Below are 243,793 nucleotides of genomic sequence, written 5' to 3'. Positions count from 1 at the left end.
GGGGTGTGACTTGGGAACCAGCAACTGAGCCTCGGGCTCTCGGGGGCGGGGCTTGGGAGCCAGAGGCGGGGCCTGGAATCCGGGGTGGAGCCTCAGGAGCACGGCCAGGGCTTGGGAGCCAGGGGCGGAGCCTCAGGGAGCCGGGGGCGGGGCGGAGCCCCGGGATTGCGCGCGCCGCCCTGACGTGTGGTGCGGCTGCGCTCTGATGGCGAGCATCAGCACGAGCTCCGGAGAGCCCGGGCGTCGACGACCGTGCTGCACGCGTCTGTTTTGGCGTCCTCCGCCGTCCGCAGAGGCCTTTCCTCTGGTCACTAGTGTTGTTATTTTAAACCCTCGGTTTCCCCCCTCCGCGGAAAGCCCTTTTGCTTGCGGAGAAGGCGGAACTAGAGGAGGAGACTAAAAAGCCTTGAGGGAGGGGCGAAGATGGAGAAAGGTGCCCAGGCCTCAGACAGTGACAGTGATGAGACAGTGATTGAGGGGTCGGTGCCGGAGAACGAACTGGAAGAGGAGGAGCTGCCCTGGAGAAGGTGACCGCCCTGAGGGCTTGAGCACGGAGCCCCTGCCCAGCCGCCGGGCTAGGCTTTCTGTGGTTTTGAGTGGAAATGGCCGCCAGCAGGACAGGGCTGGTGGGTGAGATTAGAGCCTGGGGCCCGGTCACGGTGAGCAGTGACAACCGTCAGGCCTCCGAGCCCAGCTGGAAACGGAATGATGGTGGTGGGTTCATGACATTTCAAAAAGCCGTTTGTCTTATGCTGGGGCCAAGTACTTTGGACAAGGACTGCTTCACCCAAACTTAAGCTTTGGCCTGGGAGATGGTTCACAGAGCTTCTTTTTAAGAACTATAACGGAGCCGGGCGTTGGTGGCGCACGCCCTTAATCTCGGCACTCGGGGGGCAGAGGCAGGCGGATCTCTGTGAGTTCGAGGCCAGCCTGGGCTACAGAGCGAGATCTAGGACAGGCACCAAAACTACACAGAGAAACCCTGTCTCGAAACAAACAAACAAACAATACCTATAACAGGGAAACAGGTTTGTATTAAACTGGAAACGTGTTATAAGAATAAGAGAGGGCTGGAGAGATGGTTCAGAGGTTAAGAGCACAGACTGCTCTTCCAGAGGACTTAGGTTCGATTCCCAGCACCCACATGTGTTGCTGGAGGGCTTCTCTCCAGGTTCCCCAAGCCCCACAGTCCCACAATCCACTTATAAAATAATCACTAGGACGCTTATATCACTTATAAACTGTATGGCCGTGGCAGGCTTCTTGTTAACTGTTCTTTTATCTTAAATTAACCCATTTTTATAAATCTATACCTTGCCACGTGGCTGGTGGCTTACCAGAGTCTTCACATGCTGCTTGTCCTGGCGGTGGCTGCAGTGTCTCTCTCCTCAGCCTTTCGCTTCCCAGAATTCTCCTCTCTCCTTGTCCCACCTACTTCCTGCCTGACCACCTACTTCCTGCCTGGTCACTGGCCATCAGTGTTTTATTTATATAGAACGATATCCACAGCACACATGGTAGCTCAGAACTGTCTGTAACTCCAGTTTTAGGGAACCCGACAGACATGCATGCAGGCAAAACACCAATAAACACAAATAGTTATATAAATAAGTTTTTTTTTTTTAAATTCAGCTTATCAGAGCCTTTCTTGAACATATTTTCAGTGTTAGGTGCAGGAAAAAAAGTCGAAAAATACAAGGCCACTGCCTCTGAGAAAACTAGGCCTGGAGAAACACTTAAATAACTTCAGTATAATATCTGAAGTCTAGGGATGTGGGTTTAGCAGCCCAGATGAACTTTTACCTCACACAGTCTAGTTATTTGTCAGTTTGCTATGGTTGACTTCTGAGTAGAAGCTTGAAGGTGGCATAGGATTTAGTCATGTGAGGAAAAGGTATTCCTGGATAAGGAAGTGGGTGGGCGTAGATGTAGATGTGGAACATAGCACCGAGTTATGCATTTTGAAGTATATAAGCAAATTAAATTCTTCAGAACTGTAAAATAGATGTGGAGGGATCCAGGTGAGGTCGAGTGTAGACCTTAATAGGATGCTTATGCAGTTTTAAGTGGAGAAGTATCCTAATCAGATTTCTATTTGCCTTGCATGCCTTACACTAGGGCTTTACATTTTTATGCACTTTTGAGTCACCTGGGCCCTGTTAAATTGTAGATTCCTGTTGTAGAATATTATTTTAAGATGTGTTACATTTGTTTATTCTGTGGAACATTTGTTTAATGATGCAAAGATGTGTTGCATTCTCTTATGCTGCATTTGTTTAACTCTGTGAAGCTGTGTTACTTTGCCTGTCGAAAACACCTGATTGGTCCAAGAAAGAGCTGAATGGCCAATAGCTAGGCAGGAGAAAGAAATAGCTGGGGCTGGCAGGCAGAGAATAAATAGGAGAAATCTGGGAAGAGGAGAGATCTAGGCACTAGAGAAGGAAGAGGGCTCCAAGGGCCAGCCACTCAGCTACACAGGAAGCCACTGAGTAAGAAATAAAGAAAAGTATATAGGATAAAGACAAAAGCCCAGAGGCAAAAGGAAGATGGAATAATTTAAGAAAAATTGACTAGAAATAAGCCAAGCTAAGGCCAGACTTTCATAAGAAAGAATAAGACTCCATGTGATTTGTTTGGGAGCTGGGTGGCAGCCTCCAAAAGAGCCTAAGAGAAAAGAGTTAGAAAAACCAATTAAAGATTCTGGTTCAGGACTTGAGGTTGGGGGTTAAAATTCTGCATTTACAAGACAGGTGCTTTAGCCAACTAAGCTGAGTGGTGGTGGCGCACGCCTTTAATCCCAGCACTCGGGAGGCAGAGGCAGGCGGATCTCTGTGAGTTCGAGGCCAGCCTGGTCTATAGAGTGAAAAAAAAAAAAAAAAGATTCTGTATCTATTTAAAGCTCTTACTAATGAAGCAAGAATTCCTTTCTGAAAGCAAGGTTGGAGAGCTTAGGTTTCAGATCGGTTCCAGACTGGAATGAGAAGAAAGTGACAAGGAAGTAGCAGTGGGTTGAAGGCGATGTGGCAGATGAGAGAAACCCCAGCAAACCTTTGGTAGGAGATGGTGGCTGATTAGATTTGGGGGCGCTGAGCAACGGTTGTAAAGAATAATACCCAGATTACTGCTGCTGCTCCTCCTCCTCCTTCCCCCCTCCCTTCTTCATTCATCTTTTCTTCTTTCAGGGTCTCACTATATAGCCTGAGCCAGCCTTAAACTCACAATAATCCCGCTAGGATTATATATGTGCAGCATCACTCCCTTTTTTTCAATGTACACACAAGTAGTATTTACTCCTGTTGGCACCCAGGGAATATTTTAATAAATGCATGGAGTTTCATAATCTGCCATTCTGGAAAGTGTCTTGTTTTGTCCCTTAACAGTGGCTGCATTGCCCCCATCTGTTTGGATTATAGTTCTCTTGCATGTGAGCAGTTTTTCTCCTCTCATCTTTTTCGTCAGGAATGACATTTTCTGTTTACTTGTTTTGACTTATCTGAGCTTCTTGAAGATGGTTTCTTTAAATAGTCTTTTCCTACCCCAATCTAATTTCCTTTTTAAAATTATTTGTTATTGTAATTTTGGTTTTACTCAGTTATTGAAAAAAATAGCCAAATGAATGGAAACACATGAACTATGAACCAAAGGCTGAGGGACCCCCAGCTGGATCAGGCCCTCTGAATAGGTGAGACAGTTGATTGGCTTGATCAGTTTGGGAGGCAACTAGGCAGTGGGACCAAGTCCTGTGCTCATTGAATGAGTTGGATGTTTGAAACCTGGAGCTTATGCAGGGACACTTGGCTCAGTCTGGGAGGAAGGGACTGGACCTGCCTGGATTGAGTCTACCAGGTTGATCGCAGTCCTCAGGGGAGGATTTGCCCTGGAGGAGGTGGGAATGGGGGGTGGGCTGGGGGTAAGGGGAGGGAGTGGGAGGGGAGAGAACAGGGGAACCCGTGGCTGATATGTAGAACTGAATGGTATTGTAAAATAAAATAAATAAAAAAATTATTTGTTATTGTATATGTATGTGCACGAAGGATGTGTGTGTGGGTGCTTATGCTGTGGCACACATATGGAGGTTGAGGACAATTCTTGGACTCCATCTTTTCCTTGTGCCTTTACTTGTTGTGTTCTGGGGATGGAGTTCGGGTTGGCAGGCTTGTGTCGCTAATGCTTTTACTTGCTAAGCCGTCTTGCCAGTCCCCAATCTCTTTTCTTTTGCTTTCTTTTTGATGTGCATTTTGGATCTTGACATATAGTCTCTCAAACCCCTGAACTTCTACTTAAATTTTTTTCTCCTGGAGAATCAGACTGTATAGTTTTTCATACTGTGTCTTTAGGTTCATTTACATCCCTCCCTTAAAAAACAAAAAACAAAAAAACCCAAAGTGTTTCTGTATACCACAGGCTGGCTTTGAGCTCAAGGTCCTCCAACTTTAGCCTCCCTAGTGCTAGAATTATGTATAATGAATGGCTGCCTTGACCTAACTAGCCTGAAAGATAGGGGTTGAGTTTGTCCCTCAGGGACATACTAGCACTATATTCATGTGGTGATAAAAATAACCTAAGGGAAGGTCGGAGGGAGAGAGCAAAGCATAGGAGATGTAGGCTTAAATAGTCACCTTAAATTAGCTCCTGAAAGTAGCCATTTTGATCAAGATCTGTGCCAAAATGGAGATTTTACTACTGATGAAGACAGACTGCTGCTAAACACTGTCTTTAGACCATTATGTTGAAAGCATGTTTTAATTAGATGTTTTTAATTGAATTAAAGGCTTAACATGATGTTAGGACTGAATTGCAAAAGTTTTTATACACATAAAATTGAAACCCTAATTGTCATAAAAATTCATTATACTTTTAATAACCAGTGAAAATTGTTTTAAATCTCCAATCAGATTTTAACCTGGAAAATTTCCTTTTAGTTCAGTCTGTTAAATTCACTCCCTTTTTAATGGAAAATACTTTTTCAGTGTTTCATCTTTCTAATATTAAAAAGTTATACTTTATTATTAAAATACTGCATCCATGGAATGTTTGAGATTTTGGTTTCTTAAGTCAGGGTGTCACTCCTATTCCAGGCTGGCCTATAACTCACTGTATAGCCCAGGCTGGCTTTGAACTCTAAGGACTCTGCCTAGGTTAGTCTCCCAAGTGCTGAGATTACAGGCTTGAGCCGTAACATATAGCTGTGATTTTGATAATTGAATTGTTGAAGTTTGTCACATAATTAAAAGGGATTTAATTCAGTCACAGTAATAAAAAAGTTCTCCATATTTCCTTCTTTGTCCCTAGAATTTTTTTTTGAAAATGCCCCTTTTGTCCTCTTTTTTGAAAATGGCATCTCTATAAAAAAAATGTGTATGTGAATGTGTGAATTGATGTGCATGAACCTGTAGAAGACTGTAGGAGGGTCTAGCCCACTGTGTGCAGTACTACTCCTAGGCATGTGCTCCTGGATGATATATGAAGCAAGGCTGAGCAAGCCATGGTCATCAAGCCAGTAAGCAGCACTCCTCCATGGCCTCTGCTTCAGCTCCTTCCTCCAGATTCCAGCCCTGCTTGAGTTCCTGCCCTGACTTCACTTTATGATGGACTGTGATATGGAAGTATAAGCCAAAATCAGTCCTTTCTTACCGAAGTTGCATTTGGCTATGGTGATTTATTACAGCAATAACTAAGACAATCCTAATTAAAGGCAATCAAGTGCTATTAATGTCTGTCTCTTGTTCTCCTAAATCAAACATAATGACAAAATATTTGTAAAATGAATATGAATAAGTGAACATTTTTCTTCTTGGATAAATTCTTATATTTTTGGTTGTGAGCCTAGCCTTTAACGGCTGAGCTATCCCTCCAGCCCTGGATAAATTCTATATTAGAGTAAATGTTTCTGAAATACTACTTTGAAATATAAGTATTTATAGTAGTATAAAAGAATTTCAGCAATTTAATTTACAAAAATGATAATTTAAATGTTACTCTGTTTTGGAAATATCTAATTTGTGTTTTCTTTTTTGCATTTAAAAGGTTGCTCTTGAATCGATACACATCTTCGAAATCTGAGTTCTTTCTTCATCCTGGTGTAAATGGAATGTGGAAAGGTGAGAAAAAACTTTAGCTATTGTCAGTGTCCCAAGTATTATCATTCTGTTAACTTTTTATTTTATGTTACTCTTCTTTACACAGTTTCTTTCATGCATTTATAACAGACCCTATGATAGGGATAGCAATGGGAACTGTAGCTTCCAGAGGCTATGTAGAGCTCCTGGAAAGGGTCCAGAAGTATTGAGGTGGCTCCTGGACAGCTCTTCTCATCATCTTCTAATCTCTAGCTTAACTCTAAAACCTACTTGTAAAAGTACAAAATAAGCCGGGCAGTGGTGGCGCACGCCTTTAATCCCAGCACTCGGGAGGCAGAGGCAGGCGGGTCTCTGTGAGTTCGAGGCCAGCCTGGGCTACCAAGTGAGTTCCAGGAAAGGCGCAAAGCTACACAGAGAAACCCTGTCTCGAAAAACAAAAAAAAAACAAAAAACAAAAAAAACAAAAAAAAAATTGGAAAAAAAAGTACAAAATAACATTTAAAAAATTTTCATGACTTATTATTTTTAAAACTTAGAACACAGAGTAAGAATTCCTTTATAGCCTTTTCATACATGTATGTCATTATAGTTCTTATTTATCTCTCATCAATAAGATGTGTGTGTGTGTGTGTGTGTGTGTGTGTGTGTGTGTGTGTAGATAGACATGTGTGTGTGAGTAACTGCTTATGTATGTACATGTATTTGGAAGCACAACCTCATGTATCATCAAGTTAGGCTGTGCAATCCTCATGTTGAGACTTGTTTTGTGTCCCAATATGTGGTCTGTTTTAGAGAAAGTTCCATGGGCTGCTGAGAATGTGTATCCCTTGGTGTTTAGGCAGAATGTCCTGTAAATATCCGTTAGGTCTGTTCGATTTATGATGTCATTTAACTACAGAGTTCTATTTATTTTTTTCTTCAGATGACCTGTCATTGGTGAAAGTCAGAGTATTGAAATCACCCACTATCACTGTGTTGGAATCCATCTGTGATCTTAAGTCTAACAGAGTTTCTTTTATGAAATTGGGTGCTACTATGTTTGGTACATATATGTTTAGGATTATAATATCCTGCGGTTTTCCTTTTAATGAGTATACAGTGCCTCTCTCATCTTTTCTAACTAGTTTTTATTTGAAGTCTATTTTGTCAGATATATGTTTTTCACCTTTTTACTTTAAGGTGGTGTCTGCTGTTGGTTGTGAGGCGTGCCTTTCTTGGAAGCATCAAAAATACAATCCAGTCTGTTAGTCTTTGTGTATTTTGGAGTTTCAGACCATTGATATTAAGAGTTACTGAACCACGTGTGTTAATTCTTGATATTTGTTACCTTTGTTAAACCACTTTGATTCAGTGTCCTGGAATTGTTTGTTTCTTGTGTCTTCTTAAGGATGCTTTAAGATCTTCAGATCTAAGCCTTCCTTTCTGTATCCTGTGCTGGTCATAGTTTTTAAAAATCTGTTTTAAAATCTCCCAAGTTTTCCTTTTCCTTTGATCATGACCAATCACTTTTATGGGTATAATAGTGATATCTGTGCTCTTTAATAACTTATAGAACATTGGCCCAATCCCTCCAGGCTTTCAGTCTCCATTGAGAAATCAGCAGTTAATTCTGATGGGCCTGCCTCTCTATGTGACTTGATCTTTCTCACTTGGTGTTTTCAATATCTTTTCTCTGTTCTTTCACTTAGTGTTGGAGCCCATTTTTCCTAGTGGCTTTTTACCCAGCATGTCTTCATAGAGAGGATGATTGGACCACAGGCCTGAGTGCAGGTGTCTGAGATGGTCTGCATTTGGCTGTGCTGGGAGGAGGTCTTTTGCTTCACCCCTTGGCATTTCTTTAAATACCCTAGTGCAGAGACAGTCAAGGGCTGATGGAGTAGGATCTAGGCCCTCTCAAGGCTATCCTGTATTGTCTATCTGTTTCTCTCCCCTCTATCCTTCTAACTAATATTTCTTGCTGCTCCTACTCAAGAGTACTCTGGGGAAATGTGTGGGTAAGGGATAAACCCCCAAAGATGGCGCCACTGAACAGGTCCTTAGGAAAATAATAACTATATATATATATATATATATATATATATATATATATATATATATATTTATCTAGAGTGCTTGGTGAAAATAGAAGTAAGGTACTGCCAGTTGAAGAGGTATGGTCCAGTTTTGTGGTGGAAAAAGTTAAATAAGGCAGAGGGTTTTATCTTCAAGAGAAAAAGAAAAAAATGGACTGGAAGGATGTCCAAGTATTAGGCCGAAGTGTACAATCTTCTCTATCAAGATTTCTCCTGTCTCTCTTAATTTCTTTCTATGAAAAATAAAGAAGGTTGAGTGTAGTAATATAGGGTAAATAAAAAACTTAGAAGAGTAGTAAGGTAGTGTAGAAAAAAATTAGTAAAAGAGAATAAATGAAACTTAGGATAAGACAGAGAAACTAAGTCTGTAATTTTCTAACTTTGGGGCTTTGAATGTGAAACTGGGGGGGGGGGAGACTATCCTCTTTGAGCTTAACGGGAAGATAAAAGCTCCTCTTTGAATTTATTGGGCAGAAAAAAGATTCCTGTGGAAGCCAAAAAGCCTGGGGACAGCTAAAATCCTAAGTCCAAGCAGCAGAGGAAAGAGATTTCCCCTAGTGTGGATGGAAACAAAAGTTCTCTGCTTCACCAGCAGTGCCTGAGAGCACTTTCACAACATCATACCAACAGAATTAGTTTCCTCTTGACCATGAAGTCAAAAGCTTAGAGAACAGAAGTTCTCTCAAACTAAAAGCTTTCTTAGAAAAAAACTTAAATCTCTCTCTAAAAAATCTAAAAAGCTTTTCAGAACTTTCTCAGTTTCTCTTTTGGTAAGGGCAAAATTAGATTCACCTGGACCTCTATAGGGAAATTATCTGTGATTCGCTCTAAGGAAAAAAAAAAAAACCTCTTGGAACAGGCTAAAACCTCTCTTCTAAGCTCTGTCTCTTTAAGCCAGTAAAAAGCAGCAGTCAGAATCCCCTGAAGAAACACAAGGGAGAGTGTGGGCTAAGAGCCACAGAGAGCCCAGTGGGGCAGGAAACTGCAGGCTCGGACAAAGCAGTAAAAGCGGAGCCTCTCAGCTATGGCTGCAGCTGAGGCATCAGGAACTGTTTCTGGGTGAGCGTCTATCAGAATGAAAAGATTGCTCACAATCACCCTAACACAAAGATCCCCTGAAGTAATGAAAACCCTCTCTGTTGGCATTGTATCCTTACTTCTAACCAACAACTGAGAAGTGATTAGCTGGCACCTCTGAGTTTAAGTGCATTCTGGGGATGCTAGGGTTCCTACAGTTGTCAACAGCTTCCTTGAGCGTGGAGCTGTGGCAGGAAGGTGAGGACCTGAGGGAAAACTGCTAGCGTGTAAGCAAAGCCAGAGCCAGTGGGAACAGCACAGTTACCCGCTTGACTACAAGCCCCAGGTTGGTAGGTGAGATTACTCAGTATTCATGGCTGCCAAAAGAAATTTCTCTGAGAAAAGCTTTGTATCAAGCACTTTCAGTTTCCCCCACTAACTCCCAGTGAGTAGAGGGAGTGAAACCCTGAAGCGTATTTTCCCTCTGGCAATAAACCATGGTCTGAGTATATGTGAGTAGACACAACCTGCTTGGACAGAGGGTCAGGTGAAAGGCCTGATTAGGGAAATAACACCTGTCCTAATTCAAGCTTGGGGTTACAAAAACTTCCCTTAATAACAAGCAGGAAGAGATATCAGGGAAAGTCTCTCTGAAGGAGCTGTGGGAAAGTTCTGTTTTAAGTGCTTTTGTTGCTTTTCCCTGACTGGCTGGGGCAGATGAACAGCCCAAGGAAATGTTGGTATCAGGAGTGTCTACCTCCATGAGTACTAATGAGGCAGGTGTGATTCTGATGGGGCCAGTATCTGATGAAAGAAAAACACCTACAAAAAACAGTTCAGGGAGAGCAGAAATCTTTTGACTCAAGAAACCTCTCATAGCAAAGAAAACTTGTTTACTCTTGATTTTTCAAAATACAAAAGCAAGCACGGTAAAAGGGAGCTGGAAGTTGACTTCCAGACATGAAAAGAACTATAGGAAATGGAATCTGAAAGGTTACTTGTAACAGCAGGCTGATGTAGAGAAATGCGTTCTGGGAAAGGTAGTTTTTCCGATAAAGATGGTGACACTGCCTGGAAAAACTGTTTTTTCAACTGAAAGTGAAATTTCTTTTCAAAGCAATGTTAGAAAGCTTAATTTTACCTTCTGAGAACTAATGAGTGTGGAACAGAGGAATGTCAGCTTCAATAAAAAGCTAAAGAGAATTGGAGCTAGGAGCTGCTCTGCCTTTGATCAGCAGAGGATCTGATATACAGGCTCCTTTGGGAAAATGTCTTATATTGCCTAATAACTGTGCAAGAAATTTTTGCCAAGAGCTTTATGACAGTTCAATATGGTAATTTCACCCTCATCCTGAATCAAAGCTTTTTGGTAGAGCAAACCAAAAGTTCCACTATAACAGAAATGTTTGAATTATGGCAAAGGGAAGCTGTTATGAATTTGGGTAAAGGGACAGTCCCTAGCTAAGAAGCCATTTACCACAGAGTAACTCTCTGCCAGACCTGGAACAGCTGATAGAGAGCCTGGCGAGAAAGACAACTGGGAAAAAATATTTTTACCCCAAGGATTATAGTCTTAACAGAGCTAAGTCACTTAAAAATACATTATTCCCCTTAGAAGGTTTTTCTTCTCATTCTCTTTTCTTCTCATTCACTTTTTGGGTTTGAAATGAAGTCTGAAGAAAATTACTCTCTGTCTTGTTAAGAAATCTTTTAGGTGTTTGCTAAGTTAGATACTTGCTAAGGGTAGCCCAGAGTATTTGCTTAATATAAGTTTGTAAGATGGATCTATAGAATTTCTTTCAGACATGTAGTAATATAAGTGTATTTGCTGATGTAGTCCTATAGAATTTCTTTACAAATATAAACTTGTATGAACATAAGAAATAAATGTTCTAAGGTAGTCCTATAGAATTTCCTTAAGAATATAAGCTTGTAAGAAGTATAACGAGGACTATGGGGGTCCAGCCCCTCGATAGTCCCCTCCCAGGGTCCGCGGAAGGCTCTATCAACCAGCAGAGAATCTTTAGGGTCGGTAAATCAGTCTACACACTCAGAGTTCTTTGATCCATTCGCTTTAATTCCTCTGGCATAACATCCTTTATACACAGCTTCAGTTCTGTTCTCATGTCTAGCTCCTTTCTTGTATGATTTCTCTCTATATTTATCTACTGTCCCCTCTATGTTCTATCTTAATTCCTTCATCTAGTTCTGTCCCCTCTAGGTTCTCATCTATCTAGTTCTTTACCCTATCAGCTCCTCTCCTGTCTCCTTCTCTCTCATCTGGCTCTTCCTCATCTTGTTCTTCCCCATCTGGCTCTTCCTCATCTTCCATCTCGTTCCTCTAGTCCTCTCTTTTAGCTCTTTAATCTAGTTCTTCCCCATCTCAGCTCGTTCCTCTCAAGTTCTTACCCATCTCGTTCTTCCATTCTCTTCTCTCTTTCTCGTCTTGTCCTCTGCTTTACAGTTATATATCTCCCCAAAATCACAATCCTCCCCTCCACCCAGGACACTCAGCCTGAACTTCCTCAGGCAGTGATTGTCCACTATCAGGATCAAATGGAGGGTTGATAAGAATTACTAAGAGGGGTACTAGTTGTTAATTACCATTTGTGACCCAAAGGGGAAGTGACTAATGAATCAACTAAAGGCTAAATATGGGTAATATCTAAGAAGAGGGGTCTTACGTGCACAACTATAACCTTAAATGTGTTTGGTAAAGGATGTTAAAAATCTATAAGTTGCTAGGTCAATGGGAGAAAATAAAACTGTCTTCTTTTTTCCTGTGGCTCCTATCTGTCCAAGCTGTCTGCCGTTTTTCTGCAGGGTGGGGGAAAGTGTGCTCAGTCTCTAGGCAACCTGTGTACAGCTAGATGCCTCTGGTGATACAGGGAGGCTTGAACTGGGAGTTCTGGCTGAGCATAGCTGTTAGCACAGAAGTTTATCTAAATATTCCTGGAAGTGGTTAGGTAAGTAGTTAGAGGTCTATAAAGTTAGTAAGGCTGTAAGAAAGGAGGGGTCTGAGCTAAATTGTGTAAAGCTATTACTTAATGTCTACCTGGCCTAGGCGGTGTCCCCTTGTGGAATTTACCTTAAGTCAGGAGACTTGCATGTGGGCTGTTATCATTGTTAGTCCACCTGGGACTAACAATGGGCGCCCACCTGGGTGGTGTTTCCTGTAGTCCTTGAAAGTGGCCAAGGGAGATAATCTGATTCCAGAGAAAGCCTTTCCCTGAGGATGTTCTCCAAATTACCTGGAATGTGTATGTCCAGAGAGTGCTCAGTCTACACTGTTAGTCCTTCTTAGGGAAAAGTCAATTGGGAAAGCTATGAAGGCACACATGATTTTCATAACAGAATACAGCTGATATATAACAAGCCAAGTAACACCAAAAACTCCTTGGGATTTGGCTTCCTCTGGAGGAATTCCATGATCCCTCCAGGTAGTGACTTTGCCATAACCAGCTGAGTTCTTATGATATATTTCTGCGGCCCGCAGCAGAAGTATATATAAGTATATGTTGAATGTGAGTCTATGCTTAATGTATATGGCGAAGGAACCTGGGACACAGAAGGTAGTGTCCCTAGCAGACTGAAAGCTGGCAGTCTGAGTGATTTCAGAAGCAGATGCCAGAGCCAGCACAACAGCCACAGCCAGGCATCCATGGAACATCAGTACAGCACAGAAAAACCTGAGCTACCAGCAAAAACCTTGCAGTTTCTATTTGATAGCTAAAAGAAAGTCTCTCTTGAAAGCACTTTGCACCAGCCAACTCTTATGTAACTAATAGCTTTCACCCTGTAGGAAAGACTCTTATAAAATGCTACTATAACTAAAAATGTTTCTGGCCAGAGAACAAAAGTTGCAGAGATGCTTGTTTGAACTAAAATTGTTAACTGCAAAAAGTTTTGGTTTTAAAACGTTTCTTCATATTTGGATGTGGAAGTCTAGTCCCAGAATTTATTTGAACTTAAAAAATAAGATAAAACTGCATAAAGGTTTTGGTTATGAGTTTCTTCATATTTGGAAGGCTGGTACCAGAATTTATTATTTGAATTTTGGGACTTAAGAAATGAAATGGACAGTAATGATTTCATTAAATGGGACGATTTTGCATTTACTTATGGTGATGATGTAGGAACTGTTTTATGGAATTATTTTTGTTAAAAATGGAACTGTTTAAATGGAGAAATTTATTTTTTCTACTTAGGCTCAAGATGCAGTTTTGTGTATGCATATATGCTTTATTAACTGTGGTGATTCATGAATTGTTTTATCTTAAAAATGAAACTTTTATGGTACTGTTTATGTAAAAATGGAACTACTTGAAAATGAAACTGTTTAAATAAAGAAGCTTGGATTTTCTAAAAAACTATAAAGAAAAAGGGGAGTGTTAATATTCTTCAGTCTATTTAATTAAAAAACATTTGAATGTTACTTGAGTGAATTAATGTTATGTTTTGTATAGTTATATTAAGAAATTGTTTTTGTATGTAGGTTTGTCAGAAAGTATTAATACTTATATTGAGAATATTGCCTTTGAATATATGTTTGTAGGAATTATAATGGTGTATAAGTAATGTTCATGTTAGAGTTATTATGTTAACTTGTTGATATTAATACACCATGGTTTGGTGAAGTTAAGGAAGTATTTAAGTTTGATGTGAACACATCAGAAGTTTATCCTGTGTTTTGTTAGCAAGAAATTCAAATGGTTCTATTAAGAGTTTGCTTTAAGATTGAGAGAATTTTAACTATGTATAGCAATATTTATGTTAGAATTATGTTAACTTGTTAACTTGTTTATGTTAATTATGAAGCTAAGGAAGTATTTAAGTTTGATACAGTTGCATCAAGAGTTTTTTGGTTTAGAAAGGGCTGGATGTAGCTAAGACTGTTGTAGTCACCTTAGACACATACAAAAAAGGAAATGCCATCTTTATCATCCTCTACTTTCATACAGGGAGGTATGACAGCTATGGAGATTGCTGTGAGCTTTTAATGGGGAGTTGTTTTTTTGTTTGTTTTTTTTTTTTTTTTGGTTTTTCGAGACAGGGTTTCTCTGTGTAGCTTTGCGCCTTTCCTGGAGCTCACTTGGTAGCCCAGGCTGGCCTCGAACTCACAGAGATCCGCCTGGCTCTGCCTCCCAAGTGCTGGGATTAAAGGCGTGCGCCACCAACGCCCGGCGGGGAGTTGTTTTTTATATGTTAAGAAGGGGAGAACCTGTTGGAGTTCATTTTTCCTAGTGGCTTTACCCAGCATGTCTGCATAGAGCGGATGATTGGACCATGGGCCTGAGTGCAGGTCTCTGAGATAGTCTGCACTTGACTGTGCTGGGGAGAGGTCTTTTGTTCCACCCCTTGGCATTCCTTGAAGTACCCTGGGGCAGAGACAGTCAAGGCCTAATGGATTAGGATCCAGGCCCTCTCAAGGCTATCCTATATTTTCTATCTGTTTCTCCCCCCTCTATCCTTCTAACTAATATTTCCTGTTGCTCCTACTCAAGAGTACTTTGGGGAAATGTGGGAGTGAGGGATAAACCTCTACAACTTAGTGTTTTGATATGATCTGGGTAGTTTCTTCCTGGTTCTGTCTATTTGGTATTTTGTATGCCTCTTGGACTTTGATAGGCATTTCTTTCCTTAGATTAAGAAAGTTTTATGTGACTTTGTTGAAAATATTTTCTGTGCATTTGATCTGGGTCCCTTATTCTGTTCTTCTTTTTCTATTATTCATAGATTTGGTCTTTTTATAGTGTTCCAGATTTCCTGTGTGTGTGTGTGTGTGTGTGTGTGTGTGTGTGTGTGTAAATTCAACATTCTCTCTAATCCAGTTCATTTACTTATCTTGAAGACCTGATATTCTCTCTTTTATTTGATCTAATTTATCAGTGAATCTCTACTCTGAAATTTTTGTTTGAATTTCCTAATTTTTTATTTTAAGTTTTCATTTATTTTGGCTTTTTTCAGATATTTTACTTGGTTTTTAAATTCCATTTTCATATATTGAATTGCTTTTATTATTTCATTCATCTGTTTTTGTTTTCTTTTCAACATTTACCATATCTTTATTGAGTACTTTGATCTTGTTTATTATTGCTATTTTGAAATCATTTTCTTGTATGTCATTTAAGTCACTTTCCTTGGGGGACATTACTGTGCAAGAATAATTTTTGGAGGAGACATATTTTTGGTTATTCATACTTTTTGTATTTGCAACGGGAGTTAGGTCATTGGTAATGTAGTAGGTGTGAGAATCTAGTTTCTCTTATTTACTAAGTGTTGGAAGCTGTTTTTCCTGTTACTCCCAACTTGTCAGGTCAGCTGTCTAGGTCTTAGGGAAGCCTTTAGGCAATCATCGTTAACATTCAAATGGGGTATCAGTAATGGTTCCAGCCCAGCTTCGCTGGTTTCTAAGGCCAGGAGCAGACTTACTATATAGAGTTAGATGATTCCCACAGCCATTCTTCAGGAGCCTGAGGGAGGTGTCGTGGATCCCTACCTAAAGAGAAAAGGCCCTTCTTCCTGCTGAGCTTTCTCACTGACTCAATATTTGTCTTTCTGTGTCTCCTTTATTATAATTTCTAGTTCCATTAATTTTTCCTGCAAATGTCGTGATTTCATTTTTATTTATGAATGCATGACATTGCATTGTGTTTATGCACCACATTTTCTTCATCTATTGATGGCTGTTTTCACTTTCTGGCTATTGTTAACAGTGCAGCTGTAAGTATGAATATGTAAGTATCTCTATGATTTGTTGATTAAGAGTCCTTTGGGAGCCGGGCGGTGGTGGCGTACACCTTTAATCCCAGCACTCGGGAGGCAGAGCCAGGCGGATCTCTGTGAGTTCGAGGCCAGCCTGGGCTACCAAGTGAGCTCCAGGAAAGGCGCAAAGCTACACAGAGAAACCCTGTCTCAAAAAACCAAAAAAAAAAAAAAAAAAAAAAAAAGAGTCCTTTGGGTATATGCTTAAGAGTGTTATAGTTGTGTCATATGGCAATTCTACTTTTATTTACTTATTTATTTTTGGTTTTTTGAGACAAGGTTTCTCTGTGTAGCTTTGCGCCTTTCCTGGATCTCACTCTTTAGACCAGGCTGCTCTTGAACTCACAAAGATCCACCTGCCTCTGCCTCCCGAGTGCTGGGATTAAAGGCATGCACCACCACCATCCGGCCATCTACTTTTATTTTTTAAGGAACATCTGTGATGGCTGTAAAAGTTTACAGTACTACCAGTGGTATATAAGGGTTCCTCTTTTTCCAATTCTCACCAGCATTTGGCATTTGCTTTCTTGATGATAATCATTACAACTAGGGTGAACTGGAACTCAGCACTTTTAATTTGCATGTCCATGACAGTGAAGGATGTTGAACATTTTTTTTCAAATATTTATTGGCTCTTTGTGTTTGTCCTACTGAGAATTCTCTTATTCAGTTCATCATTACATTTTGTTTGGTTGGTTGGTTTTGGTTTTTTGAGACAGTGCCTCACTATGTAGCTCTGGCTATCTTGTAACTCACTGTTTAGACCAGGTTGACTGAGATCTGATACAGAGATCCACCTACCTCTCCCTCTTGAGTGCTGGGATTAAAGGTGTGTATCACCATATTTTCTGATTAGATGATTTTTCTTGGTGTTTAATTTTTGAAGTTCTTTATATACTCTAGATACCAATCCTATATCTGATGTTGGCAGAGATATTTTTCCCAGTGTGTAGGTGGTCTCCTCATTGTGGTCATTGTTGCCTTTGATGTGCAGAGCTTTTTATTTTCATGTAATCTCATTTGACTATTTTTGAGATTATTTCTTGTGCTATTGGTGTCCTTTCTTAGAAAATTGTTTCTTATGCCTGAATCTTGAAGCATTTTCTTCTAGAAATTTAAAAGTTTTTGTCCTATATTAAGGTATTTTATCAATTTTGAAGTGAGTTTTTACATAGGTTGAGTGATAGGCTCTTATCTCTTTTAAAATTTGTTTGCATACGTGTGTGCATGTGTGCGTGTGTATACGCATGTGCCCATATAGACTGGAGGATAGCCTTGGGTCTCATTATCAGAAATGCTGTCTGCATTTCAGACTGGATCTCACTTATTAGGCTAAACTGGCTGTCTAGTAAGCCCCAGAGATTATCTTGTCTCTACCTCCCCAGTGCTGGGATTATAAGCATGTGCCATTACACTTAGCATTTTTACATGTGTTCTAGGGCCAAACTCATGTCCTGGTGCTTTTAGGGTGAATAAGTGCTCTACTAGCTGAGCTGTATCTCTAGCCTGCTTTCATTCTCCTATGCTTAATATATTTAGAATATTTTGGCATATGGGAAAAGAAGAGTTCTAATTTTCTAATTTTATTTTTTCAAGTAGTAAACTAATTGTCCTAATACGTTAATGATTATTCCATTTTATTCTGTTTAAAATACTATGGTTCTGATATATTAAATAAATTTATAAATTGGTTTATTTATGTGTGTGTGTGTGTGAGGGGGGGGGAGGACAGTTGTGAGAGTTGGTTCCCTTCTACCATGTATGGCCTAGGGATTTGAACTTAGGTGGTCAGCCTTGGCAGGAGGCAGATTTACCCACTGAGCCATCTTGCTGGGCCATGCCACATTACCTGTCTTTGTGCATGTATGTAAATTCATTTGTGTGATTATTTCTGCACCATTAGTACATTAGTGTACTTGGAAGAAATCATGTAGTTACTTCTGAGGGAACTTTTTATATTGAATGACAAAGTGTGTCTTAGCTTGGGCTGCTTTAACAAAATGACAATAAGCAATTTATTCATCAAGACATCTTCCCAGTTCTAGTGTATAAAATTTTCTGTACATACTCATTGCATCCCTTCATCCTGAGGCCAAGAAATACCAAGCACTGTTTTGTTCAGTGCAGCATGACCCCCTACCAAGAAATAATTAAAAAATATTGACATATAAAAGTCACAGTTAAGAAACTGTGATATATAATCTTTTGGACTTTGCTCAGTCCAGGACTCATATATACTAAACATTCACCCTACCATTTAATAACATATAACATTAGTCCCTTGTCAAATGACATTTTACCGTATTTATACAATGCTTGAATTCATCTAAAAGTGGAATAATAAAACTAATTATATTTCATTATAGGCATGCCTTCTCCTGAGATTCACCTTGGGCTCAAACTTGGAAAGGATTCACAAGAGCAAAAGAATAAAAATAAGGTGATGCCAACTCTTAGTGAGGACCTGGTATTACAGGTGCGTTGATGATTTATGAACATATGCCTATCAAATCTGGAACCACTATCTGGCACATTACTAATTATAAGGTTTTTTTTTTGTCTGTTACTGTTTTGGTTCTCTTTCTTTGTTCAGTTATTATACCTTTAAAAAGCAATCATTCAATCTCTTTGCAAATTTGATGAAGGTCATTTGTTTTAGGACAGGGAATTTAAAATATTTCCCTTTTTATTCTCTCGATTTTCTTTTTCAGTGATGATAACGTAGTAAAGGAACAGAGGTTAGACATAGGATATAATAATTAGGATTTTTCATTTCTATTTTGTATCAGTTCATTTTAAATTTTGTGAAGGGAATACAAGTTTATGTGGTGTAATTTGAGATATACAGCATTAAAGACCCTCTGTTGTCTTGTGTATGTGAATGTGTGTGTGTGTGTGTGTGTAGATAGTCTAAGAGTTATTTGCTTCTCCTTAGTGCAAAACTATTGGGGGAAGTAGGGCATAATTTAATTAGCACTTTGGTTTGGTTAAGTGAGCCAACCTGGGATACCTACCTGTAGATGAATTTCTAAATGGTCTTAGTAAATTAAAAACATGGAGCCAAATATAGGGGTGAAAGCCTTAGAGAGATCAGGGAAGTAGGGAAAGCCACCAGCCAACCTTACCTCACCAGCTCTGCAGCTTCCAAATGCCAGTTACTTCCTGTCTACCCATGTCTATATGCCTTGCTGTTCTGCCATCTGATTTGCTCTCTCTATTCAGCTACATCACTTCCTCTTCCTACACAGCTCTGTCACTTCCTGTCTGTCTGTACAGACCTCCATGGTTAATTTATTTTAGAATTTAAGGCGTGTGCCACCACACATGGCTGCTTCCAGTGTGGCCTTGAACACACTGAGATCCTGCCTGCCAAGTGATAGGATTAAGGGCGTGTGCCACCACTGCCTGACTTCTTGGTTTACTTATAAAAGCTGGCCTTTTTCCTCTGATCTCCAGGCAAGCTTTATTTATTAAACCACAAATAAAATATTACCACATCTACCTACAAAGACTTAAGGAATGGAAGGGAAGATACATACATGTATATGTTTGTTTTCAAGACAGGATCTTACTTTGTAGTACAGGCTTGTCTGGGACTCACTACATAGCTCAGGCTGGCCTTGAGTTTGGGAGCCTTCCTTTCTTCCTTTTTTTTTTTTTTTTTTTTAAGCAAAGACAGATTTATTAGAAAACCTTGGACAAAGCAAAGGTGTGTTGTCCAGGTACAGATAACCAGCAGGCTAGAGAGTAAGCATTGCATGGAGGGTTTCTGAAGTCTGGGTTTTTATTGTCTGTTTCCTTGGGGGTTGGGGAGCTGGCTTTAGACTCCTAAAAGACATATTTCTTCCACATTCAGGGCAGGAGTTCTTACCTTGGATGGTCAGCCTGGGACTATCATGGCACCATTTTGCCTAATGGAACTGTTAAGAGGCCCAGGGGGTGTTCATTGCAGGGAGTTTTTGTTTCAAAGAATAGTGAGCCAACACACATATTAGGTACTTCTCATTGCTGGGGCAAAATGCCTGACATATGCAGTTTAAGAGGGGTTTATTCTGGCTTACTGTTAATGAGATCATGGCGAGGAAGCTGCTTCTGCCTCTTAAGTACTGGGATTGCTGCTATACCTGACTCACTTCTCTCTCTCTCTCTCTCTCTCTCTCTCTCTCTCTCTCTCTCTCTCTCTCTCTCTCTCTCTCTCCCCCTCCCTCCCTCCCTCCCTCTCTCCCTCTCCCTCTCTCTCTCTCTCTCTCTCTCTCTCTCTCTCCTCTGTGTGTGTGTGTGTATGTGTGTGTGTGCGTGTGTGCGTGAGGGGGGGTGCACATGCATTTGTGTGTGTGGGTTTACTCACACTTGAGTATCATTTTAATGAAATACTATACTTTTCCTTCCCAGAATTCTCACTTCCTGGCACAACCCCTGTGAAATTTCATGTAGTTTGTCCTAGGCTGTCTGACTCAAAAGAATGTAACTTTTCTTTTCTTCTGTCTTTTTCTTTCAGAGCCTAAGTCAGTCATTCAGGCATTCATTTAGTTTGTCTGTCTGTCTATCTATCTATCATCTATCTATCTATCTATCTATCTATCTATCTATCTATCTATCTATCTATCTATCTATATTTTTGTGCCCTGGGCTTTCTTACTCCTCTAAAGCTCCTGTTTATGCTGTGTGGCTGACTGCTGTGCCAACTTATCTCAAAGTTGGCTTTACCCCCCTTCTCCATGCTCTGGTTAGCTGCTGAGATTTACAGCTTGTCTGCCCTAGGGTTTTTCTTTTAAATGCTAATAAATTTTTTGAGTTTCCATTTGAGTCCATTCTTAAATTATTTTATTAATGAGACTAAGAACTATAAGAAGGGACTCTAATTTCCTTAGTAGCTGTATCTAAAAGCATGTAGGTACATTTTTAGTAAACTGATTCTGGGATGAGGCTAGTTTTGTCTTCCAACCTTTGAGTCTCTTGAGTTTTATAAAGTCTGTGTAGAAGGATATATATATACACATGGGACTTGTGTGGATAACTCTGATGTTTGTAGGCTGCATAATCAGTGAATAGCATGAACATTAATTGGAGAAGATAAAGGTAATTTATTTTCAAATTTTGAAACATTTATTTGAAGAAAATCATAGAACAAGGGGGAAAGATTTTATTTTGATTACCTTTGGCTAGCTGTAGTAGGTTTATAATTATATCTGTTATCTCAAGCTTTTTTAAGTTAAAGTTTCACTTTATTTTTAAATTAAAATATTATATTATTTTCTCCCTTCCCTGAGGAGGACTGTTTCTCCTATTTTCAGCATTCCTTAGTTGCCTGTAGTTTGATTTCCTCTTTCCATGTTATACATATATTGGTGTGCTTCTTCCAGTCTTGTTTAGGTAACAGTATTGTTAAGGTATCATAAGTGAAGCATCCCTGCCCTTTCTAGGAGATATAATCTCACAGCAACTTTCCTGGTCCTCTGGCTCTTACAGTCTTTCTGCCATCTCTTCTGTGATGTTCCCCAAGCCTTAGTTGCCAAAGTTGTGTTGTAGGTGTATCAGTTGTGGCTGGGCACCCACCAACATTCGATTCTCTGTATTTTAATTAATTGTGCTTTTCCATAATGGTCTTCTTTGGTTGCAGAGAAGTTTCTTTGATGAAGGCTGAAAGTTACACTTTTCTATGGATATAAAGATAGATATTTAGAATGCAGTTAGGAATTATGCTGGTTTTGTAAAATGGCAGTACTGTGTTCTCTTCTAAGATCCATGACCTCACTAGCCTTTGGTGGTTGACTAGGTTTTTAGTATCAGGCATAGTTTCTTTCCATCTAAGGGGCCTTAAGTTCAATTAGAGAGCTGTTGGCTACCACTAAGATTTAAGTGCCACCATTGCACCCTTAGGGCTATCCTACCATGCTGGTTGTCATTATAGTCCATAAGCTTTGCACCAGGTAGGACTGTTGGTTGCTTCCTCCCTTGTAGCTTCCATTGCCCCTCCTGATACTATGAAAGCTTGTCCTCAGACCCAGCTTAGATCCTCCAGGTCTTGTGTCTGACATGAATGGTGTGGTCAGCAATAGGGACTCACCTTCAACCCCCTGGAGGCATTCAAGGGCAGCAGCAGTAGCCTCTATTCTTTTGAAAGTCTCTTGAACTCTCCTGTTCAACAACTCCAAAGAAGATTTCTTGTGTCTGGCATTGGAATGTTTGTTAGTCTGTGGCTATTTGGCAGAATATTATCAGCCCAAGTGGCATAACTTCATACATGCACTATTGTTGGAGGTTTTTGCTCTTTTTTGAGGGGCCCGCCACCCAGCTCCCAAATAAATCACACCTGGAGGCTTATTCTTATTTATCAACGTCCAGCCTTAGCTTGGCTTAGTTTCTAGCTAGCTTTCCTTAACTTAAATTATCCTGACTACCTTTTCCCTCTGGACTTTTCCCATTCTCTTACATCTGTAAATCTTACTCTTACTCTGTGGCTTGCTGTGTAGCTGGATGGCTGGCCCCTGGAGTCCTCCTCCTTCCCTGGCTACTTCTTTTTCTTTTTCCCATACTTCTCCTTCTATATATTCTCTCTATCTGCCAGCCCTGCCTATCCTTTCTCCTACCTTGCTATTGGCCATTCAGTTATTTATTAGACCATCAGGTGTTTTAGACAGGCACAGTAACACAGCTTCACAGTTAAACAAATGTAACATAAACAAAAGTAACACACTTTAAATTAATATTCCCTAACAGTCTCCAGCAGAGAGCACTATTTTTGGAGCTTGTGGAACCTTTTAGGAAGTAAAGCCTAGTGAGTCAGAGGTCAGGAGGTTCTTGCCCAGTACTATTTTTCCTGGTCTACTAAATGTAAGCAGTCTGTGCCACAATTCCTGCCACCCCAGTGCTTAGCCACTGTAACTCTCCTGCCATAGTTTACTACATCTTCTGAACTGTGAGCCAAAGTATCTTCCTTTGTTTTAAACTGCTTCTGTCAGGTATTTTTTGTTTTGTTTTTTTGGTTTTTTCCGAGACAGGGTTTCTCTGTGTAGTTTTGCGCCTTTCCTGGATCTCGCTCTGTAGACCAGGCTGGCCTCGAACTCACAGAGATCCACCTGGCTCTGCTTCCTGAGTGCTGGGATTAAAGGTGTGCGCCACCACCGCCCAGCTTCTGTTAGGTATTTAGTCATAGTAATGAGAAAAGTAATAATTTATTTTATAGAAGTAAGTTAAGGAAAATACATAAACTAAGTAATAATTAGAAGAAATATAATAGAAATTATCATGACATTGGGCTTAACTGTGATTTTTTTCAATAACACTCTAAGTATAGAGAAGAAAAAGATTGCTAAGTTAGATGTAATAAAAATTAAAAACTATTCAGCTATGAAAGGATACTTTAACAGAGTAAGGTAGTCCATGGAATGGGAGAAAATATTTGCAAGTCTTGTGATATGAGATTGTTAATCCCACTGATCAAGAATAAGACCATTACCACAGTACCAAATTTGAAGCAAACTTTAATTAAATACTGACTAGGTGGATGGGCTCTGGCCAGGTCCATACCCGGGGTCCTGGGAAATGGCCCAGAATCACAGTTTGTAGCAACTTAGGAAGGAAACCCATAATTCATTGCATTTCCCATCAGGTCCAATCAGGGCCAAGCATACATCCTGATGTATCTTCTGCCTGTATCTTCTCCCGCTCACATGGGATCAAGCACATCCAGTGCAGATGTGTCAAACAAACTTGTTTAGGGGAATGAAAATATGTGGCTTGTTATCTCCCGCAAACAATAGCTTGTAGCATTTCAGGAACTATCTGCCCTTAGGCAAGGGGCTTGCAGATCAGAGGCATTTTTGTTTCATGGATCTCTTAGGCATAGTCATTAAAACTTAAAATGTAGCATTGGCTCTCACAAGATTAATATCCAGAATATATAAAGAATTCTTGCAGTGCAACAAAAACAAGTCAATTAGAAAATGAGAAAAGGGCCAGACATGGTGGGATGGCCCTGTAATATCTCATACTCAGGACACTGAGACCAAAAGATTGCAAGTTTAGGGACTACTGAGGCTATAGTGAATTCAAGACCATACTGGAAAACTGTCTGAATGTAAAAGAATTAAAATGAGGCCTGAGGTTACAGCTTAGTAGTAGAGTGCTTGCCTAGAATGTATGAGGCCCTTGGTTCAGTCCCCAGTACCATAAAGAAATAAAAGGAGGAGGAATAGCAAAGAACTTGAATAGATATTCTGCCAAAGAAGATATACAAACAACTAATAAGCACAAGAAACTATGCAAACTAAATCTCCCTAGGGGGACAATTTCACACTCATTAAGATGACTATTACAGGAAGTAAACAATAAAAAATAAAGGTTAGCAAGGATGTCCTAAAATTGGAACCTTTGTGCTTTGCAAGTATGGATGTAAAATGGTACATTGAATGGCAATTCCTCCCAAAATTAAGCAATAGAATGCCATATGATCTAGCAATTCCACTTTTGAATCTATGCCTGAAAGAAGAGAAAATAGGGACCTGAAGTAAGTTTTTATACTCATGTTCACAGCAGAATTATTCTGTAGCAGTATTTATTATTCACAATAGCCAAAAATGGTGGAAGCAGTGCAAGTGTTCATAAATGATGAGTGGATAAGTAATATGTGCTATATAGTCAATGGAAGTTATTCAGCCTTAAACAAGAAAAAATACTGATACATACTACAGCATGGATCAGCCTTGTGCTGTGTCAAATAAGCTAGTCACAAAATAATAAATACTGTATGGTTCCTACTCCATGATATTCCTACAGGAATCAAATTCATAGAGACAGAAAGTAGCTTGCCATGGGTGAAGATAGAAGGAAATGGGGAATTTGTGTTTAAACGACATCGACTTTGAGCTGAGGAATTTCTGTTGAGAAAGTTCTGGAAATGCATGGTGGTAATGGTTGTGCAAAATGTAAGTTCCTTAATGCCCCAGAACTATGCACTTAAAAATAGTTAAGATGACACATGTTATGTATATTTTTTCCACAATAAAAAAGCTCACAAGGCTTCAACCTTACACAAAGAAGTACAAGCAAATAAGGAATGCTGAGAGTGGGAGAGGGAGTCTTCCCTAGGAAAGAGCACGCCAATTGGTTGTTCAATACCCAATGGTGACAGTATACAGACTGAGCATGCTATAGTTTGTGTCTTTGGGAATACACACACACACACACACACACACACACACACACACACATACACGAAGGTAACAACAATTAATGAAAAAGAGACCACCAATTTAGAAGAGCAAAGAGGGATATAAGGAAGAGTTTAAATGGAGGTATGGTAACTATATTATAATCTCAAAAATAAAAAAATTAAAAAAGCTAAGAAACACTAACGTAAAAATTCTCTAGAGTGTTATGCTTTTGGTTTGTTTCATTAGGTTGTCATTTCTTAGTTTGGAAATAAAAACATTATATATATGTATATATATATATGTATATTTATATTTATATTTATATAAAAAGACAACTTTGGAAAAAAGTATCCCAGTTTACCGTGTTGAGTTGGCATTGTACAGAAATTAACAGCCATATTGGTCTAGAAATGTTGAACTTAATTTTTTTTTTCCATTTGTACAGGGGTAACACACTGTATTAAATATGTAAGGTCTTATCTACGTGGGTTTGATTACAAAAACTAATAAAGTATTCTCTAAAAAAACAAAAGCAAAAACAAAAAAAACAAAAACAAAAACAAAAAACCTACTCTTTTTCCCCCTTAGGATCCTCAAGATGAAGCAACACAAAATCAAGTTCTGTTACAGTTAAGTATAATGACTTGTGGCTTTGTTATATATATTATAGGGTATTTATTTTATTACTGTTTGTACAGCTAAGATGAGTCTGGGTTTTTATAAGACTTAAAATTATATATTCTGGAATGTTAGTGGAGTAAATATGGATTGTTTTATAAGCATTCAGGATAAATTTAATTTCATATGAAAACTTGAATTAGATTAAAGTAACTTTTTTTTCTGTCTGCTAATCTTATTTAAAAAGTGTATTTATAGCATAGCATAAAGGAAAAGCTTGTAGAGTCTTTGGTGTAATGAAACTTTATATCCCTCAAGTTCTTGAAAAACAGTGGTTCTTAAAATACAGCTTGTAGACTCCTTGCTAGTTCCTGAGATTCTTTTAGGTAGCCTGAGAAAGCTATTTTATTAATAATACTAACATATTACTTGCCTCTTTCTGTGGGGTTTGCATTTGCACCAACAGTGCTCAGTAATAATAAGTAAAATGCTTAATGGCCTTAGCTGGAACCAAGGCAACTGTGTCGAACAATACTAGTAGTAGTTGTCATCTTGTTTTTTTTTTTTTTTAGTGCTGTGTGCTAATTGTAAAAAGGAAATGATGCTAATTTTACTTAAGAATGTATTTGAAGGATATAGGTAGGAAAGGAGGGGAAGGGAGTTAGGGAGGCATCTGTTCTGGGTAGAGACCATCCGTTGTGGCTGCCTCGAGGCAACCGACATTCTTTTGTACAAAACTCTTCCATTTTTGATAATTCTCCTTTCTCCAGAGGCCCTGGAATTGGTATACATGAAATTTATATCAATGTAATGGTAGGAGTTTTATGGACATTGCTTGATTAAGATAGCAGGCCTAGACCAGTCAGAAGAACAGGCCCTGCCCCCAACTCAGAAAGACATCAGGTTCAGATCACACCAGTCAGAAGAACAGGCCCTGCCCCCAACTCAGAAAGACATCAGGTTCAGATCACACCAGTCAGAAGAACAGGCCACATCAGTCAGAAGAACTGGTACAGGCCACACCAGTCAGAAGAACAGGTACAGATCACACCAGTCAGAAGATCAGAGACTTTCTGCTGCACCAAAGGCTAAGCTAGCCACCAGAAGGCCAGCCCCCCAACTTGGACACAGACTCTTTACTGGACCAGAGGTCACACTGGCCACCAGAAATCCAGGCCACAAAGACCAAAGAGGAAAGAGAAACCAAGGAACAAAACACCTATTCAACAAAGACAAACTTAGAAATCTGCACCTAGGCTAATAATCATTCTAAACCCAGATGCCTAAACACCAGTATAAGAATATAATCAACAACAGCCAGGGCAGTATGGCACCACCAGAGCCCAGCTATCCTATGACAACAAGACCTGAATATTCCAACGCAGCTGAAGCACAAGAAAACAACCTTAAAAACAACTTTATGAAGATGATAGAGGTCCCTAAAGAGGAAATGGAAAAAAATTCCTTAAAGTAATCAAGGAAAAGACAAGCAAAGAATTGGAGGAAATCAATAAATCCTTTAAAGAATGCCAAGAAAGCCAAGAGGGGAAAAACAGGTGAAGGAAACTGTTCAAGACCTGAAAATCGAAATAGAAGCAATAAAGAAAACACAAACAGAAGGAATTCTGAAAATGGAAAATCTGGATAATTAAATATGAATTATAGACACAAACATTACCAACAGAATACAAGAAATGGAAGAAAGAATCTCAGGCATTGAAGATACAATAGAAGAAACAGATTCATTGATCAAAGAAAATGTTAAATCTAAAAAATTCCTAACACCAAACATCCAGGAAATTTGAAAAGACCAAACCTAAGAATAATAGGAATAGAAGGAGAAGAATTCCAGCTCAAAGGCAGAGAAAATATATTTAACAAAATAATATAAGAAAAATTTTCTAACCTAAAGAAGGACATGCCTATAAAGGGACAAGAAGTTTACAGAACACCAAATAGATTGGATCAGAAAAATTAAGTCCCTGCATCACATAATAAACAAAACATGAAACATACAGAACAAAGAATATTAAAAGCTGCAAGGGAAAAAGACCAAGTAACATATAAAGGTAGACCTAGTAGAATTACACCCAACTTCTTAACACACACACACACACACACACACACACACACACACACACACCACCACCCGTCACCACCACCACAAACAGCAACAACAACAACAACATAATAGAAATTAACAATCATTGGTCATTAATGTCTCTCAATATCAATCAACTCAATTTGTGTATAAAAAGACACAGGCTAACAGAATGGATGCAAAAACAGGATCCATCCTTCTGCTGTATACAAGAAACACACCTCAACATCAAAGATTGACATTACCTCAGAGTTGGAAAAAGATTTTCCAAGCAAATGGATCTAAGAAGCAAGCTGGTGTAGCTATTCTACTATCTAACAAAATAGACTTCAAACTGAAAAAAAGAGGGGGAGAAGGACATTTCATACTTATCAAAGGAAAAATCTACCAAGATGATATCTCAATTCTCAACATCTATGCTCCAAATGCAAGAGCACCCACATTTGTAAAAAAAAACATTAATAATGCTTAAATCACACTTCAAGCCTCACACATTAATAGTGGGGGACTTCAACACCCCACTCACCAATGGACAGATCATTCAGACAATAACTAAACAGAGAAACAATGGAGCTAACATGTTAGGAATCAAATGGACCTAACAGGTATCTACAATATTTCAAAGAATATACCTGCTTCTCAGCACCTCACAGAACATTCTCCAAAATTGACCACATACCTGGTCACAAAAGAAGTCTTAACAGATAAAAGAAAATTGAAATGACCCCATATATCCTATCAGAACATCATATATTAAAGCTGGATATCTGAAGGAGACTCACACACAATGGGGGCTCCCTTCCAGACTCCAGATTAGGCACAAACCACACCAAAACACCTGTTTTCACAGAGAGATCTTTTATTAAGTGAGGAAGAAAAGTTAAAGTGACTGCTTTCTGATTCAGGCAGAAAAACAGTAGCAAATGACTTTGCAGGTGTGATTCTAAGAGGAGAAGAAGGGGACATCTGTGTTAGAATGGGCTAGAATGCAGTGGTAAAGGAGATAGGGGACTAGGGATAAGGGGAAGGGGACAAGGAAAAGATTGAAAGGGTATTTGTCCTGGAGAGACAAAGGACTACCTCTGGATAGAGAGGAAACAGATGTGGCACATAGGCAATTGGCAGTCAGCCTCAGGAGAAGGAAGTGGCCCAATAAGGGAATAGACCTTGGTGGCCTGCTTTAGGAATGCAGTCTCAGGGATTTTAGCAAGGCAGAGGGAATGGGAGAAGGGCATGGCTTGTGAATGCCATGTTTGAGTGGGCTAGTGTCCCTTCAATATCAACAACAAAGGAAACAATAGAAAGCCTACAAATTCATGGAAAATGAACAACTCCCTACTTAATGACTACTGAATCAAGGCAGAAATAAAGAAATTAAAGACTTGTAGAATTCAATAAAAATGAATGCACAATATGTCCAAACTTATGCAACACAATGAAAGTGGTGGAAGAGGAAAAGTCATAGTATTAAGTGTCAGCATGAAGAAATTGCAGGGATCTCATACTAGCGACTTAACAGCACACCTGAAAGCTCTAGAACAAAAAGAAGCAAACACACCCAAGAAGAGTAAATGGCGGGAAATAAACTGAAGGCTGAAATCAATAAAATAGAAACAAAGAACAATATAAAGAATCAATGAAGAATCATGGTCAAATAGGCTTCATCTCAGAGATGCAGGGATGGTTCCACATATGAAGATCTGCCAATGTAATCTACCATATAAACAAACTGAAAGAAAAAATCCCACATGATGATCTCTTTAGAGGCTGAAAAATCCTTTTGCATAATCCAACACCCCTTCATGATAGAAGTTTTGATTAGGGCTACAAGGAACTGATACAGCTTATAAAAACCTTCAGCAACATAGCAGGATACAAGATCAACTCAAAATCAAGCCCTCCTATATACAATTGACAAACAGGCTGAGAAGGAAATCAGAGATACATCACCCTTTACAATAGCCACAAATGACGTGGTAATATACCTTGGGGTAACACTAACCAAGCAAGTGAAGGACCTGTATAACAAGAACTTTAAGTCCCTGAAAAAAGAAATTGAAGAAGATGTCAGAAAATGGAAAGATCTCCCATGCTCATGGATAGGCAGGACTAACATAGTAAAAATGGCAATTTTACCCAAAGCAATCTACAGATTCAATGCAATCCCCATCAAAATACCAACACAATTCTTCACAGAGCTGGAAAGAATAATACTCAACTTCATATGGAAAAACAAAAAACCCAGGACATCTAAAAGAATCCTGTACAATAAAACAACCTCTGGAGGCATCACGATCCCTGACTTCAAGCTCTACTATAGAGCTACAGTAATAAAAACAGCTTGGTACTGGCATAAAAACCGACATGTGGACCAATGGAATCGAATTGAAGACCCTGACATTAATCTGCACACCTATGAACATATGATTTTTGACAAAGAAGCCAAAACTGTACACTGGAAAAAAGAAAGCATCTTCAACAAATGGTGCTGGCATAACTGGATATCAACATGTAGAAGGCTGCAAATAGATCCATATCTGTCACCGTGCACAAAACTTAAGTCCAAGTGGATCAAACACCTCAACATAAATCCAGCTACTCTGAATCTGCTAAAAGAGAAAGTAGGAAGTAGTTTTGAACACATTGGCATAGGAGATCACTTCCTAAATATAGCACCAGTAGCTCAGACACTGAGAGAAACAATCAATCAATGGGACCTCTTGAAACTGAGAAGCTTTTGTAGAGCAAGGTATATGGTCAACAAGGCAAAGCGACAGCCTACAGAATGGGAAAAGGTCTTCACCAACCCCACATCTGACAGAGGACTGATATCCAGAATATATAAGGAACTCAAGAAATTAGACATCAAAATGCCCAACAGTCCAATTAAGAAATGGGCTATAGAACTAAACAGAGAATTCTCAACAGAGGAAACTCAAATGGCTGAAAGACATTTAAGGAATTGCTCAACATCCCTAATTATCAGGGAAATACAAATCAAAACAACTCTGAGATACCATCTTATGCCTGTCAGAATGGCTAAGATCAAAAACACTGAAGACATCTTATGCTGGAGAGGATGTGGAGCTAGGGGAACTCTCCTCCACTGCTGGTTCGAATGCAAGCTTGTACAACCACTTTGGAAATCAATATGGTGCTTTCTTAGAAAATTGGGAATCAACCTCCCCCAAGATCCAGCTATATCACTCTTGGGCATATACCCAAGGAATGCTCAATCATACCACAAGGGCACTTGCTCAGCTATGTTCATATCAGCATTGTTTGTAATAGCCAGGACTGGAAACAACCTAGATGCCCTTCAACTGAAGAATGGATAAATAAAATGTGGTACATATACACAATGGAATACTACTCAGCAGAGAAAAACAATGACATCATGAGGTTTGCAGGCAAATGGATGGATCTAGAAAAAAACCATCCTGAGTGAGGTAACCCAGACTCAGAAAGACAAACATGGTATGTACTCACTCATAGGAGGATACTAGATGTGGAACAAGGATGACTGGACTGCTACTCACATCACCAGGGAGGCTACCTGGAAAACAGGACCCCAAGAAAGACACAGGGATTGCTCAATGATGGAGAAATGGATGAGATCTACATGAACAGCCTGGACATGAGTGGGGGTAATGAAGGAAAGGGTCGAGGGAAAGAGGGCTTGGAGTGGGAGATCCCAGCTAGATCAAGAACAGAGAGGGAGAACAAGGAATAGGAAGAAAATGAAGTAAATGAAAACCACATGAGAATAGGAAGAAGCAAAGTGCTAGAGAGGCCCACAGAAATCCACAAAGATACCCCCATCATAGACTGCTGGCAATGGTCGAGAGACAGCCCGAACTGACCTACTCTGGTGATAGGATGGCCAAAAACCCCATCCAACAACTGAGGGAACTGGATGCAGAGATCCACGGCTAGGCCCCGGGTGGAGCTCCGGGAGTCCAATTAGCGAGAAAGAGGAGGGTTTATATGAGCCAGAATTGTTGAGACCAAGGTTGGATAAAGCACAGGGACAAATACCCAAATGAATGGAAACACATGAACTATGAACCAGTGGCTGAGGGGCTCCCAACTGGATCAGGCCCTCTGAATAGGTGAGGCAGTTGATTGGCTTGATCTGTTTGGGAGGCATCCAGGCAGTGGGACCGGGTCCTGTGGTCATTGCATGAGTTGGCTGTTTGAAACCTGGGGCTTATGCAGGGACACTTGGCTCAGCCTGGGAGGAGGGGACTGGACCTGCCTGGACTGAGTCTACCAGGTTGATCTCAGTCCTCAGGGGAGGCTTTGCCCTGGAGGGGTGGCCTGGGGGGAAGGGGATGGGGGCGCGAGGGGGGGAAACAAGGGAATCCGTGGCTGATATGTAGAACTAAATTATATTGTAAAATAAAATAAAATTTTTAAAAAATTGGAGTATAGATCTAAATAGAGACTTCTCAACAGAGGAATCTCAAATGCCTAAGATACACTTAAATGTTCAACGTCCTTAGCTATCAGAGAAATGCAAATAAAAATGACTTTGAGATTCCATCTTACACCTGTCAGAATGGCTAATCAAAAACACAGGGACAGCTCATGCTGGAGAGGATGTGGAGCAAGAGGACTACTCCTCCATTGCTGGTGGGAGTGCAAACATGTTCAGCCACTTTGGAAATCAGTGTGACAGTTCCTCACTACCTCACGACTCAGCTATAGCACTCTTGGGCATGTACACAAAGGATGCTCAATCATACCACAAGGACACTTGCTCAGCTATGTTTATAGCAGCTTTATTCAGAATAGCCAGAACCTGGAAACAAGCTAGATGTCCCTCAACCAATGAATGGATAAAGAAAATGTGGTACATTTACACAATGGAATATCACTCAACTGTTAAAAACAATGACATCGTGAAATTTGCAGGCAAATGAATAGAACTAGAAAAAAAAATCATCCAGAATGTGGTGACCCAGATCCAGAAAGATAATCATGGTGTGTACTCACTTATAAGTAGATATTAGCGATAAAGTAAAAGTTAATCATGCTATGGTCCACAGACACAGTGAGGTTAAGTAACAAGATGGGCTTAAGGGAGGCATGCAAAGATCTTCCTGAGAAGAGGAAATAGAATAGATTTAATGAGTGAACTGGGGGTAGGTGAGGTTGGGAACATGAGGGATCAAATGTATGTGGGAGGGAGAAAATACTGGGAGAAATTAATGGAATTGGGGAGCATTTCGAGGTCAAGGTGGAAACCTAGTGCAATGGAAACTCCATGGAATCCACAAGAGTAACCCTAGCAAAGACTTGTAGTAATGGGGGACATGGAGCCTGAACCAGCCATCTTCTGGAACCAGGCAAGGCCTAAAGTGGAGGGATTAGGATACCATCCTAGTCACAAAACGGTTGACCTACAGTTTGTCCTGCCTGCAGAGTGTTTTGGGACTGGAACATAGGTGAATGTCATAAAAGAGACCAGGGAGGCTTCATCCAGCAACTGATGGGAGCATAAAAGTCCCACAGACAAACATTAGGCGGAGCTCAGGGAGTCCTGCAGAGGAGAGGGAGGGAGGATCAGAGGAACCAGAGGGTTCAAGGACACCATGAGAATATGGCCTACAGAACTAACTGACCGAGACTCATGGGGGCCTGTAGGGATCTGACCTAGGTTTTCTGCATGTATGGTATAGCTGAGTAGCTTGGTGTTCTTGTGGAACTTCTAACAATTGGAACAGAGGCAGTTTCTGACTCTTTAGCTTACTTGTGGGACCCTTTTCCTCCTACTGGGTTACCTTGTTCAGCCTTGATGTGATGGTATGTGCCTGGTTTTATTGTAGCATATTATGCCATGTTTAGTTGATGTCCCTGGGAGGCCTGCTCTTTTCTGATAGGGGCGGGGGGATCTGGGGACAAGGGAAAGTGAGGGTGGAGGGGGTGCTGGGGGGAGAGGAGGGGAGTAAACTGCAGTCAGGATGAAATATGATAGAAGAATTATAGAAAAGTTGCTGGATTTTATAAAGTGTCTGCTTTTAAGTCTGTATCTTTCCAGTCTTCTGTGTGATGAAATGAGGTAGGCTTAAAGCACTTCTGTGCCATGTGAAGTCGTAACGAGAGAATCACAAGTACAGTTGGCTTAGTTGTAAACATCATAAAATCCACTTTAAAAAAACTTGAAAGAATAATTGACAGGCCAGTTCTTCCCAATTGGCATATGGCTCAGTGGTTCAGAGTGCATACTGCTCTTGCAGAGAACCCACATTCAGGTCCTAGCACCTGTGTTGGGCTGCCCATGACTGCCTGTAAAGACAGGTTCAAGAGATCTGACTTCTCTGGCCTTTGTAGGGATCGGCACACATGTGTTCCTACTCACACACAAATATGTATACATAATTAGAAATAAATATTTTAAAAATGAATAAAGTAAGCTGGTCATTTCAAGAAAAACAACTAATAATTAGTGTTGCCAATAAAAAACAAACTCAATTTTCTAAATTTATTTCATGGAAATTTCATGTATGTATACAATGTGTTTTGATCATATCCACCCTCAGTCCTACTCCCTCCAGGATTCCCTGCTCTTCTTCCTCCCAACTTCATATCCTCTGTTTATAATTACAAAAAAAAAAGGACCCACTGAGTCCAATTAGTGCTGCCAATATGTTCATGTGTGTGGGATTAGCAACTGGGACATGCACAACCTTCCAGTGGCCACACTCCTAAAGGAAAGTGGCTCTTTCTCTCCCAGCAGCCATCAACTGCCAATAGCTCACCAATTAGGAGTGAGACTTCAGTAGCCCCTCCTCTCTCCATGCTAGAATTTTAAACTGACTTGATCTTGTGTAGGTCTTGTGGGGGTAACGACTATTGCTGTGGGTTCATGTGTGTGGCAGCCATTTCATATCCAGAGGACATCATTTCAATGTTGATGTTCCCTGAGCTTTGGGGGAGGATATTGATGTAGATGTCCCATCCATGGCTGAGTGTTGGCAGTTGTTTCTTCTTAGCACTTTGAGCAGTAATCTATCCCGGCATTAATGTTGGAGCCCACCTTGGTTTTCTAGTGGCTGTACCCAGCAGGACGCATAAGAGGATGATTGGGCTACAGGCCTGGGTACCAGGTGTTTGGAAGAATCTATTTTACTATTTGTAAAAGTAGTATAGCTTCCTAATTCTTAATAACATCAATTGTAAGAACATCCACAATGATCCTAAGGTTACTAAAACATTCCTCCATTTTACAATGCATATCTTTTTGAGGCTGGATTTTTGTTATGTACTTCAAGCAAATAATATAAAGATTAAACAAAGGAACAGATAAAGGTGGTAGGTATATTACATACAATAAAGAGATTTTTTTCTTTAAAAAATGTGACACTGGAGCTGTGGAGATAAAGTAGGTAAGAGCCCTAGCTGTGAAAGCATGCAGACCTGACCACAAATCCCAGCACTCATGTAGAAGGTGAATATGGCCATATCTGCCAGTAAACACAGTGTTGGGGAACAAGAGAGAGGCCAGTTCACTGGCCAGCTGATTTAACTGAAATGTGAGCTTCAGGGTCAATGAGAGACTCTATCTCAAAAAAAATAAAGCCAGGGAGGGATAGAAGAAAACACTTGACATCCCTCTCTGGCCTCTGCTTATGTGCATGTAAATAGGCACAGGTGTGCACATGCACACACACACACACACACACACACACACACACACAGAGAGAGAGAGAGAAATGTGAAGCACTACAACTTCTGTTTTCTTTTCTCATTTTAGTGTGTGCACATGTTACATGTGTATGCATGCTTTTTCATGTGTGAGTGCATATGTGTATGCCTGCATGTGGAGGCCTGTGGTTAATGTCAGGATTAATCCTCAGTGGCTCTTCTACCTAATTCATTGAGGCAGGGTCTCCCTGTCAAAACCAGAGTTCACTGATATAGCTAGTCTTCCTGTCCAGCTCCCCTCGGGGATCCCCTGTCTCTGCCTTAGAAGGCTGGCATCATAGGCAGGCCACCTACTCACTGAGCATGGACATAGGTTGCTGTGGATCCACATTTGGGTTCTCAAACTTACACAACAAATGCTTCAACTGCTGAGCCCTGTCTGCCAAGCCCACCACAGCTCCTCTTACTCTTTTTTCTTATTTTAGACAATGCAGTTTTAGTGTAAATATTCTAATACATTACTGAATTATTACTGTCATTTAAAATTTAACAACTATAAAAATTTTAAATTTCTATATTTAAATATAAATCTATATAAGTCACATAAACAAAAGTTCTTTGGGACCCTCAAGCATGTAAGAGTCCAAATATCTGAAATTTTGATTGTAAAGTAACCATTTACCCAAATAATAATAAAATTCCACTTATAGAAATGAAGAAGAAAAGGCTAAGGAAGACAAATATACCATATAACCTAATGCCTAAAGAACCACTGATGACATTTTGGAACACCTTAATTTATGCTCTATGTATATATGTGTATGTGTATACATATATGCATATGTTTTTGTTAAATTTTCTGTAGAGATGGGATAATTTTATGGATATGTTTTTAAATTTCCAATAAACAATTTATCAGTTATTTTCTCTTTGAATTTTTTAGTATAAATTTTTTAGATTTCACAAATAAAATGGTTTCTGTTTATTTGCTTTTGTTTTAAAAAGTACACAAAATTATTTACCATGTTATGCAGTTAAAGTGCTTTTAATTATGTAATAACTTATTGCATAACAAATGTTATGAGTTGTTGAATCAGTCATTTAGATTAGACTCTTGTTTGTAGTCTTGCTTAACAAAACTAGTTTTAACATTTAGATGAGGCTTTGAGTATTCAGACTGTGTCTTTACACTCTCTACAATTCTTGTAATTAAAGAAAGGAGTTCTGCTTCTTCAAACTGTGATTTCATTTTGTTTTCAATTAGCTGATTCTTCTGAAATTGGACATTCTTTCTTGTTGGCCTCACAGAAATTATCATTCTGTTTGCAGCACTCAATCTACATTTTCAACCTAACTTCTATTGACCACTTTTGGTTTGGGACAGCAGAAAATGCTGCATTTGTTATTTTTGCTTAGAATTTGGATAGCTATACCTAATACATTTAAAAAAAAAACTATTGTTAAAACACTTAAAGCAAGAGGATTTTTTTAATTTAATTTCATTTTTATTATTATTTTTGTCTTGTTTTGTTTTTTCCAGACAGGGTTTCTCCATGTTGTTTTGGTACCTGTCCTGGAGCTTGCTCTGTAGACCAGGATGGCCCCGAACTCACAGAGATCTGCCTGGATCTGCCTCCCGAGTGCTGGGATTAAAGGCGTGCACCACAACCGCCCAGCTTTTTTTTTATTTTAAATAGGAAAATGCCTTTATTGCATTTATTCAGTAAATTACCCCAAAGAAATAAAATAACTGTCTGATTGCTTTTTTCAGTGAGCTTTTAATACCCAAAAGTAGAGGATCAAAATTGCAGATTAGACATGACCTTTCTTTTGATTTAGTCCTCTTTCTTTCAATATTTTCTGCTTCCCACCTTTAAACTGGCTGTGAAAAATAAAAGCAAATATCTGAGAAGTTTCTCACATAGCTCCCACCGATATTTAAACTGTAATGGCAGACTGTCCGTATATTTGAAGGTAGACAAGTCCCATTATTTAGAGCCATTTTCTTTGACCTTGCCACCCTTACTTGGTAGGCAGTCATCTCGTGGTTCACTTTCAAACCTAAATGCAGTTAAGATTGTGTGTATCCCTGAATTTACCCTTTAGCTTTTGCAGTACTCTCCAATTTTGGATTCACTTCAACAAATTGATAGTAATTGTAAAAATAACAGAATGGTGTAACCAATTTTTTTTCATTTAAATTCTCTCTCTTTTTTAAATTAATTTGTTTTTTAGAACTAGAAAAAAATCCTCAGCATTCTCTGTGTCATTTCCTGACCCTGAAGTTTCATGTAGCCACCAAAAGACTGGAGGTATGTTTTCATGAGCATCAGTACATAAAAGAATCTCTCTTCAATCGTAGAAGACCTCACTAGATAGGGATTTGTTTATAACTAGGCCGGTGTATCATGCATTTTCAGTATGAAGTGAAGTTGTTGCTGACTTTTAATTGTGATTAGACTGCCCATTGAAGGAACAGGGTAGTTGTAGCCAATATCTATCTGTTGTTATAAATGTGTACTTTTCACTTCTGATTTTGCGGGTTTATATTTGAGAGTAATAATTGCTTTTATGACCTTATTAAAATGTATATATGCCTTACATAGACCCATTTCACTATTTTTTCCCCTTTGATATTGAAGTATCTTGCTAGTGACTTCCTCAAAGTGGATATTTTGCCCTCTCTTTCACAGTGGAATAGTTATGCATAGTGTTACAAGAAATGGGCACAAGGACATGATAAAAAAAAACCTGTTAAAGTTTATAAATTTCTACTTTATATTACTATCATTGTAATTACCTGCCCATACATGTACTTCTAGTACCTAGTTTTTAATCCATGTTATTATTCATTTTTCCAATAAACATTTATTGAATGATGTATGGAGGCTATAGGTGTATGAATTCTAAATGCAGGAGTACTGATCTGTCTTGAAGCATGAAGATAAGATATATCTGAAACATGTCATTGCTGGAAAGCAAGAAATTTTTCAAGATGTCTGTGGACAGTCTGAAAGAATAAACGCTTAATCTGTTCTTGCATCTACTAGCCAAACTGTGACTATTTAAATACAGGGGGGAAAAAAACACAGTGATTTTTAGTGCACGGAAGTATATTTTCTAAGAAGTGCATAATAACACTAAAAAAAATGTTAAATGTTCAAATGTTTGTCTCAAGACAAAAGTGACTATAAGAAGATCCTTTAAAGTTTCTGTGACTTGAAAGTAGGGACCTGTTAATACATGTGTAGTTTTTTTTCTTTTCTTTTTCATCTTTTAATGCTTAGGGATTGAATCCTGAACCTCATATATATTAGCCAGGCATTGAATTACACTCCAACCCCTTTTATTTCTTTATTAAGTATATATCTGTTCATAAAGTATTTCACTATAAGTAGAAAAAGAAGAAACCTGAGTAAGTCAGGTAGTCTTGAAGAAAGTACAAATTATATCAAGAAAGAGAATGACCACTTACACAGCCCCAGTGGTAACTCATAAAACTAATAGAAACTATGAAACCTAACCATGTCCCAGGGTAACAGACACCAGAAGCCAACTAAGGAGACTGCTATAGTCTAGATTCCTCTACTATCAGAAAGTAAAGCTTGAAATTAGTCTGCTTTGTCATTATCAGATGCTAATAGAAGGTGTGAGTTTGCACTAATAGTAACAGCCAGTACATAATAACAAGAGAAGCTTTTCTAACACTGACCAAGCAAAACTCATAGATGATATTCTGAGACAAAATGTTAAGTTACCAAAAAAAATCCTTGTGAAGTTCAAACTGCTATAAGTCAAACTAGAAAATAAATGGGTTGTTCAGGTTTGAATCCTCTTGAGAGTTCCCATGCCCCAATAAAAGAGTCAAATAGTCGGGAACCCAGATTCTGGGGCACAGTTGGTCAAAGACATTTCTACAAGCCTGGGAGTATCAAAATAAATATTTAATATTTATGATGAGAAAACATAGAATTAGCTAGCTAGACTCAATGTAGGTGATCCTAATTTTTTGGCAGTGTTCAAAGCATCATAATCAAGAACTAGTTAAACATATTCTGTTCCCTGTATTAGACCTGACTAGGGTATTGGCTTTGGCCTCATCAATGTTATAGAGCAGTGGTTCTCAACCCAGGGATGGAATGGCCCTTTCATAGGAGTTGGATATTCTCCATGTCAGATGTTTACATTACAATTCGTAGCAGTAGCAAAATTACAGTTATGAAGCAGCAACAAAATAATTGTATGGTTGGGGTCACCACAACGTGAACTGTATTAAAGGGTCGCAGCATTAGGAAGGTTGAGAACCACTGCTTTACAGCTTCATAGCCTTTCTGATCATCCACAGTGATCACAGAGTGTGGTATTTCTATCTGTGTGGTGAAATCAGTGATCAGGTCAAAAACTTGATAGCTTAATAATCAAGCTTACTTTCTCTAGGAGTGCTGTTAGGAGGAAGTTCAAGTTTCCTATATGTAAGCCCCTGTAGCACAAGTGACCAGGCCCTGGCTCCAGACTATTCTAAGGGTTGTAAAGGCCATTTCTAGCTCCTTGAGACACAGGTGGCCAAGCTCCACCCTACAGGGAAAAAAAAAAGCCCAAGGTCAGGCCACAAAATCCCACCAATCCTAGGCCTCCCTGGGAATCCTATATAAAGGTTTCTGCTATTCTGCCCCCGAGAAACCCTGTACAAAGCCTGCTCCTACTCAGTTCTTTGCTCTTTCTCTCCAAGCAGAGGCAGTCACCCTCTTGTCTTTCCCAGTAAATGGCTTGTGTGAGGTTTGTAGTGTGGTGTGACTTTGTGGTATTCCTTGGCTCCTGACTGTCAGGATACCAGGATAACACTTACACTCCCTTGTGGTGGTATTGTGTTCCCCAAAATATTGTGTACCCTAATAAACTTATCTGGGGTCAGAAAACAGAAAAGCCACTAGATACTTAGGATAGGCAGTGGTAGCACACACCTTTAATCCTAGCATTCCAGAGGCAGAAATCCATCTGTTCAAGGCCACATTGGAAACAGCCAGGCATGGTGACACTCGCCCTTAATCCCAGAAAACCAGCCTTTAATCCCAGGGAGTGGTGGTAGAAAGCAGAAAGGTATATAAGGTGTGAGGACCAGAAACTAGAAGCATTTGGCTGGTTAAGCTTCAGGCTTTCAAGCAGCAGTTCAGCTGAGAGCCATTGGGATGGGGACACAGAGTCTGAGGAAACAAGACCAGCTGAGGTTAGCTGTGGTTTCTTCTGTCTCTCTGATCTTCCAGTGTTCACCCCAATAACTGGCCTGGGTTTGCTTTATTAATAAAGACTCTTTAAGATTCATGCTACACTCCCTAACCACAGTATCGTGTGCCACTGAAGGTGGGTGATGGGTGGGGTTTTGAGGGGAGTGGTTGTGGATGCCCTTTTTTTTTTCTTTTCTTTTTTTTTTTTTTTTTTAGTTTTTTGAGACAGGGTTTCTCTGTGTAGTTTTGGTGCCTGTCCTGGAACTCACAGAGATCCACCTGGCTCTGCCTTCGAGTGCTGGGATTAAAGGAGTGTGCCACCACCACCTGGCTTTTTTTTTTTTTTTTTTTTTTTTTTTTTTTTTTTTTTTTTTGGTTTTTCGAGACAGGGTTTCTCTGCATAGCTTTGTGCCTTTCCTGGAGCTCACTTGGTAGCCCAGGCTGGCCTCGAACTCACAGAGATCCGCCTGGCTCTGCCTCCCGAGTGCTAGGATTAAAGGTGTGCGCCACCAACGCCCAGCTAATTTTATTTTTTTAAGAAATGAAAAATAGCTGGGTGGTGGTGGCGGCGGCGGCGGCGGCGGCGGCGGCGGCGGCGGCGGCGGCGGCGGCGCATGCCTTTAATCCCAGCACTCGGGAGGCAGAGCCAGGTGGATCTCTGAGATCGAGGCCAGCCTGGTCTACATAGTGAGATCCAGGGCAGGCACCAAAACTACACAGAGAAACCCTGTCTAAAAAAAAAAAAAAAAAAAAAAAAAAAAAAAAAAAAAAAACAAAGAAACAAACAAAAAAAAGAAATGAAAAATAAGTGTCTAATGTAACCCTCGTTAATCTTGAACTCACTGTGTTGCCTAGGATGACTTTGAACTTGTGACCCCTCTCCTGAGTGCTCCCAGTTTAACAGGTACTTGAGAGAGAACCCAGGGCAAGCAGTCTACCAGTTGAGCTACATTCCCAGCCGAAGAAATGAAGAATTTTATTATTTTCTAAATAATAATAAGCTTACAGCAATAAATTGATATATTATAAAATGTTTGCTATGTCTGTTGAGTTATTTAAGAAAGTTCAAGCTTTATTATTATAAAATGCTGATTAAAAAGGGCTTTGTGGCTTAATAAAGCTATAATAAATACATATTGTTCTCTTCAAGGTCCTGATTCTGAAAATTGTGAAAATGTGCCACACTCAGAAAAGGTTGGTTTATATAACCAAGATTGACTGTGTAGATTGTGGGTTTAGTTTTTAAAAATCATGTTGATTAAAGTTTCAAGCTCATTTAGACTCTCCACTAGGCAGTAATCTGACTAAATCACATCATTAGCTAGAAACTATTCTTTTTATAATATTTTTTGAAATTATAATATAATTACATTATTTCTCCTTCCTTTTTCTCCCTCCAACCTCCCCCATGCACTCCACTCATTTTCTCTCAAATTCATGGCCTCTTTAAAAAAAATTGTCTTTACATTACATATATGCAGGCCTGTAATCCCAACACTCAGAAATTTCAAGTTCTAAGTCATTGTGTGTGTGTGTGTGTGTGTGTGTGTGTGTGTGTAAATACAGCTTGCTCAGTTCGTATAATGTTTATGACCTCAGAGATGGCCGCCCTGGGGAAGACCATTTCTTTCACTCTCAGCATTCCCAGTTGTCTGTAGTCCCTTGTTTAGGGTTGACACCCCACAAACTGTCCCCTTCCATGTTAACATGTTCAGTCGTGTTGTCATTGTTCAGATCTTCTTGATGAGAATTCATGGGTGTAGCCTTTCTGACATTCAGAGGAGACAGTCACAGCAGACTGCCCGTGCCTCTGGCTTTTACACTCTTCCTGCCCTCCCTTCTGCACTGATCCATGAGCCCTGAGTGCAGGAGTTGTCTGGTAGACAATCTATTGGTTGGGACTGGGTACACACAGTCTCTTGTTCACTGCAGTTTGATCAGTTGTGTTTTTCTGTAGTTTTCTTCTTCTGTTGCAAAGAGAAATTTCCTTGATGAGAGGTGAGAATTATGGTAAATATTTAGAATGTAGTTAGGAATTTTGCTGCTTTAGTGAAGTGGAAGTTGTAGGTTCACATCTGAGTTCCATGACCTCACTAGCCTTGGATAGTTGTAGGTTTCCAGTACCAAGCATGGTTTCTCTCTTGTTCAGTGGGTCTTATGTCCAACTAGAGAGTTGTTGGTTACTGCCAAGGTATGAATGCCACTATTGCATCCTTAGGGTTATTTTGTCATGATGTTTATTGTTATGGTTCATAGGTGTCATAGCTGGGAAGGATTATTGGTTCCTTCCCTGCCTTGTAATTTTGTGTGGTGCCTTCTGGTACCATGAAAGGTAGTCTTTAGGGAGGAAAAACATTGTCTAAAAATCTGTTCATGTATTCTTCCTTATCTTTAATACTTTAGTAATTTTCTGATCTGTGTCCCTTACCCACTACTACAAGTCTCTTACTCTTTGTTTAGAGAAATATACACTTTGTTATTACATATGCCTACATGCTGGAACATAATCCTTTTTTGTTTGTTTTTAATGTCAGCCTCATTTCTTTAATATTTCAAGCTTGCTTTCTCATCATCCTGTTGCTAATATTTGTCGAGGGCCTGCTTTGTCTTTGCTTTCCACTTGGTGATGTGAACTGGCTCTGCCCACAGTGGACTCAACACTCTCCTTCAGGCTATCAAGCAGTTATGGACCTTCCCAGGCCCTCCCTGTCTTACCTGACTCTATCATTTCATCTGTGCCTTCTATATACCCAGTTACCAAGCTTTTCTGCTGAAGTTAGGAGCCAGAAGGCAGGGAAGTGCACATAAAATTTGGACTGGATATGACTTCTAGGGTAACTCTTGTTTACGTCTATAATGTACGGACAGATACATGTTTCAGAGAGTTACTGTGAGACCAGGAGCAATGATGACTTCTGGCCTGGCACCTAGTTGTGTCTGAATAAGTACTGTTATCCTTTCCCTCCTTCATAAGTCATTCATTTATGCCTCAACTCCTTCCTTGTCTTTGGATCTGTGTCAGGTGACTGGGAATATTGACTGAAGTAAATGCTGCTTCTCTGATACTTATTTTTCACTGGCTATATCAATATTTCCTAATAGATCATATGAAAACATTTTAAATAAAACAATTGGAGAGTATTGTGTCAGATATTTACCATATATATTTTGAAAAAAATTGTGGGAAAGTAACTTGTTTAATTTTGTCCCACCAAAAATTTATCAGCAAAATCAGTAAACTCTGTATCGCCTCCTCTTCCCTGAAGGTTAGTGACTCTTATGGGGCTGTTGTTTGGTACACCTTCATATCTTGAATTTAATAAACATAAAGGAACTTTAAATAGCAGGGAACCCTTGAGATGTGACTCAAATAGTGAATAGGATCCAGTTCTTAGATTTCTTCTAAATTATCTTACAAAAATTATAGTTAGTATTACAGATAAATAAAGGAATCTTCTTAGGCTCTGTATGCTATAGACAGGGGATAAATGGTAGCAGATAGAATATGTTAATTTTTTACTTCTTTTATTCAATTTAGAACAAATTATCAGCAGGCTAAGGAGACAATAATGCATCCTTTGAGAGAAGTAGTAGACTTGTGGGGAACAGCCAAAGTGATTAAAAACTAGACATTTCCATACCTATAGAGTATGTTGTTTTCCTGAATAGCATAGCAGCTGATCTAGATAGCAGCTTTGAGAGGGATTCTAATATTGGGCACTGGGAACTTTGTAAGAACAAGCACAACCTGTTAGGTTATTATTGCCTTTGAAAATAATGCACTGGGAAAGTTGTATTTTATGTTGTTCTCTTCAAAACAATAAAAATCTGAAATTATTAATTTAGAGTGAGAATTCATAAAATGTCATAGAATTGCTCTTTCATTTCTCCTATTTCCCTTTCTAATTTCCAGTCCTTTTTATCTTCTTATTTCATATTACCATATTAATTTGAAGGTGAAATGATAAGAATTTCATAATTTTTGACTGATAGACATATTTGGAAAGAAAGAATTTTATATCATTACTTAAGATGTGAAGTATTTAGGTCATTTATTAATTTAACTAACCAGGGCATCTGTCTCTTTTGTTGGAACAGATAATTAAAACTTAGTTGAAGAGATAATTTGTCATCTGTGATCCAGCCAATATCACTTTTGGTCCATTTATCTACTCTTGGTTAAATGTTTAACCATGTATCCAGGCATTACTGATTTCATAAAGGGAAGTGATAAGGAATAATCTTTTTATTTATGGATGAAGTAGACAGCTGGTAAAAATAAATTACTAACAAAATGAGTATAAAACTAATTTTTAATTTTAAATTTTGGCTTTGTGTTTTCTGTAATACACAGGAACTAAGTGAAAACACAGATTCCCCTGAAACTAGTCTTCTCTCAGGTACTTCACTTATGGCATCTGAGTTGGTTACGCTAAAGGAGAGATCATTAGCAGAGCCAGTGAAGACCTTAGCTGTACCAAATACATTTTCTGAGCCTGGAAAGGATGTAACACTGACCATGACATCTAAAGAAACCAAAGATGAAGAAAGCTCTCTTGAAACATTTGTGTCTGCTTTAGAAAGGTTAATAGAATCACCAGAAGGCACCCAAGAAGAAACCCTGCTTGAAATAATGAATGACTTCGATCCTCAAGAGTTGATGAACCCATTGAGCAACTCCTTGAGCTCTCTATCAGTACCTTTGAATGCCTTATCAGCATCTTATAGAGATGTACTAGAAATCACGAAGGATGAGGCTGCATTGCCTGCTGAATTGCTGGCAACCATCAACACATTACTAGGTGCTGATGTAGGACCTGGACCTGTAGGACCCATCTGTCAAGGACAAGAGAAAAGCAGCAGTGCTAGTGATGGAAATGGATGTTTAGAAGTGCAGTCTACCATGTCTCAGATAGATGAAGACTGTACCCAAATAGCACAGGTGAATTAAGTCTCTTTCCTATCCTACCATTTAAACAGTTCAGGCTATCCAGGTTGTGGAACAGCCATCTGTCAGTAGGACAAGTGGATGCGCACAGTATAAATATCTGAGTCTAACTTTTTTTTTTAAAGATTTATTTATTTATTATGCATACAGTGTTCTGCCTGTATGTATGCCTGCAGGCCAGAAGAAGGCACCAGATCTCATTACAGATGGTTGTGATCTATGTGGGTGCTGGGAATTGAACTCAGGACCTTTGGAAGAACAGCCAGTACTCCTAACTGCTGAGCCATCTCTCCAGCCCCTCAGTCTAGCTTTTATAGTGACCTATTACAATCTTCACTGTGCTAAGTTCAAATCATCTCACCAGATACCAACATCTGGAAGATTGTGTAATTTTCACACATAGATTGCTCTTTTTTAGAAGTACTAGGTAGAGTTTACAAGGGATTAAGTTAAAATTGTTTCCTCCCCAACATACATAAAAAGCCATATCATTAATTTTTTAGTATATACAAGAGTTACTAGAAATTTCTCTGTTGTTTAGACTATTACTATATTACCCTGAGTTCAGAGTAGATACAGAGTGCTGTAGTTGGACACAGCATAATTTGGGCTGCTAAGTGTCGGGGGAAGAATTAAATCTTCTTTAAGCCCTATTTATTTGCCTTAAGTACATGAGTCAAGTACCAGACATAACTTGTGCTTTTAGAATTCCTACATTATGCCCAGAGGCCCTACAGATATGTAAGGGGAGCCAAGTTCCTTTTTCATGCTGGGAGTTTGTATTCTCATTAATATAAAATTAAAAGCAAGTAAGATGGTACATACTTGTAATACCAGCACTGGGGAGGCTGAGGCAGCAGAGTTAGCTGTTCAAGGCTAGCATGTGGCCATAGCAACACCCTGTCTCAGATCAACCAAAACCAAAAGAACATATCAGACATTATAAGATTATATAACAGTATGGTAACAAAAGCTACCCAAAGATCCACTCTCTTAAGCATCATTAATAGTTTTGTGTATCTTCAATTACTTCTACTCCATGTAAATTTATTTTACTCAAATGAGACTGTGTAATACACGATACTTTGCAACTCATTTTTTAAATATAATACATGTTGCTTATCTTTTTAGTGTCAGGGAATTTAGCACATTGAAATTAAATCTTTTAGGTTACTAAATGATATGTAAATTCATTATATAAATATAGTTTAATCAATTCATAATAATGGATACTTAGATTCCCTTTTTATTTCTTCTTAGCTATTAACAAAGTATTTCATCTATATTCCCAGGAAGATTTAGAGAAAACATGAGTTTATGTTGCAACATACAAACCTGGAATAATACTGATGTAGTCTGGCTAGCAACTTCCAGATAGATATTATGGGATTAAGAGGAGAAAGCTGGTCAGACACCTTTAATCCCAGCATTCTAAAGGCAGGGGCAGGTTGAGCTCTGTGAAGTTCAGCCTGGTCTATAGAGCAAGTTCCAGAACAGCTAAGACCACTGAGAGAAACCCTGTCTTGAAAAACAAACAAACAAACAAACAAGCAAAACCAGAAAAAGATACATTAATCATGGAGTTTTGAAGAAGATTAAACATTTCAGTGTTCTAGTATAAGAAGAAGGACTATGAGTCAAATGTAGAAAATAGAATTAATAGTGGTAAAGTAAGCATAAATTTAGCAAGTCTTCAAGTTTAAAGAAAGAAACCCTTTAAGTAGTAGAAAGGAAATTCACTTAGAATGAATCAAATTCAATACTCTTACTCAGCTGTGATTAAAATATTGAAAAACCAAAAAAAATTCAATATTTTATCTTGAGAAGCTTTGCATCTGCATATATATAAATGAGCTCCAGAAGTTTTAGCTGGTACATGTAAAATGTAAATGTCTTCATAGAAGTTAGACCTATAGGGGTTAGGGATTTAGCTCAGTGGTAGAGTGCTTGACCAGCAAGCGCAAAGGCCCTGGGTTCGGTCCTCAGCTCCAGAAAAAAAAAAAAGAAGTTAGACCTATAGTAGGGTGTCAAGGAGAAATTAGAAGTCATGACATACTATTGACCTGTGACAGTGTGAAGTTATGTACTGCCTTGTTCTCTAGCTGTCATTGCTCTGTCACTGCAGTTCTAGGCTGCATAGACCATTCATCTGCTCTTGACTGGGCTTTGCTTTGTTCTTATGTGGGTATCTTATTCCACACAACTTATTTCCTGCCAAATTAATGCACCAAAAGTGATCTTCTATTTTCCTGTAAGTTTTAAAGTTGAATATTGATAAAAATAATTTGAAAGTCTTTTTTTTTCCTTTGCCCAGGTCCCTCTATGAAGTCCAGGCTGGCCTCAAACTCACTAATCTCCTGCTTCAGTTTTCCAAGTGCTGGGATTATAGACATATGTCACCAAGACTAGCTGCCTATGTTTTTCATAAGCTTAAAATCTATGTTGTTCTTTTTAAAATATTTTTAAAATACAATTACAGAATTTTTCATTATGTTCATATATGATTATGAATTGGTACACTTTCATCTTAAAGACATTTAGTTTTATCAGAGAAGAAGATAAATTTAATTTTTTGTTTTAATGTTATAATTATTTATGGATATATGTATTTCTTTATAGACTATAGAAGACCCAAAACCATTTATATTGCAAACAGTGGCTCATGAAAATGCCACCTCTTATGAGCAACTAAAGAATAAGAGAAATTCAGATCCTGTGAAACAGCCCTCTGTCCAGGAACCCCCACATGTACTAAGAAGGTCATCAAGACTGGAAAAACTGAAAGCAAGCCGAGCTGTGGCATACACAGATGTCGTACTGAAGACACCAGAAACGATTTTACCAAAACCACTTAGTTATGAGGATCAAATAGACAGCATATTTGCAATGGAGAGTTCCAGGTATGCCAGGAAATTGTGTCTCTCTCACCAGATGTGCTGCAAATCTAATCGGGAATTGGGTGCTGTAGGGTGGTAGAGGCAGGGTCAACTTACCCCTAAGGAAAAAAACCTTTTTATTTTGCTGTTTTTAATTATGGAATTTTTGATCAGTGCCCCACTACATAGCACGTTCCTTTACCCCTCACACTCCTGCAGAGAGCCTGCCTCCTTTCCCTACAGGGCAAACAGAGAGGGTAGTGACATGCCAGCTTGGGGAGTGAAGGACAGGAACCTCAGAGTCCTCCCGGGATTATCCCCAGCTCACTTAGGCCCCATCCCATGTTTAAGTTGCCTCTCAGTTGAGAATAACTCAGTAACTATCTTTGGGTTTTCACTATTTTGTCAAAATTTTATGTGATTCTCCATGAATGCTTTTAAAAATTGCAATTATTTCATCCATTTTTTAAAAAAAGAATACAGGGTTCTGTTTTAATGACTGACAGTAAAAGGAAGAATATGCTTTCATCCAGATTCAAGAGTGAACAGATCAGGAAAAGTGAACAACTTAAAATAAAAAATGGTGAGACATATTTTGAATATTTCTTCATTCCTTTAAGTAGCTTATTGAAACAGAACTGAAGTAGAACAATTTAAAATATGATCTCAGTTATATTGATGAGTTAACAATTTCAGTGATGGTAAGTAAGACTTCCCACTAGCACACATAGCTTAGTAGTAGCATAAGTGGGATTTGAACTTAAACAGCTTCCAGGGTAGCATTATTTTCTATACTTTCCACTATGGAGAGCAGCTAGTATCAGGATACTTTCACATTTGAGTGTATGGCTAACACAGCAAAAAGCTGACAGCGCATACCAAAAACAGGAGTAGAGAAAAGGAGAGGGCACATTACTGACAAGTTAATTGTCATTAACTTGTTTTTTTTTTCTATATAAGCCACAGGATTGAATGTAAAAGTTATTACAATAAAATAATGTAGAAACACTGGTTAAAGTGATAGTGGACTTGACAGAATTGAAATATGGGCTATAGATTGCATCTGTTTGAGTTTTCTGAATGTGAAAATAATATTCTTGATTGTATAAGAGAATGATTGTATTTTTAGAAAATACATGATAAGTATTAGTTATAAAAGGTATGGCATAAAAAAGTTAATCATTATTATCCCACCTATCTGTCTATGTACAGCAGATAGATAGATAGATAGATAGATAGATAGATAGATAGATAGATAGACAGACAGACAGACAGGTAATAGATAGATAATAGATAGATAGATAGATAGATGATAGGGTAGATGAAAACGATTTAAAATTGTGACAAAATGTTAACATTGACTCCTTTGCTTATTTTTCTTTTCTACTCAGATCAAACTCAGGGCTTCACACGTTAGGCAAGCACTCCACCACTTGGCTATAGCTTTAGACCCTTTATTCGCTTTACATACTTTCTTCTGAGAGCCTGAAATTATTTCAAAATAAAATACAGAAAAATTCAATAAACTGAAAAAAACTAGTTATAATATACTAACTAGATAAACAGTATAAGAGAAAATTATATATAATTATAATAATTATAGTGCTATGAAAGTAAGGAAGATATACTTATGACAGTAAAGTCTATGTCAACCTATAAGAAGAGGGTTTAAAATTTCTTCTGAGGGACAAAAAGGAGACTGGAACAAATGGAAACAAGAAACTAGTTCTCAGTTAAATTTAGAACTTAAGAAACTTCCTTCTCTCAGTAACTTCATAAGTGCATGGGATCTCAATCAAAAGTAGGTTTGGGCCTGGGGAGGTAGCTCAGTCAGTAAGGTGCTTGTCAAATCTGAGAACCTGACTTTAATTTCCAGAACTGTGGTGGTTTGAATAAGAATGGTCCTCATAGGCACGTGTATTTGAGTGTTTAGTCACCAGGGAGTGGAACTGTTAGAAAGGATTAGAAGGATTAGGAAATGTGGCCTTGTTGGAGGAAGTGTGTCAATGGGGGCGGGCTTTGGGGTTTCAGATGCCCATGCCAGGTACAGTCCTCCTACCCCCCCATCTGAGGATCAGGATGTAGCTCTCAGCTACTGCTCCAGCGCCATGTATGTTGCCATGCTCCTGCCATGATGATAATGGACTAAACCTCTGAAGTTGTAAGTCCCCAATTAAATGCTTTGTTTTCTAAGTGTTTTCTTGGTTGTAGTGCCTCTTCACAGCAATACAATAGTGACTAAGACAAGCACATTAAAAAAGAGAGAGACAGCAGCACATTCTTGTAATCACAGCACTTGAACAGGAGAGTCAGGAAGATTTGTGGGTATTGATGCCAGCTAGTTTTGTCAAATCCATGAGCTATAGGGTCAATGAGAAGCCCTGTCTCAAAACTGAGTGATTGAATAGACCCTTGATATTGACCTCTGTCTGGCCTTCACACACACCTGCACATACCTGCACATATATCATCACACTTAGGTTCACAGACAAACATGCAAACACACAAAACCATATAGAGGTGTGTTTGTGTATTGCATGCATATGAGTATGTTAATATGCATGCCTGTGCATGTGCATGAAGAAGCCAGAGCAGGACATTGGGTGTTTTGCTTCACCACTGTCCACATTATTTACTTGAGACAGAATCTTTCACTGGAAGCTTGCAGTTTCAGTAGAATGGATGGATAGCTGATCCACCTTCTCTTGCTTCCTAATGATGGGTTTCTGGTCTGTCTTTTTACATGGATGCTAAGGACTTGAACTCAGATATCACACTTGCAGAACAAGTATACCCATTGAATAATCTCTCCTACATACATAGAGTTTTGTCTGCTTGTTTATTGTTTTATTATTTTAACAGGGCTACAGAGTAGCCATGAGACTACTACAAAATGACACTAAATTTCAGGTAGAAGAGTAAGTATAAAAAACCAGCAAAAATACTCAGAAAAATTAAAGCAAAGATAGTGTGGGTAAGAATCTGTTTTGTGTAAATCGTAACATTTTAGAAAGCCACTGAAATTAGAGTAATTTCCATGGCATTGGACCAATAATCAATGAAATAGAAAAGAAGTTTTAGATTTGAAAAGCAGATACATTGGAAATATGACAGTGATGAGTGATCTAGACCATACATATCTCAAAGTGTTGGTAAAAAGGACTAAGTGTTATATATAACATCCATTATTCTAAATTGAATTTCTGGCTGATCAAAGGTTTAAGTGAAAACATTCTGGAAGAGAACAGACATGAATTGTTTTGTTATCTTAATATTGAAAAATCCAATGTCCTTTTATATGTTTGTTGTTCCTTTGTTTAATGTCCTTTTAAAGAATTATTCAAAGAACTAAAGTATGAGGGAAAAGAATGATAACACTGAATATATGCATTTAAACATTTTTAGAAATATATTCTAAAGAAGATGCAACATGAAACAGGAGAGCTACTAGTGACGTAACACAAAGGTTTAAATGCACTCATAAGGAACAAACTCCCATGAAACAATAAGAACAAGGAAGAGGGAAGATTTGTCTGTGATCTTGATGATAGTGATTTTCACAAGTATATCCTTGTCTCTAAACTCACTGAGTTGTATACATTAAATAGTGCAATTTTTACAAGTCAAAATACTAATACCTAACATCTTTACTGCTGATAACTGGCTTTAAATTTGAAAATTACTCACTGCAACTTACATTAACAATCTAAAAAGGAACAACTATATATATCATTTCAACAGATGTAAAGAGAGAGTTTGATAACATCAAGCATCACTTCTAGTTAAAAATTTCAGTAAACAGTGATAGAGGAGAATATCTTCAACCTGACAAAGGGCATCTACAAAATCATGTAACTATTCTATTCATTGATAAAATAATAATGCTTTCTCTCTGTCTTGGTTAAGGTTTCTGTTGCTGGGACAAAGCACTGGAATCAAAATCAACTTGGGGAGAGGGTTTATTCTCTTTTGTTTTGTTTTCTTATGGACAATTCCCAAGTCACAATCTGTTACCAAGGAAGGTCAGGGCAGGGACTCAAGGCAGGAACCTGGAATCAGGAACTGAAGCAGAACCTTGTTCTTGGGGCTTGATCAGCTTGCTTTCTTTTGCTGTTCAGGACCACCTACCCAGGGGTGGGTGGGACCACCCACAGTGAGTTAGACCCTCCCACATCAATCATTAGTCAAGAAAATGTCCCATAGACTTGCTCACTGGGTAATTTGGTGGGGACATCTTCTCAACTGAGATTCCCTCTTCCAAATGACTAACTTATGTCAAGTTGATAAAAAATAAATAAATAACTAGGATATCCCCTAGTACCATTAACAAAAGTATCTATTCTCATTACTTCTGTTGAACATTGTGAAGTTCTTGCTAATTATTATGTAAAAAAAACCAAAAAGCAATAACATTAGAAAGTAAGTGTATTTAGTCACAAACACAATCATCTATGTCAACAATTTGATAGAATCTATGATAAAAAGCTACTTTACCTCTTTAACTGTAAGCCAAAATAAGCTATTCTTTCTTAAGTTGCTTTTGGTTATGGTATTTTATCATAGCAACAGGAAAGCAAGCAATACAGCTACTGTAATTTAGTTTAGCAAAGTTGAAGGACACAAAATATGCAAATATCCTTATATTTTATAGCAATAAATGAAGTAAAATTTGAAAACCATCATTATAATAGCAAAATGTGTATTTAAGAAAAAGTTTTATTAAAAAATCTCAGATCACTAAAGCCTACAAAATCAAACAAAACCTAGAGAAATCAAAAGAAAATTAGATGGCGAGACATGGACTATCATTAAAGTGTAGTGTTACTTCTCAAATGTATGGTTTGTATATAATCCTAATGAAAACCCATAACCCATGCAGAGACTGTTTTGTCTTTTCACAGTCATAGGCAGGGGGGAAAGGTGCACATGTGCAGGTAAATGTCAAGGCCAGGGGACAACCTCTCACTGGTCTGGAACTTGCCAGATAAAGCTAAGTTGGCTGGCTACCAGTCTCTGCCTTCTTGGATCAACTCAGGTTCTTGTGTTTGCTAGGCAAACACTTTGCTGACTGAAACATCATCCCAGTCCTCTCTCCTCTCTCCCCTACCCTCCTCTCTTTTCTCCTCATCACTCTCTTTCCTTTCCTTCCATAAAATTACTATGAGTCAATTCATTTTTAAGTGCAAAGGACTCACAACAGCAAAATGACTGAAAATAAAATTTGAGAGCTAACCTGATCAGGCTTTAGGAATTTTGTAGCTTTTATAATAAAAATAGCATGACTTTGTCATCAGTAGGGAAATAGATCAAGGAAATGAAATACAGTCGGGAAATAAACTCATACACATGCAAAACTGCCTTTTCTGGAGTGGAAGGAAATGTGGAAAACAAGTGGATATCCATATGCAACAAAATATTACTGCTTGTGTATTTTAAAAGTAGTGTTGAGCTTTACTTTGACAAGTTATGTGAAGATTAACTTTTCAATACTTTGTTAAGATTTTGATAGGCAAGTGTAGTGCTGGGCCCTGGAGAAGGGGGGGTCATGAGAAATGGCTATTCTGGGGGCTCTCTTAAGTGCCCTAGCTGCTCAGCAAGCTCCATATACTCAAACTGCTAGGAATGTAAATGTCTCCTAGCCCTGTGCGAGTGCTGTAGTTTTCTACTTACTCATTAGTTGTTCTTACCTAGCCTTACAGAAGAGGTTCCTCTTTGTGTATATGTGGGGGGGTGTGTATGTATACATGTGTCTATGCAGGCATGCATGCCTATGTGTATGCATGTGGAGACCAGAAGCTAATGTTATGTATCTTTGCCTGTTGTTCCCCACATTAACTTTTCACTTAATCTGGAGCTTTTTGTTTCTACTAACCCTTCCCAGGCATATGCTACTGTGCCAGACTTTTACATGGCTGCTGGGGAGCCAAACTCAGGCTCTCACACTTGCATAGCAAGCCGTGGACACATTGAACCATCTCCCCAGCCCAAGGGTCCTCCCTCTTATATGCAAGCATTTTTTAATTAAATTAAAATTTACCCTGTGTTTAAATAAAATTAAAACAATAACTCAAGGACCTCCGTATGTAGATTTCTGGCACCTTTTCTTTATTTTCTCATCTATGGTATCCTGCTTGGCAAATTAAACTCTAGATGTAACAGCCTCCCTAAACTCTGATTCTGTTTTCTAAGATTAGTGAGGTCCCCTAACTTTGTCACACCCTTCCCCTGTACCACTGTGCTCTGAAAATTCATCTGAACAAAAAGCCATAAGGACCTTGGGGCTCATTGCATTCATTTCTCTACACATGGGGTCATAGATCTAAATTGCCAGGCATACACATTATCTGGTAGGCATACACATTATCTGGTAGGCATACACATTATCTGGTAGGCATACACATTATCTGGTAGGCATACATATTATCTGGTAGGAGGATGTTTGTATTCTTTGGTATAAGGATAGTAGTCTAATGTATAGCAATTAGGGTAGTCTGTCTGACTGCCTGTCTTTCGTTCCTTTTACTCTTACAGCAAGACCTAATAGAGGCATCAAAATAAAAGGAAAATCAATGGAGTTACAATTAAGAAAAGTTCTCAGTACTCAGTTACCTTTATAAGGTTTTGTTTGTTTATTTGTTTGATTTTTTTTTTTTTAAACAAGGCCTTGCCTCATGGTCCATGCTGGTCTGGAATGTGCTGTGTATTTTAAGCTAGCCTAGAGCTCATGGCTCCCCTTCAGCCTTCCTTCCTGCTGGGTTATAGGACTGTGTCCATTTCTGTTTCATCATTATCAAGTTCATAGATGGGAGAGCTTGCCTAGATCAGAACTGGAAAAGCCTCCTTCTTCCGCCTTCTTTCCTGCTGGGTTACAGGGCTTGGTCCATGTCTGCTTCACCATTATCAAGTTCTTCTCTTGGGGGTTTGGCTAGATCAAGATTGGAAAAGCTATCATCAAAACTATCTTGAAATTCAGGAAATCCATTGAGTATCACCCCCGAGAAGTGCCTGGATATGGAAAATCCACGTAAGAAGTTAGTTTTAGTGTTTTAAGAGGCACAGTTAAGAATTAGTGCTTGGGTTGTATCTTCTGGAAAATTGCTGTAATTGTATCTATCGTGACTTAGCAAATCAAAACTATTGCAAAAATGGAGATTGTCATTCTTTAACTTGAGGTTCTTTTTATTAAAGAGAAAATTTAGCAGAGCTGGAGAGATGGCTCAACTTATAAGGGCATTGGCTACTCTTCCAGGGGACCCAGGTTCAATTCGCAGCACCCACAGGGCAGGTTACAGTTGTCTGTAACTCCAGTCTCAAGGGATCCAGTTCCCTCTTCTGGCCTCTGTAGGCATCAGGCACACAAACACACAGACATACATGCTGGCAAAATACCCACATAAAAAAAAATTAGAAAATTTAGCAATTCCAAAGTTTAGCTATTCTATTTCTGGTCTTGTTGGGGTTAGTTTTTTTGTTTGTTTGTTTGTTTGTTTGTTTGTTTTTTTATATCTTACTGACATGGCACAGAAATATTCTAATAGCTTTAGAAGACATGTTGTACTATAATATAAACTTGTTTTGTTTTTTGTTTTTTTTCTTATTAAGAAATTTTCTTTTCATTTTACATACCAACCACAGATCCCCCTCCTCTCCCTCCTCCCATCTCTCAGCCTTCCCCCACCCCAGCCCAACCCCTATTCCCACATCCTCCAAGGCAAGGCCTCCCATGGGGAGTCAGCAGAGCCTGATATACTCAGTTGAGGTAGGTCCAACCCCCACCCCTCCCTGCACTAAGGCTGAGCAAGGTGTCCCACCATAGGTAGTGAGCTCCAAAAAGCCCACTCATGCACCAGGAATGGGTCCTGATCCCACTAGCAGGGGACCTCATAAGCAGATCACTATACAACTGTCTTGCCTATGCAGAGGACCTAGTCCAGTTCCATGGAGGCTCCACAGCTATTGGTCCACAGTTCATGAATTCCCACTAGTTTGGTTTGGTTGTCTCTGTAGGTTTCCCCATCATGATCTTGATGCCCCTTACTCATAGAATCCCTCTTCTCTCTCTTCTACTGGACTCCTGGAGCTCGGCCTGGTGCTTGGCTGTGAATCTCTGCATCTGCTTCCATCAGTTACTGAATGAAGGCTCTATGATGACAGAGTATTCACCAATCTGATTACTGGAGTAGGCAGTTCAGGCACCCTCTCCACTATTGCTAGTAGTCTAAGCTGGGTCATTTTTGTGGATTCCTGGGATCTTCCATAGTACCCTGTTTTTCCCTATCCCCATGACGTCTCCCTCGATCATGGTACATCTTTCATTGCTCTCCCACTCTGTCCATGTTCCAGCTTGACCAGCCCGTTCCCTTATCTTCTCATCTCCCATCCCCTATCCTCCATTGCCCCCCACCCCCAGTTTACTCATGGAGATCTCATCTATTTTCCCTTCCCAGTGCTATCCATGCATCCCTCTTAGAGTGCTCCTTGTTAGCTAGCTTCTCTGGAGCTGTGGGTTGTAGTCTGGTTATTCTTTGCTTTACATCTAGTATACACTTATGAGTGATTACATACCATGTTTGTCCTTCTGAGTCTGGATTACCTCACTCAGGATGATATTTTCTAGTTCCATCCATTTGCCTGAAAATTTCATGATGTCATTGTTTTTTACTGCTGAGTGGTACTCCCTTGCGTAGATGTGCCACATTTTCTTTATCCATTCTTTGGTTGAAGGGCATCTAGGTTGTTTCAGGGTTCTGGCTATTAAGAATAATGCTGCTATGAACATGGTTGAGCATGTGTGCTTGTGGTATGATTGAGCATTCCTTTGGTATATGCCCAAGAGTGGTATTGCTAGGTCTTGAAGTAGATTGATTCCCAATATTCTGAGAAACCACTATACTGATTTCCAAAGTGGCTGTACAAGTTTGCACTCCACGAACAGTGGAGCAGTATTCTGCTTGCTCCACATCCTCTCCAACAAAAACTGTTTTCAGTGTTTTTGATCATAGCCATTCTGACAGGTGTAAAATGGTATCTCAGAGTTGTTTTGATTTGCATTTCCATGATAACTAAGGATGCTGAGCAATTCCTTAAATATCTTTTGGCCATTTGAGATTCTTCTGTTAAGAATTCTCTGTCTAGCTCTGTAGCTCATTTTTAAATTGGATTGTTTGTTATTTTGATGTCTAGTTTCTTGAGTTCTTTATATATTTTGGAGATCAGTCCTCTGTCAGATGTAGGGTTGGTGAAGATCTTTTCCCATTCTGTAAGCTGTTGTTTTGTCTTATTGTCCATATCCTTTGCCTTAAAAAAGCTTCTCAGTTTCAGGAGGTCCCATTTATTAATTGTTGCTTTCAGTGTCTGTGCTACTGGTGTTATATTTAGGAAGTGATCTCCTGCGTCAATGCATTCAAGACTACTTCCTACTTTCTCTTCTCTCAAGTTCAGTGTAACTGGCTTTATGTTCAGGTCTTTGATCTGCTTGGACTTGAGTTTTGTGCATAGAGATAGATATGGATCTGTTTGCAGTCTTCTACATGTTGACATCCAGTCATGCCAGCACCATTGGTTGAAAATGCTTCCTTTTTTCCATTGTACAGTTTTGGCTTCTTTGTCAAAAACCAGGTATTCATAGGTATATGGATTAATGTCAGGATCTTCAGCTCAATTCCATTGGTCCACATGTCGGTTTTTATGCCAATACGAAGCTGTTTTTATTACTGTAGCTCTGTAGTAGAGCTTGAAGTCAGGGATCGTGATGCCTCCAGAGGTTGCTTTATTGTACAAGATTCTTTTAGCTGTCCTGGGTTTTTTGATTTTTCATACAAAGTTGAGTATTGTTCTTTCCAGGTCTGTGAAGAGTTGTGTTGGGATTTGGATGGGGATTGCATTGAATCTGTAGATTGCTTTTGATAAGATTGCCATTTTTACTATGTTAATCCTACCTATCCATGAGCATGGGAGATCTTTCCATTTTCTGATACCTTCTTTAATTTCTTTCTTCAGAGACTTAAAAGTTCTTGTCATACAGGTCTTTCACTTGTTAGAGTTACCTCAAGGTATTTTATATTATTTATCGCTATTGTAAAGGGTGATGTTTCTCTGATTTCTTTCTCAGCCCATTTATCGTTTGTATATAGGAGGGCTACTGATTTTTTTGAGTTAATCTTGTATCCTGCCACTTTACTGAAGGAGTTTATCAGCTGTAGGAGTTCCCTGGTGGAGTTTTTGGGGTCACTTATGTATACTATCATATCATCTGCAAATAGTGAAAGTTTGACTTCTTCCTTGCCAATTTGTATCCCTTTGATCTCCTTTTGTTGTCTTATTGCTCTAGCTAGACCTTCTAGTACTATATTGAATAAATATGGGGAGAGTGGACAACCTTGTCTTGTTCCTGATTTTAGTGGAATCACTTTGAGTTTTTCTCCATTTAATTTGATACTGGCTGTCAGCTTGCTGTATTTTGCCTTTATTATGCCTTTATTATGTATGCTCCTTGTATTCCTGATCTCTCTAGTACCTTTATGAAGGGGTATTGGATTTTGTCAAAGGTTTTTTCAGCATCTAATGAGAAGATCATGTGGTTTTTTTTCTTTCTGTTTGTTTATATGGTGTATTATATTGACAGATTTTCGTATGTTCAACCATCCTTGAGTCTCTTGGATGAAGCCTACTTGGTCATGGTGGATAAGCTTTTTTATGTGTTCTTGGATACAGTTTGCCAGTATTTTATTGAGTGTTTTTGCATCAATGTTCATGAGGGAGATTGGTCTGTAATTTTCTTTCTTTGTTGCATCTTTGTGTGGATTGCATATCAGGATAACTGAAGCCTCATAAAAAGAGTTTGATAATGTTCCTTCTGTTTTTATTTTGTGGAATAATTTGAAGAGTATTGGTATTAACTCTTCTTTGAAAATCTGGTAGAATTCTGCATTGAAACCATCTGGTCCTGGGCTTTTTTTTTTTTTTTTTGGTTGGGAGACTTTTAATCATTGTTTTTATTTCCTTAGGGGTTATTGGTCTATTTAAATTGTTTATCTGGTCTTGGTTTAACTTTGGTATGTGATACCCATCCAGAAAATTGTCCATTTCTTTTAGATTTTCCAATTAGAGTACAGGTTTTTGAAGTATGACCTGATGATTCTCTGGATTTCCTCATTGTCTGTTGTTATGTCTATCTTTTCATTTCTGATTTAGTTAATTTGGATGTTCTTTCTCTGTTTTTTGGTTAGTTTGTCTAGGGGCTTGTCTATTTTGTTGATTTTCTTAAAGAATCAACTCTTTGTTTCATTGATTCTTTATAGTTTTCTTTTTGTTTCTATTTTACTGATTTCAGCAGTCAATTTGATTTTTTTCCTGGCATCTATTCCTCCTGGATGAGTTTGTTTCTTTTTCTTCTAAGCTTTCAGGTGTGCTAGTAAGTCACTAGTGTGAGATTCCTCCACCTTCTTTACATGAGCATTTAGTGCTATGAATTTTCCTCTTAGCACTGCTTTCATGGTGTCCCATAAGTTTGGGTATGCTGTACATTCATTTTCATTGAATTCTAAGAAGTCTTTACTTTGTTTCTTTATTTCTTTCTTGACCCATTGGTGATTTTGTTCAGTATTATTCAGTTTCCATGAGATTGTAGGTTTTCTGTAATTTTTGTTGTTGAAATCTAGCTTTAAGCCATGGTGGTCCGATAGAATACAGGAGGTTATTCCAACTTTTTTGTGTGTGTTGAGATTTGCTTTGTGACCGAGTATGTGGTTAATTTTAGGGAAGGTCCCAAGGGGTGCTGAGAAGAAGGTATATTCTTTTTTGTTAGAGTGGAATGTTATGTAGATATCTATTAAGTCCACTTGAGTCATAATGTCTGTTAGTTCCCTCATTCTCTGTTAAGTTTCTTTCTGGAAGACCTGTCCATTGGTGAGAGTGTGGTGTTGAAGTGTGCGGGGTTTTGATGTGTGGTTTAAGCTTTAGTAATGTTTCTTTTACAAATGGGTGCTCTTGTATTTGGGGCATAAATGATCAGAATTAAGTCTTCATCTTGGTGGATTTTTCCTGTGAAGAATATGTAATGTCTTTCCTGATCTCTTTCAGTTGATTTTAGTTTGAAGTCTATTTTGTTAGATATTAAGACAGCTACACTAGCTTGCTTCTTGAGTCCATTTGATTGAAAATTTTTTTCCCAGCCGTTTACTCTGAGGCAGTGTTTGTCTTTGAAGTTGAGGTGTGTTTCTTGTATGCAGCGAAATGATGGGTTCTGTTTTTGTATCTATTCTGTTAACCTGTATCTTTTTGTAGGTGAATCGAGTCCATTGATATTAAGGGATCTTAATGACCAATGATTGTTAATTCCTGTTATTTTTTGTTGGTAGTGTCGTGTGTCTCTCTTCTTTGTGGGATTATCTATTGACTGTGTTTTCGTGGGTGCATCTAGCTTCCTTAGGTTGTATTTTTCTACTAGTGCTTTCTGTAGGGCTGGATTTGTGGATAGGTATTGTTTAAATTTGGTTTTATCTTGGAATATTTTGTTTACACTGTCTGTGGTGATTGAGAGTTTTACTGGGTATAATAGTCTGGGTTGGCCTCAATGGTTTCTTAATGTCTGCATAACATCTGTCCAGGACCTTCTGGCTTTCAGAATCTCCATTGAGAAATCAGGTTTTATTCTGATGGGTCTGCCTTTGTATGTTACTTGGTTTTTCCTTTGCAGCTCTTAATATTTTTTCTTTTTTTTTTTTTTTTTTTGATTTTTTGAGACAGGGTTTCTCTGTGTAGCTTTGCGCCTTTCCTGGAACTCACTTGGTAGCCCAGGCTGGCCTCGAACTCACAGAGATCCACCTGCCTCTGCCTCCCGAGTGCTGGGATTAAAGGCGTGCGCCACCGCTGCCCGGCTTTTTCTTTATTCTATATGTTTAGTTGATTATTATATGGCGAGGGGACTTTTTTTTTTTTTGGATCTAGTCTATTTGGTGTTCTGTAAGCCTCTTGTATCTTTATAGGTATTTCCTTCTTTAGGTTGGAAAAGTTTTCTATGATTTTGTTGAATATATTTTCTGTGTCTTTGATCTGGTATTCTTCTTTTTCTTCTATTCCTATTATTCTTAGATTTGGTCTTTTCATGGTATTTCAGATTTCCTGGACATTTTGTATTATTACTTTGTTTGCTTTAATGTTTTCTTTGACAAATCTATTTCCTCTATCTTATCTTCAATACCAGAGATTCTGTCTTCCATCTCTTGCATTCTTTGATTATGCTTGCATCTCTACTTCCTGTTGGTTTACTCAGATTTTCCATTGCCAGCATTCCCTCAGTTTGTGTCTTCTTTATTGTCTCTATTTCATTTTTCAAATCTTGAACTGTTTCCTTCACCTGTTTAATTGCTTTTTCTTGGTTTTCTTTTAGGAATTTGTTGATTTCTTCCAATTTTTTGTTTGTCTTTTCCTCAATTTCTTTAGGAGAATTTTTCATTTCCTTTTTTAAAGGCCTCTATCATCTTCTTAAAGTCATTTTTAAGGTCGTTTTCTTCTGCTTCTTCAGCGTTGGAATGTTCAGGTCTTGCTGATGTAGAACCACTAGGTTCTGGTGGTACCATATTGGTCTTTATGATGTTGATTGTATTTTTGCACTGGTGTCTTCTCATCTCTTACTCTACTTGGTGCATGCGATATCTACGTCTGAGGGAGCTTCTCTTGGTCTGATGGACACTCTTGGTCCAATTGGAGCTTTTGGTCCAGTGGGGGCTCTTGGTCCAATCGGAGTTCTTGGTCTAATCAGAACTCTTTGTTTAATCAGAGCTCTTAGTCCAAACAGTGCTGGTTGAATCTGTGTCTTGGAGGGTGGATTGGTTTGGGAGGTGGGGTGGGCTTGTAGGTTACAGGGTCTGGTCGGAGATGGTGGTAGTCTTGCCTGCCTGCAGGAGTCCTGCCTGCTGGCCTGAAACTGGGGCTGCAATAGATGGTGGTGTGAGAGCTCAGGGTTGTGTCCCTGGGCTCAAAGCCTAGAGGGATTGGCTAAAAGAACAAAGACTCACCTCTTAGTCCAGTGGTGCTGGCTGACTCTCCTATCTGCAATTTTTACTGACTTTTCATTGGAACTACCAGCCTCTTGAAGTAAAATCTGCCTACATGGTCTAAGCCAGCTGCTGCCGACTGAGCACCCAGGGTGTTCACTTTTATTTACTACACGGCACAATGTTATTTATTAAGCAGTGCTCTTTACCATGCGAGAGAAGCCATGAGGCACAACGAAACCCACTATAAGAGTTTATTAAGGGAATAGAGAGGGTGTGTGCATAGGCCTGTGGAATGACCATGTAGGAAGAGAGAGAAGGGATAGGTGGAAGCTACTTTTATAGGTTTGCCTCTCCCCGCCGTACATGTGCATAATGGCTTATGTAGCTACAACATATATGTGCATAGATTACCTGATCATGCTGTGTGCAAATTACATGATCGCAGAGCATACGGATTACAAAGGCCCTAGGATGACTAAGCATCTTGCCTGGCTACTGGACAGAGCATGCGTGGTCATGTAGCTGGGGGGTGGGGAGTGGCTAGGAATTATAATATTCACCTACTCTGCTCTGCTTCATCTGCTGCTGTCAACTACACACAGCTGCTCCCCAACATAAAGTTTGATAATGTATCACTTTAGCAGATTTGTAATGATAATAATTCTGCAGAGAAAAGAGTTATTTTGGCTCATAGATTTGGAGGATCTACTCAATGGAAGATTGGACCTGTGATGAGGTAGTACATAATGGCAGGAGCACCTGGTGAAACAGGTCTGCTTATGTCATGGGCAGGAAGTATAAGAGAGGCTCCCACTGTCCCTTTGAGGACATGCCTCCAGTGACCTGACTACCTCTTAGTAGACCCAACCTCTTACAAGCTCTGCCATCTCCTAGTAATTAAGGAACTAAACCTTTGCCTCATGGAACTATGGGAGCATGCAGATAGATAATATAGCCAATAGTAAATAATTCTAGATTTAAATAATTCTTTGCTCAGAATTTTTAAGAAAATCTGTCATCTTTTATGAGCACTTTTGTAAGATTTTAATCAATATATATCATGAGCTTTAGTTTACTACAAATATTTTAAAACGAACACATCTTTACATTTTTGTATTTAGATAACATTACAATAAGGCTAATGGATAAAATACTCTTTGATACTATAATATTCCCACTTCTAATATTGACTAGATTTATCATAGTCTTTCCCCCACCCCACCTCCTTTTCTTTGAAACAAAGTGTCTCTGTGTAGCCCTTGCTGTCTTGGAACTCACTCTGTAGACCAGGCTGGCCATGAACTCAGATTCACCTGCCTCTCCCTCTCAGGTGCTGGGATTAAAGGTGTGCACCTTTGTTCTTTCTCTCATTTTAGGAAAAAGGAAGATGAATAAATTGTGTCTTAATAGTATAAACCGGAGAAACATTTTTGGAGAGAATTTACTGTATAAAGCTGCTCTCCATAATGATGTTGATCTGGTTCGCTGTTGCATAGAAAATGGTGGAAATGTCCATCAGCCAAGTTATGCTGGTAAGTCATGGTTACCACCCACAGTTTTCTAGGGAGCCGTTTGTAGTCTTAGCTGAATTGCCCAGGTGAGAGCATAACAAAGTGAGCCAAAGACAGTATGCTCTCCAGTAATTTTCTGACTCTCCATTATTTCCCAAGGAAGAGAATTAGGTGGGTGGTGTAAGAACATTACATTTCTCATTAAAGATGTCAGGTAGGTCATGTGCAGTGACATTATATAGAAGGAAAGATGGTTCCTGGTGTTAGCTTTGCAATATGAGGCCTAACCTTGAATAGAGGTAAGATGATATCAAAACTGGAAATAACTAATGTTAACTCAATCACAAGGGAAAATTCATAGTAATGGCAGGGATACAGAAGGAGTAATGACCAGGGAAATAGGCAGAATAAAATATGAGGTAGAATCTGGATAGGTTGTTCAGAAAGGAAACAGTCTTTCCCTGTGGCTGGCTCTGCAATACTTCCTTCTGGGGAGAATCATACATGTTTTCTAGATAGGACTGACTGTAAAGACACTTGTGTGTTAGTGCACTGAATAGCAGTAGGCCAGTCTGGGGGTGCTTTGGAGTATCTATACTTTTCCTTTTGTTTCTACATTGTCTATTTATTAAACTTGTGTAAAATCTGTGGTGCATAAATGATGGCATAGTCTAACCCCTGCTCAAGCAGGCGCCCCTCCAATACTTAGAATAGTAGGGTTTGCAATGTAGTCAATATGACAAGACTTTACAAATTATTTATTTTTAATTACATTTATTGATTGATTTAGTGTGTGTATGTATGTGCACAGGTGTGCATGCACACTTGTAGCAGCCCATGTGTGGACATGAGAGGAAAATGTGTGGAAGCCAGTTCTCTCCTTCTACTATGGGATCCCAGGATTGAACTCAGATCATCAAGGTTAGCAGCAAGCACCCTTACCTCCTGAACCATTTCTCCAGCCCTTAAGTCTTACACTCAGATTAATAAACAAGATTCCATAAACCTTACTCATTTGCTTGCAAGAGCATTTACTCTTTAAAATTGTTTTTAATTAATTAATTAATTTTTCCCCAGCTTGATCAGAGTTTCCCCTTCCTCCTCTTCTCCCAATCTCTCCCCTCATCCTCCCCCCATTATCCACTTTCTCCTTTCTCTTCAGCAAAGGATAAGCCTCTCATGTATATCAGCCAGCCATAGCATATCAAGTTACAGTAAAACTAGGCACCTCTTCTCCTATTGCGGCTGGAGGAGGCAACCCAGTAGGAGGAGTAGGGACCCAAAAGCGGGTAACAGAGTCAGAGACAGCCCCTGATCCCACTCTTAAGAGTCCCACAAGAAGACCAAGCTACACAACTGTAACACATGTGCAGAGGGCCCAGGTCAGTCACATGCAAGTTCTCTGGTTGGCAGTTCAGTCTCTGGAGCCACTATGAGCCTAGATTAGTTGATTCCTTGGGTTTTCTTGTGGTGTCCTGGCCCCTCTGACTCCCATAATCCTTCCTCCCTTCTTCCACAGGATTCCCTGAGGCCCACCTAATGTTTGACTGTGGGTCTCTGCATCTGCTTCCATTAGTTGCTGGGTGAAGCCTCTGATGACAGACTAGGCACCAATCTATAAATATAACAGAATATTATTATTGTTTTGTCCAATGTCATGCTGTTTTTAAATTGGGAAAGGTAATGCAACTAGCAGTTCTTTTATTATTGAGGATTGTTTTAGCTATCTTGTTTTTTGTGTGTGTATGTGTTCCCATATGAGGCTGACATTGTCCTTTCAAGATCTGTGAAGAATTGTAATGGAAATTGCAATGAATCTGTAGAATGCTTTTGGTAGGATGGGCATTTTTACTATGTTAATCCTACTGATCCATGAGCATGAGAGATCTTTCCATCTTCTGATACCTTCTTTAATTTCTTTCTTCAAAGACTTGAAGTTTTTAATCGTGAAAGTCTTTCATTTGCTTGATTAGAGTTACCCCAAGATATTTTATATTATTTGAGGATATTGTGAAAGGTATTGTTTCCCTGATTTCTTTCTTAGTCTGTTTATCATTTGTACATAGGAGGCCTACTGATATTTGTGAGTTAATTTTGTTTCCAGCACTTTGCAGAAAGTGTTTTCTTTATCAACTGTAGGAGTTCCTTGGGAATTTTTAGGGGAACTTATGTATACTATCATATTATCTGCAAATAAAAATACTTGGATTTCTTTCCTGTTTGTATGCCCTTGATCTCCTTCAGTGTCTTTTTGCTCTAGCTAAGACTTCAAGTGCTATATTGAATAGGTATGGAGAGAGTGGACAACCTTGTCTTGTTTCTGATTTTGTTGGAATTGCTTTGAGTTTGTGTTAATGGTTTCTCAGTTGAGTCGAGGATATTTACAAACAGTTGATTGTGAGCCTAGCCTTTAACATCTGAGCCATCTCTCCAGCCCTTGTAAACATTTTTAATGGTCATTTCTGAAATAGAAGATGCCTCTTCAGCACAGGAGATTGAGGCCAGGAAAGCTGTTAAATATTCTATGATGCTCAGAACAAAAATAAATTTTCTAACCTAAAAATGTCAATGCTTAGATAAGACCTAAAGTATAAATTAAATATAATTTTACTTGAATTTTTTGGACTTTATTAAATCTGTCATCTGATTTATTGAATTTTGTAATTATCAACAGCATACTATTACCTCTAACTGACAAAGAAGATGTTTATATAAAGACATGGTATATGGTTTTTATATAAATATAAATAGTTGTTTGTATAAGTAAGTGGGAAATATGCCTTTTAACTCACAAATATGTGTCTGCTGGCTGAGACACTTCTTGGTTATACCTTGAATTAGAAATAAAGCGTTTTCCATCTTCGCTGCCTGTAACCAGTATTCTCAGCTTGAGAACTGACCTGAAAGGGTTTTAAGAATCCTTTAAAATACTTACTTTCCTGGGTTGGAGTGGTGACTCAACTGTGAGGCTCTTACACAGGACCCAAATTCAGTTCCAGCACCTCCATCAGGCAGCTCACAACCACCTGTAACTTTAGGTCCAGGGATATATAGTACCTTTGATCTCCATGGGTACTGCATTGATATGTACATTCCCACATAGAGACATATGTACACACATAACTAAAGATAAAAATAAAAAAATAAATATTTATTATCACCTGTTTATAATTTACTGTAGCAGGGTTGAGGGTTAAAAATTAAATTTTTCCCTTATTTATTTTATTTTATTTTATTTTTATAAAGACAAGGTTACTTGTTATGTAGCAAAGGCTGACTGGACTTTATATTCTCCTGTCCTCATCTCCCATGTTCAGGGATTACAGGCAAGTAGAACCATGTCTGGCTTTATATAAAACCAGTTCTTAAACCCAGGTCCTTGTGCATGCTAGGCACACAGTATAAACTGAGCTACATTCCCAGTCCTCCTTGAATCCACTAAATAATACAAAATACTCTTATGTTAGGTGAGCTCATGTAATTAGAATACTTTTAAAGAAACTATATAAAATTAGAGTGTTTAAGTATTTATTCTTTTTAATTACATGTGTGTATGTATGTGTGTATGTCTGTGTTAAGGGTATGTGCATGTAAATATAAGTGTCCATAGAGACCAGATGAGGGCGTTGGACCCCCTAGAACTGGAGTTACAGGGAGTTGTAAGCTACCCATTGAGAGTGCTGGGAACCAAACACAGGTCCTCTGCAAGAATAGTATATGCTATTGACCTCTGAGGCATCTCTCTAGCTCCTAGAATTGGTTTGCTTTTTTAAAAGAGTAAGCATGGAAAAAAAAAAAAGAGTAAGCATGAACCATTATACCATTATTAAGATATCAAATAAATGGTGTCTTTTTTGTATAATAGGATGGACAGCACTTCATGAAGCTAGTCTAGGAGGATATTATGAGATAGTGAGTGAACTGTTAAAGGGTGGAGCAGACGTGGATGTCAAAGGAAAGTACCAGATTACTCCCTTACATGATGCTGTGATGAATGGACATTATAAGGTACTTTAATGCTTCTGTTTATAGAATAAACACAGTACTTGTAAATATGGATGATCTCTGTTACCACACAATAGGAAAGCAAGTTTTAGTTCATTTACTAATGAATACTCAGAATTTGTAATAAAATTTACCTTGTGACATTTACCATTAGTCCCAATATAATGGATGCCAGTTTACACTTTTTTGGTGACATTTTATATTTTTTTCATTTGAAATACAGTCTTGATGCTATTGTCCAGGCTGGTCTTGAGCTCCTGGGCTCAAGGGAACTTCCTGCTTCAGCCTTCTGAGTAGCTAAGATTACAGGAACATGCCATTTTAACATACTATTTGCATATAGTCATGCAGAATATTTTTTCCTACATAGTATGGTTTTCAGTGTGTACTCTTTTAAAGCCCTTTTCATAAAATGATTTGCACTTTTCAAGAATGTTTTCTTCCATAAACAGTGATGCTCAGTCCAATAGGAAGCCAATAAACCTCATGGACTCCAGTGGAACATTCAAAATCATCACAGGGCAGGAGAATGTTAGAGTTAACCATAGTTGCCTGCATGGTTATACCACTGTTTAAAATCAAATATCATAGATCCATTCTAGTAAATGAAAATATTAAGCAAGATGATGAATCCAGTATTTATGGTTTATCTTGAGACTATAGGCACTATATTAGAGGACTGAAGCTTTTCTGAAGATGTCCGTCCTCCTCCTGCTCCTCCTCCTGGTACTCCTCCTCCCCTGCTCCTCCTGTTTGCCCTTCTTATCCTTTTTCTCCTCTTCTCCCTCCTCCCCCTTTTTTCCCTCCTCCTCTTTCTTTTTAGTGCTGTTCATCTAATCTAGGGCCTGGCCCATGCTAGTAAAGCATTTTATCACTGAACTACATCCCACTCCCTGAAGATACTGGACTGTTTTTTTCAGTCAGAGTCCTGGGGTATGAAGGGGTTTAATCAACTGACCCTGGTACGATCTTTTCTTCCTGTTTTTAGAACAAATACCAAGCATAGAGAGGTTGAAGAGGCTTCTGGGAGTCATGGGCATACTTATTTATAGTGTGGAAGAATGCTTAAGGAGAATTTAGACAGTTTTGCTTATTTTGATAATGTATTTAATAGTAGTGGTAGATGGGGACATCACTTGTAGAAAACTGGGAAAAGAGAATTCCACATGGGACATAGTTTAATGGTTGGAAGAATGACTGTATGGCAATCCCTGCCCTTCACCTTTTTTTCAAAGATGGCCACCAATCAATCTCCTTTCTCCCAACCCAGCCCTTCATAGCAGTTTATCTGATTTCTTTTTTTTTCTTTTTAGAACTTTATTTCAATGTAACTATATGCATAAGAAATACACTCATATTGGTTAATAGAATGCAATTATGTTTAACTTATCCTACACAATCTTGACCAGAAACTTGATACATGGTTTAAATTTTCAAAAAAAGAAAAACAAAAACTGCAATCTGGTTTATTTCTATCTATTACAAATGTATAAAAGATCCTCCATCAATGCTGCTGATAGCAGCAGAACCTTGAGAAATATACCTTTGGTTTGCCTCAAAAAAGGAACACATATTGCACTGTAAAGTTTATAAAAATTGGCGCAAAACATTGTGGTAATGTTACAATACTAGTTTTAAGAGTTCAGTGACTAATGGGGAGCCGATGGGATACATGCAGAACTGTAAAAGCGATCTCACTTAGCCAGCTGTATGCGTAGACTGTAAATCTACATTCAGATAATTTCTGAACTAAGACTGTCAGCTCAGTTTATCTGTTGAGGTCAACCAGGAAACCCTAGAATATACCTTGATTTTTGCAAAAAACAAAATAGGGGGAGGGGTTTCTTCAGCATTTCAGTCCACGAGTAACAGTATCCTAACAGGCAAAGTGTTCTCTTACTGTCAACATAGAATGAACTGCTGCTGGAGGTCAACTTGGGCTTTAATTTGCATTAGCACTTACATGCATAGTAGTCCAAGTTGTTGACCTCATGACTTTAAAAAGTAACTCTAAAATAGTAAAATGACCCTTCTTGGAAGACTAAAGAAAGACATCCAGCCACAGTTGTAAAAAGTCTCATTAAAACAATGTACCCTTTTATGAATTATGCCTCAATTTAAAAAAAAAAAGTAGCCCCAAATAAGAAGCAGCTCTGAAAAAGAAAATATAACTTAAGATATTTGAAAAAAACAAGGTGAATACAGGTTCAAAAATAATTAAGATACATTTTCCTAAGGCTACCTAGAATTAGGCTTTAAAGAATTCTACCATTTCAAGTTTACCACTAGTTACTAGATACCAATTTATAAACAAGATGTTCACTTTTTTTGTTCCTTTATCAAGAGAAAAATCTACCTTCAGACTCTGAGGGTGGTGATGGGGAGGGACTAGAAAACAAGATTCAAACAATCCCATGCAAATATCACATTTTTCAAATGGAAGAACTCCAAACTGCACTAGAAGTTCCAATCACTAAGACACTTTCCATTGAAATGATTTAAGTACAAATACATGGCACCAAGGTTTAGGCCTAATATAGGCCTGACAACCAAGTCCTTGTTTTCTGGAAGAAAGGCCTCAAAAGTCCCTCTCAATTCCACATAACAAGGCTTCAAAGATCAATTAGGTTTTCATTTCCTTAATATTTTTGTTTTTGACTTCTAATCTTAAAGACTAGATTAGAACTTAGCTCATTTCCCAGAAGGCATTGCTTCCCTTTGCTCTATGAAAGAGTCCACCAAGACCTCTTCCTCAAAACCATCTAGCCCCCAGCCTCCAGCCTGTGCTTGTGATGCATCTTTCTCAACATCCTGAAAAGGTAATGTAGGTAAAATATGCTCATAAACATTAAAACTAGTTGTTAGAAAGACGTAACTAGCTTTATAATTTAAGTTTTAAAACATAAATACTTGCAGCTTGATCTGCACTGACAATGATTGTCGGAGCCTAGAATTCATCATTTACAAATTCTCATTCACACACACAAAACACACTATTATCACACAACTTGTGTCTTGAGAGAATCTTCTGCTTTTTAAATCTTTGGCCTCCCAGTCAATCCCAAGTTCAACCAACTTTAACTAAAACTTCACTCAGAATTTCACCAAGCTTTTCACCCACACATTAATGCTTGTCATATCTTTCATCAACTGTCAAAATCTGAAGCCTGCTCAGAGATCGCCAGGTAAAAGAAAATAAATGAAATACACAGAGGTTATTTCAAAACAGAACATGACCATCAAAAAAAAAAAAAAAAAAAAGTCACGATTCCCGATTGGGATCATCCTTTGTTTACTACCAGTAAGAAAAATCCCACGTTGGACTATTTCACACTCCGGCATTGGCCAAAGGACACGAGAGCTGGTTCTGGAGCATGCAGTTTCTCACACAGGTGTCCCCAGAGTTTATCTGATTTCTATTGTTGTAGTTCTACCTTTTTAGAATATCAGAAATATCAGAATATTTTCTGTTGTGTTTCCCTTTTAAAACTTAGCATAATGCTTTTAACATTCATCTGTGATGTGTGATGTTAAGTAGTTCTTTCTCTTAATTCTTGAATAATATTCCACTCCAAGGTTAACTGGATTGTGGGTTTAGCTATTACAAATAAAGCTGCTATCATTGCTCAAAAATAGAAAGACCGAAGGTGAAAATACTTAGGAAAGTTTTAAAGTTAGTCCACGAAGTCTTTAATACTCCTCCCTCAAAAGACAGAGCCTAATTCCCTTCCATGGAATAAAGGATACCATTTTGATGACTTGCTTCTAGTAAATAAGACATGGCAGTATGTGGTTCCTAAGGTTATGTTAAAAGATACTGGAACTTTCTTTTGACCTTTCTCTTGGCTCATTTACTAGAGAAGACTAACTATTGTATGATATACACACTCAAGCAGCTGTTTAGAACAGCCCATGTGGCAATGATTATTGCTTCTGCCTACAACCGGGTTACTGAGACATTTTAGAAAAATATCCTTCAGCCTCAGTCAAGGTTTTGTATGACTATGTACCCAGCCAGCAGCCCGACTACATGATAGACTATTGGAAAGAACCATCTACCTAGGCCACTCTGAAATTCCTGACTAGGGAACTGTGAGGTGATGCATGTTGATTGTTATCTTAAGCCACTAAATTTTGAGGTGATTTTTTTTTTTTTGGTAGCAGCAGTTATCAAATAGACAATCCAAATGTAGGTTTAAATTAGAAGGAACACTCTAGGAAAGTTTGCTTGATTTGCCACCCTTCAAAGTTCCTATCTTAAATAGAAGTATAGCTCAGTGGTAGAACTTTGTTAGCTTTTGTAAGGTCCTGGGTTCAGGCCCCGGGGGATTTGCTCCATGTGGATATTTAGTAAGGCAGACTATCTCTTTTCCACAACAAATCTTGTGAAAGTAATGTATTCAGCCCTTGTCCCAACCCAGATTCCACAAGGCTCTCACCTGACTTCTCTTTCTGATCCAGTCATCTTTCTTAGGCTCCTCTCTCTGTCCTCTCATGTCCTATATCTTATTACTGGACACAAAAGATCTCAGCAGCTGAGTACCATAGTCCTGTTAGTTACTTCCAAGTCAAAGCACTTTTCCTGAAAGAATACAGTGTATTCTGTGTTTTCTTTCCTGAACAATATGTGAAGATCCAGATGTAAATTCTTTGGCTTCTTTTTATGACTGACTTATATGTAAACTTAGTTTTATCTACTGTTGCTTTGTTTTTGTATCTAACATTAAATCCCCATTGTAAAGCAGTTACAAAAAGACTCATCACATTGCTGATTCTTAGTAGTTTTAAAAGGATCTATTTTTCTCTTACATATGCTTCCTCATTTCCTATTAGAATGTGTCCTCTGTTGTAACTTCCAAGTCTTACACTTTCACTGTAAATTTTGAACTACTTTATTGTATAGACCGAAATGATCCATGTGAGATAGTTATTGACAATCATGTTGTTTAAGCTTATTAAGAGTTTAAGTCCTTTTTACTGATGGCCAGAACAAGAGCAGGCTTGTGCCTCTGAAAAGTCTCTTGGTGCCCAAGCTCAGGGTTGCAGAGTTTAAAGACAAAAACCACCAAGACCATAGTTCACATCAAAGTTAGATGAGGGTCAGAGTAACCTTGAACCGTTCACTCCTGGCAGAGTACTCACTTTAAACATAACTTGCTGGTTATTTTGGTTAATACATCTGGACCATGGGCAAGGACATAGAAAACTCAAATGTGTTGCCAAGGCAGATGTGACCATTGAGAGAAGGAGGGTAGAAGACTGAGAACTGTGAGTACACAAAATGGAGTCAGAACAAGATGGCATTACTTTGGTCAGTTTAAGACAGCTTGAAATAAAACCTTCAGTTGATGACAGTGGTAAGAATGAAGAAGTATTAGCAAAAGCTCGGGGTTGGTGCAAGTTCCTAGTGCCAGTGATGTTACTAGATGGTGTTGGTTTGCTGGAGGAGTGTCTCTGTCCTGTTCTGAGAACTGTTAGCACTGCTGTGGTTACCATTATCTTCGTCACTGACGTTATGTGTGCACATCTCATGTGCCAGTATTCAAATACAGTTCAATGTGTCTTTGTGGAGGCGGAACAGAGAGGACCTTGTGTAGCAGGAATCTTAAAAGTTCTTACTAATAAAATCAAACCCAAGGCCAGTTATTGGGGTCAATGCTGTTAGATCAGAGAGACAGAACAAGCCACAGCTATCTCACCTTGCTGGATCCTCAGCTGGTCTTGTCTCCTCAGACTGGAGGCCTCTGAGTCCTCATCCGGAATGGGTCTCAGCTGAATTACTGCTCAAAAGCTTGAAGCTTAACCAGCCACATGCTTAACCAGCCAAATGCCTCTAGTTTCTGGTCCTCACGCCTTATATATCTTTCTGCTTTCTACCACCACTCCCTGGGATTAAAGGCTGGCTTTCTGGGATTAAAGGCGTGTGTCACCATGCTTGGCTATTTCCAGTGTGGCCTTGAACTCACAGAGATCCAGAGGGATTAAAGGTGTGAGTGCCACCATTTTCTAGCCTTTGTATCTAGTGGCTGTCTGTTCTCTGACCCCAGATAAATTTATTAGAGTATACAATGTTTTGGGGAACACAATACCACCACAACCTTGTCTTTTCACTTCAGACTGTTACTGTTGACCCTTAGTTCCTTGTAAATTAAGGTTCTGGGCTGGCTTTTCTTTTAACTGAATTCATGTTCAATAATTACAGGTACTATGCCCCCTTCTGCTGCTTTACAGCTAAAGGTAAAAGTAAGACACATATAAAATGCTAGCTGTACATCACACATCTCAAGCCACTCTGTCTAAGCTAACTTCTAGTTTAAGGAAACAGAAAAATAAATAGTTGAGTTCAATGTTTCCAGGAAAATTCGATGAACTTATCAGTACATCTATAAGGAAAATTGGCCTAATCATTACAAAAAGTGAGTACTTAAAAATAAAAAAAGTGGAAAGAGTATGTGAGCCATGACTGAAACATATGTTTTTGGGCAGATTGAAGAATATGAATATGCACCAGATACTGGATGAATGACATTAGCTGTGTATAGTTAGTTTGTTGTCTAAGCCATGTATCACTATAATCATGGTCACCTAAGCATTCTTAGGAAGTACACACTTAAATAGAGATGAAATGTCACTGTATTTACAACCATTTATTTAAAAAGTTATCATTTCTGTTTATACTTAGACTTACACACATACCTACATTTATACAGATAACACGCATATATGTATGAAGTGGGGGCAAATATTAATTGTTGATCAGATAAAGGATATATAAGTGTCCACAGTATTCTTTTTTTTTTTTTTTTTTTTTGGTTTTTCGAGACAGGGTTTCTCTGCGTAGTTTTGCGCCTTTCCTGGAGCTCACTTGGTAGCCCAGGCTGGCCTCGAACTCACAGAGATCCGCCTGCCTCCGCCTCCCGAGTGCTGGGATTAAAGGCGTGCGCCACCACCGCCCGGCTTGTCCATAGTATTCTTGTTGTTTGTTTGTTTGTTTGTTTTTGAGACAGGGTCTCTCTATATAGCCGTAGTTGTCCTCAAACTCATTATGTAGACCAGAATGGCCTCAAATACAGAGATCTACTCTGTCTCCTGAGTGCTGGAATTAAAGGTGTGCACCAACATGTTGAACTTCCATTGTATTCTTGTTTCAGTGTTTTATATGTTTGAAAGTTTTTGAAGTAAAATATTAGGGAAAATTATCCTTGAAGGAAAAACTAGTAGGATTCATTTTAAAATCATATTCATTGACATATAATTGATACGTTCACCCATAAGTTCACCAATAAGAAGTATATAATTAACTGGTTTTGGTCTATTTACAGAATTTGGTAACTATCATTATAGTATATTTTTGTTTTTAATACTAAAGACAAACTTTTATTCTTTAGCTAGCACTTCCTGTTGACCCCCAAGGCTTCCAACCCTAGGAAACCATTTATCTGCTGTCTGTCTCCTGATTAGGCCAAAGCTGTGGTCTTGGGAAGGAAGACAAGGAGACATGGGATTCTCTTCTCAGCATATCATTCCTTTTCCCTCTTCCCTTCCCTTCCTTCTCTTCTCTCCCTTTTTCTTGGTGTCTTTGTTCATTTGTTTTTTCTTTTGTAAGAGAAAGTGTTTTCTATTTAAACAAATTATAACTTAATGGCAGTTATTGATTATACTTATTGGGCAAAGATTTTATAGATAACCCTTGACTCTGTGTTGTTGAAGTGAATGTTTTGTGTTGTTTAGCATTATGTGCTAGAATACATTACAATAATATATCCTTTATCTGGGCTCCTTTATGTGAACAATGTTTTTCTAGGTGGCAGAGTTACTTCTTCTAAATGGAGCTGACCCACTATTTACAAGTGACCATGGAATATGTGCTTTGGATGAGGCCCAGGATTCTGCTATGGAGAAACTCCTTAAGAAATACATTCCTAAACATAAAAAATCAGGTAAGATTGAACACTCTGTTGTAGTTTTTTATCGTGTTGATAAAGTTATAGAAACTGAATTTAGAACTGTGGAAACTGAATTAGTTTCTTCCAGAAGTTTTGAGAAAATAGATTCTGTGATGTCTTTGTTTCATCCTTTGAATAAAACTCACTACTTGTGTGCAGTTGTACATAAGAAAAGGACCCTCAAAGAAAGAGAAAGACCCTGCTTTTCCTCCAGCTGTGGCATTGCTAATAGTTAAGAACCTTTTGCAGGTCAGGTGTGGTGGTGCCCATCTTTAATACCAACACTTGGGAGGCAGAAGCAGATAGATCTCTTGAGTTTGAGGTCTGTGTGTGGTCTATGTAGTAAGTCCCAGGACAGCCAGGGTTATGTAGAGAGACCTTGTCTCAAAAAACCAAAAATAAGTAAGATAGAAACCTTTTATAAATTGGTGCTTTCTTCTCAACAGTTCTTTGATCTGATAGAAATTATAATTCTAGCCACTTCAGTGAATGTGGATGGTAATATATATGTCCATTATCTGTTTCCTAGGAAGTTTCTCCCATAGCTATAGTCTGATCTTCTATCTATTACATTGTCAAGTTGGACTACAAAATAATTTCATCTGAGATTCTCAAAAAAAATATTATTTTAAAAATACTTAAAACACATAGCTTTTTTTTCTTTTTGGGGGGGTTGGTTTTTGGAGACAGGGTTTCTCTCTGTAGTCCTGACTGTCCTGGAACTCACTCTGCATACCAGGCTGGCCTTGAATTCAAGAGATCCTCCTGCTTCTGCCTCCCAAGTGCTGGGATTAGAGGCATGCACCACCACTGCCTGGCTCATGGTATATTTTTACACTCTCTTTGATGCATCTGTTAGACTTTTTTGGTAACATAGCATTCCTTGGTTACAGGAGTTGGTTCTCCATTCTTTTTATAACCTCATCTTAGAAGTTATGTGCCGTCACTCTTGCTGTGTTCTGTTTGTTAGAAATGGGTCACTAAATTCACCCACACTCAAGGAGAGAAGATTTTTTTTTTTTTGCCATAGTTGGAAGACAGTTTCAAAAATATGTGGACATCTTTTTGGAATCATTGTATTCATTCTAGAGGTGCTCACATTGCTCTACTGAGCCTTTCTCCATAGCACGTAATGTTCTGGCACAGGAGGCTGTTTACTTAGTGTTTTATTTGTGTCGTCCTTATATAGAATCTAAGCTCCACGAGGGAAAGACTCTGCTTTATTTCCTTGAGAATACTGAATTGGCCTTGGACACAGTAGCCATTCAGCAAATACTTTTTGAATAGTGTGCCTGAAACAAAAATTATGTTTTCCATTCAGGAGATGTATGTGAGCACTTAGTTTTCTCAACTTCCTCTTTCCTCCCTCTCTGTATGTTTTATTACATTTTTTTATTTGTTGTGTGTGTGCATGCACACATGTACCATTTCATGTGTGTACTGAGATCAGACAACACGTGGAAACAGGCTATGCCGTGTGAGTCCTAGGGCTCAAACTCAGGTCTGCAGCCTTGGTGGCAAGTGCCTTCACCTGGAGTTGTCTGTATCTGTGGTCTTTAGACTACAATTTTCATTAAAACAATTTTCAGGAGATAATTCTTTCAAAGGCTTTGAGTATTATTATTTTTAATAACTAAGGCTTATGTGTGGTAATATATTGTGTACCCTAATAAAATTTGCCTAAAGATCAGAGGATAGAACAAGCCACTTTAAACATAGAGGCCCAGCAGTGGTGGCACACACCTTTAATCATAGCACTCAGGAGGCAGAGATCCATCTGGATCTCTGTGAGTTCAAAGCCACCCTGGACTACATGAGATTGATTCAGTCTAGCAGAGAAAACAGCCAGGCAGTGGTGGCACATGCCTTTAATCCCAGTACTGGGAAGCACACATGCCTTTAATCCCAGGAAGTGATGGCTAGACAGAGAACGGTATATAAGGCGTGAGGAGACAGGAACTAAAGGCTGTTCGGCAGAAGTGTTCCTTTCAGCTAGAGGCTTTTTTGACTGAAGCCTTTTTGGCCGAGGAAGCTCATTCAGCTAGAGGTCTATCAGCTGAGGGTTTTTTAGGCTGAGGAGTTGGTGAGGTAAGAGGTGGTGGCTGTGGCTTGTTCATTTGTCTCTCTGACCTTTCAGCATTTACCCCAATATCTGGCTCTGGGTTTTTTATTGAGACCATTTAGACATTCCTGTTACAATTACGTTTTTGGAATTTCTCTTTTGCGCAAAGGAAGATTTAGTCTGCGAATTCTTCTAGAACAAGTCTTGTTCCCTCCAATCTGAAGGAAGCTTAAACTGACAGTGAAAATCTAATCTGCTACAGTTCTGATTCTCCCTGGAGACAAAGAATACAACTATGCTTGTCTTATCAGTTCTTTGCAAGTGCATAAGGGTTGTTCAGTAAGAATTCTTTGGTGGCAGACAGTCATTTTAAGGCAGAAAAAGAAGTTTCTTGGCAGAACAGCTCAGTAATGAAAGGGAAAGCTGAGAGAAAGATCGGGAGTAAAAGCAGCTCCAGGGATCTCAGCAGCAGGAGTCTGTAGACCCGTCAGAAGGTGTTGGACAGCTAAAGCACTGCCGCCACCACCACCACTCCTGGAGGAGTTTGTTCTCTGTGGAAACTCACTCTCTCCTGCATTCACACACACACACACACACACACACACACACACACACACACACACACACACACACACACACACCGCCGTTCCTTTAGTCTTTCATTCATGGTTTACTATGTGTTAGGCACCAATTAGTCTAACGCCTAGTAATACAAAATGAATTTTTTAAAAACCAAGTAGCAAACACCAACAGTGAAGAACATGATAAAGAAATGATTAGATCCTATGAGAATACATTAAAAAGGCAGTACCCAGGCTTCTTCAAAACATGGTATACCAACATCATGGTTGATAACCGGCTGGACAAGCTCTAAGTTGTTTCAAACAAAATTGAAAGTATGCTTTCTTCCCAACTGGATTATATTTAATATGACATTTCTCCCAGTTAGTGTTGAGTGTATTTGCTGAAAAAAAGGGGCTATATAGCATTCTGACTGTTGGTCATAAGACTGGTTCTCCTTTATGGATACGTTTTATTATTTTTCCCATTTTATTATGTTATAGCCACTCATTTTATGTTTTTTACATCTTCAAGACATGTAATTATTTAAATGCTTTTGACTAAGGACTAAGACCTAGACCAAAATGTCTCACTTTTACAATAAAGAGAGACTATTACTGAATTTTTTAATGTGATCTTTCTATACTGCTTAGGCGGAGCTTGAGTCCCTGAGCTCAGGCAGTCATCTTAGCCTCCTCAGTAGGCTGGCCTCGAACTCACAGAGATCCTCCTGGCTCTCTATGGGCATGCACCCTGGTGCTGCTTCCACAAAGTAACAAGTAAACCTCTTTAGAGCAGAACTCCCTCTTAGAAACCAAACCGCATTGGAAGAGACAAACATGACTTGCTAATGCCAGCTGCAGAAAGCACATGAAGTAGACTGTTAATCACATTTATGTTTGAAGGCACAGAAAAACTGCAAATAAAGTATCACGCTAGAGGCACACGTTTATAAACTCTCGAATGTGCTTTGATGCTGTTCTTAATCATGTGACTTCTTTATTCTGTAATGAGTTTTTTGGGGTTTTGTTTTGTTTTGGGTTTTTTTTGTTTTTTGTCTTTTTCTTTCCTGGAAGTGTTTTCTCCAGAATTCTAGCCTTCTCTGAGTCCTGAAGCCCTGTTCTAATCTCTGCTTCTCTAACCTAATCCCATACAGGAAATTTCCTTCATGCAAAGGAATTCCTAACCTTTTCCTTTAGACATGGCTTTGATTCTTTCTTTGTGAGAGAATTTATTAATTTAGTATGCTTCAACAGGTTGACTATTTCTTAAGCATGAACATTTGAATTGTCATTAATTAGCACCCTATTTTCCAAAATAGTGCAAGTTTTGTTTTCTTAATAAATATATATGCTTTAACAGGACATTTGTTTTTTTAATTTCAGTTGAAAAGGGCTTTGTTTTATTTTATTCCATTTTTCATTTTGTTTTGAAATGCTAGGGATCAAACCCAAGCCCATTTATATACAGGTAAACACTCCTCCCCTAAGATGTATTCCAAAGCCCTGAAGAATGTTGTTTTTAAAATTATAAGGACGATGAATCAAGAGTGTTCTTAACATGAAGTGTATTTGCTAACTTTTCTCTTAGAATATACAACTACTTTGATGAGTAAACTCATTCTTACAGGCTTTATCACACTGGGTAATTGACATCCCTGTTTTCTCATTTGCAATTTGATTGAGTTTTTTGTTTGTTGGTTTGTTTTTGTTTTTAGGGGTGAGTTTTCTGTTGTTGTTGTTGTTTTGAGATAGGATCTTACTATAGTCCTGGCTGGCCTGAAATTCACTATGTAGACCATGCTGGCCTCAAATTCACATGGATCCACCTGTATCTGCTTCCTGAGTGCTGAGATTAAAGGCATGCACCACCATACTTGGCCTTGCAAATTGGACTTTTAATATATATTCATCTACCCAAAGGACTATAGAAATTTTTTTTGGGGGGGGGTCGGTGGGGGGTTTCGAGACAGGGTTTCTCTGTGTAGCTTTGCACCTTTCCTGGAACTCACTTGGTAGCCCAGGCTGGCCTCGAACTCACAGAGATCCTCCTGGCTCTGCCTCCCGAGTGCTGGGATTAAAGGCGTGCGCCGCCACCACCGCCCGGCTTTGGGTTTTTTTTTGTTTGTTTGTTTTGTTTTTGTTTTTTTGTTTTTTTGGGTAGACTATAGAAAAGTTAGTTTGAGGGTTGGATTAATGTATGTAAAATAACTAAACACACTGTGTTAGTGCGTGATGGAGTTCAGTGGGACAGAAAGGAATATTTCTAAAATTACCATCAGCTGAACTCACCACTTGAGAATTTATATCTGTATAGTCAATTGGCTAGACTAGAGAATGTGGTCTTTAAGACTGAGAGGGAGTACAGTCTCTTTTATTCCTTTAGAGTCTCTTAGGAACCATGCTTACCTGACTAGGTGGTTATGGAAAATATTGTTATTTCTGTTTTTTGATTTTTATAACCAATGTTAAGAGAAGGCATAGCAGCCTTCATATTCTTAAAAGCTATTAACAGCAACAGTAGTAATAATAGAATATTTTCTGTACATGGATTTCAGTACTTAATCTTCGTAACTCTGTAGCTGTTCTTAGTTTTTTTCATTTATGGACAGTCTATGAAGGCAGAGACATTAAGAAACTTGCCCAGGGTCACCCAGCTCATAAACAAGAGAAGCAACAGTGAAACTCTGGAGTGTGGTTTTGACAGGACATTCTGGACAACTCTTCTCATTTGAATAGGGTGAATGGAATTTGATTGTAATGGTAAAAGTCATTTCTAAAAAATAAATTCCTCATATTTAATTACATCCTTGTTAAGATATTTTGTTTCCTACTTATATTCAAGGTAATTATATTTTATATATCCCATTTAAAATGTTAATTTATTCATATCAGACATTTATTGAATATTTTCTATGTACAAATAGAAACCTTCATAAAGTTTTATCTTTCGTGGTTAACTGCACATGTGCCTAATTATAATTACACATTCAGTATTTTAAGAAGGCAAGGAGAAATATGCTAAATTGCAATCTTTTAATCACCAACCTTGCCCCCTTTTTTAATAAAAGAATTTTTTGTTTCCTCTATGAAGTCACAGTGTTGATCTTTTCTATGCATGTTTTGCTTTGAAGAGAATGCAACATTCATGTTAGGACCTTATTGAGCAGACATATTATGAAATGATGATCTATTTAAAGTTTTTGTTACATTATTAATTTGTGTGTGTGTTTATGTATGTATCTGGAGAACAGAGGGCAGCTTGTAAGAGTTAGTTCTCTCCTTCCACCTTGTGAGTCCAAGGGATGGAACTCAGCTCATCAAGCTTGGCAGCAAGTGACCTTACACTGAACAATCTTGCCAGCCCATGATAATCTATTAGTTATTAAGGGTTTTTTTTTTTTGCTTTATAAAAACATCTTGCATAATCTCCTGAATGAAGAGAACATGCACATATATTTCTGTGAATAAATTAAAAAATACTAAGTTTAGTGCCCATCTTTATTAGTAGTTATTTTGTCAGATCTATTTACTTTTCCAATAGAAATACTATCACTCATAGTAATATTTAGCTTGTAATAAATATGGAATCTATATAGTCATATTGTATGTGCCAGCTTTAATATAGAAACATTTATTGGGGCTGGAGAGATGGCTCAGAGGTTAAGAGCACTGACTGCTCTTCCAGAGGTCCTGAGTTCAATTCACAGCAACCACATGGTGGCTCACAACCATCTGTAATGAGATCTGGCGCCCTCTTCTGGCCTGCAGTCATATATGTATACATCATAAATAAATAAATTTTTTAAAAAAACACATTTACATGATTTCACATATTCCCTCTAGTTTTAAATTTTTATTTGAGTATATATGTATGTGTGTACAGGTGTAAACATGACAGATAGAAAGCAGAGGATAACTCTGGGGAGTTACTTATCTCTTGCCACCTGTGGGATCCAGGAATTGAATTCAAGTCATCAGGCCTGCCTGAGTACACACCACACCTGCTAGCCCACTCTCTAGGTTTTTTTTTTTCCCATGGCAAAAAACTTGCAGGTTTTAGAAGTCTAGAGTCTAACTACTGGAAGCTATTTTAATGTAGATGTAACCAATCGTCTTATTAAATAAGAAACACAGAACCAATGCAAAGAAGAAAGCCAAGAGATCAGAGCTAAGAGCCTTACCGCCTGCTGCAGCTAGCCTCTTCAGCCAAGAGACCTCTCCGAAAAGGACCTACTTCCTGTGTGTTTGTCTTTATTTAGTTTTTCTGTTCTGCCTTCTCATTGGTTGTAAACCCATACACATGACTGCCTCGTCATTGCCTGTCTGTAGAGACTTCCAGGTCTTCTATGGTTGTGATTGAGATTAAAGGCATGTGTCTCCAATTCTGGCTGTATCCTTGAACACACAGAGATCTACCTAGCTCTGCCTACTAAGTGCTGGGATTAAAGGTGTGCACCATCACCGCCCAGCTTTCGCTATGGCTCTAATAGCTCTGACCCCCTGGCAACTTTATTTATTAACATACAATTAAAATCACATTTCAGCACAAATAAAATACCACCATATTTATTTTCTTTTTTTGTATGCAGCACAAAGGAAGAACACTGACCCAGCATATGTAGAAGATATATTCCAGTACAAGGTATATCTGTATTTAATAATAAACGTTTTAGCAGGTTTATACCTGTTGGTTATTTTTATAGATTCCCAGAGGGAAAGAAAGACTGGTGAAGCATTAGTCAGGTTATGACTTGACCTTTGGTTTAAGACACTTTGGAATAATTGCATGAGTTACCCAAAGGTTCTAGCCTGAGAAACAGTTAGGTAAGTAGCATGCTGTGGTAATGTATTGTAAGCCGTTTTCTTCCTGTTGCTCTTTATGGTGTCTGGGATTTATCAACCATGTCAAAATTTTTCTGATTTAAGAATAATACAGATAATCTAATAGTAGTAATTCCAGTTGTCCGTCCAACAAAGTTTACATTGTGTGTGGCTGCTCTTCATCTGGATTTGAGTCATGTTTTAATCGTAGCATTTCACAGTCAGGTTTCCAGAGAAACCATTTCAGAAATCATCTGTCTTTTAGTTTTCAAATTCCATCTTCCACTGCCCTACCCATAATTCTTCTAAATATCAAAGGAAGAAACTAACCTAATTCTATTCTTTACTATGTGACAATTGGAAGAGGATACTGTCTTGAAAATATTCCTGTAACGCTCCTTTTACAGTGTCTCACAGAGTCTGTAAATCTGCCCCTAAAATTAAAACTAACCATGTTTTTGTTGTTTTTTTTTTAATAGAAACCAAAATTAAGTTCTGCTAATCACACTGAGTTTATTTGTGATGAAAATTCTAATAGACAAGAACCAGGACATGTAGAAATGAAAGGAAGCAACAATTTACTTATAAATGAAGCATATATATATGAACCTTGCCAGAAAAATTCCAATACCACAGAATTTGGCAAGTGCAAGCCTAGGCAATCAGCTGTTAACCAAATAGACTCTACAGGACTCAGAAGGAACAATGTCCACAATGTGAAAGATAGCAGAACTAATGTGTCTGAAAATAAAGGACAAAGAAATACACAACATACAAAGACTCAAGTAGATGATAGAGACTGCAATTTAAGTCAGGGAATAGCTATTTCTTCTTTCAGGAGAATGAATAAATTAGTTACTCCGCAGCAGCATACTATCCAAACCCTTGATGACCTTCCAAAAGGGTCATGTGAACTTTCTACTCCAACTCTAGCAACCTTGAAAAATGGTGCAGGTAACAATAGTGAGGCTTGTGTGGTTTCCAAAAAAGCGAATACCTACATCCTGGATTTATCAGATAGTCAAGAAATGCAGTTCTTGGAATTAGAGTCCATTGATCAAACTAAACATGCTTCCTTCTCTGAACTTTCATTATATAAAGAAATAAAATTACCACATCTAACTGCAGATCAGCAGCCTCACACTAACCAAGAGTCCCCTGAAAACAAGAGCTCAGATGAAAAAGGCAAGAACCTTAATGAATGGGAAGATTCTTTCCTCTCCTTCATAAAAGGACGCTTTGCTGACAGTGATAGTGATTGCCACACCTCTAACAAGTCTGTGGAATCTCAGAAAGAATTTGTGGGCCACTCTCCTAATGAAAAGAGCACAGCAAATAAAGAAGAAATTAACGCTCTACAGTGTTTATCTTCTGAAAACTATTTTTCACAGGAAAATGAGTTAACCGTAGGTAGCCTAACTACACATCCACAAAAAGAAGCTGTTAATTATTGTGATTTGAATAATCCATTAATTTATGAACAACATATTCCAAATTATGAACAATATATATATGGAATTTCATTTGATCACTCATATGACAGTAATGAGCACAATTCTATGCCTTGTATAAAACTGCCTTCAACACAGAACGTTTCACAGTTGACTAGTCAAGTGGAGCTATTAAAAGCATTCCAAAATAATGGCCACAGAGAGCCAACTCCTTTAGTAAATCAAGCTGATACATATAATGTGGAAAAGAAGCAAGACACTGAGAGGAATTATACTGTAAAAAGCCCAAACCCAAGTTCTTCAGATAGTCCTTTACACACAGTTGTTCATTCTCAAGTAATAAAAATAACTAAAGCTGAAAAAAGGAGACAAGACCTTCCAGAGAATGAGTCTGTGAACAATACAGATTTTCATTCCACTGACGATGTGAATAAAGAGTTGGCCAGCTCCTCACAACCTAATCAAGGAAAAGAGAAGGAAATTGCTCATAAATCAGGTATTAATATTTCTCAGTTTGTACATTTCTTCTAGCTCTCCTTTTGTAGAAATTTACAACTGAATTCTATTTACCCCGTGGCCCAGCTGACAAGCACGAAGCCACCACATAGGTCATGATTTTGGAAGCTGATAAACTCAGTAGGTATTCGTGCATGATTTTGATTTTGAGCCTTATGCTCTGTCATCTGGGCTAGCTAGACATTCCTAGTGCTTACTTTGAAAGTCAGAATGTTATTATCAAAGATGGTTACTAAATTGATACCAGTTAAAGCTAATGAAAAATATGTCTACCAGTTTTTATACCTCTTTTTAATATGGCACTAATTTAGTATTCAAACCCTAATGTCATTTTCATGGCAGAACATTGGTATCTCCACTGATTGCAGCTAATCATTGTGTCTGCGTTAGTACCATAACTAGCACACTTAGTGTGCTCTGTGGAAACATTTGAAAGGTTCCTCGTAATTAGTTCTCCTTGAAGCAGAAACCCTGGAAGAACAGGAGTTTATTTTTTTGTCACGTAACCAGTAAGGGGAACCACAAGACTAATAATATAAATGGTTGTGTTTCAGATGAGGAGTTAACTAATAATACCAGTAGAGCTGAAAGAGCTGTAAGAAATTGCAAGGAGAAAAAGGGAAATGTGGATTCAGAAGGTCACATGCCTTATGATTCCCAAGAACACATAAAAGACCAGAATCTCAGAAAAAGAAAAATTTCCTTGAAAACTCCCTGCAGCCAAGGTTTGTATAAATGGTTATGTCAAAGTTTTGTAACTAAGCTTCACTTTTCAAAGAATTCCTAAATGTTTAATTAAGTTAGTGAGGGTTTTTTTATGCTAGAGGACAGTCATTTAGGAATGAATGTGAGATTATTTCAGATATATTTGTTGTTAAAACTCCATTTGAGGATATCCAGTAGTCTCCAGATAAGTTTTTGTCATATTGCTGACTATGGCTTTCAGTTTGTGACATTGGAGGAGATAAACAGCAGAGACAGTGACAATTCAGTGGGAGGATTAGGACTGTGTAGTCTCTCAGATTTTTATGTCACATCCATTTAGCCCTTTTAAGGATTATTAAAGAAGCATGGGCACTATTTTTTGTCGAATTAATCGATTGTCTATATTTGTCTGACAAACTACTCTCCTTTAGTGATTCTTAGAGCTAATCCTGTGATGAACAACAACCGGGGCCACCTCACGTTAAATAGTAATCGCTCATAACTGTTGTTAGGAGGTAGGAAAGGTGCTGGACAAAGCATTTTCTGTGTGAGCCTTCCCTTATTTTCCCTCTCGTGTAAGTTGAAGACCTTCATGGGCTTTCAACAGTGGGTTGAATGATGGTCCTTCCATAATGAGTCTATTTTCTAGGCTCTGGAACTTGTGAACAACACCTCTTTGTTAAATGGTTGAATATTATTATCTTCTTTGGAAAAGGGATATTTACATAAATAATCAAATTAAGGTCTTTGAGGTGGAGTCATTCTGAATTATCTAGATGAACCCCAAATCTAATCAAAAGCTACTTTATAAAAGAAAGAGAGAAATTTGAGACATATAGATTGAGTAAAGGAGTTCATGTAACCTCAAGCTAGGGAAGCCAAAGAATGTCAACAGCCACCAGAACCTGGAAGAGGTAAGGAAGACTGGCAGTTGCAGTTATGTCCCTGCTGGTACCTTGATTTTAGATGCAGATAGCAGAGTAAATTTCTGTTGTTTAAGTCCAGCTGGCTTATAAGTTGTTATAGGTGACCCAGAAAGCTGAGTACTTCCTTAGTAACACTTAACCATCTTTAAGTATAAGTTTGTGTATGTATGTCATTCCACTAAAGTGTACAACTTGAACAGGGGATGGAGAATTCTAGATATTGGCACCAGGAGGTTCCCTAATGCTAGCTTCTCTCACAACCATTCAGCAGTGAATTTAACCATGCCCTCAGTTCTACTGCACAGATTTCCAATCTGTATTTAGTTTCCCTCGATTAAGAAAAGGAGGAACTATCAGAGAATGATAGAGTTTTCAGATGTTGAAAATGTAACACATAGTTAAGACTGAAAGCGCATGCCACAATCCCAGCACTCAGGAGGCAGAGACAGGCAGGTCTTCTGAGTTCCAGACCCATCAGGTCTACACGGCAAGGTCCAGACTAGTCATGATACATAATGAGACTATTATAGAATAGCATAGAAATGTAAAGGGATATATAGATACATGATGCATAAAGTAGATGTATCTGCAGGATAGTTGATAAAGCCTCACAAATCTCATGAAAGCTAGCTTGTAAAACCATGGGTTAGTACCGCAATGACTTAAAGTGTTTGTGGCAGCACTTACTTGTGCTGTATCATGTAGTTCACTCTAGTCTTCGTTCTGAGCACACAGTATGCCTTTTGCAGTGCACATGCTATCTATCCCTTCATGCCACAGCCTGACACAGGTCAGATTTGAGACTACTGTATAGTATGGATTTCAGTGTTTTTTAAACTATACATACAAAGTTTGTTGTTCTTATAGAAACATAATGGTTTAATTATGAAAAACAAAGACTAATATTTTCTTATCATAATTTCTCAATGTGTAAGTATTAATTTAGTGTGTCTTTAAATTACATTGTATTAGAATGTTTGATCTGAAAAATTGTTTGAATTACTGACTTTACTTTCATAAAAGAAACAACTAAATGAATTTTGACATGGGATTAGGACAGAATTTCCAAACATTTCTGAATGGCTCTAAACATAATTCTGACATTTTACTGTGTATTTATGTGAAGTAGCATTCTCTGTATTGATGAATATAATATCAAAATGTCAATCAATCTGAGAATTTGTTACATTAGTTAATTTTCTCATTGCTGAGCTAATACCTATAAAGAAGCAACTTAAAGGAAGAACAACAGGATTTATTTTGGGCTATAGTTCAAAGATAAAGAGCTATCTACCTACCTGTCTGTCTGTCTGTCTGTCTGTCTGCCTATCTATCTAATCTGTGGTCTGTCATGGGGAGGAAGGCATGGCAGAACAAGCATGAGAAAGCAGGCCACATTGTATCTTCAGTAAGGAAGCAGGGGGATGCATGCTAGTGCTCAGCCTGCTTCCTCCTGTTCTATCCAGACTCCAGCCATGGAGTAAGACGGGCCACATTTAGGATGGTGTTTAATTTATGCAAGCTAGGAATTCTCTCTCAGACATGCCCAGAAGCTTGTCTCCTATGAAATTCTAGATCCTGCCAAGTTGACAATCAATATTATCACAAATGTTGAGGATGCTGTGTATCCTGCAGTATGAAATACTCAACCAAGATTTAATTCGTCATATAAAAATAAGCAAGTACATCCATCTCCTTAATTTACAAATTTGATTACATCTTTAATAAATGCAGATTTGTATGTATACCAAAGAATATTTTAAAATAATCTCTTTATGAGTTATTATCTGTAATTGATTGGTGTACCTGTTTTATATACCTTTATGCCAGGTCGTCCAAAATTTCTTGGGTACAAAGCAGTCACTAAGTAAAAATGTTTAAGAAGCACTATTATAAAGGACAAGAAAGGAAGGCAGAGAGGAAGGACTGTACTTACTAATAGTAGCACCCCTTCCAGACTACAGTGGTGTGGTGATATTTTGCTTTTGATCTAACAAATAAAGCTTTCCTGAAGATCAGAGTGTAGAACTAGCCACTAGTTAGCAATAGAGGCCAGGCAGTGGTGGCACACACCTTTAATCCCAGGGTTCAGGAGGCAGAGGCAGATGGATCTCTGTGAATTCAAGGCCACCCTGGGCTACACAAGATTGATCCAGTCTAAAAGAAAAACAGAGCCAGACAGTGGTGGCTCACATCTTTAATCCCAGCACTAGGGAGGTAGAGACAGGAATATAAGGTGGGTGGATACAGGATCTCAGTGCATTCAGTCTGAGGATTCGTAGAGGCAGGATCTTGTTCCCTTTCAGGCTAAGGATTTGTTAGAGGTAAGAAATCTCTCTAGTGGTTGGCTTCTTTGTTTCTCTGACCTTTCAGCGTGTACCCTGGTATCTGACTCTAGCTAGGTTTTTATGAAGACTAATTATGATTCATGCTTAATTCATACCTTAGATGATTTACACTTAACAAATTAGTATCTTTCTGTCTTTCTTTGTATTTTTCCAATAAAGAATTGTGAGTGCACAAAAAGGAGTATGTTTTATGTTTGTGTGGATGTCATTAGAAAATACCTTTGAAGGGACTGGGGTGGTGACTCAATGGATAATAGTACGTGCTTTGCAGGCATGAAGACCTGAGTTGGAAGCCCCAGAACCAGTGTAAAAAGCTGAGCATGACTGCACTTGCCTGTAACTGTAGCATCAGGCATAGAAGGTGACAGATTTCAGGAACTTACTGGTCAGTCACTCTAGCCACTGGCAAGCTTCAGGTTTGATGAGAAACCCTGTCAAGGCAGTAAGGCAAAAAGTCGTTAGAGACAAACACCCTGTCCTACTCTATCACCTGTAGGAATGTGCACATGTGCATGCCAGCATGCATGAAACACACACACACACACACACACACACACACACACACACACACACACACGTGCACGCGCGCGAAAATAGCTTTGAAGATATTGCAATCCATGTAATTCAACCCATTTTATAGAGAATAATCTTTTTTACTTTTATTCTTTACATAAGTTGCATCCTGACTGTAGTTTTACCTACCTCCACTCCTCCCACTCCCCGCCTTCCTCTCTCCCTCAGATCCATTCCTCCATTTCCCTTTAAAACAAAACAGGCCTCCTGGGGGTATCAACCGAACATGACATAACAAATTACAATAAGACTAGGCACAAAGGCTAGCTAGACAGGGTGACCCAGTGGGAAGATAAGGGTCCCAAGAGCAGGCAAAAGCATCAGAAACTTCTCCCACTCCCATTGGTTCCAAGTCCCATATGAACACCAGGCTATACAACCGTAAAGTATATGCAGAGGACCTAACTCAAATTCATACATGGTCCTTGATTTTCTCTTCAGTGTCTGTGAGCCTGCTTAGTTGATGCTGTGGGTCATGTTCTCAGGGTTTCCCCTACCCCTCTGGTTCCTAGAATCCTTCTTCCTCCTCTCTTCTGTGGGGTTCCCCTGGCTTTACCTAGTGTTTGGCTGTGGGTCTCTGCATCTGCTCCCATCAGTTGCTGGATGATGCATTCTGATTACAACTGGGTTAGGCCCAATCTATGAGTATATAGCAGAATATCATTGGGAATAATTTCATTGAGTTTTGGGGTTTTTCTGTTGTTGTTGGCTTGTGTTTGTTTGTTTATTTGGTTGGTTATTTGGTTTGATTTTTGTTGCTGTTGTTGTTGTTGTTTTGTTTGTTCTCTTGCCAGTCATTTTTGGTCCTGTCTTGGGTCTCTGGGCTTCCCAGTCTCTGGTTCATGGCCATCCATGCAGTGTCAGGCATGGGTGTGGGCCTCAAGTTGGACTAGTCATTGGTTGGCCACTTACAAGTTCTATGCCACCATTACCCCAGGTCATCTTGCAGGCAGGACATATTGTGGGTCAAAGGTTTGGTGGCTGGGATGATGTCCCAGTTTCACTGCTGGAAGCCTTGCCTGGTTAAAGAAGATGGCCAGTTCTGGCTCTGTGTTCCCCATTACTAGATTTAGGTAGGGTCACTCTCGTAGATTCCAGGGAGTTTTCACTGCATTGGTTTCTCCGTCACTCCCCAAGTGTCCTCCAATCCAGTCATTTCTCCCAATACTCCCTCCTCCCTTCCCATGTCTGTACCCTCCTGTTTCCATCCCCACCTGCCCCCAATTCACCCACAAAATCTATTTCCCCTTCCCTGGGAAATCCATGTGTCCCCACTTGAGCCCTCCTTGTTAATTAGCCTTTCTGGGACTGAAATGTAGCATGACTATCCTTTACTTTACAGCTAATGTCCACTTACAAGTGAGAACATAACATGTTTGTCTTTCTGGATCTGAGTTACCTCACTTAGGATATTTTCTTTTTCTAGTTCTGTCCATTTGCTTACAAATTTCATGATGTCATTTTTAACAGCCAAGTAATACTCCATTGTATAAACAAATATGCCACATTTTCTTTATCCATTCTTCGATGGAAAGATTTATTTATTTATTATGTATATAGTGTTCTGTCTTCATGTATTACTGCAGGCCAGAAGAGGGCACCAGATCTCATTATGGATGGTTGTGAGCCATCATGTGGTTGTTGTGAATTGAACTCAGGACCTCTGGAAGAGCAGCCAGTGCTCTTAACTGCTGAGCCATCTCTCCAGTCCTGAGATAATTATCCTTTATCTGTTACCTTAAAATGATGTGTTTGGTTGCTGGTGTTTCACAAATACAGTAGGAAGGGTCTCATGCTTAATTCAGTGGTCCTCTAACTTTAGCTTGTGTCAGAATCACCCAGTCAGCTTGTTAAAATGCAGATTGCCTGGGCTTGCTCTCAGAGAGTCTGCTTCAGTACGTGAATTGCCAGTATCACAAACTTAGTTTTTAAAGCAATGCACATTTGTCTCCCCAGTGTCTGTAGATCAGGAATTGAGCACCACCTTGCCAGGTCCTTTGACAATAATTTTGATAGGGCTGCAACAGAGGTGCTATTTGGGACTGGCTCTCACCTGCAGCCTAGACTAGGGAAGGACTTTCAAGATCATGTGGTGGAGGAAACAGTTCCTGTGGATTGGTGAGCAGCTTCAATTTCTTGCTGAATGGGCTTCTCCAGTATATTTTCCTCTTCAGAAAATGCAAGCTGAAGGCAAGAAAGTGAGTCTATAGGAAGATAACAAGTGTTATAATCTTCAATGACCTCATCAAAGAAATTAATATTATACTTTTAACAGTGTTGAAGTGTTCTTTTGGTTAAAGGAAAATTATTCAAGGGGGAGAGAATTACATAAAACCACAAAGATCAGAAATTGAAAATCCGTAAGAGGAGGCTTTAGGGTTTGCTCTCCAGGTTTGAGCTGGAGAACCTGCCTTTGTAGCAAATTTACTGAGTGGTACTAACATTGTTAATGTAATGAATATTCTTTTGTTTCTTACCCTAACTCTCTGATTTGCTTTTATGTCAGTCTCCATCTTCTCTGATGTGTTTCACGCAGAAAATAAACCTCTAGGTTCCTGGATTTGGAGTAGGTGTGTAAGATAAAGTGAGTGGTTGCCAGTTAATTCAGAGTTAGAGAAGGGAGCTCAGAGTCCCAGCTTTACTCTATGTAAGCCTTCAGTTGATTTTCCTGTGTCCACACATCTTTCTTCCATGGTAACTGATGACTCCATGCACTGACTGCCTGGGGTCAGATAGGCTTTTTTTTCCCACGATTCTCCTTGCAGGCCATCCTACACCCTGCTAAGGCAGTTCATTCTTCATCAGTGACTTTCCAACTCCCCTTCCCCAAATCTATTTAAATGTATCCTCTGTTCTTTCTTCCTGTATTTTCTTTGATAGTTAAAAAAAAGTACCCATCATTGCAATGCAGTAGAGTATGGGAAGGAAACAAGGAAAAGCATGATCTGTTCATTGGTTTTAGTTCCAACTTAATCTTTCTAACTTACACTGCAAAGAAAAGACTTTAAAGAGACTTTTTGAAAAATGATTTTGTACTGAATTTTCTATGAAAAAAAAAAAAAACAAAAACAAAAACAGAGAACCTTAAAGGCCAGCTTGCTACTTGGAACCGTGTGTGGTAGAACATACATTGAGAAACAGCTGTGGGAAGAAGGAATCTGTTCTGGTTTTGAGATAGAATTTTACTATATAGCCCAGATTGACCTAGAATTTAAGATTCTGCTGCCTCAGCCTCCCAACCGAGTGTTGGGATTCCAGGCATGCACTAATAATTCACACATCCTGAAAGAGTCTCCATCATACCAGAACTGGACTATCTTAAGAAAACTGGATCCTGTTATTAAAGGATTTGTTTTAACCAGTGTTTGGTTGCTAGAATGAATGCAAACCACTATGATTTCTTCTCAAGGTAGGATTTCAACCAAAAGCAGTGAACAATTTTCCCAGTCCACTGATATATGCCCAAGATACAGTTTTAAAAAGAAATTATTCCTTTATAACTCACCTAGTGTGAACTAATTCTGAAAATTAACAGATGTGTTCCCAGATTAGAAACACCTTGAAGGAGGCAACTAGTAAAATGATATATGGTATCCAGTAGGCGGTATGAATTTTATCATTAAACCTTTCCAGTGTTTCAGGAGTTTTATCTATTATATACCATTTGCACACTTAAATATAATCAGTTTACAAGATTATTAACCAGCTCTCTCAAACTCCCGTTCCTCTGCCTTCCTCCCCCCCCCCATGGTGATGGACTCTACTGAAATTCAACCTAAGATAAACCCTTTCTCTTCCTTAAAACAAAAAACAGTGTTACACGTGTTTATTGTAGTACATCCTGTTGAGAGTATTATGAGGAAGTAGATCTGTATTTCTAAGGTCCTTTATAATAATGAGCATTTTGTATAAAATAAGCCTTAGCTTTGCTTGATACGGTTACAGAAGCGAAGACAGCTGGAATCAAGAAGAGGAATGCCAAAGGAGAGAGCCCGCTCCACGTGGCTTCCAGAGGAGGAAATCTGTCCCTAGTGAAAGTCCTGATCGAGTCTAGAGCAGATGTGAATCTAAAAGATAATGCAGGTTTGGGTCCCTTTAACTGTCTGTGTTTTTAATTAGAACTTACCGAAATGCTATTTTTTCCTTTGCCCCTAATTTTGATGCTGGCTGATAATTAACTTCGAACTGTATTTTTATGCTATATTTTAACTTGGTGAATAATAAGATTTGTCACTGTTCAAATACCTGTCTTATTTGAAACACTTATAAGTGAGAACATTGAGAAGGGTGCACAGGATGGGGTAAAGGGGGTTAGTCAGGCTTTTCATTGGCAGCTTTAATCCCATTCCCGACTTGGGAGAAAATGCAAAATGTCCCAACTTCCTGTCCATTCTTCTCTCCCTGGTCCCTTTATATGACTCCCTCCTTTTCTGTTTTTTCCTTCTTATTCTAAACCTGTTCTAAAAATCAATTTTATGACATTTTGCTTATACATAAAATAATCTTGTGTAAATAATTAAAGATGGGATATGCAAAGGTTTTCTGAGTCTAGTGCCACTTTAAATAGAAATGTAGCAGTGCAAACCTAGGATATGAAGGTTAGATACTGTCAAACCTGAGCTGAAGCAAGTTGAGATGATTAGTAGCATTTACCTTGTTTCTGTTTTGGCACTTCTGTCAACAGTATTTAGGAAGAGATTGCTTTTTTCCCAAAATGAAGCCTGTGTGTTTTAAAGCAGTACTTTTTAATACTATTTCTTGTTCAATACTTAGAACATGTACATATATTTCAATAGAGTTATTGAATCTACTAACACAAGACCCCGCTTAAAATAAAGATATTACATGAATCTCAATAGGTATGGAACAACTTTGTTATTTTCTTTTTATCTTTTTCAGGTTGGACACCCCTTCATGAGGCATCTAGTGAGGGATTTACTGATGTAATTATAGAGTTGTTAAAAGCTGGTGCAAATGTCAACTGTGAAAGTATGGATGGGATGCTGCCTTTACATGGTGCTGCTGCAGGGAATCATTTAAAGGTAATTGGGCTTGTCAAATTAGGTTTTTATTTTCTTAGGAAAATGAGTGAAAAAAATGAAGGTATTTTAAAGTGAAAATTAAAGTGATTGCTTATACTAATAAATGATTTTAAAGTCTGCTAAAATTATGCATGAAGACAGAATATTGTATGTGGATTAGAAAATCAGTGACTATTATAGTAAATTATTTTTACATTGCCTATCACATATAGCATGTGGGTCATAAGAAAACATTCTATAATCTTTATTTTTAGTTGTCTAAAGTGATTTCCACAAATGGTCTAATATTAGTGATAATATATATATATATATATGTCGCAGGTTTTTTTGTTTGTTTGTTTGTTTGTTTTTGAGACAGGAATCTTAACATGTAACTGACACTGGCCTCAGACTTAGAATGCTTCTGCCTCAGCCTCCTGCATGCCAGGAGGCAGCATGAGCCCCCACACCCACCCAAGACATTCTTCTCTAACCTACACCTTCTCAGTAGTTTTGAGGGGACCGTGTGAAGTGATTGCTGTTTGGAGGTTTGTTGTCGCGTGCTTTACTTTCCTCTGCCAGGCAGTACAGTAAACATATCACGGGACGTTAAAAGGCCATCGTGTCAGTGACACACTATTTTAAATATTGACCTTAAAACTCAGGAGATGTGTTTCAATGTTTTCTCCTTCAGAATTGCACAGTCCAGGATGCTCTTACCAACTCCACATGTGCCCTTAGGTGAGCCTGCTGTCAGAATAACACTGCTTCCTGATGGTGTCTTCAGTCCTTCTCTCACCCCCCACCCAAATTGTGCACTTTAAAAAAAGGGGGGGTTGTTTCTGGAAGGTCTTTAATTATTATTATTACTCTGTATGTATGAGTGTTTCGCCTGCGTCTAGTGTGTGTGCACCACATCCATGCAGCATCCCCAGAGGCCAGAGGAGGACGTCAGATCCCCTGGAAGAGGAGCAGCGGACAGTTCCTAGCTGCCATGTTCTTGCTTGCAGTCTACCTGGATCTTCAGGAAGAGTAGCAGTGCTTACCCACTGAGTCATCTGTCTCTCCAGCTCCCACACACAAGAGTTTTACCAGCTTCCTTCCCTTCCTCTCCTCCTCCTCTCCATGTTCCTCCTTTTTCTTTTCTTCTTCTTCTTTTCTCTTTGACAAATCTAGGGGGGAGGGATGATACTATTGCCAAAAGTAACATGGGGGCTGAGGACATGGCTCAGTCAGGAGACAAACGTGCGGGCCTGCGTTCAGTCCCCAGAACCCATGGAAGGAAAAAACAGCCCAGTGTCAGGAAGTGGAAACAGGCAGTTCTCCGGGGCTCAAGACCAGACAGCCTTGCCTAACCTGTAAGCACTGGAGTCCAGTGAGAGACTGTCTCCAAAACAAGGTACAAGACTTCCAAAGGATGGTGTCTGAGGTTGACCTCTGGCCTTCATATTCACATGCATACATGTGCCCTCACAGTCACCCACACATACATATGTACACACACACACACACACACACACACACACACACGGACACGGACACATGGACACGGACACACACACGGACACAAATTCTTTGGAACTGTCTTGAGTACTTATTTATATGTCTGTATGTTAAGAGAGCCTAGTGATAGTAAGTTTGTAAAACGCCCCATGCTATTTCAGCCTACGTATATCATAGATTGCTGAATTTAATATTTACAGAGAAGAGATGTGAACTAATGATTAAGATAAGGGCAAGGTAGATAGGCTTCTTCTCGCAGAATTCTTTGGACTTTAGGGTATTTAAAATAACAACGAATGAAGAAATTCTCAAGAATATAAGGTTTTACAAGATCTGGCTAGATAGCCTGAAGTAGCTTGAAGCTGTGTTTCCTTGCCTCAGCCAATCAAATGCTGGAATTGCAAGGGTGTGCTGCCATGTCAGGGTGATCTGTTTATTTTTAAATGCTGGGTATTATGCCATTGCACATGTGTGTGAATGTATATGAATATGAAAATGTGTGTCTGATTTCCTGTGTCCATCAACAGACATATATCTCCTTAATTATGAATAATGTTGCATGGCTCTGGGACCTCTGAAGTGGTGGCTTTACTCCATTCATATATATGTAGTGATGGAATTAATATATTAGGTTTGTCTTAATTTTCTGAGGAAACCCTGAACTCTGAAATTGCTATACTAATTTATATGCCCATCAGCAATATACAGGTGTTCTCTGTATTTTCACATTGGTGATACATTATCTTTTGACATTCTGAAAGCAGTGACGGTGTGGTAAAATAAATCTGGAAGTGATTCCTTCTCTTCAATTTTTGGTAGAGCTTGTGAGGGATTGGCCTTTATCCTTTTTTAAAGGTTTTTAAAGGTAGTGAGACAATTGGTCCTAAGCTTTCTTTTCCTTTTTTTTTTTTTTTGTTTGTTTGTTTTTTGAGACAGGGTTTCTCTGTGTTGTTTTGGTGACTGTCCTAGATCTCACTCTGTAGATCAGGCTAGCCTCAAACTCACAGAGAACCCCCTGACTCTGCCTCCCAAATGCTGGGATTAAAGGTGTGTGCCACCACTGCCTAGCAAGCTTTCTTTTAAGGGAACAGTTTTTATCATTAACTTAATATCTTTTCACTTTGTCAGAGTGTTGAGGTTTTTGATTTTCACGAACTGATTTTGGTATATTATATGTCTTGTAATCAAACCTACTTCTTCCAGGTTATCCAATTAGCATATAAGTAGACATAGTAGTTTCTTATGGCCATTTTATTTCTGTGATATCAGTTGTATTATCTCCTTTTTCATGTCTTATGTTACCTATTTTGATGCAAAACACAGCTTTTACTCCAGGAAAACAGTTTATTCAGAATCAAATATATAAGACCATGCAACTGAAGCATGGTTTCAGTTTGCCACAAATAACATGTTACATTATGGAAGTAGTTACATGAACTCTTATAGTCACAGAATAAAACCATAAGCCAAAGCATTTACCAAATACACTGCTGGGGACATTAGATTGGTGGGTTGTAACTAAATGAGGAAAACTCTGTTATGAGGTTTAAATATTATCTGATGACATTCTTAGCCCTGAGGCTGGTAGAAATTAGTGGCCGGCTAACAGTACATTACAAGTGTTTTACCAGACTGTCAAAAAGATGTTAGTCAATGTAATACACACACACACACACACACACACACACACACACACACACACACACACACACACAATGCATGTGTAAGTTTCCCGTGAAACACAATGCAATGCACAATGAATACATACAGTGAAAAAGGGATGTTAGCTGGGATACAGGTGAATGGTCAATTTGAAGGAACTGAAGGTAGACCAATACAGTTTTATCTCTGGATCTGCAACATTTTCATTCTCCAAGACCATGGAATTCCATCAGTCTGTTAGCCTTATAGGATCTTCAACATAGACATGGCTTTTTTTTTCTAGGAATTTCAATTCACATGTACTTCAGCTTGCCAATTTTGTTAGTATTAAAACAGAACAAAACACTTTTTTCTGAACATTTTTGTTTTTCCTCTCATCTCGGTTTTCCTTGTGTTCTGGGTTTTTGTTGTTGTTATTTCTGTTAATTTGGGGACTAGTTTGTTCTTTTATTTCTAGTTCCCTGATGTATAAACTTAGTTTATTTAAACTACTTTCTTTTCAAGATAGATGTTTATTGCTGTATTCTTTCCTTTTTAGTCTGTTTTTACTTGTTTCTCAATTTTTGGTAATTTTGTATCATTTTTCATTTTTCTCATGTTGCATTAATTTCCCTATTTTGGCACATAGGCTGCTCAGAAAATTACTATTTAATTTTTACATATTGTACATTTTATATTTTTCCTTTTTCCCCTTGAGACAGGGTCTCACTATACAGTCTTGGCTGGCCCTTCTGCTCCAAGTGCTGGGATTAAAGGTGTGTGCCACTATCCTGGGCCTTCATTTTCTTTCTTTTTTTTTTCTTTTCTTTTTTTTTTTTTTTTTTTTTTTTGGTTTTTCTAGACAGGGTTTCTTTGTGTAGCTTTGCGCCTTTCCTGGATCTCGCTCTGTAGACCAGGCTGGCCTTGAACTCACAAAGATCTGCCTGCCTCTGCCTCCAGAGTGCTGGGATTAAAGGCATGTGCCACCACCGCCTGGCTTCGTTGGTTTTTTTTTTTTTTTTTTTTGTTATTGACTTCTAGTTTCATGTTGTGGTTGAAAATAATAGTTGAGATGATACAAGAATTTCTCAATCTTAAATTTCTCAGCATTCATTTTGTAGTCTAATATATTATCTATTCTGGAGAATGTTTTTATGTTTTAGGTAAAAATATATATTTTGCTGCTTTGGGCTAAATGTTTTATTTATTATTGGCCTAATAGGCCAATTTGATGTAAGGTTTAGTTCAGGTCTGCTGTTCCCTTGCTCATTTATGTCAACATGATCCGTTCATTATTGATAATGAGGTCTTGATGTCTACTCTTATTAGCATGCTGCTATCAGTTTGCTAATACTTGCTTTATGTATGTGCTGTGATGTCGCGTTTATCCCTACAACTCCGACAGGCTGTCATTCTATCCTTTGATCTCTTGCCACAGTTGCTTTCTTTAAACTATTTATTTGTTATTTCAAATACAAGTACAGCTGCTCTTGTCAGCTTTGACTTTCATTTCCAGGGACACTTTTGCCATCTCTTCACTTTTAGCCCAGGACATAAAAAGGCTTACAGTTAAAATGAAGTTTTTTAAATCTGTTTTCCCACTCTGTGTCTTTTGTTGGATAATTTGTTCTATTTATGCTTAAACCAGCTACTTATAAGTAAGATCCTATTATTGACGTTTTGGTTTTGGTTTTGTTATTTCTGGCTGTTTTGAAGTTTTTCCTTCTCTCTTTCTGTATGATTTGGTGATTTTATCTAATGGTATAATTTGATTAACCTCACATTCTCTTTTGGTTTTCTACCAGAAAGTCTTGCTTTGTAGCTATTCGGGGCTTGCATTTAAGAAATTAATATAATCTCTGTTTTATAATGATGATAAGTTAATTTTAGTTATATAAATACATAATATTTTCCTGACAAAAAAAGAATATATGGTTTTGAAATGGAAGAAAGCAAACAGAAAGAATCATTAAAATGATAAATTTATTGGTTATTGTACAAGGAAAAGGTTAGTTAATGCTAAGCCATATAAGCAAATATCCACATTTTATAGTGGAGAAATCAAATTTTTAGACTATTATCTTAAAAAAAGACCGCATTTAAAAAGTTAATTCTGTTATTTGTGTTAGACAACTGGAGATTGATTTAAAAAGACTTCTAGAACCTTGTATATAGTGGTTTATCACATCATTATAATAAGGATATACCTGTGGTTCATAGAAGAAAAATGGAATGTGGAGGTATCTATGAGGGAATTGTTTTATGTTCCGTTCTTCACAAGACACCACACAAGGACTTATCTCTCAACAGTGAAAAAGTATGAATATAAATGCAGTGTTTCTGCTTAGGGAAGCTATTCAGGCGACTCACTACACAGTATTTTTATTTTAGGTAACCTGTTCACATATATCAAAAATTAATACTCACAGAATCATAAACTACATTGAGGTGTGTGTGTGTGTGTGTGTGTGTGTGTGTGTGTGTGTGTGTGTGTAGGTGCATGTATGTGCATATGGGACCCAGAGGTCAACAATAGGTTTCTTGCTTAGACACTCTCCATTTTGAGACAGGTTCTCTCAGTGGAGCTTGTATTACTGACTGAGCTGAACTAGCTTTCAAGCATAAAACAGGAATCTTTATGACCACCCCTTTTTGAGATTTCCTTTATTTTTTGTGTGTTAGTGCTTTGCCTTGCCTGTGTCTGTGTATCATATACCTGCAATGCCCATGGTGGCCAGACGAGGGCATCAAATCTTCTAGAATTGGAGTTAACAGTTATAGATCTTCCTTTTCTTTTGTTGGTTGTGAGCCTAGACTTCAGCAGCTGAGCCATCTCTCCATCCTTATCTTTTTTTAGACAATTAATATGGAACACAAACCTTTTGAAATAAGCAAGGGCTAAGAGAATTCATTTCCTATATTATTGCATTAAAAATATTAAAGTATGAGACTGAATAGATGGTTCCATATTAAGAGCACTGGCTACACCTTCTAAAGGACCTGGGTCCCCACATGGCAGCTCACAGCCATCTGTAACTCCAGTTCTATGGAATCAGATGCCCTCTATGGCCTCTGAGGGCACTGCATGCATATGGTACATAGATATAGCAAAATACTAGTACATATCAAAAATAATATGCAGCAAAATACCCATATGTGTACAATAAAATAATTTTTAATGTTAGTAATTGTTAAAATAATCTAGAAGAAAGATTATACTTAAAGGAAATTCAGATTTATAAAAGAATGATAATTTTACATGTGATAATTATGTAGATTTAAAAAATAATTTTTTCACATTATAAATATCTTTAAAAGAAAAATTAAATGCTTGGAATAGAATAATACTGCACTGTAGAACTAATGTATTCAAATAAAATGAAAGATAAGAGTAGCCAAAATAAATAGGTAGTGAGAAATTGAAATAGTCTATTATAACATTCATATAATAAAGGAAATGATTTACTATTTGAAGACAGGGGTGACAACTTAAAAAGATATCATTGAAAAAGCACCAAGGCATGGTGGCTTCTGCCCCCTTCATCAAGCTGTTCAGAAAGGAGGAGGAAGGGAAGAGATGCTTGCAGTAGCAGCAGGAGGCGGACAGTGCTGCCCTTGTTTGTGCTGGTGTGTGGTATAGACCGCTCTGCAGCACTACCACGTGATTTGTTCCCCCTCAGCTAGACTATCGGAAACACAGAAGCAGCCAGACTTGCTAATTATGATTTCCAGTGTAAACGATCCAGTCACTGACAGCTTTCTATCACTGTCACAAATACTTGAAATAAATTGTCTTATACAGAGAAAACCTTTATTGGTTTATGGTATCAGAGATTTTAGTCTGCAGTTGATTGGCCTTACTGCTTTAGGCCTGTGCTGTATAGAATAGTGGCAGAAAGCACATAGATAAGCAAAGCAAAAGAGAGGAAACGACATATTGTGTATGTTCCCAGTGACTGCAGGACTTCCTACTAGTACTGGAGTTTCTGTTACCTCTCAATGCCGAGGTAAGAAAGCCTTTAGCACATGAGTCTTTAGGGAACATTCCACATGTAAACCATCACACCACTTCAGTGAGATGGTAGGAAATTGCAGATGATAAAGAAGCAAAACCTAACTAAATGTGGTCTATAAGAAGCTTACTTCAGTTATAAAGACACAAATGGGACCAAAGCAAAATTATAGGAAAGATACACTCCACAAATAGTAAAAGAAGTCATGGCTCTGGCAACATGTGACAAAGTAGATTTCAAAGCAAGTGCTATTACTAGGATATAGACGTTTCATAATGGTAAGAGAATGATTTACCAAGAAGATATTACAGTTCTCAAAGCATGTGACACAAAAGTTAAGTGACAGGTACGTGAAGAAAACCTGACAGAATGGAAATACATAGTCATAGCTGGAGACTGCAATTCTTCTAATAAATGATTTGGATATAGAAATTTTGAACATTTCAACTTAGTTATCTATTTGATATTTATTGATGATGTCATCATTTGTGACACTATGCATTCTTTTTGAGTGCTCAGAATATTCACCAATATAGACCATAGATGCAGATCATGAAGTTAGTTTTAATAAGTTTAAAAGACGTTAAATCATGCAGTTTATGTTCTCTAATCAAAATGAAATGCAAGTATGTACTAATGATTTTTCTATTGCTGTAATGAAACACCATGACCCCAAAGAAACTTAGAGGAGAATCAAGTTCATTTGGGCTCCAGGTTTCAGGGGATTTAGTACAGCATTGCAGGGAAGGCATGGTGGCTGAACAGGAATCTAGCTGTCCACAGTTTAGTCTACACTAGAAGAGGGGCAAGGCTATCAACCCTCAGTGCTCCAGCCCTAGTGGCATACTTCCTCCAGCAAAGCTCCACCTCCTAATGATGCTGACCACCTGGGGATCAAGTGTTCAAATGCATGAGCATGCGGGGACATTTATCATTCAAACCACCACACAATCTTGATAAAGGCTGTAAGCTTTTCAAATATTTAGGAATTTAAACATATGCTTCTAAATAACCTGTAGTACACAGAGTAAATGGCAGAGGATTCATAAACTATTTTACTGACTTAACACAATATATAAAAATTACATGATGTAACTTGTAGGCGGGGTTTTTTGTCAGGACCGCAATCAGCTCTGTTCTGCCAGCCGCTTCCCAAACAACCATTCAGAAGCTTAATATTAATTATAAATACTTGGCCAATAACTCAGGCTTATTACTAACTAGCTCTTACAATTAATTACTTAATTGTCCTCCATTTCTATTAATCTACATCTTTAGATTCCTGTTTGCACATTTTTTTTTTTTTTTTTTTTTTTTTTTTTGGTTTTTCGAGACAGGGTTTCTCTGTGTAGCTTTGCGCTTTTCCTGGAGCTCACTTGGTAGCCCAGGCTGGCCTCGAACTCACAGAGATCCGCCTGGCTCTGCCTCCCAAGTGCTGGGATTAAAGGCGTGCGCCACCAACGCCCGGCTGTTTGCACATTTTTAAAAGCCTTTCATTGTATAAAAATTAACTTAAAATAGGTCATAAGCTAAATGAAAGTTAATTAAGACAACCTCCTTAAAAAAAACAGAAGAAAATTTGATTTTCAGATAGGCAAATATATCTTAAATAGGCATGAGCTTTAATGACTGACTCTGGTAAGTTAGACTATGAAAATTAAAAACATTCTTCAAAGACATGAGCAAAATTGAAGAACAAGACTCTCAGATTAGGAGAAGCTGTATTTTCTAAGTCTTATTTACAATAAATAGTAATTTCTGCTGGCTCAGTGACTTCTAAATGTCTTCTTCGCCTCTGTATCTGTATAAGCAGAAAGATAAAGACCTATTGTCACACAGTGTGCCTCCATTTTACCCAAATTCTGACCATATTTTTACCATCAGATGTTCCTCATGGTTTGAGTTACTGGCTTCTCTATGCAAGCAGGATCGCTGGCTATTGAACAGCTTGACTCATACTTAATCTGATTGTTAGCTGTTCTTAATTTTGGCCAATTACAGACTTAATTATAACACACAACTTCTTTCAGATTGCTTATTTTATTTTCTGTGTGCCTGAGTGTGTCTGTGTAGCACATGTATGAGCCTGTGGACATCAGATGGATCCCCTGGAGCTAGAGCTACAGACACTTGTGAGCCACCATGCTAACATGCAACTTTTTGTTTTAGTTTAGTTTAATTTTTATTACATTCTTTTATTTATGTGTGGGCACTTGTAGGGTACTTACGGCATGTGCAGAAGTCCAAGGGCAACCTGTAGGAGTAGGTGCCACGTATCAAACTCAGGTCATCAGGCTTGGCAGCAAGCACCTTTCGGCACTGAGCCAACTCTCTAGCCCCTCTAACACTCAACTTTGAGTTACTTAGAGTAACCTTATTTGTATTAGAAATGCTTTCTCCCCAAAGGTCACAACCTCTTTGACTTGTTAAGTACCACCTCCATCTTTGATATCTTGTGATCATAATTATCTGGAAACATTTCTATAGGGAGAATTTTAGAATTGGGTATTAGGTTGGTAGTTTAATTCACCTTAATGCTCGTCCAAATGGAATTTCATTAAATGACATTGAATTGGTAACTTGCAGTAGAGTTTGTACTATAATGTAGTCCTGAAGCAAAGCTTCCCATCTTCTTTACTCTGTCCAACAGCACATTGGGAAGAATGGTAGGACAGTATCAGAGACTCCACATGTGCATACAAGTGACTGAATCTGCAGTATAAATCTGTGCTGTCCAGTACAGTAGCTGTGAGCTACATTTTGCTATTTGAATTAGAATTAATTTAATAAAGAATTCTATTACTTGGTCATATTCACTGTGTTTCAGATACTCATCGGGGCATATACTGTTTGCAGCTACTTTTTGGGAACAGAGAAAGTACAATTCTGGGCAGAAGTGATCTAAAGTGGTATTACCTGTGCTCACCTCTTTACTGCAAGGAAGCAGCATATCGTGTTTAATACTATTGTTTGTGTTTTCCTGTGAGGGCCAGCCAAGCCCAATCAAAGTTACAGTGACCATATGAAATGTAATTGAAATGTTTTGTGTCAATACCGTGAAGAGATGTGCTTGGTGGTGGTGTCTTAAGATGAAAGCAGATATATGTAGGCATAACTGAAAATTTACCTTTCAGGCTGCTGAGATACTCCTAGAACATGGAGCAAATCCTAATCAGAAAGATCAGAAACAGAGGACTGCTTTGGAGGAGGCAGATAATGAAAAAATGAAAGAACTACTGAAATCTTACGGTGCTGTGGAGACCAGTAGTGGAGATGAGATGGGCTCTGCAGTGACCGGTATGCACGTCAGCATCACTTCCTATTTCAGACTGGTGTATAGCTCTGCTTAGCAAAATGAAATCTTTGCATATATAGTGTAATGTTATTTCCTAACTGGCACTAGGTGTTTCCCTCGCTTCCTTAAACTTAAATACCCGTCATTTATTTCTAGAAATTAGTATTCTAGCGCACGCCTTTAATCCCAGCACTCGGGAGGCAGAGGCAGGCGGATCTCTGTGAGTTCGAGGCCAGCCTGGGCTACCAAGTGAGTTCCAGGAAAGGCGCAAAGCTACACAGAGAAACCCTGTCTCGAAAAACCAAAAAAAAAAAAAAAAAAAGAAATTAGTATTCTAGAGTTTGATTTAGGGGTGGAGAGATGGCTCAACAGTTAAAAGTACTGGATGCTCTTCCAAAGGACCCAGTTTGATTCCCAGCACTCACATGATGGCTAATAAGCATCTATAACTCCAGTTCCAGGGTCTCTGGTGCTGTCTTCTGGCCTCTGTAGGCTACATACATGTAAGCAAAACACCCATACATATAAAATAAAAATAAATAAATCTCTAAAAATAAGTAGAATTTATAAATCATTTATTACTATTAGTTTTTCCTTCCCTACTTTCCTTTTAAATTTTTAATTTTTAGTTCAAAGGATGCTATTTTATTAATATTGTCATAGTATTATATCAAATTTTTTCTTGGTTTTTAAATTTCTATACAAATTTTCCCTGAGGGGCAGTGCAGTTAGGCATTTGTCTCATGCCTGAATCTTATAGTCCTTTTGGAAGGTCAGTCTCTAGGTTTACAATCACTTCTGTGGCACACTGGATGCTTACATTTGTTGTTACTGGTCTTCTAGAAAGAGTATCTTGGAAATGTCATCAGAAACCACCTATTTGGATGTCTCTGGGACTTGCTGGAGGTTGTGTACTTCTGTATCCTTACACATTATTATTCAGGAAGACACCCAACTGCCCCTTGAACACAGCCTAGCAATGCAGAACACTAGAGTATCAGCTGTTCGTCTTAGGGTTGCTTGGCTAACTGGAAGCTGCAGTTTATAGCCTATACACCAAGGAAAAGGATCAACACATAGTGTTTGCTACAGGAGAGACCCAAATCCAAATTGGTTCCTACAGAATGTGTCCCACTCCCGCACCATCATAAAGCTAGAAAACATGCAAGTCAAAATATTATTAAGTCTGAACTATCTATTTCTGGAAGAAGCAATAATAGACAAGTGATAAAATTATAATTTATTGATAAAATAACAAAGGATAATGGGCAGCTGTTAACATTTTTAGTATCCAAACAGTATAAACTAGTAGTGTTCAATTCTGGGAGAAATTGGAGATTTAAGAACTAGTATATATATATGTGTGTGTGTGTGTGTGTGTGTGTGTTTGTGTGTGTGTGTGTGTGTGTGTGTGTGTATGTATATATATATATATATATAGATAGATAGATAGATAGATAGAGAGAGAGAGAGGATTGAAGGGTAAATAGAACTTAGATGTGGGGAAAGGAATTCAGTGAAGAACCCTGTGGTACAGGACGGTGTGAGCAATGTGTGAGTGCTAGAGGCACAGGGCAGATGAGCTTGGTGTGTGCTGTGTGAGAAAGGAGCAGTAGAGTATTTGAATGAAAGGCAGATTTATTCTGTCATCAAATCTTACACATTCAAAATTCTGCCTTCCATAGATAAGCCTTTACTTCCACAATTCCCATCCCCAGGACCTGGTGTTCATAAGTGTAGTGTTGGAGATTGAGCCCAGGGATTATGCATGTGTATGTGAGGAAAGCCCCTATTACTAAACTGTGTTACCAACTTCATATGATGCTATTGGATCGGAGTTACTGGAATGAAACACACACCAACTGTTAAACAAACATTAACCTCCCTACCTTTGTTATGAGATAGACAATTGAAACCAAGCTGCTGATTTACTTGTAGAAGTGCCAGAAAAGGGTGACATTACATCAAAGTCCTTGCAGCTAAGATTTCATTACGTTAAAATTTGTAATAATTCCTGAACTTTTTAGATTTATAATAAAAAAAAATATTTCAAGAAAATGTATAGCTAGGTAAAAATTTATGGAGTTATTTTTGCAATAGTTTTCTCTGTATAAAAGTGTTGAAAGAGAATTGTTTTTCCTTTTCCTCATGATTGAACCTTGACTCAGAAGAGACTCAGTAATGTATCTGCTCTTACTGTGGAGAATTCAGGAGTGAGAACATGTCTTCCCTAGCCTAACATGCTTCTCACCAACTATTGGTTTTCAAGGGCAGATGATTCTCTGATGTGATTGGTTAAGACAAAGAATATACACTATGTAATGATTTATTAGTGATCTAGATCATATGAAGGTCAAGGTTGGGACTACTAAAACTCTTCTCTATCTTGGGGCCTCAGTGTGTTTTCTCTCCCTTTCTACAGCCATACCTGAAGATTCAGGCTGAGCTCAGCATACTGGGGAACCTTGGCGTTTGGAGACATTGGGACTCTGCTGTAAAGTGCTTTCTCTGTCCCTGTGTCTACTGTTTCTCGAGTGTATACTTCTTGGTCAGGTTCCCAGAGGAATGAAGCACATATAGCAAGTGGAGCATAGGGCAAAAGGAACCCATGACAAGAAAAGAGCCCAAGAGCCTACAGAGCAATGAATCAGAGTAGTTAGAAGCATGGATCTACTTACTGTAACTAACTCTGATATTGGGAAATTTCCTGAGCCTCTCTGACATTTCACATCTGTAAGATTTCTAACAAACTATCTATTTCAAAGGGTTCATGTGAATATTTGAATATTTAATAGGATGATACACCAGAAAATAATCTATATGTGATAAGTGCTCATAAAATGTTGCCATAGTTAATAATAATGAGAAGCTACCTAACATTAAGACAATAATTGTAGCCTTAATTTATCCTTTTCATCCTTATCACAATTAAAACTGGTAAAAGAACATTTTGAACACTCTTATTTTCTAACTTTATTTTTAAAAGTAAAACGTCCTGCTCTCCGACCAAAAAGATGTAAGCCATGTACTTGTGACGATGAAAAAACAATTGATCCTCCTTCGCCCTTACATAAAGCGAAGAGAAGTGAAGGCCTTCCTGCGGTAAGTGACATTGAAGTTCTTTCATTCTTCAGCCTAGAAAATACGATTCCTTCAACTAGTCAGCCATTGGACATAGGCGGCAGTCTTTCCATTTTTAAGGACACAGATTGAACGTGGGTTTTTTATAACATCAATTGAACAGATGGGTTAAGAAGATACACTCTGATTAACTCTGTTGTCTGCACTGACTAGGGAAGTATAAATAAGCTGCTGTCCTTTCCACCCTGCTTGGCTGTTTGACTACTTCTTTGCCCACAGGAAGTGCTACTATCCATTGTTTGATCATTCACTCCCCAAACTGTCTATGATATGTACTTTATAGAAGACTCCAGATCCTGATAGAGAATGAGAAAGCTACCTGGCTTAACTGCCTTGCCTTATAATGTTAGAGTTTGCCGTGAAAGCCATTATATAAAGGTAGATGTTTGCAAAAATAACCTAGCCATTGCTCAGTAAATTATATTTATAGATAGATAGACTGATTTAATAAGACTGATATTTTTAGTTAAAAACCACTAAGTTCATTAGACATAAACTTAAGTAAGGTACCATCTTCAATATTATTTTGAATACAGCTTAGTCCATTGTGTTGAAGATTGAGTATATCTACAATATAAGCAAGACAGGAAAGTCTTGCACAGATAATATCCTAAAGTAGATGTTTAGCCTGGGCACAAGTTTAGGTCTTCTGTTTGCTTCTGTAATTATAAACACTTCACCATATAAAGAGATAGGCCTTGGGCTTTTTGTTTATTTGTTTATTTGTTTTGCAGTTTCCTATTTTATAGTTTTACTGTGATACATTTAATAAATGGCAGTGCCAAGATTGTTTTACCCTGTCTAAAAAGACAGCCCACTGGGTAAAGCCACTTGCCACCAAGCCTGACAACTTGAGTTCCATCCCTAAATCCACATGGTAGAAAGAAAGAACCAACTCCCAAAAGTTGTCTTCTGACTTCCACGCATATGTGTGTGTGTACACACACATAAATAAATAAATAAATAAATAAATAAATAAATAAATAAATAAATAAAGTGTATAGTAATTAAAATTTTTTCTAGAAATTACCAAATAATTTTATTGTGTGTATTTTCCACATTCCTTGTAAACACCACAGCAAAAATTTGGAGCAGTATACTTCAGAAGGCTTTGACATACAATTAAAGTAATAAATATATATTGAGAATTTATGAAAAGATGGATAATATGAATCAGCACATCAGTCACTTGTGCTAACAGTTATGTATGCAGGATTTTGGAAAGCATACACAAAAATAAAAAACATGTTCCTACTTATAAGAACTAATGAGAAAATGTTTTGTAAAGGCATTATGTGGCTCTGAAATTATTAACTTACCAAAAGTTAAGTCAGTATGGATTATGTCAGGCAGAGGTTTTATGTATGAGATGGATTTTATAGAACAATAATAACCAATTTTTTTGAGCTCTTAGTTTATAATAATGTTGTTCTTAACATTTGACATGAATATATCCTCTCAGCTCAGGTATAAGAGGGAGAGCAACCTGCTGCAGTCTGTCAGCTGGGAAGAAGTGAGGCCAGGAGCACACACAGGCAGGCTGGCTCCGGAGCCCACTTCGTGGTTCTTATAAGAGGGGGCCAGGAGCACACACAGGCAGGCTGGCTCCGGAGCCCACTTCGTGGTTCTTACAAGAGAGAGAGGGAGCAGGCAGAGTGACCTGAGTGTATTTCAGGGAGGGAAATTCATGTCACCGCGGGCACAGAGTAGGAGAGTTAAACCCCTTTCTTAGGCTTCTTGAGAATAGTGTGTCATCTGTCTAGGACTGTGGGAGGGATTTTGATACTGTGTAGTGCCAGTGACGAAGTCTTGAAGTGGACTTGTTGTGTGTATGATCATGAAATAGTATGTGTTGGGGTTTTTCCTCCTCCCATATCTACAATTTTAAATGAAGTCAGAAATGGTAATTCCTTGTATGGTTACTCCTTTTCTTCTGTTTTTCAGTAGATCCACTGCATAAATCAAGATATATCTAAATGTGTTTTTCATGTCTTCAACATTCATTCATTTAAGGTTACATAAAACATGAGAACAAGGAGAGATGAGCTTTTAAGCTACATATTATTTGTATTTGTCAGACTATCAGAAAGCATATCTTCCCTCTTATAGTGGAATTCCTAATGTTTTTATCTGGCAGCATCAGACCATCAGTGCTATTCTACAAGATATAGAAGAAAAACAAGAAAACTTATTGAAGTTTGAAATAAGAAACTCTGAAGATGCAGGTAAATATGCACTTCTTATTTGAAAGTTCATAACAGCTGAAAGTGTGAACTCTGTGTGTGAGTGTGTGAGTGAGAGAGAGAGAAAGAGAAAGAGAGAGAGAGAGAGAGAGAGAGAGAGAGAGAGAGAGAGAGAGAGAGAGAGAGAGAGAGTGTATGTGGTGTGTGTATGTGTTCGGGCAGGCATAGGCCATGGCACATGTATGGAGATCAGAAGACAGCCTCATCTTCTATCTTGTTTGAGGCAAGGTCTCTCTGTGGTTTGCCGCTGAGCTACGTCCACCAGGCTAGTGACCCATGAGCTTCCTGGTTTCTCCTGTCTCCACCTCTCATCTCTCCTGAGGTGTACTAGAATTATAGACACACACAACCGCACCTGGCCTTACGTGGATTCTCGGGACTTGAACTTGGTTCTTCACATGGCAGGTGCTCTTACCCACGGAGCCATTTCTCCAGCCCCACACAGACTTTGTAAAAATATGACAGTACTTAAGGTGCTACAAATTATAAAAAAGTCAGTAATACATGAAAGTAGTTTATGAAATTTTTGACACAGACATTTCTATGCAAAGTCAAAATAGCATGCATCATGTGAGAGACATTTCGAACCCTAACAAGAAGTAAGCAACCACTAAGGATATGTTCAGATGGAGGTGTGGCTTTAACCCAGGGGTCAGGATTGTTGAGCTTGTTGCTCTTTGAATGCTGTCCTAGCTTTCCTATTGCTGTGATGAAAACATGCTTATCCCCTCCAGTATTGTCTCTGATAAGTAAGCACACCGTATCAATTTACATGTGAAATATCTTTATGTTCTTTCTTACAGCAACAGGCTGCATTATGCTACTGTGGTGTTATTTTTAATATCTGAAATTGAAAATTCAGTTAGAAAACCCAATGTGAAGGGTATGTGTATGATTTAAATGTCTTTAATAAACAATGTCAAATCTATTAAGCAAACTTATATCTAAATTTTTAATGATTTCACACATTTTACCACGTTGTTAGCATATGCATCACCCCAAAACTAAACTAATTCTTCATTATAATATTAGAGAGATAGAAACTCCCCTGGGGACACTGGCCCTAGACTTTTCCAGCCATTTTGGTTTGCACAGGGAGACCCTGTGAACCTCAAACATCCAACTAATAGTTTTCTTAAGTTTGGTTAGCTAGGAAGAAAAGGAGCAGCAGTTCAAGAAACATTAGCAAAGATCTTAAGAAACAAATCCAGAAATTAAATGAATGGCAGGTAGATTAAGAGGAATGTCATGCATTAATTTAAACCTTTGGATTCCTACTTGGGAATCTGGATTTGGGCATAACCCACATCGATGTGTCATTGGAGCCCATTTGGGTTTCCTCGTGGCTTTACCCAGCAGGTCTGCATGAAGAGGATGATTGGACCACGGGCCTGGGTACCAGGTGTCTAAGATGTCTGCACTTGGCTGTGCTAGGGGAGGCCTTTGGCTCCACCCCTTGGTGTTCCTTTAAAAACCCTAGGGCAGAGACAGTTAGGGCCCAGTGGATTAGGATCCAGGCCCTCCTGAGGCTATCCTGTATTTTCTATCTGTTTCTCTCCCCTCTTTACTTCTATCTAATATTTCCTGCTGCTCCTACTCAAAAGTACCCTGGGGACAAGTGGGGATGAGATGGTCCCCCACAATCTGTAAGCCTCTGGATCTAGGTCATTGCCAGACTCCTACAAGGGATACTGTGTTGCTGTTTTCCTTTGGGTGTCATTTTCTTCTCCTTCCAGAAAATTCACCTTATACATCATCAGTGTACATTCCTTGAGGACAGGAACCAAAGTAATGTCTCAAGAACATAGATCCAAGATGCTTTGACCCTTTTTCACGGTTAGCACACTGTAGTGTAGAAGATCATTTTTTAAAATTAAAGAGAAATTAGTGGAATTATCTTTGAAACTTTGATTGAAGAAAAGTTGAATTCTTGAAGGATATAAAGGAGAATCATGAAACTTTGCTCTTTAATTAAACCATGTTTCCAGGCTGATGGACAAACTATCAGTTTTGGGGTTTTTTTGTTTTGTTTTGTTTTTGCAGAGACTAGAAACAAAGTTGCCTCCCATAGAAGTGGTCATTATTTTCTTTTCAGTGTTCTTTGTTCTAGAAATAATAAAAGTGATATATTGATGTCATGCACCACTTGCATTTGAGGATTCAAAATATCTTGCCGTGTTTTCACTGTATGTGGTTTGCTCTAGGATTGTTTGGGAAAACCTTGCTTTACGAAGTTGATATACTGTTGAAAAGTAGTGTCAACAATTCCAAATTACAGTGGTTAACATTTTATTTAAGGAATAAGTAAATATTCAATCATTTTAGCCAAAATAGTGAGCTTCAGTTTCAGTAAGCAACCGAGTCCCAAAAGTAAGGTGAAGCCAGTGAGATGCCTCCGTGCTTGCCGCACAAGTCTGGCAACTCCACATGCCTATGCATGATACCTGTGTCTGTCTGCACATAGACAACTGCATGTATCACACATACGCAACACCACCACATACAAGACAGACAAGAAGAAAAGAAAGCAGCTCATAGAGAACAGATGAACCCCAGCCTCTAGAGCTTAAATCAATGGGGTAGCAGAATTAAAATTTAAGATGGACTATTCTTTCTTGGTACAGTGTTCTTACCTGAACACCTCCGGGCATTTCATTAGGATGATATAATCAAATAAGCTTCAATTTAAGTATGTGGGCCACTTACATTAGAGAGTGGGTTGGGAAAAATGAGTTTAAGCCCTATCTCAAAAAACAGCTGTCAGTAGGTCTAAACTTGGGTGAACAGATAAGCATTTGCCACTCTTCAATTAACTGACCTTTTATTTTATCATTGTGTCTCTAGAACAGTACATTGGAAAGATGTTAGAGATAAAAGAAGTTATGGATAATATACTTGCTCAACAGAAGACAGAAAGAGATGATCTAGCTAAAAAATACAGGTGAGTAGGGAAAAGGACTTACCCATTTGAATTATTAAAATACCAGGGTTTAGGTTTGAAATGTTTCCCAAAGGCCCATGTGTTAAAAGCTTAGTTTCAAGCTTGGTGCTTTTGGGAGGTGATGGGGCCCAGTAGGAAGTTTTCCAGTTGTTGGGGGACAAACACTGGAAGAGTATGATGAAACGCTAGCCCCCTTCCTCTCTTTTGTATCTTGACCATGAGGTGAACAGCTTTGTTTTGCCACACACTCTTGCCAGGATAAGAACAGTAAGCTGGTGATGACTGAAACCTCTGAAAGTCTGACCCGCAAATAAAATGCAGGGATTTGTTAGTCAGCAGAAGCTGGGGGATACTAGTAGTCAGGCCAAGGATTGCTTTTATAAATCTCTTATTACATCTGTTCTCTGACAGCATCATTTCTGTTTCTAGCTTCTAGCTTTTGAGGAAACTCCTCACTAATTCCCATAGTGGTGGCACCAGTTTTCACTCCCAACAGTAATGCACAAGGATTCTTCTTTCCCTGTATCTTCTCCTGTATTGGTTGTCATTTTTAAAGATTGTTATTCTGACTAGGGTGAGATGGAATCTCAGTGTTTTAATTTGCACTTCCCTGGTAGCTAATGATGTTGTACATTGTTTGAAATGTTTGTTGGCTGTTTGTATTTCTTGTGTTGAGAATCCTCTGTTCCAACACATGGTGCATTTTTTAAAACTGGGTTGTTTTCTTGATGCTTAATTTATTTACTCCTTGTATATTGTAGAATTAATCCTCTGTTGGATGTATAGGAGGCAAATATTTCTCTCATTCTGTGGGATGCCTCTTCACTTACTCAGTTTCCTTTGCTGGACAGAAGGTTTCAAATTTTATGAGCTCTCATTTGTCAATTGTTGGCTGTATTTTCTGAAGGACTGCAGTCCTGTTTAAACAGTCTTTCCATATTTTTGTGCATTGTAGGTACTTCCCACCTTTTCTCTAGCAGTTTCAGGTTTTATGTTGCAGACTTTGATAAATTTGGAGGTGATTTTTGTGCAGAGTGAAAGATGAGGATCTAGCTTCCTTCTTCTACACACGGACATCCAGCTTTTCCAGATCAGGTTGGCCTGTGAGCATGTGTGTAGATGTAACCAACACAGAACCAATGTAAAAGAGAAAACCAAGAGGTCAGAGCTCAGAGCTCAGAGCTAAAATCTCACCCTTCCTCCTGCGGTAGTCCTACCTCTCTGAAAGAGACCTACTTCCTGTGTGTTTGTCTTGATAAAGTCTTTCTGTTCTGCCTTCTCATTGGTTGTAAACCCAAACACGTGACTGCCTTGTCACTGCCTGTAAGTTCAGCCCTCCAGGTCTTAAAGACATGTGTCTCCAATGCTGGCTGTATCCCTGAACACACAGAGACTTACCTAGCTCTGCCTACCAAATGCTGGGATTAAAGGCATGCGCCAACACCGCCACACTCTTTCTATGGTTCTAATAGCTCTGACCCCCGGGCAACTTTATTTATTAACATACAAATAAAATCACATTTCATTACAAATAAAATACCACCATACATGTGTATGAGGAATTCTCTTGATTGTTAATTAATGGAGGAAGACCAAACCCAGTGTGAGCAACACCATTTTATGGGATGGGCCCTGAATTGTATAAAAGAGGAGAATGCTAATGAAAACCATGAGTGTGTGCACTTCTCTCTGCTCTTTACTACGTATGTGGTGTCACCAACTGTCCCAAGCTCTTGCCTCTGTGAGATCCCAGCAATGATGTGCTGTGACTTGGAATTGTAGGCCAAATAAACCCTTTCTTCTCCTGTGTTGTCTTTTGTCTGGTTATTTGTCACAGTAACTAAGCTACTGAAGTTTTCATTGATTCAATTTCAAGTTTTTATTAGCATATGAATTAGGCTCCAGTATTTCATTTCTTTCTTTCTTTCTTTTTCTTTATTCTTCTCTCATACAACACATCCAAACAGCAGCCTCCTCTCCTCCCACCCCACCCCACTCCCACAGGTGCACTGCTCCTCCATTTCCTTCTAGGAAAGAGCAGGCCTCCCAGTGATGTCAGCTGAACACGGCATAACAAGATCCAATAAAGACTAGGCATAAGCCCTCTGGACAAGGAAAAGGGTCCCATGAGAAGAAGGGTCCCATAAGCAGGCAGAATAATCAGAGACACTTCCACTCCCATTGTTGTTGGGTCCTAATGGCTCCCTCGGGAGGGAGGGAGAAGGTGCGGAATCAGTGACACATACACTGGGAGTCAGGTGAAAGGTAAACAGCAGACTAAGATGTGCTGGGGTGGAGGTAGTGTCTGCACCAAGAGGCAGAGTCACCAGGCAATAAAATACAGGTAGGGTGGGAGGGGCTCCTGTAAGCAGACAGCTACAGAGCTAAGAATAAGTCTGGAGACAGTGTAATAGACTACAGGAAAGATGAAAATTTCCCACCTGAATTCCATCCCAGTGTGGCCACTGGAGGTCCCTTGTGGAAAGTATTTCTGAGGATAGTAGGTCGACACCAAGGAATGAAGATGGCTAAAAGGGAAGGCTGAGAGGGTTGGCAGGAAGCATCTAATCTTTGGAGTCTGCACCAAGAGGCAGAGTTCCCAAGGAATGGCCATTGGGTGGGAGGAAGAGCTCCATAGGGCAGACTGCAGTAAGACTAACAGTAAGTGTGGAGAGACAGGGATGAAAGCTTAATCTTCCCCTATTCCTTGTTCTTTCCTGTGTAGTTTTCCTTATACTATCAAGCAAGTGAACTTCTGTCAACTGAGGAGAAATTGGCTATAGGCCATTTTAGGAGATTTTGAGTATCTCCTAGCTTCAATTCTCCTTTATTGTCCTATGGTAAACAGTGTACCTGGGATTGTGAAATGTTCCCGTTCATTTGAAGTTTCGGGTGTCTAAATCACATCGTTGCTGTAAGATTTCAGTCTTGATATGGATGATCTAAAGAGAACACTTTTGTGTTTTGTATGAATTCCTTTATATACGTAGTTTTAAACATGATATTATTGTTTTCTTCTTTATCTAGCACATTGTATCCTATGCTACCATTGTTTGCCAGTCTCTTCTTACTGTCCTCCTTATGTACTAGTCCTGTTATCACAGTCTGTGTTCAATATCAGCTGTAGATGAACAGTCTTATTAAATAAGAAACACAGAGCCAATTGCAGAGTTAAAAGCCCAAGAGGTCAGAGCAGTAGCTAAGAGCTGAGCTTACTCTTTGCTGCCGCTGCTGTCCTTCCTCTCATCAAGAGCGCTACTTCCTGTGTATCTGTCTTTTTTATAGACTTTCTGTTCTGCCTTCTCATTGGTTGTAAACCACATGACCTCCTCATCACTGCCCATCTATACAGACCTCCAGGTCTTCTATGGTTGGTATTGAGATTAAAGGCGTGTGTCTCCATGCTTGTGGTATCCTTGAACACACAGATCTGCCTGTCATGTGATGATCGGGATGAAGGGCGTATGCTACCACTGCCAGAGTTCTGCTATGGCTCTAATAGCTCTGACCCCCAGGCAACTTTATCTATTAACATGCAAATAAAATCACATTTCAGTACAAATAAAATATCACCATAATCAGCACCTATGAACTTTGTTAGAAAGGCAAGCTATTTCTATAATGCTTTTTCTAAAAACATTATCTCTTAATATATAGCCTGTAGATCCCTGGTAGATCCTTGAGACCATTTTATGTGAAGGTAAAGCTATGTTTTATAATAATATGTTTTTCGTTCCAATTCACTTGTCAGTGTCCAGTAGAATTTTCCCAAAGGCCACCTGCTAGCTAATAAAATATTTGTTTTTATATCCTTCTTTACAATTTTTCTGTTTTAATTCTAAAATAATAGTCATAGATACAGTCTGTACAAATGAAAGCTGTTTGGTTTCCTCAAGAGTATGTATAAGTTCTGAGGCCAAAAAGTTTGAGAACCAGTGAAGTCAAGGTCAGCGAGGGATTTGTGCTTAACCAAAAGACAAAGGTGGAGGTGAGATGAGTCACTTCCTCTGCCATATTCTTCAAGATACTGAAGTCTTAGAGTTGAAGCTGCCTAGGATAGGTGTTGTCTGGGAAACCCTTCTCAACTTGAAAAAACCTCAGGACAGATTCAGAATACAACAATAGTAAATATTTAATGAATTAATCTAAGTCTCATTGAAGTATGATTATTCAAAAAACAGTGTTGTTACTCTGTAGCTAAGAGAACCTGAGTAGAACTTACTCCCCTATATACCTTCCTACTGTAAACTAGGTGTTCACACTGGAAATTAAGTGAGAGTAGTCTATTCAGGCACCAGCCGCTACCTTCGAACCAGTACAGTATAGATTACCCAAGTCTTCTTTCCTTTTGAGTTCACTCAAATAATGTCACATTCTAGAATAAAAGGCAAACTGAGGCTGGAGAGTCGGATCAGCGGTTGAGAACATTTGTTGTCCTTTCAGAGGATTGGGGTTCAATTCCCAGTACCCACATGGATACTCAAAACCATCCATAACTCCAATCCCAAGGAGTCTGTATCTCCAGTCCCAGGGAATCCAAAGCCTTCTTATGACCTCTGGCACCAGGAATGAATGTGGTGTACATATATCACTCAGGCAAAGCACTCATATACATAAAATAGTAAAAAATAAATTCTAAATTTTTAAAGGCCAACTCACATTAAATGTCAGTTTTCTTGCAAAGGAAATATATATCCCAAAGATAGACTTTATTTACTTAAAGCTGACTCACAGTAAGAGAGAGAGAGTATCTTTAATATCAAAACGTCTATGAAGAAAATTTTCCGTTAATATTTTTTCCTTTTTCTTCTAGGGTATCCATGGAGTCATTTAAGCACGGAGCCCTGAGAGAACAACTGGCTAACTTGGCCACAAGACAAAAGAGTCTTTTAGTTGTGGCAAAGAAGCAGAAAAAAATAAGACTGAAAATTCAAAACTATAAGAATGCCATGCCATTTTCTGGTGTTAGTTTAAGGAAGCTTCCATGTGGCTCAGACATCGCTAGTGAGAAGAAGAGCCAAGAGTCTCCTCGTCTGGAAAACTCAGTCCATCCCCAGGCAGGCCCACTGTCTCCTGTCAGTCTTGCTTCTGTTTCTTCTGTCAGTAGAAACATGGAAGAAACACAGTTGTCTGTGGACACACAGAAGGACCGCCATGACAGTAGCATTTGTTTAAATGCAGAAGCAATGAAAAGAGGAGAATTCTCTGGAAATGAGATGAATTCTAAACAGAATGTTCAGGATTGTGTCTTGGATGGATTATTGAAATCCAGACACTCAGATGGCACTGAGAAAATGAAATCATCATCCCAGCCTGTTGCTTTTATTCCTCAAGCAGGAAATTCACAAGCAGAAAAGAGTTGGACAGAAACTGTGGTCAAAGGCTATGGACTTGATAGTTCTCCTGCAGTGACTGACACTATAAACATTTCAGAAGATAAAAGTGTATTTTCCCAAAATGATGCCTGTCCACCACCTGTACCTCAGAATCAGGACCTTTCCTGTTGTACTCCAAAAAGAAGAAACAAGAAACCAGTTTCCCAACAGCCATCTGGGGGAGCATCCGAACCTCTGGCTCATCAAGTGACTGCTGTCTTAGACACTGACACTGTGCAGCAGACAAAGTCGTGTCCTAAAAACACAGCTTCCGTTGTTTCCCATGCAAACAGCGTTCAGAACTCTCCTTCCTCTGGGTCTGCCCATCCACATTCTATTAAAAAGCCTTCACCCCACAGCACAGCTCCTAAGAAGAAAAATGTGCAGCTGAAAGATTTGATATTACTTGGAAGAATTAATCCAGGAAATGACATTCTGGAATTCAAAACACAGGTATTTTTTTACTCTAAAGTCTTGCAAATTTTATAAGCAATGTTGGTGTAGCATAGTATAGGCATATAGGAAATAGGATTTGGTGTGTTATCTAAATGTGGAGACATACTATATTCTTAGGGAGAAAATCCACACCTTCTGGAATTTCCCTGATAGATTTTAGTCATAAGCACCTTTGGGTTCTCAACTCATCCAGTTATATTGTAGCAGGAAGGATTTAAGAGTAAAGATAGGAAATGGGAGCTGAAGCCATCCCTAGGAATGTGCTAATTTGTCTTCCATAAGTGTTCAATTTAAGACCAGACTTGAAGTTTCAGTAAGAAACTCAATTAAAATATAGTATATACATAATCCCAGCACTTGGGAGGCAGAGGCAGGCAGATCTTTGTGAGTTTGAGGCCAGCCTGGTCTACAGAGCGAGATCCAGGAAAGACGCAAAGCTACACATAGAAACCCTGTCTTGAAAAACCAAAAAATAAATAAATAAATATAAATATAAATAAAAAGATAGTATATACATAAAACTGAATGATAAGAAAAGATTCTGTTAGATATGCCTATTAAAAATATTCCATATAATCTCACTTTTTGTGAGAGGAATTCAAAATGGCAAAGATTATCAAGTCATCAAATATGCTTCTTTGCTTGTAGACTGATATTTGAGAAATCAGCCCAGCCTTACTGTAATTTAGCCTAATGGCTGTGTTTTCTACTTTTCTCATTTCTAAACACTGACTTTTCCTACTTCAGAGGCTTTACTTCTAAGTTAAGAACAAAACAGTTTAATGCTAAAGTTTCAATTAGGGTTCTAGGATCACATTAATGGTTTGATCTCCTTCCCTTCAATATTCTCGCTTGCCCACCAACCAATTTGTTAAGGAATACTTACCTTATAGTAACCAGAGCACATCAGTTCTTAGTAGATTATAGTTCCTCAGATCAGCTTAATGGATCTTCAGTAGTCTTTCATAATTGTAGCCATTTTAAACATCTTTATTGGGGTGTAATTTGTATACAGCGCACTATACATACACCAAGTGTACTATTTGACAAGTTGGACATGTGTATTACCTGTGAGATTCTGTCCACACACAATAAACCATCCCTCTGCTCTGGAAGCATCTTAGGCCTGCTTTCTACCTCTTTCCTGCTGGTCCTCGGGCCAGTGCTTCTGTGCTTTGTGCTCCTCATTTGCATCTCTAAGAATTTTACATAGGAGAATTATACTTCATATGTTCATTTTTGTCTGACTCCTTTTCAGTCTAATTATTTGAGATCCATCTTTGTTCATTCCTTTTTTATTGGTTGGTAATTTATTTCATCTGATACCATAGTTTATCATTTTTACCTGATAGATATTTAGGTTGTTTCCAGCTGTTGGCTATTACCTATAAAGCTGCTATGAATTTTGTTATACAGACTTTGGTATGAGATATACTTTCATTTTTCTTGGGCACATACCTATGATGGATTTCTTGAATCCTAAGATAGATCTACATTTAACTTTTAAAGAAATGGCGGAAGTTGTTTGTCATATCTGATGCATGCACTACTTGTGCATGAGAGTTCTAGTTACTCCACATCGTCACCGGTGCTTAGTATGATCACTCCCTTAGTGTTAGCCTTGCTAACATAGTGTGGATGGATGGATGTGTTAGATAGCATGTATGTATGTGTACTACTTTATCATTATGATTTTAATTTGCATGTCCACAGTTAATGATTTTGAACATCTTTTCTTGTTCTGTTGGCCATCCTTATTTAATTTTTGGTTCAAGTATTGGTTCAGATCCATTGCCTATTTTCCTAATTGCTTCTTCATCTGCTATTTAAGAATTATTTGTATAAGTAGGTTCTCCTCTTTGATCCTTGGTCTTAGCGGCTTCGATGGTTGGCTAAGTTTCCAGTACCAGGCATGGTTTCCCTCCTGTTGATCAGACCTTAGGTTCAATTAGACAACTGTTGGTTAGTGCCAGGATACAACTGCCGTGTTAGGAGTATCTTTCGGTGTTGGTCATTTTTGTGACTCAGGCATCACAGTCAGGTAGGCCCAGTGGTTTTTTCCCTCCTTTGTCAGCTTGCATAGCACCTTCTGGTACTCTGAAAGCTAGGCCTCAGTGAGGAGGCTTTCAGGTCAGATGCAATTCAAATCTTCCAAGTCCTGTGTCCAAAGTACATGGTGTCTTCAGTAATAGGGACTTACCTTCAACCTCTGGGAGGCAACTAAAAGCAACAACCATAGCCTATATTGTTTTGGGAGTCTCTTGGACTTCCTGACCAACAACTCAAAAAGAGGTTTCATTCAAGGTGTGTGTGTGTGTGTGTGTGTGTGTGTGTGTGTGTGTGTGTGTGTGTGTGTGTTTTATCCCTCTCTATTCCCTCTCCTGTTTTGACCTCCCTCCCTGCTTCCTAACTAAAGGCACCTCCCCATTATCCCCATTCTCCCTTCATATTGCTTATATCCTACTATTTCCTCTCTAGAAATCCCTCCCCATAGTTCTTTTTATTTTTCTGGTTTCTGTAGTTATTCCAGATTGTGTATTCACATCTGGAGACTTAGAGCTAGGTACCACAGATGGTCAGCACTGAAGTCATGTACATAAAAGACAACACTAAACAGATTCAGCAGACTTACTAGACTTACGTAGGGTTCTCTAGAGGTACAGAACTGATGGAATTGACATGAAAGAGATTTACTAGACTGATCTATAGGATACAATTCAGATAGTCTAACAAAGGCTGCCTCATAACAGAAAGGCCAAGAATTCAGTAGTTGTTCAGTCCACGAAACTCAATGTCTCAGCAGTCCCTGGTGCTGGAGTCCTGAAGGATTCCTGGAGAAGTTCTGATTTTCAGTCTACAGTGGAGTCCTGAAGAGGTTGGGTTTAATACTTGCCACAGCAACAGAGGAGGAGACAGATTTGCCAGTTAGAGTGAAGGCAGGCAAGCAAAAAGTAAAGCTTCCTTCTTCCTTGTCCTTTTATGTGGGCTGCCACTAGTGCCTCTTCCTACCTCAGATTATTTTTAATCAAAGAATAATTTGAAAAGGATGAGTTTGTAAGATTTTTTTATCTTAATCAAATTAAGAAAATCCCTCACAGGCATGCCCAGCATCTTGAGTTTTAGTTGATGCCAGATGTCATCAAGTTGACAATGAAGATTAGCCATCACACATACATATATGTAAGAAAAGGAAGCCATGAATTTTAGAGGGAAGAAGGGGAGGAAGCTTGGAAGACAATGGAGGGAGAGGACGGGGAGGGGTTGGAGGGAAGAAATGATTTAATTATATTTTAATACAAATTTTTTAATCTATGTTCCAAATGAAAGTGAAAAAAATGATTTGTCTGACTCAAAGTGGCAAAGGTTTTTTTTGTATAGCAAAGTTAGTGAGTGTATTAAGTAGCTGCAGCTTGGGGACGTGATGGTGGTGCTTAGATGTCTTCAAGTGACTGTGCATTTGACCTCATGGCTTTATAAATTACATTTCTCAAAGAATGTAATTTACCGCAAAGGTAAAGATTGAGCATAATTTTTAGTTTTGGGCTAGGGTCCATTATAAATTAATTTTAATATTAATTTAAGTATAAAGTATAATCCCTATTCATATATGTATGTGTGTGTGAATTCATTATATGAACATATCTATATATGGTAGTATACTTATATATGGTAATATATTTATATGAATATACGTATTTTTATCTAATTTTGAAACAATATCTTACTCTGTATCCCAAATTGGCCTGGAACTCTCCATATAGCCAAGGCTAACATGTGGTGATCCTCCTGCCTCAGCCCTCCAAGTTCTGGGATTACATGTGTGACCTACCATGCCTAGGCCCATTCATATTTTCTAATTTGAATAACTAGTTGGCCCAGCAGCATATGTTGAAAGAGGCATCCTTGTTCCAATGAGTTGCCTTTGAGTCTCTTTAAAAGATCAACTGCTCGAGGCTAGAGAGATGGCTCAGTGGTTAAGAGCACTGACTGCTCTTCCAGAGGACCTGGGTTCAAGTCCCAGCACCCACATGGCATCTCACAACTGTCTGTAACTCAAGATCTGATATCCTCACACAGTCATACATGCAGCAAAACACCAATGCAAATAAAAATAGATAAATTTTTTAAAAAAAGATCAACTGCTCATATGTGTGTCTATTTCTGGACTCCCCATTGTTTCGTTATTTATTTGTCTATCTTCATATTAGTAATAAACTGCCTTGATTATTGTTGCTGTATAATAGACCTTGAAATTAAGTTAATGCTAGCCTTCTGATCATGTTCTTTCACAAACATATTTGGCTATTTTAAGTCACATATGAAGTTTAGGATGAATTTGTCAGTTTCTACTACTAAAAAAAGCTGTTTTTTTAATTGATGTTTCATTAAATCTGTGGGTTAGTTGGGAAGGAAATGGCATCTGAGCAGTATTGTTTTGTTAAGACCATGAGTGGAGTATGTCCATTCATTTACTTTGGTCTTTGATTTTCCTCAGCAGTGTAGGGGTAACTCACTTTTCAAGAAATCTTTCTTATCTTTTATTAAGTTTGTCTATAAATATTTCATATCTTTTTTTTGTTTGATTGATTTTTTGAATCAGAATTTCTCTGTGTAAACAGTCCTGGTTGTCATGGAACTCACTTTGTAATCCAGACTGGCCTCAAACTCACAAAGATCCTCTTGCCTCTGCCTCCCAAGTGCTGGGATTAAAGGTGTGTGCCACCACCCCACTCCACCCCATTAATATTTCATATCTTAATAACATCAGTTATCCAGTTTTTAAAATTTTTCAATTTCTAGTTGCTTATTACTTATTACTAGTTGCAAGAAATTGACATTTGGATATTGAAATATTTTCCTAAAACTTTGTTAAGCTTACTAGTTGAAGGATGTGTTTGGAAATTTTATTGAATTTGCTTTGTAAATTATCATATGGTTTAGTAACAAAAGATAGGGCTTCTGTCTTTCTTCTTTTCTTTTCTTTTTTTTTTTTAATTTGTTACCTTACTGCAGGGACCAAATTGGGTGGCAGTAAAGGAATAGGAGCAGACAGACATCTGTTTCCTACCTGGTTTCACTGTTAAGAATGTGTGAGCTCTAGATTTTTTAAAGATGTTTTTCATCAGCCTGAAAAAGTTTTCTTTTCCTCATAGTTCATTGGGTGTTTTCATCAGGAAAGGATGTTGGACTTTGTGTAGTGCTCTATATGAACTTATTGGGAGGGACCCCATGGGTTATTTTTGTTCTATTGATATTGCAGTGCAAGAAAACAAACAAAAAACGCAGCTCTCATCTTGAAGGGAGTAAGACACAGTGACCATGGCCCGGGAACACAGATTTAGATTCACTCAAATTCCATGTCCCAACGTGGGAGCAGTTTTGTGAAGCTTGATAGTTTTACAGAACAAGAAAGATGAAAATCAAGGCAAATTTAGAACACATGGGTGGGTACATCAGAGAGGCAGGCATGGCAAGATAGGGGAAGATTTTCTCCAGACCCAAGATGCTGTCTGAGCTTTGAGGTTGGTGGAAGCTAGTGATGTGCTAAGTTGATAGATTCCCAAAAGTTTCTGTCTATTAGTCACGGGATCTTGATTCTGACACGGGTGGACAAGGAATGGCTATTCAGGGGCTAAAGCTAACCCAAGATAAGGTAATTAGCCCTTTGGACCTGCAGCATTCCAACTTCTCCACATCACTGCCGTTCTAATCCACCAGTTTCTGCAGACACAGCTTGCCTCCAGGAGTTCTCGTTCACAATATGGTATATAGCATTAGTTGACTTTTGGATGTTAACCCTTGCGTTCTAGAGATAAATTCCACTTGGTTGTAGTGTAGGATTCTTTCATGTGTTGTTGGATTTGATTTGCCAGCATATGTTAAAGATTTTCTCTATCCACATGCACTAGAAATACTGGATGTTATTTACGGCTTTGGTTAGAGTAACACTGGCCTTATAGCATGAGGTCACAAATGCTCCTCTATCCTGACTTTTGGAAAAGTTTGTGAAGTTTTTTTAACTTTTTCACAGTATTAAGCAGTGAAGTCATTCATATCTGGGCTTTTCCTTGTGAGTAATGTTTTGTTACTAATTTGCTTGTTACAGGTGTTTTTAGATTGTCTGTTTCTTCTTGGCAGTTTTGGCAGTTCATGTATTTCAAGGAATTTACTAATCTAATTTATCAGTATATAGTTATTAATGGTATTCCCTTACAGCTTTTTATTTCTGTAATATCAATATTAGTATCTTCTTTGCTTTTGACCTTCATCATTTGACTTGTCCAACTTGACTTTCTTAGTCATTTAGCTTAAAGGTTTGTCGTCCATATTATTAAAAAGAAACTTTTTATTTATTGCTTTTACTCTAAAGCTTTTTATCATCTATTTTGTTTTTACTCTAATAGTTTACTTTTTTAATTACTTGTTTCCTTCTGCTGTGTTTCTTTTTCAAGTATCTTTAAGGTTAAGACATCAAATTGATTTTCTTTTTTAGCATTATCATTATATTTATAATTGCAAATATTACTCTACTAGGTGTGGTACACATGTTTGTAATCCCAGTACTTGATAGACTGAAACAGGAGGATAGTGTGTTCGAAACTAACCTGAACTACATATGAAAGTGTCTCCAACCCCTACCCTGAGCCAAAAGAATACCCTGTTGCCCACTGCTTTTGCTGCATCCCTACAATTCAATATGTTGTATGTTTTCAACCATTTTAGAGTTTCTGTGTGTGTGTGATATTTGCATGTGTGTGTGTGTGTGTGTGTGTGTGTGTGTGTGTGTGTGAAACCATGGATGCCAGAAGTCAGTGTCAGGTGTCTTCCTCTGTTGCCATCGTCTTTTTTCAAAGACAGGGTCTCTCACTGAACCTGGAGCTCACTGTCTCTTCTAGACTGGCTGGCCAGAGAGCCACTAGGATCCATATGCCCTACCCCACTGCTGTTACAAATACAACTAGCTTTTATGTTGATGCTGGGATCTCTGTGTATCCTTTGGGCCATATCTCAGGTATTTTCTAATTTGCAATTTGATTTATCCTTTGATTCACTACTTACTTAGGATTATGTTGTTTGATTTTTATTTAATGGTGAGCTTCCTGGTTTTTTTTCTGTTAATAATTTCTACTCATATTCCATTGTGGTTAGAGAACATATTTTATATTATCCCACTCCTTTTTAAACTTTGTGAGGCTAATTTTATGGCTTACCTAGCAAGTGTCCTCTCCTAAATAATGTTCCACAGGCAATACAAGGAATAACTATTCTGCCCTTAAATGATTTTCTTTTTCTTCCTTTTTTTTTTCTTGTTTTCTTTTGCAGTGCTAAGGACTGAATGTATGTACAAGGCAAATGATATACCACAGAGCTATATCACCAGCCTTTGGTATTTTTAATACATGGTTTTGCTCTTTTTATTTTAGCTCAGGCTGGCCTTAATCTCACAATCCTCCTTTCTCAGCCTCCTGGGTGCTGGGATTATAAATGTGTACCTATTTAAGTAGAGGTTTCTGTATACCCTTGCTTAGTGTTTTATTTTATAGTGATTGAGTCTTGTCTTCTCACGTTGATATTTTGCTGTTTGATCTTTATACCTTCTGGTTAAAAGTAAGACATTGAAGTCTCCTACCATTTGTGTTAATTTTCTGTTTTTCCCTTAAGTTGCTTCCTGTGTTTTGGAGCTCTTCTGGATTTATGTACATGTGTACCTATCATTGTTATATCTGCCTGATGCAGTAACCCTTTTAGTATTGTATCATGTCTATTTCTAATAACTTTTGGTTTAAAGTATTTTTGATATTAGTGTAGCCTTTCCATTTGTCTTGTGCTTTTTGTTTGTATGATATGCTTATCCATCTTTTAATTTTTAATTTACTTATTTCTTTTAATATGAAGTATGTCTTATAGAGTTGGGTCTTATTCATTTGATCTAGTCTAACAACACCTGCCTGTTGATGAGCTATTTAAACAAATTAGTATTGTTAATATTGTTGGATTTGCACCTGTTAATTTTTATTGGATCCTATACTGCAGCTTGCCTTGTGAATGCTGCATATCTTTACATTCTTAAAATTATTGGCAAATTTGTTGCATAATATAGTGAAGTTGCTTAGAAACTCTTTGACCTTTTGAATTTTTTAAAGTTTTGTTGGAGCAGTGTGAAATTTTGGGCTAATTTTTTTTCCTACTTATTGAAGACTTTTTGATGAAATTTTCTGATGACACCATTAGTGTTGAGGTTTTCTAGTTTTAGAGTGAAGAAAAGCATTAGTTCCTGTCCTGTGAGAGTGCTGGCGGTCATTTCCTGCAGTCCCTTCACGTGGTCCTTTTGTTTTCATTCTTAGCCAATTTGATAATTTCCTCTCATACAAATGTCAATCACTATTTTGCTGAATCCTTCAGGAAGAGCCTGTGAAGAGCTGACGATTTCTCTTCATCTGACTCTGCTGCAGTACTTTGCCCTGCTGTGACCCCTGTAACTCTAGACTCTTGCCTGGATTCTCCTTTCCTGCCAGATCTGTGATCTGGACAGTAGGCTGAGGCAGTGGAGCCTCCCCCCCACCCCACATTAAGTTCTTATTTCTCAGTGTTCAGTGGAGTTGTTTTGCCTGATACTTGGCATTTTACAAACCATTGTATGTATATTTTGTTGGGGTTTTTTGGGGGGAGGGGGGTCAGATGTTATAGTAAATCTGACCTCTTATTTCATCATAACCAGAAATAAAAGTTCACACATTTCAACAATTGTTTATCTTAATTTTTGTTTTTCACTTCAGGAAACTACCCACAAAGCCAGTATTTTATTGAGTGGTAAACTTAAGGTAGAAAACGGGCAGATTTACCAGAACCCAGTTACCTGGCTCAAGGATCTTCTGGGTGGTGACAGTTATGTGACCTGGAATTATGCTTGGAATAAGGTAAGTAATTTTTAAATTTGACTTCATAATGAAATAGAAAATATTTATTTTTTACTTTCAAACATCTCTAAAAGAAAATTACAGGATTCCTGATTTGGTTTCTATCCCTGCATGTGTCTCCTGTGATGTGTTACATCTCCTTTCCTGCTGAATCAAGACTTGGTGAACTTTTCTGATGACACCATTAGTATTGAGGTCTATTTGCCAGAATTGCCAAGGGCATGTAGCACAGTTGACTGCACCCCTTCTTTGCTTCTTTAATCTACTCTCAGAAACTTCATCACACCTGTGCACCTCTTTTTTTCTCCCAAGAAATTTCAGTTTTCTGAATCCATATAGAAAACTGGAATCATGAAGTACCTGTGTTGTTGTTAGTGTAATGAAATGAAGCCAAAATCTTCCCGAGTTCTAAGGGAGTGGACAAGAACCCTAAGGCTTACAGACTTCACAGTACACTTCACTTTTGAACATGGCACTATCTTCAAATCACTCAGTTATTTTTCTCAGACTAGAGAGATGGCTCAGGGATTAAGAGCATTGGGTGCTCTTCCAGAGGTCCTGAGTTCAATTCCCAGCAACCACATGGTGGCGCACAATCATCTGTAATGAGATCTGGTGCCCTCTTCTGGCCTGCAGGAACACATGCAGGCAGAACACTGTATACATCGGATGGATGGATGGATGGATGGATGGATGGATGGATGGATGGATGGATGGATCTTTAAAAAAAGATTATTTTTCTCATTGTCACTTAAATGTCTAAGACTTAATAGCTTGACTACTAATTTATTCCTGGCTTCTGAATTACAAGCCCAGTTAGGATTTCACTGCTTTAAGAACCATTTTACCATAGTTGACCCAGACAAGTATGCAGTATCAAATTCACCTGTGCTGGATAGTTTGTCAACCTGGTAAAAGCTAAAGTCATGTGAGAGCCGGGAACCTCAATTAAGAAAATTCTTCCATAAGATCTAGTTGTGGGCAGGCCTCTAGGACATTTTCTTAATCAATGATCAGTGTAGGAGGGCCCAGCCCATGGTGGGTGGTGCCATCCCTATGCTGCTGGTCCTGGGTTCTATAAGAAAGCATGTTGTGGCCGGGCGGTGGTCGCGCACGCCTTTAATCCCAGCACTCGGGAGGCAGAGCCAGGCGGATCTCTGTGAGTTCGAGGCCAGCCTGGGCTACCAAGTGAGTTCTAGGAAAGGCGCAAAGCTACACAGAGAAACCCTGTCTCGAAAAACCAAAAAAAAAAAAAAAAAAGAAAGCATGTTGTGCAAGCCATGGGGAGCAAGCCAGTAAGCAGTGCCCCTCTATGGTCTCTGCATCAGCTCCTGCCTGCAGGTTCCTGCCCTGTTTGAGTTCCTGTCCTGATTTCCTTTGGTGATGAACAGTGATGTGGAAGTGTAAGCCAAATAAACCCTTTCCTCCCCAACTTACTTTTTGGCCATGTTTCATCACAGCAACACGAACCCTAACTAAGACACTGCCATTATCTTTCAAAGAATAGATGATACATCTAAATTCCACTAGCCACTTCAGTGAGCCTCAAAGCACAATGAACAGGGACAGCTTCTCATTTTTGTCAGCCTGGCTCAGCCCACCCCCCCCTCCTAGCTCTGGCTGTGCCCCAACTCTGCATTCTTCTAGACCATTGTAAGAGTGGTTTCAGTAATGTGTTTCAGTTTCACTTGTATCAGCATATTTTGGATTTTGTACATTAAGTAGCCTGTCTGCCATGCCTTCCCCTCTCCTCTCCACCAAAGGGCTAGCACTCCCCACCACCACCACCCAGGAATCACCATGGTATCTACTTTCAGTTCATCCTTAGTCTTTTTGCCGAGTCCTTTTCATGGATGCATAATTCATTACAGATGTTAGCAGTTAGCATCTTAATAATCCCTTTCATTGCAATGTTTTAAAAATTATGGTATTTCTGACAGAGAATCTTTCCTCATATGGTGAATCTGGCAGACTGCTCGGCTTTGGTCTTTTGACTTCAGCCTGCTCGTGTTACAGTGTACGCGGTGAGGACTCACTTTCCCTGCCCTTTTCCTTATTGGAACACTGCGTTTCCTGCCTTTGAACTGCTGACTGTGACGGCTCTTCTGCTACACTAGTGCCTCATTTGTATAGCATCTTGCTCCTGATACTTTCTTAACAGCCGCATCAGATAGTCCTGTGGTTTAGCACCTATGTTATAGTGAAGCAAAGGCAAACGTGGGCACTAAACATAGGGCAGGTCTTGGAGTGAGGTGTTTCTCCAGGTTATGACCAGACCAACCGTAGATTACTTTTTACAGATTGCTAAAAGGAAAGAAGAAGCAGAGCTTTAGCACTTCTTACAGGGCACTCATACACTTTTAGTAATTGCCCAAGGCTAAGAGATAGGACTTCTATAAGGCTAGTTTTTTTGTTTTTGTTTTTTATAACAGTTTACCATAAAAACATACTTCTTCGGGCTCTAGGGGAACTCCTAAAGTCACAGTCACTTCTAGATGCAAGGGACTTTTTGCTGTGGTCATAATTGCATATATTTCTGCTGACTAGTTCTGAGAATGGTGATGGTATGCAACCAGGGATGATTAGTTGGCTAGTACAGATACCAGAAAACTAAGACTTTCTCTGCATCCAGCAGTGTGACAGAGCCACTAGACAGTTGATTCGTACCTCCCACACAGAGGGTAGGCTGCTGCACAGCTTTGCCAGGGGAGTCCTGATGCTTTCTCCCATTGGATATCACTGATGTTTCTTGGTGCTGCGGCCGCCTCTTAGCTACATTCCAATGGGCAGAGGCATCTCTGGGTAAGAGACCAGATCAACCTAGTGCCTGGTTCGTCCATCTTTATAAGTTATGATCAGAGCAACAGTTTTTACAACAGCCATACATTAAAATCACTGTAAAAACTCTCAGTGGCCAGGTGTGGTAGCTCATGCCTTTCTTTAATCCTAGCACTTGGGAGGCAGAGATAAGTGGATCTCTATTAATTCACATCCAGCTTGGTCTACACAGAAAGTTCTAGGGCAGGTAGAGCTATATAGCTAGACCTTGTTTCAAAAAAATCCAAAACAAGCAAAAAATAAAAACTGCCAGGGCCTGCTGGACCCCAGATCCACAACTTCTGATCTAATAGCCTTTGCAGGGACCAGGAGGTGATGTTAGAGGAAGGACACTTGCCACAGAACATGGGAGGCAGTAACAACTTTATGGAGTTGATTCTCCCCTCTCCCCTTCTGGCTTTATGTAGGCTTTGGAGATCAAACTCAGGTCTCCAGGCTTACACAACAAAAGCCTTTACCAATGTGCCATCTCAGTAGCCCCAGGAGCAAGATTTTTTTTTTTAATCTGTCCATGTGATTTTGGTGTACTGACTAGAATGATAATCTTTGACCTAGGTAAAGGTAGTGACACTTCCTCAATTTCATTTTTCTTATGTCTAAACTGTGGAGTGCTAGATGGCTAGCCTTCTGACATAGAGATCTGAGATAGCACAGCAGTGTGCACTTTGTACAAAAACTTGATAAGGCAGGTGGATCAGCTGTTACGCCTGTTTATGGATGCTCTCTATTTGAGCTCTATGATATTAAGTGACCCAAATTGCCTCATGGCTAGTAAACATCAGAGTTAGGTCTAAAACTTAGTCTTCTGATGCTCCACACATCATTTTCTACACTTGTAACAATAGCACAAAGGAAACACATGTTCCTTTTCATGAAAACGGGCTGCTCTGCACTCACATGACCCTGTAGTCTATCGTGTACAGGAAAAATGGCTGGCTTTCATTAAAAAAAAAGTGTCTTTCTAATTTATGGTAATGCCACCCTGAATATCCCTGATATCATTCAGTCTCACGGGGGAAAAAATCAGAATTCGGCCTGGTTAGTACTTGATAGGAAGGGAAAATGTCTTTCTTTAAAAGTCACGAGATTTGTAAGAATGGTAATCTGAGGGAATGCCCAGAAGTGAATAGGTGCAAATGAACAGTAGGCTACCATTTTAAGTATTTACTGGAAGAACACTAGACAGATCTCTCTTGCAAGCATACTTTCTATCCAGATGCCTTACTGAATTTCCATCTATATAAATTCACCCTTTCAGAGTTATCATTGAGTTTTATCTATGCTTCCCATGGCCAACATACATACATCACATATGTATGCATGCAGAGATGGAGGGAGGGAGGGAGGAGGGGAGAGGAGGAGAGGAGAAAAGAGAAGAGAGAAAATGAATTAGTGTTATAGACACACATTCCTCCATCCACCATGATCAGGAATATCAAGACATAGAAGGCTGGGTCAAGATAATAGAAACAGATCAAGAATGTTTGTCTGGATGGATTCCCTCAGTCAGTTAATCTCACAGTGTCTTCCTGTAAACCTCCAGTGGGGACATTATACAGGGGAAGCGGGGAGGAGCCTCCTGCTGCAGCGTAGGGATCCTGGGCACTGAGATTGGGAAGGTGTTGTGTTTTGACAGTGGATTCCACCTGTATCATCACTTCCCTAGAGAACAAGTATTATATGTTGATAGGACTTTCTGCCCTGGATTCTGAACTCCTAAAATAGTTTATTGGAGAAATATTTTCTTGGAAAGTCTTTTGTACTACAGTGAGCCTGAAAAGAAACCTTCAGGTGTCTTGTTGGTTGGTTGGTTTCTTTACCTTTTCCCCACCCTTAGATAAAAAGAAATTCTCCTCTTTCCTTCCTTGGGATAGTAAAAATTTGTAAGACTTGCTTTTTGAAACCAGAATTTTGATCATCCATGAGCAGATTATTTTTTGTCAACACTAACAATAACTTTTGACCTTTTAACTTATTTGTTTAAGTTATGATACAAAGGAATGAGTTTCATAATGACAGTTTTCATACAAGTGGCTTTTCTGAAGACAGCAAAAATGGAGTGAATCCAAACACGGTGCTGTATGTCTGTAATCTCAGCACTCAGAATGCTGAGGCAGGAGATTTCAAGTTCAAGGCCAGCCTGGGTGAGAACCTGTCAGAAGGAAGAAAAGGAGGGAAGGAAATAAATGGATACTTTCAAATAAAATGGACTCCTAGAAAGGAAGTAAAGTCTTGGACATCTCTTTTGTGTTCAGTAGAAGATTATGTTAATTAATATTCTAACTTGTTTTATTAATTACATTTACAGAAAGGTAGCTAGATGCATCCTCAATCCACATATAGATATATGTGGCCATCTAATTTTTAACACTGGAGGCAAAAACATGCAGTGGAAAAAAGATGGCCTATTCCCTATATGGTGTTAACAAAACTGGACATCTATCTGCAGAAGAAAGAAATTGATGCATGTCTTTCACCTTGTACCAAAGTCAATTTGAAATAGATCAGAAACCTTAATTTAAAACCTGAAATGTAGAAAACATTAGAGGAAAACATAGAACATGCTCTTCAAGACATTGGGGTAGCCAGAATAGAAACCAATAGTGCAGGAACTAGCCCCATGTATCAATAAATGGATCTGTATGAAATAAAAGGAGTCTGTGCAGCCAAGAAAACTCAGCAGAGCACACAGATAGCCCACAGGATAGGAGAAAACCTTCATGAGCTATGCTTCAGACAGAGGGGTAGTATCCAGAATTTACAAAGAACTGCAGAAATTAAACACCAAAAGAAATACCCCCAACTGCCATTTAACAAATGGACTAATGAAATAAACACACAGTTTTCAAAAGAAGAAATACAAATGACCAGCGCTATTTTTTTAAGTGTTCGACATCCCTAGTCATCTGGGAAATGCAAATTAAACTACTTTGAAATGCTACCTCACTCTAATCAGAATACTATCATCAAGAAACCCCACAACAAATGTTAGAGAGGATGTAGGAAAAGAGGGACCCTTGTTCTCTTCTGATGAGAGTTCAAATTAATACAGCCATTGTGAAAATCAATTTAGAGTTTCCTCAAAAAATTAAAAGAACTACCATATGACCCAGCTATGTCCTGGGCATATATACTCTGAGAACTGCATATTCCACCAATAGAGATAATTGCATATTCATGTTTACTGCTACACTATTTATGATAGCAAGAAAATGGAATCAACCTAGATGACAGTCAGGAAATGGCTCAATAATGTGGTACATATACAAAGGGGATATTATTGAACTGTAAAGAAAAATGAATCAGGAAATTAGCAGCAAAGTAGACAGACTTAGAATATGCATATCATTTGAGCTCACCCAGACTCAGAAAGAGAAAAATGCATATGCCAAGAGACTGAGAAAGGGTAATCTTCAGTGATGAAGATATGGGATGCAAGCAGAAGGACTCAAGAGTTGTGAAAGAAGTTATAAAGCTAAGTGCTTTTCTAGCTTTAACTCTGTCACAGTTTCTTCTTTTTTCTTATGAATAAGCCCATAAAAACTAGTTGATGGTGAAAATTTAAAACCCTGAACAAAGCTCCTTTAGAATGGCCTTTCTGACTGTACAGAGGGTCACTGAGATGCATAGAGTTTACAACAGGTGTCTAAACTCTGAAAGCAAGTGTTCGCTTGAACGATTACTGTAATATAGCTGTGTGATATCTTTATTTGTAAGTTCATTACAATAAAGTGATTTTGAAAATTCAGAGATAAAAAAAGATTTACAGCTTTAAACAATCTGCTTTGGGCTGGAGAGATGGCTCAGCCGTTCATAGTGCTGGCTGCTCTTCCAGAGGACCCGGGTTCTATTCCTAGCATCCACATGGCAGCTCACAACTGTCTGTAATTCCAGTTCTAGGAAATGCCCTTTGACCTCCAAGGGCATGCACATGAAAGTGATGTCATACATACATTCGAGCAGAAGACTCCTACACGTAGAATAAAAAAGTACATTTTAACAATCTGTTTCATGGCATTTACATTGTAGTGAAGCATATTTTGCTTTGGTCTTAGAAGGATCTAGTGAGGTTGACTGGACAAGGTTGACTTTTATTAATTTACAAATAAGAGTTTACACAAGTCTTTATTAAAAATGAATGAACCATCGAGTCTCAGAAGTCCACATGCCAATGCTCATTAGGTTCTGTCTCCACTAATTCCTCTCTATCCTGTCAGAATTTTTTGAGAAACTAACTGCAAGATCTAGTTTACTTAACATCTACAAAGTGAATGAGATAATTTTTTTAAAATAGATTTTTAATTTAGTATATTTTCTTGTTGTTTTCAGTTAGGGATGTTGTTTATTTGTTTGTTGAGACAGGCTCTTACTGTGCAGCATAGGCTAGACTGAAGTTAGCTATATAGGCCAGACTGTCTTTGGACTTGACAGTAATTCTCCTCCTCTGCCTCTGAAGTCCTGGGATTTTAAGTATGCTCTATTATGTCCAGTTCTGTGGACAGAAGCTGTGGGGGATTTTTGTATGTTTTAATTACTTCCAGTGGTTTATGTATTCCACTCTACATTAGTTACCACCTTAACATTACCCAGCACTTCCTGGTAAACATATGGTGGTTTAGTATGAGGTACAAGAGCAAACATACTCAGTCTATACTTTGGTGAGTGTAAAGTATGTTGGACATTTTCAGGACATAACAAATATACAACCCATTGTTTCTAATATCGGTTCTTTGAAAACTGACTGATAATATTTAGGGGCCTTTCCACTCTGTGACAAGAAAGGAGGGATTGGCACCTGGAGAGGCCCAGCATGCCCCATTTTCACCTTCAGACTTTGGTCTATGAGTTGAGCCCAAAGGGTCCCTTCACCTTACAGATCTCCTATCTGTAGGTCACTCTGTTGATCACTGTTCAATTTAATAAATATTTATTGAGCACCCAGAATATACTAGACAACCATGTCAGATGTTTTCTGGATCCTATCTCTTTCAATCCTAACTTAATAAGCTGCAGATAAGTCTTTAAAAACAAACTGAGACATGCAGTTTAAGAGCCTTACTTAGGAGTTGGAACTTAAAAGTCTTTGATTCCATAATGTCACTATGTGATGTCTAACGGTATAAGAATGTATATGACACAAACCATGTTCTCAAAAAGCTCATGATTTAATGGAAGCAAGACACATTAACTCATTTAAATGAGATAATTGCCGTGACAGAAACAGGAGCCCAGAAATTATAGGAGGCCTATGTGGGTATCATTCTTAAGCTTAGAAGTTACAAAAATGTGCTCTAGAGAGAAGTATGTTCAGATTGAAACTTGACAGATTGTTCACGTGAACCTACCCTCGGGAGTGTTATTAGAATGCCATAGCTGAGAGATGATGGCTCTTCGTGAGTCTGCCTCCGCTCTCCCTTTTACATAGAGATGTTTTTAAGCTCTGAGCTTTTAAGCTGATACATATTAATTAACTGGTTAATTAATATCTAGATTCACAAGCACATTTTGAAATGTATACAGAGACCTAAATCTTATTAATGTGATCAGTTAGGTATCTCATTTCTTGACAAGTGCCATTACTTTTGTGGTTTAGTTTTATTATAATGATCATTTTTAAGTTATAAAGCATCAGGTACTAGATTACATGTGAGCTGATGAGAGAATTAATGGTAAACAAAGGCTGACAGATTTTTTTTTCTATTTAGGAGCAGATAATAAATTATATATAGTTCAGGCTTCACTGACACATGATTTCTGCCATAAGAACTTAATTCTCTCCTGGCTGCCACAAAGCAGCCAGAGATGTTAAGTAGACGAGTGCTAACTATATTTCAACAAAATATTTTTATAAAAATAAAGGTGACAAGTTAGACATGGGTGTGATCTGTGGTATTATGAAACAATAAATAACTTGTTTACAAAAATCACAATTTTTCAGGAAATCAATGTATTTGCCTCTTACAGAATATATGACTTTTAAAACCATTTTTAATTACTTACAGGTAACATATCTTGGAAAGGAACTTTTCAAGTATGTTTCTGAAGAAGTGCCTATTCCTCCAGAACCTTGTAGCACACCTCAGCAACAGCAGCCTTGCCTCCCAGGTACATGTGGTACAGGAGTACCCAAGCCTACTGTAAAAGTACTACTTCTTTTTCCCCCGATTTGGTGAAATTCATAATTAGTCATAATTAACCATTTGAACATAAAAATCAAGCGGCACTTAGTGTATTCACAGTGTGTGCATCCACTACCTCTAAGTAGTTTCAGAACACTTTTGTGGTCTCCAAAGAATCCTGTTCCCATTCAGCAGTTACTCCCCCATTCTCTATATCCCACAGCCCCTAGGAGTCGCTTTCTATGGATGGATATGTTATTCTAAATGTTGTAAAAGTGGAATAATGCACTGAGGCTTCTTGTGTCTAGCTTTTCTTCAGCACAATGATTTTGAGGATTTTCCATATCATAGCATATGGTTGTACTTTGTTCCCTTTCATGGCTGAATGTACTCTATTACATGAATATGCCACAATTTATTCAATCATCATTTGAGCATATGAGCTGTTTCCACTTCTGAGTTATGTGAACGATGCTGTTGCTAACTCCGTACACATTTAGAGTGCCTGTCTTGCGTTCTTGTGGTTATATAGTGAGGAATGGAATTGGTATATTGAAGAATAGCCACTGTTTTCCACATCATCAGAATCATCTTACATTCCTGCAGTAATGATCAAAGGTCCCAAATTCTCTACATCCCCAGTAATATTTGTGTTAGTTTATTGTCCTATCCACAGTTGCTTCTAGGAAACTTTTAGATAATACCATCCTTTATAATTAATTCCTTTCTCTGAATCTATTCTAAAATCTCTGAGTGGTTTTCTTAAAGTATCATACACAGGAAAGAGTACTTTTCCTTCCCAAAAGCTTGTTCTGTTCACATATTTTCTGAAAACTTGCACTAAAATGAATCTTTGCTTATTAAGCTAACATTCCTTATCAAATGGAGATACTATCCTGAAAAAACTAAAGAGCATTCAGTCTCACAAATGAATGTCACACTTGACTTGATTGTGAAAGAGCACCTTAACCTCCTTGGATCCTGTCTCAAAAATAATAATAATAATAATAATAATAATAATAATAATAATAATAATACTGTGCTGACTGGTTTTATGCCAACTTGACACAAGCTAGAGTCATCTGAGAGGAGGAAACCCCAGTTGGGAAAATGTCTTCATAAATTGGGCTGCAGGCAAGCCTGTAGAGCATTTTCTTAATTAGTGATTATCCAGGGAGGGCCCAGTCCATTGTAGGTGGAGCCATCACTGGGCTGGTAGTCCTGGGTTCTATTGGAAAGCAGGAGGAGCAAGCCATGGAGAGCAAGCCAGTAAGCAGCACCCCTCTATGGCCTCTGTATCTGCTCCTGCCTATGGGGTCCTGCCCTGCTTGAATTTCTGTCCTGACTTCCTTCAGTGATAAACAGTGATATGAACATGTAAGCCAAATAAACCCTGTCCTCCCCAACTTGGATTTTGGTCATGGTGCTTCATAGCAGCAGGAGAAATCCAAACCAAGATAAGTATCTCCATCCTAGTAGGTACCTTCTTCCAGTTTTGTAAAGACAGGCTTCATAAGTACGTTTCTTCATTTGGAAACTTAGTCTGGGAGATCAGTGAACATGGGTGAATTAAAGGCTTAAGAAACCTGGCAGTTCTTGTAATTCTGGTATTTGGTTCCAAACTGTCCTAATTTTCTTCTCTGTTGCTATGATAGAGCAATGACCATAAACAGTTTAGGGGAGGAAAGAAGATGTTTGGCTTGCAGGTTAAAGTCCACCATCTGGGGAAACCGAGGCAGGAACCTAGAGGCAAGAACTGGAGGAGAGACCAAAGACAAAGGTTGGTTTGCAGCTTGCTTTCCAAGACTGACTCAGCCTGCTTTCTTAGACAATCCTGGACCACTAAGCCCTGCTAGGAAGTGGCACTTCCCACCGTGAGCTAGGCCCTCCCACATCAACCAACAGTCAAGAAAATGCCCCACAGACATGCCTCCAGGCCAGTGTGATGGAGGTAATTCCTCAGTGAGGTTCTCACTTTTGAAGTGACACTAGTTTGTATCAAGTTGACAAAAGTAGCCAGCATACTAACCCTAACTACAGTAGGTCAATTTAATCAAATCATGGAGTCAGGCCTAGTGACCTCCTTATTTTTAAGTGACTCCTATCACTGTGAATCTTGTATGACATATAGTGTATCATTTCTTATGCAAATGATAATTGATAGCTTCCTAAGGGTGAAATTGCTATGTCAGCGTCTCTCTTGTTCTATCCCTGTCTGTCTGTCTGTCTCTCTCTCCCCCACCTCACCCCACCCCACCCCACCCCACCCATACATCACACCCATAGCTGTTTCCAGGAAAATCCAGCAAACCTTTCTCCTCCTAGTTTCTAACCTGGAAATAAAAGAAGAGCTGTATCATGAAGGCCATCTGCTTCCCAGTTTTTCCCCTGTTGCCTATATAAATAATTTCTTACTATGAATTTGTTTCCAAAAATCCTGATTGCCCTATGCTTCAGATACTTTTAAAATGTGTATGCTAATTTGAAAGCTATAGAGGTACCAGGGGCCATCTAACTTCTCCATACTTGATCTGAGCCTGAAAATCCACAGACAGACCCTTGCTGGATGCTGTTGGAGTTTCATTTCAACTTTCTTGATTAGGATTCTTGTGTCCTTGTTTTATACCTGTCAGTATAAGTTAGAAAAAATGTAAAATGCTTTATCCCAACTGCAAGAGAAGCATTCATGAGAGAATCTTTCTCCTTTCTTGCATATAAAAACAAGTTAGGGAAATAAAGACTTGTCTCTGACACTATAGAGACCAGACCAACCCAGGTGGGGACCTCATGACCCTACCCCAGGTCATAAGCAAAATCTGTCTCTTGTGTTTCCAGTGACCAGTCTTTGAAGAGTGTTTTTGGAGAGAGTAGGAAAAGGGGGAATTAGAAAGAGCATTTTATACTTCTTACAGCTAGGATGGCCATGTATTTACATTTGACCGAAGCAGTGTCTAATCTACAAAAACTATTATAGAAGTATACTGCTTCAGTGACTCAGTATAAAAGCCAAGTAAATTGGTGTTTAAGAAGATAGGATGTGGAAGAGGGGAAGCTGTGACTGTTCATACCTTCTCTTATAAGAAGCTTATGCAGGCCTTAAAACACTGCAGCTGGAGTGTCAGACCTTAGCCTGCCATTCTCTACTATATGTCATCGCTGGTTGCCTGGCTTTTATCCTTCTGAGAGATTGAAGAGGTCTTGAGTTCAAAGAGATTCTTATAGGCTCTTATTTCTTATAGTCCCCAACATTCACCACACCATAGCTTCCAATAAATATCCATGGAGTAGTGTTCATTGAATGTATGAATAAATGAATGTAAGCATGAATATGATCTAAAGGACTCTGTTTTAAACAGGGTTTAGTTGGATGATCTTAAGTAGGCCTGTCAAGATGTCAAAGACTGTAATAGAATTTGAGATAAGGAATTCAACAAATGGTAAATGCAATTTTAGTTACTATTACCTCTTTTAAAATATTTAGTGTGTGTGTGTGTGTGTGTGTGTGTGTGTGTGTGTGTATACATATGCACCTACATGCATGCCATAGTGTGCATGTGGAGGTCACTGGACTACTATCAACAATCAGTTCACTTCATCTACCATGTGGTTCAGAGGATCAAACTTGGGTCCTTCACCTACTGGCCCATCTTGCCAGCCCAGGTAGTAGTATCTCTTTCATCTAGAATTGATGTTTCTGATTGTGAGGTAGGTAAAGGTAATGGCCCTTCCTGTTTCATTCACTGTCATAGTCCCTCTCTCTCTCTTCCTCTTCATGAGAAATCATGAAGTCTCTTCAGCTTTGTTCATCATTTTTTTTCTTAAACTTAAATAAAAATCAGATGACATCTGTAACATTTTACAGAACAAACAGCAGCTTCCTAATATCATATGTATGTATATATGCATGTATGTATCATGTTTGACTCATGATATCAAGAGAATCTTAAATCATGAAAATAATAAGATTTTAAGTTTTTAATCTGGCTATTTCAAGACTTTCTTCAAGCCAGATGTAATGGTGCAGACTTAATAATTCTAGCACTCAGGAGGCTAAAGCCGGAGGATTGCAGACTCAAAACCAAACTATACTAAGCAGTGAGATCCTGTCTCACTGTGCAGGCCCAGTTTATATATTTAAGTTTCCTGTCTGTATAGTACCAAGATACTCAAAACACATCAACATTAAACTAATCATGTATAGGTATGCACACACACATACACACATACACACATACATATATATGTAGTGATGGCTTCTAAAACATCTCAAAGATAGTCATGTCAGTGTTGCTATTTTGCTTTCTTTCTCTAAGTGTATGTGGTAGAGCTGGTACATTCACAGGTATTCCTGTTTTACATGGTTGAGAACCAAAGCCCAAAGGAAGATAAGTACCTAATAAGAGTACCAAGGTTGTTTATTGCAGCTCTTATTTAAAACTCTGAATTATTTTTTGTTGTTTTAATCATATTCTCACTCAGATATCATGATTAACACTATTTTAACCTAACTCATAAGTTTGAATATATATTATATATGAAGATTTGCCTTGGGTAGTCAGGTTTCTCCAGTACCACCCGGCCATGTGATCCCTCAGCCACTTATAAAATAATCATCCAGAGGCTTAATATTAATTACCAATTGCATGTCCTATGGCTGGCTTCTTGCTAGCTAGCTCTTACATCTTTTCTTTTTTCTTTTTTTTTTTTTTTTAGATTTATTTATTTTGTATACAGCATGTATGACTGCTGGCCAGAAGAGGGCACCAGATCTCATTACAGATGGTTGTGAGCCACCATGTGGTTGCTGGGAATTGAACTCAGGACCGCTGGAAGAACAGTCAGTGCTCTTGACCTCTGAGCCATCTCTCCAGCCCCCATAGCTCTTATATCTTAAATTAACCCATTTCTATTCATCTATGTTTTGCCATGTGTTCTGTGGCCAAAAGAATTTTATTTGCTAGCCAATGGGAGCAACACATATTTACAGCACACAGAAAGACATCCCACAGCAGCGTTGTCTACAGACCTCTTAGAAGTCACTTTACCTGTATTAAACCATTTACTTCTTTATAGTAACACTCTGGGACTCTGGGTTTCTTTTTCTATTTGATCAAATGCACAAAACCCTGAACACTTTACATTTAAAATCAATTACTCCAGTATCTCTCTCTCTCCTCCCTCCCTCCCTCCCTCCCTCCCTCCCTCCCTCTCTCTCTCTCTCTCTCTCTCTCTCTCTCTCTCTCTCTCACACACACACACACACACACAGAGACAGAGACAGAGACAGACAAAGAATAAGGGCTTATGTTGTTTTAAACTTACAAATAATTCAAGTCTCATGAGCTTGGGCAAAGCATCATGGCAGCAGAAGCATGTGGAGAAGGACCAACTTTGTCTCATGATGGACAGGAACTAAGGAATTCCAAAAGAGGCCAGAGAAAGATAGAGCCTCCCTCCTGTTCCAGGATACACCACCATGGCGTGCTTCCTCTACCTGGGCTTTACTTCCTGCTCTTCATCATATCCCAGAAACTCCGTCATATCATGAACACACCAAGGTATTAAGCCATTCCTTAGGTCGGAGCCCTGGTGATTTAATTCACTCTGGAAACACCATAACCGACACACTCTGGGTATTCCTGCTACCCATTGAAATAATTGTTGATCATTTGTTAATGGTTGAAATTACATTCATCATGGAAAGAATTTGATTTGTCTCTGATTCCTGGCACAGAGCTCCTTAAATCCCTGGAATTTCCCAAATGATAAGGATGATAGGAATGTCTTCTTTCTGAGATGGATTGTGACTGGTTCCTGGATAGCTTCAAGATGGGAGCTGATCTTCAAAGAGACCTTCAACTCTATCTTCTAGGCTCTATGAAAGAGAAGAGCTAATCTTCAGTTAACCAGTAGTGGCCAATCATTTAATCAGTTACTTTAGGCCTGTGGAAAGGTAGGCATGTTACAGCAGGAACATAGGGTAACCCTTTTACGTCATGGCTAGCATGGCCAGGAAGCAAAAGAGAGAGGGGAGGGTATGGTCCCACCGTATCCAGGGCCATGTCTTCAATAACCTAAGGACCTTCCTTAACTCAGAGCCCCACTTCTCAGAGATTTCACCACTGCCTCTCAACCCCATCATTTGGGGTCAAACTGTCAACATAAAGGCCTTTGGAAGACATTCAAGAGTCAAACTATGGAAGACATTGAGTTGGTGTCAAGCCTTGGTCAGTTGATATGATAACATAACAAAAGTCAGAATGTCAAAAGTGCTGGGAGTAATTAGAGCTCTTTAGAATGAAATGCATCTGTAGGTTTAATACAGTGTTTTCCATTTGGAACCAGAGTAAGCCAAGTTTCATTCTATGAGCCTAATGAAAGGTAGTGCATAGCTCGTAAGACCAAGTTCTGGAAGTCTGAGTTAAAAATTTCACAATTAGAAATGACCTCATATGCAAATATGGACTTGGGGCCTGGTATACAGGTAAATCTAATAGCTAGAGAAGTAAAATGGGTTAAATGAACAGATTAGTGAGATTTAAGAAGTAAGCTGAATTGGAAAAACAAATCTGATGGATTTTGCTTTTGATCTATTAAGTGAAAAGTTAAAATATTAGTGGGGGGAAAGCCAAAAATAAAAATTACTTTCAACCTAACCAAATTAATATATCTGCCAAAGTACTGATTCTGGCACCTAGTTAACATGAAAGTTGCATATACATTATTTTGCCTAGTTAGTGAATCTAGCAATTCAGTTTGAATATACTTGTAGAATATATAGCATCTGGTACTATTACCTGAGGAAAATTTTTTTCTCCCCACCCCATTTATGGACATAATAGTTCTTAGCTGTACAGTCCTTGGAGGGTGGGGTACAGCAAGAGCATCTACATACATGTGCTACTATTTGTTCATAGACCTCAGATGCCAACAACCCTGTTTAAGAATTGTACCTCAGTAAAAGTGAAAATTAAAGGACAAGGTGTTTCTACCTACCAACCAGGTGATTGCCTTCATTAAGCTATCAGTAAGAAGGCTTTGGTCATTGCTATAAAAACAATCGGCATTTGACCCAGGAAGGGATTGAATCACTTCTCAGGTTCCTGACTTTTCCTTTCTTTTCCACAAAAAAATTCTTTCAGAGACAAAACTTCTTTTGTAATCTTCCACTAACACTTTCTGATACTTTGTTCCTTGCACAAATATGTAAGATAAGGAAGGGAGATTTTTCTTTTCTTTATTTAAGAATTTATTTATAATACCCAATATGCTATTGTTAAATTTGAGCTTAAGTAGCCCCCCACCTGCAATCCAGTCCTCCTTGTCTTCATGCTTCAGAGCTAGGAAGTGTCTGGGCTCATTTAGTATAACTAGTATAACCTCTGAACATGATTCTGCATAATCCTGTCCAGTCAAGACTGACAATTACAGAGGGGAAAATGAATAGCAGATATTGTTGGACTGCATGAATATCTGTGGATCAGCAGGGATATGCCTAGTATCAGTATTTTACATGTCAGTTCATATTGCTGTCAATCACAACAGCTTATTTTTTCTAAGATCTTTTCATGTGACTGGTAGCGTTTCCCAGGACAAGTGCTCTTGTAAAAGACATTGACTTTAAGCATTTACTCTGTAGTGTCTGATTTCTTCCCTTCTTCATCCCCTCAAATGAATGTCAGGGCTAAAGTGAAAATTAAACTAGTGTGGGATGGTGTTCTTCTCCAAGGCAGATCCTTTTATATGTGTCCTCCTCATGGTCCCTAATCTGTTCCCTTCTCCTTCATGGCACAAAGCTTAGCGGGAGTAGTAGGAGTTGAAGGATAGACTGGATTGGTGAGAAAGCTTTTGTTAAAGTTCATGTTAAAAACATTATTGAGTATTATGAGTTAGTTAGTAAATAAAAGAAAAAAATTGCTACCTAATTACTACGTATTCCTTAATTTTTTTATTTAAAGGATTTAAATAGCAAAGGTGCTAGACAAATATGCAATATTATTAGAGCACAGAAACAAATTCAGAGGCTAAGAGATAGCCTGGCTTTTTATTGGTTGCCTAGGGAGGAAAAGGAGGTAAGGGAAACAGAATAGAAAAAGCCTGTACCTACAAGACACACCTGAGACATGTACACAGATAAAAGCTGGAGACTCACCATGCTGGCACTAAGATAGGTGATTTTCACTCTCCTTCCTACCCTTCATTAAGACCTCTCGAGCTCTTTTTCATGACACCTCCTAGTCAGCAATGTCAAGATGAAACTGAATATCTTCCTCTCAGGCACTGGATGTCAAAAATTGATTGAAGTGACTGAAAAGCACAAACTTTTGGTACCTTCTGTGAGCAGCACACGGTCACAGAAATTGCTGTTGATGTTCTGGGTGAGGAGTGGAGGGACTGTGTTGTCTGAATCAGTGATAAGAATGACAAACGAGGTTTCCTCATGAAGCAAGTTATCATGACCCATGGCAGAGTGCGCCTGCTGTTGGGTGAGGGGCATTGTTATAGACCAAGGAGAGCTGGAGAGAAAGCGCTAGTCTGTTCATGGATGCATTGTGGATGCCGACCTGAACATTCTCAACTTAGTTATTGTAAAAAAAAAAAAAAAAAAATGGAGAGAAGGATATCCCTGGACTGACAGATACTACTGTGCTTCCTAGAGAAGGAAGCCCAAAGAGCTAGCAGAATCCAAAAGCTTTTCAATCTCTAAAGAAGATGATGCCCACCAATATGTTGTGAGAAAGTCCTTACACAAAGAGGGTAAGAAGCCCAGGACCAAAGCACCCAAGATCCAGTGTCCTGTTACTCCACGTGTCCTGGAGCTTGAACACTGACATACTACTCTGAAGAAACAACACACTAAGGAAAACAAGGAGGTGGCTGCAAAATATGCTAAACATTTGGCCAAGAGAATGAAGGAAGCCAAAGAAACACACCAGGAACAGATTGCCAAGAGACATGGGCTGTCCTCACTAAGAACTTCTACTTCTAAGTCTGAGCCTAGTCAAAAGGAGGTCTGTCAGAGTAACAAATAAATGATGATCAGATCTTGAATAAAAAAGATCTCTAAAGATAAATTCTTAGTCCTATAGCAGCCTGCCTACAGGAGCCTTCCTCCCACCCACATCCATTGCCTGGGGACTCTGATACAGTTTCCACATACCCTCTTAGCCTTCTCTTTTTAACCCATCTCCATTCCTTTGTTTTCCGCACCAATCCTCAGAAACACATTCTACCAGGGCCTCCCAGTGGCCACACTGGAATGGGATTCAGTGGTTTTCAATATCCTTCCTGTCATCTATTGCACTCTCTGCAGACTTACTTTTTGTCCTGTAGCAGCTGCTTGTAGGAGCCCCTCCTCTTACCCCACCTGCATTCCCCTTGATGCAGACACCAGTCTCCCGAGCTCTTTCCAGGGACCCCTCTCAGCCTTTCTTCCTAAACTTTCTCCATGCATTTCTGCCACCCACTGACCTGACCAGCAGAAGCATTTCTCCAAGGACCAAATAGCCACCATGCTTGCCTAGGATCCAAAGAGGGCAGGCAACAGCAACCAACGAATGGAACACCCACCCAACAAAGGCAAAACTAGATATCAATACCAAAAAACACCTTAAACATAACCCCAGATGCCTAGATCCCAGCACAAAAGTATAATCATGAACAGCCAAGACAGTATGAGTCTTCCAGGAACACGTCATCTTACTGCAGTAGGCCCTGGTAAATGCAATATAATTGAAGCAAAAGACAAGGACTTCAAAATAGCAATTATAAGTGTGTTGAAGGACCTTAAAGAGGATATGAATAAATAAATCCCTTAATAAAGTCTAGGGAAAGAGGAGGACAGGGAACAGTCAAATGAAATAATGTAAACAATTCATGATATGAAAGTGGAATTTGACAAATAAATAGAACCACTAAAGTGTAGTTGGAAGTTTTCCTGTGTCCAGCCTGGTCCACAGCCACTCAGACCCAAATTAACACACGGAGGCTTATATTAACTATAAACTGTATGGCCATTAGCTCAGGCTTATTAACTGACTAGCTCTTACACTTAAATTAACCCATAATTCTCATTTTTGTTTAGCCACATGGCTTGGTACCTTTTCTCAGTTCTACCTTGTCATCTTGCTTCCTCTGTGTCTGGCTGGCAACTTCTGACTCAGCCTTCCTCTTCCCAGAACTCTCCTTGTCTGCTTACCCCACCTCTACTTCCTGCCTGGCTACAGCATTTTATTTATCAACCAATAAGAGCAACACATATTTATAGTATACAGAACGACATCCCACAGCACTAAAGAAAATGGAAACTGAAATCAAAGTAGAAATGACAAATTTAAGATGTCAAACAAAAACTTCAGAGGTAAACTTCACTCATAGATTACAAGATATGGATGAGAGAATCCCAGGTTTTGAATACAAAGTAGAAGAAATGGATAGCTCAGTCAAAGAAAATGTAAAGTCAAGAAACAAACAAAAAAATCCAGACACAAAACATGCTGGAAATGTGGGGCACTATGAAAAGACCAGGGATAGAGAAAGAGAAAAATAACCTAGATTAAAGGTACAGAAAATATTTTTAACATAATCATTGAAGAAAATTTCCCCAATCTAAAAACAGGAGTGCCTGTCAAGGTACAGAACACCATATTTCCCTCACTCAACCAAAAATAAATAAATAAAAAGCCCAGGGCCAAATGAATTCAGTGCAGAATTCTACCAGACTCTAAAAGAAGAATGAACCCAATCCTCCTCAAATTATTACACAAAGTAGAAACTGAAGGAACATTTCATCATTCCCTTTACAAGGCCACTATTACCCTGATACCAAAACAAAGACCCAACAACAATAAAGAAAATTATAGAAAAATATCCTTATAGACATCAGTGAAAAATTCTCAATAAAATATTTGCTAACAGAACCCAAGAACACATTGAAAAAACTATCTACAATGATCAAGTTGACTTCATCACAGAGGGCCAGGGATAGTTCAACATACATATGTAAATCAATAAACATAGTCAACCACATAAACAGACTGAGAAAAAAAACAACACATGATCATTGGGGAAAAGAATATTTTGTTGTGGAGAAACCAAGGGGAAGTTAAAATAGGAGGAATAAATATGGAGATGTAAGAGAAGGGTAGAGAAGGGACGATGGGGAGTGACAAGTAATACTAAAAGCTGTTTGAAAATCAATGTGGAAACCTACTATAATAGAAGCTTCCCAAAATATATACAGAGAGGAAAGAATCTAAATGGAGTCACCAAAGAATAGGGGATGTACTGTCCCAACAAGACAGCTTATGCCACTAAGTAAAACCTCCAGTGCCAGGAGTAGGACATCTTGTTGAGTCATTAAACACAGGAGCTCCATGGAAACCCCCAAACATAATAAGGGTCCTATGCTCATAGATCAGTACCTTACTCAACCCTCATCAGAGAAGCTTTTTGCCATTGATAGGAACTAACACAGAGACCAGAAACTAAATGAAATGCAAAGGAGAGAACTTACTTATGGAATATAGAAAAGTTGAGCTGGACCCTGACTAGAAACTTCACCCCTACTAACTGGTGTTTGTGGTACTGGAAGGTACTCTGCGCACTACCAGAGGAGAAAAGTAATTATCAGAATCTCCCAGCTACAATCCCTGCACCCTACAGCAGTGACCTGCTTGCAGGAGACATTGGTGCAACAGTGTGGGAGTAACCAACAACTTTCTGATTGGATTTAAGACCCACTCCCTGAGATGGAACTCCTACCTGACACTGCTAAAGTGACCAAGACCTGAGACTAGATAGGTCATGGGCCTAGACGAAAACCCAATACTATTAATCTGCTAAAGGAACACAGTTATAAAATAACTCCTAACAACATAGATCAGTGTCTCCCTCAGTCCTCATCAGAGAAACAACTTCTTGTAGCAGATAGGGGCTAACATAGAGACCCACAACTAGACAGTGTGCGGAGTAAGAAACTTTGGAGCACTCAGTCTTACAGAGACTATGGCAGCACGCACAGGACCCACACAGGTTCAAGCACTGAGAAGAAGTGGACATGGACTTCTCCATGAACCAAGAAGCTGTCTGCAACTGAACTTTCCCCCTGGAAAAGGAAATACCAGCTCTTTCCAGGGGAGTCTCACTGCGTGGTTAACCACATTTCAGGGCAGACCCCATTCTCAGGAGTAGTTTGCCAACACAAAATGAACTCAATCATATTTTTGTAGATGTTCGTCTCATTTTGCTGTATTTGAACATTTTTTTGTCTTACAGGTCTTTTGCTTGTTTATTTTTATTTTCCTTTGTGTGGTTTACAGGGATTGTGTGTGTCTCTTGGGGTTTTTGTCATTTTGTTTTTCTGTCTTTTTTTTTTTAAGAGAAAGAAAAAACATAAAGTTGGGTGGCTAGACAAGGAGGACCCTAAGAGGGACATGCATGGATCACCCTAGGAAAGGGAAGGAGAAGATCTCATGGGTAAACTAGGAGGGAAGGATGAGAACACTAGGGAACAGGATGGTTGACTTGCGGGGAGGACAGAGAGAGAGAGAGCAAGGAAAGGGATATCTTGATAGAAGGAACCATTATGGTGTTTGGGAGAAACCTGGTGCTAGGGAAATCCCCAGGAATCCACAAGGAGGACCCCAGCTAAGACTCCAAGCAATAGTAGAAAGGGTGCCTGAACTGGCCTTCCCCTGTAATCCGATTGATGACTACCCTAATTGTCATCATAGAACCCTCTCTGAGGAGTAGAGTGGGGGAGCAGGAAGAGGGGATGGAGGGGGAACTGTGTTTGGTTTGTTAAAAAAAAAAACTTAAATAAAAAGTTGGGTGGTTAGAGAGGAAGATATGGAAGGAATCGGGAGAGGGGAAGAACATGATCAAAGTATTGTATGAAAGTTTTTTTTTCAATAAAAAAGTATTTCTTAAGCTGAAAACTCAGCAACAAAATCCCCAAAAGGAGCAGGTGATGGGATAGGAACACACTAGAACTGGAGTCCCAGAAGAAACACTAATTCTGGAGCTGTGTTTCTGACTACCTTTTCAAAAGACTGTTTCGAAGTAGGCATTCCAAACTACATATATATTTCTTTTTCAGAAAAGAAAAAAATATGAGTGGCAGTGGGCAGGAGAGGTTTTTTTGTTTTGTTTTGGTTTTTGGTTTGTTTGTTTTTGTTTTTTGTTTTGTTTTTGTTTTTGGTTTGTGGCATGGCTCGCCAGACTGAAGTACATGCTGCCAAGCTGACTACCTGAGTTCAGTCTCCAGGACCCACATGGTAGAGAAGAGAACTAACTCCTGGAAATGGTTCCCTGGCTTCCATGTGTGCTCTGTGGCTTCTACATCACACACACACACACACACACACACACACACACACACACACACATACTACATACAACTATTCTTTGACAGGGAAGACTGGATACTGGCAATCCACAGCAGGTATAACAGCAGCACAGTCATCCTGTCTTTCTGCTCCATGTTCCTCAATACTGTGTTCTTAGCTCAGCTCAGGGTCCCACATTGTAATGAATATCTAGCCATCACATCTGAGCTCTAGACATTAGGAGGCAACCTAATTTAGGCAAAATTAAGGAATTTTGCCTAAAGTCTATCCCAGAACTATGGCATACATTTCATTGGCCAGAATTTAACCAAATTCCACACATAGCTGCAAGGAAAGATTTCTGTATAACATATTAGCCAGCATTCTGTCAGCTGATGGAAGAAACAGCCAGAAAGGAAGTAACCAGTAGTTTCTGGCAAAAGTCCTTCTTAGGTAGCAAAATATATCTATTGCTCTTAATGTCACCAAAGAAAATACCTGAAAGAACAGCTTAAAAGAAGAAAGCTTCCTTTTGACTCACAGTTTCAAACTGTAGTTATTTGTTTCCATGTGCTTTAGCAAGACGCCACGGTGCCAGAAATGTCCCTTCATGGCTGACCAGGAAGCAGAAAGCAGGAGAAGTGCTAGCCAGAGATAATATGTGCCCCAAAGCCTTCCTCAGTGACCTACTTCCTCACCAAGGCTCTACCCACTGAAGTTTCTGTAACCTCCCAAATTAGCACCACCAGCTAACGACCAACTATTCAAAATAGGAGCCTGTGGAGAACATTCATATTCAAACCACAACACTGTAAACAGAGAGAATACTAACTTAGACACAACAAATGATGTTGGATAATTTTCATATTATAAGGAATTTTACACTGGAAATTGAAGCAGTAGGCCTGTCTGAACACTGGATTTAAAAAAAGGGGGGGGTGTTACAATTAAGAGTTGGGCCAGTTATAAAGAACTTGAGTCTCTAAAGGAGTCTTGGCCTGAGGTAATAGGATATTGTGCATTGGCATTGGTATGTACCCTCTCAGCTGGGGCCTTCCTATTCTGCTCCTTTGCAGCCATAGGAAACCCCAAGTTTGGTGTGTCAGTAGATCCCTGCTTCCCCCAGAAGTTCAAGATCAGCCTGAGCAATATACTGGGATCTTATCTCAAAATAAACAAATATAAATCCCCTTCATTTTTGTGTCTATAGAATAAGAACTATAGGCAAAGAGTCACTAAAACTGTTCTTGTGTATAGAGCTAGTGTTGCAGTGAGTCTCTTGTTACCAAGACATGCAACAAATTTCTCCCTCTTGGAGCACCAGATCTAACTAAGCATTGTACTCTCATGCTCAGTGAGCTGAGAATACAGTTTGAAAGCAGAATTTTGATTCATACACAGATTAAATTCCTGACCTAATCAACAACATACTCGGGGTTGCTATCTGATCAGTCACTGCCAACAGAATCTTAAAGAGGCACCTTCCTAGGTCTAGAAATTTTAAAGGTATTAAGTCCATATGAAAGATGCTCATACTAGATATCAGGAAGGTATCAATGAAAACAACAGTTTTATTTTGTATAACCAGAGTGGGATAGCTTTTAAAAATTCACATTATGCAGTATTAGTATGGACATGGAGGAGAAAATAAGCATCATTGTAGATATTCATATACTGGCAGTGGAAAAGAGGACTTTAGGTGGACACTGGAAGATGTGTCTGAAGTGTAAAGTATGTACATATCCTCAGCCTAGTCACTTTGCTTACAAACAGCAATCCTACAGATTTGCACATGACTGAAATAAAGCATAAATTAGAAATAAACGGTCACAAAGTAAGCACTCAGAACATAACTAATGTAGATGCAGTGTCTTATGGAGGTAAGGATGGCCAGGGAGAGCTTTGCTGTTGTGAGTTTTACCTGAGCAACACCTCCCATCCCCAGCTTCTGTGGGATACCTTGTTTTTGAAAACAGGGTGTGGTGATACATGCCCACAGTCCCAATTACTTGGGAGGTTGAAGCAGGATTGCCAAAGCCCATCAGTTCAGTTCAAGATCTATGAAAAACACAACTGTTAATTGTGGAGGTCCCTGCAAGCTTTACAGCCAGCAGGACAGGAAACAGTCTGGGTAAGGAAAAAATGAAACTTGGTTCAGCCCAATTTAGGTAACCAGTGCTGGACCAAGACTTGGCAAATCTGACATCAGCTTATATATTTTTGCCATATTTAAGCATAGCACAATTTTGGAAAGAAGTTTTCAGATAACAGTTAACTCAGGCCAGTGAGTACAACAAAGCTTAAGACATGTTTATCTCTTTACAGAGTGCATACAGCTTTGTCTGTAAGATGAGTTCTTGTTGACTTAATCAAAACAAGGATCTAGGCAGTATGACTGAGGTAAACACAATCCCTGTAGGTGTCAGGGCTGGCCTGACCCTAGGATGACACAGAAGTCACTTGGGCTCTTGTAAAGTACAGATGACATCTCTCACAAGGATGAGTTTTATGGCCTAGAAGCAATGCTCAGGGTTTAGGGGGGAAGGGTCTGGGATAAGTAAAACATAAATTCTGGGAGACACAGGCAGAGTTTGGCTCAACAGACAGCAAAAGGATCACCAGGTTGTAAACTACATCCATCCCCAGAATTCTAGGAGGAAGACAGGTTAAACATCTCTTTCCTTTGAAGGATGCCTGTGAGTTTAACCTCTCTAGCTTCTCCAGTACTTATCTGTATGCACAAGGACGTGTGTGTGTGTGTGTGTGTGTGTGTGTGTGTGTGTGTGTGTAAATGTAGATGCACACGAGGCAACCAGAAGTGAACCTTGGCTTTTGATCTTCAGTTGCTGTCCACCTAGTTTTTTATTATGTTTTGTTTTTCCTTTATTTTACTTTATTTTGTTTTGAGTTTTTTTGGGGTTTTTTGTTTCTGTTTTTGTGACAAGGTCTCAGTGGCCTGGAATTTACCAAGAAAGCTAAGCTGAGTGGCCAGTGAGCCCCAGGGATCCTATCATTACTGCCTCCTCTCTGCGGGGATTTCAAAGATATACTGTGTATATAGAAAACCCTCTATGCCTAGCTTTTTCTTTTTCTTTTTTTTTTCCCCCCTGAGTTCTGGGGAATCAAACTTAGGTCTTTAAGGTTGTAAGGCAAGTGAGTACTTACTGAGCTATCCCCTCAGTCTGTAAATGACAGTTTAAAACTCCACTCAGACTGACTTAAACCACTGAAAATGGAATTTTATTGACACATGTACATGTCAGTAAAGGCTAGGGACAGAACTACAGGCTTTATCTAGAATTCAAACAGCATGACTAAACATGGAATTTCTCCTCTTTCAGCTTCTAAACTCCAATCCCTTAAACCTGGTATGGTGATACATACTTGTACTCTACCATTCAGGAGGTGAAGGCAGGGAGATCAGAAATTCAGGGTCATCCTGTTTCATGGTGAATTGTTGCTGGAGGGCTTCTCTCCAGGTTCCCCAAGTCCCGCAGTCCCACAATCCACTTATAAAATAATCACTCAGACGCTTATATCACTTATAAACTGTATGGCCGTGGCAGGCTTCTTGCTAATTGTTCTTATATCTTAAATTAACCCATTTTTATAAATCTATACCTTGCCACGTGGCTGGTGGCTTACCGGCGTCTTCACATGCTGCTTGTCCTCGCGGTGGCTGCAGTGTCTCTCTCTCAGCCTTCCACTTCCCAGAATTCTCCTCTCTCGTCCCACCTACTTCCTGCCTGGTCACTGGCCATCAGTGTTTTATTTATATAGAATGATATCCACAGCAGTGAATTCAAGACTAGCCTGAGATGCATGAGCCCACCATCTTTAAAAACAACAAAAGCCACTGCATTTCTAAGCTCCACTTCCACACTGTGACTTCCCTAACAGCCTCTCATTACCCAAGACTGATTGCTTGTTGATTCAAGTCTCGAAAGGGGGGCTTAGATGTGACTTCCCAGACTGGGCAAAGATCTCACTCTGTCTCACCTCCCTCTGAAGGGATTATGTCCTGTCACTGAGTCGGTGGCTGCTTTGGTGCAGATAGAAATGAATCAAGACGGTGAAAATAGATACAGCCCAAAGCACATGGGCCAAGTAAGGTGAAAGGAAAAGCCATAGACAGGCAAGTTACAGGGGCGGAGATAGATGGGTACCGGTCAACAAAAGCACCACAGCCCTTAAAATACCTAATTTTAGGAAAGATTTATATCTATAGGATATAATTAATGGACTATATGGTGTGTCTAGCTAAAGCTGCCTTGATGAAGTTAGAACATGCTGGCAATCTCTGGAGGAAGATTTGATTTGGTAATTGATGAATAACTCAAATAGCCAAGCTCTGGGGCTATTGGAGATTGAAGGAAGCACTTTTAACACCATTCACCATTTCAAGAAGCAGAGGTTAAAAAAAAAAAAAAAAAAAAAAAAAAAACCTCTCACTTATGAAACAACTAGAAGTGGGGTCATTGCCTTGAGGTATGTAGAAGAAGGACTGGAAAATTGGTCGTCTGTCTTCTGTTCTAAAATTAGCAATTAATAGTGATCATTATAATAGCAACAGTTATTTATTGTTTGCCATGTGCCAAGTAACATGTTAAGTGCTACACATGCAAAATTTCATTTAGTCTTCACAACTGCTTGATTCACAACTTGCTGGAAACTGAGGGACAGGAAGCCTTATTCAACTACCTTCAGTAGCTTCCTTCATGCTCTTTCTGCTGTAATTTTAGACTACAAACAGCTCTCTCCTCCCCCTCACCTCCCTTCTCCCTATCCCACCAGTGTGCTCTCTCGCTCTCTCCCTCTCCCTCTCTCTCTCTCTCTCTCTCTCTCTCTCTCTCTCTCTCTCATCCACTCTCTCTCCCTGTCTCGCTTGCACACTCTTTCTTCCTCTCTTCCTCTCCTCCCTCCCTTTCTCTCTCTCTCTCTCTCTCTCTCTCTCTCTCTCTCTCTCTCTCTCTCCCTGTCTCCACCCTCCCTGTCTCTCTCTCTCTATCTCCCTCTCTCCTCCCTCCCCCAGGTTTGTCTCAGGTACAGAAAGTGGAATGGTGAGTGTCCTGGTCAGAAAACCTATCAAGTATGCTTGGGCATTGGGCATGGACTGACTGGATTCTAGACTATGTAATGATTATGTTTAAATCTTACATTATAAAGGGCTAGTTTTAACTCTGATTCGTATTTTAACAGGCACTTCCAGAAAGTCAATGCAAGTCATCCCTCATTATCTACAGATAAAAGACATACTTTCCATCAGCGACCAAGAGCTTCTACCATGCCATGTAATGGAGCAGTACTGGAAGATCTATGTGGAACGTAAGACGCTAACGTTCTGAAGACTTGTTTTCTCAGTAGTGTATATAGTGTTGTCCTTAGAATCAACGGCTGTTCATCTCCATCTTGTGTGCTGTGCCTATCTTAACCTGCAGTCCGAATTATTACTGGAGATGTGTATTTACTGTGATAAGAAAACTGTTGTGTAGGTTTAGTGCTTTTTGCCAGTGAAATAAAGGCATTTCTGAACAAACTGTATTGAGTCTCTTTCTTAGGTGTATTGATGTACACTTAAAACTAACTTTGCATTCGGCACATCTGCCCCTGCCTGAGGAACAGTTCTCGTGAGGAAGTGAAGATGCAGGTCAAAGTGATTGACAAATAACTGTCCCTAAAGCCACCCTGGGTTGTTTTCCCACGTACTCTGAACTGTAGCTCAAAATCAAAATGTAGAAGCATGAAGGAAATATAAGTTTTATATAAGATTCGTATAGGTAGTACTGAATCTTAGAAGAGAGAACTCACCAAGTGCTGACTGGGTCTGGCTGTCTCTGATAAATGTACCCTTGACTTCTACACTGTCATGAATATTTGTAAGATAGTCAAGAGCCCTATCAGTTTTCTCAAGTGCCTTAATATTTCAGTGACCAAATTATTCTTCTCTTTCATTATCTCTGACTCCCAAGTAAGCTTTGGCCTGACATTCTTAGTCATTGCTTCTCTCTTGTTGTGTAGAAAAGTGAAAATTTCTATAAAAACCACCAGAAGGGGGGAGAGATGGTTCAGCAGAGTCCCAGTACCCACCCGTGTGGCAGCTCACAACCCTCTGTACAACTCCAGTTCCAGGAGATCCAATGACATCTTCTGGCCTCTGTGGGCACTGGGCATGCATGTGCACAGGCATGCATGTGGACAATACACATAAAATAGTAGTTTAAGATGTTTAAACAGTAGAACATGTTTGGTGGAATATGGTATAGGCTTTGGGTGTCTTACTTCAAATATATAGAACATTTAGAAAGTATCTTTAGAATATGCAATTGAGAGCTGACTCTGGGAGGGAGTGATGGCTGGGTGGAGAAAGGTATATAAGGTCTGAGAAGACAGGAACTAAGGGCTTTTTGGCAGAAGCGTCTCTTTCGGCTAGAGAAGCTTTTTCAGCTGGAGCCCTTCGGGTGAGGACTCAGAGGATTTCAGTCAGAGGATTCGTGGAATTGGTGAGGTAAGACGTGGCAGTGGCTTGTTCCTTTGTCTCTCTGATCTTTCAGCATCTACCCCAATATTTGGTTCAGGTTTTTTTTTATTATAAGACCAATTTAAGATTCGAGCAACACCCTAAATGTACTAACCTTGCTTTTTGGCTCCTGGAGTTCCTCCTCTGGCTAACTGTTCTTGATAACTTAGATGTGTCAACCTAGGATGTGGATTTATGCTTAAAAAGCTCACCCTGAGAAAGGCTCAGGACTGCACTCGGGTCCCAAACATCCAGTGTAGTCACCAGCCAGCTAATAAAGGCTTTCTACTGTCTTGAACCCATGTCCAAGTAGTCTTCTCTGATGAATACCTCACAACAAAATCTAGGCCAACAATTCAATTTACCCACTGTCTGGTTCTAATACAGTCTTCCAATTTCATCTCCCAATAATCTCTAATTCTTAAATAATTTTTTGGTCCCTGTTATGAACTGAATTGTATCCCTCAAGATTCATGTGTTAATTTCAGTCCCCAATTTCTCAAATTGTGAGTGTATTTGTAGACAGGGCCTTCAGAAGGTTGGTTACGTCAGGATAAAGTCATTAAGACAGGCTCATATTCTGTCTTCCTTGAGAGACACCAGGGATGTAAGAATACAGCAATAAGCATCCATCTACAAACAAGTGGCCCCAGCACAGAATAAACCATGTTGATACTGATTGTTAGACCAGAATCTTAAGAAATAGATTTATGTTTTAAGTCACTCCATATGTGGTGTTTTCATTGTGGTGACCCCAGCAAATGAATGCAATCTCACTCCCCTCTCCCTTGTTTATACCACCACCACCACCCCACCCCACCACCCCCACCCACCACCCCCCACCCCCGCCTAGAACATCCCCTCTCTGCCCCATCGAGCATGGCTCGGTTCTAACTGAGAGTGGTGAGTGAGTAAAGAAATGACCGACAGAAAAGCTGGATCAGGCAGTCTGGGCTCTCTGCTGGGAAAGTCTCGGCACCCCAGAAGCTCAGAGTGTTGGGTGTATAGAGCTGAACAGTGACACAGGGTTACCACCTAGCCAGACAAGGAGGCAGGGGTTGTGGTCGACAGCCAGATCAAGGGGACAGGGTTGGCCAATCTCTGTAGGCGTGGTCTCTGCCGTGGAGCAGTTTTCAGGCCATAAGTGTCCGGGGGAGGTGGAGAAGCTCTGGTGGACATTTTCTGTACGCTGTCAACACTCACACTTGGTCCCCCAAGGAAGGTACAGCCATTTCCTTCTAAGCCTCCCAGGTGGCAGGGAGGTTTTGCCATTCCTCTGAGGTTCTGAGGCCATGCCCATGTCAACAGCACACATCCACTCACAGCTTCACTCACTCAGGGCTCCTTCACTCCCTACACTCTCTGCCCTGCCCATCTGTAGTTCTCATACAGCTCATCATATAGTTCATATATGAGGCTGGCCTCCTAGGAGGTCAGCTCAATCCAAGCCCTTAATGTTTGGTGCCTGATATTCTTCCTTCGAGTGTTCATGGTTTGTCTCCCTGAAGACAAACCTTATTGAGAATCCAGTTCACAGCTGTACAGTTCGTGGTTCCTGTAAAGTATCTCAGGCACAGCAGACGCTGAAGAACTTCCTGTCAGTTACCGTGCTTTGATGTCAGTAACAAAAACTCCTCCTAAAGAATGGCTTAGGCAGTAAGGAAGCTTCACTTTAACAAGTCAAGATGTAGGAACGGCTGTTTCAGGTGAGCAACGCCATGATTGTTATCCTCCATGCTCCCGCCACAGGGGCTCTGCTGTAACAGTTAGAAAAAGAGCATTAGAGATGAAACAGTTATCTTCTAATGCACTTCTTTTGGGAAGTGGCCTTCCTGGACACGCCATTCCCAAGAAGGTTGTATTACAGTCTGGCAAAATGGCTCAGCAGGAAAAGGTGCCTGCCAACGAGACTGGCAACCACACACACACACACACACACACACACACACACACGCACGCACGCACGCACGCACGCACGCACACACACACACACACAAATACAATCTTTTTTTTAATTGTTTAAAGAAAGTTGTTTTTCCTTGACCACAGTGAATCATCAGCCATTCCTCAGTAGGTTAGTCACTGGGGAAGTGACATTACCTTGGTTTGCATGCCCAAGCACCAAATCCCACTGTGCCAGTCAGGAAACAAGCAGGGAACGGGAAGGGGGGCGGGGGGGAGAAGGAGAGGAGAGGAAGGTGATCAGTAATAGGTGTAAGGGGTTGGAGTAAGAACTAATACTTTAATAATCCATCCCAGTGGTCACTACAAGCACTTTTGGTATATTAATGTATGTCATCCTCACTACACTGTATGAGATGGGAATGCTGTCATCCATTTTAAGATAAGAGAACAAGGAAAGGGTGAAGTCACTTGGCCAAGAGTCAGAGAGCAGCCACCAAGTGGTAGAACTAGAAATCAAACCTAGAGTCTGGCTTTGGAGCTCATGTTGGGTGCCATGTGCATTTTCTCTCTAACCAAACCTGCCTACTTCAAAATGCTGTTCGGGCAGTGTCAGCCTCTGGGAGTGATCTGTTCACCACGGTAGCACAGGCTAACTCTCACTGGTAGCCAAGGGAATGCAGCACTGACCAGTTCTGATCTAAACACGTTGGTATCTACTCCTGAGGGTCTTTCTATCCTGTCTTGGAAAGTTCTAGCTATGACCAATCTGAGTTTCCATAGGAGAACTATCTTGCTGCTTTGAATGGCTGCATGTGCCCATGGGGCCTGGCTTGCAAGGGACTTTGGATTTCTTGTCTATTGGGAGCTAACAGCACTTAGCCTCCCGTGTATTTTTTAATTCTGGTCCTGATTTTTGTCGTCACTTTGTTTTTCCTGTTTTAGTGGTATTCGTTAAAGCCTATTTTACCGGAGGAAACTTATCCTTAAATGTGTAAAAGCCAAGAACCCACTGAAACTATACTGTTGTCACGTGCTAATTCTCTTACCACCTAAATAAGAGGATCGGAATTAGAGGCCATGCCAAGTCAACCTGCCTGACTTCATTTAATCCCCAAATACAGGGCTTGTGGTTAACTACTAATTTCCTTAGACACATTTGTAAGTTTCTATTCTTTCATTTGGCACTGCTTTACCGGGAGTTTTTTGCTTTGCTTTTGAGCTAGGCTTGCCTTGAAATCACCATATAGTCGGGGATGACCTTGAATTTCTGACCCCCCCTTCCTTCCCCTCCCAAATGCTGACATTACAGGGATGCCACAGCACCCCATTTGTGTGGTACTGGGTGGAGGGGGGGGCATGCCAAATAGATACTCTTATCAGATGAGCTGGAGCCCAGCCTAAAAGGAGAAATATCAATAGCAATCCACGGAGTCTGCTTAATGAGCAAAGGAATTTATTTGTGGGGGTTAACTCACAAGACAGAATAAAGGAATTTGTCGCAGGATCCTGGAAGGGTGAGGCACAGTCCAATGCTGTTCTCTGGCGAGATCTACCCTAGTCTGTCCCAGCCTCCAAAACTACAAGGTAGTGAAGAGAGAGCAATGTACGCACATCCCAGGTCTTTAGGGTCCCGAGTGGCCACACCCCAGGGTCATGTACTTCAAGGTCACAGGCAGGTGTAACAGTTACCTGCTGCCTCACTAGGGGCGGTGCTTCAGGGCCTGGCAAGAAGAGCCACCCACTACACCAGCCCTCCTTTTCCAGGAGTTTTAAGGGAAGAACAGCAGGGACATACTTGAAATGCTGCAGTGTCAATCAAGTGCTTGTAGGTGGTAAAAGCAGCTGACGTGTGTTTTCAGCACAGCACACCTTAAAGTTCTATGACGACAGTTTGTCTGAGATATGAAGTTGGGTCATGTCCTTCAAAGCTGAAAGGCAAGGAAATGGTAAGGCAAGTTCCTAGCTAGTACTTAAGCCTTGCCAATCACCTGCCGTGGCACACAAAGCGTCCCTGTGTACCGCGGCCCTACACAGTTACTGCCGTGATAGGAGCCAACAGAACAAACCAAAGTGGTCTCAGTACGTATGTGTCCCCAAGAGATACACTGGTGATGAGCTAGTTGAAGAAAATACTGGTTCTAGCCAGCCACATTTAGAAGATGGCAGCTCTGTGCCGCAAAAGATACGCTCTTCAACAGTGCAAACCCAGAGCACCCCGAGCCACTGGGATTGGGGTGTCCCTTTCCCTTAGAAGCCAAGCAGGATGGTTTGAGCTGAGCTGCTCCATCCCTATAAGGGGCAAAGCTCCCAGCCCCCCACTGTGGGTCCCCTACCCTTGTTTTTCTACACTTCCCCAGGAGAGACTTTGATCCCACCCCCACCCCACCCACCCCCCGCCGCCACCGCCCCACCCTCACCCCCTTGCGTCTATTTCTTTGATAAAATGTCCCCTCAGCCTGCTGCTCGGGCCGGTTCCTGGTTCCATTAGAGTGCCATCAGCTCTGTCCCAGTGCCTCCCTCCACCTGGCCATCTTCCCACCCCGCCCCTACCTGTAGCTTTTATTGACACTTGACTGGTAAAGGATAAGGAGCGCACAGCCCAGCAAACAACAGCAAGCGGGGTGTGAACTCTACCATGTGACTTCCTCCAGGTGCTCTTCTTGGTGTTCATCCTGGCCAGGTTTCTGTCAACTTGATATAAGTCATCTGAGAGGAGGGAGCCTCCATTAAGAAAATGCCTTCAGGGGCTGGAGAGATGGCTCAGAGGTTAAGAGCACTGGCTGCTCTCCCAAAGGATTCAGGGTTCAGTTCCCAGCCAGCACCCACATGGTTCGCAACTGTCTGTAACTCCAGTTCCAGGGGACCCAACACCTTCAAACAGACATGCATGCAGGCAAAACACCAAAGCACATAAAATAAATAAATATAAGAAAGGAAGGGAGGGAGGGAGAGAGGAAGAGCCTCCATAAAATCAAGCTGTATGTAAGGAAGGACAGAGGGAAAGAGGGAAGGAAGAAAGAAGGAAGGAAGGAAGGAAGGAAGGAAGGAAGGAAGGAAGGAAGGAAGGAAGGAAGGAAGGAAGGAAGGAAGGAAGGAAGGAAGGAAGGAAGGAAGGAAGGGCAGGCCACCATAAGATCAAGCTGTATGCAAGCCTGTAGGGCATTTTCTTAATTAGTGATTGGGTGTGTCTGGCCCAAGCCCATTGTGGGTGGTGCTGTTCCTTGACTGGTAGTCCCGGATTCTATCAGAAAGCAGGCTGAGTAAGCCATAGGAGCACCCCTCCATGGCCTCTGCATCAGCACCTGCCTCCAGCTTCCTGCTCTGTTTGAGTTCCTGTCCTGACTTCCTTTGATGATGAACAGGGCTGTGGGAATGTAAGCCTTATAAACCCTTTCCTCCCCAACTTGCTTTTGGTCGTGGTGTTTCATCCATCCTAAGACAGTGCTCCTTTCCAGAACTGCCTCTGGTTGATGACGCAGGCTGGCACCTGGGTGCGAACAGCCTTTAGGCCGGCATCTGGCCTGTGCCGTTGCTGGCCACAGAGCCTGCGACTCTCCCTTGTCTGGGGGCTCCATCTGTGTCTGTAAATAGAGCTACAGAGGTCCCTCGGGGAGTCTTTACAAAGCAGGCCTCAGTAGCAGACACATAGCAACTGCTCAAAGACAGTTGTTGGTATGAGGGTGATGTTGAATTATGTTGCCCTGGCTTCCCTCTTGCTAAGGCCCTGAAAAAAATGAGCCTGCTACATTACAGTGTGCGCGCACGCGCGCACACACACACACACACACACACACACACACACACACACACACAAAATCCTGTTCTTTTACAGAAGAATCTTGGGGAATCAGCCTGTGTATCATTAGTTTCTTAAGCTTCCCAGATGGTTATGCTATGCAGCTGGGCTGATAACTATACTACAGACTCTCTGGCCTACTCCACTCTCTTTTCTGGGCTTCCAGCCACCTTATTCCAGGCTTGGGAGAGAAATGCAGAATGCCCTTGTTTCTCAGCCTTTTCTGTCCTCCTTCCTCTCTCCTTCCTGGCTTCTAGTGGCTACTGTTCTACTCTCTGACCAGGACAAGAACCCGTCTTACCTATGTTTAGTTGGCTAACTTGTACTTCATTTATTTAGCAAGCATCGACAATGTGCTAACCACTGTGTTAAGTTCTAGAAACAGGCAAGAACAAGACAAAGTTCATATGCTTGTGGGTACTCTGTCTAGGAGCTTGAAACAAGCAAGCAATCGATGTTTAGTGTCTGTTAAGACAAAATTGCAGCTCTCTGAGGTGAGGTACATGCCTTGAACCCTTGCATTCAGGAGGTGGAGGAAAAGGATCGGAAGTTCAAAGTCATCAGCTACATTGTGCATTGAAGGCCAGACTAGAATACACAGAATCTGTCTCAAAAAAATAAAAATTTAAAAAGATGAAATTACAAAAACACCTAGATTAGCAGTTATTTGGGGGTACAGGTAAAGGGCTTGAGACGTGGTAACTGTGCTGACTAGTGTTTTGTTAACATGAGATAATCTAGAGTCATTTGGGAAGAGGGAACCCCAAAGGAGAAAACCCCAACCAGATTGGCCTGTGGTTGTCTTTAGGACATTTTCTTGATGTGTGATTGACGTGGAAGGCTCAGTCCATTGTGGGTGGAGCCATCCCTGTGCCGTGTTTCCTGAGTCCTGTAAGAAAGCAGGCTGAGCAAGCCGTGGGGAGCAAGCCAGTAAGCAGCACCCCTCCGCGGCCTCTGCTGCAGTTCCTGCCTGGAGTTCCTGCCCTGACTTCCCTGGCGGATGGACCACAAGCTGGAAGATGAAATCTTCTCTTCCCCAGGTTGCTTATGGTTGTGGTGTTTCATCATAGCACAGAAACCCTGATACAGTGACTCTGTAGCCTAGGCTGGCCTGGAATTTGCCATACGGCCCCGGCTAGCTTCAAACTAACATCAGTCTGCCTCTGCTTCTGAGATTAGACATGAACCACCATGCTTAGGTCAGATTTGCAGACATTAATTGCCTTTTACCTAGAATCCAGTCAGGCATCGGTCCAAACCAAATACAAGGATCCTCTGGAGTGCCACACCACACACCACCACACGTGCACATTCAATCACAGCCAAAGAAATGGAAGCGGCAAGCAGAAACCGGAAGTGAGAAATACCTGGATTGACCACAACTTGGCATTCGTCTTTTTTAAATATAGCCTCAATAGTTCACTGCTGTAGTTGGCGGAGACCCAGTTATCTGTTGCAAAGGCAAATGCCCAGGTGTTCACATTCTCGGTTAAGTTACAGTTCACTGGGTAAGTAATGACTCAGTTCCCTGCAGAGCTAAACTCAAGTCAGACTTAGTTGGTCCTGATGTGCCCTAATGATGAAAGAAGCATGAAAAAGGCCAAAAGAGATACAAGATGAAGGAGCTCATCCCTCAAGACGCTAGCCAAGCCAGGACATGGCATAGGACACCTATAATCCCGAAAGTGGAAGCAGGAATGTTCAAGGCCAGCAGGGCTACATAATATCCTGTCGCAAAACAAAAAGAGTGGGGGAGGCGTATAGCAAAAATGCTCTAAAAAATCACTTTAAAGGGGTAGCCAAGGAGAGCCTGATTTTGAGAAGCAGAAACTGCTCACAGATTCCTCTACAAACACACATAGAATGTTGTCTAAATAGCTTGTGCCTCCTAGAGTAAATGGGATTTTTCCTAAGGCTAGGGTCTGGCTTTTATATTTTGATATTCTCTCATAGCAACCAATGCAGCAATGCAGGAGCAAGAAAGCAGTGGCTCACAGCAGACTCAGAAGTGTGTCAGCCTCAAATGCATATATCTGTGAAGGCCGCCGGCAAGCGGACCCAGCAGGTCACCAGCTTGCTAAGTAAAGGAAAATCCAGAGAAGCACAGAAAACCATACGTGAGATCCGCAGCCTAAGGCTAGACATTCTGCTTAGCTGCAGCTGCTTGTCATAGTTGCAGATTCTCACCCTCCCCCAAAAAGAAAAAATCTGCTGGGCAGTGGTGGCGCATGCCTTTAATCCCAGCACTCGGGAGGCAGAGGCAGGCGGATCTTTGTGAGTTCGAGGCCAGCTAACAAGGCCTGGGCTACCAAGCGAGTTCCAGGAAAGGCACAAAGCTACACAGAGAAACCCTGTCTCGAAAAACCAAAAAAAAAAATAAAAATCTTCAAAATACACCAAGGTCTGGTTGTGTGGGTGCTGCTTCAACGTAGTAAGACTAGACACTGGGGGGTGAACACCAGGTTCTGCTAGTTTACATCCTGCCGGAGTGGAGGGTCCTGAACAGGGATTGTCCGGAATGTTTCACACCAGCTCCGATCTGGTGTTCATCCTGGGCTAGTCAGCCGAGTCCTTGGAGCCTTGGGATCCTGGATCACAAGACATGATGCTCTCTCTCTAACGGTGCTCGGGACAGTCAAAACATCACGTGAAACTACTGGAGGTGAGGGCTCTTCTTATCCTCTGTGCTCCACTCCTTACCCCTGATTCTGTGTGCCTTCAGCCCCTACTTCCTTCAGGCAACTGAGTTCTGCAGAAAGGGTCCTTTCCTGCGCGGGAAGGTCGGCAGGGAGTCTTCAGAACACTCAGGTGGAGCCTGCTCAGTTATCCAGGAAGCCTGGCCCGTTTCCCGGCTGGAACTCACGCCACTTTAAGGAGGCTGTCATGTTTCCTCCAGGGGCTTTCCTTGGAGCAAGTGCAGCAGTCAGTACTGAAAGGCAACTCAGGAAGCAACAGCATTCTGTGTGGGCAGAGAGGTGTGGCGGGGCTCCTGAACAAGCGGTCTGCAGAGCGGTGTGTCACATTCTAACTCTATGACCTATCTGTGACATAACCTGGGCGAGTTATGCCGCTCCTTCAAACCTTGGGATCCTTGATTACAAGACGAGGTATTCTCTGACAGTGCTCCGGACTTTCTGAAAGAGCAAAGCACTGAGGGTACTTCCCCAACCCCCACCCTCCATCCACTTTCCATCCGGGGGATCGAACCCAGGGCCTTGTGAATCTAAACCACTGAGCTGCACCCTCAGCCCAGAGAGTACTGTCTGCTAGGGGATGCAATAAAAAAGCCGCCGACAGGACCACTCCACGATATGGCGAAGGGTTTTATTATCAATAAGACCTCCAGAGGCATCTGGAAGAGTCCAGAGCAGAGAGAAAAGAGTAGACTGACCATGGCCCGCTGACTGGACGTGGTGGTCAGTCAGGACTTTGTGTGAGAGAAGGGAGAACAGCGTGAGACAGAGGACAGAGAAAACATCGTGAGGACAGTAGCTGAGGGTAGAGAGCAGAGTAAGGACGGCGAGGTCGAGGGTCGTAAGGAAGGGGAGTAGCTTGTGGGAGGGAAGTCTCTGAGCTGGAAGGGGGCTGTGGGATGTATAACAAGCACTTGTGAGTAAGGAATGGGGAGCCTGGAGGCTACAGTGGGCCTGGATATGCTGCTGATAGGCACCAAGGCTGTGTGTGAACTGAAGAGTCGTAGAGGTAAAGGAAATGACGCCCTTTGGTAGACCGGGAACTGGCTTCACAAGTTCCCGAGGAATGCTGGGTTTTAGCTAATCACGGGGAACTGGAGGTTCCTTTGGGCCTGATACTAAATGCTCTGACCACAGCAGGCTATGGTGGCAGTAATTGGTGGTGTTCTTCCGTTTCATGTGGTAAGCACTTGCATTCCCTCAGCCTCTCACTTCCGGGGACACTTCAGACATGGGGTGCTGCCGGGCACAACGTTGCCCTTGGAGGTGTGCGTCAGTAAACCTCCCTTGATTGTGCCTGGATCACTCTTGCCTGAGGGTGAGGTTCCCTAGTGGGATCCCTGGCCACTGTCCCGGAGCTGTCATTTTTGGCCCGTGGGTTGTCATTTGGCTCTCAGTGTCTCCTTCCTTGGTTATCTCTGTTCTTAGTACAAGGCCGACCTCTGTAGCCAGCGTTTCTTTGAGGGCAGCAGGCACCTCAATTTATACCTCTTTGCATCCTTAGCTCAAACACTGTATCATTAACTGACTTTTGGGAATTGTGGGAGGTTAGTGTTTCCCCCAAACTCTGTGTCCTCTTGAACTTCACGAATGTGAAGAGAACCTGCACAGATATAATCCAGTTCAAACGAGATCGTACTGGACTAGAGTGGGCTCTAAATCCAGTGCATGCTATTCTTGAAGCCAAGAGGAATTTGGAAACCGAAGAAACAGAGGAAGGCGGGCCAGAGGACAGTGGGAGAAGAATTGGAGGGGTACAGCTCAGAGCCGAGCACCAGCAAGGATTGATGACCACCAGGAGGAGGCAGAGGACTCTCCACCCTGAACCTTCAGAGGAGTCACACCCCTGCTAGAAAACACTCGTGGAGTGTTAAGGTCCCTCATTCGTAGGGTGCTGCAGACAAGAAGCATACAAAAGGACGCTCCTCCTCGGAGGTCACAATCCAAGTTGGGCAGCCTGCTTTTCAGATCTGGGCGAACTGTTTGCAATAAGATTTTGAGAGAACAAGGACAGTCACCACTGAAGGCAATGGATGGAGAGAAAGGTAACCCCGGATATGACCGGAATAGAAATAATAATCATCCCAATGAGTAACCTAAGACAATAATCCAAAACTAAGCTTAGGAACATGAAGTGGAAGATGTTTTTTTTTTTAAGGTGTGGTGGCTAATCTTGATGTCAGCTTGACACACCTGCAAAGGAGCCTCAGTTGAGGAAATGCCTCCATCAGATTGGCCTGAGGCGTATCTGTCCGGCATTTTCTGGATTCTAGTTGAGGTAGCCGGGCCCAGCCCACTCTGGGCAGTACCATCCCTAGGCAGGTGTAAGATGGCTAGCTGTATGTAGCCTGGAAGCAAGCCAATGAACAGCTTTCCGCCACGGTCCCTGCTTGAGTTACTTCCCTCAGCGATGGACTGTGATCGGGATATATAAGCCGGATAAAAAAACCTTTCTTCCCCAAGTTGCTTTTTGTCCACGTTGTTTATCACAACCACAGAAAGTAAGTTAGAAGAAAAGGTCCCATCACTGGGCAGTTAACATGGTTCACAGGGCGAGAGCATTCACTAATAAGCCTTACAACCTAAGGTCCATCTCCAGGGCCTACGTGGTGTAAGTAAAGAACTGACTCCCGAAAGTTGGCCTCTGACCTCTTTGCCCCAAACAAATAAATAAATGTAAAAAATAAAAATAAAAGATAAAGGTCCCACCATAGAAAACACTTGCTTTAGGACAGAATGATTGGCCAAAGATCTGGGACTAGGGGAGCCAGGAAGTGAGTGGATATCCACTTTGATAGGTCCAAACTAATAAAAGAGATGTGTGTGTTTCCTAGTGTGCCTTGCCTGCGGTAACTAGAGGCTGGTGCTGCTTGAGTTGGGGCTGAGGATGGCTGCTGGTTCTTATGAATTCCAGCCCTCTTGGCCTGGGTTCCTCTGTGGTTAAGGGCACACACCCAACAGACCACGAAGTCTACATTCTGGCTCTCCCCTCTCCAACCCCACGCCCACCCCCCAACCCCCCCACCCGTTACTTGATCCCACTTCTCATTTGAGAAATCAGAATAAAAACAGTTCTTCCCCTTCATAAGGTCGTGGAGATCTATTTCAACTGTGTTAGTGCTTCGAACAGGGCACAGAACGAAGGACCACTGGAAGCCTTGGTTTCTTCTCCTTCCTCTCCAGCACAGAGGACGCCAACTTGGAAAAGGTGAATTATTTGGGAAGATGAATTGTGGAGGTCATTTAATGACTTCTCCAGAAAGTAGAGGTCTCCTCAGGAAGGAGAGGTGGACCAAGCCGCCGGCCCATGTTTCTCTCCATAAGTCTGTAAAAATGGACATGAAGACTTGCACACTGAGCACAGGATGCTTTTTTTAAGCCAGGGTAGGGAAACTGAGGCTCTCTGCTGATGTGGGCACTCTTTGGAACTAACTGGATCTGGATTCTAGGTCCAGCCAGGCATTCTGCAGGCTTTCAGTCCATTTCAAAAGATAGAACAAAGAATAAACCTGCTCAGACTGACTCACGTAGTCCTACTCCTTGCCCTGAAGGGCAGATTCCAGGAACAGTCCCCTACCCCCACCCCCACCGGATGCGGAAGACCCTTTGGGAATGTGAAGCACCACCACACCTACAGTGTCTACTTTAAAGTGCACATACTCACAGGACCCCTTCCTTACAAGAACCTCACGAGTCAGATACCGCCCGGCTGGTTTAATGGGCGTGTACCACTCTTGGATGCAGTTACTCTGTGAACCCGATACAGCATCACCCCCTGCCACCCTCACCTCCGCCGGAGGGGAAAGAGGAAGCGTACTTCTCATCTAGCCCCTGATTAAAACACAACTTTGTACCCTCATTATCCTGCTAGACTCCACCTTCCCACGCTGCTGATAACGCTCGCCAGGCAGCGCAGGCCGTTGCTGGCCTCGCCCTCAGAGCCCGCTTGCATCCTGGCGAGTCCTGCCAGCCTTGAGCCCGGCGTGCAGGGGGTGGCCAGCCCGGAGTAGCAGACGTGAGTTGCTTTGTCACCGCCCTCTCGGCGACTTTGGGCAAATCACTTAGCAATCCCGTTCCTCCGACGCCTGGTGTGTGTCTGGCGGGCGGGGCAGCCGCAGAGAAGCGGGTACCCGGGCCCCAGAGCCACGACCTACCGGCGTGCGCGCCACGGGACTTCGGTCCCCAGCGCGGTGCGGGGGACCCCGAGCGCAGGGCGCGGAGCCTCCTCCGCGGGAGGGAGCGTGGCGGTGGCGCTCCTCCTTTCTCCGGCGTCCCGGGGACCTCGGCGCTGTCCCATCGCTGGCCGAGGGAGGGAGAGCAACTCCGGAGCAGCACGCGTGGCAGAGGAGAGAGCCGGGCTCGGAGTGCCGGGGTGACGCAGTGCCGGGGACCTCGCGCCCCGGGCCCCCAGCTCCCCGGTAGGTCGGCTTGGGCACGTGGACCAAGCGAGGAGGCGCTGGGGCGCGACCCCTCTCCTCCCCGCCACTTTCACTTTCCCTCGTGGGAAACTTGGCGCGCCGCGTCTTGGTCGCGATGGGGCGGGGGCGGCGCGATCCGGAACTAACCGGGTCTAGGCTTCTCGGCGGCGGGGGAGCCCGTGGGTCCCCGAGGAGCAGGCGAGGGCGGCGGTGCGACTGCAGTGAGCGTCCAGCAGATGCCGCGGCTTCGCAGCCCCACGCGGCAGCCGCGGCCGGGAGTGGGACGCCGCGAAGTTGCCGGGGCCCGCGGGGGAGCCCTCCCCGGCTTGGGCCACCCAGAGACCCGCTCCTCGCGCGGCTTCTCCGTGGAGTGGCGGGGACGGAGGTCCCCCCGGGGGGAGGCAAGCCGCAGGTCGCGTGTCCCGGCCCGTGGCCTCTGCGGGGACAAGCTTCTGCGCGTTTTAAGGTCAAGTTTGCATGCTGCGGAGCGGGCCAGAAATCGTACCCTCCTCCCTCCCCCGGGCGAAGTGGCGGCGTCTTCCTGGAGGGCTGGGAACCTCTGGGGGAATCCCAGCCCCAGGGAAGGGACTCCAGGGCCCCCTCACGGACGTGGGCGTGCCTCCAGGGTGGGCATGGTATGCAAATGAAAGCCCCAAGCTTCCAGGTACAGGCTGGAAGATCTTATGCCGGGCGAGTGGAGGGGTGATGCCAGGTTGGGGGCACATGCCCCACATCCTTTTTAACCTTTAAAACTTAAGAGTAATAAACAAGAAGATTAAGAGAGCTGGAATAAAATTAGAGTCCATTGTACGGGTCTGAGAGACATAGAAATCTCCTTTTATCTTATATGCATAAAAGGTGCCCTTGTTATTTATTAAGCCACGTGTCAGCCCAAGTCTAGAAACTAATAACCTGTTTTGGCAGCTTTAGTTGATAGTGCCTGGAGGAAGTAGTCTTTAAAAGTGAGTTATTGCGGAGAGCTGTCTGTGGTGCACCCAATAGGTATCCAGATCTGTGAGGAATGCTGGGTTCGGATGTTGCTGGATTATCTTTTATTGGTATTAGGGAAGAAATGGCCAAAGAAGTGTGAGGCACCGGGAAGGCTGGAAGGAGAGTTCCTGAGAGTCTTGCTAAACAGGGCAGAGGTGGGCAGGGTGAGATTAGTACTGCAAGAAGTACCGTCAGCCTAGGCAGGCTGTACATACTCCAGGCAGGAGGCTCTACGTGACTGACGCTGCCTTTTTCTGCCCTGACCCGAGGAGACGATGTGGGCAAGCCCTGGTTCCTGGGGCTTACCATTAGCACGACATTGTGTGAGTTAAGCTGAATAAGCTTCAAAGATTTGTCTTAGACTTGTGGGGCAGGAACCGCATTGAGACAATAAAATTGAGCAACGTGGGGTCAAAGAGTCAGTTGGACAAACCAATGTCTTGCATGGTTACTGTGAGCGGGGCCCTGGCTGTGGGGCACAGATGGGCAGTAGCTCATCTTTTCGAGGTGCAGGCCCGGTACTGTGGAATGGAAGCTGGGCTAAGGATGAGTTGGGACTGTTTACACTGAGGGGTTGGGGGTGTAAAGGGATCGGTGTATCCTAAGAGCAGAGAACAGGAAAGGTCAGTGCTGGGAGAGCCCCATGGGAGCCCGAGGGGATGATGGAGAAGGGTGCCGCTGAGGGATGGTGGGAGGTGGGGCCCGTGACATAATGTAGGTGCATCTTCAAAACAGCTTCCCACCTGTGAGTCTCCTCATCCAGTGGTGACTGAAAACCAAACCCGCCAGGTGCAGGTGCACAGAGCTTTCAAGCCCAGCCACTTGGGAGGCTGAGGTGGGAGAACTGAGTCCAAACAAGCACTCACCCTGGCTGCTGAATGGATTTGAGGAGTCCTGGAGTGTGCAGGGCTGGGTCCGAGCGACTGAGGTATGGATGATTTGGTGGGTGGACCCGGGGCATGCTGCGGAGAACATTTTGTGGAGGATGCGAGTGCAGGGAGGTTCCATAAGTTTGGGTGCTGCTGTTCCCAGAAACAGGGAGCACTGGGAAAGGAGCAGGTTCCAGGAAGAAGGACAGGTCCAGTTTTGTTGAGTCTGCGCAGTTCTGGGGGCTGGGAAGGAGAGCTGCGTCCCCTGTGGCCAGTAGAGCAGGCTCTGGATGCTGGCTGCCATCTGCAACAGGGATGAGGTGTGAAGAGGAGAGAGTGGAGATTCGGAGGTGGGGAAGGGGATCCTGAGGGCAGAGCATCCAGAGAGGGGTGGCCAGGTCTGGTAGCCGCTTCCAAGGTAAGAGGGAGGCCGAGGAACGGCTTTTTATAGCTATTTAAAGGTGAATGACATGGAGCCAGTGGAAGAAGATGGCGTCCAGAAGAATTCAGAGGTCAAGAGTGCTGGCAGCTTCTCCAGAGGACCCGGGTTCAACTCCCAGCACCCACACGGCAGCTCACAACTGCCTGTAACTCCAGTTTCAGGGGACCCGAAACTTCCCAGGGCAAAACATTTAAAGTTTGATTCTGATGGTAGATCGATCAAACTCATGTAAACAGTCAGTGCCTTAAAGAGACAGTATTGTGAGGCAAGTACGTCTGCAGTTGGACTTTTTACTGTGTAGATCACACAAGTTGGAATATGCCAGAAATGCAGAGGGTGAGTGAGTGACCTCAGACCTCAGCTGTGCTCTGGTCAGGGACAAGGCTCCTGGGCTGAGGCTGTGACCGCTTGCTTCTTGTCTCTGTCATTCCCATGCTTTGCATTCTAGCTCAAGTTTCCTGGCTTTTGTGACTCCTTGTCCTGGTCTCTGAAATGACCCTACGCCTAAGGGCTCTGTTCTTCCTCACTAACTGATTTCATGTTTCCAGCACACATGTATAGTGTGTGTGTGTGTGTGTGCGTGCGTGTGTGTGTGTGTGTGTGTGTGTGTGTGTGTGTGGTACCCAGCATACAGCAAGCACTCAGTAAGCCACTCGAATACGGTGGTAATGTCCTTTCCGTGGTGTCATGTCCGTCGTTCCAAACACGTCATCTGAGACCTGGAGAACCTTGAGCCGACAAAGGCTGCAGCAAGTTAAAGCCTGCGCCCCTTTGGCTGATTTCCAGGCAGCAGCTGCCTTTCCCTAGCACGTCAGTGTCAGGTTCTAAGTGTGGCTGAAGACCAACCGTGATAAGAGAATCCGGGACAGACGTGGTACGACAGACGTGGTACGACAGACGTGGTACGCTTATCTGTAGTTCCAATACTCAGGAGGCTGAGGCAGGAGGACTCATGGCTAGCTTGGACTACAGCGTTTCAGATAGTCTAGAATACTGAGAGAGAGAGAGAGAGAGAGAGAGAGAGAGAGAGAGAGAGAGAGAGAGAGAGAGAGAGCTGCCAGGGTGTGGGGAGGTGAATCAGGTTGAATCGTTTTTAGTGGGGGCTTGCAGACATTGCCCAAACCGTTTAGAGACCTATGCCTGGTGTTAATTTGCATTGTTTTGCATGTCATTTGATATGCATTCCCATATGCTGGTGGAAATTTTTCCTAGCAGGCTCCAAAGTCTGAAACTTCGGGGATAGGAGGAAAAATAAAATTAATTGGGAACCAAATGCAGTTTAATTCAATGTAATTCTGTCGTAATAGACGGGAATGGTAGACTCAGAGCAGGTTTGGAGGGTGGGGGGTTAGGTCTGTATTTACTATTTCAGAAGGTGGGGAAGCCAGGTATCATTTGATAAAAGCAGGTCACTCCTAATATCTTAGGAAACTTGTTCTGCTGAACGTGTTGTGAGAAGACATAGGAAAAATGGAAGAAGACCAGAGGGAACCGGATTATATAAAACGCCAGAAAGTGCAGCACAAGCAGAAAGGTCTGGTTTAAGAGGCTGAGCTTACAAGAAATCCTAAGGTGGTTGGAAGGGAAGGGCTGGGTTTCTGCTAGGCAGACTGAATGTTAGAGAGTGTGTAATCTCAGATACAGATGTATGAGGATTTTGCTGGGTGTGGTGGCGCACGCCTTTTATCCCAGCACTCCAGTGCTCGGGAGGCAGAGACAGGGGGAACCCTGAGTTTGAGGCCAGCCTGGTCTACAGAGTGAGTTCCAGGACAGCCAGGGCTAAATGGGGAAATCCTGTCTCAAAAAAAAAAAAAAAGAAAAAATAACAACAACAAAAAATCCCACAAAGGAAAGTTTTAGAGATACAGGATATCAAAAACCAGCAGCCTATGTATGTGGTGCCTGCCTGCAATCCTAGCACATGGGAATTGGAAGCCGGACCAGTTCAAGATAATCCTTGGCTGTGTAGCCAGTTCAAGGCTAGCCTGGGCTACTTGAAACTCTGTATAAATAAGTTAATTGATTAACTAGATAAACAGCCAGAGAAGCAAATGCCAGCTTTGTCAGTTGGAGTTAGTTCATGTGTGTCCCTGGGCCAGCTGCTTCAGTGTCGTCCGGGAACTCAGAAGCTCTGTGACTGCCCAGGGGACTGTGAGAACCTCTGGAGGCGGCAGGTCCAGCCACCAGCTTTCACGGATTCTTTAGCTCCTTGGAGCAGCTTTTCTTTCTGTTGATTTTTCACTCATTGGCTCCTCATCTTCCAGTTTCCCACCCTTCGGTATACCATGGCGCATACGGGCTCCATGGTATGCTGTTTGCGGCCCCTCCTTCACCATCCTGGGGAGGGTTGGACTGAGAGACCCCAAACCACCCCTTAGGTCATCTGCTCAGGACAGAACAGAGCAGCCCGGGCTGTCCCTCCCCGTGGCTAGGTCCAACCTCACGATGAATGCTTTCTTAGCTCGCTTGGGGCTTCAGCCTTCTGCAGGCCTGTGGTTCTCCACCATCCAGGGCGGTGGCGGCGGATTTGGATTGCCACCTTTTTCTTTTTCTCCTTTGGCAACTTCATTCTGAACAGTGACTCATGCCAAATGCAGCCAGCCAAAACAAAGAACCGCCGCCCCCCACGGATGCCCCTGCAGCGAGCATTGGTCCATGGTGGGCGTGCGCGGTTGATGTCTGGGGCCCACGCATGGCTCTTTGCATTTCAATTTCATCCTGTCAGATCCAGGTGTGAGAAAAACTGCCCAGGTCTCCCTTCTGTCAGCTGACCTGTAAACCAAGCCTAACTTGAGCGTCCTCCGCCAGCTGGGTCACTGAGGTCCAGGCCAATGAATTAATGACGTGTGAGTTTCTTTGTGAGTGGCCCTCCTCACAGCTCATGAGGCCCACACTGGGGCCTCTTGTGCAGTCCTGTGGAGCCAGCGTGAGAAGATTGGCTGTGGTGGGCCCTGGCAGGAGTTGCCCCGCTATTCTGAAAGTCCTGCTTTTCTGTCAGCCCTGCTTATATAACCCCATCCCGGTCCTCGGGCCCTGGTCACACTGGCCAGCAGCTGCCAGGGAGACTGGCTGGCTTCTCTTGCTCCGGTTTGTACCACTGGCTTAGGGCCTGCGGGGGGAGGGGCACAAAAGTGAATTCAGGAAGTGAAACTCGTGCTTTAGAATTCCTCTCTGCTTCGCTCAAGTTCTTTTTTGCTGGAGTCTAGACTGAGGCAGGTGTCTCAGACGATCTAGGATTTTAAGTGTAAAATTATGCCCCTCTACAATTCTTAAAGGAGCACAGTGGGATGATATGAATGCATTTGAAAGGTTTCAGAAGGTTGCCGGCCATGGTGGTGCACACCTTTAATCCCGGCACTAAGGAGACAGAGGCAAGAGTGTCTCTGAGTCAAGGCCAGCCTGGTCTACATAGTGAGTGCCAGAGCAGCCAGGGCTACATAGCGAGACCCTTTCTCAAAAACAATGATAAAGTTTCAGAAGGCCAAAAACAGAACACTTGAGTAGCAGGAATGCCTTAGCCAGGCTCTCCAGAGTTATGGCTGTGCCTGGAATCCTGTATTATTGTAACGCGGTCTCACCCCAGCTAGCCTCCCCCTGCTTGCATTAAAATTTCCCCTTAAACCAAATCCAGAATCCCCGAAGCCAAGCTTTTTTTTTTCCTTCCAAGATGCTACCTACCACCACCACCACCCCTTGGTTTTGGGCTTGTTTGTTTGTTTTTGTCTTGGATGCTTGGGATGGAACGTGCATCCTTGTGCATGCCGGGCTCATGCCTTGCCGCTAAGTTCCGCCCCGGCCTCTGCTAAACCTCTTTAGATATGATGGTCTTCCTTACTGGGATGAGAAAAACAAGACAAAACCAAAAACCCAGAACAAAGAAGTACCCGGTGGTGATGGAGTTTCCTATAATCTGAGGTAGCTCTTCCCCGTGCAGGAGTCAGATTCATCACATTATTCTCAGGGTTATTTGCAGGACCTGAAGATTGAAGCCGTGTTGGGATGATCCATAGCACACAGGTGCATGCACTACGAGTCTCCCGTGACAGGGAGCGTGCATGAGGAAAGGAAAGGCAGAGATGCATCAGACGGAGAACTGGCGGGCTGTTACCAGCCGTGAAAATGGGACAAGGGCAAGAGAGTTGGCCCCAGGTGGTGGGTGGGGTAGAAAAAATGGCCAGTAGGAAAGGGCAGGCTTAACAAGCTTTGTGCGGTCTCCACCAGAAGCAGGGCTTGCTTGCTCATTTTGTGGGGGAACGTTGTCTCCTAATTTTTTAAAAATGTATTTGTTTTTACTTTACGTCATGAGTGCCTCCATGGATGTATGTGTACTGCGCGCATGCCTGATGCCCACAGAGGCCAGAAGAGGGGTCCGGGTCCCTGGAACTGGAGTTACAGGTGGTTGTACACGACTGTGAAGGTGCTGGGAATCGAACCCCCGTCCCCTGCAAGAGCAGCCAGTGCTCTTAACCACGGAGCCATCTCTGCAGCCCCCTCATCTCCTGCTTTTAAGAGTATGGAGACTAAACTAGTCTTACCCCTCCGTTGGTCGAGTGCATCAGGTCACGAACGAGTGACATTTTTGATGGTGGCATAGTGTGTCCTGAGCAGGACTGCACTGCACTTCCGTTTCTGTTGCTTGCAATCCTCTCTGCTCTCCGGGTTTTCCTTTTTCCTTCTAATCCAGTTCAAGGGAGATGGAATGTGGTTGTCCTTTTGACCACGGCCTCCTAATGGTGCTCAGGCGTGGCCCATCGGCCCATCTGATATCTTGGGTGGGTTGGGCTGTTATGCCATGTGGGAACCGTGGTGGTGACAGGCCAGTGATGTGCGGGTGGTAAAGAGTTCACGACAGAGCAAAACCAAAAGACAGGAATAGAGTTTATTAGATACACTCTGTTGTAACTATAGCGAGCAAGACAGTTGGGGGACACCGTCTGCGCAGAGGCATTGTAGGGGGGCTGCGGGTCGATGGGGGGTTCTACTCTGGCAGTGTGCCCCCACTGCTGTGCCCTAGTTATTTCGGGCTTATCAGGTGGGTATCTGTGCGGGGCTTCTATCTGGTTAGGCAGATGTATCATTATGTGCTGAGGAATACCTTTTTTAGTGTGGGTTATCTCTCCATGGGATTGGCTATCTGTGCAATGCGGCGCGGGTCACTAAGGGTCAAACGCCTCGTGGGCTGAGCTGCTCATTAAAGCCTGGGATTCTCTGCAGCGTGTTCTGAAGCTGGAAAACAGATTGCAGCTAACACCCTCGTTAAGGTTAACTCTTTCTGGTCCTGCACAGAAGTCCCAGGGGGCCTGCCTCTGAGCCCCACCCAGCCTGTTTTAAGAAAGCAGCCTTGTTCCGTGGTTAGAAGAGTTGGGCATAGCCATCCGTCCCAGAATTATATACATAGCTTAGATCTGTCCCCGGGGGTCTGCAAGCCTTGCCATTCCTCCCCGGGGGTCTGCAAGATGGAGAGGACCCGGGACGCGGTGGTGGCAGTTGGGGAAGCAGCTGTGGCAGGCCCATGGCATCGGCACAGCAAGCTTCCCTCTCCTCCCTCCCACTTGCCTAGATGAAGGTGGCGTATCTGAGAGACTAGGGTGGCTGCGTCCACCCCACATTCCACCTTGGCAGAGTAAGGACCTGGCTCTTCCCGGCCGCCATCCTGCCCTCCCTCAGCTTCCAGACTCAGAGACGTGCAGCAGATGGGTCCGGACCATGACGTGGGATGGTACACAGAATGGACGTGATGTAGGCTGCCAAGACAAGACAGACTAGGAGGGACAAGGCTAGAATGATAAGCACAGCCGAAGGAAGGAATCCTGAGAAAGTCGACACCATAGCAAGAAAACTCTCCAGGAAAGAGACATTTCCAAATGCTGGCTACCAACGTGTCTGTAAGACATTGTCTCTGGACGCACTGAGACAGTCGGTCTTGGTCGGCCACTTGACTGAATTGAGAAGGTTGTCTGAACTGGGAAAATGGACACAGGTGTGTCTGTGGGAGCATCTCCAGAAAAGACTGACATGCGGGGTCATGACACCTTCAGGGTGGACAACACCTTCCCATTGGGCCTCCCGCATACAGGGTGCCAGGTAAGAGCGGCGCTCTATCCATCCATTCCTCTCTTTCCAAACAAGTACAGCTTTGGGTGCTGCCATTTCCACTGATAGCAGACTCCAGTTTCCTGGGCTTTCTGATGTGTACTCAATACCAGCGACCCTTCCGGGAACGTCCAGTTTCACAGCCAGATTGGGACTGTTGAAGTGCCCCGCTTCCTGGACCAGGAAGCTCCCAGGCTGTCCAGCATGCAAATGGACTACTTCACCCCCATTGTATATGTCTGTCTTATATCTCTTTTATAGTGTGTATGTGTTGAGGACCTCACGTCCATTTCCAAGTTCCTCAAGGCAGCGCAGCATTCAGGTGTGTCTATACGGTGCCTCCAACCATGTGGCAGGCACATAGTAAGTTTTCCTTGGATGGATGGATGGACAATGAGATAAAGGGTGCTAGAGTAGCAGTTGGCAGGTGATTGCTGCCCAGAGAGGGAAGGTCAGTTTTCTTTAAGAGTGTGACCCCTGGAAATTTCCACACTGCAATGGAAAACCACAGATCCAAGGATATGTGAACAGCACACAGGAGACATGATGGGTTAAAAAAAATTAAAAAGACCCAAAATAGACAAGTAGACAAGTAGAGAAGTAAAGGCGGATTTGGGGGTGGAGGTCAAGGTAGGGTAAATATGATCAAAGTGCATGGCATCAACTTCTGAAAGAATTGATTAAAAATTCCCTTAGAATAAGTAAGGAATAAGGTGTATATTCTTTAAAAAGGCAGTAACTCAAATTATTTATATACCCGTGCTCACAGCAACATGGAAGCATGCCCAGATATTTACTGACAGGAATGAGTGAGCAAAATATGGCATGTCCTACAGTGGAATATTATTCGGCCTTCCAAAGGAAAGAAGTTTTGGTACATGCAACAACATGGATGAATCTTAAACACACGACATTAGGCCACATACTGTGTGACTCCTGTTGTGTGGGCTCTTGAGTGGCCAAAGCCATAGAAGCAGTGGGATGATGGGTTCCCTGGGCTGGACACACAGGAGAAGCAGGAGCTAGTATTCAGTAGGCACGGAGTCCAGCTGGGAAAGGAAACAGTTCCAGAAACGGATGGTGCTGGTTGCTGCACCGCGACATGAGGGTCTTTAATGCCGCAGAGCTGTGCTCTCAGATGACGAAACGTGACCCATGCATGTTCAGTGTCTGTGTGTATGGAAGTCGCATACTTAACCCCACTAAGGGGTTAAGTATGCGACAGTTACTACATATAAAATGGTATTTTTAAGTGGTTAAAGTGATAAATTTTGTGTCCTCCATATTTTACCACCAAAATTAGAAAGAATAGCTTTTTAAAATTATGACATTCAGTGGTGTGTGTGTGTGTGTGTGTGTGTGTGTGTGTGTGTGTGTGTTCATACATGTGGAGACCAGAGGACAACCAGCTTGTGATAGTCATTCCTCTCCTCCTGCCATGTGGGTTCTGGGGATCAAACTCAGGGCATTGGCTTGATGGCACGTGGCTGCACCGGATGATCTAGCCAGATGCAGAAAAAAAAAGATCATTATGATCCTCACGTGGTTTATAAATATAGAATAATAGAGCGTTTAGAGTAAAAGAAGGAATAGCCATAGGAATTATTGAGAAAGAAGTGATGATAGTCAGCTTATAACCAAGCCACCAAAAATGTCGCATCCCGGAACAGATTTTAACAGGGTCTGTTAAATCCTGTGTACTTTGCCTTCTTCATGACCCTTATGATTACTTCTTTGTAAAAATGTGTTTGCAAAATTTTTGGACTTTCAGATAGCTATAAATGCAGCTGTGGGCCCCCATCTGACTGCCCTGGACCACGAGAAGTATGGAAACCTTTGTTGTGGCTTTGGCCTCAGCCGCCGATGCAACCCATGGCTGTCACCTCTCCAAGACAGTCCCTTGGTGTGGAGTGGGCAGGGTGCTCTGAGCAGGACTTCCTGTTCTGGTTTGCAGAGCAGTGCCTGGTTGCTGGAGCAGCTGCTCTCAGTGCCTGTGAGTCTGGCCGTCAGCTACCCAGTTTGCCTGCCGCGGCACATCCAGGGCATTAGCTCAGCTAACCATGTCATCTTCACCACGGGAAGCAGGGCTTTCATTGCTCTTCTCCAGCCCAGGAGGGAGAAGCCAGCTAGTCAGTCATGACATCTCGTCGCTGATAGACTTGTGACTTCAATGAGAACCATTAGTTTCCAGTTCCAAACTTGTAAGATGTGCCCAAAGGTCAGATGGAGTTTGTCCCTAAAAGGGGGTTGGGGCCAGAGGACATGGTGAGGGGGCACACTTGTAGCTTGAACTGCTCAGAGTGTTTTTGAGTTGTGTGGTACTGACATTTTTTTTTTTTTTAATTGAAAACCTGCCTCTTGAGTCTCTGTGTGATAAGAGCCTTTCAAGAAGGGAGCCCACCTCCGGGGTCATGTTGGGACACTGTGTGGACCACTGCCTTGGCTAGCAACCATGTAGAGCAGGCTTGCCATGTGTTGAGGGGTGCTTAGGAGAAGCCTAGCCAGCCAACTGCGGCTCTCGCCAGCACTGGAGTTAATTTGGTAAATCTTGCAGGCTGCCTTCCTTCAGATGTTTACCTAAAGCCTCCATCTGCCTCCAAATTTAGATGGATGAGAAGTTCAGCATATCTGAGACATTTTTGCACTTGGCTGTGTACAGGATTGTGCTGTTGAGCAAGTACTCACTTGAACCTGATTTAAATTTACTTTTGCTATTTGAGAGAGTGAGAAGCATCATTACCCTTTTCCTGTGTTCATCTTTCAAAGTGCAAGTTGCCTAAATATGTCAGGGCTTGTTTTTTCTCATCTAACAAAAGCTCGGGCCAGGGGGTGTTTGCCGAGTTTGGCTCAGTGTCTCGAGGAGCTGGAGGCTGAGAACATCTGTACCATCTTTTGCAACTGGCTCTAGCCAATTAAAGAATTCCAGGCAGAAAGGTAGAAAGAGAGGAAAGGACAGAAGTTGGACATTCTTCCTGCAGAGAGCCACACCTCCCCACTTCACGGCCTGGCTTCTCATTACTGGCTGTTCTACATGGGAGGCGGGAAGGAAGTTTTCCAAGTTGCTCATTTCTGTCACCAGCAAGAGAGACACTAAAGGGAGGGTGGGTTGTGAAGTCTGGCAGCCTGCGAGGGTCCCCCCAATGCTCTGTTTCTGAATTTCATCACACCTCTGTGCTGGCACATCACTCGCCATCAGAGGAAGATCTGCTCTGGCTGTTGATTTCTGCTTTTCACACAGCTGGCGTGTAGGCTTGCGTCAACATTTCAGAAGCTAAGCAAGGCTGTTATATCACCTGCGTGTGACAGCCTGCTGTCTTAGTGGGAACTATGGTTCAAATGCACCCTTGCCAGAGATGTCTGCTACACAGTGACCACAGGATTTTCTGGATTGGACTTCGGCAAAAATGAAAAACCTCTGCTTTGGAAGTTCCTATTTTGGTAATATTGACCCAAGCACTGTGGATTTTCTTCTATCTCCCCCACTTAAGTACCTGGATTTTAACTTAGTATTCTGTATGTGCAGGAGATTTCAGGGCAGTGTGCATATTTTAAGCCAACAGATCTTTGACTAAATAGTGGAGTCATGACAGAAGTGCCCACCTTCGTGCACATGTGTGTGTGTGTTGTGTGTGCTCATGTATGTGTCTCTCTGTCTATATGTGCATGTGTGCATGTGCACATGCCTGGAGGTATGTGTGTATTTGTGTGTGTGTATGTGCACATGTATGTGTGCGTATCTGTGTGTGCATGTGAGTGTATGTAAATGTGCATTGTGTGCACATATATATATGTGTCTGTGTGTCTGTAGGTATTTACCAGTGCACGCACACGTGTGCATGAGTGTGTGTGGTTGTGTGTGTGTGTGTGTGTGTGTGTGTGTGTGTGTGTGTTTATTTGGAGAATCTCACAGTATAGCCTAGGCTGGCCTCTCACTCTTAATCCTCCTGCCTCAGACTCCTGAGTATTAGAATTACAGATGGGGGCCACCATGCCATGATGATCTTGACTTGATTAGAACAGAAGCAATGGTGATGTCCATGGACTCCCACTGTTTTGATTGAACCTAGAAGACAAATGGGCCAGATCTTCTCACTTGAAATAGAGTGCGTCCATTCCATCCATTAGCAGCAAGGCTTGGGCCTCCGCCATTCCTGACAGAGACACCCTGATTCACATATGTTTGTCCCCAGGCTTTCTCCACTATGCAGTAATTTAAGGGCAGAAATACACATGTAGAAATCAGTTACTCACAGATCTCCAGTGAGCCACAGAGCTTTGGAGGAGTTAATTTCAGGAGAATAAAATATGGAGTTGAGGGGCTGGAGAGACAGCTCAGTGGTTAAGAGCACTGACAGCTCTTCCAGGAGATCCAGGTTCAATTCCCAGCACCCACATGGCAGCTCACAATGTCTGTGACTCCAGCACCAGGAGATCTGACACCCTCACATAGACATGCATGCAGGCAAAACACCAATGCATATAAAACAGGAATAAATAAATAATTTTAAAACGTTAAAAAATATGGAGTTGACTATATGACACCAGAGATCTCCGGAGAGAAACGACTGCATCTGCACACATTAGATGAGGGAAGTTCTTTTCTTTCTAACACAATGAAGTTCATTTTTAAAAAAATAGACAAGGACTGGGGAGGTGGCTCAGTGGGTAAGAACAGGTGCTGCATAAGCTTGAAAACCTAAGGACCTGAGTTTGAATCCCCAACACTCATGTGAAAACCAAATAAGGCAAACATGACTGTATGTGCCTGTAACCAGCCTTGGGCGGCAGAGATAGTTGGATCCCAAGTGGTCTATGACCAGTCAGTCTATTTGAAGAAGCAGGCTTCCAGTTCAGTGAGAGATCCGGCACCCATGTGATAAAAAAGAGTGCCGTGGAGGAAGACAGCTGCCTTCCTGCTCTGGCCTTTGCATGCACATGCAAGAATGTGCACGCGCGCGCACACACACACACACACACACACACACACACACACACATACACACACCAAATTTTTTTTTTTTATTTCGAGTTTTCTACTTTGTAGAAAAAAGAATCCAAAATATTCTTGACCCACATTTTAAGGTTAGAACATGGAACTTCAAACACGGCTTGGTTTTCATTGTACCTAAGCTAAATGAGATGGACAGAGGTGAGGAAAGAAAGAAACCCAGGTGGTGAGGTCCAATGCATCAGTCAGTTCCTCTTCTAGAGCCCCTTGTGCTCAGACAGGTGGGAATGGTACACAGGCACCCATCAATCTAACATTTGAGGGTATAGGTATTTGGGGAATCTGCCCATCTTTTAGAAACATTTTTAGAGGAAAAACTCAATATTTTACTCCATGATAAGTGTCACGGGATGCTATGAATTGGAAATCCCATTGGCTTCACAGTCTCTGGCATTTTTCCTAGAGCCTCTTGACATCAAGGTGGCCTTGCCAGCTGGACCTTGAACAACTTCTGATAGTTACCTTGAGACCATATAAGAGAAAAACCAAGATCAAGTTGACACCCAGATTGCTGTAACCTCAGAATAGTAGCTGGTTTCTGTACCTTTCTGTTACATTGCTATGACCCAGATACCCCACAAACTCAAGGGACCCCTATCAGTCCGATCAAAACATCTCGATATGAGTTACTCATTTCCCGTGTAACCTTACACATCTTGTGACCCTCCCTAGACCTGAAAGACTCCAGAAAAGGCACTGCAGGCAGAATAGTGACCTAAAGAAGCAGTGTGGAGAATGACTCTCGTGTCCTGCATTTCCACTGAGGCCTCTGTTCTCACGGATTTGCAGGTAAAGTAGCGATTTTCTAAAGATGACGGCCATGCTTCTTATACAGCCACGCTGAAGCCAACTACCTAGCGAGCAAGCTGTCAGTGGTTACACACCCTGCAAAGGGCCTCAGCTAGGGCCCCTTGATTGGATGACAGCCTAGTTAACCGTGCTGAGACAGCGTCGCTGGACATGGTCTTTGTGACCGGGTGTTAACAAACGCCCTGTCTGAGGGTGTGTTTCGTGTGTTCACATTGCTGTAAAGGACGAGGGATGGTTTTGTTGGTTATGTGGGGTGACTTTTCCAAAGCAAGGTCAACACAGAGCCACTGCAGAGAGTCACCCCTAAAAGAGTAGGTGGCTGAGAGGAGAGATCTGTAGCTTCTGCTACCCGGGGCACTAATGTGCTGACGCTGTGTGCACTCCTCGGTGCCTTTGGAAGAAATTCTTTGGCAACCAGTGTTTCAAAAGAAATAGAGAACGATCTCCAGACATGAGAGAATGACCTCCAGACATGAACTAGAGCTGCTGTCTTCCTGTCTTTCACAACCAGGGCAGGTCTGGGTCTACACCATTCCGAAACCCCAGGGAGAATTCGGAACCTTAGTTCAAAATTACTGTCAACACAACCCAGGTAGCCAAAGAGTAAAGAACGAATAATCATTTAGAATGTCAGAGTGGGGAGGGGGATAATGGATGCGCTGCTTCAGGAAAATAGAATGAACAAAGGATTGGCTCTGGGTTTACCCTCAGGGAAACCATTCTTCTTATGGAGGTCCTCAAACCTGACATTTGCAAGCCAATGTCTTTTTTCCTATAGCACTTTCACATGCATTGTATCATAGGGCCTTCACAATAGCACCGTAGGATAGAAAAACTATTGTCCTGCTTAACACTTGGGGCCTAAAGACTTGCCTGTGTTTAATAGCTTGCTGGGTCGCTTGAGGAAGCCTTAGATAGGAGAGCCGGACTTGAATGTGGGTCTTTGGGCTTTGTCCGACTGACCAACTGCAGTGTACCAGGATGAATGTGCTTCCCGCTGGAGTTGGGGGAGTAACCAGAGCCTCCGAGGACATTGTGTTGCTGTCTAAAGACAGATTTCAAACAAGAGCAAATGTAGTGGGTAGCCATGCCAGCTTGGATCTGGAAGTTCCAACCCCCATTGAGACTCTGGCAACTGTCACGCCTACGAGGCGGGGCCAGGGGAGGTGCCTGGAGACCCGAGATCTGGGTGGGCCAGTGCTCTCTGTGCTGGGACTCTGAACAGTGGAGATGGACCAAGCAGAGCTCCAAAGAACACCGCTGGATTGCGGTACACCTTCCCCAGACCCTGCGACCTACCTATCCCTTAATTTGTGAGTTACGCCATTAAATAAATATCCTTTTAACTACATGGAGTGGCCTTAATAATTTCACCAATAAGCAAGGGGACTATCATCTGTGGTAATGGCTCAGAAATAAATGCAGGAGTGTGGGTAGGCCGGATAGAGCTTTGGAAAAGGTAATCAGAACCCCAGGAAATGATATATTTGTTTTTCTCCAATGTGAGAACCCCTAGCAGGCCAGGGTCTGGGGAAAGCTGGTCTAGATTAAGGAACAACAAGAACACAGGTCCTGAGGCCATGAAGAGGCAGGGGTGCTCGAAGGATTCAGAAGGTTGGTGTCACCTAGAGCTCAATGAGAGAGAGAAATGAACTTGTAGGGGGAAGCAGACGCAGGGGAAGGATTCTGGTTTTATATTTCTACATGAAGTGGCAATCCAGTGAAGGGTTCGGCACACAGGGAGCAAGCAGGTGTGCTTGGCGGGGTGTATCTCATCCATTCATGAAGCATGGACGAGAAGGAGCAAGGGAGCCATGCAGAAGGCTATTGCTCATGCAGGCAAGTGGCTTGGGTTCCAGTCCCTCTGACAGAGTGGAAAGGGAACCAATGGATTCCTTTAGTACAGGGCTAACATGCCTTCCCGGTAGAAAACCTCCCTACCACTTAGAGATTAGTAAACCAAAACTCTGTGCTATACAGTCATAGCAGTGGGAACATGCTAAGACACATATGTAATGGAGAAAATGTGTTCCCAGCCTCCCAGGACTGAAGTGAGGGTCCGTGACAGGCAGGCACCTTTGGAGGGCTGCGGAATTGGTCACCTTTAAAGTCTTTTCAGTTTGAAGATTTTACGTTTAGGTTTCTTTGGGAACTATGGATTTGTTAACTAGGGAGGAAAGAACTAGGAAAAGAAACTATTATTAAGTGTTTTTGTTCCTGTTGAAAAGCATGCTCACTGCTGTTAGAAAACCTCGAACATTTCACAGACTCATCGAGAATAGGACTGGCCGTAGTATTTTGTGAATGAAAGAAATGGGTAGGACAGTGCCCCATAGTGAAGCTTCTGTTAAGGCAAACCTAAGGGGTCAGGGGACCATGGAGGATATCTTTCTTAAAAACCGGTTGGAGGGGCATGGTGTCCACAGAATAACATACCAAGTTATGAATCACTGGAAGCTCTGTTCTCCACTACGGGCTTCTCTGACTTCCTGAGTTGTTGTTTGTTGTTTTAGTGAAATGAGAATGAACTCCCCTTTCCTCCTCCATGTAAAGACTTACCCTTTCAGGGTTGTCTGTCTTCACATACACTGCATTATCTGCCCACCCGTGAGGCTCTTGGGTTTTGTGTAGGCGCTCTGTTTACCTGCTTCGCACTGGGACAACCATTTGCCTTTGCCATTGTCCTTCCAGACTAGAACAAAGAGAATGTAAACTCAGAGAGAAGCTTGTCTTCCCACTGCTTTGCACAACTCTTGAGGTACTGTGGGGGTGACGCGGAAATGCACAGCAGCTGAGTCATCCTCCACCTAATGGCCACAGTCCAGAATCTTCTGTGGTTGCTGATGAGCAAGCCATCGTGGAGAATCGGTGGCCTCACTGAGATCAAGTGTGGTGGTAGCACATTAGCTCGTCCAGCTCTTAGGCCTCAGGTTCCCTCTGTCTAGGAAGAGATTTGGCTTTTTATTTATTTTTGTTCCTGTTTTTATTGTTTTGTTTTTTAGTATGCTCATCTTTATATTTCTGTCCTTGTATGATGAGTAATGACTCTACTTTGTAAGGCTTTAGAAAAAAAAAAACAAATCCTGACATTCCCAAGTTAATAAGCTTCTCGTGTCCTATTTTTCAAGCTGACATGTAATAAAACAAAGTTTAAAGACTTGAAGGTGGGTGCGTGGAGGGAATGTTCTCTGCCCAGAGAGAGATTTCATCTGGAAAGTTTCTAAAATACTTAGGAATTCTCAGACAGCCTCAACTGCAAAGTGACAAGATATGAGCCAGGCATCTCTGGTGACTGAATCCCTTTAAAGGATCCCACTGGCTAAAAATTGGCCCATATCTTCACCAGCTCACTTGGGCTTGGGCCTGGGGCTTCAGAGGGAGATATATCACCTACGTTCCCATAAGTTAATTCTCCATGCAGGTCCTCTCCCACGCAGGTGTAGTGTCTTATGAGTGGAAACCATTTGTCTCTGCTTCAGGATAGTTATGCAAGACAGTGGGAACATCAGTCAAGGGCTGAACTATTATGGAAAATATGGAGAATTTTTCTCCTTATATCCAAGTGACAGGGTTGTGTGGAGGTCATTGTGTGTCTACAGAGGCTTTCTGGCTTCTGACTCCAGCTGCTAACCCTTTCCACATCTGGACCTTGGACATTTGGGGGTTCTGTTGTTGTTGTTGTTGTTGATTAATAGATTTTCTTTTTAATTTGAGACATTGGTAAAGCTGAGTTTAAAGTTGGAGAGACTTAAGTAAGGAGCATGCCCATTATTCACAAGGAAGGGACATTCCTGTTTACATGCCATGACCTGAATGCACTGAAGGACAGCACCCAGGAAGGTGCTGGTAGAGTCCCACCTAGAGAAGCTTTGCAGCCGCCATCATGGAGAAGGCCCCCTCCCTGGGAGAAGAGGCGTCTGCCCTTGCTCTTGGGTAGTTTCTTATTTGTCTCATGTGCCTCGGTTTCTTTTCTTATAAAAAGAGAGATGTTGGCAGTTACCACCTCATTAATCTGTTGAAGGGATTAAGTTACACATACAGAAATCCAGAAGCACATTCTGAGGAAGTCCACCTCCACAGCAGTGCTATTAAATTAACAAAGAGTTTGGGGTGGAGGTGGTGGGGCGCTGACTTTAAAATACTGAACTTGTATTGAGGCTTCAGGGGTGAGTGGAAAAGCTGGCAGCCGAGCTGGGGGGTGGGGGGGCGGTGAAAGGACCAGGCAGACGCCATAACAGCTCAGTCTTCTCTTGGAGATCAGGCCTCAATTTCAGTTTCCTGAGACTTGAGCAAGCAGTCTCTGGGAGGGCCATGAACAAAAGACATAGTCCTTGCAGTAGCTCCCTTTCTGCACGTACTCTGACTGCTCAAGGTTCAGCCAGTTGTTTACTGTCTGGGACCCCTCACCAACTTAGAGTTATGTGCATGAGTCAAGGACAGAACCTAGACCACTGAGCCAGCCCCCACAGTCAACACATGCGAGGCCAGCCAGCCCCCATGGCGGCTCAAGGACAAAGCCTGGGACTTGTGCTGGACTGCCCCCAAAGTGATAATTGTAACCACCAACCAGTAAATTCAAAGGCTACATACCCTCACCCAATTAAAAGAGAACAGAGATAAAAATAAATCAATCCGAGTTGCACCCGTGCAAACCCCCCCCAACCCCCCTGAAGGGCTTGTGTTTTTTACCTTTAAAAAGCTAGCCACACAAAGAAAGAGCAACTCCTTCCTGCCTCACTGTATTGGGAGTAGGAATGAGTTCCCTGTCTAGACTTCTATCTACAGAATAAACCTTGTTGTTGCATTCTGGACATCCAAGGTCTTCGGTGGTCTCTTTGGGGTCACAATCTGGGCATAACAGTGGCACTGGCCTAGCTCACCTGAGGTTCATCTCCAGTGCTGAAAAAAAAAAAAAAGATAAAAGGCAATAAACATAAGTCTAGGTTTAAAGAAGTGTTTGCCATTTATCCTTATGACATCGCCACCTCCTACCTTGATCAGGGATGGGGCATCCATGTTCTTAACATTGTCTATATAAAATGACCTTACAGATTCTGTTTTTAAAAGCTCAGGGGCTGGTGACATGGCTGATTGGTTAAGAACATATACTGCCCTTGCCGAGGACCTGAGTTCAATTCCCAGCACTGTTTCAGGTGGCTCACGACCTCCTGTAAGTCCAGCTCTAGGAGAGCCAAGGCCCTCTTCTGGCCTGTGTGGACACTGCATTGGAGTGCGCATATCCCCACACAGGTACACATGCACACACATAACTATAAAATAGAAGTCGGTTTTTTAAGATGGGAAAACTCAGTGAATCCTGAATAATTAGTAAGTACAGTGAAAAGGTTCCATGATGTGTTAAGCAAACTGGCCATGGGTAAGGAAAAGCCTTATTAGGGAAGGGAAGGTTTCAGAAACTTTTTATTGTTCCTACATTTTTCATGAATTCCGTGCCCAGCTGTGTGACCCCATATGCAATTTAAGACACTGGAGACTGGGAGATGGGCTTTCTAATCCCATGTTGAGCAAAACCACAAGGCCTTCAGAGAGGTTAACTAGACACAGCTAACTAGAGTTCCCCCAGGATCCTCAAGCTCAGCTCTGGGACGTCCTAAAACCCACCACTTCCTCCTCTCTCTCTCTCTCTCTCTCTCTCTCTCTGTCTCTCTGTCTCTGTATGTGTGTCTCTGTGTGTGTCTCTCTCTGTCTCTATGTCTCTGTCTCTCTCTCTCTAGTGTCTGGCAGGCTCCCAGAAAGCACTGTAAGAATGAAATTCTTTGTTTATTTTGATTTTTGAGATTTAATCTTTATTTTATGTGCATGGGTGTTTTCCCATATGTATGTCTGAGCACATGTGTGGTATGCCCTCGGAGGTCAGAAGAGGATGTGGAATCCTCTGGACATCAGGTAACAGATAGTTGTGAGCTTCCGTGTGGGTGCTGGGGCTCTAACCCAGGTCCTCTGGAAGAGCAGCCTGGTGCTCTTAACCCCTGAGCCATCTTTTCAACCCTCAGTTCTTGGTCCCAAAGTACTGAAACTTCCTCGGTACTCTTCTCTCTCTCGGGTCATCTTACTCTTGTTCCTGATTTACTAGCCCCCTTCCTGATGGCCCTGGGCTCTAAGAGCGCTGGCTGAAAAGATGGTTGGACATCTGTTGGTGGCTGTAGCCACGGGCCATGTGTGCAAGTATTGGTGCTTAATTCTGTGCAACCGGCACCCCATATTGTTGCCTCCGGGCTCTAGTAATTCGGGGGTGGGGGGGGGTGGGGGGTATCTGGAGAGATCACAGATTGAGGACATGCTTCATGTCTTTCCTGTTGGGACTTTAGTGAGGAACGGTCTCTTGAATCATTATAGAAATCCTGCTGTTGTGACTTTCTTCTTCCGGTTTGACTGTCATGGCTAGGAACTTATGGTGACAGACTCCACAAGACAACTCCCTTGTCTCCCCAGGCAAGAGGGGAGAGTCTCTTCTTCTATGGGAAGTCATTCATAATGTAACTGTTACATACTCCTGGCCAGCAAGCTGCATGCCTGCCCACAAGCCTGCCGAGGAAGGTAGCTGCTGTGGTGTTTACAGGAGGTGCTGTACACCGATCTCCTGGGAGCAGTGTGGTCAGCCTGAGGGCCAACTTAGCCTAGCCCACCCTTCAGACTCTGGTAGGGCCTCAGGGCTCATTTACATCCTCCGTGCCTGAGGTGTCAGGGGTTTTCCCGGTCTGGGCTGCAGGTGACAGGAAGATGCGAGGGGCTGTAATGAATAGGTGTTGGCCACCTTCACCCCTGCAGCTTTTGAGCCTCGGGACCACGCTGGCCTCTGTGGATAGGTACAAGCACACTTCCAGAAGTTCCTGCAGGAGGCCAAGCCAAGCCAAGGCCAGAGATTTTAGTCTCCTTGGACCTCCTAGAGGAGCTTTCCTTCTGTTAGAGCCCAGGATACAGGGCTGGTTTCTCAGCGCAGCCAGCAGCTTGGAAAGAGGCCAACATCCCTGTTTAGGAACTGGCAGGAACTCATTAAAATCTGAGGGCATGCCACCTCTGAGGCCTTTTACTTTTTTTTTTTTTCTTTTAATTCCCTCTTTTTACAAACTCCTTCCTTGTTCTTTGTGAATTTTATACAGCATGCTTTGGGCGTATTCACCTTCCTCCCCCCAGTTCTTCTCAGGTTCCCCCCCTTCCCTAGCCATCCACCTTTGTGCCCTTCCTCCCACTTGAGGCACTTTTAGTTAAAGAATAGTTTTATTTTGACTTGGGACAGGGTGCTAATACTGGAAGGTGCTTCTTTCACACCAAATCCAGCCCAGACAAGCTTTTCCTCCTAAAAGATCCCTGGGGAGCAGACAGACATTCAGAGAGCCAGGACAGGCCTGGCCTCCCCCAATGCCTCCCCTTTCTGTTTTGAAACTCACTCTTGTCCCTGACCACAAAAGGCCAGAGCAGTGTGTAAGAGCCGGTTCCAGAGGGCTTTTTAGAGTGCACACACCCCACGCTTCATTACCCAGTCCTCTGGGACTGGCCTGTTTTGAGCAGCTAGCCAGCCCTGGCTTCCTGACCGCTCAAACTCTCCAGACCCAGGGCTGGACCCAAGAAAGGCAGGAACCTAGATGCCGAGGCCCTTGTCTTTGTATGAAATGTGAAGATGGTGGTTAGGTTAACCATGGCATGCTAACTCTGGGGGCCTGGCTCTTTAAACATCTTCTCACTTGACAGAGGGAAAGATTAACTGATGCCCATTAAGAGCCCCTGGACCGATAAAGTGTACTCGGGACTGACTCATCTCTTGACTTGTTTTTATCACAGCTCCTCTGTACATGTGTGCTCAGGCTTCTGAGTCTGCAGCTTGGTGCCCTTGACCTGTGCTGCAGAATCTCGTTCCCTCCAGCTGCATCTCAGCCTACCCTCTGTGGCTGCCTGGAGTCCCTTTCCCAGCCCCCTGCTCTCTCCTCTGTACTCAGCCTGGCCACCGAGATTTTCAGTTCCGCTTTTATGTTGCTGACCTTTTTGTCTCCAGCCCTCACTTCAAGCTCAGTGCAGCCAGAACTGGCCTGCTAGCCTCACCTGCCCTGTTTTCTGTCTCCACAAATGGTGAGACCATCCACTCAGAATCTAGTGAGAGTAATCCAGCTTCTCATTCACCTCACACGCGCAACTTCACAGACCAAGTCCTAAATAAGCTTCAGATCTCTCCCGCCTTCTCCACTCGGCTGCTGGGGTCCAGACAGCATCTTTGCTGAATGAAGCCCCAGCTCAGGGGTCCTGGTCCACTGTCAGGTCTTAGGTTTTGCTCTTCTAGACACACACAGTCATTGAGTCTTGGCCACTCGGGCTCAAGGTCAAGGTTTCTGCCTACTGTGACCAAGCTGTGGAAAGCTGACTCTTCCACAGGCAAGGCAACACACTGTAGATCCAAGGCCATTTTTATAACTCTGCCTGAACGAGTGTTGGACTTTTCCCAATCTGAAAGCTCTATTGCTAATCCCTATGAGGAAATGGGAATGAACAAAGAAAGAAAAGGGTATGTGCAGTTTGTACAATCTGTACATCTTACAGTCTGTCTGATGTGATTTCTGAAATGGGGTTCTCTGGACTTTTCCTAGGTGGCTTCTGGCCTCCATCATCAGCCTCTGAAGGATGCATAAAGTTAGATGATCTTTTGGGCTCAAATGAGTGTGTGTCTGAGGACCTCTTGATTCTTCTGGTTCTCTCAACTTCTATCCAAACCACAGTAATCCCGCCTCAAATATGCTAAGATGAAATGCAGACACATTGTGACACATTGTAGTCAGCCTTCTGGATCTGTGGGTTACTTGTCTGCAAATTCAGCAAAACTCATTTAGAAAACCTGAAAAAGAAAATTCTAGAAAGTTCCTAGAAACAAAACTTGAATTTGCCCTGAACCCGATGCTATGCTGCGTCCATGTGAGCAAGGGTCGTGTGAGCGCTACACTAGGTATTGTCTATTACCTAGAAACAGAAAAAGGTGCATAGGAAATTGTGTATAGGTTATATGCCAATATTAAGCCATTTTATCTAAGGAACTTGGGCTTCTGTGGATCTCAGTCATCACCTGGAGGTCCTGGAACCAGCCTTCCACCATACTAGTGAACAACTGAACAACTGATTTTTATTATCCACTGTGTTTGAAAACCAACATCTCCAAATGAGCTAATATTAGTTAACATCGACAATCACAAAATCCCCTGACAATGTATTTCTGTTTCATTATTTCTGGATTTGTTCAAGGACTTTGCTTCCTTTGTCTTTGGATTCCTCACTCTATGGGATGTGTAGTAGGTGGTACCCAATAAACTTGGGATACACTGAATTGATTTTTCCCTTCATATTAGTCAACGGTTGCTATCACTTTCTCCTCTGCAGAATGAAGACATTCAGATGTTGCTGTAAATACACACTCCAGCAGAAGATCTTCGTCCTCTTCTTAACGCTGTGGCTGCTCTCCTTGTTAAAGCTTCTAAATGTGGACCGGCTCCTCTTCCCTCAAAGAGACATTTACTTAGTTGAATATTCCCTAAGTACCTCCCCTTTTGTGAGAAACAGGTTCCCACCTATCAAGGATGAAGTCAGGTATGAAGTTAACTGCTCAGGGATCTATGAACAGGAGCCTTTGGAAATCGGCAAGAGCCTGGAAATCAGAAGGCAGAACATCATCGACTTGGAGGACGGCGATGTTGTGGCCATGACAAGTGACTGTGATATTTATCAGACCCTGAGACGGTACCATGAAAAACTTGTTTCGAGAGAGGAGGAGAGCTTCCCAATAGCCTACTCACTGGTCGTCCACAAAGACGCAATTATGGTTGAAAGGCTAATTCATGCAATTTACAACCAGCACAATCTTTACTGTATCCATTATGACCTTAAGGCACCGAACGAGTTCAAAGTTGCCATGAACAACTTAGCGAAGTGCTTCTCCAATATTTTCATCGCTTCCAAATTGGAAGCTGTGGAGTATGCCCACATTTCCAGGCTCCAGGCTGATTTGAATTGCCTCTCAGACCTTCTCAAGTCTTCAGTTCAGTGGAAATACGTCATCAACCTATGCGGGCAAGACTTTCCCCTGAAGTCAAATTTCGAATTAGTGTCAGAGCTGAAGAAACTCCAAGGGCAGAATATGTTAGAGACAGTGAAACCTCCTACTGGTAAAATGGAAAGGTTTACTTATCATCACGAGCTCAGACCGGTGCCTTATGAATATATGAAGCTTCCGGTGAGGACAAACATCTCCAAGGAGGCGCCTCCTCATAACATTGAGGTGTTTGTAGGCAGTGCTTATTTTGTTTTAAGTCAAGCATTTGTTAAATATATTTTCAACAGCTCCCTTGTTGAAGACTTTTTTGCTTGGTCTAAAGATACATACTCTCCCGATGAGCACTTTTGGGCTACCTTAACCCGGATACCAGGAATACCTGGAGAAATTTCCAGATCAGCCCAGGATGTGTCCGACCTACAGAGTAAGACCCGTCTGGTCAAATGGAATTACTATGAAGGCTATTTTTACCCCAATTGCACTGGATCACACCTTCGAAGTGTGTGTATCTACGGCGCTGCAGAATTACGGTGGCTTATAAAGGAAGGACATTGGTTTGCTAATAAATTTGATTCTAAAGTGGACCCTGTCTTGGTTAAATGTCTAGCAGAAAAGCTTGAAGAACAACAGAGAAAGTCGATCACTTTGTCTTCAGAAAAGTTCATTACAGATAGAAATCCCAGTCACACGTTATCATAAGACCACTATGGAACTGGGAGTGTCTGATACAAAGAGTTAAGTAAGATGGAATTGTGGATCCAGGTCTTGCCCAACACCATCTGAACTTAAATACTTTTCCAAGGTTGAACCTTCTATAGAGTTCCATGCATGGACTTTGAGTCTGCATGGACTTTGGTTTCTAAATGCTGGTTTTGCTTGTCGTCTTACTAAGTCAGAGATCTTAAATGTTTAGTGATATCACATTTATTGAGCACCTAACGGTGCACCAGGCACTTTATCAAAAGACACGCAGCAACTAACTCTAAGTTGTAATGAAGTATGCCCTCAGGAAGCAGTGTTTACCCTCCTGATGTTCAACTGTGGTGTTTTCGTGTGTCCAATGTCACAGGGAACGTGCTACTGAAGATGACTTTGGGGTATGTGCTCATCACAGGCCTCTAGTCCCTGAAAGGGTGTGAGGATGAAGCCAGCACCCTACCTGTTTCTTAGTCCGGCAACCGAGATGCTTTTGAACTGTTAGACTCTTAGGATTCCACTACCTCAGAGAAACTCCAAGAACTGTCTGGTCTCCTGCTTGCCAAAGTATAACTTACCTTTTGGGGCCTCACCTTTTGATGCAGGGCGGAGGGAAGGCTGTTGGTGTGAGGATTGTCCGGGAAGGCAGATGGGCGGCCGGTAGGTGGGTTGGGACAATTAGTGCCCGAGGAGGCACAAGGGGCTTCTTGATTCATCTGCATTTGCTACACAATGGTGCCATGAACGGCTTCCTTTTTAATTCACTTATTCCTGAAAACACACGCATTGATGAAAATAAAACTGAGTACTAGTTCAGAATGTCGCACAGCAGAATCCCATGCCTCAGCCTCTCATTTTATATGTGAGCATTATGGATGCGACTGTGTCCTTGCCACAGTGGGACACTTGTGATGAGGTTGATAGTTCTGTTTTATGTTGTTTTGGTGATGGTGGTGGTTTTTTGTTTTGCTGGGGGTTTTGTTTGTTTTGGTTTTTGGATTTGGGTTTTTTGAGATAGGGTTTCTCTGTGAAACAGCCTTGGCTGTCCTGGAACTCACTCTGTGACCAGGCTGGCCTCGAACTCACAGAGGCACCTGCCTTTGCCTCCCGAGTGCTGGGACTAAAGGCCTGCGCCACCACCACCCGGCTGTTTTGTGTAACTAAGCCAGGGAGTTTCCTTAAGAAGATTTTGTGAAATATGACAGAGCTTTCTCACTTGGCTCTTGTGATCACTTATACAGTTTTCTTTTTCAGCAAAATGGAATCCAAATTCAATTCAAAATGGTAAACACTCCAAGTTAGTGTAGCATTTTTTTTAACCAACCAAGCACCAAAGGGAATATTATTTTCTTTATTTTACAAATACTCATACTTAAAAGAATCATTTCACACACACACATACACACACACACACACACACACACACACACACACACACACACACGGGTGGGTTGGGGGTGGGTCGAGGCTGACAGACTGATGGACTGTATTGTGTGTTGTGTTTCTGAGGCAAAGCCCTGAAATCAGGCTGCGACATTTCACTAGTCTCTGGGGAAAGTGGGACACATGCAAACATTCCTTATGTTTTGATGTCAGCCCCAGTAACTACTTAAATATGTAATAATCAGGGCCAAAATAAGACAGTTGGAAAGACTGAAGTGCTTCGCTATGTTTTTAAGTTTCTGTGCTCTGCATGTGAGCACAGATGCAGTGTGCTTGGCCTATGTAACCGTTGATGACACTAACTACCCCAGGACACCATTTTTGCTTCATTCCTTTATCTTTTTTCCTTTTTGGTTTGGTTTTTCAAGACATAGTTTCTCTGTGTAGCCCTAGCTGTCCTGGAACTCTTTCTGTAGACTAGCCTCGAACTCACAGAGATCTGCCTAACTCTGCCTCCTGAGTGCTGGAGTCAAAGGTGTGCACCACCACCACTTGGCTTCATTTCTTTCTTTTTTTATCTTAAACTCACTTTCCACCTCTTTTGATACTCTTTAAATTATTATATTCCCCAGAAAACACTTGTTACCAAACCTCTACCACTAAAGATAAGTTTCAGAGGAACTGGAAAGTGTCTCAGCAATTAAGAGCACTTTGCTGAAGGGCTGGAGAGATGCCTCAGTGGTTAAGAGCACTGACTGTTCTTCCAGAGGTCCTGAGTTCAGTTCCCAGCAACCACATGGTGGCTCACAACCATCTGTAATGAGACCTGGCGCCCTCTCTGGCCTGCAGGGACACATGCAGGCAGAACACTGTATACATAATAAATAAATAAATCTTTAAAAAAGAAAACAAAACAAAAAACAAAAAAACAAAAAAAAACACTTGCTGCTCTTGCAAAAGACCCAAGTTCTATTCCCGGCACCCATAACAGGTAGCTCATGGCTGCCAGTAACTCCAGCTCTAGAGAATATAGTGCCCTCTTCTGGCCTCTAAGGGTACCTACACCCATCTGTGTACACACACACACACACACACGCACACGCACACGCACACACATAGATAAATTGTAAGTTTTTAATGAGTTGAGTTTCAAAGAGAACCTGGAGCTGCCATGTTGCTCTCTGTGGGCTTCTGCTCTCAGTGTGCTGGGCACACGGATACTTGTGGCTTCCTCACAGGCTCTTGTGAGATTCAAGTCAATGTCACATGAAGTGGAGACAAATTTTGAAATATCAGCGAGGTGAGAATATAAAACAAGCACAGGTCCCAGCTCCATTGTGAGACGTAAACACAAGGAGAGGCCCCCAAATTCAGGTCTGAGGAAAAGCCCTGCCAGGGGGCATTTGGAATTTCTTCTACAGCCAGTAGCATTGGCTTGCTGGTTGACTGGTTTACCCAGGAAATGAGGATGACAGATACTTCACTGGCCATCCGGGGTCCAACTCCAAAGGTCTTCGTTAAAAAAAAAAAAAAAATGGTTTTTATTAATTTAGTCATCAAATAGAATATAAGTATAACAAAGAAGTGTCATCTGCCTGGTCCATTGTCTTTCTGGAGAGAAAGGCGCCTGTTTCCTGTTATTAGAAAGTGTCTCAAGTTGCTCCAGGCTTTAATGTTATTTTCACGGAGACTGTGGTCAGACAAGAAGTGGCAATGCCTTCCCTTCCCCCTGGACACGTTTCTCTGGACTCAGAAATGTCAGCTGCTCGCCTTTCAGGAAGCTTGCCAAAGCACAGGCTCTTGCCTTGGGAATCCTGCAGGTTCCCTGTTTGCCTTCAGAACTGATTCTTGCAAAAAACCTTTTGCTACACAAGTCCTTCCCCAGTCAGAGACTGTTCAACACTGCTTTATAATTGTTCTTTGTATAGTATTTATTGAATCTAGACTGTAATTGACTTAAAAATGAAAGTTTACTAATTATGTGTGAATAATAGGATGAAAACTGTCAAAATAGATTATGTGATCCATCTACTGTACCATAGATACTATGTGTACTGAAAAGCCAGTATTGCTATTTTTATTTTGCCTATCTTAAATGAAAATACCATTGAAAGTTAAAGATTTTAGGGCTGAGAGATGGCTCAGCAGTTAAGAGCACTGGCTGCTCTTCCCAGAGGACCCAAGTTCGATTCCCAGCACCCTTGTGGCAGCTCACAACCATCTGTAACTCTAGTTCCAGGGGATCCAACATCCTCTTCTGTCCTCTGCAGGCACCAGGCACACACATGATGCACAGACATACATGCAGGCACAACACTCATACACGTAAAACGGTAAGTTGTAAGTTAAAGATTTCTCTTGACTTCCAGAATGTGAATGTATACATGCTTATGTATTTCATGAAAAATGAAATGACAATCTGGGAAATGTAAAGTGAATGTATTGCTAAGTAAATTAAAATCATTTCCATTGATGGTATTTTTCAATTGTTTTCTTATCACTCTCCAAGGCTCCTTCTTGTGTGTTGTCCCTGTGTACCATTTCAGTAATCAATTTCCCATGTATGAGTTTTAAATAGTGATTTATTGTTTTAATTATGCTGCTGGTATATTATGTTAGTTCTCCGACATTGCAAAATAAAATGTGCTCCTCAGATCAAACTCCTTGGACTTATGTGCTTTCCTGTCTCTGTGCCCTCTGTGCCACACGCTCTTTCTGTTTGTCAAACTGGCCTAACAGGTGAAGATCAGAGCTCATTTCACTTTGGTGAGAAAGATTTGCTGCTGTGAGATAATGCTCCTGTACACTGTAAAGATTTGTCACTCGAATCAGTTTAATAAAACGCTGATTGGCCAGTAGCCAGGCAGAAAGTATGGACCACACTAGAATTCTGGGAAGAGGAAGGGCAGAGTCAGGAGTCACCAGCCAGATGCAGAGGAAGCAAGATGAGAATGTTGTACTGAGAAAAGGTACCAAGCCACGTAGCTAAACATAGATAAGAATTATGGGTTGATTTAAGTATAAGAGTAGTTAGTAATAAGCTTGAGCTACCAGCTGAGCATTAATAAGTAATATTAAGCCTTCAAGTCAATTATCTGGGAAGTGACTGCTGGATATTTAGGAACAGGCAGGCGGGAGAGAAACTTCTGCCTGCAAAATGCAATGTATCACACTCAGATTACAGACACAGGACCTTGAATTGCTTTATGTGATGAAGTCTCAAAAGAATCCTCCAGGGCTTCTCTGTGGTCACTCTTCACTTTGGTTTCTCTCCTAATATGAATTATCGTCTTTGCTTGATAATTTCCCAGAAGTTCTCAAAGGAGCTCTCTACTCTTTAGTCCTTTAATCCTTGGAAAATGGGAACTTTCTTTTCTTGGGAGAGTCCTTATCTTTGTTGAAAGTCCATGACGAAGTAGGGCTGGCCACCATTGGTGTGGACCAGACTTTTTCTTTTAGGCCACCAACCAGCCCCCAACTCATGACACGGAGACTTCTTATTAGTTATAAATGCTCAGCCTTATCTTATGCTTGTCATACTAGCTCTTATAACTTAACCTGTTTCTCTTCGTCTACATTTTGCCTCGGGGCTTTTTACCTTTCTTTCCTTCTGTGTATCTTACTTTCACTGTGTCCCATGTCTGGCTGGCAGCTGGTTTCCAGCCCCCCGGGATGTTCCTCTCTTTCTCCCTCATTCTCTTCCTTCTTCTCTCTCCTCTTCTTTCGAGCCTGGGTTTCTCCTCCTATTTATTCTCTCTGCCCACCTATCCCTCTCCCGTCTAGCTATTGACTTTTTGGCTTTTTATTAGACCAATCAGATGCCTTAGGTAGACAAGATAAAATAAATGCAGCACATCTTTACATAGTTAAAATAAAATTCTTTAACATTGGTGTCCCCAGGCTTTGCTGATAGGAAAATACCCTTTGTAATGTGTAATAGTCACACACCTAGCTTATCTGTAGATATGCAAGGGGTTTGTATATCCTGCACATAGATCATGAACCTTTTCAACAAGGCCATTTTAGGAATCATCAACATAATAGAAATAATTATTCTGCTGCCCCTAAAGTATGTCTAGCTCTTGCCAAATTGAGCCGCCACACACAGCCATCAGAACTTCAGAAAGCATTAGATTGTGGATGGGCACAAAATCGTATGAAAGCTCTAAGCTAGGAGCAGCGGAGCATGTCTGTATTTCCAGCACTTGGAAGGCAGCGGCAGGAGGAATGCCAGTCTCCATGCCAGCCTGGCCACTTTATAGTGAGGCTTTATCTCAAATACAAAAAGAAAAGGCACTACAGTTTGGATTCCTATGGGAAGTTCCATACATTTTTTTTCTCTTTGCCATCCATAAATCCATATCCAAATTAGAAAATTATAGTTTCCTGACACCAGTTATGGGGAAACCCTGGCGCGAGAGAATACGAAGATGATTGTAAATTTGCCCACATGACTGGAAGATATTCTTATGCTGTACACAATACCTTGATCTTTTCTTCAGAGATGTGAGCAGAATGGTGACCTAGGCTGATAGATAGGTTGATACATAGGAACCTCAGAAAGCCCAATCCGCCAACCTTAGCCCAGAGACCTTCCTACAACAGCAAAGGCCTCTTGGTGAGAGCCTCAGACTGAGCAGTGCAGAAATAAAGCCAAGGGTGAATCAGGATCAGTAGGCCTGGGTAAATGTATTTGTGTTGTCATCGCTGGTGCATGTGTGAGTGCGTGCATGTGTGAGTGTGCGTGTGTGTGTGTGTGTGTGTGTGTGTGTGTGTGTGTGAGTAAGTTAAACAGAAAGAGCTGTAAATGTAATTCTAACATGCTGGTAAGATCACTGTAGTTCTCTGAATACTCTTCAAGTCTGAGACATACTCACTTCTGATGTGTCTTCCCACTGCCCATGTATTGACTCCACTATGCCATGTGACTTCATGATCTTTACAGCTATGACTGTGAGTCATTTAGGCTGTAAACCACCTGTTGTTTTTGTTTTTGTTTTTTTGCTGTCATAGATAGCAGTAATGTGAACTGCTTTGCAAATATAGCTTCTCCTTTTTGAATTATTATTTCCTAATTATGCATTTCTTTTTTTTTTTCAATTTAACTTTTTATTGATTCTTGGTGGATTTCACATCATGCATCTCCATCCCACTCATCTCCCTGTCCTTTCCCATCTACCCTCTCTCTACCCTTGCAAGCCGCCCCCAAAGATAAAATAAAAAACTTTAAAAGAAAAGAAAAATCTCATCATGAAAGCTGTAGTGTGACACAGTGGGTCTCACAGTTCACTCTTTAGTCTATATATCATTATTTGCAAGTATTCATTGCAATGAATCATGGGTCTGGTTCGGGGCCTCTGGTTTTTGCTACACCATCGATACTAGGCCTTCACTGGGGCTCCTCTTGGGTATTCTGTTGTCCTGTGTCAGGGAGATACTGCAACTTTGGGTCTGCAGGACCGGCCCGTTCATGTGCTCCAGCAGATCATAGATAGAGTTGAGGATGAGCTGGACCAACTCACAGCTCTGGTTTGGGATCTGGGTGCTTGCTGGCTTGATCATTCCACCAGCTCTCCCTCATCCTCCACACCAGGATGAGCTCTCCAGTCCCGCCCTGGCTAGCTCACCCTACATAATCAGCAGCAAGGGGTGTGGCCAGTTCTCCTGTTCTCCTGTCCTCAGGGCTGGCTCACCTCACACCTTACACCACCAGGGCCAGCTCTACTGTGTTACCCAGGCAAGCTGTAGGGGCCACTCTGCCTAGGGCTGTAGCTGGTGAGAGGCGGGGCCAGCTCTCTCACTCCTGTGACCTCAGGGACAGCTCTCCCACCTGCCACAGGTCTCCAGGGGTATGTGAGGTGTGTGTGTGGGGGCTTCTCTCCCTTGCCCACACCACCATATGGCAGATGAGGGATAGGGCCAGATCTCTCGTGCTCACGGTTTTTCAAGTCAGCTCGCTCACACCTTCGTCAGTGGGAATCAGCTCTACTGTGCTGCCCAGGCAAGGTGCAGGACCCGCTGTCCCAAGTGCTGATTCTGGTGAGGGGCGGGGGCAGCTCTCTCCTCTGCTACAGGTGGCAAGGGAGGAGGGCATCTTTCCCTCACTCTTGCCACCACATGGCAGTCGAGGGGTGGAGGGCCAGCTCTCCCACTCTCACGACCTCAGAGCAGGCTTACCCATGCCCCCTCCAGCAGGGTCAGCACTACTGTGGTGCCAAGGAGAGGTGCAGGGCCTGCTCTCCTGAGCACGGCAGTCGGTGAGGAGCAGGGCCAGCTCTTCAGCTCTCATGGCCCAGGGCCAGCTCTCCCACCTGCTGCAGGCAGTGAGGGGTGATGGGTAATGGCAAACATCTCTCTCTTGCCCATGCCCATTCCATGTCTTGCTGTGTTGCTAGGTGACTGGCCCCTCGCCTCCTCCTCTCCTCCTTTTCTTGCTTGCTCCTTTTTTCTCTCTCCTTCTATTTATTCTCTTTGAGCCCTGTCTATCCCTTTCCTGCCTAGCTATTGGCCATTCAGACCTTCATTAGATAAATCAGGTGTTTTAGACAGGCAAAGTAACACGGCTTCACAGAGTTAAACCACATCTTTGCATCATTAACAAAATATTCCACAGCATAAACGAATGTAACACATCTTCAACTAATAGTCCACAGCAGAGAGGACTGCTCAGCTCTCCTGACTACCACAGGTAGTGATTGGGGAGAGGGGAAGGCCTCTTTGCCCTTGCCCATGCCCCCACATGGCAGAAGAGGGTGGCATGGCTAGCCCTCCCGCTCTCACGTCCTCAGGGCCAGCTCACCCAAGACCATGCCAACAGGGTCAGCTCTGTCACGCTGCCCAGGTGAGGTGCAGGACCTGCTTGCTCTCTCCCGTACTGCAGCCAGTGAGAGGCATGTGTTGATGTATTCAACAGTCTTATTAAGTAAGAGACACAGAAACAATGTAAAAGAGAAACCCGAGAGGTCAGAGCTCAGAGCTAAAATCTCACCCTTCCGCCTTCGGTGTCCCAACTTCCCGAAAGAGACCTATTTCCTGTCTGTTCGTCTATTTATAGTATTTTGTTCTGCCTTCTCATTGGTTGTAAACCCAAACACGTGACTGCCTCGTCACTGTCTGAATGTACAGCCCCCTAGGTCTTAAAGGTATATGTCTCCAATGCTGGCTCTATCCCTGAACACACAGAGATCTATGGGATTAAAGGCGTGTGCCACCACCGCCACACTCTTGCTATGGCTCTAATAGCTCTGACCCCCGGACAACTTTATTTATTAACATACAATCAAAATCACATTTCAGTACAATTAGATTACCACCACATTTCCCCTTTTCTATTTTAATAAAAAGAAAAAAAGCAAAAGGTTATAACTAACAAAAGAAAAACTATATACAAAAGTACAATAACTATATACAATATATACAAGTAATAAATACCTAAACAGGTATTTGACAAATCAGAGAAAATAATTTCATTATCTATCCTATTTTGGTGATTTCAAGATGTATCTAATGTACTTTTTATCCTAATTAATTTTCAACTATAACTAACTAATCTTCAACTATAACTAACTAATCTTCAACTCCCTCAGAGACCCAAGAAGGGAATAATATTAGCTAACAAAAATAAAAACAGGAAGTGCATACAAGCAACTTCCAAAAAATTTGTGAGTTGACAGAAACAGCCAGCTGCCTGGGCAGTCACCTGAGGTTTCTCCGCAGTGTTGGGGCATCATCTTTAGCCTATAGGCTTAGTGTATCTGACAGACTCATTTGTGAAGTAGGATGTACACAAGGTCAACAGTTCAACCTCACATTGGGTGAGAGCAGTCCATGTACCAGAAACACCTGAATTCCACTAGTGTCCTATCATGATTCAGGATTTTAAATTTTGGAAATTGTTGACAGTTTTTAAATTTAGCTGTCCATTCTTTTTGGCTGTGTATATATGGCTTCATCTCAGCATCCCCTTTTTTTCCACATCCCTCTATTAAATGCCAGTCTACTTTCGAGAGGCATGAGCTTTCAGCTGCTGTTCCATTGTACAACAGAATCCATCGGCCCTCTGCCTGTTAAGCTGCCTTCGAAGAAAAGGGCACCGTACCTTTTCCGGATGCGAAGGCCACTTCAGGGATGGGGCCATATTGTCCTGGCCTCAGAAGATGTCTTTTGATAAAGCCATAACCACACTTGTTTTGGCAAGAATCAGTAGTCCCTTGTTTCGTGTTCTGTTTGTCCATTTTGTCCTATTGATTCGAGGATACTTTGTTGTCCAGTGGCTAACTTTTGCCACAATGAAAGTTGACTCCATATGTAGTTTCTTCAATGCCCATATTTTCTCTGAAGTAGATTAGTACTGTCAGGAGCCGACATGTCTCAAAAAAGAAAAATTTTCTAAGTTATTAAAACATTTTAAATGCCATATTCTGTAGATCTCTGAAGGGTTTGAAGATGACCTGTCTAAAACATCTCTGTTCAATTTTTAAAACATATCTAATATGACTATAAGTTCTATTGTAATGTCTAACTACTAACTTTCATTTTTTTATATCCTAATAGTTGGTAATAATAACATTCAAGGATCAGAAAATTGCATTACATTGTTAAATGAATGGTATAAATACAATTAGAAATATACATATAGCATTTTTTAACAATATCAGTTTCAAATTTGTATACAATATAAAACAATTCAATCCAATGTAAAGTATTTAAAATTAGTAATTGTGCGCAGCCCTATCCTCTCAGCCTTTGGTGGTAACAGGAGCCACAGACATCAACACAGCCACAGCTGTGGCATGGCCATGGGCACAAACGTGGCCCTTGGCTGCAGCTCAGGCTGAACGGCACCATGGCCCTGGGTGGCAAGCGGACCACCCACCTCAGCCCACTCCTCACTGCCTTCACCTCTTCAGACCTGCCTCTCTCCACAGGACATGAACCTCTCTCTCTCTCTCTCTCTCTCTCTCTCTCTCTCTCTCTCTCTCTCTCTCTCTCTTTTCCATACCCCATCATGTATTTGCTCACTATAATAGAGCTCATCTGCCCAGCACCTTGTGGTGTCGGACAGGCCCATGTGTTCTCCTCTGAGCCCAGGGCAAAGAGTACCCAGGACTGGCATGTGGATATTGGTCTCCTGCTCAGTCTTCTAATTATGCATTTCTAAGAGGCAAAGTACAATCCTGAAAATAATGGATTTTTTTTAATTGATTCCTTTTCATACATTACCAATCACCGTGTCTGGGAGCTACATAGTACACCTGATTGGTGTGTGTCAACTATAATCTCTTACCTGTGAAGTAGACTGTCAATTTGTTTATTTTGATAAATAGCAGTTCTGAATCTCAAAATAGTCAAAGATCTTTGTCTAAAGCAGGAACATAGATCTCATCTAAAAACCCAAAGACAGCCAGGCGGTGGTGGCACACGCCTTTAATCCCAGCACTCAGGAGGCAGAGCCAGGCGGATCTCTGTGAGTTCGAGGCCAACCTGGACTACCAAGTGAGTTCCAGGAAAGGCACAAAGCTACACAGAGAAACCCTGTCTCGAAAAACCAACAACAACAACAACAAAAAGCAATAATGCTCCCAAAGGTTTAACTTTGATAATTAACTCCATTCTTAAAAGGTCCTAGCAATGTTGGTCTAAAAACAACCAACCTGTGGCTTTGAGGGGGCATGTGTCCTAAGATAGCTATAAATGTGGCCCCACATGGTCGACGGTAAAAGACTGGACATCCTTGAGGCCACTAGTCCATTCTCCCTGACTTCCTGGCCCTAGTCTTAACAATACTACCACTGACATGTAAGTCCTGGCACTAACACGTAAGTTCTGGCCTCCCTTTCACTAGGGGTGGCAAACGCACTTGAAGTCCCTGGGCATCGGAGAGCATTTGGAGGGTGGTTCCCGTAGCTCGCCTCCCTACCGCCCTGAATTTTTCTCGGGGGTTGCAATGTTTGCAATAGCTGGGATGCCGTTAGTTGTTTAACACCCTGAGCATGGGCCCTCCTGGGGCACCCGCCTGTAACCCCAGAATTGGGAAGATCAGAAGTCCAAGGCTTCTCCCAGCTGTGGGGCAAGGTCAAGGCCAGCCTAGGCTACATGAGACCCTGTCTCAACAACAACAACCACCATGTAAAAAATAAAAACCATGAACATGAAAGGTTTTGTTTTTGTTTTTGTTTTTTTTGAGACAGGGTTTCTCTGTGTAGCTTTGCGCCTTTCCTGGAACTCACTTGGTAGCCCAGGCTGGCCTCGAACTCACAGAGATCCGCCTGCCTCTGCCTCCCGAGTGCTGGGATTAAAGGCGTGCGCCACCACCGCCCAGCGAACATGAAAGTTGTATGGCAGGACAGAATAAAAAGACGACATTTTGAATTATTCAAGACTTCAACCTCTTTAAACTCCAAATTAATTAAAGTCAAGTGGTCCTTTCACCTGATAAAAACTCACACACCCTGAACTATTTCACATTTAGGTTCTGGCTGTCACGTCATTTTGTTCCTCAGACGCACAGTGAGTTTCCACAGTGGCGAAGATGTTAAAAAATACAACCATCTATACAGCAGATCAGATATTCCTCCACCTGAAATGCATGTTTAAATTCTAAGCACCCTCCCGGCCAACTGTTGGAGGAGGAGGAGGATGGCTCTGGGAATGAACCTGGGCCTTGCACAGGTCAGACAAGCACTCTCCTGCTGAGCTGTGTCTCCAACCCCCGATTCTGAGATTTTCACAACTGAGCCGTGTAGCGCACTGACATACTCACTATAAACAATAATTGAATTTTACAATAATTGAATTTACCATTTCCACCGATTACTTCTGCTGTCAACTATCGTCAGGGCACATTTGTCTTTAATGAGCTGTCCTTTGTCTATATCAAAATGAGGGAAGAAGAACATGACTAGGAAAAGGGTTGGTATGGAAACTCTGAAGATTTTCTTCCACGTCTCTGCAAAGCTGGAGACCACTGTACAGGACTTGGGTCGGGGCTCTGGAGCAGGGCTGTTGGAGAAACTTGGGTTTGACAGTCAGGATTTGCAGATCAGTCAGCCTAGGTAGACAAAAGACAGGAAGAGGACATTGCAAATAGCTAAGATGGATGAGCTTCTAAGACTGGGCTACAGAGTTTCCTTTGACATTCTTTCTATGGGGATGGCGGAAAACAAAAACCAACAAAGCATCTTCCCAATGTCTGCTGTGAAGAATGTCTTAACCCGGAAAGTTGTCTCTCCACTAAAGCAAATGTTCACAGCCAATGTATTTGGAACCTTTTATTGAAAAATGTAGGCAAAGTGATGGTCATCTATCAGAGTGCCCATCGGGAATGTGTTTGAAACAAAGCCCCGTGGCTGTGGGGGCAGCAGCAACAGTACACACTGGACAAGAAGGTCTTGGGGGAAGGTACAAAATTAGTGACAAATTCCAGACAGAAAATCTTCTTTGGGTCAAAAGAAAAATGTATCAAAATAAAATCTGTTCTCCATGCGCACGTGTGCAATGTGGCATTTATGTAAATGAGGACACTCGCAGTTCTGGTGGCTAAGGTGGACTGGTAGGGTTTGAAATGCAAACTGCCATTCGGTGCAGTAGCTTCCCTTCATCTCAGATTTCATCTCACTGACCTTGTAAAGTGTTGACTCTTCAAAGGAAGTGCTTGTTTTTGAGTGGACGTTGGCAAACTGCTTCTCTTTATACTAACCTATCTGTAGCCCTGACTACGTGTGAGTATGTGACATCATCATAACATAGAAACACCAGAAAAAGAGAATAGAATGATTTACAGAATTGTAAATTCAAAGAGGGGAAGCAATGACAGCAGAACCAACAGAGCAGAGTCACATTGTAGGAAACAGGGCAGTAAGACCAGCTTATCTTTAGACAATATGGTGCTGATATGGGCTATCCAGCGTGGATCAAGATGGCTAACTCTGAACACCCAAGGGGACAATGGATCAGGACAAAACGGCTGACACTGGATATAATACATAGACATGGTGTATAAGTAATAATACTTTTCTGAGGCCTAAGGTCCTTCGCCTTCACCTTTGCCGGCCTGCCTGTGTATGTATTTCTGTAGGCCTCTGTGTCTACACCCATGCAACTCATGTGTGTTGGCTTGTGCCTGGCTGCTTGCCAGTATCTGCCTGCCTAGCAGTCTATGTGATGGCCTCAATTCAATGAATAATGTCTCATCTGCCTGTGGCTCCTCAATTTCTCTTCAACTTCCCAGCCTCCCACAACCCTCCTTCTTTCCTGGCATTGGAATTTGGACCTTGTGCCATTTCATATGACCCACGCCCACTTGCTGTGATATTGGGGTCCCTTCTTGGTTTCACTCAGTGACTTTCTACACAACTATATATTTTTACCTCAAACACACTAATAAGAGGACTTTTTTAGTAACAAGCAGGCCTATGAACATAACTCCTGTGTGCTAGGATAGTATTACTCTTGAGAATATGGTAGTGGGTTTTTTTTTTTTTTTTTGGTTTTTCGAGACAGGGTTTCTCTGTGTAGCTTTGCGCCTTTCCTGGGACTCACTTGGTAGCCCAGGCTGGCCTCGAACTCACAGAGATCCGCCTGGCTCTGCCTCCCAAGTGCTGGGATTAAAGGCGTGCGCCACCACTGCCCGGCATGGTAGTGGGTTTTTATGAGTATTACAAATCAAAATATTGACATTTCATTTTTATCCCCAAAATAAATATTAATAGAAGCTGTTCTATAAACCCAAGTAGGTTTTTTATGGTCTGTCATGTGGCATCAGCTCACAAAACATTGTCATATGAAAATCAGTACACATTCTTTAGAAGATAGTTCTATATACTACATGCTATATATAGGTAATGAATATGTTTCTACATCAACATAGTCCCCAGGAGGAATAGAAAAGAACTGGGAAGTCCCCTGCTTCACTCCTTGGAAGCTAAACAAAGTCCCTCTGAACAAGTTTTTTTGTTTTGTTTTGTTTTTTGTTTTTCTTTTTTTTTTTTTCAAGACAGGGTTTCTCTGTGTAGCTTTGCACCTTTCCTGGAACTCACTTTGTAGCCCAGGCTGGCCTTGAACTCACAGAGATCCGTCTGTCTCTGCCTCCCGAGTGCTGGGATTAAGGCATGCGCCACCACTGCCCGGCTACTCTGAACAAGTTTTAAAAGATGAAAATTATAGAAAGGTATAAACTATACAGCCTTCTGTATATATAATATCAGACTAAAACATATATGCAATATGGTCTGCAATAACTGTAGATGACTGAGTTCTGCATATCCATAGAATATATTTGTCTATTAGGCATCTACCAATCACTGGGCCAAACTAATGAGCAAAATAGTTTCCAGTTCCCCTGAAAACCAGAGTCCGTAGTGCTATAGTACTTGCCTGGTATGTCCGAGGTTCAATACCCTGTGCACAAGAAAAGAGGGGAAAAAAAAAAAAACCTTAGTCCCCAGTCCCCAGTGCTGTAGGAGGTGATGGAAACTTTAAATGGGGCTTAATGGGAAGCCTTCTTGCTTGTTGGAAATAAGCCTTTCTAGGGGACATTGGGACATTAACCCTTTTCATCCTCTCTTATCTCACTTCCTTTCCACAAGGTGAGCTGCTTTGATCTACCACGAGCTCCCCATCATGATCCACTGCCTCACCACAGGCCCAGGAGCAGTGAGTTGATAATGGACTGAAACCTCTGTAGTCGGATACTTTCCTATGCCCCCCTACCCCCCGCCAGGTCCCACAGTTCTGTAGTCACTTTGCCCCAAATAAACACATACAGGCTTATTATTAATTACAAACTGGTCTATGGCTCAGGCTTACTGCTAGCTAGCTCTTTTATCTTAAATTAGCCCATTTCGACTCATCTATGTATCGCCCTGTGTCTCGTGGCTTTCCCTGTGTTCCATTACATTTTTGCCCCGCCCCCCCCGCCCCCAGCACTCAGCGTCTCCCCCGACTCCACCTTTCTTCTCCCTGTATCTTTGCTTGGATTTCCTGCCTGGCTATCACTTGTCTTGCTATAGTTCAGAGCAGCTTCTTCACTAACCAGTGGTAGCCACACATATTCACAGCATACAGAAAGCCATCCCACAGCCAACCTCTGAAAACTGAAGCTCTCCTCTCTTTATAAGTCAATTGTCCCTGGTATTTTATTACAGTAATGAAATGATAGCTAACACACACACTGTGAACCGTGTCTAACTAAAATAGCCCCCCTACCCGAAACTCCCTAGCGTGGGTAGTAGGTAGCCGTTCCTAAGTCATTTCCCCTGCTCTGCATTGATTTTTCTTTTTAATTTTTTGGTGGGGATGGGGGGCAGTTGGAGAGACAGAATTCTGCTCTATAGCCCAGTGACCTTGAACTCACTATATAAACCAGCTGTTTTAAAACTCAGATTCTTGTGCCTCACTCTCCTGAGTGTTAGGATGACAGATGTGTGGTGCCACACTGGAATCTTGCTTTGCCTTTCTTAGGAAAATCCCAATAAAAAGTTTCTGGACTCATGTTCCTATGTGGCCCAGAGTGGCGGCATAGTACGCCTCTCCTCTCGGGAACTTGGGTAATATACGCCCTTCAGTGAAGTGGCATCAGTCTCTCCACATCTCTCACTCACTGACCTTTGTGTGCGGGCAGAATTGAGAGAGACTTGTGCTAAGGGCATTTCTGGTCACTATTTCCACCTCTAGACATGCAATCCACACTCACCCCCATGTGTTCCTTCACACCCATGGGCTTTCTTCCTCCACTGTGTTTAAGTCTCAGCTCAAATGTCACGCACCCCAGCAGCCTTCCCTGGCCTCTATCTGACTCAGCAGCCTCCACTTCTAACAGCCTCAACCTCTTTGGCCTACTTGGTTTCTCTTTGTAGTTCCCATCACAATTTAACACTGTTTGTCTATTTTGTGTGATTCTGCATACCTCACCACACAACCTAAACTTCATTAAAACTAAGTATATATTCAAAGTTGTTATTGTTCTGCTAATTCCAAGAGTCCTGTCACTGAGAACAACGCCTGACAGATAAGAGACATTAAAATATATCTTTTTAATGAACAAACTTCATTTGTTCAGAGTACCTAGCTCACTAATAAGCATATGAATCTGCTTCCCCCTCGGATTTATGCCTCTTATTGAATTTGGACATATATGCGAGGCCAGTTCTCTGGATCAATATGACGTGGATTTCTAAAAGGGAGTAAGTGCTTCAAAAACATATCCTGGGTGAATCCCAGGATAAAATCCCAGGCAAGCAGGCTTGAGGAATCAATACTGACACTCCCGGGAATTAAGGAAGAGCAAGCAATTACCATCCCTGAGTTGTCTGGCCGTAAGCTCTGACTCTGAACACTTGGCTGCCTTGGACATGGGCTCTTGTGATACTGCAGAGATAAGGGAAGGACTTTATCACCTAGAAATACACACATCCTCTTGTGAGGCTGACGTACAGCCTGGGGAACATTTTTGCAAGTACAGACACAGACATTCTGGTGTGTCCAGGTGGAGCTTATCCGTCTCTGCTAGTGCCACTCCACAATGCAGCCTGGTTCCCCACAGTGATGCCCCTGCAGGGTGCCTGTTCCCTCCTATGTGCAGCAAACGCTTTGCAAAGGAATGCTGGGTACTACCGTGCGCTTATCTGAGTGTCTCCTAAAGAGCTGGATGCCACCTTGTGTAACATTTATAGCAGGGGTTCTCAGCCTTCCAAATGCTTCAACCTTATAACACAGTTCTTCCTGTTGTGGTGACCCCCCACACACACACCATAAAATCATTTTGCTGCTACTCCATAACTGTAATTTTGCTACTGTTATGAATCATGATGATCTGTGTTTTTAGATGGTCTTAGCGGCCCCTGTGAAAGGGTCGTTCAACCACCAAAGGAGTCACTGCACCCCACAGGTTAAGAACCTCTGATCTAAAATAAAGACAAAGACAATGTTGTAGTGATGACTGGGAATACAGAGGCGTATGGCCAAGAGGGGAGCGGGAGAGGGAGGGAGGGAGAGAGAGAGGGAGGGAGGGGGAGAGGGAGAGGAATTCCTACTCTCTAAAAAGATACAGGAACTTAAGTTCATCCCTGGTATGAGAAACCCCCCTACATAAATTTCCTCACAGGGTGATCCCAGAGGCCGATCCACTATATGGGTTTTAAGGTATTTTTCTTTCTCTAACCCAAATGCTGCCATTTAGAACTAAGATCTGATGGACTCTTGTCTCCAAGTCCAAAGGTATGATTTTAAAAAACCACTTTTTTAAATGGAGGGAGGATTAGATTTATGGTTTAACAGTGAAGAGGACCCAACTGCTCTACCAGAGAATTGGGTTCAGCTCTCAGCACCCACATGGTGGCTCACAACTGACTATAACTACAGTCTCAGGGGCTGATGCCATCTTCTGGCCTCTGTGGCCACTTGCACACACATGCATACACTCAGGTGTACACACAAAACTTTTAAAAATAAGTATTTATAAAAATATTGTAAAATGAAGAAAGTTAGAGGAAGGGAGTTGAGAGGAGAATTTGTCCATGCAGAGAGCTCTGATAGCCAGCTCTCAGCCCTGTGTACATAGTATCCAGAAAAGCTTCTGTGGAATTAGTTGTTCGGGACATACTATCTGTACCCAATCAGAGACTGATAACAGGGCTCATAGTCAATAGTTGCCAGAGACAGTCTGCAATTCTGGAAATGTTGACTATCTTTGGAGAAAACATTTGCTGGTCTTCAGAAAGTCCTAAAGGAGGCCGTTAACTTCCCAGACTATTGTGGTCTCAATGAAATATTTCTGAGGACTCTCTAAGGCTCTTATTTGTTTTGATTCCCCTCTGGTCAAGCAACCCTCTAAATGTAATTGTATTTCTGAAGTATGTTTTTTTATTAAGAAAATCCTCAGACTTGTTACTAAGAATTTCCCATCATCCCGGGCAGCTGTGTTTTCCCCTGTAAATGACTGATTGGCCTTCCAGTACAGCTCCACAAACTCACACACAGTTCCCCAGACTTCAGCAGCTCCAGCATCCCTAACATTTACCTGCCACTGCTCCAGATCTAGGGTGGGAAGATGATGTTGTGGACCTGGGATAACCCCATATTGTCAGAGCCCAGTGGGGACAGAGCATGTGGGATATTACATCCTGTAGATAAGGTAAGTCTTTGGTGTTTGTGACCCTAGGTTTCTAGACCTTTTTCTCTTTGAGATATCTTCATTTTTAAATCAAAGTAATTTATGAATTAAAAAAAAATGGGCACAAGACTGAAAAATGCTACCTTCCCGAAGAATTCTACCACCCATCTTCAAACTTTTCCACCATGTGTTTGTGCTACAAGTCACAAAAATATACAAAGTAGGATTTCAGCTGATTACAACAAAGCCAAAGGCCTTCCAGAGGTAAGCTGAGGCTCCAGGAGCCTTGGTGATATTTGGCTTTTGATTATCAGTCATTTTCTGCTATGAGTTTCTTGTGTGCTATTGTAGCTTTTCCATCATTTATTGGGCACCATTTCCTCTCTACTAAAGAAACATTTAGATAACCTGTGCTGACAGCTATGCACAGCCAGAACCCCAGTTCAAGCCTCCCTGTAATTATCGTCATTGGCAGCATCCGGCCAGGTCCAACTCCAGACGGAGGAAAGTACTTTATCAGAGATACCTCTGTACTCTCTAAGAACAGACTTAAGCATCCAGACTACCCGTTTGAGAAGGTCTGGCGGATGTGCCAATTAAGCTTAACTACCTCCTTTCCCAAATCTTATCTCTGGTTCCAGATCTCCCTTTAACTGTCACCAGAGGCATCTAGCTGTACACAGGTTGCCTAGCTACAAAGCACATCTTCCCCTACCCTGCAGAAAAATGGCAGATAGCTTGGACAGATAAGAGCCACAGGAAAAAAGAAGACAGTTTTATACTCTCTCATTGACTTAGCAACTTATAGATTCTTAACATTTTCTATCAATCACATTTAAGGTAATAGTGGAGCAAAGAAGATCCCTCTTCTTAGATATTACCCGAATTTAGCCTTTAGTTAATTCATTTCCCCATTAGTCACTTCCCTTTTAGGTTGCAAATGATAATTAGTAATTACTGCCTCTCTATGTGATTCTTATCACCCCTCCATTTGACCCTGGAATCCTGGCTTTGCACTGTCAAGGGATTACTGCTTGTAAGTGTATATATACCAGGACTCCTAGGGCATGGAGGGGATGGAGAAGAGAAAAGAGAATGGAAGAACTAGATGGGTAAGAACTTGAGAGGAACAAACTGAGATGGGGAAGAACTAGATTGAAGGACTAGAGGAACGAGATGGAAAATGAGGAAGAGCCGATGAGGAAGAACAAGATGCGAGAGAAGGAGATGGGAGAGGAGCTGATATGGGCAAAAACTAGGTGGATGCGAACCTAGAAGGGGCAGAACTAAGATGAAGGAATTAAGATAGAACCTAGAGGGGACAGCATAAATGTAGAGAGAAATCAGGCAAGAAAGGAGCTATAAATGAGAGGAGAATATAAGCTTGTAGGAAGAGAACTGACACAGAAGAATAAAGTGTATGGACTAAGGAGTTTCATGTACATAAACTCATTTCTTTTCATCAAAGATTAATTACCAGCTAGTTGTAGATTCTTCCCAGACCCTGGGAGGGGACTAGTGAGGGGCTGGACCCCCATAGTCCCCAATATGTTTGGCTTTTTGTTGCTGTTGTTTTAGGTAATTCTGGGTACTGAACCCAGTGTCCATGCTAGGCATCTCCACCCCTTACTATATCTCTTCTTATAGTCCTTCCTCTTGTCTATGGAAGATTGATTCAAGATACCAAATTCTACATATATTCAAGTCCCTTACATAAAATGGTGTAATATTTGGATTTTAATGACAGACATATTCTTAGACTCTTTAAATAATCTATAGATTACTCATATAAAATATAACATAGGTTTATTAAAATAGTTGCTACACTATATTACTTAGCACATAATTATAAGAAAAATGTCTATTATATAAATGTAGTTGGAAGTTTTCCTGTGTCCTGCAGCCACTCGGTCCCAAGTAAACACACAGAGGCTTATATTAATTACAAACTGTTTGGTCTATGGCTTAGTCTTACTGCTAACTAGTTCTTTTATCTTAAATTAACCCATTTCTATTAATTTATGCATCGATGTGTGTCTCGTGGCTTTACTTGTTTTCCATTACATCTTGCTCCTCCAGCAGTGCTCAGCATCTGCTCTAACTCAGCCTTTCTTCTCTCTATCTTTTTTGGATTTCCTGCCTGGCTATAACCTGTCTTGCCATGGGCCAAAGCAGCTTCTTTATTAACCAATAGTAGCAACACATATTCACAGCATATAGAAAGACCATCCCACAGCACTTTCCCACTTCTGTCTAATCAGAAAGGAAGGTTTTCATTTTAACATACTAAAATTACATATAACAAAACAGTTATCAAGCAAGAATTACAGTTACAATTATCTAGTCTATTTGTATTTGGTGAAATTAAAGAAAATATTCTATCATCTATCTTAGCTTTGTTAGTCTAAAGTTTTATATCTAATTATATAAATTATATAATATCTTTTAACATAACTAAGGAAAACTATAATTATAATTATCTAGTCTTCAACTCCATCAAAGACCTGGAAGGATAATATTACCTAAATAAACAGGAAGTATGTTGTAAGCAACTTCCAAAATTCTAGAAATGACAGAGACACCTAACTGCCTAGACAGTCACCCAAAGTTTCTCTGTAACGTTGGGGCACCCATCTTCAGCCTTCAGGCCTAGAGTCTCTGGCATACTTTTCAGTGAAGCAAGAAATTTGAAGGACTGTTCTGTCTAATGGCAAACTTCATCAGTCACTTTCCTCTGTGTTCTGCAAAATGCCTGGCAGTTTCCTCTGCAAAGCAGGAAATTGAAGGACCATCTTGTCCTATTTTGGCAAAGTTCAGTGGTCATTTTCCCATGGGTCCTGCATGTCCAGTTTATACAACATACTGTCAAGCAGTCCAGGCAAGAGCAGTTTCTTGCTAGCCTTTTCTATATTGTAAGCAAACTCCATAATGAGTTTCTTCAATGCCCATCATCCTCTTTGAAGTAATTGGTGCTGCCAGGAGCAGACATGTCTCACTGTCCAGAAAAGTCTAAATTCTTAAAACATTTTAAATGCCATATTCTGTAGGTCTTTGAAGTGTTTGAACATTGCCTATCTATCTGAAATATATCTTTGTATACCTAAAAAACCTAACTAGTATGACTGTAAGTTTGATTATTATAGATTATTAACTATTAATCTGTATTTAATTATACATTACAATTTCAAATGAGCTGTATAAACATAATATCCCAAAAAATGCAGAAATATACATAGTATAACAAAATTGACCCTAAACCTGTATTAATAAAGCAAAATCCACATCAATGTAAAGTATTTTGAGACCAACAGTTTTTTATTTTTGGGTTTTTTGGATTAAAGTAGACCCAACAATCTACCTTTTTTCCATCATTTCTATAACATATTCCCCCTTTTTTCTTTAGAAAGAGATGGACTATGCCCCTTGACTATTTATAACCAACCATCTTTAAATGAAAACAAACATTTATAAATAGTATTTTGGAAATTTGGGTGTAGTTTTTCTATACTACTGCTGCTTATTGGGGGCACTGGCAATCTTATGGGGATCCTAAGAAAATGTAGGATGAAAATGTGGCTTTGGCTACTGGCTCCACTCAGCTTGACTTTTCAACATGGTACAGGTACTAATGAGTCACACTTACCTCCCCAATCCTGGGGAGCAGCATTAAGCAGCATGGAGCTGTGTTTTTAAGCCCATGGCTGTGTTCTCATTCCTGCAGTCAGTGGCTGGGAGAAGCTTCTTTGTACCACAGACTGTGGGAGAGACTGTAGAAATCTGCTCATGGCAGCCGGAGGCCAGCTTCATCTCACAGGCAGCTGTCAGGAGATGTGTCTCTGCGCTGCTGCTGGCATGAGACTGGGAGACTAGGAAGCCCAGTGCAGCTCAGTTTCTCAGGTCTGTGTGGATCAACACCTGACAGTGGGCACCAAATGTAATCGAAAGTTTTCCTGTGTCCCACAGCTGCTTGGTCCCAAGTAAACACACAGAGGCTTATATTAATTACAAACTGTTTGTCTGTGGCTCAGGCTTACTGCTAACTAGCTCTTTTATCCTAAATTAGCCCATTTCTACTAATCTATGTCTTGCCACATGTCTCATGACTTTACCTGTGTTCTATTACATCTTGCATCCCCCACCCCCCCAGGAACTCACAGCATCTCTCCTGATTGCGCCTTTCTTTTCCCTGTATCTTTGCTTGGATTTCCTGCCTGGCTATAACCTGCCTTGCCATAGACCAGAGCAGCTTCTTTATTAACCAATGGTAGCACCACATATTCACAGCATACAGAAAGATCATCCTACAGCATACACATATACCATTTTTAGAACATATTTTTAACTGTGGGTGGTTAGATTCAAGTAGAAAGAAACCACAGATACAACAGGCCAACTCCAGTCCTTTTGATCCCCTCTGGAAGCCACCCTTGGAATCTCATTATTCTGTGCTTGCCACATAACTATAGCCCTACAGGTTCCCTCTAGCATTGCATGCTTGGGTCTTCCCACAGTCTCCTGTTTGAGATTTCTCATCTTCTTCCAGGCTGTGTGTTTTCCTCTGGAATTTCCTCTGATTCATAGAACATCTTCTCTTTCGTGAGAAAGAATGAATGGAAGGTAGAGCTGCTGTTACTGTGAGTGTTTAATGTTGTCTTCATTGTACCCTCACATTTGGTTGATAGCTTTTCTGGGTATGCGGTTCTAAGTGAAAACTATGTTCCCTCCGTAGTCGTAGGCATTTCTGCATTGTCCTATAGCTTCCTGTGTTATTAGGCCAATTTCTGGTGTATTTTATTTTATGTGTATGGATGTTTTGCCAGCATCCATGTCTGTACAGGACATGTGCTTGGTGCCTGTGAAGGCCAGAAGAGGGTATTAGATCTCCAAGACCTGGAATTGGAACAGTTGTGAACCATTGTGTGGGTTCTAGAAATTGAATCCTAGTCCTCTGCAAGAGCAGCCAATGCTCTTAACAGCTGAGTCAAAAACTTCGGCCCTTTCCTGATGTTTCTATCATTTTGAGGTCTTATCTTTATTCAAAAGCATTCTAGAATTTTGTCATGATACACCCCAGTATGGATCCTTTTTCTTTCAATTTCTAGAACTGGACAGTCAGTGACCCTTTCAATTCTATAGGCTCATACATGCCTCTATTTGGTAAATTTTATTTTCTTTTACTATATATATATATATATATATATATATGTATATATATATATATATATATTTGGTTTTTCGAGACAGGGTTTCTCTGTGTAGCTTTGCGCCTTTCCTGGAACTCACTTGGTAGCCCAGGCTGGCCTCGAACTCACAGAGATCCGCCTGGCTCTGCCTCCCGAGTGCTGGGATTAAAGGCGTACGCCACCACCGCCCGGCCTACATGATATTTTTTTTAAAGATTTATTTATTTATGTATACAGTGTTCTGTATACATGCATGACAGAAGATGGCATCAGACCCCATTACAGATGGTTGTGATCCACTATATAGGTGCTGGGAATTGAACTCAGGACCTCTGGACAAGCAGCCAGTGCTCTTAATCACTGAACCATCTCTCCAGTCCCCTTTTACATGATATCTTATCTTCCATTTTTTTCTATTCTCTTTTTCCAAAGATACTTTTAATTGAAAGTTTGTATTCTCTCAATCAAAACCTGTAATGGTTTTATCTGTTCTTCCTCTATTTGTATTTTTTGTTCAACTACCTGAAATTTTTATACTTGTACCTTTGAGAGCTTCTACTGAATTTTTAATGTAGTATTTTTATTAGTTCTTTGAGAATTTTATACACATATACAATGAGTTTGGTCATACTCACCTTCTCACTCTTCCCTCTAACTAATTTCTGGTTCTCTCCTCCTCCTCCTCCTCCTCCCACTCCTCCTCCTCCTCCTTTCTCTCTGTCTCTCTCCATCTCTTTCTCTCACTCTCTTAAATTATCCAACAAGTCCAACTTATGCTATCCATATATTCATGAGCATGGGGCCATCCACTGAAGTGTGAGCAACCCACCAGAGACCACTCCCTTAAAGAAAACAAATTCTCCCTCTCCCAGAATTTGAGAATGCTGCTCAGTTGTAGAGTGCCTGTGTGCAGTTATAAGTCTTGACTCCCAGTACTGGAAAAATAAATGATAAAAACAACTCATCTCCTGATCTTGTATCACAGAGAAATTTACTCAATTCAGTGACAGAACAATAAAAAGAAACAAAGATTTAAAAAGGCACATTGTCTCAATAACTCATGCATCAAAGAATAATAGTTCAAAGAAATTTCTAAAAACTTTGAATTAAGTGAAGACACAGTTTGTTAAAAATTGAGACAGAAACAACGGTTAGAGCCTAGTGCTAAATGCATGTTAGACTAGATGCGACATTTCAGGAAGCTAGAAAGCAAAGAACAAATTAGATCCAGAGTAAGAAAACAAGGAGTAAGAATTAGAGCAAAAATAGATACAGTTGAATACAGGAAACTAACTGAGAAAACCAATGGAGCCAAGGTGCTTCCCTGAGAAGACAGTGAGTGACAAGCTTCTCACCAGCTAAGAGAGGACACAAACCATTAATCTATAAGAGAAAGAGGGTTTCACCACAAGTGCCATGGGTGTGTGTCCAGTAGATATGAAGGAATCCTGTGAACTATGCTCACACATTTGATCATGTAACTGAAATGGACCAGTTTTTTGTTTGGTTGGTTTGGTTTGGCTTGTTTTTGTTGGTTTGTTTTTGTTTTTGTTTTTAAAGACAGGGTTTCTCTGTGTAGTTTTGGTGCCTGTCCTGGATCTTGAGCTGTAGACCAGGCTGGCCTCGAACTCACAGAGATCTGCCTGGCTCTGCCTCTCAAGTGCTGAGATTAAAGGCATGCGCCACCACCGCCTGGCTGGACTGCTGTGGATGATTGATTGATAAATAAAACACTGATTGGCCAGTAGCCAGGCAGAAAATATAGGCAGGACTAGCAGAGAAGAGAATTGAGAGAACAGGAAGGCCAGCCTGCCGTCCAGGGAGCAGTATGTAATGGCACACAGGTAAAGCCACAGAACACGTGGCAACATATAGATTAACAGAAATGGGCTGAATATAAGACTAAGAGCTAGACAATGGTAGGCCTGAGCTAATGGCCAAACAGTTTAAATTATATAAGCGTCTGTATATTTATTTTATAAGTGGGCTACGGGACTGCCAGGATTTGGCAGGACCCAGAGAGAAAAACTCTAGCCACACTGGACCAGTTTTTTCTTTTTTTCTTTTTTTTAAAGAAAATCTGCCCTGACTCATCTTACTCAGGATGTTTTGTTCTCCTGTAAAACCACTGATGGTATCTAATGTATAATATTGCTTTAACTAGAAAAAAAAAGAATACTTAGCTTATTGTCTTCTCATTCAGAATGTGTTATAGGCTTCTGAGTATCAGAAACCACACCCAGCCTTGACCACTCTCTATGTCCTACCTGTGGGTTTTTCCTCATAAATCCCAGCAATGCGAAGATGCAGACCATTGTAGTTATGGAGTTCACACTAAAAAGCTACTAGCAGGGTAGTGGCAATGACCCTCCACCCGGGAGAGAGACTCCTGGGTCCTACCATTCTGTATCTTGGTGATGTAGGGTACACAGGTCACCACTCTGGGCTGCTCACCACCACCCCAAATAAACAAGTAGTCCAAATAACTATGAAATCTACACCAATGTTTACTAAAAAAAAAAAATAGTCCTTTTTGTGAAAAACACCTCCAAGAGGAAGAGCTGTTTTCACCATGGTTTTCAGAAGTTCTGTTCCATGGCCAGTTGGAGTCTAGGCCTGTGGTGAGACAGAGGCCCACAGAAGTCCATGGTTGAATAGAGCCATTTACCTTATAGAGGCCAAAGGGTTGGCACAAGATAGAGCCTTTGAAGACAACCACCCCACACACCCTCAGTGACCTACTTCCTCCCCCATCTTCCACAGCTTCTACAACCTACCAATAGACAGCTCAATTTTTTAATCCATCAGTGGATTAATCTCAACAGCTGACCCTACCAGGTAGGAACTTTAACTCATGAGCCTTTGGCGAACACCTCATATCACAACCATAATATCCCCCAAAAGGAAGTAAAAATATAATATGCCACTATACTAGAATTGGAAGGACTAAGTCTAGTTCTATGCCAGCCATCTCCTTCTCTGGTAGTGTCTAGGAGGTAGTGACCATTTCTGACATGAATATAGCTATGTATGATTGAATAAATACTGTCATCCTCTTCTTGGGTATATCAGACTGGGACTAGAAAATAATTCCTTGTGCCCTGTGCCAGCTTCTGACTCCTGACACTTGGAGCTCACTGTTTTGCTTAAGTCCTCAGTCAAAACAAAAGATAATTATATTTGGTCTTCAGCCCTTTTTGAAGTTCTGAAGTGCTCCTCCTCCTTGACTGGCTAAAACAAGTCCTGGAGCCAGAAAAAGTACTTAGCTGTCTAGACTGATTACTGTAGGTGAGCTTGGGTCTGCTGGCTCTGGTAGGTTGCAACACACCACTCATACATTGCATGAAATGGGGTGAGCTGTGTTCCCAGAAATGATAGGTCAAAATTGCATCCCCTGGCAACTCAAAGTGTGAACTCACTTGGAAATGGTCATTGTAAATAGATAGTTGGGACTTTACATTGTTCTAGAGTACTAACCAGACTCTCACGGGGAGCCTGGCCCTCCTGGTGCTCTGATTGCAGATTTCTAGCCTCTAAGACTATGAAAGAACACATTTCTTTGGTCTTGAGCTATCCAGTTTGTGAGGCTCCCTTTCTTATGGCAGTCCTAGGAGTTTAATATGCCAGATACGCCTGCAAAGAAAGCCAAGGAAAGCTGCCTTCAATTACGACATAATTAGACAGACATCAGTGTAATGTTGGAGCCTGGGAACCCCTGAATGTAATTAAGTGGTCATCAGTCTTCAAATGCTCAAAGCTGGCCAGTGAGTGAAGGGGAAATGTATCTTCACTTATACTCTTGAATCCCTGTCATTGAACCCGATATATTTAAAACATAGGACTTTTACTTCTTGGTTCTGCCTGACATTCTGACCAGCATGTATGTTAATACCTGATCTCTAAAAATATGAAAAAGAGAAACTTAAAACCATTCTACCCTGATGTGGAATCTTTGCCCTAGTACTCCCACCAGAACCAACATCAAGCTGTCCCTGTCACTGAAGACACAGTTGGGACAAGATGCACAGTGGCCGACTATTACATTCTCTTCCTATCACATGGATAACCCCGGGAATGCTGAAGTAAACATAATGCAATAATTAAAGTATGGGATGGGGGTCACCCAAAATAAATAACAATAGGAAGATTAACGAAAACAAAGCCTAACAATGCATTTATGTCCACATGCTGTGGGATGGTCTTTCTGTACGCTGTGAATATGTGCTGCTACCACTGGTTAATAAAAAAAAAAAAAAAACTTCTCTGGCCTATAGCAAGACAGGTGATAGCCAGGCAGGAAATCCAAAAAAGATACAGAGAGAAGAAAGGCCGAGTTGGGCAGACACTATCCAGCTGCCCAAGGAGCAAGATGCCAGCAGACCAGTAATGCCACGGCCATGTGGCAAAATATAGATTAATAGAAATGGGTTAATTTAAGATGTTAGAGCTAGCTAGCAATAAGCGTGAGCCATAGACCAAACAGTTTGTAATTAATATCAAGCCTCTGAGTGATTATTTAAAAAGTGGCTGCAGGACTGTGGGACCAGGGCAGGACAGAGAAAAGTGTCTGTCTACATCCATATGTGCCCAAAGCCATGCAAAGTTGAAAATTCAAAGGAAGGGTAGGTGGTTGGCATAAATACTGTCTATAGATTACTGAGGTGGGAAATTGTAGGCCGTTCATGGTGGTAGCAAATAGGATGGAGGACAGAGAATAAGCTTGCAGAACATCCAGCCCCTCTGGGCTCCAGTGTGGTATCTGACTGTCTTTTCCTCTGTGGAATAAACAAAAAAATAAGTAATAATAAATAAATAAGTAATTTTGATGAACTCTCATGAAACAAACCATGAAGACAGCTATAGCAGGAATCTTAAAAGTTCTTATTCATAAAATCAAACCCGAGGCGAGTTATTGGGGTCCATGCTGGTAGATCAGAGAGACAGGACAAGCCACAGCTATCTCACCTCACCGGATCCTCAGCTGGTCTTGTCTCCTCAGACTGGTCTTGTCTCCTCAGGCTTCTGAGTCCTCATCCCAATGGCTTTCAGCTGAATTGCTGCTCAAAAGCCTGAATGCTTAACCAGCCACATGCTTAACCAGCCAAAATGCCTAACCAGCCAAATGCCTCTAGTTTCTTGCCCTCACGCCTTATATATCTTCTTACTTTCTACCACCACTCCCTGGGATTAAAGGCTGGCTTTCTGGGATTAAAGGCGTGTCACCATGCTTGGCTATTTCCAATGTGGCCTTGAACTCACAGAGAGCCAGAGGGATTTCTATCTCTGGAATGCTAGGATTAAAGGTGTGAGTGCTACCATTTTCTAGCCTTTGTATCTAGTGGCTGTCTGTTCTCTGACCCCAGATAAATTTATTAGAGTACACAATATTTTGGGGAACACAATACCCCCACATCTCCTCTCTTTTTGTCTAAAATTAAAAAAGCTTATAACTAATACAAGAAAAACTATCTTCAATAAGTATATGCAATATACAGTCAAGATTACATTAACAATGTCTAGTCCATTAACATTTGACAGATCCAGACAAAAAAAACTCCATTATATATATTAACAATGTCCAGTCCAGTAACATCTGATAAACTCAGACCAAAAAATTTTCATTACTTATCTTATTTAAAACAAGTAGTTCCTTTTTAAAAGTAGATTCCATAATCTCCCTTTTTATCTTATCATATCCATATTCTCTTTTTTCTTTTCATAATACATTCAGTAGTCTACCTTTTGTCATTTTTATATCTTCCCCTTTTTCTTCAGTGTAGATTCAATGATCTACCTATTTATCCTATTATTTCTTTATCTTTTTCCTCAGAGTAGATTCAATGATCTATCTCATATCTATATTCTCTTTTTCTTTTTGCTTTCTAGGGGTGAAGATGTCTTTAGGGAATCTTGAAAAGAAAATTTTGGGGTTAATCATCAATTCCTGTATCGTTTGTCCAGTCTCTGCATAATAGGAAAGTTCAGGGCTTGTTTCAAGTCCTTGTTTAAGTAGTCTGTCAGGCTGTATCATCTCAGCTAGTCCTCTCGAAATTGTCCTGACCAGTTTGTAGTCCAAAGTCGATTTTTCCATGGTGTTAATCGGCTTAATGGCTTTATCATAGTCCATGTGGAATCATCATCATTGTAGGATCTTGTCATCTTTTTGAAGATTTCAAAGTCACTGTTAGGCATGGTCATGGTTTCCTGCGGCTTTTTTTTTTTTTTTTTTTTTTTTTTTTTTTTTTTTTTTTGCCTCCTCTGTGGTTTGGAGCAATCACAGTCTGATAAATGTCTGTCTCTAGGAACCATGAACATTCTACCCTAGAACAGAAAATCTTCACAACAATTTCTTCCCAACATTTGTCTTGCCAAACTTTTCCAAACTGACCTTTGCCGATGCTTTCTTGTAACATGATGGTCCTGGCAATTCTTCTCTGAACCAGCAGCAATAAACCCTTCGTCCAAGGTAGCAGCATCACCGCAGTCACCAACACGATGAGAAGGAGCTGGCAACGTGGAGCAGTAGCCACTGCTTCCATGGTCCCACCACTGTTTGTGGCTAAGTCCGGGCCAAAGCTTCTCCCAAGCCTCCTAGGCTGGCCTCAAACTCGGGATCTTCCTGCCTCTGTCTCCTTCAGCAAATCCTACCGGCGTGTGCCACCACAACCGGCTGAGTGTAGCTTGGGCCTGAGCTCACAAGGCCACAGGCAAACAGCTTTTTCATGAATTCGTACCACGAACGTTGGGCGCCAGATATAGCAGAAATCTTAAAAGTTCTTATTAATAAAATCAAACTGGAGACCAGTTATTGGGGTCAATGCTGGTAGATTAGAGAGACAGAACAAGCCACAGCTATCTCACCTTGCCATTTCCTCAGCTGGTCCTGTTTCCTCAGACTGGAAGCCTCTGAATCCTCATCCAGAATGAATCTCAGCTGAACTGTGTTGTTCCATAGCCTGAAAGCTTAACCAGGCCAAAATCTTAACCAGCCAAAATGCCTAACCAGCCAAATGCCTCTAGTTTCTTGCCCTCACGCCTTATATATCTTCTTACTTTCTACCACCACTCCCTGGGATTAAAGGCTGGCTTTCTGGGATTAAAGGCGTGTCACCATGCTTGGCTATTTCCAATGTGGCCTTGAACTCACAGAGAGCCAGAGGGATTTCTATCTCTGGAATGCTAGGATTAAAGGTGTGAGTGCTACCATTTTCTAGCCTTTGTATCTAGTGGCTGTCTGTTCTCTGACCCCAGATAAATTTATTAGAGTACACAATATTTTGGGGAACACAATACCCCCACAGACAGCTACGAGCCTTTTCCACAGACTGGCCTTCAGGTGGCCAAGAGCCATTGAGAGAAGCGCTAATCTGTATGCCCTGCTCCCCAGGGCTCCAGGGTCACCATCTGATGTGGCAGATTTGAGGATATCACTTACTGACCGGTGATCTGAGACAGTCTTTGCCAAATTACCATCAAGCTTATGAAACGCCCGACCGATCTGAGCATTTCTTGGAAAAATCCAGGGTTCACAAGAGCCCAGGTAAGTGAGTATAACAACAAGTCCTCGTTCTTGATGTTTGATCACGCTCTGTATAGGATCAACCTCTTCATCTCCCACCCCACCCCCCACGCCCGGAGACACCTGTCTTCCTCAAGAATCTGTTAGGTCATTTTTACCAGAGTTCTCCACCTACCCCTACCCCTATTGTTTTTCCTTAGTAGTCTCCCATTCGCCAACACCCACTTGCTCTTAGGTGACAATTTTGAACTCAGCCTCTCTCTTCTGCTGGAAGACGAAAGGCGCACTGTAACAGTCTCTACCTGCTGTGATGATCCCGAGTCATGTCTTCCTGCCCGTGCACTAGCAATCATCACTAACATTTTTTTTTCTTTAAGAATCTCTCACCTGGGGCTGGAGAGATGGCTAAGCAGTTAAGGGCACTGGCTGCTCTTCAGGGGACCTGGGTTCAATCCCCAGTGTCTACAGGGCAGTTCACAACTGTCTGTAACTCCAGTTCCAGGGGATCCGACACCCTCATGCAGACATGCATGCAGGCAAAAACACCAATGCACATGAAATAAAAAGAAATAACACTTAAAAAAAAAAAAGAATCCCTAACCTTTGTTTGACACATGAGATATTAATAGCTCATGGAACTGGGAAAGCTTCTGTGACTCTGACTCAGTGATATTAACTTTCGTTCACTGCCTCAGCTAGAATTTTCATTGCTTGGCTGTTGCTCAAAGATGGGAACATCACAGAAATAAAAAGAACCTTTCAGTTCCTCGTGAGTAAGCCTAACCTAAAACAAATTCCATTTTCAGTTATATAAAAAAAAGCCATGTCATTTTAAAAAAATGACAGTTAACACAAAATGACTGGAATTTTGCACTTCATTTTTAGCATGCTGTAGGGGAACAGGAAGATTGTTATTCCAGGAATGCACACATGGAGAGAGAAAGAGAGAGAGAGAGAGAGAGAGAGAGAGAGAGAGAGAGAGAGAGAGAGAGAGACTGATTGAAGTTGAAGGACATATATTAAATAAGCCGTACATCTGAGAATTATTTACGGCAAATAGGGTCATTTTTCTCTGTTTCAAGAGAAGAGTATTTAATGTTGGTTTTGTGAAAATACCCTTCTCCTCTCCACTCTCCAGCTCTGCTGTCTCATTTATAAAACATGAAAGAGTCCCTGTAGGTAATTCCACTCGTACGCATTAAATTCCACTCTGCGTGTGTTCTCTCTGCTATCTGAAAGAAATAAAAGTTAAAAATTAAAAACTGATAAAATCACACTTCAGGGGGACTCACTGCAAAGTGCTCAGCTTTGGGGGTCAGGACACTGTGGCTTCGGGACTGTGCACACTGGACAAGCCCTTCCATTTCTCCAGGGTTCTGTTTCTTTATCTGTAAAACACGTAAGTTCAAGGAAATGGGGTTTCCTTTAAAAAGAGAACTGGCAAATGGTTCAGCAGGTAACAACAGCTCATGCTTCAAAGACTCACGACCCCAGTGTGAGCCCCAGTACCCATGGGGTAGATGAAGAAAATAGATAAACGGATTTCCACAAGTTGTCCCCGATCTTCACACCGGTGCTATATATATATATATATATATATATATATATATATATATATATATATATATATATATATATATATATCAGGCACACATGAGCATGCACACACACATATGCAAATTAATAAATGTAATGTTTATTTAAATGGGTCACAGACACACAGCAGAGACTTTGGATGCCAAATTTTAACATTCTGTGGTTTTTGTTATGTGAGCAAGGTGTTGGACATAGCAAAAAATTATGCTTCCGGCTGTGAGCAATGGAAAAATTGACTCACTGTGACTTCATTATTGAGAATTTCTTCATAATTAAAGGATTTGGAGAGAGCTATGCCATTGATTTTAATGGTTCAACCATGCCAGGGATAGTAAATTCTTCATCTTTTAAAAATATATTTTCCCAACATAACATTTTTATTGAAATTAAAATTTATTGAAATATAGAAATTTCACATCATGCATCCCGATCACACTCACTTCTCAGTGCTCCTAGTCCACCCCCACACCCTTATGACCTTCCCACCTCAAAAAAAAAGGAAGAAAAAAAAGTCCAATTTGTGTTGCCCAGATACTCACTGGAGCATGCTCAAATTCCCAGTGGCCAGCCCCTTAAAGAAATTTCAGTCCTTCCCCACGCACACCCCTGTCAGAAGTCATCAGTTGTAAAGAACTACCCTTTAGCATCTTTATCACAAATTTTAAGAGTTCTCTTAGATGACTTTCTGTCTAGGCTGTTTTTTTTGTTTTTGTTTTTGTTTTTGTTTTGAGGGGGGTAGGTGCTGCCACAGAAGCCTTCTAAGTCCCTCTTTCTCAGCTGTGAGTCTGCAGTCATCAATACAATGCAAAAGTAGCTTCCTTGCCCTTTAGAATGAGAGGGAGCATGGGTCACCGTCTTCCATGTGGTCTCAGCATGTGCCACAGACCCCAGCATGGTCTCCAGTGACAATACTGACCACAGACATCAAGTTTTAAGGGTTATAAATTCTTTAATATCAGACATATGATATTGCTTCCTAATATGTGTCTGTGTTTTGACTGTAGCTTTCAAAAGGGGAGTTTGTTTATTGTTATTTTTATTTTTATTATTATTATTATTATTATTATTATTATTATTATTATTATTGAGTTGAGGACCAAACTCAAGGCCTTGTACTTACTGGGAAATTGCTCTACCATTGAGCTGGATCTCAACTTCTCAAAACGAGGTTTTGAAAGGGTCAGTTTGTCAATTTGTTCCTTTAAGCATCGTGTTTATAGTGTTGTGGCTAAGAAATCTTTGTGATGTGAATTACAGGACCTACATCTTTCCTTAGGAGTTTTATAGTTTTAGATTTCACATTTGTATCTATTGATTTTGTGGATGGAGTGTGGTATGAATCAGCCTTCTATTTATTTATTGATGTGTGTCTGTGTGAGTCTATGAGCATGTGTGGAGTGTATGTGTCTGTATCTGCATAGAGAGGCCAAAACAGGGGCCTCAAGCGGCCTCCTCTGTCATGGTCTACATATTCCTTGAGGCAGGTCACTCTTTGAACTTGGGGACTAAGTTTTCTTTCTTATCCCCAATGATCCTCCTATCACCACCCCTGCCTTAGAGCTGGATTGCAGGCATGTGTCAAACACCAGCTTGTATCTCTGGTGCTAGGATCTAAATGCTGATCCTCATGATTGCACAGCACAGTCTTAACCACTGAGCCATATTTCCAGGACTCACCTCCTTCTTTTTTTCTTGTTTTAAACATGGATTTTCAGTATTATTTGTTAGTAAAGCGACCTTTTTTGTTTGGTTGGTTTTTGAGACAGGATTTCTTTGTGTGACTTTGGCTGTCCTAGAACTAGCTCTGTAGACCAGGCTGGCCTCAAACTCACAGAGATCTGCCTGACTCTACATCCCAAGTGCTGGGATTAAAAGTGTGTGCCACCACTGTCCTGGCGAAAAACTAACTTTTGAATTGAATTCCTTCTGTACCTTCATGAGAAAGCAATTGTCAATACACGTGGAGCTTCTCCCTTCTATTCAAATAGTTCTTTGTCCAGCTTTCTTAATATTTTCCTGTTCTAGTTGTAGCTGTCTATGTCTTAAAATAAATCAAGTCAAACTTTTTATGCAAAATTGGATTAACTATTCATAGTCTTTTGTATTACAGTATATTTTAGAAGCAATTTGTCAATTTTAGCCTCTACATATACTGCACACCTTTAATCCCAGCAATTGGGAAACAGAGGTGGGCAGATCTCTGTGAGTTCAAGGCTATCCTGGTCTACATAATGAGTTCAGAAGAGCCAGATATACATAGTGAGACCCCACCTTTATATATATGGAAATTATTAGATTGGCTTCCCGGCTGTGGTCCAGCAAATCCAAGAATGGTTGTCTACCAATGGAAAGTCCAAGAATGCAGTAGTTGTTCAATCCATGAGGCTGGATGTCTTCAGAATCCTGAAGACATATGCTCTAATGCCAGTGAAGGAATGCACTTGCTAGCCAGAGCACAAGCAAGCAAATAGAGCTTTCTACTTCCATGTCTTTTTATATGGGCTGCCAGCGGAAGGTGTGGCCGAGATTAAGGGTGGATCGTCCCATCTCAAAAGATCTGGTTTTCATACTTCAAATGATTTAATTAAGAAAAAATTCCCTCTCAGTTGCTTGAGTTGTAGTTAATTCCAGATGTTAAGTCAAGTTGATAACCAAGAATGGCTATCACAACTGTGTTCTTCTCTGGCATCAATCAGTTATATATAACAGCTTTAGTGGGAAGGTTGTCTTGGTCTCAGGTGGGTGAGCATCAGGTAGTCTTCAGGCATGTCAAGTTCTGGAACACAGGCTTTGAGTATATTATCTTGGAGGACATGGAGTCATCCCAAACCAGTGAATCTAAGAAAACATGACTGTTCTGAGGTTTGTGTGTGGCCAATTTCCATCACAGCCATTTCCATGAAAGGCTTTCTCATAACTTAGCAGGGGGAAGGGCCAGTGTTGTTGGTCATTAGATAGACAACAGTGTGGGTAACAACAGTTACAACATAAATTAGGAAGAGAAAAAAACATCTTTAAATTTGGTGCAGCCTTGGCTTCTTTTGGCTGAGCTAAGGAATAAATTCACAAAAGAAACCAAATAACAAGAAAAACATGATAAATTATGAATGTACAAAATTATGAGGCCGAGAAAGGGCAGATGATTGCAGCTTATATCATCATCTTGAGCTACCAAGAAGGGCAGGGAACTCCTGGGGGTGATGGAAATGAGTGTGGGAAGAAGGAAGGAAATGCGTGGAGAACAAAAGTTGTCTCTGATGGCAGACGGCCAGCAGTGTAGACTTCTTTTATGGGCATGTTTTTTCTACAGAGGGACAGCTTTTCACAGATACTGCTGTCTTCAGCTTTTCACACTGTATCAAAGAAGTGTATCTGAGGGTAGTATTGTTACACTTCCCATGTTATATATTTGGGGTATTGTACTTTGAGTCCCAGTAGAAGCTGAGACATTTACTTCAAAATTTTCTTTTTTGGTATATATATATATATATATATATATATATATATATATATATATAGCAATAATTTTCTTATGGGCAATGTTTAAGTGATATTATACAATATTTAATATATTCTTATTATATTCTCTCTGTGTGTGTATGTATGTTGTTGTTTAAATTACTTTCAATTTGAAAAATTCTTTTATTATGTGTCTTTAGTCCCCATATATTTGGGAGGAACTGCCAGAGTTTCCTGTTATTAATTTCTATTTTGATTCTGCCGTCGTCAAACAGCACACTGTGATCCATCTGGAAGACTGTCTCGCTGGCCTCTGCTGCTTTGCAAGCATGCCTTGCCAGTTGGCTGAAACCCAAGCAGAGCCCTCCACAGATTTCTGCTGTTCTCTCGGAATAACGACCTCTTCAGCGGTGCTTACTCTGCCCTGGAAACTGTCCTTGCTTCCATCTCTTTAAATTCTTGGTCTCTGATGAAGAACTTCAGGAAGTCCACTGGGCTCTGTGTGGATTACCCTTTCTCATGGCTTGGAAACTATCAGCTAGTCATCCAGGGTAAGCATGGGGCTCATCTTTTTTTCCACAGTTTCTTGGTATCACTGTTCTTCACCACTATCTGATGCCTTGGTATCCGTTTGTTTGTTTGTTTGTTTGTTTGTTTGTTTGTGTTTTTGTTTTTTCAAGACAGGGTTTCTTTTGTGTAGTTTTGATGCCTGTCCTGGATCTCGCTCTGTAGACCAGGCTGGCCTTGAACTCACAGAGATCCACCTGGCTCTGCCTCCCGAGTGCTGGGATTAAAGGTGTGCACCACCTCTGCTCCACGGTATCCTTTTAAAAAAACAAACAAATAGCCAGGCAGTGGTGGCGCATGCCTTTAATCCCAGCACTCGGGAGGCAGAGCCAGGCGGATCTCTGTGAGTTCAAGGCCAGCCTGGGCTACCAAGTGAGTTCCAGGAGAGGCACAAAGCTACACAGAGAAACCCTGTCTCGAAAACAAACAAACAAACAAACAAACAAAATATCGTTTCCTGTATTTTGTCATCTTATGTTTATTTTAACAAAAAAAATTTGTTTACTTCATTTTGACTAGAAACAGAAGTCAGTGAAGGGAACGGAATCTTAATCTTTATCTTGAAAAACCTTAATAATGGTTTGACTATAAAATATCCTGTAAACATCATGTGTGTGAACATTTTCCCCTGTCTGGTAGCGGTTTTTGAGGAGGCTGTGGAACCTTTAGGGGGAAGGACCTAGCTGGAAAAAATGGGTCACTAGAGGGACCTTGAGGCTCATAACTCATCCTTGCTTCCTACCTGCTCTTCTGCTTCCTGATCTTCCTAGATGGAGCAAATTTCTGCTGCAACAACCATGAGCTTTTCCTGCTGCCTTGACTTTCCTAGCATGATGACTGTATCCCCCTAAACCATGAGCCCAGATAAATCTTTTCTCCATAAAGTTGCTTCTTCTCATATATTTGGTCAGAGACATCACAGTAAATAATATAGAAAACTGGTACCAAGACATGGGTCCATTGCTGTGGTAAACCTGACCAGGCAGATCACAGACTTGAAGGACAGGTTAGTGAGAATGTGGGAAGAGTTTGGAGCTACAAGCCAGAGAAGCCCAAGGATGCTGTAAGCAAAGTCTAATGGGCCATGCTGGCAGGAGTGTGGAAGACCAAACCATGTGGACAGGGCAGGCTGCGCTCAGGATGTTTTGGTGCAGAATAAAGACGACAGAGTCTGACTCCATTCATTCGACCTGAAATTTTGAGTGAGGCTAAATCACAAAACCAATCAACTGAATTGTTTGGTAGGAGAAATTTCAAGACGGCACGGTTTTCAAGTGGCGGCATGATGGCTGCTCACTGTACTTGTGAGCTTCACGAGAATTCAAAGCAGAAAGATACAGGAAATGTGCAATGTGTTGAGAGCAGTATGGCTGACGTTAGGTATGTTGGACAAGGAGGCTGCAGAGGAATTATTTTTAACTGGTGCCATTAAAGAGAACCCTTATGTACCCTGCAGTGGCACCAGAGGAATGGTAACTTGAAAGCAAGACCTCACACATCAAGTCCCCAAGGGTGTGAAAATGCAGGTCCATTTGAAAGGTGCATGCCCAAAAAAGAAATAATTGAGAAGACAGCATCTTCAGGGCACCCTGCTTAAGTAGGGCCACCAAGGGAAGTGTCTCCCCAAGTTCACCTGTGAAGGCGCACAGACCTGTGCATGCGTGATCCAAAGGGACCAGGCCACATCTAGAGCGGGCAGCAGAACTTGGTGCCATATTAAGTGGTGCTGGTTTGAAAACATGCAAAAAGGTAGAGGCTTGTATCCTGGTTCCAGAACGCTGATGAAGGTAGGCAACAAACATGCAGATGTTATGCCCAGGTTGCAAGACCTCCAAGCAAGACCACCACAGAGCCGATATCCAATGCAAGCATACAGAGGTTTTTAATAACAAAATAAGTAAGCTTGGTCCTTGTCCAACATCCAACACAGTGGGTGGAGGAGAATGGCCCCGAGCACTCCTTTTAAGGGTTTATATAAGAAAGGTTTACATGCAACTTGGGATTGGATGAAAGGACTAGGGGTGAGGCAGTTCTTTGAAGTTACTGGCTGAACTATAAGCATGAGGTTACTGATGGCTAACAGGATTCAGGGTATCTACAGAGACATAAATTTTTACTCCCTATGTCCTGCTTTTGTTGAACCCAGGATATATACATTCAGATTTATTGTTCTAGTCCTACTCTCCTCTGAGGTCAACTTCTGGTCAGTTGAGTCCATTACTCCCCATATCTTGTTTTGCCAAGTCCATGATACATAGATTTATTGTCCCTGCCTTATAAGTTCAATTTTTGATCACTTCTAAAACTGCTGGTCAGCAAATACCTTTGGAGGAGGGGCGGAGGAGGCGTCTCTCAAAATGGCTACTTTTCACAGCAGGTCAGGTTTGGACCCCTTGCCCAGAGCTCCTAAACAGGCCCTGTCTGAAACTGAAAAGGTAACATCTAAGTTGCCAAGGAGACCCCAAGATAGTAGAGGTGCCAGGACTGTGGGGTATTCACCAAGGAAAGCCTCGGGCACTAAGTGGAGCTAGCTCAGGAGGGAGGTCGCGATGGCCACAGGCGACAGAGCTGGAAGGATGGGGCTGTTCAAGCCTGCCAGAAACCAGATGATGCTGTCACTAGTCCCAGATGCTGGACATGAAGCTGTATGGTTTGGTGTTTTCCATATCGGGTTTCAGCCTGGCTTCCCCTGCTAGCCTTTCATTCCTTACTTTAGGAGTGGGAATGTTTACCCTGTGCCACTGTGTGCTGGAAGTCTAAAACCTGGTTGTTTGTTGTTGTGGTGGTGGTGGTGGTTTTGTTGTGGGTTTTTTTCCACTTTGGAGGCGTTCACAGTTAAGACATCACCTTGAGTCTCAGAAGAGACTTTACACTTTGTACCTTTAAACAGTGTTAGAAATGTAGATTGTGGGACCTTTGAAGTTGTACTGATTACATTCTGTAGTACAAGATGCCCATGAGTCAAATGGCAGCCTACAGAATGGGGAAAGATTTTCATCAACCCAACATCTGACAGAGGGCTGATTTCCAAAATCTATAAAGAACTTAAGAAACTAGACATCAACAAACCAAATTATCCAATTTAAAAATGGGTACAGATCTAAACAGAGAATTCTCAACAGAGGAATCTCAAATGGCCAAGAAACACTTAAGGAGATGTTCAACTTCCTTAGTCATCAGAGAAATGCAAATCAAAACGACTCTGAGATTCCACCTTAAACCTGTCAAAATGGCTAAGATCAAAAACACAAGTGACAGCTCATGCTAGAGAGGATGTGGAGCAAGGGGAACACTCCTCATTGCTGGGGGAGTGCAAGCTTGTACAGCCACTTTGGAAATCAGTGTGACGGTTTCTCAGAAAACTGGGAATCAATCTACCACAAGACCCAGTTATACCACTTTCGGGCATATACCCAAAGGATGCTCAATCATACCACAAGGACACTTGCTCAACTATGTTCACAGCAGCTTTATTTGTAATAGCCAGAAACTGGAAACAACCTAGATATCTCTCAACCGAGGAATGGATAAAGAAAATGTGATAATTTACACAATGGAGTATTACTCAGCTGTTAAAAACAAGGACACCAGGAAATTTGAAGGTAAATGAATGGAACAAGAAAAAAAATCATCCTGAGTGAGATGACCCAGACCACAAAAGAGAAACATAGTATGTACTCACTCATACGTGGATATTAGCTGTAAAATAAAGGATAATTATTCTACAATTCACAGACCCAGAGAGACTAGGTAACAAGGAGAGTTCATGGGGGGAGGGGGGGCGCATCTCCAGATCTCCCTGGGAGGGGGAAATAGATTGAAGGTGGGTGGGCATGGGAACATAAGTGACTGGATTGGGTAGGACACAGAGTGGGAGAGTACTGAAGGAGACTACTGGAAAGGGGGGTGCATTTTGGGGTCAAGTAAAAACCTGGCTTAAGAGAATCTCCCAGAAATCTCCAAGGATGACCCCAGCTAAGGAGGGGGAGAGGGTGCCTGAGCTGGCCATCTCCTGTGACCAGATTGGTGTCTAGCCCAATTGTCATCAGAGAGGCTTCATCTAGCAACTGATAGAACAGATGCTGACCCCCAGCCGAACATTAGGCTGAGCTCAGGGGATCCTGAAGAAGGGGGGGGGGGTGAGAAAGGATTGTAGGAGCCAGAGAGGTTAAAGACACCACAGGAAAACTTACAGAATCAACTAACCTGTGTAACACAAATTGCTAAATAGTTTTATAAAAAAAAAAAAAAAGAAAGAAAAGAAAAGAAAAAAATCAGAGCCAGATATTGGGGTAGATGCTGAAAGATCAGAGAGACAAAGGAACAAGCCACTGCCACGTCTTACCTCTAGGACACCTCAGCCTAAAAAAGCCTTTATTTCCTGTCTCCTCACACCTTATATACCTTTCTCTGCCCAACCATCACCTCCTAGCACTGGGATTAATGGCATATGTGCTTCCCAAGCAAAGGCATAAGATCTCAAGTGCCGGTATTAAAGGCGTGTGACTCCCAAGTACTGTGATTAAAGGCATGTGCCACCACTACCTGGCTCTATTTCTCTCCTAGACTGAGTCAATGTCATGTAGTCCAGGGTGGCTTTGAACTCACAGAGATCCAGATGGATCTCTGCCTCCCGAGTGCTAGGATTAAAGGTGTGTGCTACCACTACCTGGCACCTATGTTTAATCTAGTGGCATGTCCTGTGATCTTCAGGCAAATTTTATTAGAGTACACAATATATCACCACAAACTTGGGCTCATAGGAGCTCACAGAGACTGAACTGACAACCAGGGAGCCTGCATGGGACTGACCTCGGCACTCTGCATATATGTTACAGTTGTGTAGCTTGGTCCTCTTGTGGGACTCCTAACAGTGGGAGCAGGGGCTGTCTCTGACTCTTTTAGTGGCTTTTGGGACCCTACTCCTCATACTGGGTCACCTTGGCCAGTTTTAATACATGAGAGGTGCTTAGTCTTACTGCAATTTGATGTGCAATGTTTTGTTGATATTCATGGGAGATCTGCCCTTTCCTAAACAGAAACGGAGGAGGAGTAGATTGGGGGGTGAGAACAGAGGAGGGATGGGAGGAGGGACTGAGAGGAGAGGAGGGAGGGAAAACTGTGACCAACATAGTAAATTAACTAATTAATTAATACATTTATTTAAAAAAGATACCCATGAGTATATGTAGGCCATGGGTGGAATATTATGGCTTGAATATGAAATGTCTTCCAAAGTCTCATGAGTTTGAACTTTTGGTCCCCCACTGGTGATGCTTTATGTTGCTGGAGAATTTCTCTCCAGCTCCCGCCGCCAAGTCCCGCCAGTCCCAGAGCCCACTTATAAAATAAACACACAGAACTCTTACATTATTTAAACTGCTTGGCCATTAGCTCAGGCCTATCATTGTCTAGCTCTTACTCTTATATTTAGCCCATTTCTATTAATCTTTACTTTGCCACGTGGCTCATGGCTTACCGGTACTTTACATCTTCCTTGTCCTGGCGGCGGCTCCAGGCGGTCTCCTTCTGCCTTCCTGTTTTCTCTTTTCTCCTCTCTGTTAGTCCCGCCTATACTACCTGCCCGGCCACTGACCAATCAGTGTTTACTTATACAGAGTGATATCCACAGCAGCTTTAGGCAGGCATTGTGGACCCTTTAGGAAATAGGGCCTGGATGGAGACAGTGGGTGACTGGAGGCTGGGCCTTGAGCTGTGTAGACTGGCCTTGCTCCCCACCCTTTCCCTGTTTCAACATCTGCCCAGATGTTACCAAGTTTCCACCACTGCACCCACAAGTGGATTCTGCGGTCATGCTTTCCCCAGGATGGACACATCCTCTTTTTTTTGAGACAGGATTTCTCTGTGTAGCTTTGCGCCTTTCCTGGAACTCACTTGGTAGCCCAGGCTGGCCTCAAACTCACAGAGATCCACCTGGCTCTGCCTCCCGAGTGCTGGGATTAAAGGCATGCGCCACCACCACCCGGCTGGACACATCCTCTTAAACCATAAAACAGAACAGTCTTTCCTCTTCTACATTGCTGTTCATCAGGAATTGTCACAGTGATGAGGAAAGTAATGCATTCACTTCCCTTCCTGCTTAGGTCCAAATAGACACCAGACAGCTGCTGTATTACAGAGTTAGATTTCACCTTGTACAGAACTTAACACCCACATGCTTGTTGCTTGTTTATTTCTTTTCTTTTCTTTTTTATACTCTTTGTTTTGTTTTGTCTTGTTTTGTTTCTCTGTATAGTCCTGGCTGTCCTGCAACTTACTCTATAGACTAGACTGGCCACGAACTCACAGATATCGGATATCCACCTGCCTCTGCCTCCCAAGTGCCCAGCTGTCTATTTCTTTATAAATGGGTACTTTTTTCCCAAAGTCCCCCAGCACACTTGACCACAGCGAAGTCAGCTGTGTCTCCTCAATTGCAAAAGAGTCTGCAAAATCAGGAAACAATGTTGTGAGTGACTTACGTTTGAGTGTGACCTCACCAGCCCCAAGTCATAATGTCATCTCAAAAAACTAGAGAAGATCGGTGATATGGGATGTTCTATCTATAGAAGACACCATCACAGGCAACAGTGCCCTCCTCAGAACGTACAATCAGCTTACATCTCCCCAAGGGCTTCTTCTTGGTCCTGCTTGCAGCCTACCAGGGCTTTTGTGATGGTCTGTTTTCTCCCTTTTCATTTCGGAGGAGAGTCCCTGTGTCCTGTGGGATAGGGTTAAGCTGGTGTCCTCAAGTGTGACATCTCATCTTAAGGGCAATCTCTGAAGCTCTAGAGTCTGAAACTGAAGTCATCAACTAAACTACAAACCAATTAGGTCTCTATGTGGAGGATCCTAAGTAAAGTTAGACTGGTCAGTGGCCACAAGCCAGGCCATATCTACTTCTCTAAATTTGCCTCAGTAGACTTCTTTTTCTTTTCTTTTGTTTTTGTTTTTTTTTAAGACAAGATTTCTCTGTAGCCTTGGCTGTCCTAGAACTCACTCTGTAGACTAGGCTGGCCTCAAACTCACAGAGATCCCCCCTTCCTGTGCCTCCTGAGTGCTAGGATTAAAGGTGTGTGCTACCACTGCCCACCTAGATTTCTTTTCTTTATTATTAAAAATGTTTTCATACAATCTATTTTGATCATGTTTTCCCTCTCCCAACTCCTCCCAGATCCTCTCCACTTCCCTACCCAACAACTTCATGTTCCTCTCTCTCTCTCTCTCTCTCTCTCTCTCTCTCTCTCTCTCTCTCTCTCTCTCTCAAAAACATATACATAAATAAATTTTAAAAATGTAAAGCACACAACCGTTCAGCAGAGGGAAGACTCAGGAATCCGAAATTCCAGCTTCTTCCCGAGGGCTAGGATTCTGAAAGTCTCTGAAGAGCTTTCCCTTCTAACTTAGGGTTGATCAAATGGAAGAAAGAAGTGTCTGACTGGCCCATGACTGTTGTGTAACATGTCCTGATCCAGCCTCAAACTCATTGAGACGTGTCCGTGTGTCCTGATCTGGTCTTGCATTTGGTGAGCTGATTCATCAGCATACAACGCCTTTGTCTTAAGCTGCCAGGCTTCTGTCTCAGGTCAGGGGTGCAGAAAGAAGCCGGCCATCTTAAAAGTTCACCACCTTTATTACCTAGCCACAGCCTCTCTCCCTACCTGTCTGCCTGCCAAGAAGTCTGTCTAACTCCTAGTTTCTTACCATGACAAAACAGTAGTGGATCCGTCTTTGTTAGGGTTTTATTCTGTGAAGGCTGTGAAGAGACACTATGATCACAGCAACTCATATAAAGGAAAACATTTAATTGGGGCTGGCCTACAGTTTCAGGGGTTTAGTCCATTATAATCATGGGAAGCATGGTGTCCTGCAGGCAGACATGGCGCTGGAAAAGGAGCTGAGAGTTCTACATTTGGATCTCCTGTCAGTGAGAAGTGAATTGGCTTGAGCTTCTGAGACCTCAAAGCCCAACCCCTAGGGACACCCTTCCTCCAACAAAGCCACACCTACTCTAACAAGGCCACACCTCCTAATAGCGTCACTCCCTACGGACCAAGTATTCCAACACAAGAATCTATGGGGGCCATTTCTATTCAAACTACCACAGAATCTACTCTCAGAAACAATTTTCTGCTTAAGCAAAGGTGGGTTAACAAAGATGCTTGGGGTCTGGGAAGATGACTCAGTAGTTAAGAGCACTGGCTACTCTTCTTGAGGACTCAAGTTCAACATCTAGGACCCACAGGAAAAGATCAAAGGGAGGTGGGCAGCCATCCCACTGAATATTTCTGCTTGAATGAGAAAGGACAGGCTGTGATCCTGCAGAAACCAACCGCCTTTGAGTCTCAGATGCTAAAACAGTGGAGTGTATGTGTGGGAAAGGGAGCATTCCAGGGCAGTTGCCCTAGGGTGGCTGAGTTACCCAGGATGCTTCAGTCTTGGGAGCTTTATGACTCAGCATGAGGCCTTCTCTATGACTGCCTGAGGTAAGGGAGAATGGTTGGACAATCATACTGTCTTAAGCTGGAATACATGTCACTCTAAGGTCACATGGCTGTCTTATTGATGGCCACTGACCTAGTTAGCTCTAATTATCAACTTGACACAGCCTACAGTCACCTGAGAAGGGGCTCTCAACTGAAGGGTTTCCCAGATCTGGCCTATGGAAAAGGCTAGGGGATTGTCTTAATTAATTATTTGATTAATTGATGAAAGAGGATCCAGCTCACTATGGGTGGCACCATACCAAGGCCAGATGTCCCTAGGCTGTATTTAAAAAAAATCTAGCTAAGCATGAGTCTGGGCAAGCCAACAAGCAGTGTTCCTCGTGGTTCCTGCTTGACTTCCTGTCTGAGTTCCTACCCTGACTTCCCTCAGTGATGGACTATAACCTGAAAGCTGAAATCAACACCCTCCTTCCTTGTATTGTTTTTATGAGTGTCTTATCATAGCAACAGAGATGGACCGAGAACTTGACTGAGCAGGAGGCGTCCGTGTGCCTAGACTTGGAAGATCTAGCTGATAACCGTAATAAGCAACCTACTCTAATAATACTTCTCAGGGAAGAAGTCTGTGCCAAGCCTCAGAACCTCTTTCTAGAAGGGATCACGGGTAACCTTCTGGATTGGAAGAGGTGCTTAAGGGACCCTGAACTGCATTAGCACGGCAGGAAGCAATGTTTACATAGGCTGGACGCTTTGCAGGCAACTGTGAGAAATGCTAACAGAGGGTCCATATGAGTGAGGAAAATCCTCCCATTCTACCCACCCCCACCATAGCCCTTCCAGGATCGCAGCTTCTTCCTAAGTACTCCTAATGTGACACTGACCACATGCATGCATGCCAACAGCTAAAGTCCCCAACAGGCAGACCGCCAATGGGATACAGACAGTAAAGGGGAGACACCCCTCCCACAGTACCTCAGCCTGGGCTGGTATCTTATTCCCACCTCTGTTTCCTGCCCATCAGCAACTTCCACCCTGCATTATAGTAATGTATCTTTTCAGAAAAGCAACCGGAAAAGCAAAACCAATCAATTAGATTCTCGCTGCCTCTCCCGGATCTCCGATTAGGAGTGAGACAGGCAGTGGAGTGAGAGAGACGAGAAAGCACAGTTACCATTTCCTCAGTGGAGGAACAGCGCTAAGTACTCAGGCCAATCAATGGAGTGGGAGGTCAGACAGGAAGACGAGCAGTCAGACCGTTCGCTTCCCCTCTACGCTGAGAGCCTCTTAGCACCCTGGAAACCAGACATCAAATCTCACAAGGACCCACAGGGAGACTTCTTATTTGAAACAGTCACATTGACCCTTCAGCGGGGCTTGGGAACCGTTTTTCCAATCTGCCAAATATGGCAACCAGCCAGCTACTGTCCTTGTGAGACTCCATCTACCTTACGCCAACCAGTGCTGCTTTACTGGCTGGTGGGAACTGCAACATATGAATTTGTCTCTGGTGTTCCCTGTGCTTGTCCCTGATGGGCAGACCTTCCCTCTCCTCTCTGCTAAGACTCCCAAGTGTGTCTTCTCTAGTTAGACCTCCCATCCCCTTCAAGTGACCACGCTTTGCCTTCTCTAGTTAGGACACTGGTCCCCTTAAGATGATGCACTTTCATCACCATAGCTCATATTCTAGCCAGTGGATTAACAATTAACAAGGTTTTTTCAGTTCATTATTTCGACTTCTGTAAGTTACCTGTCTGGTAGTCTTTGGGAGGAACAGAAATCAGTCTAGAAATCATAAGAATGTCACTTTTGACTCTTGAAAGACAGGCTGAAACTTAAGCACTCCAAAGGGACTGTTCCTTTAGATTTGTAAACTGCCCTCCCCCCCAACAAAACTACAACCACCCACTCCAAATTCTGCAGTATCCTTTGGGTAGCCTTTGTATGTTTCTGAAATATTTAACTTAGGCTTTCATGGAAACAACTCCCTTTTATGGTCACATTTTCCCTAAGTGATTTTTTCCCCTAAGGTAGATGTTAAAACAAAACGTGGCCATCATGACAGTTTTGGTTGTGACTCCAAAACTAAGAACAAACAGCAATAGGCACGCACACACACACACACACACATACACACACATATACATACACACATATACATACACACATATACACACACATACATACACATACATACACACACACACACACACACACACACGCACGCACGCACGCACGCACGCACGCACGCACGCACGCACCTGCACGCACGAGTGCATGCGTGCGCGCTCATGCGCATGTCTGAAAGACCCTAGCCCTTCAGGCTTACACCCCCAAGCCTCAGGAAAAGAGAAACTTCAAGCACCAGGAAATGAGAAACTAAAAATCTAGTTCCAAGGGCACCTGACTCAGCCACTACTCAACCACCCCTGCCACAATGTAGCAATGTAAAGAGATTTCTGTTAAGAGATGCGCTCAACTGTGACTGGGATGATGGCAAGTGTTCCAGGAAGGACCACTGTGACCTTTGTGTAAACTCCACTCCCACCCTGATACCCCCCCTTGAGGTTTCAGGAAGAATGTGCATGCGGACGTGACTGTACCCACTCTGTAATCACTCTGTACCCAGACCATGATCTTGTGAAACAAAATTGTATGGGAATTGTAATCTTATGGCTTTTGTGGGTTTTTCCTTTAAAAGCCCCCATGGGGCTGCAGTAAGATGCGACTCTTGCCCTTAGGAGCAGAGTTTGCCCTTCTATATAGAAGCTTCAATAAAATCCTCGTGCTGTTGCATCAAGTGGACTGGAGTCTAGTGTGGGAGCCCTTCTTGGGTTCCTCGTGGCTTTACCCAGCAGGTCCGCATAGAGGATGATTAGGACCACGGGCCTGAGTGCAGGTGTCTGAGATGGTCTGCACTTGGCTGTGCTGGGGGAGGAGGTCTTTTGCTCCACCCCCTTGGCGTCTCTATAAAAACCCTGGGGCAGAGACAGTCGGAGCCCGTTGGAATAGGTTCCAGGCCCTCTCGAGGCTATCCTTTATTTTCTATCTGTTTATCTCCGCAAGATTCTCCGCTATAAATCCTTCTATCTAATATTTCCTGCTGCTCGCACTCAAGAAAACTCTGGGAAGCTGTGGGGGTGGTGAGTAAATGCCCCACAGTCTAGGTTCTTGGGGCGTCCACTCGAGACCCCCAGATTTTGGGGTTCAACAATGACAGAATGAAACTACGTTGTCCTTTTAGGGCTTGTGGTGTGACTAAAAATTCCCACCAAGACATCACTCAGCACTAACTTCCAGGGCCCACAAATTAAAGGTCGAGAAATGGAAGACTTGTAAATAAAAGCAGTGTCTTGGAAGCTTGGGCCAGGTTGCGTTGAGCTGAATTGCTACATGAGCAGGATGTGGCTGTCTGGAGCTGAAGGTCACCAGGACAGAAAAGCCTAAAGGCAAAGAAGTGGTCCCCAGCTGCGGGAAAGCCAGA

General features: G+C 41.3%; 2 protein-coding genes and 1 long non-coding RNA gene across 4 annotated transcripts; 2 read left to right on the top strand and 1 right to left on the bottom strand.

Annotated features, from left to right (window-relative positions):
• Positions 1-243: 243 nt before the first annotated feature.
• Positions 244-156,874, top strand: Ankrd31 (ankyrin repeat domain 31). The gene is made up of 25 exons (XM_037209485.1): positions 244-527; positions 6,028-6,101; positions 18,301-18,410; positions 25,678-25,718; positions 37,694-37,770; positions 41,831-41,874; positions 45,035-45,622; positions 48,248-48,528; positions 49,011-49,087; positions 63,881-64,036; positions 67,881-68,023; positions 75,825-75,960; positions 83,181-83,233; positions 83,892-85,359; positions 85,934-86,104; positions 93,877-94,014; positions 94,831-94,973; positions 105,244-105,406; positions 108,391-108,506; positions 110,683-110,770; positions 113,633-113,729; positions 118,543-119,557; positions 128,338-128,478; positions 137,319-137,421; positions 155,963-156,874. The coding sequence occupies exons 1-25, from the start codon at positions 424-426 to the stop codon at positions 156,106-156,108; spliced, it is 5,673 nt and encodes a 1,890-aa protein (XP_037065380.1). The 5' UTR covers positions 244-423; the 3' UTR covers positions 156,109-156,874.
• Positions 156,875-158,220: 1,346 nt separating this feature from the next.
• LOC119088729 lies at positions 158,221-161,533 on the bottom strand. Its single transcript, XR_005092430.1, has 2 exons — positions 160,981-161,533; positions 158,221-159,037 (listed from the first exon to the last, which is right to left on the bottom strand). It is a non-coding gene; the product is annotated as an uncharacterized LOC119088729 (long non-coding RNA).
• Positions 161,534-169,344: 7,811 nt separating this feature from the next.
• On the top strand, positions 169,345-195,882 carry Gcnt4 (glucosaminyl (N-acetyl) transferase 4). 2 transcript variants are annotated; one of them, XM_037209484.1, is made up of 2 exons: positions 169,345-169,689; positions 193,683-195,882. In XM_037209484.1, exon 2 carries the CDS (start codon positions 193,684-193,686, stop codon positions 195,049-195,051), a length of 1,368 nt encoding a protein of 455 aa, XP_037065379.1. In that variant the 5' UTR covers positions 169,345-169,689; position 193,683; the 3' UTR covers positions 195,052-195,882. The 2 variants fall into 2 exon arrangements, with proteins under 2 accessions (XP_037065379.1, XP_028727521.1); XM_028871688.2 differs by having other exon boundaries at positions 169,630-170,092.
• Positions 195,883-243,793: the final 47,911 nt, after the last annotated feature.

Source organism: Peromyscus leucopus, chromosome 11, assembly GCF_004664715.2.
Source record: "Peromyscus leucopus breed LL Stock chromosome 11, UCI_PerLeu_2.1, whole genome shotgun sequence".
NCBI classification, from domain to species: Eukaryota; Metazoa; Chordata; class Mammalia; order Rodentia; family Cricetidae; genus Peromyscus; species Peromyscus leucopus.
Note: the sequence above shows the minus strand (reverse complement) of the source record. Positions and strands in the feature narration are given on the sequence as shown.

Excerpts from the sequence above, each read along its gene's own strand:
- Gcnt4 (XM_037209484.1), top strand. The coding sequence starts at position 193,684 with ATGAAGACATTCAGATGTTGCTGTAAATACACACTCCAGCAGAAGATC.
- Ankrd31 (XM_037209485.1), top strand. The coding sequence starts at position 424 with ATGGAGAAAGGTGCCCAGGCCTCAGACAGTGACAGTGATGAGACAGTG. Across the intron at positions 25,719-37,693 it reads CAAAATCAAGTTCTGTTACA|AACTAGAAAAAAATCCTCAG; the intron begins GTTAAGTATAAT and ends TTTGTTTTTTAG. Across the intron at positions 75,961-83,180 it reads TCCTAAACATAAAAAATCAG|CACAAAGGAAGAACACTGAC; the intron begins GTAAGATTGAAC and ends TTTTGTATGCAG.